General features: G+C 43.1%; 4 protein-coding genes across 10 annotated transcripts; 1 reads left to right on the top strand and 3 right to left on the bottom strand.

Moving 5' to 3' along the window:
- Nucleotides 1-3397: 3397 nt before the first annotated feature.
- Nucleotides 3398-24387, bottom strand: ATF1 (activating transcription factor 1). Of its 4 annotated transcripts, none has more exons than XM_077923937.1 (8): nt 24120-24387; nt 14799-14916; nt 12826-12948; nt 10181-10278; nt 9139-9269; nt 7825-7989; nt 5991-6150; nt 3398-3566 (listed from the first exon to the last, which is right to left on the bottom strand). In XM_077923937.1, the coding sequence occupies exons 2-8, from the start codon at nt 14907-14909 to the stop codon at nt 3545-3547; spliced, it is 810 nt and encodes a 269-aa protein (XP_077780063.1). In that variant the 5' UTR covers nt 14910-14916; nt 24120-24387; the 3' UTR covers nt 3398-3544. The 4 variants fall into 4 exon arrangements, with proteins under 4 accessions (XP_077780063.1, XP_028566730.2, XP_028566737.2 ...); XM_028710897.2 differs by having other exon boundaries at nt 3424-4133; nt 24120-24384; XM_028710904.2 differs by lacking the exon at nt 24120-24387 and having other exon boundaries at nt 3424-4133; nt 14780-14918.
- Nucleotides 24388-28783: 4396 nt separating this feature from the next.
- On the bottom strand, nt 28784-213693 carry DIP2B (disco interacting protein 2 homolog B). 4 transcript variants are annotated; one of them, XM_028710881.2, is made up of 38 exons: nt 213292-213693; nt 128484-128555; nt 100928-101050; nt 95980-96105; nt 84073-84285; nt 80450-80599; nt 77563-77682; nt 75145-75342; nt 74513-74604; nt 74155-74265; nt 71450-71573; nt 70013-70122; nt 69022-69124; nt 67409-67473; nt 66795-66888; nt 65713-65832; nt 63020-63134; nt 60333-60472; nt 59058-59194; nt 57193-57273; nt 55710-55837; nt 54539-54653; nt 52895-53096; nt 52044-52153; nt 50460-50540; nt 49472-49595; nt 47824-47945; nt 46613-46724; nt 45153-45262; nt 43596-43726; nt 42205-42373; nt 40474-40644; nt 39445-39506; nt 37607-37664; nt 36996-37070; nt 36410-36587; nt 34379-34502; nt 28784-32938 (listed from the first exon to the last, which is right to left on the bottom strand). In XM_028710881.2, exons 1-38 carry the CDS (start codon nt 213392-213394, stop codon nt 32686-32688), a joined length of 4722 nt encoding a protein of 1573 aa, XP_028566714.1. In that variant the 5' UTR covers nt 213395-213693; the 3' UTR covers nt 28784-32685. The 4 variants fall into 4 exon arrangements, with proteins under 4 accessions (XP_028566714.1, XP_077780059.1, XP_077780061.1 ...); XM_077923933.1 differs by lacking the exon at nt 213292-213693 and adding an exon at nt 200320-200344; XM_077923935.1 differs by lacking the exon at nt 84073-84285.
- On the top strand, nt 163991-167075 carry LOC114587003 (zinc finger BED domain-containing protein 4-like). Its single transcript, XM_028710888.2, has 2 exons — nt 163991-164440; nt 164600-167075. Exons 1-2 carry the CDS (start codon nt 164204-164206, stop codon nt 166427-166429), a joined length of 2067 nt encoding a protein of 688 aa, XP_028566721.2. The 5' UTR covers nt 163991-164203; the 3' UTR covers nt 166430-167075.
- A 4170-nt stretch (nt 213694-217863) lies between the features above and the next one.
- Nucleotides 217864-254780, bottom strand: LARP4 (La ribonucleoprotein 4). The gene is made up of 16 exons (XM_077923932.1): nt 254624-254780; nt 244780-244927; nt 242040-242192; nt 239236-239311; nt 237968-238104; nt 237150-237253; nt 236021-236131; nt 235187-235240; nt 233778-233987; nt 232951-233054; nt 227594-227827; nt 226947-226995; nt 225748-225906; nt 224565-224683; nt 223167-223332; nt 217864-222684 (listed from the first exon to the last, which is right to left on the bottom strand). The coding sequence occupies exons 1-16, from the start codon at nt 254657-254659 to the stop codon at nt 222343-222345; spliced, it is 2202 nt and encodes a 733-aa protein (XP_077780058.1). The 5' UTR covers nt 254660-254780; the 3' UTR covers nt 217864-222342.
- Nucleotides 254781-258670: the final 3890 nt, after the last annotated feature.

Below are 258670 nucleotides of genomic sequence, written 5' to 3'. Positions count from 1 at the left end.
CAAGTCTTCAGTCCTCCTTTCCCATCTTCTTGCATTTTTTACATGATTTTTGAGATACAGTATGCTTTGCTCACTAGTAGCCGTGAGCTTTGCTACAACTAGTTCCATAGTATCCAATGGCTTTCAGTATTAGAAAACTTGATCTTGGCTCCCTCTGCAGGTCTTCCTTGAACAAAGTAAACGGCATACTTTCTTTCTCCTGTGTAAATCTACAGATTACACAGTACTAAAAACTACAAACAACACACCTATCAAAGGCTAAAACAAAGTATGTGTTTATAAGAATAAACAAATTCAGATACTTTTGTACGAATAAGATCAGCACCAGACTTCCCCAGAAGCTGAATTAACAAGGCAGTTTAAAACAGCATTTCAGGGTCTTTATTACTGAAGTCAAGAGGTACAGCCACCTATGTTTTTTTAAAAAATATTTACAAATATTTTAAGCAAAGCTGCTAAGTTTGAGGATAGTTAGGATCATCAATAACTGTTATATTGCCTGTGCTCACAACCCAGGTTTATAATGACCAGACGATAGGTTGGCAAATAGCACGAATGTGCCTCTTTAAATAATGACTGAAAATGAAATTGATGACTGTGTACTTCTGTGATGTTATACATGGTTATGGTTCCTGTTTCAAAATAATAGTGCACATTCACAGGTTATCAACCTGCATTTTGCTCTTAAATCAAACACCACGACCTCCCCTGTTCTTGCTCTGAAATAATAGTAATAGTAATAATAATCAAATGCTCTTTTAATAACATTTGAACAGCAAAATGTTTTGTTACTATTAAATATACATATACTTGAGATGTATGGGAAAACTTGCAGATCACACTTTTGTCATAGAAGCAAAATATAATTTAGTATCATGCTAAAAATGATGCAGCACACCTGAAAGTTTGAATCCTCTGAAACTCACACACAAGAAATTAATAAGTGTACAACAAATGGCTAGAAGATTCCAGGCCAGGTTGTGAAATACTTACACCACACAGTACTTTTTGTTGGTTGCAATCCAGAGGAAGGCACTGACCAGTTCTCATCTGCCTCCACACAAAACATATAACCCACAAAAATAGATTGACATACAGAATGGAGGTTATGCTGGAAAGCAAAGCTAGAAGCCTATCTGCATGGGCAAAAGCCTATAGAGACTTTCTGGGTTATGCATGAATATTCCATATTCCACCTTCCTTTCACTTAGGGCCAATTTCCTTATTTGATTTAATATCCAAATTCAACTTTTGTTTTTTTTTTAAAGGACAATAGGAGTTTCTTTTTTTTAGAGGGGGTGGGTAAAATCAGGGTCTACTATAGTTCCACAGTTTTTCCCCTTTTCAGCAATAAAGGTGGTGATGAGAAATTTCACAAATGGACTCCTGTTAGAATAAGATTGATGAGTTCTGGTTCTAAATGAGTCTTGAATCTCGGCATTCTGTTGTGCTGCTACAACAGCCTTACAGTGCAGGCTGCTGAGCTTTAAAAGTACTAGATGAAATGGAAGATGCTTGCCTAGTTCTGAGCCTTAGTAGTAAGGGTCTATATTTACCTCTCCCTCCCTGTGGTGTATTAGAGAGGTTGCGGGGGATAATGGAAATCAGATGTGCTGCTCAGGGTGTGCGTTTCCAGTATCACTCCTCCTTCCAGGATACTTTAAGCCATAAGCATTCCTCATTATATCTATTAATTTAGAACCAATAATAACAGCATATTGGGTTCAGGGATTAGAAAATAAAGTTGGGGGTTGTTTGCCTCCTCCAAGGCTTATATTGTGAGCCTTAGTCACAATTCCCCTGTACCTACATACAAAGAAAAGGCTCGTTATTTTGTAGTTCTCAGAGAGCAAGTGTTATTCTCAATTCTTGAAGGGGGAAGAGTTCTAAAAATGTTTATGAGCAAATACTTTTCTGCATGTCTGGGAAGTCCCCAGAGCCACCAAGTATTGGGGGGGAAATGAATTAATGGGACAGTGTGTGGAATGCTGTGCCATGATGGCAATAGATATATATATATTTCTCTAATGCATTTAGTGGCAACATTTCAAAGGAATGAAATGAATTGAAATGAATCAAATTGAATTGGAATGAATCAACAACATTAACTAGGGTAAGGCTACATTGCTTGTGTTAATTAGTTCATTGTGTGCTCAAGAACCCAACTGATGTCAAAAGATACTTTAACATCCCTTGAGAACAAGAACCAAAATGACACTATTATTATCCCTGACAGCGTCTTTAAAGTGAATTTATAAACAAATGTATCTTCTGTGAATACTAAACTATTTTCTCAAAAATATTTCCAGCAATTTTTGTTAAATTAAATTTGCCTAATGAAATATATAGAAATAGGTTCTAGTTTTCTTGAGCATCTCATAAAAATATAGAATTGATAATCTAAGAGGGAAAATATCTCTGTTTATTGAAACTTTATAAAAATTTAAAATATCCATATAAACTCAATTATAGAATTTGCAAAGGTAACACTTCAACTACAAAAATATACCTGGTGTCTATGTCAACTGGATTACTTATAAAATTGGAATTGTTTTAAGAAGTCACTGTCAGGTTTACAAATTCAGTTTTGTAATTGAGTGCTTTAACATATATAAACATACTAGATTTTACCTTTGGTATATAATTTTAGCTTCTTTGTGCTTTGAACTGAGAGAAAGCTAGGGAATTTGGAGTTTAATGCTTCTGTACAAGCAAAAGAAGTATATTCAAACAGAATATGGGATGCCTGTTCACTTGAAAGAATCATTTCTGTTTATCTCAAGATGTTGTTTTTTTCTACCCAGTGACATACACACACAAAAGCCCTTTGAAAATATTTTCTGCAACATTTGTTCTCTTGCATTAAACATTTCAGAGCATCTGTATAAGCAATGATATGTGGGTCTGGTTTTCACGGCACAATAAGCCAATCTTTCATTATGAATACCACTCTGCAGGTTTAGACGATATGACAAGCCATTCTATGACTTATTTGACCTGTCTGAGCTCCATACAATGGGAAGAAGCCACATGGGGACCTGCCTGGTGTGGAGAGGGGTTCTTCATGATGAAAACATCATTTAAGATGAACACTGGCTTATTGTGACATGCAAACGAGGCCATGATATATGTTATCTACTCCTAAAGGAGTCTTATGACCACATCCTAAGACAGAACACCCTTCTTTTAAACAAGTTGCCTTCCTGCTAAAACCAAATATAATTTTTAGCAAAGTAGTGTGTGTATCTTCTCAACACAAAGATTAGAAATGACAATTTGAAGCAAAACGTATTGTACGTACAATTAACTGTGACAGCTTTCTTAGGATTCTTCTCCCTGTTGGTGGGCTGCAATAGGTTTTGACCCCCATATGTTGGAATAAAAATTGTGGCAGGTCTCCACCCAACTGGGAACCCTGGAAGAGTAGGCCTTCCAATCACAGGTGAGTGCTGCACACTCTGGCACATATGGATCCTTACAATAGTTGTGCATTTCAACACATGGACTGGAGCGAGGGCAGAGCCTACTGCTACCTGCGCATTCACTATGTGGTGAAGATCCTTAGCCTGTGAAGGGAGCAGAAAAAAATATCAGATTTAATAAATTGAACCTATGCTAGCTATATGTTGACAGGCATTAACACCTGAAAGCAAAAGATTCAGCTCTTCTGCATAATGGCAATCAAATACCATGGGCATTAAAAAAATTCAGCTGTAGCACAAGAAATTCAAACATCTTGATTGACAGAATGTACATGTCCCACTTATCCTGATTGAAATGAAGATTCCAGTTGTGCCAGCAGAACTCTTCATGAGTTTTCATGCTTCCTTTTTGTACTCTGCCATCAAAGGTTCTAAATAGAATCTCAAGTCTTTGTGGAATTTGGATAGAAGAGATTCATTTTTGACCTTTAATTAAAAAAAATTAATATAAAAAATCCTTCTGAAATTCTTATGTTCACAAAAAGGTGTTTTGTTTTTTTCTCCTTTTACACATTTTTATGGCAGTAAAGATCTTTCAAAGTTTTTAGTTCTTCAATTAGAGTTTTGTTCTGGTTTTCAAGAACAGCAACTCGATTTTCAAGACATTTCACATATTCTTTCTTCTTTCTACGGCATTCTCGAGCTGCTTCTCTGAAATTCCAAAGCAAAGTTTGTTAATTATTACATAGAAGTCAAACTAGTTTGGAATTACAAGCATTCTGCTTTTGCTTCATAGCTGATGTTCATCTAAAGAGGCTTGCCTTTCTCATTTCACGGACTGTGAAAAGTAAAACAAAGCCGCTTTCTTTGAAAAAATACTGATGTATCTATACTTGACATAAAAATATTTAAAGAGCTGCAAGGATTAGCTCTTTGCAAGCTTGCTATTTTTGCCTGAAGAGTTCAAATTATTTATCCTATCAGTGATCTAACGTTTTTTTTAAAAATGGTCTGGAAATCTGTAAACAGATAAATTATTTCATCTGCCTGAAGCACACATTTCAGGGGAGTACATTTTGGCTTAGTGAACAATAATGCTTTGGGACTAATGAGAAATTGGAGGGTATCTCATAGGCAACTGGACTAGATGGGCCTTCAGCCTGATTCAGCAGAGCCCTGCACATGTCCTTAAATATGCTTTTAATAAAGTAACAAAGTTTGTCTACAATTACACATTTGAAGAAAAGGAAATACAGGGGCTGCAACAGAGGGTATCAGTGATACATGACCCTGCTGAACAAAGTGACACTGTCCTCAGGATAAACATCCACAGCAAATACTTAAATACTCGAAGAGGGATGCGGCCATGGTCCCCTTATACCATTTCTTAATAGCTGGCTAGTTTATTAACACCTTTAAGCTTTCTTTATCGTACCAATAATTTCAAGATTTTAATAAATTGGCACTAGCATTGTTGGGGCAATTTAGTCTCTTCAAATTGTACAACGAGCTTGCAGTGCCTCCAAGGAGATACAAATACAGTATTAGTGACTATTTGTATTTACCACTCTCATCCTAAGACACAAGTGGGAATTAAGAAGATGCTCAAATATGACACCTGTGGATCAGCTGCCAATCTGATCCACTGGGCCAAGTTCTAGGTCTTGTTAACATGACCATGGGGATTAATTGGTCTGTGTTTTTATATTGCTGCTTGATTGGTTTCAGGTTGTGGTTTTGTTGTAATGTTTTAATTGATATCTTGGTGGTGGTTTTTAGACTGTACAGAGCTTAGAAATCTTTGAAATCTAAAGTGGTTTAATAAATGCTTTTAAATACATACATACAAGCACAGTGCATCTGTCTCTGGTGTTGGAAGGACAGGACTGGCTGAAATATGCTTCTCCTTTGAAAACTTCATGAGTTTCCCTCCTGTTTAACTAATGTATTAAAAGGTAAAGGGACCCCTGGCCATTAGGTCCAGTCATGACCGACTCTGGGGTTGCGGCGCTCATCTCGCTTTATTGGCCGAGGGAGCCGGCGTACAGCATGACTAAGCCGTTTCTGGCAAACCAGAGCAACGCACGGAAATGCCGTTTACCTTCCCACCGGAGCGGTACCTATTTATCTACTTGCACTTTTGACGTGCTTTCGAACTGCTAGGTTGGCAGGAGCAGGGACCGAGCAACGGGAGCTCACCCCGTCACAGGGATTCAAACCACCAACCTTCTGATTGGCAAGTTCTAGGCTCTGTGGTTTAACCCACAGCACCACCCACAAACTAATGTATTAGTCTTTCTTAAAAAAGAATTAACAGCCCCCCCTCCTACATTGTTTCTTTAAACTGGAAAAGTTTGAAGAAACAAAAGCGGTCAAACACCCCAAATAATTATAGTCTAAATAAGCATTTGTTTAGAAAGGGGAAAAAAAATTTCTTGGGCAGTGGGGAAGAGGGCAAAATAAGAGAAGTCTACTGCAAATCTTGGGTGATATGATTGTGTAGCCAAAGATTATTTTATGGGGAAAATATTTCAGTGAATGCCTAAGACCAAATGGGAAACCAAATACCTGTTTTTCATCAGCCGTATTTCACGTTTCAACTGTGGATCATCCGTCTTGGTTGACTGAGATGTCAAGGAGACAGGAGCTGTCATCACAACCGTCTGGGGGAGGGAAGTGGTGGTTGGTGTGCTGCGTATCTGGTATGTCTGCATGTCTCCTGATGCAGCTGTTGAGGAACCACAGTAAAGAATGCTGTGAAGAAAGGTGTTTTAAAGAAGACCCACATTTCCTGTTTGAATTCGGGCACACACACAGCCAAGCACAAATGTACACAGCAATGGAGGGTGTACATGTAAAAAACTGGATATGGGCTCAGAAAACAGTAGCCAGATATCTCTTGAAGATTCCTCAAAGATAAACGTTACACCTTTTCAACAATTTTAGTTTTACTTCCCTTCCTTCAGAATGTATTTTGACAAAACTATTTTGAAGCGGCAGCACCTTCAAAACAATGCTGATGAATATACAATATTGGTTAATTACATAATTCTGCTGACTTCATTCCTAAGCAAAAGCTTAAGGAAGCCCAACATGACACTGGCAATGCAAAAACATGATTTGTGTTAAAACTGGGCCCTCAGCTGCTGCATGTGCAATGTTACCGTATTTTTCGCCCTATAGGACGCACCGGCCCATAGGATGCACCTAGCTTTTTGGGGGGGAAATCAAGGGAAAAAATTTTATTTCCCCCCCAGGTTTGCGCAGCCATCCCCAAGCTAGAAGAGGGAGACGGAGCGCTCAGTCTCCCTCTTCTGCCTTCAGGGACAGCCTCTCTAGCCTCCGTGGGGCAGCGGCTTGCCCCGCTGTCCCCCGAGTTTCCAGCCTCCAGATCAGGTCGGGGAATAGCGGGGTGACGGCGCTCCGCCTCCCCGCTATCCCCCGAGCTTATGGGGCTGGTGATGGGGAGAAGCAAGCTTGCTTCTTCCCCCCGCCAGCCTCCAGATCAGGTCGGGGAATAGCGGGGTGACGGCGCTCCGCCTCCCCGCTATCCCCCGAGCTTATGGGGCTGGTGATGGGGAGAAGCAAGCTTGCTTCTTCCCCCCGCCAGCCTCCAGATCAGGTCGGGGAATAGCGGGGTGGCGGTGCTCCGCCTCCCCACTATCCCCCGAGCTTGTGGGCTGCAGGCTGCTGCCCGCAAGCTTTGCGAGCCGGCGGGACCTCCCGCCGGGCCTGCAAGGCTTGCGGATAGCTTCCTGAAGCCTGGAGAGTGAGAGGCGTCGGTGCTTCAGCGAAAGCCTGCATTCGCCCCATAGGATGCACACACATTTCCCCTTCATTTTTGGAGGGGAAAAAGTGCGTCCTATAGGGCGAAAAATACGGTAGTTCACCAGCCCAACTCCTGCCTGGGTCACAGATCCAAGGCATGCTTAATGCTGTACATGCAGATGAGGACACCTTGTTTTAAGAAGGCTGTGCAGAACCCACCCTGGATTCTGCTTATGTAGTACTGCATATTAATAAGGCTTTAGGCATGACACATACAATATACAGACATGTTTAATAGACAAAATTAGAATAATCTGTGACAGTACTGTAAATTTTTTTTAGCCTTAAGAGGCAGCCAGGATGAAAACCCTTCTCAACAATCTTTGGACTGCTGCAGATGAGATAAGCATGTTTAACAGAAATTAACACGGGCTTTACATGGCCATAGCCATAAATCTAACATTGCAATTGTGTGAGAAGGAAAACCTCAGGATTAGGATTGGGCATGAAAGCTGCTGCCTGACAAAAGAATTAGTACCCAGCTACAAAAAGTGAAGTAGGTGTCATCCCTTGGAAAACCAGAGTGTCGGGGAGAAATAGGAGCATTTCTGAATTATTTGTAGTAGGTACTTACTCTGCACGACCACCTGGTTGCTTGGCACAAGTATCTGCTGACCATCAGATGTCTGTACATACTGTAATAGCGAAGTCCCACCAGCATTTGTAAAGGTCTGCAAACCTTGCACACACTCTGTCGCTGGGCTGCTCAGCTGTAATGGTCCATTTGGAGCAATGGCAACTTTAAGACAAGAAATGATGAAACGGAGAAGACACTGATCATTGTACAGCGGTGTGTATGGTAGGTTTATAACTTCTTGACCCCCCCCCCAAAAAAAACCCCACGATTTCCTGTATCATAAAGGGATGAACTTTTGCTTAGAAACACTGACTAATTCTTTTCAGTTGCAAAAAAAGGTCACCCCAAAATGAAAAGCTGGAATTACCGTATATGGAACGTCATATGACTCAATGAAAATGGCTTCAAGAACTTGGCAGAAATATTGAAACCTTGCAAAAATGCATTGCAGGTATTGGAGAATCACCGGAAACGGGAGCCATCCACACTCCACAGATAACAAGAAGTAATCAGTGCTAAGAAAACGCAATCAAAGTGACACAGGAACTTTCTGGTGCTTGCAGCAGAAACAAAAGACAAACTGCGACTTTGATTTATTCTAATCAATAAGAAGTGCTGTACATTGTACAAGCATTAGAAAATTTGCATGCTCTATTTTTCCTATATTATATTATAGTATAATATAATTACATAATACATTATAGTTACATATACAAAAACTGATTTATTGATTTCAGGCAGGACCTCTTTTTCAAAATATTTGGAAATGACGGATGATTGTTTTTAGGCAAAAGTTCATCCAAGCTATAGGAAGATGAGGTTGTAAAAAAGTTAAAACCCTAATATACGGCTATCATGTTCTTTCTGTTGTGCTGATATCACAAAAATATTCCACCAATTACAGTCTCTTTCCTGTGAACAATTTACTTCATTTTGCAACCAGCACCTTCATTTCCCAAACCACATCATAGAACCATGGAATTGTAAAGTTGGAAGGGGACCCAAGGGTCATCTAGTCCACCCCCTGCAATGCAGGAATCCAAATTAAGGCACTCATGACAGATGGCCATCCAGCCTCTGCTTAAAAACCTCAAAGGCGAGTCCACAACATTCTCTTCCTTTTGCTGGCCTGCAAATTCTGATTTATAAACTAGTAATAGATGAATGGGAAAAAAATTCTCAGCAGAATTGTTATAATAATTTCAGAAGGGACCTTTGGATAGCATTATTCTCAGGCTAATACAAAATTCAACTTGAAATATATTTCCAGAAACAGCATTCCTAACACAGACAATTATAAATAATACATACTATATTGTCCAGTGCTTGTTTGGTAAACGGGCGTAGGGACAGACATTGATGTGATAGTAGAGATACCAGGACTTGCTTCATCTCCTTTCCTGTCTCGTGCGTCTTCAGAAGAAAGATCATTGAAGATTTTTCTATAAAAATTACAACAAAGATACCAGACATGGCTGAAAAAACACTTTTTAAAAAATGTAATCATTACTCCCAATGCATAACCCTAGATATGCAGTACAGGTGATTCGCATCTTATGCTTATTCTACTTAGGCGACTGCAGCTTTGCATGGGTGGTAGAGAAGTAAATAAATGACCAGAGAGCAGAAGAAACCCGCTCTCCGTTTACTAATTCTCCTCCGCACACACACCTGCACAAAGCTGTGATCATGGCAGAGGTGGATTTCGGGAGTATGACCGGTTCTGCTGCACTGGGTGCTGAGCCTAGGGGGTGCCACAGGGCATCATAACTATGGCATAGTGATTTAAGTAGAACAAGAGAAGGTGGCAGCATGCATTGACTTTGGGCCTCACACAGGGCGCTGCTGAAATATGAAAGACCCAAGTCAGCCGCTGATTGTGGGCTTACCTGGTTTTGGGAAAGCAGCAGTCCCAGAGCCCTCGCGCTGCTTTCCCTTGGGTGAGGCACCAGGCTTTGGGAAAGAGGCACAAGAGCTCTGGCATGGTCCTAGAGTCCTCCTGTTTCCTTCCCAAAGCTTGGACAAGCATTTTTGCGTATACATGTGGACCCTCATGTAAGATGCGAGTTACTTTTATTTCTTTTCATGGTGGACAGAACCAGAATACAGAGAGAAAGATGCTGCTTTGTGGCTTTGGAGAAAATGACAATTATTTACCTTTTTTTAAAAAAGTTAAATTCCACCTTTCTGCAATACAGGGGTAGGGAACTGGATTGTGTTGGTAGGCCAGATCCTTATCATGACCACCACTCTGCAGCTTCTGAGGGATCTGTCAAACCCTGTGGGCTGCATGCATCTTACCAACCGGAAAAGCTCCGCTGAAGAGCACCAAAGAAATGCATAAGGAACTGACCTATAAGATGGACGGCGTGCTAGGATTCCTCTGGCTTTCTGTGAAGAGCCTATGCTATCTGAGGAATCTTGTGAATCGTCACTTTCTGACAAAGACACCTGAAAGAAACACATTTTGTATTATGTTGCTGAATAGCGTAAGAGACAGCAGGAATGCCAAGAGACACCTTTTGGGAATGCCAAGTATAACCGAATCAGCAGGTTTTCAACCATTTGCAAACGTTTTTTATTACATTTAGAGTTAACAAGTTCAAAAGGAACACACCACTACTGCTATTTAAACTAAAAAAAAATAAACATGATCCATTGTAGAGTTTGTTGTTCTGAAGTAATTCATAGGACTGCAATATAAAACAAGCACACAAACACTTACTGCAAACTCATGAGAAAAGGGGTTGGTCAAAGTTTCTGGAATAGTTGCAAAAATATTTGGTGTTGGGTATGTTGAAAAAGATGGGTTTAAACAGCAGTGCAAATGGTGATAGCATTAAGAAGTCAATAGTCTATCATTCTTCTGTTTGAATAAGTGAATGTGTGATGTAGGAAGGAACAAAGATTGGTCTTTGCTGGTACAGGTCTGCTAAGCATTAAAATCAGAACAGCACCAGTTTATTTTAACAATACCTAATTTTGCAGTGAAGCCTGTAGCAATGTAATGATATATATTCAAGGCTCCAAAATGAAAATATGCAGATTTTGATAAGGAAGGAAGAACAGAAGGAAACAAAACAGGAATGTCTCAAGGACTCTTGGATTTTCATTCTTTCTGCGCACTTCACCAGTTTGGCAAATGTCAACAGTCCTTCTGGTGTTCCCAAATAAACGTCTTTCATTTACAGCTAACTGGTGAAGCAGCAGCCAAAGCTCCACAGGGCATAGAGCTCTTGCAAAAGTATGTTGGTAAAGTAAAACAAAAAGAAGGCTGCTGTCAGGAGAGAGGGGCAGCTCTAGTTTTCCCTCAGTTTTCAGCGATGAAATTGCAGCATTTATATCCTACAGAACTCCTAAGTGTAAGACAAATTCCTCTATATTAGAAACAAAATGACTGCTTTTAGATCTTTGACATATGTAACACAGACAATGCACAAACATTGGAGTTTTAATTATTATTTTTAGGGGGCAATACTACTGCTATCTTCAACTAAGGCTTCAACTAGGGCTATCGTATAGGTGGAGCAAATTTGTTTCCTGTTGCTGGAGAGGGCAGGACCCAAACCAATAAGTTCAAATTCCCAAAAAGGGGTTTTCAACTAATCATCTGGAAGAACTTCCTGATAGCATGAATAGTCCAACAGTTAAACAAGCTGCCTTGGAAAAGTGGTGGGCTCTCTTTCATTAGATGTTTGTAAGCAGAGGCTGGGTGGCCATCTACCAAGGATGCTGTTGCAGCCAATTTGCATTAGATTACCTTTAGGTCTCTTCCAATGCTAAGATTGTATTATTATAAATAACCAACAACACCTTAAGAGAAGGCTTACAAGGCTTTTCAAGACAGCTGAAAACATACACAATTGATCAAAACATGAAAAATATTTTCTATTGTTTGTTTAGCTTTAGCTTTTCTTGTTTGGTTTTGTGTTGTTTTTGATTTTTTAATCATTGGTGCACATAATCCTGAAGATTTTAAATACTGCATTTAGTTTATGTGAGGTCTTATCTGTCCAACCAGCCATAGTAACTACTGGCTCCAAAGAGTGGATGAGGTAAAAGTTCTACCCACCCACCCAGAGTTCCTCCTATTGGCTCCACCCAAGTTCTGATCGTTGATGCACTTCCTAGCCATGTCAAAACGTTGCAATGCAGTCTTTGGCTCATGGGGGAGGAGTAGTTTCATAATGAGAAAAAGACAAAATTACACACACACACGCCCAAAAAAACCCACTTTCCCTGCTGTGCTATATAGAACACTAAAAGGCTCAAGTTAAGGCTCTCAGTCACAGCACTTTATTCCTATGTAACAGGATATGAGGGAGGCTTCCAGAGAGCAAGAAAAGAAGACTACTTTTTCCTTTCACTCCTGTAATACTCCTAAACAATATATTGTAGCTCAGTAATAGACCACATGTTTTGCATGCAGCAGGTCCCAGGTTCCACCCCTGGGCAACTCCACTCAGCTCTGGGAAACACTCCTGCCTGAAACCTCTGAACAGTCACTACAAGTTAGTGTGATCAGTACTGAGCTAAAGGATAAATTGTCTCTCTCAGTGAAGGTAGCTTCCTGTGTTTGTAGACAGCTTTATCTGCCCATTGCTGTAACAGCAGTGAAGTGGTATTGGGGGTTACTCACACTTACACAAGGTGCAATCCTGTGAAGGATGGTAACACCTCATTCTGCCCATGCAACCCTTCCAGGGCTACTTCCTTTTTCTTACAATATCACTCTCCCCACCCCAGTTTTTAGAGTTTCTTCCCAGGCCTTCACATCTCTAGATGTGGGGGGCATAGAGGGAGTGCAAATTTCATTGGACAAGTGGAAGTTGTCCACCGGACTTGGTTTTGACCTTTTAATTAATTGGTGTTTAGAACATTAGGCATTTTAATAAAGGAGCTTTGCTGGCTTGCTGTTGTCACCCCACAATAGGCTGAAATGCACTATAGCAAAATTCAGGTGCTGTCAATAAAACTTCCAAAGAAAGTTAATAGTACCTGCACTGATTGCCCTTGTGGTGAGTGAATGACAGATGAGGTTTGAGCTGTATGAATGACTCCCTGGACTTGATCCCCAGAGAGCTGAACCACTGTCAGTGGAGTTTGACCTCTAAGGGACATCTGAAACAAATCAAGAGTTGATTAGCCAAATCATGAAAAACACAATTTAGGCAATACAGTGGTGCCTCGCAAGACGAAATTAATTCGTTCCGCGAGTTTTGTTGTCTTGCGATTTTTTTCGTCTTGCGAAGCACGGTGTCGGGAAAGTTTTGGAAAAGCTTCAAAAATCACCAAAGTCTTCAAAAACCTCAAAAAAGGCTACCACACCGCGTTCTATGAGTTGCTCCTCAAAGTCAAGTCGCAACTGTATTAACGGTGTTAAGAAAAAGGAAACAAACTTGCAAGACGTTTCCGTCTTGTGAAGCAAGCCCATAGGGAAAATCGTCTTGCGAAGCAGCTCAAAAAACAAAAAACCCTTTCGTCTAGCGAGTTTTTTGTCTTGCGAGGCATTCGTCTTGCGAGGTACCACTGTAAATCAATAAGCGCCTACATTTAATGACACTGAGACTGAGGAAGAATAGTACTAAATTTCTAGTAAGACAAGACTTCTTAATATCCATCTGAATATCCATTTTTGAATAGTGGTTGCATTTAGCCAGCTATCATATCAAGACACCTCAGTTCACACAAGTTCACACTAGATATCCTCAGGGGTAATGTGCCACTCAAAACATACATGATTTTCAGCCCAAGTAAGATCGTTTTCAAAATCTAATCACAAAAGGTGGCTATTTTATGTAATTATTCGTTTCTGCTTTACAGTAACTAAGACAAAGATGGGCAACCTGCAGCTTGGGAGCCTTTTGCACTGACCTCATTTTATGCAGCCCTAACACTTCCTGAAACTGCCCCCATTCCTCCATGCCATCAGACGTCCCTCTTTTCTGTTCATTTTCTCCTTTTTTTAAAAAAGCTTTTTACTCATTTCATGGCTTGGAGAAAGTAATTCTGTCCAACCCCAACTGTCTGAGATTGGTAGTCTTGTGCATATATACATGTACAGACTCTGGGCATAAGCACATCTGTAATTGGGAATTCTACTCTGAGATCACTATGGTGAAAAATGAAGCAGGGCAATCGTTATTCCAAAATAGCTAATTCAGAACACTTTTGTCTCTGGATCTGTCCACTGCCTGTATATGGTTCCCAACAGATTACCCTGGAGAAAATTACCTCCCCCGCCGCTGCCGCCAACAAAAAAAAAAGGTTGACCACCCATGCTGTAAGAAGTCGTGCTTTTCTGACTTCCACTGACAAGAAAGTTCTGAAATTCAGACACTCTGCAACAGAACCCAAATTCATTAATTTTCAGTGCCATCTAGCAAGTACAGCCTCTGCTCTTTTCAACTCAGATCAAGCAGAGCACATGCATAAGCACCAATAAAATGAAACTTCACAACCTTAGTGCTTGGTGGACTGCACCCTTTGTTTTGCTCCTGTCCTTTGTGCTAAGGTCAGAAAGGCCGTAGGAAGCAAAAATACTGAAGCAAACAACAGCTGATTAACCAGTATTTTTATAGCAGATTTGTTATGATTCTGTGACTGGGAGACAGTTTTTCAGAATTAGCAACTCTTAAGTTAAAAAACATGGAGGTGCTCAGCTTTCCCATTTCTTTGCTTAGCCGGTCAGCCTAGGTGATCCTGGAATAAGATCTAAAGAAAGAACATTTGGATTTTATGAGACACGTCAATATCTAGTGGATATGGATGTATTTTCAGCTCCACACAGGAAACACATGATTAACTCAAATTCCTGGAAATTATGTATGCGCGCGCGCACACACACACACACACACACACACACAAATATAAATATTATGCACTGTAAAAAAAACCACAACCAATATTGTACAGTAAAATTTCAAATGAAAAATTCCTTAGAGGATCTGACCTTAGATAGCTTTCTTTACCTGTTGAGAAACACGAGAAAGCTGAGCTGCTTGTAGCGTGGTACCTTGTAAAGATGCTGCTTGTGGAGGTGTTGCTGAATTGTTACTGTTGCTTTTGTGAGCCTCTTCCATAATCAGCCTATAAGAAACCAAAAGACAGCAAAATGCAGAGTTTATTATTACCCAAGAGAGACGGATGCTTTTCAAAGAGTGCCAGAGGACATTATAAAATAATACTGCCTTGTTGGTGATTACTGTCTTGGCTCTACCCACAGTTGTGTCTGCCAGCCATCATAAAGAGGATCTTGCATCAGGAGTTGTCAATATGCGCAATTCAGAGACAGGCCTAGAACCTTGCTGAAAGCAATGGAACTTAAGCAGCCTGAAACATTTTAAATCTTGCTGATTTCAATGAGACTTTGGTACACTGAACTTCCCTGGATTATGCCCACTGACAAGTATTCTGGACACCACCTTTGCTGCTGCCATGAATTTTGGACCTTGAAGAAATACAACGGCCTTCCACTATGCTAGATGGACCATTAGTTTGAAACTGTGTAATACGGTTCTTTATATCCTTGTGAGCGACACCTATTTGATACAATAGTGTGGTAATTAGTCACATAATGATCTTGTCACTTATAAATTCTATTTTTTACTGAAATGAAAAAATCCATATATAATAGTAATTTGGATACAGAGCTCCTGTGAACATAACTCAGTGCACAGGATGCTCCTGCCTTGGGGCAAGGAAAGAGGGTTTTTTCTGATTTCTTCTCCTCTCCTGACCCCCTCAAAAGAATTTCTAGAACAGAGCACAGAGGACTTGCAGGAAGAAAGCAGAATGGGTGAAAATCACCTCCACTGTGCCACAGGTTTTTCTTCCCCCACAAGGAGAGAACAATAGGGGAGGAGTGGGGGTGGTGGAGGACAACTTATTTGTATTCTAGTTTATTTCAGAACTTTCTGCATCCATGATATGTAACTGCCGTGCGTTTTATTACACCTGCTGCACAATTAAGCATTTCCTGGTCAACAGCACCAGGGTATGGACAGACAGTGTTCCAATAAAAATACCTCTGAAGCAGTCAAAGATGATCTGCCAGTTCTGAGCATGTTGTTACACAACATTTGAAATAGTTGCAAGAGCTGTTGCTGAGAAACTGGAAATTACATTTCTCTCAATGGAAATATGAGTCATTGATTTTTCCCTGCCGAGACCAACCACAGGAGCTCAGTCCTAAAACCTGAAGAATGCAAGTCACCATAATGAAAAAGTCTCAAGAGCTTCACTTCAGCCTTTCTATTCTTAATCAGATGAATCGTGCTATCAAACAGCAGACACCTCTCATGAACACAATGACAACTTAGCACATACTACACCCTCTCTCTCTCTCTCTCTCTCTCTCACACACACACACACACACACACAGAGAGAGAGAGAGAGAGAGAGAGAGAGATTCTACAAGTGAACTCAGATGTTGAGTTATAATAGCTACAAAGAGAAAACCAAGCTGCTAAGCAATGAGGGAGGTTTCAGCAGCTCAGTGGGATGCCAAGATTTGCAGAACCAGAGAAAATGCTTTGGAGGGGAATGTAAGAAGACAACCCCCTACCCCCACAGCCCAATCATATCAGACCATGCTCAGTGACCATAAAATGCTCAGTGGTTTTTTGGAGTGAGGGACATGCTGGTGGTAATAGAGAAATAGAGCCAGCAACGGCTGGCTGACTGGAACACTGAACAAGAACATTCCAAACTGCAACATTCAGTTGCAGCTCCACTTGTACTATTCTACTGCTATGGTTTTCAAACTATCCTCCAAAGAACTCTGGTGTTTCTCAATAAGGAGATCAGTAAAAGTGGGAAAACTTCCCTAAAAGGGAGCTAGCCCACCATTACCAATATGTGCAATGTGCAGCTGCCCAGGAGTTTTGTGAGTGTTCTATAAAGTGCCCTCTCTGTTCACAAAGAATAGCAATGAGGCACAATAGGCCTGGTCAGTGCTCTGCAAGAACTGTGCATCCTGGAACATGCCCCACAGTCTTCTGCAATGAGAAGGACTTAATCAGCCAAAAAGTCAATACAGGAGTTCCTTAAAGAGTTTGAAAACTATGTACTTTTTCTAATTACAAAGGAGGGGGGAGGCTAATTCAGTATTATTGTTTACAAATTGAAAGAACAAGGCTTTTAAAAGCTTGTAAGGAACATGATCTGGAAATATCTCTTCCATCTCAGGGAATCTCTATTGTAACCTTCCACACAAAATGAGACATAAAGGTGTCACAAAATAACACCACCCAACTACAAAGAACACAGTGTTTGTATTCTGCAGGCTAAGATTGTGACTATATTACTTATTATTATTATTATTATTATTATTATTATTATTATTATTATTTCTGTAGCGCCCTTTATCCAAGGATTGCATGGCAGATTACAATATAGAAACACAAAATACATGTCATAATAACAAACAAAAACAATACTCTCCCATTCAGTTTAGAAGGCCATAGAGTGTTTAATTAGTCAAAGGCCTGGGAGAAGAAGAATATTCTTGCCTGATGCCTAAAGATATGTAACAAAGGTGCCAGATGAGCCTCCCTGGGGGAGAGCATTCCACAAGCAGGGAGCCACCACAGAAAAGCCTTGTTCTCATGTTGCTGCCCTCTGGACCTCTTGCAAAGGAGGCACACAAAGAAGGGTCCAGATCAATTCATATTGGGAGAGGTGGTCCTTGAGGTCTTGTGGTCCTGAGCCACGTAAAGCTATATAGATCAAAACCAGCCCTTTGAATTGTGCTCAGAACTAACTGGCAGCCAGTGCAGTCGGGCCAGGATTGGCATTATATGCTCAAACCATTTTGCCCCAGTGAGCAACCTAGCCACTGAATTCTGCACCAGCTGAAGTTTCTGAATCATTTTCAGAGGCAGACCCACATGTAATGTATTGCAGTAACCTAACCTAGAGGTTACCGGAGCACAGACAACAGCAGTTAGGCTATCCCTGTCCAGATAGGAGCGCAGCTGAAGTTGAGGGAAGGCACTCCGTACCACTGAGGCCACTTGAGACTCAAATGACAGCAATGGAACTGGAAGGTGCAGAGGTGGCAAAGAGTAAGGGGAGGGAACTTTGGCAAGGAGTACAGTAATGGGAAGTGGAGGGGCTTTGCAGGAGAAGTGCTTTGGGGTGGGAGTTAGGGAGGTTGCCAAGTGAGCAGGGATGTCACTTCCTAGTTATAATTAAAACAAAGGCAGAAACTGAGTCAGAACAGGCTGAGTCAATATACTACTTTCACACTTTTGTGGGTGCTCACAAATTCAAGAAAAAAACAGGCAAAACGTAATCAAACTGGGTTCTGCCTCATAGACAATTTCTAAAATAAATAAAAACATTAAAAGGTGATCAGAGAAAAGGAAAGAAAAACAAAAAGCAATAGCAAGTGTCTCAAAATCTATGTCACACATTCAACTAGTGACCTAGACACAAAATAAACAAGAATTGCAGTTCTCAAGATATTTGCCTAATTCATTATTTTCATTTATATGGACCCTTGCATTTTTTAATTGGAGCGACATAATGTAATTACACAAGAAGCAAGTTTATTACTTAATTGGTAAAAAGCAAATGAAAGTCCCTTTCATATGCTGTTCTTATGATATTACAAAAGCAACAAAACCTTATTATCTTAACTGTTCTTGCATTAAGCTTGGTTTAGCATAGGAACAAGAGTGGCAGGTGGGGTGCCATGCCAACATAGCTCTTGGATGTGCCTCTTTGCCCAGTCCTTCCACAGCTGATGGGCCAGTGCCACCAGCAAGGGGCAGCTCAATGTGCCTGCCCAAGTGGCAGATGGGTAGAAGCTACTGCCAGTAGTGGTCAGCTACAACATGGGAAAGGAAAGAGCTGGCCATGCTGCTGTCACATGATGGCAATGGGCTCAATTCAGGCCTCTTCAATATACCAGCTTGGGATCTGAGGCAGCAAAGGGACACCTTTTCCTCCGCCACCTCAACAACTACTTGAAAAGCTTTTCAGACATGTGTACTGTGTACAAAAATAGCACTTTACTGATGTTTCTTAAACATCAGTAAAACAAACATACTAAATCAAATCTCAATTGATTTGGGCAATGGGATGTTACCAAAAAAAAAAAAAAAAAAAAGCTCTGATTGAAAATTTTCTAGAAAACCACCATCACTGCTACCGCGTTGAACAATGCAAAACAAGACATTCATCTCTAATATGAAGCCTGTTTTATCTAATCACAATCAATTCTTTCCTACATGAACAAATGAAATGTAGTGCTTAATAGTCTTCTTTTAATTAAGATGAAAAGAAGTCAATATATATTGACTTGATCTATCTGCAAGTTAAATATTCTATTATTATTTGCTAAACAAAATTTAACCAAACAATGAATAGTGAATTACTGATATTAGTTGACATGACTGACTCTTCTAAATTAAGTTACTTGATGCAACAGAAGCACCATAATCTCTTCATGCAGCCTTATAGTTATTTTAAATACTGTTTCAAGAGTATCTTCCAAAATATTAGTTTTTCAGAGCAGTGAATTCACCCTTCCCAATGTGGTAGTTTCCTCCGTACCATCTTGCAGCACTTCTGAATCACCTCTTCTGCTCTAATTTAACCCTATTAATACTTAGTATGCCTACTGCAATTTTGAGTGTTCAAAATGCTTCACATGCATTACATTGTTGTAACCTTACCCCAACCTTACAAGGTAGGCCATCACACAGATGGGGAGGGGGCCCAACAGTGTGAGAGAGTGGCTTAAATAAGGCCATGAAGTGAGTTCATGCCAAAGGAGGGATTTGACTTGTGGCCTTCACTAACCTAACAAAGCGAGAAAGAACAATCTTTTAATTCTTCTTCTTAAAGAGTTTAATAAACTTAGGCTTTTCTTATCATTATTATATATGTGGCAAGGATTTCTATTAACTTGTTATAGAGTTCCCAATTTTTTGGTATTTTGGAAGAACTATAATTCAGGAGAAAAGAAACTATTCCAGTTAACCACTTTAGATGCTGAGAGAATTCTGTAGCCAACTGGAAAAACATACGTACACTCCAGCTCTTGGCAACTGTAAAATATTTAGATCAAGCCAAAATTTTCAGAACACAGACAAAACTGGAAACAGATAATCATCCAGAAGAGTTTCATAGCTCTTACTAGACGAAGAAATGTAGCTTTCTGTTTCTATAGCACTTTTGGAGAATCATGAAACCTGTACAAACTGTCCAATCTATTATCAGGGATGTAAACATCTCAAGTGCCTGCTGGTGCATGGGTATCTGAAATATTTTTACAACCTTTGTCCAAATGTAAGGCTAACAGGGGGGACGCGGGTGGCGCTGTGGGTTAAACCACAGAGCCTAAGACTTTCCAATCAGAAGGTTGGCGGTTTGAATCCCCGCGATGGGGTGAGCTCCCGCTGCTTGGTCCCTGCTCCTGCCAACCTAGCAGTTCGAAAGCACGTCAAAGTGCAAGTAGATAAATAGGTACCGCTCCAGCGGGAAGGTAAACGGCGCTGCTCTGGTTCGCCAGAAGCAGCTTAGTCATGCTGGCCACATGACCCGGAAGCTGTACACCGGCTCCCTTGGCCAATAAAGTGAGATGAGCGTCACAACCCCAGAGTCGGCCACGACTGGACCTAATGGTCAGGGGTCCCTTTACCTTTAAGGCTAACAGGCAATGTTAACAACTGTAGCCCTGATCAGGCACTACTCATGTGAAGGAGCAACAAAGGGGCTGCAGGGACTCACTTTTAACCCTAACCCAGTCATCACACAGCTTGTGCCATACTCCCAAGTGCTCAGGGCTAACTTCTGCTGTGGGGAGCCTTTTTTTCTTGTGTAAGTTTCTAAATCATGTGGGGAGCCTACACAACTAGGAAAGGCTTTCCATGTCAGAAGTTACACCTGAACAAGTGGGAAGCTGGCACACTCCATACAAAGATGGGGGTGGAGCTAAAGGTATTGCCCCTTTGTACTTGTGTTGATCCTTCATACGAGGTCTTACTACTTTTCTTTCTTCCTCTCTTTGTTGTGTTTAATACTGCTAAAAGTTTCCTTTTGTTTCTCCCACACAAAATGTTTGATCGTCTTGATGATGTAATGTTTTACTTTCTGATCTTTCTCTATACCACCTTAAACTTTGATCAAGCTTGTAATTTGCCACTACCTGCAGCAGGAAGTAACTGCACCTAAAGAGCAGCCAAGCAGCAAACTGTACCTGTCCCACACTATGCCCTCTTCTAAAGCTGTGTCACACATATACTCAGCTAGGTCTAGTTGAACGCACAGCTTATATTGTCCCATCTTTACCAAGCCACAAAGAGTTAGCAATGCACAGTATCCATGCAGCCACTTGGTAAACTGGCTGGCTGCAAATATACAATGAGAATTTTACAATTCTGCAGCTTTAGGAGCACACTATAGATAACCAGCTTACCATCTGGTTACATGTACACCACAGTAAACTAACACTAATGTTCCAGTCTAAACTCATGGTTCTTCAAAAACTCCTTGGGCAACCCAAGACCTCTTATTCCAGTTAAACATCTTGATCTCTTTTGCTCTTGCTTCTATGTAAGTCATTCTCTTCATAAACTTCTTGTGCTCCTCTTATGTGTTCCAATGTCTTCTGAAGCAAGGTTAGCAGAGAGCTCTTTCTATGGTGGCGCCTTGTATGTGGATTCCCTGCCCTGAGAGATTACATCATATTCTTCTTTATTTGTGCTCCACTGGCAACTGAACTTAGTAAAAACAGCTTTTGATTCTGTTGCTGTTTAATGTACTGATCGAGGCTGCCCTCTTTTTTGCCATTGTTTATAAAATAATTTGATAATCTGACTTTAATAGTTTGATTACTGTGCTTTCTTATGTGAATTTCTGTTTTATTTAATTGCCTTAAGCAAATCCTTGGAAAAGTGTGATATAAATTATTAGAATAATGATTTATGAAAAGCCTATTCTGCTCTCTTTTAAGAAATGCTCAAAACATACCATTGTTCTCTTATTTTACTCTTCATTAATTTCTTATCATTCATTTTAAAACAGCTTCTACAACTTAAAACTCATTTTAATTATCACTTTAGATTTGGGCTTACTATTGCTTACACATTCCCTCCCTTTTCATTTTGTAAATTGTAAACCACTTTGGGCAGGAATCTATCTATTTTCTTGTTTGTAACACTCGGGTGTAGTAGTAAAACTATTGTTTATTTATAGCGCATCACCAATGTACACACTTTACAGAACAACATAATCAAAAGAAATAGTCCATGCTCCAATAAATTTATAACTAACATTTCAATAGTGAGGAAGACAAGATAAGATGAAGAGCAGGAGTGGGAAACTTGTGACTAGATGCTGGTGGACTTTGGACTCCCATCAGCCCTATACGGCATTGCCAATGGTCAGGCATGATGGGAGCTACAGTTCAACATCTGGAAAGCTACTGGTTCCCTATCCCTGTATTAAAAGAAAATGAATATGTAATTAACTCAGTCAAAGAAGGTACAATTATTTCATGAGTGATGTAAAAGAGAAACTGCAAACACCCTTTTCATAGAATTGTAAAGTTGGAAGGGCCCTAAGGATCATCTAGTCCAACCCCCTGCAATGCATTTTAGATTACTTATTTGGATCACTCATTTTAGATCACTACAGCTCTACATTGTCTCTTTAAAACAATTATGAACAAGAATTACCCTTGAAAGACATATTAGAAGTAGCCCCCCAAAGTTGGGCGAACTAGAGTAGATTATTTAAAGGTTCTCATTTGATTATCTTCAACAAGCTCAGAGCTATATCACAAGCCTTGGTTTGGCACAGAGTATATGGTGAGCTAGAAACTGCAGCCAATTCTGCCTAAACAGAATACATGTATGAGATTCATTTTCATACACCTGTCTGCCACTGTTTTCACATTACAACTTCACACACTCCCTTTCAATATACCATTGCAGCTGTACACCTTTCTAGAGCTGCTTCCCAAAACCCACTAAAGACCAGTAAAATCAGCAGATTCAAGCACACCTAAAACCAACAGCAGAATAAAAGCAGCTGTCATTGTAATTTGACGTCTGTGAACTACCCTGAACATTTTGTTCAAAAGGCAGGATATAAATATTTTAACAATATATCCCCAGCACAGCTTTACAGATAGAATTTTAAAGCCTGGGGGAAATAAAAAAAGACAATCGGAGTTGATGCCAGGCGAGCCTTCCTCTGGAAAAGCATATCTTAAGGATACACCTAAATACACACAAACACACACAGACGACACACAGCACTGCGGAAGTTGCACCTGAGCACAAAGGAAGCCGACCTTCCGTTTAAGATTAAGCCCATCACGTGACTCGCTTTAGGTACTTAAAAACTGTACACAGGCGTTCACTGCAGCCAACGCCAAGGGGCCGAGGTCTCTTTGCCCTGCTCCCCACACCGATAAAACATCGGAGGGAGCCGAGCTCCCCTCAAAGTTGATGGGCGTTGTCACTCAAATGGTGGTGCGCGTGCCAGATCGGTTATGTGCGTGTGCCACAATCTTGCGATCGATCATGCAGGGCGGGGGTTAACCTGCACAAACACGCGCACCCCCCAAAAAATATTTTATTCAAGTGGGCAAACCTGGTTGGAAATAAGGCGGCAAACGCATCTTTTATCAAAGTGCAACCCAAACGCCTGCAAGTCGAAAGCTTGCTTGAGACTTGTGCGAAGGTTTTGGTTGCTTCCCAACTTCCGACTATTATTATTATTAATAATAATATCTTTGCTTTCGAAGCCCCCCCCTCGCCTAATAATAATAATAATATCTTTGCTTTCGAAGCCCCCCTCGCCTAATAATAATAATAATATCTTTGCTTTCGAAGCCCCCTCTCGCCAACTGTCAGGAGAGGGAGGCCAGAGGAGGCGGCAGCAGCAGCAGCAGCCGGCGGGCGGGCGGGCGAGCCCGAGGGGCAGCCGAGCCCTCGCCCATAGCGAGCGAGGCGTCCGCGGGTGAGACCCGGCGCTTGTGCAACAGCTGCGGCGGGCGAAGGTCTGCCTCCCGCCGGGGCGTCAGGGGACGGGCGAGGGCGCTTCGCCCTCCCTCCCGCCAAATCCCAACCGCCTCGCGAGCGCCTTTTCGAACGGGAACCGCTCGCGAGCGCCCGGCTTCCGCGAGCCGCCTCTCCCTCCTCCCGAGGCGTTTCCCCGACCCGCTCGCTCTCTCGCCCGCCCTCCTTCCCTTCCCTCGCGCTCGTTGATTCGGCCGCGTCCGCCTCGCCTCGCGCCCTGATTGAGTCGCCGCCGGTCGCGCCCGCTTTTACCTCAGAGAGACGACACCGCCGCCGGCTTCGCCTCGGCCTCACGCGGCGCCCGTGAGGGGAGGAGGGACGGAAGGCGGCGGAGGCGGAGGCGCCGCCGCCGCCCTAACGCCTCAGGGAAGCCAGAGCCGCCGCCAGCATTGTCGGGAGTAGGCCCCGCCAGGGAGAAGAAGCACGCACTCCCTCAGACACGCACCCTCTCGCTCTGGAGCTCGGGGTGGGCGGGTTGCGACGATAGAGTGCGCCGGAGGCCAGAGCTAGAGAGGGCTGCTGCCTTTGACGATAGAGCCGCCGCCTTCGCTGAAGCCTAGAGCAGCCGCTGCGCGAGCGCTCGGGGCACCACCGAGGCGCGGGCGTTCGGAGCATAGAGCGGCAGGGCTGCGCGTTCGGTAGAGTTTTCAGGGCGCCGCTAAGATCTTGGCGGTCGTGAAGCTGCGCAGCCCCGCCAGTTATCGCGCGCCTAGCAACAAATGTATTTTAATTAAAAAAATTTTTTATTGAATTTATATGCCTCCTTTTTCCTTAAGAGGACCCAGGGCGGCTCACAGAATTTTTACTGAATTTATGTGCCGCCTTTCCTTAAGAGGACCCAGGGCGGTGCACAGAATTTTTATTGAATTTATATGCCGCCTTTCCTCAAGAGATCCCAGGGCGGTTCACATAATTTTTATTACATTTATATGCTGACTTTTATTCTTTGAACTGCCCTGGGATCTCTTAAGGAAAGGCTGATTACAGCGAATAAATAAGAGCACAGGGTTGCAGCGCGATCCTATCTGTGTATACTTTATTTGAGCCAAGAGAAAGCATGGGGTAGACCAGGCATTATTTCCTTAACATGGAAGATGTGATAGGAATTTTGAGGTCTTAAAGGTAAAGGGACCCCTGACCATTAGGTCCAGTCATGACTCACGGGTTGCGGTGCTCATCTCGCTTTATTGGCCGAGGGAGCCGGTGTACAGCTTCCAGGACATGTGGCCAGCATGACTAAGCCGCTTCTGGCGAACCAGAGCAGCGCACGGAAATAACGTTTACCTTCCCGCTGGAGCGGTACCTATTTATCTACTTGCACTTTGATGTGCTTTCGAACTGCTAGGTTGGCAGGAGCAGGGACCGAGCAACGGGAGCTCACCCCATGGCGGGCATTCGAATCACCAACCTTCTGATCGGCAAGTCCTAGGCTCTGTGGTTTAACCCACAGCACCACCTGCATCCCATAGTCTTAGATATGTGGTAATGTTCATAAGTGTACCAACCAAGCACGTACATAGATCAGCACAGGAAGACCAACCTGGAACCATTTTGATTCCTAAACTGAGCAAATGTTTTCTCTGCAAGGGCAAAGTGGGAAACCTCCCCATTGTCTCTTTCCTCACAAATCCTGTCTTACAGGCAGATTTAAGATACAAGAGGGTGTGAGCCTGTGACCTGGCCCAGGAACTAAGTATTTATCATTACAAAAGACTGGCCAGGCTTCCCAGGCAATCCAGTCAAGTAACCTGCCAGACAGGAGATAAACAACAACAGGAGAAAAACAACATTCAAATTTCTGTTTTAGACCGCCTTTTCTGTGATGTAGGTATGATGTTTCTGGGGGTGGTCTTGATCTACAGGGTGGCAATTTCAAAGGTCTTTATAAGGCCTTGTGCGACATTGTTCTGGGTTCCTCCTCCTTTCCTGTGTGTGAGGGAAGCATCCTGTTGCAACAGATCAATAAAGATCAGGCTTGCTAGCTGGTTTGCTTCTCAATATTCTGTGGTTGGCCTCTGTTACTTTCTCCTACCAATAAGAACCTAATGTAAGGACTCTATATGGGCTCTTGGATGCCCCATAAGGGAAAAGGGCATTTTTGTTTACAACAAAGGAAAGGGAGCTTCACACATGTTCTCTCTGCTCCAGAAAAGCATCTGATCTGGCAAGAGAGCACAGACAGATTCTATTTGTACTGAAATATTGTCGAAGCCCCATTTTCTCCCCCAGAATATGGCTGCACACAAAAACACCACCTCAGCTGTAGGGTTCTTGTTTTTCCTCCGTAAGCAGTGCTAGAGAAGGCTTAGTATGCTCCCCCATAGTTGCCTGCCATTATCTGGCAATAAGTCACCTGCGAATGTGTTTCGCTTTGGCTTGACTTTTATATGTTGTAATTCTAGCTAGAACTATCTGGGAATGTAAGAAACAAGGAAGCGTTGATGTCATTAGGTATTTGCTGCTATCTTATTCAGATCTCGTCAAATTATGTTGCTCCATCTTGACCTTAATGCAATAGGTGAATTCAGCACCGAGTACTTCTCAAAATTATCACCCGAAAGCTGTTACAAAGGGAGGCTTTCTTCTGTGAATAGCTTAATATTATCTTGATTTCTTCCTTAAACATATAAACAATTAAGAAAAATGTTTATTGAATTCAGCATTTTTTTTATCTAAACGTATTTGCAAATGAATTGATTATTTCTCAGTTCATAAGATGATTTTCAAGTTAATATTTTCTACACATAAACCATATTTTGACTACATATTTGACAGCCTCCTACTCCTGCCAGAAAATAATAATATTAATAGCACATTTGCCTGCAGTACTTCTGTGGACACAATGCTTTCTGGTGTGCTTATAAAGTACTTGTCCCACCCAAATCTACTGATTTGCTACTGTAGTAAATCTGACGATAGGGGCATACGTGTCAATCAAGTTAAATGAAATTGTATAGCCTTGAGGCCTGCTTGCTTTTGATTCATTGAAGCAAGCAGCACATATCCCGATTTAGTTCCTGAATCCAGGTCACGGGCCTACCCTATTCATACACAAAATATGTCCTTAAGACAGGAGAACCAAGATGGCTTTTTTGGGATTGTTGTGAGTACTAAAATGAAAGCGAAGAGTATTTCCCAAATTTTGAAAGGTGGATTAGTCTTCTGTGGAATGTGTGTCTGCTATGTGTGTGCACCCTAATTTTTTAATAACAATAGCAATAGAGTCATAACTTGGCTCCCGAACGTCTTGCGAGTCGAACGTTCCGGCTCCCGAATGAAAACTGGAAGTGAGTGTTCCAGTTTTTGAACGTAATTTTGGAAGCCGAACGTCCGGCAGAGCTTCCGTGGCTTCCAATTGGCTGCAGGAGCTTCCTGCAGACAATCGGAAGCCGCACTTTGGAAGTCGAATGGACTTCTGGAACGGATTCTGTTCGACTTCCAAGGTACGACTGTACCTAAACATCCTCAAGCTGAAAAGTACGGTAAACAGGAGCTTCTAAAGGTCATGTGGAATCTAGACCAGTCACTTTTTGTTAGTAGACCAGAACTCTTAGCAGAATAATCAAGTTATGCCTGAAAAGACAAACCTGCTTAATGTCCTGATCTTGGACCACTGTTTTGATCATCATAATCTTGGTGGTAGTAGTGGTGATCAGACATCATGAAGATTATTGCATTGCGCTTTGAGTGGAGCTACCTTTGAAAACTTCTGAACATACTGCTAGTATAGAATGCTGTTGATGGGGGCTTTTGTTTCCAGAGCATGGGCTCTATTGTTACCTCTGCATTGACTCCTGGTTTGCTTTTCAAAATGTGGATTCCCACCTTTAAACCCCTATAATCCTAACCTTTTTTTCATTTTGAGGGCCCCCTTGACCCAAACAGTTTGGGACCAGGATATTTTTTAAGGACTGCTTGTCTGCTGAGATATGGCAAGGGAGCCATATCCCAACTGCATAAGAAGTATACAGTAGTTGGTGGCACACAAGACAGGGCTTTTTCCTTCTTGTACTGACCCTGGCACTCCCTCCTCTGAAAGCGCCACTTAACCCCTTCTCTTTCATTTCATCCGAAGCTAGTGAAGATTACTTTTTTAGACAGTATTTGGAGTAATCTGTATCGGTTTGGAGTTATTATCTGGCTTTTAAAATGTCTGCAGCTGCTCTTATGTTGATGTATGGTTATTGTTGTTACTTTGCTATTTGGAGGGGGGAGGATCCATTGAAAAGCAAGTTGCAAAAGTAAGTCTACGGCTCCCTTGACCAACTACATTCTTTCTGCAGCTCCCCTTTGGCACCAGGCACTCAGCTCCCAGGCAGGCGCTGCACACAGAAAGCACAAGAAATGCCAGTGCGACACCTGCTTGCCTGGTCTCCCTCACCAGCTTCTGGCAACCAGCACCCCCTGGCCAGCTCCAGAGGCACCATTCGCATGGGGAGCTTGTAGCCAGGGCTGCTGCAACAAACAGCTCTGCAAGCCTTTGGGAGGCAGAGACATGAGAGGACATCAGAGGGAGGGAGGGAAGGAAAGAGGGATGGGGGCCAATGTGGCTCGCGGCACCCCTGACTATCATTCAAGGCACCCCAGGGTGCCACGGCACACTGGTTGAAAACCACTGACCTAAACTATTGCACTAGCAGAAGCCAGTGTAACAATTGCCACTAGTGGGATGGGACTTTCTCCCATCTTTTCCTCCTGCACATCCTAACCTGTGTCCTCCACAAATCTACCCTGGTCAGGAGAACCCCAGAATAGTACAGTGAAGGGAGAGGGAAGATCATTCCATCAGGCAGATGGAATGGCTCCAGATAGAACGATCTCCTTAGTGCTACATTGAATGTAACCAAAAATGTGCTGCACTCTTGAGCTTGAAGAAAGCCTAGGATAAAATATTGGTAAGAATGTAATAAAATAAGTCAGGCATCATTATTTATTAACACAAGACAAAGGAGACACAATCAATGCGTTAATGGAACACTGTCCAGCCAGATGTTAAATTTTTAAAAAAAGTATATCTAAAACCTAATTTCAAATAAATAAAAAACTTTATACATAATTACAGTGTTGTAATTTGAATCTGACAATGGTAAACTTACTGACATCAACAAAAGGAAAAAATGCCTTCAGGGCTAAAGACAATGAACATTGGTTTTGTTTTGTTTTTTACAACCATATCTCCAGCACAGTAAAGCGCGGCCCATCATTCTTGACTACACAGTGGACTAAAATCAGAAAAGCAGTGTAAAATGAACATGGTTGGAATAGTAAGTACAGTTACAAACATAATTAACAAGAGCAGAAATCGTCTGAAAGTAAGACATGAGACATTTTTGTCATTAAGTTGTATGTTCATAGTAGTAAACCGACTCTCAAGATAACAGCTGTTCCAAATTGCTTCATAACCATGGAAATTGTCGAAAGCCCATTCTATTTAGGTTCACAACTGTCTGAGCTAATATGGAAATTCAACAAAAACTGGGCTGGCAACATTGGATTGCCCCATTGCATTCACTAGAAACCACCACCACCACATAGGTCAGTTATGGGGAGCCCACAGCTGTCTGGATGATGTTGGGACCACAACTAGAGCATTGGCCCTGCTGGCTGTTGCTGAAAGGAGTTGAAGTCCAACAACCTCTGGAGTGCCTCATCCCTGACATGGGCAGTTATATGGAGGAGAACTAAGGGCAAACTAGCTCCAGATAGATCCCTCAGCAAAACCTATGGAGAAGTGCGTCATTATTGAATTCCATTTTATAAGCTGCTCTATCTCATGTACTGATGGAGAACATGGAATAACATACCCAAAGCCACGCAGAGCAAATCAGTGTCACAGCTCAGATAAACATGACACTGATTCCACAGTCATTCCTTTGGAATCTCAGCCATTTTGTATAAGTTACCTGAAGGCAAACTATTATGCAGCACTGCGGAGGTCCCAGGCCTAAAAAGCAAAATTGAAATCCCAGGAGTATTAGGTCTTTTGAGAAGATAGCAATCTATGAAAATCACACACTAAGCATTTGTTTTCTTTCTGGTTTAACGATCAGATCAATGGTGAAGGTTATACTGGTGGAGACTGGTTAAGTTTCTTTCCTCCATAATTCATAATACAGCTTAGTTCTTCCAGACTGGAAGTTCTAAAATGCCACTCTAGTTTATCTGTGCTGAACACAAAATTTCTATTATGCTACATCTCAGAAGAATTGATAGTGTAAGGGGTGTGGAAAGGTATCACATAGGTGTGGGGCGGAAACCCACCACAATTGTTGCCAAGGGAACGCGCTACTGTTCCATTCAGTGGAAAGGCATTAAGACAGTGGCTTATTACAAAAAATGAGACCTCCTAAAAGCCAACATTGCAGTTAAAAATAAGGGCTGGGGTGCACAGGACATTTAGGCTGCAATCCTAAGCACACTTACAAGGGAGTAAGCCACAGTGGGACGTATTTTCAAGTAAACATGCATAGGATTGCACCTATGTTAGATGCTGAAGCCCATCTGTACTGTGTGGTTCACATGCTGAATGATGGCAAGTGTGTGTTTCCTTTCCAAACCATTGCAAATGACACGCCAGAACTATTTCAGCATAGAGGGCTTTGTATTTATGTAGCAGCACCACACTGTGGAAATACTGATAAAGCAAAATATTAAAACCGTCTCTGCTATGAGGCAGTAGTTAATATTTCAGCAGTTTGAAGCAAATGGACCTCCCCTTCTATCCTGTTCCTAGTTTTGCCATAATTCTTTGTTTTATGATACACCCCATCACCATTATGTGTGACCGTAGAAGATAACCGTAAATATTGTGTTAATATATTTAAAAGCTTTCTGTCTAAATATCAATACATCAGGTCATAAAAAGAACTATTTGAAAAGTTTGTACAGAAAGTTTTTCAAGTATACATTTGGAATTTGTTTTAAGGGATAGCTGTCAGAGCTGCACTTAATATAGCTGTTGTAGTTTAGGATTTAATCCAAGTTTATATCTCTCTTAAAAAGGTCTAAAAACATTAACTTTGTTACAGGGTGGGTAAACAGATATTATTAAAATATTCTAACTATTTACACATAGACCACAAATGGCCCAAGAAGAGTTGTCACCATTTCTGGCATCTGCTTTCAGTCTTCTTTTAACAAACAGACAGAAGGGGAAGTGGGAAAGAATAGGCATAAGGGCACAACCACAAAAGTGAGGCTCTAAATAAAAAGACTGAAATCTTGCTTTTCCCAGTTCACTGAAGACAGGGGACTGCAAACCATTCCCAGACAATGGATGTTCCAGCACATTTTAAGGCATCTATTGTCATCAATTCTTTGAACGCTGGAAACCTTGGAGTAGAATAATCACAACAACATATGGAGAGGTATTTCCCCACTATTTCAACAGAATTGCAACTGTCCCTGCTTTGAAGACATTCTGCCAAACTTCTTGTTTTGCAGTAACAAGTCTCACCCAGAAAGCAGCGCAAGCTTCAAGATAACGGGCAGGGCTTTTTTCCAGTTTAAACGAAAGTCGCTCTGGCATTTGCACCTGTTACTATGCACAACCAAGGAAGGAAAAGAAGGAATCATGATTTGGACCATGAATTGAGTGGTTCTGATAAAACTGGTGACCTGCCTACACATCATTCATGACAAAGAGTATGCAGAGGCTATACAGGTTATATTAAACATTCCAGAGTTGCAGAATTTTTCTTGTTGTTTATAAAACGCTTTTAAAGCTTATGGAGGTCAGCCTCTTTTATAAACATGTGCCTTTAAAATATCAGTTTCTTCTACATGCTATGACATACTCTGGCCAGCAACTAAACAGTAAAAACTGAATGGACAACCTATCTGCATTGCTTGCATTAACTGCAAAAACACACTTGATTTATTTTAAGGACTTAGGGTGGGGTTCACCTAAGGAGTCCGGTCAGTGCAAGCCCTGTGTGAGGGCTCCTACTTGCACACAACAGGGCTCCCCCCCCCCTAAATTTGCCTGTGGGAGGGGTATTGGGTGAACAGTGGGTGGCAGGAGGGGTGGAAGGATTGTTCCGTCTGGTTAACTGCAGCACTAGTGCCGACGGGACATTCGCCACAGCATGATGTTGAATTCCACCCAATACTGAAATCCTTAAAACAATGTCTACCTCATATGTCATTATCTGAGCCGATTTTCTAAATAAATGAATTATGCATATTATTATTTACATATTTAAAATATAGGCAAAATCCTTTTTTTTTTTAAATTCAAGAAGTATCTATACGAATAAGTAATTCTTCAGTTCAGTGGATTATTTGATTTGGTCATGGCACAATTTTAAGTAAGCAGTGTGATTCCCGTTATTAACAGACTACAGAATTAAGCTAACTTACAAGTTGCAAAGCACACTGTTCACCGGGGGGGGGGGGGGCGCTAGGAATGAGCAGGACTCACATGACCTGGTTCTTGCAGATTGTTATCTTAACTAAATAAACCCTCCCCTCGTATAATCCTAAAACAGTATTAGAAAAAATACAAATATATACAACAGATGAAAAAGTTTACACTACAGTAAAGGCCTTAGTAATTTGCTGTTTTCTCATGCAGGCCAGCTTCCCATTGTCTGTAAAGCCAACATCCTGCAATCCAAATGTTCTTCACTGGCTGCCATCTTCTGCCTTTCGAGAAGTCCATCGCTGCCAGCCCACGAGAGAGAAGACAGTAGGATAGCATGGTCCAGCTTCACAACGATAATCACTAATTGTTAACCAGGTTTTGTTTGTTTGTTTGCACATACTTCACTGGTCCTCGAATGCTTTGTAAACTGTACTATGCCCCACGGTCCCCAAATTACATATTGTAGGCTACGTAGATGGGATCCAGCTGATCAGCCAAGAAGCTGTCACGGAGGTGCATGCGCTGCTTCTCTCCTCTGGAGTTGATTGGAATCACCCCGGGATCGACCACTACCACAACTCCCACAATTAGATAATGTTCTTCCAAAACCACGTTGGTAACCAGAGGGACTAGATCGAGGGCCTCCTGCTCACAGCCACACAGCTCCACAACCACCACAAGTAAGTTGGTCCACGTGAATACGGCACTGGGAGAAAAGTTAAGAGATCCACAATTTATTATACACATTTACAGGAACAAAGTTTACACGTCTATTGTAAGGCTTCCACTGTGTCAGGTTTTGCCAGTGAACATAAGGTTCCCCAGCCTTAAATTGTGCCACTGATAAATGCATCTACAGTGGTACCTCGGGTTAAGAACTTAATTCATTCCGGTGGTCCATTCTTAACCTGAAACTGTTCTTAACCTGAAGCACCACTTTAGCTAATGGGGCGTCCCACTGCCAGCGCGCCACTGCTGCGCGATTTCTGTTCTCATCCTGAAGCAAAGTTCTTAACCCAAGGTAATATTTCTGGGTTAGCAGAGTCTGTAACCTGAAGCGTCTGTAACCTGAAGCATATGTAACCCAAGGTACCACTGTACACTTAAAAAACATTGCACCTTTGGAATATGTTGCCCTTTATTTTCCAGCAACTAGATCTTGATATGCTTTTTTCTCTTAGAAGCCCTTTATGTGGCCCAAACTGTCACCAAATCTTTGGATACAAGTCTATGCATCCTCTGAAGACAACAATTTGAAGTAGATGGATGCTTCCTCGTTTCATTTAGTGAACCTAATTTAAAATTCAAAGTTCACCATGCATTAAAAGGTAAAGGACCCCTGACAGTTAAGTCCAGTCGCGAATGACTCTGGGGTTGCGGTGCTCATCTTGCTTTACAGGCTGAGGGAGCTGATGTTTGTCTGCAAACAGTTTTTCCAGGTCATGTGGCCAGCATGACTAAGCCGCTTCTGGTGAAACCAGAGCAGCGCACAGAAACGCCATTTACCTTCCCGCTGGAGCGGTACCTATTTATCTACCTGCACTTTGACGTGCTTTCGAACTGCTAGGTTGGCAGGAGCTGGGACTGAGCAATGGGAGCTCACCCCGTCGCGGGGATTCAAACCGCCAACCTTCCGATTGGCAAATCCTAGGCTCAGTGGTTTAGACCACAGCGCCACCCGCGTCCCTACACCATGCATTACAAGGGGGGAAATGCACTCACAACGTGCTTTAAATGTACACCTGAAAATGTTAAGGGTGAATGCAGCTAACAGGAATCTGAAAACATGTGTATAATACAAGTATTCCCCTTAGAGAGATGGGATTGACTGTCACTCTTTGACCAGTATATGTTCTGTGGCATACTTGGGTCTGTTGTTGTGTAACATGTGAAATGGACCTTAATGTTTTGCAATACATTGCATACCAGCACTGAAGAGAGAATGTTTGGAGTTGTCATCCAAAGCTCAAAACTAATATTAGCCTCAGCTTAATAGTGTCCCAGTGTGTAGATGGAACAGCCAAGATCCTGCTGTTACAATTGGTGCCCCTGTGTTATACTTCCAAACCTTTACCTTAACAATAATGCATTTTCATTTCAATGTTGGGGGGGGGGGGGATGGGACACAAGCTTCAGAGTGCCTTACCATTCAGCAATGCTCCTGTGCGTCCGAGAAACTGAGGTCTCTATGTCAATTGGATGATAGCGCAAGCCCCGTAGTTCAAGAGTTTCGTCCAATGCCCCTACGATATACAGTGCATCATGGCGTTCTGGGGAGGAAAGAATAAATATTATATGTACAAATTCTTTAAATTTAAATTTTAAATTCTGGCGGACTGTCTCGCCAGAGTGGTGCATGCTCTAGTTATATTCCGCTTGGACTACTGCAATGCGCTCTACGTGGGGCTACCTTTGAAGGTGACTCGGAAACTACAGCTAATCCAGAATGCGGCAGCTAGACTGGTGACTGGAAGCGGCTGCCGAGACCACATAACACCGGTCTTGAAAGACCTACATTGGCTCCCAGTACGTTTCCGAGCACAATTCAAAGTGCTGGTGTTGACCTTTAAAGCCCTAAACGGCCTCGGTCCAGTATATCTGAAGGAGCGTCTCCACCCCCATCGTTCTGCCCGGACGCTGAGGTCCAGCGCCGAGGGCCTTCTGGCGGTTCCCTCATTGCGAGAAGCAAAGCTGCAGGGAACCAGGCAGAGGGCCTTCTCGGTAGTGGCGCCCACCCTGTGGAACGCCCTCCCATCAGATGTCAAAACGATAAACAACTACCTGACATTCAGAAGACATCTTAAGGCAGCCCTGTTCAGGGAAGTTTTTAATGTATGATATTTTAGTGTTTTTTGGTTTCTATGGAAGCCGCCCAGAGTGGCTGGGGAAACCCAGCCAGATGGGCGGGGTACAAATAATAAATTATTATTATTATTATTATTATTATTATTATTATTATTATTATTTAAAACGGAGTTAGTAAGTGATTGTGAGGGTAGCAAAAATGCCCTCAATAATTACATATGAGACAATATGTACATTATAAAGTGAACTAATAATTAAAAAACTTCACCTCTCCCCCCAAAAAAATTATAAATGAAAAAAGTGAGACAGTTCTGTTAGAAATAAGCAATAAAAGATTTGCCCTCTGTTGTAATGGTGGGCATGGGTGTAGCCGGGGGAGGGGCAGCTGCCACCCTTAGATCAAGTAAAACAATAGAAATACTGACCAATCACATTGGTTCTGCCCCAACGAAAGTCCTGCCCCCTAACAATAATCCTGGCTACACCCGTGGTGGTAGGGAGCCTCAAGGCCTCTCTATCTGGCTTCTGGATTCCACCCCCTGCCCTTCTCTGTACCCTCCTTGTGGTTTTTTGTCTAGCTGAAAAGGGTCCTTAAACCGTCGTAATGCCTCTTTGCTTGCTTGGATGGAGAAGGGTATGCGTGTGCAGAAACCACTGATTTCTGCACAGCTGTAGCCTGCTGTAGAAAAAGGTATGGGTCACATCCATTGCTCCACCCCCTTTGGGTCTCTGGCCTCAGCTACCAATCACAAGCAATGCCCAGAAAGTGGCCCTTGGGCTGAAAAGTGTTTTCCTCCCCTGCTATAATATGACCCCTGACCATTAGGTCCGGTCGTGACTGACTCTGGGGTTGCGGCGCTCATCTCACTTTATTGGCTGAGGGAGCCGGCGTACAGCTTCCGGGTCATGTGGCCAGCATGACCAAGCCGCTTCTGGCGAACCAGAGCAGCGCACGGAAACACCGTTTACCTTCCCGCCAGAGTGGTACCTATTTATCTACTTGCACTTTGATGTGCTTTCAAACTGCTAGGTTGGCAGGAGCAGGGACCGAGCAACGGAAGCTCACCCCGTTGTGGGGATTCGAACCGCCGACCTTCTGGTCGGCAAATCATAGGCTCTGTGGTTTAACCCACAGCACCACCCGTGTCCCAAGTGCCACCCCCCCTAAATACCAATAGCTAAGAAAGAAGCTACACAGTATATATATTTTTAGATCACATTATTCCATGCAATTGGGAACGTCCTTGCAAGAAAAAAAGGCACATGTTCTGAAAAAAACACAAACGAATTCAGGGATAAGCTAGCTGCAAAATGTCCCCCCCCGAAGCTATCTGCACACTGCAATCCAAAGTTTATGAACCTTCTGTCCTACCTCCACTGGCGGCTGTGAGCTCAGTTCGGCGTACAAATCCAAGGTACCCTGTTCGTGCCCAGAGAGTCTGGGCAGCGTCACCAAAGCTCAGGCGGGTGTTGAAATGATCTGCTTGGAGGGTTTCATTATCATAGATTGTGTAGTAACCACTGGCAGTGTGGGGGCTATTCACCCAGATCTGCAAAGTTGAGAAACACAGAGCTTGATACTTAAAGGAGATCAAACAAAGGCATGTCTTGCAATAAAACAGGCTGAAGTGAAAGGAAAGAGCTAAAATACAAATGCACATTTGACCTGCAAAACCCTTTAAATTCAAACTTGCCAAATTGTATAGGTGTTCTTTGGAACGCAGCTTCATTCAGAATGGATGCAATTTTCTAAAGCGTATTTACTTTGATTTGAGATTCAAAAGATGCCCACATGCAAACTCAGCCAGCTGAACAAAACACTTGCCTTTAACACTGTTATGCAAATTTTCAGCTTGCAAAAATGTGAAATGATCAACTGAACACCCTTGTGAAACAAAAAGGAGCTCTTCAAGAGTGAAGTGGATCAAATACATACATAAAACAAAGACAGAAAATACCTCTCCAAGGTGAGAATCCCCAACTGGTCCTTTGGTCTCAGGATTAACAATTATCACCTTGACCCCGGGCAGTATCTAAGAGAGATGAAAAGTAGGGTTGAAAATTGTATTAGTGACTCAGGTTTTACAAATCTGTCTTCAACTTTTCAGGGTATGATGCAGCTCTGATGCCCACAATTATAATGTAAGCAATTAGAATAGGGTATTTTATAGCAAAGAAGAGGTATATTTCATTAGGATAACTATTGTTGCCCACCTGACACCAGCTGTCTACTCAGGTGAAAAACACACAGAGAGAAGCCCTATTCTAAATCTAACTCAGAAACATTACTTCAGCCGGTCTAATTCATATGTTAAAAAATCTTCAGTACAAGCTACAATAAATGTAATGTGTCAAGTGGCCCCAAAAGGATAACTTTCAGGCCCAAATCTGTGAAACAACCTTTTTGATAACACAGAGAGGAGTTTGTTTAGAAGTTCTCTATCACATGCAATTAAAGCCTGAATTTGTTCCATTGTCCCCTTATTCTACAGGCATGCAGGAAACATTTCTCAAGGACCCAGAACTGTCTGGTTGTGTGCCAAGAACTCACAAACAGATGTGACATTACCTTGCCTGACTCTGAGAGCAGCAGGCTCTGTGGAGCACCTCTTTCAACTAACCGCACTCTGGAGAAAGAGATGGAATAATTTTTTTAATGCATGTGTTTGTAGTTTAGTAAGTAAATGATAAAAGTACCCTTCCAGTAAGGTTGCCACCTGTCCTGTATAATACAGGATTGTTCCATATTTCAATGTAAAATGTTATGTCTTGTATTGATACAGTTTGTCCTGTAAGTACAGTTTGTCTGTCTGGACAGTCAATTTTGCAAATTCATGTGTGGGTGGGTGTGCATACCTGTGTATGACAAATTCCAAAGAGGCGATCCTGTTAGGCTGCAATAGATTGTAATGGATCGCTTTGAAGTCACTTCAGCACCAGATTGGGGGGGGGGGTCTCCCCCCTACCGCCCCACCCCGTCCTGTCCTGTATATTGTCGGAAGAAAGGTGGCAACCCTACCTTCCAGTATTCTGGACAACTTTTTAAATGTAGCCAAGCATAAAGTGAAGTTCAACATTAGGCTATTACAAATGCATAAATATATCAGCTTCCCAGACAGAACATGCCCCCTCCCTCTTGCCCTGTGTACTTTTCTGGGGGGTTGCATGGAGGGCAGAAGAGCTGGGCGGACCTCTGCCATGTAAGCAGAAGTTCTTGCACAGAACTTCTGATGACAGGGTTTGTAGGTGAATGCTGCCCAGAGCTTTCTTCCAGTTCAGATTCAAGCGATGTCATCGTGTGTGTGTGTGTGTGTGTGTGTGTGTGTGTATGTGTGTGTGTGTGTAAATGAATCAATCCACAGTCCAGCACCCAAGACCTAAAGAGCAGTCACTTCTGAACAATAGTTTCTGATGCCTATGGAGCAAACGAGGGAGGGAAAGGCTGGTAAAACAGCATTAGCTGGACTACTTGAAACCAGAACACTGCGGATCAGGGCAAATGCAAACGGCAGCCCGGTTAGCAAGTCCCACAAAAGCTGCTGGCCTGCAAAACATTTAACTCTTATGAATAAAATGCAGGCAAGTAAAAAACAGTGCAGGCTAGACTAGAAATACAGCTTAATGGCAGAGAAGACGTGAAGCAAAGTCTGTCTCCTGTTTCATGGATCGCTCCATTTGTCCATGCCCGCTCCGGAGTGTGTTTCTACTTTGCTTCCTATACAGCAAGGAAGGGAAAGTGGAAACACACCAGAGTTTGCAAAAGAAAAACTGAGCACCTCTGCCAGCTCGCTCGGCTTCTTTGCTGTTCACAGGGGAAGGGGCTTCCTTTCCCTCAAGGCTAGCATGAAAGCCAAGCAAACTGGCTAAAGGAGGGACAGGCTGCTCTGTTCCTCTTTTGCCAGCCCACACACTCACCTGCAGGGAATTCCATGCACCTGCCTGCGTGGAATTCCTGGTCATCAAGACCAACCAGGGAAGTGGGTAAATAAAAAAAAAACTGGCAGAGGAGATTCACTATTTGGTTTTTGTAATACTGTACTGTTAACTGTTTTTTTTTAGGGGGGGGAGGGTGAAGTTCTTCAGATTTGGGATGTTAAATACTATGGAGTTGGTGGAGACCATGGTGAATAATTGACTTTAGACAAAGAATGAGAACAACTGTCTGTGAATGATTTTTGTGTGTGTGTGATTTCTTCTACCCAGCTTCTAGCCCTTCCTCTCCTTTTCAGAGGCCTTGCACTCTCTCCAAACTGCTTGCCATTACCTTATAGAAGGTAAACACCAGCTTGTTCAAGTTCAGTGGCGTTTTCACAAATCTGAGAAATCACTGTGCATCTGCATCATCAATCTTGGTTACAGAATAACAACATAAACAAATACATAAATAGATAAATATAGTAGTAGTACCTGTCATGTCTTAAGGATTTCAGATCCACATACACCGTGGTAGGATCAGGCCCTGAGGTTCCCTAAAACATTAACAGAGGTTATTTTTATGTGTATTTAGTTCCTACTCCTAATGAGACAAGTAATAATTAGAAGCTCTTCTGTGGATGATCAAATGCCTAAGGCTCAGAGTGCATGTATTGAGCAAGGAATAGTTTCTGCTGGAAACATAAGAATATATGGAAGACTTTCCACCACTTCTGACTAACATTACAATCCCCATTTTTCTCAGTCCACAGAAGGATAGACAAGCAACAGAGAGCAGCCCTTTCTCGTGTATAAATATGTGTGTATGTGTCTTGTGTGTGACACATATTGGCATATAAGAAAAGATCACATGCATTTTCATCTGTTATTGGTCACCCACTTCCTTCTATATGTATTTATGCATTGTTAGCTGCTGAGAGTGGCTGGAGAAACCCAGCCAGATGGGCAGGGTATAAATAATAAAATTATTATTACAGTCATACCTTGGTTCTCGAATGGAATCCATTCTGGAAGTCCGCTCAACTTCCGAAAACGTTCAAAAACCAAGGTGCAGCTTCCAATTGGCTGCAGGAGCCTCCTGCACTCAATCGGAAGCTGCAGAAACCACGTAGGACGTTCAGCTTTCCAAAAATGCTCGCAAACTGGAACACTTACTTCCAGGCTTGTGGCATTCAGGAGCCAAAATGTTTTAGTCACAAGGAGTTTGAGAACCAAGATACAACTGTATTATTATTATTATTATTATTATTATTATTATTATTGACTGATAAAAACCTTTCTTCTCCTTCGAGCAAATGCGATCTCTTGAATTGTTCAGCAGTGTAAGTGGATGTAACTGTTTATGCTCACAGCAGGAAAAACAGCTCTTAGATTATAAAACAATCTAAGGTGTCGAGAGGTCAGTGAAAATAGCGGTGTAAATCAGAACAAAGGTTGGGAATACATCGACTGTGCAGGGCCCCCTGAAACCCAATAAGGAAACCAACAAGGCTTCACTGTTACCTGTAAACAGATAGCAACATTGACTCTTGACCCAAAAGTGGTGCTGACTGCACGAGGTGAGAGGCCAATGTCCTTGAAGAGCTTGGAGAAGGACTGAGTAAGGGCAACACGTGGACGCTCTTCTGCCACAACCACACAGGTCCGGACACCAGACAGGTGAATGCCTCTTGCCTGCCAATACACACAATGAAACTAGTTAGCTTCTAATAGGCAAAACAAAGGCAATGTTAGCCAGTCCTCCATTTAGCACCCCGGTTTTGTAGCCTGCAATGCATCATTAGGTTCTCTGTTATGCTATCACTGTTTCCTGATCACTAGGAAATCACTGGCACGGCAATATCTGTTTAATACTCCTGATCTACTCCTTTAGAAATGTAAGGACAAAATGTACCAGTGTTACCCTTCCCATAGAACCTGTAGTTTTTAGGCAGATATGGGAGTCCAGGGCACATGGCATTTTATGGCAGAAGAGAAAAAACCTCAAAGGATCAAAAGATATGAACTGTATTCAAAGAGTAAGATCAGTATGTACCATCAGGGTTGCTGGGTAATCATTAAAACAATATGCATTTTGTGCAAATGGCAAGATATCCATCTGGTCACACTAACATAGCAAAAAGAAAAAGTTATAACAATGGGGTCCAATGACTCACCCTTCCCAACTCACCATTGACAAAAATCCAGTTGACACCAAAGAGTGCAGGTCAAGCCTGAATACTGGCCTCATTTTTACAGAACACACCAAGTAATGCTAAGAAGCAAATCATTGGCTGCTGAGTTTTTCCTGATCCCACCCCAGCAGAAATCTTACTAGTTTTGTTTGATGAACTAACTGGCTATAAAAGGTAAAGGTAAAGGTACCCCTGCCCGTACGGGCCAGTCTTGACAGACTCTAGGGTTGTGCGCTCATCTCACTCTATAGGTCGGGAGCCAGCGCTGTCCGCAGACACTTCCGGGTCACGTGGCCAGCGTGACAAGCTGCATCTGGCGAGCCAGCGCAGCACACGGAACACCGTTTACCTTCCCGCTGGTAAGCGGTCCCTATTTATCTACTTGCACCCAGGGGTGCTTTCGAACTGCTAGGTTGGCAGGCGCTGGGACCGAGCAGCGGGAGCGCACCCCACCACAGGGATTCGAACCGCCAACCTTTCGATCGGCAAGCCCTAGGCGCTGAGGCTTTTACCCACAGCGCCACCCGCGTCCCTAAACTGGCTATAACAGGTAATAAATAATCTTGCACCAGAGGACTGAACGAGCAGCATCTGTTACTTTTAAATGCAAAATCTACCATGCTGCTCCATTTTACTCCCAAATTCAAGAGTAGTGATTCTGCCTCTGAGCAACATTCCCTTGCCACTATCTTTTCTGAGTTAGATACTGTACTCTGTTTATTTATTTGAAATATTTATCAAGTGCGCTTTCCCACAGATTTAAACTAAACTGGCAGTACACCGGGAACACAAACGAATAGCAGAGCTCTTGTGCAACTTCTTCATTCATTTTGATGGTGCTTATGCAGAATAACTTCTCAGTTGATTGTGCTCGATATTTCTAAACTGAATTTCAAAGATGCCTACACCAGATAGCCAGATAAACCTTAAGAAAAAAGGCTCCTTACAAAAGGAAGATATCCAAATTTTCAATTGTGACAGTCTGAAATCCAGAATGTATTTTTTTAAAATGGAAACAAATTCCCACCAATACCAACTGTAACGTGCTTGAGCTTCTTACCTTTAAAACATCAACCTGATTCCCAAGCCCCTTTGTACACATGTCCATGACCGAGTAGGAACAGAAAGTGTCCCGTATTTTATACTGGCTTACAGTGGAGAGCCACAGAAAAAGGTTGGATTCCAGCTCCATAGGAGGAATTAAGATGGATTGGTGACCAGAGTACACACTGCCAATGAAGATCACAGACAAGAGAATATATATCAGTTTTTGGAAGTGGATGGAGTCCATTCACTTGGCACTGCCTAACCTGTTCTCCTGATGGTGACTTCGGTGCTCACATGCAAACCACCACCACCCCCAGCCCCCACTGGTATCTAAATCCAAGCAAATTCCAGGCTTATTGGCACACAGCAGCTGTTGAGACAGATCATTATTAGCTGGGAGTTGTTGTGATTGTTCAAACCATTAACCATAGAAGCATCAGTGGCTCTTATACGGCATTTATTTATAAGATCTATTTATATAAATTTTAACCTTGCTGCATGGCTCCACAGAGGCCCTTGGCCATGTTGTATCTGATCTCAGTATTACCTAGGGATTTCTGGAGCTCAGCTGTTTGCACTGCTGCAGGGGACAGGGTATTGCAGGTTCGTGGATCATGAATGTTTCGGGTAAGTGAGTCACCAAATGTAGGTCTCAGGCTTAGAATAGCTCGTGAACAACTAAAATGAATTTTTCCGTGTGCATCCAGAAGGCTACATTTAAATTAAATTATTTGTACTAGATAAACATCATCTCCTTGCAGACATATATTCCCCAAGGGGAAAGTGTCAACACATAGAGGATATAAAGGGGGGAAAGATTTTGACTCTGCACAGTTTCGATATATTGAGCAGACTCTGTCAATCTTAATAGCCCAAAGACAAATGTTAAGACATCTAGCTGATGAAATTTGCTTGCTGTTTACTCCTGGCTCATGTGAACTGGATTCACTTCACAGAAACCCCCAGATGTTCCAATCAGACCCTTTGAACAGACAAAGACCAGTGTTCCTGTTTACACCAGCCAATGACCATTCCCCTGCAAGTTTATCCGTTCTTCTAACTCAGCGGTTGGCAACCTAAGGCCCAAGGGCCACAAGTGGCCCATGGGGGTCGTTTAACCGGCGCATGGACCCCTGCTGCCCGCTTGGTCAGCTCCCGTGCACCGCGCTAATCCGGCATGGAGCAGAGCAGGGACCGCCTTCCGCGATGCTGGCTGGCTTCCCATTGGCTGCAGGAAGCTCCTCCTCCGCATGCTTCCTCCGCACCAGAAGGAGCGCCAGAAATAGTGTTTGTGTGTGTGCATGCGCATGCGCTCCAGCCCACCGTGGTGTCTGTGGGACCGTGAACTGGCCAAAGCCACAAAAACTTTGCTGACCCGTGTTCTAACCGCATCCTGGTTCCTACCTGCAAAGGCACCAAAGTGCAAAGCCAAGCCCACAATAGGGATCTAAACAGATGGCAATCTGACGTGAGGAGTATAGTTCACACTGGAGTTTTATGGCTCTGCAGAGGGCGCTGACTGCTGCATGGGACATCTGGAAAAAGGGAGAGGGGTTAGTGAATCCAAGTGGCACAATAGCAAGAAACTGATAAATACAACCTTACATGTATGCCCATGAGAAACCACATTGTGAGGTTAAGTGATGCTGATTATTTAAAGCATTAGTTTAACTATTTCACTAAATCAGGAAAGCAAGCCCAGAACCATTCCTTAGTATAGATTGGTGCTGCTTTCTTCATAGCAGCATCAAGAGCTTCTTGCGCCCATCATAGACACCCTTGTTAAGAAAGGCAGGAAAGGATTACTGTCCTCACAGTATGAACAAGTTCACAGGGGGGGAAACGGAGCTCATGGAGACAAAGGACTTTTGCCCAGCCTTGCACAGGCAGTCTGGCTGAGCAAGAAATCCAAGCTTTAATATGTTCTCCCAATTCTCAGACTACTGAGATGCTGTTGCTCTCCCACAGCCCAGGATGCCAAAGGCTAATGGTGACCATCTCACTGCGCAATGTGCCACAGGAATAGTCCATGGCATCAGACAGGTCCACTCTAACATCAACACTGCTCAGTTCTATCACATTCACAGCCCAAAAGGACAATGATAAAAATCCACCAACAGCATACAAATCAATATGGCTAACCTGATCCAAAACACCCACCCACCCCACTCACACATGAAAACAAAGTTACAGATAGGTAGCCGTGTTGGTCTGCCATACCAAGCTCATACCAAGAACTAACTTAGTTGGTCTTTAAGGTGCTACTGGAAGGAATTTTTTTTGTTTTGACATGAAAACAAAGACCACCACAGCCAACCACAAATGAACAGCCACACCCTAGGCCAACCCCAACCTCTCTCACCACCAAAGGAACACAAGTAAACAGCAGAGAACCTGCACAAGCAACGTTGACACAAAGGCCCACATATATTAAGTAAAATAGAAACATCACCACCCCACTCCACCCCCACTCATCGTTCCCCCCCTCCACCTCTTTCCCTCTATTTTTCCAAATGCCTCAACAAATTAAACTGATTTCTAAAAAAACCCCACAAAAGTTACATGGGGGAAAAAATACGAGAGAGAGAGACATTGCACATACCTTTGTAAATCAAGAAAATCTTTAATAAATGCTGCAATGTGGTTTGGTTTTGTCCCTGCTGAGCCAGGGATCAGGCAGCGGTAAACCGCCGGCAAGCCTGGCACAAAAGGAGACCTAGCCTGTGCATGCATGCCACAAACTCCTGCGTGGTCTAAGCCCTTTCTAATTTCATTTAAACCATTGGAACACCAGGAACATCGCTCAAATTATTGACTGAGGTATGGTGCTAAGGAACATGCCAGTCCAATGTATTCATAATCTTGCAGCCAAAGATGTGAAAGCCCCTAAGGTACATCTAGGGCTCAGGCTATAGAACAGGGAACCCAAACACAAAACCGACTAACGAGACACTACTGTACCTTCACTCCTGTAAGCATCCCTGTTGTGGAAACACTGAAATCCAGGTATGCCAACATTTCTGGAGTTGGTGGTTTATAGACCTGAGGTAGCCGCTTCCTGGGCAAATCATCTGGAGCAGATAAAAAAATGAAAGTGATTAATTTTGTATGCGGTCTTTAAAAATGAGCTTCTCTGGGGAACAAAGCAAGCAGGAGATGCTGGAATGCAATAGAACTACCTTTGGCAACACACTTACAAGGTAGTCTCTTTGTTTTCCAAATAAATTACAACCGGGACCTGTTTACATATTTTCTAAAAACAATTTGCCTAAGAAAAGGAGAATGCCCACATCATACAAGAAGCCAATCGGCTCAACTTTTAAGATGACCTATGAGGACACACACATACACATCACCAGCTGGGCGCAGAAGTATCTGATTACCCTGAACTTAATCTGATTTCATCAATCAGCCTATTCGTTTTAAGTAAACAGAATGTCATGCAGTTACAGATAGGTAGCCGTGTTGGTCTGCCATAGTCAAAACAAAAAAAATTCCTTTCAGTAGCACCTTAAAGACCAACTAAGTTAGTTCTTGGTATGAGCTTTCGTGTGCATGCATCTTGTATAGAATGTCCTGGGAGATTGAAGTGCCAACAGTGTCCTTCAGCTCTCTATATTGGACAAACAGGCCAAACCTTACGCCAAAGAATAAACGGACATAAATCTGACATCAAGAATCACAAGACAGAGAAACCAGTAGGAGAACACTTCAATCTCCCAGGACAATTCTATACAAGATCTCAAAGTAGCTGTTTTACTACAAAGGAATTTCAGAAATAGACTGGAAAGAGAAGCTGCTGAATTGCAACTCATTACCAAACTTAAAACCATGGAGAGACCTGGTCTGAACAAAGACATTGGATTCTTATCTCATTATACATGACAAAGCCATTTTTCACCTTCTCACCCCTTGCTTTTTCCTGTAAGACCTATTGCAGTCGTTAAGAGTCGTCAACAGGCTCATCACAGCTATCTGCCAATCACCCATTCCCACCACCCTTCTGAGTAATACCCCTCCCCACCTTCTCACTATATAGAAGGATCTGGCAACTTCTGTTTCAGTGTATCTGAAGAAGTGTGCATGCACACGAAAGCTCATACCAAGAACTAACTTAGTTGGTCTTTAAGGTGCTACTGGAAGGAATTTTTTTTGTTTTGAGAATGTCATGCAGTACTTCGCAAGGAAATATGGGCTACAAGCAGATGGCCAATGATTGTCTATCATTTGAGAACCTTGCTAAGGTGTGAAATCAGATTTGGACTTGTATTTTGAAGGCGGCAGTAAGCAACTGGAGACTTTAAATGGCTTCTCTTCTCTGTGAATGCTCAACAATTGTCGTATTGGTGAGAAATCCCTCTCCTCTATGAATATGGCTAGCAAGTAACTAGAACAGCTGGACAGACCAGTAGCTCTCTTACCTGTATCAATGATGGTTGGCCAGGTTTTCACATCAACAGCAGACGCTGCCTCTCTGGATCTCAGTAGCCTCATCAAGGTCTGACTTGTGAGGATACAGGCAGCTTTGCTAACCTAAAACACATTGAACAAGTGACTGCTGTTAGGAAGCAAACAAAGAATTAGCAAACACAGACTACAATAAACTAACCTGAGATTTAAGAGCTTGCAAACTAAGGAACTTGGTTGTATCTGAAACCACCACCTATTAGTATAGTGTTTCTTTGAGTGTTCAAAGTGCTTTACACAGTGTGTCATGCAAACCAGGCCAGGGCAAGCCAAACGTTAGTTAAGTGAGACTGTCTTTGTATATTGTCCAAACCAGGACCTGTGCTTAAGCTCTCTCCTCGCTAACCAAGAGCTGTAACCACGAGTCCCAGTTGGGACAACAGGCTGAGCTCAGCATGGCACAGCAGCGGAAAGGATCGCAGAGGAGCAGGGCAGTCTCACTAAGCTAATATTTGGCTTAGTGTGTTGTGTGAATGAGGCCATTATCCCAGTATTCCTTAATGGAATCCTGCACAGTATCTCATTATTATTAACCCCTTATTAAAGGTGTGTTTTTTTTGGGGGGGGGGGGGAGAGACAATGCTGAGAGACAGCAGTTTGCCTAACACTACCCAGTGAGTCTGTGGCTGAACTGAGGTTTGAATCTGGAACTCGTCACAGTCTGAGTTTCATGTCCAGTATCTTAAGTTTCACGGACTTAAAACGTTTCATGTTTTTGTTGTCCAGCTTTGACCTTACCCTGAGAAGCATCCAGCCCTTTTGCTACTTTGTATTTTACAAGAATCGGCAACCACAGAAGGACTATTGTACTAGCATGAAACAGAATACCACATTCTAGTGCAACAGAATACATTAGAATGCAATGGTGTTCTTGTTCAGCTTAAGTGTGAAGGACAAGAGCAAGGTGAATGCACAATGTGACCTGGAACATAAAAGGGAAACTAGCTGTCAAGATGCAAACTGTTCCCACTCATTTAATGTTCTGTGAATTATCAGGCAGCAACAAGGTATTTCCACCGCATTTCACTGGTAACAGCATAACAAACATAGAAAATATTTTTCAACACTCTCTACCAGCTAACATTTTAAAAAAAGCTACTTCATTACTCTGAGATAAAAGGCCAACATTTGGATGTAAACGGCTTTCAAGCTTTTTGCTACTCACATCTACAATCATCCGCACGGTGGGCAAAGTGGCAGTGAGATTCTGAGCGTGTGGAGGCCGGACAGTCACAGGGATGCAACCAGCATACAAGCAGCCATAAAATGCTGCAATGAGCTCGATGCCTGCAAGAACACAGGAAGATATAGCAGAGAAGTAGCTCAACATCCTCCACCTCTTGTCCATATTTTCTGCTGCAATGAGCTCCTTAAAGATCGGCAGGGACTGGCAGGAGGCTGACAAGCGTGAGGCAGGGGAAGTGGGGTTGGAGTCTGACTTGGGAGAATGCAGGCAGCGGTTTGTGGGTGCCTGCACCAGCCAGGAGGCAAGAATCGGAGGCAAGAGGAAGCTTCAGAGTTGGAAGAGGAGGCAGGCAAGGCAAGTGAAGGACCAGGTGCTTCCCCACCCTCTTCTACACCACTGTCTCTGAGAACCAGGAGAGAATTTAAGCAGGAAGAGCAGAGGAGGCTTCCATGCAGGCCTAGTCTCTGGCTACATGAGTGCAGCCCGTTGTGGGAAGGTACATAAACCGGTGCAAGGGGAGTGATTCCCAGTTGCTGCAACTGCTCCATAGAGTGTGGACTTTGGGAGTAGCTGCCTAGATGCTAGATTGGTTTGTGTACGTATCCAGAGCTGTAGAAGCGGCTGTGTTATCTCTGATGATAAAGAGTGAACTCTCTGCCATGTGCATTCCTTTGGCTGGAAGCGCCCTTGAAAAAGAGTCACAGCTCTAGAGGGCAAAACACTCCTCACCCACAGCTCAAGGTGGAAATGCAAGCCACGGAGGAAAACTGGTGGCAGCAAACCAGACAAGGCAAGAGAGAAATTTTAAGAGGAGCTGCCATGAAGACCCATTCCTAATTTACACTAGGAATGCAGTAAAAACTTGTTGAGTGAATCACTACACAAAATAATCTGGCAAAGCAAGGGAGAACGAAATGCAGCAGATCTAGACTGGGATCACCAATATGATTATTTGTCACAGTGAAAAGCAGTATTAAGCCACACTGGGGGAAAAGGCCACTTTTTGGATTCTCACTCCAAGATTATGCCTATCGAAGCTAAGCATCTATTTGGCAGAAACCCCAGAAAACTTTGCTGATTGGGGGGCATGGAGATTCAGAAGCCAGAAAGGGGTGCAAGCGGGGAAATGAAACAGAGGACTGAGAATCATTAAAATGCCCATTGTCCAAACTACCACTGAACTTCCCAAATGTATAAAACACCATCTCCTGGGCCTAAACTTGTTGAGAAATGAAAACAGAACATTATTTGACCTGAGTTGAAGTGCAAACAAAAAGATCCCCTCGATCAATTCTTCTCATCTTTCTCTCTTTCTTTAATTAAAAAAATTAATTTTTATTACAGATTTTCTTTGTTTACAAAAGTATGTGCATCCTCTCTTTCTTCTGGTTGTGTTTTCTGCAGATCAGTTACATTTGTTGCACTCTTCTCATCACTTGAAGGAGAGTTCCTGTTACAATTCACATGATCTTCCCCGAATTTGAATTTGCGATACCAGACACCTCAATTTTGCACATCGTAATGCACTCCTTACATTCCAGGGCACAGCAAAGCTTTGCCGTTTAGAGGTAACAGGATGTACTGAATTCTGTGAAACTCCACACCAACAACCCCAGGCATTGCTTACCAGGAGGATAGAGCAGCACCACGTTATCACCGGCATTGAGGTGTCCCTTTTCATACAGAATCGATGCGATTCGCTCAGCTCGCTTGTGCAGCTGCAGGCAGGTGGCTGTACAGACAGGGGCCCCCTGGAAGAGACAGAAAGAAACATCCTCTAAACAAATGCATGGTGCTTGAAGAGAGTGCTTTGGAAACATATCTGAACAAATACAGGCTGGTCTCTGGAGGATCACTTGATCACTCTCTCAATTCACTTAAACTGCAATGTGGAAAGAGTCTTGGGGGAATGATGCCTTTATTAACACAGCCCCATGACTGGGCAAATGATGACTGTTACACGCTCAAAGGATGCATAGAAACCTCCTGGTTTCTATCTCTGATTATCATGATTTAAACTTATCATGAACCCACCCTCTTCCATTATGTGACTAATCGTCTGAGCCCAGCAAATGCATTGACCTCAGCTGACATGGCACACAACCCTTAAGCCTGAACACACACCCCAAAACGTGGAAGAAGCACGTATCAACTGTGCCCCTACTCTACAGGGAGTAAAAAGGTAAAGGTAAAGGTACCCCTGCCCGTACGGGCCAGTCTTGACAGACTCTAGGGTTGTGCGCCCATCTCACTTAAGAGGCCGGGGGCCAGCGCTGTCTGCAGACACTTCCGGGTCACGTGGCCAGCGTGACAAAGCCGCATCTGGCGAGCCAGCGCAGCACACGGAAACGCCGTTTACCTTCCCGCCAGTTAGTGGTCCCTATTTATCTACTTGCACTTAAGGGTACTTTCGAACTGCTAGGTGGGCAGGCGCTGGGACCGAGCAATGGGAGCGCACCCCGCCGCGGGGATTTGAACCGCCGACCTTTCGATCGGCAAGCCCTAGGCGCTGAGGCTTTTACCCACAGCGCCACCCGCGTCCCCTACAGGGAGTACAAGGCACATAAAAGTTTGCTAAATGCATTATTCATACGTTATCAGACCCCCATCCCTACCTTTGCATTGAGCAGGAGGAAAAGCATGTGCTCGGGCGTTGCTTGTGCTCTCCACTGGAGCACCTCAGACAGGAATTGATGCTGCAAAGAAAAGAAACTGTTAAGCTGCAAAGGCAACCTAAAGATGTGACAGGGCACTGGTGCAAAGAGGGAGGTGGTCCTTCATAGATCAGCCCAGGCTTCTTTGATATAGGACACCCATTGGATGAGAACGGAGAGGCAGAACAATGCTGTTTTAGGTGTGCGGTGGGAGATCCCAGAGGGGTGACCTAAGCACAGGCTGTGGGGCCAGCCTAGGTGGGACTACTTGGGGTCCACACTGAACAGACGTCTGGCAAGTATCCAGAGGAAACAGAGCCAGAAGAGACTCTGATTTAAGCAGCTTAAGGAAGCCACAGGGAACTGGGCCAATGTGTGGTTACCTTTTTTGTTTAATAGCTCTGCAGTGTGGCGAGGGCAAAAGTGCTAAGTGTCAAAGCAGTTATGATCCTAACTAGAGATGGGAAGGCCTGGAAAAAACCGGAAAAAGTGGAAAAGCAACAGGATTTCCCCCGTTTTTTTCAAAAACCATTTTTTCCTGTTTGGTTTTGTCAGATGGCAGTGGTGGTTGCTCGTGAGTAACCAGCCAGGACTCAGACCTGTCTTTTACAGGTTTTATTTTGGTGCAAACTATTTACAGTGCAGAGCCACAAGTTCATGACTGCCTCAATCGCTAGCAGAATCCGGGAGTGGTTGTCTCCTGGAACTCCCCCAACATAAAAGTCTCGTTACTCCCAGCCTTTTCCTTCCCTCTTTGCGCTTTAGACCTCTGCGCAGGGTGGGCGATGGAAGGGGCGTGCTTCCCTCCTGGCCGGCTTGGCCAGGAGCGGTGCTGAGGCTCCCTGCAACATCCTCTGGTCCTTTTACCTCTTCCCCACTGGAGGTGAGGCTTTCCTCATCACCGGAAGAGGAACTGCTTCGCAAGATTTTCAGAGGCTCCCTGTAACACAACTGCCCCTCTGTTTCCCGCCCCTGTTCCGATGGCAGTTCCCTGACAGGTTTGCCCCCATCTTTTCCGGTTTTCCCCCAGGTCTTCCCGTCTCTAATCCTAACCCTCTTCCCAAAATTATGTAAAACTCTGGATAGCTCAGTTGGTTAGTATGTGGTGCTGATAATGCCAATTATGCAGGTTCGATCCCCATATGGGACAGCTGCACATTCCTGCATTGCAGGGGTTTGAACTAGAGGATCCTCAGGGTTTCTTCCAACTCTGCAATTCTCTGATTCTCTCCCCTCTCTCAAAGACAGAGCATGCTCTGCTGCAGGATACAGCTCCTGCTTAGACTAGGCCTGTAGCCACCTGGCCAGGCAAACCAGCAATTACCTCTGAGCAAACCAGAGTGATAAATGGCTCTCCTGACTCTTTAGGATTTAATGGGCAGGAGAAAAGCATGTGCATACAAATCATCACCGTGGTGCTGTTTTCCACTTGGGGCGCTAGCCTGCAAACACTTTTGTTTGACAAGGCCAAGAAAGCAGCTGTGCATAAGATCGCCCGGTTCCAGTCCAGGAAGCAGGTTTGTATCACACACAACAGAAGCTCACCTTTCTCACCAAATCGTTCTCTTCTATCTGTCCAAGGTCTCTCCCAGAGGCCTGTGCAATGCGCTTCCCTGCAACCAGGTTCCCCACCATCACAGAGGCGGGGCCGACACCTGTTGGCAGCAGCAAACACTTGGTAAAGGAAGGCAAAAACCACACAGTTGTGTACAAAAGCAGTATGGGAGGAAGGGAACTAAATTAGGCCCCACCCTGGTAAGAAGATTCCAAGAATAAGGCATGAGACTGAGCCTTACAGGGGAGGAAACCACAGCAGATACGTTTAAAAAAACCCTAAAACAATGCAAAATAGACACTCGGGGCAAAGATCCATTTATGCTGCTGGGAAAGCCTGTCAAAACAAAAATATCTTCAGTTTCTTCTAGGAAGTGCAGATAATGAGTGCCTGTTGTACTCAACAGCAACACTACTGCACAGAACATATGCAGCCACACTGAAAGCCCTGCTCCAGGTTACTGCAGAACAGGCTTCTGAGATCTTTTAATTACTTCATGAAAAATAAATTGTGTTCATTTCAGAGTATTCATTCTATAGATTTTTTTTGGTGGGTGGGGGGCACCATCCCATCCCTGTGTTCTGTCCCAAATAAAGTTCCATCCGTTAATTTTCTTGAAAAGAAGTTATAAGGCCTTCCTGGTCACATGAACAGTATCAGTGAAGGGATTTCAACCAAGAATAAGCTTCCGGTCCAATTAGACTGCAGTGCTAAACACAACTTCCTAAATAAGTCCCATTGAACTCAACGAGGCTTACTTCTGAGTAAACGTTTATAGGACTGTGTTGCTAGTGTGGATTTTTTTTATTTTTAAGAATGTCGTGTTTTCTCATACAGTTACCTGGTTGTTTTTGCCTGGGTTTTGGCAGATTAGTCACACACGTGTGCGGGCACATGAGAATGTTGCATGGGTGCAGTGACCCCTCCAGGAAGTGTTGTTTGGTCTGAGATATATGGATCCCTCCCAGAGGAGTTTTTGGCAAAGTATTGGCTGGAACAAGAGCGAGGCAATATACTCCCACTTGGTGAATGCTGTCGATCGCCTAGGAATAAGAAAACAAGAGAATGACTTTCCAGCGCAGCTTAACTGTGAATCGCTTCAATTCATTACCTTGGCGGCTCAAGAAGAGATGCTGGCAAACCCATCACCGAAAGCTACAATGTAGATATATCACAAGCTTAATGGTCACTGCTACCTTGCAAGTAAGATATTGAGCTAATAAACAACGGGCAATTAAAAATAATCAAGGCAGGCCACATTCTCACAGGAAGCTTTCTGCACTCCTAATTTACAATGAAAGCATATTATACAGTAAAGCTTTTTTTTTGGGGGGGGGGGATGGGATTTAAGGTGTGGGGTTGAAGAAATAGGCCTACATTATGTTTTCACCTTTGTAGGTGGGATAGTCAGGGGAGGGGTCATTAACCTTGTGTGCATGGACACTACATGATCTTCAGCTCCTGAGTGCATTGAAAAAGGTTTCTCCCTTTCAATAAAAACACACACCTTCACGTTGTATTGCCCTTATTTTGAAACAATTGCTTTTAAAAGTGACTTTAGGGGAAACCTTATGCAAATATGTTAATAACAGTAAGAGAAACAAGATGTGTGTGGCTTTGGGTTTGTTTCTTGCATCACTCCTTGTTTTTGAATCCCACACACTTTTGCCGTAATTCAAAATAAAAAGAAAGAAAGAAATGCAATCCTATACCGAATACATTTACTTGGTATTGAGCTTTATTGGGACAATGGGATCCGCTTCTGAATAAATATACACAACTGCTTTTTAAAAAAGACTGAAAGCTGGATTTAACAGCTGTTGCTGGTGGGCTTCCTTTGGCCCTATGAAATTTAAACCTGTACAGTGGTACCTCAGGTTAAGTACTTAATTCGTTCTGGAGGTCCGTTCTTAACCTGAATCTGTTCTTAACCTGAAGCACCACTTTAGCTAATGAGGCCTCCCACTGCTGCTGCGCTGCCGGAGGACGATTTCTGTTCTCATCCTGAAGCAAAGTTCTTAACCTGAGGTACTATTTCTGGGTTAGCAGAGTCTGTAACCTGAAGCGTATGTAACCTGAGGTATCACTGTACAATAAAATGCTTTGCCTAAGAGGTTTTAATATTATACCTCTGTTTCTGTATGTAACAGGTGTGACATACGGAATTATCATCATCATCATCATCAATTCCATGCGTGAACCCAAATACATATGAATCACTTTTTGCTGGGTGGTGCTGAATTTATTTTGGTTCTTGCCACCTTAGAAGAGGCTGCTTTGTGCAAAAATAAACATGTAGTGGCCCTTAAGAATGCAGAAGTTGGCCATCTCTACCAATTGCATCCCACTTCATTGATCTAGAAACTCCAGCCACAGACAAGACTCCTCAGTGTGTCTGGCAAAGCATGGGCCACCACTAGCTGCTTCTGTTCCTAACAGGATGCCAGTCCAGAGAGGGACCAATTTAGCTCAGGGACATTCTAACCTGCAGAACACGGCTCATCCACTGGAAACTGTCCTCTTCCGAAGCATCTGGCCGTTGTTCAGCCACCACCACAATCCTCTCATCGTAGAACACAGTCACAGAGAACACCGCAATCCTAAAAAGGAACAGAAGACGTGCTGTAGTGTGCATTCTTTGCTGGTGTAACCATGTCTGTAAAATGAAACAGCAGTGTCTGTGATGCCTGAACAGGGTAGGCTGAAAGAGATCACAGAGCCTGGCTACAAAGCCACCCCTCCCTTTTTAGGGCAACCAGAAATTCCATCCTACAGTCACACACACCTTACAGCTCCCCGTCCTCCTCACTATTCCCTCCGCTGTGCAATGACCCAAATCTGGAACATCTGCAAAATTTATGGCAGAAAGTGTTTCTAACAAGCGCACGACAGCCTACAATACTGATTACCATGGAATGCGGGGAAAAGATGATAATTAAACAAAATTCAAGGCGATTTCAGACATCTCACTGGCCAGTGGGTATCATCCATGCTGGAATAATTTATACTGACAGTACTGGTGGGGTGGTTACAGTTACATTCATCAGAGAACCAGGATGTGTGTTGCCGCTACCTATCAAGTGAACACTCAATGGCAGAGGTGGTGTAAGTTGGCAGAGGATATAAGCAGCATCATGGCAAAAAGGCATGAAACAAGGAAAGGAACAATGGGAAGCAAATGCAAATATCTCAAGGACTTTCACCATGTTTTGTGTCACCATCCTCTGCCCTCATAAAACAAAATCCATACTGCATAATAAGGGAGTGGCAACTTTCATAGCAAACAGGTTCTGTATTTGTGTGGCTCTCAAATTACATGCCACTGGATAATGAACTTTAGAAGTAAAACGGTGATCATCCCTTGCGAGAGGGATTCATTAGACACCATCTACAGACATGCCTGTATAATATGCAACTTTTTAGCACCATCAGATAACTAAACAGGTGCCATCTCCCCTACTTTTAAAATGGCCAAGTCTGCTGCTATTGAAAGACTGCCCTGAGATTTCCTGGATTTGAAGGCACAGGGGGAGGGAACAACAACACTTGACGTTCTCCTGTAATTTTGGAACCATGTTCAAAAGTACACCAGTAAACAACAGCTGAACACCCATAATTCCCCAGTTCGTTATTTTTTTATGGAGATGCAGACTTGCCTTCCTCTGTAAACCGTCTTTATAGATTCAACAGCCAGTCCAGTGGCCACAATGTCATCGGCATTATGTCTGCGTCCACTAACAATGAGCATCCCATCTATTTTTCCAACGACAAATACCAAGCTGCCCTGTATGGGGGAGAAGGGGGGGGGGGAGAGGCGTCAGCAAACACAATCCTTCTCCCCATGATCACCAACTGCTTCCCCTTCTGCTATTTTGTTAATTCTTTTATTTCATGTATTTAAACCACCCTTCCTACCAGGTAGCGTACATGCATCTTACAAGAGACCACAAAAGAAAATTATGATCATTTAAATCAGACCTTTTATTATGGCAAAGACCACAGAAATCCACCCAACGTGAAGTCTAAACTTAGGTTTCCCTCTCAACCTGTTAATTAGTGATTGAAAAACAACAACTGTGAAATATGAGAAGACACTGAAAGAAAGGAAATTTGGGTGGATGATTCTAAACTATTTATAGAAACTGGACTGTGAATCAGATAACGGGGGGGGGGGGAATAATTGTAGCATCTAAGCCACTGGGTCCTAAAGTGTGGGCCAGGGCACACTAGTATGCCACACAAGTACGTAAATTAAGCCAACATGTCGAATGGATTCACCAGTCTATGCTCACAGGAAAAGGGAGACCCCATGCAACATTTTTCTCGTCTCCCTCTGCTAACACATGAGAAATAAAGAAGTAAGGCTGAACCAAGATTCCCAAATGCAGCCTGTGCTGCAGATGATAAACTTGGAGGAACTTCAGAAGCAGGTTTGCCCAGAAACATTGCCACTGCTTAGAAACTGCAGCTCAGCTCTACTTTGGGCATAGGGAAAGGCAGGATGCCAGGAAGCAGTCTTAATGGGGATATCTCCTGGCTGCAGTGAGAATGACTATCTGTTTATTGTTCTGAAAACTAACAACTTATATATATATATTGGAGGTAGGTAGGTGATTAAAGTAAGAGTGAAGTGTGTCTCTAACTTTAACAATGAAGGAGCAAACACTGTATCCTAGGCACCAAAAGTTGTGAAGCAAAGTTCTAACCAATTAAGAGTTATATGATAAATGCTTGTCTCTTTCAAAATAAGTTGCCAAATGTATAATAATAGGATATGTTTGTAAGAGGGGGGAAGGCATCACAGGGGGATTCAGGAGGGTTTTGCTTTGTTTTAAACACATTTCTTTGCACAGGGTTGTGTACATCCTGGCCCAGTGACTGCCTATTGTGAGATCCAGTGTGATGTAGTGATCTAGGGTGTTGCACTAGGACCTAAGAGACCAAGGTTCAAATCCCCATTCAGCTTTGTAGCTCGCTGGGAGACCTTGGGCCAGTCATTGTCTCTCAGCAAAGGGTTGTTGTTGTGAGGGTAAAATGTGAAAGGGGAGAAGGTCCCCTTAAGCTCCTAGAAGGAAAGGCAGATATTAATGTAAATATTAATGAAAGAAGGAAAAGTGTAATGAATGCAGGTGAACGTACAGGTCCCACAAAACCTAGCAAACCAGAGCGCACAAACGGTACATCGCCCACAGGAGAGCCAGCAGAATTCATAGGGATGACCTGAAAGAAGAAAAGGAAGGACATCAGGAGACATCATTTCTGTACAGGAAGATGCCCAGTTTATTCCCATTGCAATACAGCAAGAGCCCTTTCCAGATGGAAGTAGCCCAGGGAAAAAAATCAATCCTTTCCCCTGGAACATGCTTTCCTTACATAACCCAGGCATTGACATTAATTGGAACAGAGTGCAAACCCAGAAAGCACAAAACAAGGAACGCTGACTCTTACTGACAGGCGCAAGACAGTTTTACTAGTAGGCTTAACAAGATTGGAAACCAGGGCATGATCTGCTGCTGTGATGCTATGATGCTCAGAAGCATCTTGTTGCTCCTCTGTATTCACTGCTATCAAGGTGATGTGTGTGCCAACCTTTCCTCCCCTGAGTTACCTCAATTTATTTTGAGCACACAAAAAATTGCACTCACAAGATCTACGTTTTCAGAGGAAACTGACAAGGATTAACTTGGCGGAAATGAAGGAAGGACAATACAGCTAGCACAGCAGGGAATAACAGACTCTGTCTACAGGACAGGGAGGTTCTCTGTGTGTGAAACAGTGTGCGCAAGCTGTGCTGGAAAATAAATCACACACCCCGATTGCCTCAATGCCCTCCACAGTTCTACTCTGAATCCTACCCCTATATAACCAATAACATCCCAAATTTCTCAGCCACCATGGCAACTGGAAACTTGCTTTAAAAAAGTGAGCGTCCGGATTCTTATAACTCCAGACTGCAGAACTGAGTTAGTAACTTCACACTGCAGAACAAATACAAAGCCAAAGGCTTGTGCATCTTTGCTATGCAAAGTTAAAGAGGTGTACAGATTAAGAAACGCAATTGCTTTCCCACAGCCTCCCATATTCAACCTTTCAACTTCCAAAGCAAGTTGAGTGAATGCAGCCTGCCTGGATCTCTGGAAAGCCTAAAGCTCTCAACTCTAAGAGAAATGAGCAGAATTATTTATTCAGATTATTTATTCAGATGTGGCATCTGTGATCTCCTATATTCATCATGGTGCCACAAAAACAGATTTTTAGTCTTTCAGGGGCTAATTGTAGATGGTTCAACTTTTGGTACAGATACTCCCACACAGTGCTAAATTTGAGACAGTGTTTAATTAAGCTTGTATAGTCAGCTGTTAAGAACGTATGTTCAGCGCAGAAAGTCCTCAGTTGAAGTCTCACCTCAACCATGAGCTCATGGGTAGCTTAAGGAAAGCCACTCTGTCAGCCAAAGCTCCACCACTCTTTGCAAATCTGTGATATGGGGAGCATACTGACCTACCCTACTGGTCGCCATAGGGATTGCTAAGAATATATGCAAAGAAGAGTTTTTAGTACAGTCGTACCTTGTTTTGTGACTGGGATCTGTTCTGGAGCCCCGGCCAGTAGCCAAAAAGGATGCAGGGCAAAGTGCCACGTCTGCGCACGCGTGTGGAGCGGTTTGTGCTTCTGCGCATGCGCGAAGCGAGATTTAGCGCTTCTGCGCATACGTAAGCAGCAAACCCGGAAGTAACCTGTTCCGGTACTTACGGGTTTGCTGCGGACGTTCACTGAAGTGGACGCTAGACAAGGCAGACATTCGCGGAGGTATTACTGTACTTGCAAGCACAATACGAATGCTTAATAAATATTATAAAAATTAAACACGGAAAGATTCCCGTTTCCTTTCCCATCCACTATCTCAAAAAAAGCAAAAAGCTGTGAAAAGCCCAAACAAACCCTCTGCTAACTCAATAAAACAGAGCATGATCCATTTAAAGTCAGAATGCAGAATTACATACCTCAAATGTGCTTTTGGTAACTCCAGTCAGCCCATAATACATCATTCCTCCTGTTCTGGAGCTAACACAGATTTCACCAATCTCATCTGTCTTGCAGAGCTGAGGAGGTCCATCAGGCTTCACTATGCACATCATCCCTAGAACAAATCAAATGCCATTAGGGAACCTCCCGTTCAGTTTTGGAGATCAACTCCTTTGATGGAAATATAAAAGAGGAAATGGAACAGAACCAAGCCTGGGACCCAAGTACACCTTTTAAGAAGCAACTGCTATGCTTAGAGCAGCTACGGTCCTATTTTTGTCTGTCTCCTTGTTTAAGGTGTTCAAGTTATCAAACACTTAACTTTAATGGGCAAAGCCTAATCTGGACTTTTCTTTCTTTCACAGCTTGTGCTTCCAGCATGTCAATCATTAGTCATCCCAGTAAAGCTCCTTTACGTTGTATTTTTGTTGGTTTCTAACTAGCTGCAAGTTCATTTCTAAGCACAGGAGAGGATGGGATGGGAGATGGAGACTGCAGAAAATTAGATGCACGGGTATGTCATGGGGTGATATGGGCACAGACAGCAATTTCCCTAAGATGGAATACATATTCTCAAGGTAAATGCTACCACAAAGCTAAATTGTGCTGCTGAGACCTTTCTAAGCATATGCTTTAAAATGTGGATTGGCCACAGGTAACGCGCGCCTAAAGAAGCAAAAGGATTAGAGGAACACAATACCCATTTTCTTTTTGAGTGGGCAGAATAAGCCCAAACAATTTGAATAACCATCAGATGAAAAGGTCTGTTAGCAGTACCCAGGGGATTTTAAGGGTGCAACAGCAAAGGATTACATAGCAGCTGAGGCTATTGCAGGAGCAAAGCAGCCTTTATGGCAGACAACATGGCTGCCCGACTCCCATTGTTTATTTGAAGCATTTTTACCCTGCTCTTCAGCCAAAGAACCTCCCAAAGTGCTTACATAATATCAGTAAAAATAAGGCAGCCCCTTCCCACAAATTTAAAACCTAAAGGACACAACACGAGAGGGAAAAGTGGGGAGGAGGGAAGAGGAAAACAAACACACCCAGACACCAATTCTTAAAGCTGCTTTTTAATTCTTACAACGGATTTGAAAACAGTTCAGGGGAAAGAGGAACAAAGAAACCTCTGCTGCAGCCTGAAAGGATAGCTATTGTTAGGTGATGGATGAGAGAGGGAGGAATCCAAACAGAGAAAGTCTGAAACATTTCAGAGCATATGTACTCTCCCCTTCCACCACCATGATCCTCACCTCCTGGCATCACGTGTCCAACATCCTGCACAGTGAGAGCCGAGTTCTTATCTTCTGTGTTCACACGTATGACACTATAACTCAACCCATTCATCGATAAGATGGCTCTTCCAGGCAAGGGTGCCCCAGGGACACCAGGTCTAGGAATACAAGAGGCATTAATATACTACAGCACAGTACAGTGGTGCCCCGCAAGACGAATGCCTCACAAGACGAAAAACTCGCTAGACGAAAGGGTTTTCCATTTTTCGAGCTGCTTCGCAAGACGAATTTCCCTATGGGCTTGCTTCGCAAGACGGAAACGTCTTGCAAGCTTGTTTCCTTTTTCTTAAAACCGTTAATACCCAGGGTGCATTGCTTGAAGAGGTGCAGTTGCGACTTCACTTCGAGGAGCAACTCATAGCATGCGGTGTGGTAGCCTTTTTTGAGGTTTTTGAAGACTTTGCTGATTTTTGAAGCTTTTCCAAAACTTCTTTTGCAGCCATTTGGTAAGTTAAACTTTTAAAACTTTTTTTGGGGTTTTTGGATTTTGGGTTGGGGTGTTTGGAATTCAAGGACTTGGTGTTGGGAAGGGGTTTGGAAGAATCTGGAAGCTTGTTCCCCCCCCCCTGCATTTTTATGACTTTTTGTGACCATTTGGCCACTCTGCTGTTTTTTTTTAAAAAAAAATCTGGGTTTGAATTTCTGTGTGCTGGGTGGCTGGGGGAACAGTTGGAGAGGGGTTTGCAAGAATCTGGAAGCTTGTGTGGTTTTTTTCTGCATTTTTATGATTTTCTGTGACCATTGGGCCACTCTGCTGTTTTTTTAAAAAAATTCTGGGTTTTAATTTTGAAATGCTCTTTACAGTATGTGTGACTTTAAAGAGCACTTAATAAACTCTTGTTGTACCAAATTTGGCTTTGTTTGAACTTTTTTTAACCATAGGAACGCATTAATTGATTTTCAATGCATTCCTATGGGAAACCGTGCTTCGCAAGACGAAAAATTCGCTAGACGAAAAAACTCGCGGAATGAATTAATTTCGTCTTGCGAGGCACCACTGTATGAGGGACACTGCTGGCTTCCTACTGATCATGGCCGGGGTGGGGAACTTCACGCTTGGGTATGTATATGAATGTGGCCCTCCTGGCCTCTCTATTTGGCCCTTGACACCCTTATGAGCTCCATATCCACCCCAAGCACTTTTACCTGGCTGGGATGTACCCACAAACAAGGGAGATGTGTATGCATGGGAAGGAACCTCTGACTTTCATGTGGCCGGAATGTGGCCTACTGTACAAAACTAGGACACAGGTTCATTGTTCTGCCCATTTCCCCCTCTGGCCCTACACATCACTGTTAGGAGGAAGGTTCCCCACAAAGGAATGGTCTCCTTGGACTGCAAAACGCTCTCCACTCCCATTTAGGGAACCTTCCGATAACTAGCTTTTTTCTAATTGCTGAATGGCAGAGAGCCCCACTAGATCTGGGTTTTCTGAAAGCACACAATGCACAATGAAACCCATGGCGACCAATCCTTAGGTATATTACTTGGGTCACTTCATGTAAGGATGTTTTAAAAGTCCCCGTATTATCTGAAGTGATCCAGGGAGGGTGGGCAGAAGGTTTGGACCCCCATGGCAGTTCTCTAGCTGATTTGCAGTAGATTGGAAAAGGGACTCTGATTTCCTGCTGTTCAACAACGGTAACAAGGAAAAGGCATGTTTTCTACCTTAAATTAGGCTGCTGAAACAAAACAAGCTTGGGTTAACCGAGTATGAGTGTGTGTGTGTGTGTGTGTGTGTGTGTGTGTGTACATGGCTGTGGTTGTTAGATCTTGGGGTTCTGGTAAAAAAAACTAAGTAGAACTGATAAGACTAAAGTCTGCCCAACACCAAACCAGGAACTTTATCCAAAGATGGGTGGTCACTGAATCCATGTACATTCAACGGAGTGGAAACCTAGTTCTAATGGATTCTCAACCTCCTGATATATTTGAATGTGAAGAAATTTCTGTATGAACCCAATGAGAGATAGACATAATCCGTGCTTCTCGTCAACAGATAAAAATAAAGCTTTAAATGCCATTTAGAATTATTAGGTTTGCTTTCCAATAGCTACAAAAAAAATCAATAATCCAAAAAGACTGCACAGCAATGCCTCAAGAGTATGAAATCATATTCTAGGATCAAAACTGAAACTGATCTGCGTATTTTCATATTTGAACAAAAAGAATACATATATTAGATCATAGCAGAATAATAATAAAAAACTTGTGGGGTTTTTTTAAAGTTATTTAATTAATACTAAAATAGTTAAGCTCTGTTACTTCCGGCACAGTGTAAGGCAAGCATTAAAGACAAATAATTGGGTGGGTGGGTGGAGAAACGTGTAATAAATTAATTACGAAAACAGTAAAATATTTAAATTAGTCGCCTTTGTTCCCCATCAGAACCGGGATACCTATATATGCCCCTCCAGAGTTTTCACCAAGGCCAATATGTCCAAACGGATGGATGGCCATAGAGATATTACTGCCACTTGCTGTGAGAAGAGAAGCAATGAATTACTCAGTGAAGAAGCTATGTACTGACTACAACTTTCGTTTCAGATGCCCCAGATAAGAAACGAGCTTGAAGTATTTGTAAATTGGTGGCATCTCTTTAAAACACACAAGAGGGTAGTTGGGAAAATCAGACATCACCTACCTCCGAATTGCCACAGTCATTGCTTCAGGAGATGTCGCGCAAGGACATATTGCCTCCGGTTTAAGCCCATGGCTCTGGAACAAGCTTAGGAAAGCATCGCAAGAGGACACAGACCCTGGAAGGCAATCATTATCATTTTAAACTGTGAACAGGGCCTGCTAACAGAAACACAAAGGCTGCTTTAGGAAAGCCATAATATCTACAATTTATATGATGCCTAAATGTAATAATATTTCCTAAAGATTTAGTGCACTGCAGACATGTCTGAGTGCTATAATAGAGTGCCTCTTTCTAAAATCAGACTTCCTCACTTAATTACTGTGCAGTAATATAGTTCTGGAGCCCCAGGCATATTATAATTTGCGGGAGGCCAGTCTGCAGATGAAGTACACAAAAAGGCTGGATAAAAGCATATAATAATAAAACTGCAATGCCCACATTGTGCTATTTATAAGGCCAGAGGAACCTCCACCTTCCTTTCAAAGCTCTCTGAGCATCCAAACCTTAAAAAGGAATTACGGGAACTGATGTTAATTCTAACTGTACAAAGCACTTCACAATAATCCCTAGGATTCTAAGAACCTCTGTGCGGACTCCTTGTGAATCTGAAAACATTTGTGAAAGAAGACAATTACAAGGTTTAAGTGCTCCCCCACCACACCCAGAAGATTAAGGCGTATCTTCCCAGTGCATTCTGCCTCCATCTGATCCAGAAGTGCTAATTGCATTCAAATTGTACTGCTTGCCAACACCATCTGGCCAGACACTCAATTAAGCCCCCAAGAGGAGCAGCACCCTGTTGCTCATTTTTTTCAAAGACCCTTTGCCTCATCCCCTGTGAGCAATTTAAAGATGCTCAGGTCTCCTCCTCTATGCTGCCTGTTAATAGAGGGGGTGATTCCCTACCCCCAACCCCCGGACAGAAATGGCTGTTGTCCTCTTTTAAAGATACAATTCTCATAGGACTTCTGCAAAGTCTTTGGCCATTTCTCTAGAGGTTGCCTTGAAATAGACCCCCAATACCATGCCTGTCAGAATATATCCAAGTGTTTTAATTCCATTTCTTTAACTTTGACCAGTATAACTCAAGTTATTACATGCTTAGAAGCAGACAAAAGCAAGTGTTACCCTTATCTGACTACTGCCATTCCAAATTACTGCATCTAAGATGATTTAGCAAGGTGTTCTTGTATACAGAACACCTTTGCTCTTTATTATGAGTTTTGGTTTTAGTGTTGTTAACTGTCTCGCATACTTAAGGCAGCACCAAGCTAGAATATCTAGGCAAAACTAAAACTGCAATTCAATTCCTCTTATAAGAAGAAGAAGAGTTTGAATTTGATAACCCGCTTTATCACTACCTGAAGGAGTCTCAAAGCAGCTAACATTCTCCTTTCCCTTCCTCCCCCACAACAAACACTCTGTGAGGTGAGCGGGGCTGAGAGACTTCAGAGAAGTGTGACTGGCCCAAGGTCACCCAGCAGCTGCATGTGGAGGAGCGGAGACGCAAACCCGGTTCCCCAGATTACAAATCTACCGCTCTTAACCACTACACCACACTGACTCCCAGAATATATCCAAGTGTTAGAGTTTAAAGTTAAAGAAATGGAATTAAAACTCTATAAACTCTATAAATTTCTTTCTAACTCTATAAAAGCAGCTGCAGAATATTTGGCAACTCACTGTTCTGTAAGACAGTAATCATTTGAACTGCTTGAATGAATTGCAAAAAATATAATGAATTGCTTACATAGATTGCAAAAAATACAATGAAGCAATCCTTTTATTTACCTCTGTTCTACAAAATAAATTGCAACAAATGCAAACAGTACAGGGAAAGTTCTCTTGACTGACATACATACACACAATCTTTGCTCTCTATTCTTCTAATTTGAAAATATAGAAGAAATAGTTATAACCAATTTCCTATTGGATTACAATGAAATATAGATAAAAGGTAAAGGACCCCTGAATGGTGAAGTCCAGTCAGAGGCGACTATGGGGTTGTGGCGCTTATTTCGCTTTCAGGCTGAGGGAGCCGGCGTTTGTCCACAGACAGTTTTCCGGGTTATGTGGCCAGCATGACTAAACCGCTTTGGGTGCAACGGAACACCGTGATGGAAACCAGTGCACACGGAAATGCTGTTTACCTTCCCGCTGCAGCGGTACCTATTTATCTACTTGCACTGGCGTGCTTTCAAACTGCTAGGTTGGCAGGAGCTGGGACAGAGCAACGAGAACTCACCCCATCACGGGGATTCAAACCACCAACCTTCTGATTAGCAACCCCAAGAAGCTCAGTGGTTTAGATCACAGCGCCAAGAATTACTGAATTGCCCCCTCTCTCGCATAGCTCATCAGAAGATTAAGTCACATTTCCTCAAGAGGCAAAGATTTTATCCAATGCTCTGCCCCCTGTGGACCACTCACTTCCATTGTATTGCATCTGGCTGCCCATGCCATAAATGATTTTACAGCATGCAGGCAAATAAGTGTATACAGCCTTAGGCTGCAATCCCATACTTGGAAATAAATCTTATCTTGTATCCATGTGCGCACACACTTTTCAATGCTCTACTGCCAAGTATGTGAATAAGTTATCTTCACTGAGCACAATTCTGAAGACTGTTAGAGGAAAACCTGCTAAATATGCAGGCACTACGTCAGGAAAACAGGTCCACGTGGATACTCACAAGGGTTAGCACCATCTGTTACAATCAGCATCCGCAGGGAATTTAAGCTGACATCTCTTTGGTCCCGGTGAGCCATCATGGCCCAGTGCAAATCTCGACACTTCACCAAAGCCACCTTAGCTGCAACCGAGAGAATTAGAGAAAGTCAGTGCACCAAAGTGGAGGCTTACTTGTTGCTCCTTTAAGTAAAAGCCACAGGGATATTCTCAGAGATCTGAAGGACAAAACTCTAGGCAGACTTAGGAGGCAAATCCCTTTGGTAAACAAATGTTAAGACTGCAGGGTGAGAAGATACCAGCCAATTCTCCAATATCTCCAATGAGAAAGTAGCAGAACCATGCAGCCTAAGGCTATGTTCCCAGTAACAATCAAGAGTCACACATCCCTTTAGCAGCTTCTCTGCACCCCATTCAGCTCCATGGGCATGGGAACAGGACTGGAGACCAGATAGGGGCCAGATATGTTTTTCTATAGGTGTTTGCATATCAATACTTCCTGCACCTAATAAATGGGGAAAGTGTCCATTTGCATTTCTTGGTACAGAAAGTATTGAGCGGATGTGTAGAGATCTTTCCTATTCTATTTAATTCAAGAGTAGCTTCTCTGTGTGAAAGAAAGGTTCGTGATGTTGGGTTATTTCTTCAGAGAAGCTGATTACAGCTGGCTTAAACTGTTATCTTTTTCTGTCAAGGTCATGCTGACTATAATAATAGGCCAGAAGGAGCCTGGGTTTCTCTTTCTCTTTCTTTTCCTTCTGGTGTGATGTTCTGCACATGGTATGCTTAGTGTTAAGGTTTAGTCTTATTGTAAGTTATTCTACGTTTAAATTAAGTCTGCTGCAACTGGATTTCTTATGGACAGTGCCAATCCTGAATGTATTAGATTTGTGACCATTATTCTTATTTGCATTCAGTAGCAGTAAAACTCTGCTGGATGAAATACAATTGCCTCTTGTCTATATTTGGGGAATCCTGAAACGTGTTTTAAGTTTTTACCCTGCTAACTATACATTGTTCTGCTCTGGATCATATCGAGTAGAATTTCATGACAAGTCAGCTGTGCAACGGCCTTTCAATGCCCACCTTTGTGAGTGTGAACCCTCTGTACCCAGGAAAGAGGGCAGGTTTTCATCACTGAGTAGGGCACACTGACGGTGTGCAGCTTGTTCATTACACTCTGAAAGACAGAAAGAGAGCCAATTTTACACATGCACACACAGAGAATAACCCAGGCACAAATCAAATAAAAACAAACCACCAGCAAAAATGTGTGGTTTCCATGCACATGAAAAGGCGTTTTCTCTATAACCACAATGAATCCCATCCAATAAATCTAATTAATAGGATTTTAAGATAATGCTGACATGCTACACTTCACATTCCACAGTGAGATTGCAGTCATACCATTCTTCAGTGGTCCTTCCATCTTTAAGACGCACAATGAAATTTTTCATAGGGGAACAGTTAGGGCTAGAGGCGCCAGCTTGCAAGGGTGAGGGTGATGTTGTGGGCATGAGCATCACGCTTCCCTCGCTAAGCCAGGCAGAAGCTTCCCAGGCTTTGGGAAGGAGGTTCCAGGGGGAGGATTTAGGGGACCAGACTAGCCCCCCTAGTCCAATGACCTCATGCCTCTGTAGCCTACGAAAAGAAGTCACGGTAAAGTTTCTGCAGATCATCCCCTTAAAATGCTGACTCACCGTTAGCATGCTATGCCACAAGCCTGCATCTTTCTTGAAATCCAGGACGTTCACTATGGTTTCACCTGCAACAGAAATGTTAACACTTAACTTGTCTGAAATTTTGCTTCCCGGGGTGCAACTTTCTATTCTGCTAAACAAACACAAAGCCTACTCCAGGGTTCCATGAATAATCATATTGTACTGGCCACTTCTCAGACTTGCCATGAAAAACCAAAATCTCTCCCCTTAGATGCTTACAACAAACTTCTTAACAGGAAAATAAATCTCCTTCGTTGATAATGCCAAGCATTTCTCTAACAAGAAATTTACCTACAAAACGTTCTACATACACACTTAAACAGATTTGTATTGACAAAGGGGGCGGGGGATGGAACACTATTTTAATTGTTTTATTCTATTTTATTTTATTGGCTGCTTCAAGAGTCCAACAGGGCAGATTAAGATGCCTGTAAATAAACTGCTATGAATGCTCTGTTTTGGTTTATCTGAAGGCCCATCTGTTCTAGGATCCTGTTCTCACAGTGGCCAACCAGAAGGCTACAGAAAGCCTGAAAGTAAGACCTGAGCACAACAACACTCTCCCCGCTTGTGATTACCAAACAAGTGGTATTCAGAGGAAAGCTGAAGCAAAAGCCACTGGCAATGTGTACTGAGCATTTAGGGAAGCTAAGAAAATGCCTGGTGAAAGGAAAGTTACTGAATTTTTAAAAATAAAAATAAATCACAATATCCTTCTCCTTTGCATGTAAAAGCTACTAGGGATCAGTTTACAAAGTCAAGCTGCTCCTTGCAATAATTTCATAGAATCAAAGAACTGTAGATTTCGAAGGGACCATGAGGGCCATCTAGTTCAACCCCCTGCAATTTAGGAATCTTTTGCCCAACGTGAGACTCAAACCCACGACCCTGAGATTAACGGTCCCATGCTCTACCAGCTGATATATGTGGGTATATTGTTATAAAATGGCCTAGAATATTCAATGCAGAGTGGCACATAAATGCTTTAATACAATGATTAAAAATTAAGGAACTATATGATTTTGTACAGAGAAACACATCAGTGAACCAAACTGTATACAGTAGTACCTCTGGTTGCGAATGGGATCTGTTCTGGAGCCCCATTCGCAACATGAGCAGAACACAACCCGCGTCTGCGCGTGCCACAATTTGCCGCTCCTGCGCATGTGTGACGTTATTTTGAGCGTCTGCGCATGCGTGAGTGGCGAAACCCGGAAGTAACCCTTTCCAGTACTTCTGGGTCGCCGCGGGACGCAACCTGAAAAGACGTAACTTGAACCAAACGTAACAAGAGGTATGACTGTATACAGGAGACAACAGCTATCTCACTATGAAATAACACCATTAGCTTACGAGACATACATACATACAAGTCTCTCTCAGTGTGGCTGGGCAATGAAACCTATATCACACTGAAGCATTTGGCAGTGTGAACTGGTGCTCCGTTTGCAAACAATCACTTTGATTTAATGGGTGTAGCGCATAACTCCTAAAGACTAGCACTGGGCTGGGTTCACAGTTCTCTGGAGAGAGCTGCCCACTAGGACATGACTCCCTGTACTCATAATGCAGCCAGGCTGGACAGCACTCACCTTCAGAGTAGTTGCAGGCCTGAGACAAAGCCTGGCAGTGAGCCAGCATAGCAATTCGTGACACGGTCACACCCATCACACTCCCCTCCTTGCTGGTCTTGTACTGAGAAAAGCGCACAAATATCAACAATTCAGGGATCAAAGTGTTGTTATATTTGCCTTAACCATTCACAAAGCTGAAGGCAGAGAGCCCTTTACTCTTTCCTGTGTATATGCATGTGTGTTTGCATGCAAGGCAGAATATGGATAAGCGAGCAAAATTGAGTAGAATGAGAAAAAATACAAGCTTGAATTTGTTGCCAGGGTTTCCCAAACCTGGGTCTCCAGCTGTCTTTGGACTACAATTCCCATCATTCCTAGTTACCAGGACCAGTGGTCAGGGATGATGGGAACTGTAATCTAGAAAACAGCTAGAGACCCAAGTTTGAAAAGCCCTGCTCTACCTATGCTATTCCCATTCTCTCTCTCTCTCTCTCTCTCTCAAAATAAAGTGTGAACAGACTCACCAACAAAGGCAACAGACCATTTGAAATGAGGTTTAGAACTCCCAAAGTATTCCCATAAACCAGGGATAGGGAACCTGTGGCCCTAAAGAAGTAGCTGGGACTCCAACTCCCCTTAACCCCAGTTGGCATGGCCAATACTCAGGGATGATGGGAAATGTAGTCCAACGTCTGGAAGACTACAGATCACCCATCCCACCACAAACTCTTATGGCAGAAGCTTCTGCTACTCTTAAGGTTAAAAAAATCTGCTTGAGAAGAACAAAGGGCACTGGAAGAAGAACTTCCGCATAAATTGCGTCCTCAATTTATAATTATGCCAGTTCACAAAGATGCTTAAACTACAACGTCTGGTGAGAAAGGGCACATTAGGAGGACACGAGGTTTTGGCAGCAAGGCACACAGACACTTGAAACATCCTAAATATATTACAAGTTCAATAGCCAAGGCAGCATATGCTGTTTTGTTGATTTTTACTCGCTACATACCTCAATGTAAGCTGGCTCAGTCCCCGCGTTTGAAATGTTGGGCTGCCAGTCCTTTGGTGACTTAGAGAGGTACTTGGAATCTGTTACAACCCACTTGAGCCTAGGCCAACCTAAAACCGAAAGGTAAAAAAGTGACTTCTAGGTTGCAATTATTTTTTGATGCATTCACATTGCAAATAACGCAATCTGGCTCCCCCAGAGGAACCTGCTGCAATGCTGCAAGCCTCACAAAGCCCTTGAACAAGTTTTCTTCCCCACCTCCCCGCCACCCCAGAAATACAAGGTTTCTAATCCTTATGAAAAGTTTATCTGGGTTTAGGCTGGTGGGGATCATAAAGAGACATGTAAAGAGGCAGAAAGTTAAAGCCGCTTCATTCAGAATATTATTCTGACATAGAGAAGATTTCCATGTATGAAAATTAAGATCATGCATGAATTATTTGATCCACAATTACATGTACTGAAGCTGTTCTGCGCTGGTAGCTTCCCCAAATGCATCATCATGGCAAAACAAGCAAAATGTGTGCTTTCCATGCGTAACCACACAGAGGCCATGATTAGTGGGTGCAGAAATGCTTAAGTATGTAACACTCAAGCCATTTACAGCTTCGTCATTCAATAGCAGAATTGGATTGCCCTGTAAACCAGCAATGACCATGAAGTAATGTTGCAGTGTGCTCCCAGCAACCCATTCCCATTGTAAAAAGCATCAGGGGTTGTGGCTCAGTAGCAGAGCACATGCCTTTCACGAATGCAGCCCTCATTCTAGTTACTAGTAACCCCAAATATCTCAGGTAGCAGAAATAGGGGGTGGAGTTGTTTGGTTCTTCTGAACACTGGCTGCTTCTGCCAACCTGGGCTGATGGGTTATTGAGGGCTTGCTTTATCACTTACATAGTCAATAACTACAGCCAGGGAACCTTAATTTATGAACAAGTTAAAAGGTAAAGGAACCCCTGACCATTAGGTCCAGTCGTGACCAACTCTGGGGTTGCGGTGCTCATCTCGCTTTATTGGCCAAGGGAGCCGGCGTACAGCTTCCAGGTCATGTGGCCAGCATGACTAAACCGCTTCTGGCGAACCAGAGCAGCGCACGGAAACGCCGTTTACCTTCCCGCCGGAGCGGTACCTATTTATCTACTTGCACTTTGATGTGCTTTCAAACTGCTAGGTTGGCAGGAGCAGGGACCGAGCAAGCAGAGCTCACCCCGTCACAGGGATTTGAACTGCCGGCCTTCTGATCAGCAAGTCCTGGGCTCTGTGGTTTAACCCACAGCGCCACCCGCGTCCCATACAAGTTACAAGTTAATCTGCTGCAAAATAGGAATGTCATGTTCGACACTGATCACTCGTCACAAGTGCAAATGCACCCTTGTCATTTCCTGATTGATAAAATGCCACCCACAATGACCGTTCCATATAAAATCAACAACTAACCTTTGAACTGCACAATTTCTCCATTCTGCGTTTTGGGGAGACCCTTTAAGCAAACCTCAGTAGTGAGAGCCAAAGCAATGCCACAGCTGCCTAGAAGAAAGCCAATTTGCTGGCCACCAGCATCCTGTGGGAGGGAAAAGGGAATCACTGTGATTTGCAGATTGGGGCAAAAAAGAGAGAAAAGGCCAGCTTTAGCCTTACCAAACTCCTAAACGTCGGTAATGGTTTGGTAACTGGATGGTAACATTATGGACAACGCTGAGGGAACTACAGACATTCAGAGTCATCCATCAGTGGTTTGAAACTCAAATGACAACCACCACAGTGACAGCAAGGGGAAACAGGCATTGCACACAATGGAAAAACACAGGGAGTGGTGATGATCTGAAATAAGATGGGTGGCAACAATGAATGTGGAAGGGACGTATTCATCCTGTGCTGAAAAGTCCATGAATGAAAGTAACTTGAAACTTGGGAAACAGCGTTCTAGGGAAAAGTCAGCCTTCCCCAACCTGGTGCCCTCCAGACTACAATTTTTGGACTACAACTCCTGTTTAGTTTTAGTCACCACAGCTGGAGGGCAACAGGTTGGTTGAAGGCAACAGGTTATAGCCAGAGTTGTGCTTAACTCTGTGCTAAAGAGAGAAATTTCTGCTGCAAGAAAGGCTGAATTCTGCAACCAGCAGAAACTAAACAAGCATAATTCATGTTAATAATAATATTTTTATTATTAAAAATAAACCCATCTGGCTGGGTTTCCTGAGCCACTCTGGGCAGCTTACAGCATATCTAAAAACATGAAGCATTAAAAACCCCACAATAGAGGGCTGCCTTCAGATGTCTTCTAAAAGTTGTGTAATTCTTTATCTCCTTGACATCTGAAGGGAGGGTGTTCCACTACTGAGAAGGCCTGCATATATGCCTGCATATATTTTACTTGCAGGGTCCCGAAGTCCAGTTCTCCAATCCCTTCACCACTAGCTTCTGAAATGTAGCCAAACTGTTGCCCACACAATCTCAAACAGGTCTTTTCTCCTCCAGCCACAGGGGGAAGGGGAAGCATTAGATTGGCAAGACTACCATGTGAGAAGCGAAAGGAAGGGATCTCTGCAGATGAGCTCAGAGTCACAGTTTGAAATCATCAGTGGGACAGGTTCCTAAATGGTCCAGACAGCGGAAGTTTGTGAAATACCCGGCTGGATAACCTGCAGGACTTGCTACAGAACATTGCCAGGGCTGCACTCCTTCCTATTTGCCCCCAAATTCAACATATTAAAAAAAAAAAACTACCCCAAGAGAATAGCAGGCTACATATCAAAATCCATATTGCACTCAAACTTTATTTGTTGAAATAAAGCTATTTGTCTTTATTTGTTAACTTGATTTGTTAAAAAATGGACTGAACACATGGCATTTCCATACAAAAAAAGGCCAAACAGAAATCACATATAATAATAATAATAATAATAATAATAATAATAATAATAATAATAATAATAATAATAATATAAACAGCATATTGGTAAGAAGCTACCCCTCCTCTTCCAATCCCAGCATTCCTTAACTACAGAAGGGAAATTTACTAGGCTGCAACGAGCTGGAATGAGCAGATGATCAGAGAATCCCCTGCAACACAACAGAAGCGAGGGAAGAAAGCACTGAAATGGACAAGCTGGTTTACTGAGCGTATAGAGTCAGTGCGGGGGCTGGGAGAGAATCCGTTTTCATATGCGGGTTGTTATGGCAGTTGTCATATTGAGACCACAAATCAAAGAGATGCCCCTAGGAGACCCATAGCATTACCAGGCTAGGTTACCACCTCATTACCACTTCTCTCACCATGCTCTTTGCCAAGCCGTCTCTTGAAAGACACTCTTAATACCTTAGCATGGCGTGTTATTCCAATTATGGTAAGGGTAGAGGTGACCTTTAGGTGACACGCGGACTCTGTGAGAACACCAGGACCTATTCTCAGCAGTGCTCAGGACACAAGCTGGCCAGAAAATCTACACTGAAACTCATTTCAATCAGGGCTGTTTCTCAAGCTACCTCCGATAGGCACTGATACAAAACTATGCCCCAAAAGTCTTGAAAAACAATGTCAGAACTTGTTAATACACATATCTGTTTGGGGAAGCGAATTCAAAATGCTACCATCTTTTTGCCTTATACTCACTTTCCCCTCTGGAATGGATATAGTGTCTTATAGTTCTGATGTCTGTAGTTAGCAGTAGCTCGGAAACTGCCTGCATTTCAACTACGAAAATGCATTTCAAGATTTATTTATTTTTTAAAAAAACAATGAAATATTTGGCTTTTCAGCAAGGGAGCAAACTGCAATTCCTATGCAGTAGCACAGTGCCATGGAAATCAGTAGGACTGCAAGATAACAAAAGAAGCTCCCCATTGCTGCTGTTTAAATAATGTTCTCTAAAATGCAGGTGTTGAGCTCTGGTGAGAATAAGGCCCAGGGTACTGACCGAGGGAGAGGTGAGATACTTCGATCTCTTTTACCATGTGCTCGACGGAAGAGGGAGGCATGACAGAACACCAGCATTTCGAAATATCAGCCTGGATGTGCAACAGCTGTGAAAGGCAGGCTCTCTAGAACGGGAAGCCGCAAAGTCTAAATGTATCCAAGGCCGACAGCCTGACTTGGTTCTCATCCCACATCCTATCACTCCTCTAAGTTCCATCAACGTTACCTTTCGGGTTAGAGGTACCTCTATCGGCACTGGGATGACTTCAGCTAGCAAACAGCCATAGAACGCCACCATGAACATGACAGGATCATTGTTGGGATAAACAAGGGCTACCTGCGATTCACAGAAATCATTAAGTTAGAGAAGGTCAAGCTTGGACCATTACACTGCAAAGCACAAAACAGGCTGTTTAACTCAAAGAATGTTCATTAGATGACTGCAAAATTAACTCATGTGCTGCAATTTTTTAAAGAAGTAATTTTTAAAAAACATTTAAAGGGGAAGAGGCACATACATTCATGCGCCACCCCCGTTCATTTTTCAGAAAGGGAGCTATAAACCGTTTGTTAAGGCTTCTTACTCTGTCTCCAGGCTTCAAGACAGGCTCATTTTTGGTGCCCAGTTTATTCAACAGCGTATAGGCCAGCTTCAGACTTCTGCTCCACAGTTTGCCTGGAACGCAGAGAAGAGTTTGGATTTGATATCCCGCTTTATCACTACCCGAAGGAGTCTCAAAGCAGCTAACATTCTCCTTTCCCTTCCTCCCCCACAACAAACACTCTGTGAGGTGAGTGGGGCTGAGAGACTTCAGAGAAGTGTGACTAGCCCAAGGTCACCCAGCAGCTGCATGTGGAGGAGCGGAGACTCAAACCCGGTTCCCCAGATTACAAATCTACCGCTCTTAACCACTACACCGCACTGGCTCTCTCTCGAGAGAAAGCAATGAGGCTACACATCAGTCAGGCAGCAGCAGGTGCAGCATCTCCCCTGCCCCTCACGACACACGTCTATTATTATTATTATTGCTGGAAAATATCTGTATCCTGTATCTTAGCCAGTGCAGAATCAACGCAGGATTGCCAAAGCACTGCTTTTCTAATCAAACAGCTTATGTGCCAAGTCAAGGCAGGCAAACCACAAAGACCCACATGCCTTAAAAAAGCCCGCTATGGTAAAGTGTATATGCTAACAAGACTCTATAAAGATTCTCACCGTATGTCAGTGTGTAGACTGGCTTCCCAGTAACATCCAGGGCTGTCAAACAAGGGCATTTGGCCTGCGTCGTCCCCCAGCGTTGCAAAGCGGCTTCTAAAGCAGGAGGCCAGTTGCAAACTACTCCCAGGGGTTCTCCCTTCACAGGCGTCATCTGACGTCCCTCTGGCTTGGGCTGATTTGGGTCTGGCTGTGGAACTGCAAAGAAAACACCGCCAGATCAAGTGTTAAACCCACTGAGGAAAGGAGCAAGCTGTGTATGGAGGACTAAATGATGCTAAACAAAGTCTATAGCTCCCTGCATTCACGGTGCAAAGGATTCCCCCTTTCTTCCCCATTTTGGAAATCGCTGTTTCAAAACCCACTTTTAAAAGGTCGAAGCAATTTGAACGTATTTGTTGCTAAGGAGAGATACCGCCCAGTAGGAGACAGGAAAACTGTATTATTTCCAAACACAGAAACCGAAGGTGTTAACTCGATTGCATTTGGCAAGAACCTACTATTACTGCCGCTGCTACTATACAATTACGTAGCATCAATCTGTGCGCTAGGTACAATACGCAACGCAGAAGTGAGCAGAAAGTCTAAAATCTCAGCCAGTCAGCCAAGACAAATATGAACAAACTAAGATTAAGTTTGACTTTAATAAAAGGCACCAAAGACAGAGTAGGACAGAGATAACAGGTAGCAGAAAGAGCAGGAAGGTGCGGTCCAGCAAGGATTTGTATATGGAGTTTTGAAAAGTTGAAGCGGTAACTTGATAAAGGTTAATCAAGACGTAAAGAGCAGCAGGTCAAAAGAGAGAGCAGATGAAGAGAACAAAAAATGTCAACTGAGCAGAGCCATTTACAGGAGGAGAAAATTTGTGGCTTAAAAAAAGGAGGGTGGTATTTAAATCCAGGAGAGGGAAATTAGGTTGAGATAGTCAAAAGCAACTTGCCCCTGTGACAGTGCCTAGGTAGTATATTCATAGATAATGCCGTATACTGGAGTTGCTATAAAGCTGTTTAAGACCAGCAGAGTCAGCACTAGCGCAAAAATGTACCATGGAACACCAAGCAGTTGTTTGGGTAAATAGCCCCTCTGGGGCCACCAGGAGAGCGGCGCACAATCTGAGAGGTGCACCTCACTTGCAATGTTGATGAGGAAGTCTGAGCACAGCTCCCGGATCACACAACGCAGCTGCGTGGGCCACAAAATCTCTGGGGCCAGCTCTCAGAGGAATAGTCCAAATTTACTATTTGCCATCTGTCTCTCGGTGGGAGCTACACACGCCGCACAGAATTTCGGAGTGGAAGTTAAAGATGCATAAATGAAGCAGCAATAACCCAGGTTTCTCCGTACTCATATTTAAGGCTTGAGCTACCCTCGCCATGTCTGCGGCCCAATTCCATTCTTTTTTTCTTGGGCACCAGCATTTCTGACAAAGTGTCAAGTGTGACCACCTGATTTGAAAAGGGGAGGGGTGTGGGAGGGGAGGAAGAAGAGACAACGAAACAAATGGGGGCAAGGACATGCTATGCCAAGTGTTGCTCTCCCATCCCTCTTGCAGTAAAAAGACTGATTTGACATATACACCCAATGATGGCATGGTATATTCCCAGACTTTCCCAACTCTGGAATGTTGTTGGACCCCAACAATTTGCACGAGTTCCTGTTGACACAGCCAACAATCTGGGATGATAGGAGCTGCCCTACTCCTGTTGGACTACAAGAAGCAAGAAGTTGGGAGAAGCTGGTGCACCCTGTTTTAAGCAAGAAGAGCTCATCTTTCCCCCTTTTTCTCTTTAAGAAAACCTGTGGGCTTGACCGAGTAGCTCTCTGCCTACTCCAGAGGAGGGGAACTTTCCGGCCTATGGGCTGAATGTAACCTCCAGGTGCCCCTATCCAGTTCTTCCCAAGCAACAGCCCTCGCTATCTGTGCTCTGCACCCTGGAGTGATTCTGCCTGTCTGAATAGGTCCTTCAATTGTGATGATGCCATTATGTATCTGGAGTGTGTGTGTGTGTGTGTGTGTGTGTGTGCGCGCGCAAGAATCTAGTGTACAAAGACTCTCCAATATGCTGTTCCACCCACTGTTTGCCTCCGGCCCCACAACCCCTGACGATGTGGGGCTTGGAAGGTTGTGCATGAGGTTTCCCCTTGTGCAGTTACAGAAAAAGCATACGACCAGGAGGAGCTAGATGGAACTCTTGAGCTTTTCTATGTAAGAGGCTAAGATACAACAGCACATTTGTTTTCTAATCCATATTGATCTGGAAACCTCACAGAAGGAAGGCACAGACAGAAGGAAGAGGATTCCCCCTTAACTACTGGAGCTTCACAGGCATCGAAAGAGGAAAAGCAAAACCAAGCAAAAGAACAAGACACGCAAAGTTTTCTGCGAATTGCAACCAGCCCATTGGCATATCCAAATACCTTCAACAATTTCTTCAAAATCATCCACAAAAAACTCCTTCAGAGGTGGCCGCTTGGGTCGCTTCAGAGTATTGAGCAGCTGCTGGATTTTTGTTGAGACTCTGCTACTTACAGGGACACCTGCAGTGTGGGAAATTAATTCAGTTTATCAAGGGCTAGGTCACTTGTGGGCAACTGCCACTCTGTATAAAGAGCTACCCAAACCATTCCCTTTCTGATGCAGCAAATTACAACATACATGAGCAGAAATTGCCGTGATCAAAGCCTGATGTAAAACATGGGAACACGGACTATCCAGAAGGTTATCTGGAAGGTACGGCTGCTAATAAAAGGGCCATTTATTTCCTTTTCAAAGCTGTTTTCAGCATTTGCACAACACTGTCTATGTATGTTTTTCGTCTCTCAAGACCAGGCCGTATATGGCAAGCTGCAAAGGCCTCGGCAAACTTCCCATTCCCTCCTTGGATTGCAGAAACAGAGTCGGGCACCTCTGAGATCACAATTCTTGACTAATGGGATATGTTTGGCTTGGTGGGTCACAAATTGTGCATGCTGGATTGAAATGGTATTTCTAGCATCCTTTTAGGACTTGACCACCAGAGGGCACTATGGGAACTCCCGAGACTTGGCAAAGGTTTTCTCGCAGACTCAAATCAAGGCAGCAGTTTATCGTCAAGGTTATTCTAGTCACCGCAGCTGGGTGCTTTTCTACCTGTATATAACAAACTCCAGCGCAGCAGGCATTTTAGAAGTGCAGGTTCTACTTTACCACTCATTGGCTGCTTTATGCTGAAAATAGTACTGCCAACAAATGAGAGCGAAGCCTCTTCTCCAAGGTTAAGGAGACGCTGGCTTTAGGAGTGAAATCTCAGGGCAACACAGCTGAGGCCCTGGAAATTCTGCATAAGAACAACAACAGCGTTCTCTGACCAAAACAGTTCAATGCAAACTGTCAGTAATGCAGATCAGCTAGTTCATGCATTTTTCCTCTCTCTCTGCAAGGTGTGAGAATTCACTTAGTTGAGAATTCACATCTTTAAAGAAAGGAACAAGGGGAAATGAATAGAGCAGTGCTGTGACAAACATAGATCTGGTGTGGCAAAACAAGACCACCTGTAGGTGGCTAGGTGCTGGCGAAAGGAGTTTAAAAAGCTATTTTTGCTTCTGTTTCAGCACCTGACACTGTACAACCAAATAGCTCATTTTACAGCCCGGTTGTGTAATCTGAAAACTCTATAATCAAATGACGGGGGAGACTATACAGAACCACAGAACGATCAAATATGAGACCAAGGAGAGGGTCTGTTGTTCTAAGACTCCTAAGATTCACTTTACTTTAACGCCCAATGCCTCTCAAATACCCAATGCAGGGCTCTCATTCCTTTGTAAAACACATTCTGTACTTTTCATTTCAATGCACACACAAAATAAAATTGCAATTTCCTCACCAGAACTCCCTGCTCCCCTTTCCTAATCCATAGTGCTCAGGGGTTAATTCTTGAAGCCAGTGGTATTTAAGAAGAAAAGCAGTTTCCTGATACTCTGCGTGCATTGAGTTATCACTCTTCTTTAGATTACAAGGCACAGCAAAAGAACTGAAGCTCCTAATGAGATACCCACAATCGCTGGTCTCCAGCTATGCTGAGGAAATGCATCAGCGGTGGTATCTGCTTAAAACAACAATGGGAGCCCTTAAGAAACTGCACTCTCTAGGAACCACACACTCATGTCAGAGAGGCTACCTGTTTCCTCTTCCGACTGTATGAGCCATTTGGGATCTGCCACACTTTTCACAGTGGTGGACTACAGAAACAACACAAAATAGTGAGCAGGAAAAGGAGAGCTTTCCGGGAGCTTTCTGGGAATCCACAAAACTGTTTGGGTTAACAGCAGGAGCTGGAGACAGGATGAAAGTTCAAAGAGCAACTGCCTTCCCTTACTCATACATCAAGAGGCTGGGCCTTGCTGCAGCAGTGGAGATATTCTGAGGTTGGAGCTGGGCTCAGCTTCTCACTTTGCTACTAGTGGAAAGGGCATACAGCGTCTTTGCTCTCTTCCGGGTGACAAGGGTGCAAGAACCGTTCTATATCAAGGCAATTGTGGTTATTGCATTCAAATGATTCTTCCTTTGAAGCTGGCTCACCTGACATCATGTGACTTTGACAGGTGAGCGAGACAAGGTGATCTGACAGGTGGGTGACCCCACCTACCTGTCAAAGTGGCCTGCAGGTTGTGGAGGACTTGGGGATCTAGCCTGCTGACTGCTTCCACTTTCCCACCCTGCGGTACATGTTCTTTGCCCCTACATGAATCAAACTTGAGAGGGTCTCAGTTGTTTCTGCCCACCTCAATTGTTTCTCAGTTGTTTCTGCAATGCAAAGCAGAATACACTGGCAGGCCGATTCACAATTAAAAGTTGGAGGAAATGCTGGTGTTAAGGGCTGGCACTTTTGCTCAAAAGCTTAGGTAAGAACTGGCAGCTCCTGATCTGGAAGGGCAAAGAGTATTCACACTTTTGCTTCTTCCACACAAAATATGAATGTGCAGGGTAAGAAGTTAAGAAGCACAGGCTTCTTTTCTAAAAGAAACACGCAAAAACAAACAAACAAGCTTAATGCCAACAGCTGAAATTTAATCAGCTGCCTTTCCCCCCAAGATGCAATTGCCCAACCTGGGACTCAGGGCCCCATTGTTCTCACAATTTCACAAGAAAGCAAACAGAAAGATTTGTTGCTGTGTGAGGCAGGTGCCTACTAATGGCTGACATGGTAGACCTTTAAGATGGATAACATGCATTCTGCAATGCTGCACTGATGAGCTGTAGAAATAAAACCATGTTACTGGTGCCCTATTGGCTTTATCCCATAGTCTGGATTTGCAGATGTACCATCGGCTGTGTCCATAAGGCTAGACCGGTTGGATGCTTTGTGCATGCCCTTCACTATTCCTGATGGAGGGAGGTCAATAGCAGATGGGCGGGCAGAGGAAGCAGGTGTGGAGGTAGTTGCAGTAACATCCGGGGGAACTGAGAAATTTTCTAGAAGGAGGATCAAGAAAAAAACAATTGAGATTCATATTATTTTTTTGCGACCAGGTGGCCTAAGACGCAATATCACATTTACCCACCTTTCCTTGCTCTGATGCAAAGGCACCTGACTGAACAGCAAGATTGATTCTACTTTCCATTTTCATTACAGAGCCACAGGCTATTTCACACCCCTGTTTCTCTAGGCCATAGACTAACTCGTACAAGGGCAACAAAAAAGTTATGGGACATATTACCATTGCCCCATATCTCCTCTTAAGTAAAAATTGGACAAAGGATAGGAACAGGAGAGTTTTGACCATGTAATCTTCAACAGTGATGGAGAAAAGAACTAGTATTCTGAACTGCAGCATTCTTGGAGTTTGACCATGGGCTAAAAATACTGGATCCTGAGCAGAAATGTGATGGGAGAACTTCCTATAGTCTCAGAAAAGGCCTCCTGATTTTTCAATTTTTTTGTTTGCCATTTTGCCAACAGAAAAGACTACCCAGCTAGCTGACCATGTTGTCTCTATAGTGCACTGAGTGCAAGACTAAGCCCCTTCCTCATCCCTTATGCAAACTTCCAGATCTTGAATACATTTCTGTATCACAACAGAAATAGTGGCACTGCAGGCTGAAATCTGGTCTAGTTAACTGCAATGCCCTTTAATGACATACTGCGGCCTAATTTGCATGTCAGGCTGAGCCAAACCATTGCTTAGTGCGCATGTGTGAGCTCCCAGAGAGGAAATTGCAGTCACTTTGCTCTTCCCTAGTTGTTCTGCAGCTATACCACACTAAAACCATGGCCTGGGCTTAGCATTTTGTCCAAACATTTTGTTCACAGTTTAGCTCTCCCAGACAAACCTTGGGCCAAATACTGTAGAACAAACATTGGTTTTAGGGTGTGATTAGCCTGGAGAGAATTAAAACACAAACCTGGGTTTGGACAACATGCTAAATCAAGCCATTCTTAGTTCAACGCAGCACAGCAGAACAACCAGTGAGAAATAAAGCAACCACAATCTCCTCTCCTGGAGCCTACATGCTTGCTTGTGCTCTGCTGCAGTTTGGCTTGGCATAATGTGTGAACCAGGCCACTGTGTCCAATCTTCTCCATCCTCTGCTGAACTGCTATGTAATTGTGTGTTTTAAGCAGCTAGGTGATTCATAATTCAACAAGTTGCATTTCTCTGATGTGAGAATATATATAATTGAATAGTTTTATATCCGCCCCCCCCCCAAAAAAAAATAGGCTACTGGGAGAGCATTTCAGGGACATAGTTATCACAACAGATTTAATAAAGGTTAGCAAGTCAAGTATTTAATTTCTGCAGGCAGCACATTCAGTTAACAGCACTGATGTGGAAAAACTCAGCATACAAGTTTGCTTGCATCCACGCAATATTGTAAGACACACAGATTGAAAGTTTGCAATGTACTGCATGTGTTCAGTGAGTTTTATGCACACCAATGTCATCATTAGGTAAATGTACAACCATTCAGAAGAATATAATATTAATTAAAAGTATCCTGCTGAGCTGTTCCCTGACTTCTTAAGCAGAAATGCTTTATGGTGTACTGCAGTTTGGGTAAGGGAACTGATGTCCTTTCCATCCTTGTACCAAGATGTACAAAACAGAAATACCTCCCTCGGAACAGAAGGCAGGATAGGATTTAGTGTGCATTTTGAAGTATATGCTAGACACACTCTTGAGGGCTCATCTGATCAGTAATAGCACATACTTCGGTTTTGTCCGAGGGCTTGTTCTCACTCTGTGGTGGCCACAGGGAAAATCCTCAATAAATGCCCAAGGTCTGATCAGGTCAGCCTATGGTGAGGCAGCTGGGCACAGAATTCAGTCTGGGTTGATCCATGCTGGATTGGGCTGCTAAGTACTCTTAAATAAATGAAACTTGGCACAAAACAAAGCTTTTTCATACAAGCACCCTGTGCTAGAGTTGCGTGAGAGTAAGGCCTCAAAAATCCATGCAACATTAATAGATTTTAGATATGGCCCTATATCAAACCCAACTTAGGTGTATTAAATGTTGACAAAGTGCCGATTCTGTGGTTGATTTCAATCCTATCCTTGTGAAGTGGCTTCTTGCCTTGAGCTCTTAAGCCTGAGATAAATAAACTTCAGATCTACTGTGCTGAGTGTATCTGTGGCTATGTTTTTAAATGCTCAAAACTTATCGAGGTAGCCGTATGTTTATATGTGTCTACCTCTGTGTTGAAAATGTAACAGTACCAGTAGAAACGTTGCTCCTAAGTTAACTGTGCTTCATATTCCCAAGATTGCACTTACAAGAAAGAGCTGTATTTTATAGCACCAATTTGACATTAGCTATTCAGCAACCAAATAGCTGGCTGTTCCAATTTGGGACCATATTTCACCATTGCTTTAATGAGAGTATCTTCCATCTGAAGAAAGCATTATTTATGCTGATGGAATTTCAAACAGGTAAATCTCCCAAGTTTTCCATTTTAGAAAATGAGTTGCATCCCAGTAAGAGACAAAGACATCAGCAACATACAGGTTAAAAGAAATAAAAAGAAGCAATTAAGAGACACCAAACAGCTACACATTGCTTGCCTGAAACCAATTAAGCCAAAGCAGAGAGCACATTGAGACACAGCAATCCCCCTGGGATGCAGCGCTATCCTTTGGAACACATGAACAAGAAAACACATACAGTGGAGCCAAACAAACCCTACAAAAAATTCATACAGCAGCACCAGCAGCAAGGAGCACCTCAGAGCATCAAAAAACTGAGCCTGGGGTATCCAGATCTTGAAATCCCCCAACAAATGTGTACACGTAGCTGGGGAAATGGTTCAGGGGTTAAATATGCTTTAAAATTGGGTGTTTGGGAGCTGGGGATGTAATTCCTGGTCTACCAGTCAGGTGGGATAAAGCAAAAAAATTTTTTAAAAAAAACAAATTGCCTTGTTATATAGCCACTCACATAGTCGCCTATGATGAGTAAAATAGCTTGCAGGTAACAAGGGAGTGAAGCTTTTGAAAAGTTTTCCCCATCCCCACAAGTTAGGCCGTTATGCGGAAGGCTGCAGCACAGCCTTGTTGGATAAATTTAAAAGAAGCATGGCGATCTTTTTGGCTGGATAAGGGATAGACATCTGCAACACAACACAGGACATGTAGGCTACAGCAATCTCTTTGCTCACCCAGCAGTGAGAACACTTAGTGTAAAGAGCAGCCACAAGCATAAAACAACACCCATGTGCATGACGAAAAGTGCCAGGTTACTGTGCACATCTTTCATGACTATTGATGTCACTGGGATCCTTTCTCTAGGCCAACAGGCTAGCCTTCCCTCACCCATGGGTAGGCCTCTACTTATAGTGGGCAGAGTTTTAAAACCGTTTGGCCTTTGACACTGGGAGATTTCTAAACTTTTGACACAAAAAGAAGACGTGAAGCCCTTGGTTTTGCTGTCCGCACCCCAGCTCCTACCTATTCGAGTATTGGCAAATACATCGGCTAGTGACCCACTGGTCCCTTTGCCTTCTCCATGGGATAGTGTAGAAGATGCTGATGAAGATGTGGATGACCCCTGAATAGATCGGTTGATCCATGACTCAGCATTCTGTAAGCTCTGATGCAATGCAGCAGATAGAGCAGCCTGGCGCCTGAGCGACCCTTCATCTTCGGATGCAGAAGACGTGTCTGTGGGGGATCAGAAAAGGGAAGCACACCGCACTTAACATGCTCTCTTTGCAACCGAGGAAACACTGGCAAAGGCTCCGTACCACCCAATGCAGAGTGTGTTCAAACGTGGGCCAGCGTGGAGGGGAAGCTGGTAGCAAGCCCCCCACTCCCTGCCCCAGTGTGGGCCAGCTTCTTCCTTACTACAAAGGAAAAAGCTGGTACAAATATTCCAAACCCAGTCAAACATTTAACCGCCCACCCATCCTTAAAGGTAAATGCATGCCCTTGTAGGTCACAACCCTGCTCTTTGCATGCTATGGAACCTGGCTGCAGTTTTCCCCGACGGCCAACAATTCTGAAATGGAAAACATCAGACTCAGCCCATCTCCATGGAGAGTTTTGGGAATAGGTGTTCTGGGAAATTGCCTGTGTTCTGCGATTACTGGCTTGCAGGAGGACACAGATGAAAGAGAACTTCTTTACAATGCCCAAGGCTGTATACAGGGAAGAATTCCTTTGTCACTGTTTTTTCCATACAGAGAAATCAGCATCAGTAGAACAGACTCTTGGTTACAACAGGGGACTCTAAATAATTACAAACAAAGAGTGAGGGAAACAGATCTTCAGCTATCCATACAGTGCCACTGATGTAAAAGATTTTTTCTCTGTTTGTGCATCTATTTGCATGTGTAAACTCACATTTGTTTGCAAACACCATAGCACCTGCCTGTCGATATCCTGAAAATGTAGGCTGTCTATAACTGCAGTTTGCAATAACAAGGTGCAATTGGTTAGGGAATACCAAATCATGAATTTGTCAAATCTTGATAATATGAAAGGTAGAGAAAGACTATACAAATATTAATTCAGAGATCTGCAGATAATGTATGGGTTTCAGCATATCATGGACTTCTAGGAGATGGCACAACTGAATTCATCTGACCCATCAGATGGAATACCAGACATGTAGAGCTTTAAAACAGAATGTGGCCTACAAGCCATATCAATATGATCCTGGAGCCCTCCTGACACAGATGGGAAGCAACTGTTCAGTCAGCCTCAAATGTCTTATAGTGATGCTGAAGACAGTTTCGGGGGGGGGGGGATCTCTCTCACCCACAGGATTATGAATTCATTTGCACATATGGGGCAAATCTGCTTCCTTGTTCCCAAACAACAGGAAATGTGTTTGAATACACATATATTTAACTATAAATGATCCTGTATACCTGAAGGAGCGTCTCCGCCCCCATTGTTCAGCCCGGACACTGAGATCCAGCGCCGAGGGCCTTCTGGCGGTTCCCTCATTGCGAGAAGTGAGGTTACAGGGAACCAGACAGAGGGCCTTCTCGGTAGTGGCACCCACCCTGTGGAACACCCTCCCTTCAGATATGAAGGAAATAAGCAGCTATCCTATCTTTAAAAGACATCTGAAGGCAGCCCTGTTTAGGGAAATTTTTAATATTTAATGCTGTATTGTTTTTAACACTTGATTGGAAGCGGTCCAGAGTGGCTGGGGAAGCTCAGCCAGATTGGGTGGGGTATAAATAATACATTATTATTATTATTATTATTATTATTATTATTATTATTATTATCCTCAGGGGCCCTTCCAACTCTACAATTCTATGATTCCAAGAAATGCAGCCAGTTGAAAAATGTAAAAACCAGAGAAGCAAATGTCAGGAAAAGTGAGGTATAGAGGAGTTCAAAGGGGCAAGCTGTGACTTCTTGGTCACTGAGCATGAAATACAATACTTTTCTTCGTCCTCTATAAGCTTTGGGGAGAAATGTGAATGTAGGACATTTTGTTGAACATGCAATTTGCAAAAAAGAATTTCCTATGTATGAACCTATGAAGTTGCCTAATAGTCAGACTACTGATGCATCAAGCCCAGCCTTCCTCATCTTGGTACCTTCAGGATGTTGTTCGGCTACAACTCTCATCAGCCCCAACCAGCATGGCAAATGGACAGCAATTATGGAAGTGGCAGTCCAGGACAACTGCATGTCCCCATATGGGGAAGGCTGATCTAGCCCAGTGTTGTCTACTCTGAATGGCAGTGCCTATCCAGAGTCACAGGCAGAAAAGGGTATCTCCCTTCTGCTGCTACATAATAATAATAATAATAATAATAATAATAATAATAATAATAATAATTTATTTATTCCCCAGCCACTCTGGGCGGCTTCCAACAGAACACTAAAATACAACAACCCATTAAACATTAAAAGCTTCCCTAAACAGGGCTGCCTTCAGATGTCTTCTAAAGGTTTGGTAGTTATTTTTCTCTTTGACATCTGGTGGGAGGGCGTTCCACAGGGTGGGTACCACTACCGAGAAGGCCCTCTGCATGATTCCCTGTAACTTGGCTTCTCGCAGCGAGAGAACCGCCAGAAGGCCCTCGGCACTGGATCTCAGTGTCCAGGCAGAACGATGGAGGTGGAGATGCTCCTTCAGGTATCGTTTTATCTGAAGGTGCGGAGGACTGAATGTGGCACCTTCTGCATAAAAATAGTTTACTCTGCCCCAGAATTACAGCCCCTTCCAATACAAATAGTAAAGCCTAGCAAATGAATGTCCAGAATGTGCTGAATGTCAATATACACGTGTTAATACTGACAATCCCAGATAATTTTGAAAAGGTCTGAAAATTCAAGAGAAACCAGGAGATTCGCTAAACACGGTTGCCAGCATACTCATTTGAACATCCACATACAGTAAATTTCAAACATTTATTGAAACATTTATTGCAACACAAGTAATTGCCATGGCAAGATAACCAAGCAAGAACCTGAGTAAAGCGACCAGCTGCATCACAAGACAAGAGCACAGTCCTAATATCCCAAAATTGTGTATTGAGAGTCCCAAAGCAGCAACATATTCACACTGCCATGTGTAGTAAGCCCAGCTAGCCTAAATTACTTGTCAAAGAGGTACAAACTCCCTGAGTGCAGCAGCAAACTGAACAATACACCATATAGTAGGGACTTTTGCACCTGTAGAAGAGACAGATTAACTGAAAGCACATTTGTCATACTGTCTGTACTGCAGCTCTGACCAGATACTGAAGTCTAATGAAATTTAATACCAACAGAGTTGTTGGGGTTTTTTTAAAAAAAGGGTTTGATTAAGATGCAATAGACAAGATTTCCTGCCTGTAACCAGTGCCAACATACTTCAATTAACCAAATTGTTTTCAATTATGTTGGTTTAGGTTTGCAGCCTAAATGTTGTACAGTGATTTAAGACCTGGCCTTAGAAGGGCTGCTATCAAGAATAAGGTCTCCATTTCCTTGCGATCTGTGACTCACAGATATTGTTGGTACAGGAAACTATGCTGCACTAGCACTGGTCTTGCCAAGAAGAGGCGACTTTTAGACCTAGTTCCTTCCCTGAAGACTGTTCCTCTTTGTAAATAGTGCATGGAAAGGACTCTTGTCTTGCTTCTTTAACAACTGTAGAGGAAATGTGCACAAATCTAGAAGCGCCGACCAACAAGTGGCTGAGAATACTTTGGGTGCACCTAATAGCGCAATGCAACTAATAAACTTTCCAAGTTATCCCCCCCCCCCATGAAGTGAGAGGTGGTTTCCTTGAACGGTTGACCTCCAGCTGGTAAGCTCAGAATTCTTGACAGCAGCCCTTCTTATGCATGTAAAATTCATGGCAGGCAGGAAGTGGTAGTGAAGAGAGGGAAACAAAGCTTTGTTTTGTTTTTTGATGGGCAAATGGACCCTGGGAAGGCCACAGGAAGGGTACTGCAGAGTTGGCTCAATTGATGTTAAGTTCAGAAGTTGAGAAGAGAGCTGAACTGTGCCAGCCTCTCCACCAGGGAGATCAGGGCATCCTACACTGGGGTGGGGAAACCCATTTAACCTTAGAACACCACCGTGGAGTAACATTGCAATTGAATTCATGTCTACTCATAACTACATCCTATTGAATTCAATGGGGCTCACTTCCAGGTAAGTAGGATTAGTATTCTAGCCTAAGTTAAAAGACGATTGACCCAAGAGTATCCAGTAAGCAGGGACAAAAGGCTCCCTCCCCATCTACTCCAGCATATAGAAATTGCATGCAGAAGATTTAATCTAATTCAGTCTAATCATGGGGAATGCACTTATTTTTTACCACATTCCAAAACAATCTCTGCGCATGAAATCAAGTGGCTGGCGGGACACAAGTAAAAAAAGCTTTGTGCTTTCATTTGACATCTTGACTGGCAACCAATAGATATTTTCCAGTCACGTGACTCAATAGATTTGCCTAAGCCAGCACTCAAATAATAAAAAAATGGTGCCTAAATGGAACACCACAATTAATACAGCCATCAAAAATAAATGCTGAATATTTTTACCATGCAAAAGCAAAGCGATAGACTTTAAGCTTCAAGGCTGGCAAAAGCCTTTGCAAAGTTAATTCTATATGCATCTTTTGCAGGATTATATAACCCAGCTACTAAAAAAAGAGGCCATATAAATAATTAAAACTTGAAACAGGCAGTGCTGGAGAAGGAACTCAGGGCTGGCAAAGATAATGTGTTGCTGGGCATAAAAGTGCACCTCCCTTTTTAAAAAAAACACAAAATTGCTGTCGAGCTAGTCAAGAACAAAGTGATAAACTATTAGGAAAATACTTGATTCACTAAAAGCATCCTGTGTTAAATTTGGCTTTTAATAGACTCTGGAGAATTCAAATCACTGGGTGGGAAACATTCCATGTCTGCCCAGCATTCCTAGAGCTGAATGGAAAACGCGGAGTGGTTATTGTAGGGACTATTGCTATATGATAATCAGGTATGGAAAATATCCGCACCCACTGAACTGATATCTAACATCTTTTAAAGTGTCACATCCTAGGCTTGCCTATAACTTGGAGTCAGCTACATGATTCAGCATCAAAGTTGTTTTTTAAACTCCTTGCTGTATCATTTCACTAAAGCTTATGTAGGTTGCTTTAAAAAGCATGTCTTGTTATATCATTTCACTAAAGCTTATGTAGGTTGCTTTAAAAAGCATGTCTTGTTATATCATTTCACTAAAGCTTATGTAGGTTGCTTTAAAAAGCATGTCTTGTTATATCATTTCACTAAAGCTTATAGGTTGCTTTAAAAAGCATGTCTTGTTATATCATTTCACTAAAGCTTATAGGTTGCTTTAAAAAGCACGTCTTGTTTAACTTTGACAAAGTTTTAAAATGTAGGTTGAATAGCATGCAACCTGTACTCAAAGGAGATACCGTAGAACCTCAGCTTACGTTACCCTTGGGTAACATAAACTTCGGGTTGTGAAAGCTGCAAACCTGGAAGTATTTTTCCGTGTTTCGCTGCTCACGCATGTGCAGAAGCACTCTACTGCGCCACACGCATGCGCAGAACAGGCACCTCCGGTTGTGGAAACCCTGGGATCCGAACGGAGCTCTGGAACGGATCCCGTCCACAACCGGAGGTACCACTGTATTCGCAAAACAGACAGATGATCTTTCTCCTGAGACACACACACAAAAGATCATTCCTGGCTTCATACCTCATGGATCACATCATAACTTAGTTTTCCTGGTTGGTTAACCAATACAGTATTAAGGCAGAGATCCCTGGTTCAGCTCTAATGGGGAACTCTGGTTTAATACAAGCCAGATTCTTTGCACTGAGACTGGCATTTGGCAAAGGAGGAAAGGATGAGACAGAGGAACAATCAGCTCCAACACTCACTCCCAGCTTTGTAGACCAGGAAGCTGGAAAATATCATCTAAATTGAGCATTCTCCACTGGGAAGCACACAGAACACAGAGAGCCTGCACCTTTATCCCGCAACCCTAAACATTCTCCAGAAAGAAGGGAGGAAGATACAGGCTGAAGCTATGGCAAACTCCATGAAAGCATCCAATCTTTCCTGACCCTAATCCTAAACTGGATTCATGGTTCAAATGGTAATTTTAATTTGCAATGCCTGGGTACGGTCTGAAGGTGATTACCAGGGAACCACCTGCATGCTGCCCTGCATTCTCTGATGGAAGGCGGACAGGATATATAAATGTAGGTAGATAAATAAAAAAACATATTTTAGCTCTCATAGGGCCCTTCAACATTATCTTAGCAGCATAGCAGCAGCTGCTGCATTGCCCACTCTGCTTGTGCCACTCTGGCAACACACTGCAACAGTTTCTATGCTGCTAAGACAACATCAGAAGGTTCCTTCAGCTGCAGAAGGAAATGTGTGTAAGGGCAAAAAAATAAAATAAAGCTTGCTGGGTAACAAATTGCGAGGAGAAATATAAGCAAATCTGTTTTATTTCATTTAAACTCTTATTAACTAAAATGTTTCAAAAGGCCAACTCAATTTCTACCCCCATGTGGACTTCGGGATAATATTTTAGAATAGGAACAGGAGGTCCACCAAATGTACTCTCTACATTTGCAATAAATGGATGCCTTGGTTAAGATGAAACTAGAAGATAAAAATTAACTGCAGCCCTCTGGTTCATGATACACTTCCAGACCAGTCTATAAAGTTCCAAGACACCCCTGCTGCACATGTGTCCGGTTCAATTTTGCCCCACACCGGTCCATTCTGGGAGAATAGCAATGGGTGTTGAGAGGGTCTATAATTTTTTCCAGCTTTTCCTGCAAGGGGAACACATTACATTTAAAGCATCTGGTCTGGCAAAGGTCAAAAGAAATACCCATGAATACATTCTGCTTCAGTCTTCTAAGAAGAGAAGAAGAAGAAGAGTTTGGATTTGATATCCCGCCTTTCACCCCCTTTAAGGAGTCTCAAAGCGGCTAACATTCTCCTTTCCCTTCCTCCCCCACAACAAACACTCTGTGAGGTGAGTGAGGCTGAGAGACTTCAAAGAAGTGTGACTGGCCCAAGGTCACCCAGCAGCTGCATGTGGAGGAGCGGAGACGCGAACCCGGTTCCCCAGATTACGACACTACTGCTCTTAACCACTACACCACACTGGCTAAGGTCCTGAGCCCAGGAAATTCTACCCCTGAACCATCATATGAGCATTCATGTGCTCAGCCTCGAAATTACCCTCAATCACCTGATTTAGACGCAACAGAAAACCATGCTTTCCTACTACGAAATAATGATCTAAAGCAAGCCCCAGGTTTGGATGCTCCCCACACCCATGCCTACAAGAAAAAGAAGCTTTTGCTTATAAACTAACTACAGTTCCCTGTGGCATCTGAACTCAGAAACTGTTTTAAGCAGAGGTTAGATGCTCAACTATCAATAATGTTGTAACTAGATTTCCTGTCTTGGCACGAGTTTGGACAAGGTGACCTTTGAGGTTCTTTTCTAGGGTTCCATCTGATGCTGTAGACCAGCCCTTGACCACCTGGTGCCTGGCAGATGTTTGGACTACAACTCCCAGGTGCTGGTTGAGCTGATGGGAGCTGTAGTCCAAAACATAGGAAGGGTACCAAGTTGGTAATGGCTGCTAAGGAGTATTGCCCAATGGAAGCTCATCCCACAGTGAACCATTCATTTGTAAAGCGAAGCTCCATGCTTTGTGCTGCAAATAGGTTTGTGTTGTGTACACTACTGTTATGTCAGTGTTTTTTGCAGCAAACAAATACACTATAGATGATACACAGATACACACGGATCTATGCATGTGCCTGGAAAACTTTATTGAGCCAGGTTATCTAGATACATACACAGTGGTACCTCGGGTTAAGTACTTAATTCGTTCCAGAGGTCTGTTCTTAACCTAAAACTGTTCTTAACCTGAAGCACCACTTTAGCTAATGGGGCCTCCGGCTGCTGCCGTGCCGCCGGAGCACGATTTCTGTTCTCATCCTGAAGCAAAGTTCTTAACCCGAGGTACTATTTCTGGGTTAGCGGAATCTGTAATCTGAAGCGTATGTAACCTGAAGTGTATGTGACCCAAGGTACCACTGTGCAATGGTGTTTTAATGTGTGTGTGCACATGCAAAAACTAAAGGTAGTCATCTTGACCCATAAAAAAGATTAGAGAATTCATATTTAGACAATGCCTTTATTTAGGCCACCCATGATATGTACATATATGTGTGATGTGCATATCATGCATGTGCTGCAGGGTACTTTATGGTATGCTGGCAGCAAATATATTAGCATAAAACATGGAGCTGCCCTGAGATCACAGAGCAACTTGGTTTCTCTTCCCTGTGAATTCAGGCTGAACAAGTCTCTTGTTTTGGCTCCAAGGAAGTGATATCCTCCATTAAACCTGTCATGTGCTGTGGGTTATGGTTATGCCTTTAAATGTTCAATGTCTTTAAAAACCACTACAAGCCCTACTGGGAGTGGTTAATGAACCTTAATGCTGTCTTTTTCTTCGGATCAAATGCAGAAGACTGCACACATGGGGAGGGGGTTTGTAGCATTTAGCCCAGTATGAGGGCTCCCAAGTTCCTCGTGGGTGACCTAATTGTGTAGAAATTCAGATTCTTTTCAGAGGACTTGAATTACTGCCATCTCATTTCTCAGTGTGAGCCTGAATTCATTCCCTAATGTCATGAGGTTATATTACTTCAGCATCTCTATTTGTAGGGGTCCTTTGTGTGCTTAGATATTACTCAGTCATGTGGACCAGCATATCAGCAAACAGCCACATGTACAACAAGGATTAAAATCCTGAGGATATTTCTCCTTCGCCCCCCTGTGTGTGAGTTTGTAGTCAAGCCTACATTGTGCTTTTGACTGAGTAAAGTTGGCTGCAGCAGAAGCATTAAAAGGCCAAGGTGGTAGTGATTTCTAAAGGTGACATCTGAGCTCATGAAACTAGTTTCTTTAAACCAGGATTCGTGAATCTGAGGTGCATTCAGATGATGTTGCATTAGTTCCAACCAGCAGTGCCAATGGCCGGGGTGGTAGCTGTAGTCTATCAGTGTCTGGAGGACTACAAGTTCCCAATTACCTGCTTAAACTATGGTTAGTGAGAACAAGCCAGGATCAAACAGTGGTTTCAGATGTTAGTTTATTCTCACTAGAGATTAAGAATCTCACGCTCCGAAGTGGATTCAGATTTTGGAAGAGCCTACCCACACTTACAACCTATCCAATGTTATGATGCTGCTGGGGGGGTAGGGGGTGCACTAACAGAAAGTTCAACTAAACTTATACATGGCTTCTTATTTATGGAGTGGGAGCTCCATTGCCCAAATGCAGCTTAAAGCTCATGAGCCAAGCAATTATGTCTCCACCACTTTGATCACCATTAATCAGCTATCCTGAGTAGTGCTGTCAAGGCTGATCAAAGCCATAAGGAGATTCATTTTTCCCAGGGCTGCTGTCTGTCCCCACTGACACTTAACAGCTGGTTGGCACCATGAACCCCAAATTCCTGTTAATCAAACACCCAGAAGACTGACAGAAATGAGTGTCCCCAAATCACTGGCACATTAATGAGAATTATTATGCTGAATAAACTGCTCAGTTCTAATATCGCAAGTTTACAATAAGGGGAGCAGTAATTGCTCCTGTGAATAGACTCTGTTGACTATACAGTATACGAATTTTTTTCAAATGCATAATCAGGGCCCATAAAATCGTGCAGCTTTCGCTGAATTCCACTAGAATGGGAGCATCTGAATGCCATCTTTGTACATTTACTAGCTCATTAGTCATAACGGCGTGTTCAAAAGCAATTAACTTGACCCCGCAGTGGCTCTAGAACTTGGGTTCAAGAAATGTCAAATAGGGAAGAGTTTAGCTTATGTGCTGCCATCTAGCTCTGCTCAAAAGAAGGAAATGCAGACCAACCTGCCACATCAACCAAGGAAGCCATCTTGCAACCAGGCCAGAGAGAATCTGATGATACTCCTCATGGTAAACTCTCTGGAGGGGCCACATGGCAAAAAGGTGTGTGGGCCAAAGCTAAAACAGGGTGAGGCCATAGAAAGAAAGAAAGCCCTTTCCAAGACTAAACTAGAAGTTTAGAGGGCAACCTAAATTAACTCCCTAAATTAACTTGAAGGGCAATCCTAATTAGCGTGGGGTTTCCATTTATTTATTTTTATGATCAAAATGAATTGAAAACAAATTGACAACAAATGAAACTCAAACTGAAAATTAACTTGTAGATAATTCAAACTCCAACACCACCCAATGTTTACATTTTTTTTTACTACATCCTAGGTCAGGAATTCCGCTCTGGCGGGAAGGTAAACGGTGTTTCCGTGCGCTGCTCTAGTTCGCCAGAAGCAGCTTAGTCATGCTGGCCACATGACCCAGAAGCTGTACGCCAGCTCCCCAGTCAGCCACGATTGGACCTAGTGGTCAGGGGTCCCTTTACCTTTTAGGTCAGGAATTAGTAAGATGTGTAAGATGTTCACTTTGGCCACAGATAGTCCTGAAGACTTTTAAAGTTGGTTAGTGATTTGGAGCTGCGGAAAGGATGTGGGGAGATCACTACTTCCAATTTGGTCCCAAGGCTGGCCATGTTCATATGTTAATTTCTGATCCTCTCAAATGATTTCCATGTGCGCCTATAAAAATTCCCAGAAGCACACTGAGCTCTTCTGCTAAACTCTGTGTAGTCCCCTTACCCTCGCAAGCCCACCTATGCTGCTATCCTCACTGCTACATCTGACTTTTCTTAGAACAGCACAACTACTGCTGGTAAATATAGCAGGGGGCTGGGGGTCAAGATATGGGCCCCACCCCGACAATAAAGCAACTTATATCGTAAAAAGGCTGAACAGCTTTGCCACCGTGTCACTACAATGCTGATCCCCCCCCCCCCATTTGAATGAGAAGAGTGTAACACACAGACATTACAGGACTGTTGGCATGAGCCTAAGCACACTAAGTGTGTAAACCTGTTTTTACACAGCCCTTCACTTCACTCACAGCGCAGCCTGAGAAAAGGAAATGTGTACTCATTAATGTTTGATAGCAAAACCACCGGGATCTGTAGCAAAGCCATCTGATCTCTTTTATTGGAGATCTCAGTAAATAAGGACCACCTCAGGCCGCTCTATGAACAGGAAACGCGTGCCAACCACACGGTAAGTGGTTGTGGTTAACGTTTAAAAGCCTGCCTGGAAGCCCTGCCCTACCATATGAAAGCCCCGTAGCCTAATCCAGTATAATCTGATGAGACAGCAGTGAGAAAAATCAACTCTGCACACACTCAGGAGCACTCCATTCTTCACTATTTCTTCTTAAGTAGTAGGACTCAGCCCCCCAAACGCTGAAAACAATTGCTGCACTTGAACTGATTAATTGTAAAGTATTTTAATTCTCATTACCCATTTGCAAGCTTCAGATCCTTTGTATGTCTGTCCCCACTGACAGTTAACAGCTGGTTGGCACCATGAACCCCAAATTCCTGTTAATCAAACACCCAGAAGACTGACAGAAATGAGTGTCCCCAAATCACTGGCACATTAATGAGAATTATTATGCTGAATAAGCTTATGCTGAATAAGCTGCTCAGTTCTAATATTGCAAGTTTACAATAAGGGGAGCATGGAGCATTGTATGTATGGATTAAGACAAAAACACAAAGATTTTTCATTTCAGAGACTTATGAAGGATAAACAGCTTTCACCTCTTACCAAAACAAACACCAACCATAAGTGTGAGGACATAAAGAGAGAAAAATGGAATTCTTTAACCGCGGCTCAAGTGTGAAAGAAGAGCCAACTGAAACGCTATTGCAAATTTAAGATTCCAATCAGGAATTCAAGCAGATACGGGTAGATCTCTAACCTGGAGGGGTGCAGGCATCAGCTGGAGACTGTACAAATGTGGACCGTCTTTTTGTTGGCATGGGCAGGGCCATCTTCTGTTCCTTGTGTTTTGCCAATGCAGCTTGCACTGCCTCCGTATGGATGTCTGAGGATGGGGGTGGAAATCAGTGAGTACATCAGAAATCTGCATGGTAGAAGACGACGTCAAAGCCACCTATTGGGCTATCCTTCTGTAGCTGTGTAAGAAATGCCGGGCATCCAGCCACTTGGGCAAGGTTAGGTGTAATGGAACTGGGCATACTTACAAATCCCACAAAATTGGCCAAAGCTGCATCTCTCTCTCTCTCTCTCTCTCTCTCTCTCTCTCTCTCTCTCTCTCTCTCTCTCTCATATACACACACTGCTACACACCTATTATAACTTGCTTTCTGCTTACTTCATAAGTGTTGCTAGAAAAATGAAACCTGTGCCATTAATGAAAATAGTGCAACTCGTACAGCACATTGGCGACAAATATTCACACAGTTGTTCGGAAATAATTTTACACCATTTATCAAATATGTGAGAAAGAGACAATTACTTACAAAGTGCCATGAAAACTTACAAACTACCTAAAATAAAGCGATTTTATTAATAAATATCAGATTTTAAAAATAAATATCAGATTTTATGCGGTTCTTACAAATTCTTGACTCCCCAAAACTTATTTTTTTGGGGGGAAGATGATTCCCCCAAAAAAGCTCAACAACTTTGTCCAGATTTTCACTTTGGGGAATATGGCAACCCTATAATATAATGAATAGATACAATACATTTTCAAAGGTTCAATTAACATTCTCTCTCCCCCCCCCCCAAGTGTTTATTTGCAAACCAGAACTGCAGAAAAGAGGAGATTGATTAAAACCAAAAGAGCACAGTCCAAATATGGGACATGAAATCCCAACTGATTACCAATTAAAAAATTTCTGCCATCATTCATCCTCACCCATGTCAAGGTCTAGGAAACTTGACTGAGCCATGCCCAAACATTCTAGGGAGTGAGGACCACTTCTAAACAGGGTGCCTGCTAAAAGTGAAACTAACCGTGAACACCCCTATATGAGACATGCACATAAAATGCCGCAAGTGCAAAGTTTCTTTAAATTCAGAACCCTGAACATCTGGGGTTGTTTTCTAACCATATTACAGGGGAACAGCACCAGTACTGCCAGTTGTGGATAAATTACTTTACTACAAAGGTCCTTCAGTGGGGATATCATTGGGGAAAGTTTATGTTTTTATAGCTGCCTCTTTTTAAATCCAACTCATGCTAGACAATCAGCTTTCTCTGTACTACAGAGATATAAGAGCCCCAGAATATGGTTCAACATAGGATCCGTATCCTTTGATTCAGTGAAAACCCCCAACTTAAACTGCATAGCAAAACACGCACCCACGGGACATGCCAATACAGATTTGAGTTCCTCTTCTGTTACCAGTCTTAAAGTCTCTCTCTCTGTGTGTGTGTGTGTGTGTGTGTGTGTGTGTGTGTGTGTGTGGTAGAGTTTTGGAACCCTAAACAAAAGCATGGCAACTTTGCTGTTGGGAAGAAGAGGAGGAAAGTTCACCAATTTGCACAAAGCTAAAACAGCAAGTATGGCTGACGAGTCACATAGCCCATAGACCCCAAATCATATCCCGTGCAAATTGTTGGGCTCTATCCACACACCCACATATAGCTACAGCTGTATGAATGTCTGGAAGATTTCCTCCTAAAACCTGTTAGTCAATTCTGCCCTCAATAGAATTTTTCCTAACAGCAGTTGAACATATCTGATGCTTTGGTCTCAAAGGCCTGGTACAGCTTTGTGAGTTCAGCAGCAGCAGCAGCAGCAGCCTGCTCATGTTTGAACACTGTGCTCCAGAAGGGCCATTTCAGCAAGCTGACAGGGACCAGGGGGATTAGCCTGAAGGAGATTAGGCAAAAAGAAAAAGAGTTCATGCTGTAAATGCCAACTACTGAACATGACTCATCTGGACAGGCACAGTAGTTCAATGCTACAGATGAAACAAACGCCACATGATTCATATACTTCAGGAACGACTTCTTTTTCAGGAGCACAACAAGAGGGAACAAATGGTGGTGGGAAGGTTATTTTATCAAGAAAGGCAGGAAAACACTTGTATGCTGAGAGGATTTAGCTGAGCAGGGCTGAAAATGAATTTCCTGATTGGCTGGTGACTTTGGAGTGGTGGTGCACAAATTGGACAAAGGCAGAAAAGCAAATTATGATTCAGGACTCAGAGTTTAACAATGTTAAACTCCACAAGGGTGGAGCAAGGACGTCATCAAAAGCTACCTGCAAGGCACAGAATTGCAGATAACGCAAGCAAGCTGAGGAACATAATACTAAAGCTAAGAAAAGCTAAGACTCTTGCGAGTCCCACGAACTGCAAGAAGATCAAACCTCTCCATTCTTAAGGAAATCAGCCCTGAGTGCTCACTGGAAGGACAGATCATGAAGCTGAGGCTCCAATACTTTGGCCACCTCATGAGAAGAGAAGACTCCCTGGAAAAGACCCTGATGTTGGGAAAGATGGAGGGCACAAGGAGAAGGGGACGACAGAGGACGAGATGGTTGGACAGTGTTCTCGAAGCTACCAGCATGAGTTTGACCAAGCTGCAGGAGGCAGTGGAAGACAGGAGTGCCTGGCGTGCTCTGGTCCATGGGGTCATAAAGAGTCGGACACGACTAAACGACTAAAAAACAAAGAAAATCATTCCTAATTTTTAATAATGCTCACTAGTCAGACATGAGCCCCGAAGAGCCAGTGTGGAGTAGTGGCTAGAGCGTTGGACTAGGACCTAAGAGATTGGGGTTCAAATCCAAAGCTCGCTGGGTGACCTTGCACCAGTCACTGCCTGTCAGCCTGACCTACCTCACAGGGTTGTTGTGCAGATTAAATCAGATGGGGGAGGGGAGACCACCTATGCCACCTTGAGCTCTTTGGAGGAAAAGGTGGGGTAAATGCAATCAATACATAAATGATCAGAATTTGGGCACTTCTCCCTGCCACCCAATACCCTCTCACTTGTTGATCCAGCCAATACATGAGATCATCTGAATCCAGAGCTGTGCTAGTGGTGGTGGTTTTAAGTACTGCTATGCAGGATCCTCTGCAGCACCTCCAAAATATAGACAGGAGGGGTTTGTGACCTGCAAGCAAGTAGAAAATTCAAAGTGGTACCGCATCTTCTCCCTCTGTCTTATCTAGCACTAAGTAGTAGAAATTTGGACATCAATGAGCCTAAAATCCTAGTTGCAAGATCTTGGCAAGATCTAATACCTGCTGGGGTCTGGAGACTCATGGTAGCTGCAGATGCTCACAAGAAGCAGACAGAAGTCTGATTATTTCTCTCATCACTAGGTGGGTGCATGTATCCTCCATACCAAGATGCACGTCTGCAAGGAGCAACACATAACTTGCCACAGAGGATGGATGAATCTCCTCACTCCGCTCTCTCACAAGGGCTGGAAACAGCAGACAGAGGTGCTGAGAGACCCACTTTATGTGAACGTCTCAAGTTGCCTTCAGTGGGCAGAGATGATATGTTGCACATGGAAACATTTTGGATTGCACTGCATCTTGCAGGTTTCTGTCTGATGGAGTGAACCTTGGTATTTGGTAGGAGATTGTCCCGAGATCTTGGAAACAAAGGATGCACATGTCATACAGTGAAACAGAGTTTGAGGTGTGATAACTGATTCCAAAATGTGAAGAGACATACAGTGGTACCTCTGGTTACGTACTTAATTCGTTCTGGAGGTCCGTTCTTAACCTGAAACTGTTCTTAACCTGAAGCATCACTTTAGCTAGTGGGGCCTCCCGCTGCTGCCACATGATTTCTGTTCTCATCCTGAAGCAAAGTTCTTAACCTGAGGTACTATTTCTGGGTTAGCGGAGTCTGTAACCTAAAGCATATGTAACCTGAAGCATATGTAACCCGAGGTACCACTGTGTGTGTGTGTGTGTCTGTCTGTCTGTCTGTCTGTCTATATAAAAGACAGCATAAATAAAATTCTCATTTTATCCTCACAACCCTGTGAGATAGCTTGTGGTAAGATATAGTGAGTTGCATGGCTGCAGGGGGATTTTAACACGGGTAAACATATCTTCAGAAACCTGAAATGCTGTCACATGGAGGATGGAGCAAGCTGGTTTTCTCCTGCTCTGGACGCTAGGGCCCAAATTGATGGATTCAAGTTACCAGAAGGGAGATTCTGATGGAACATCAGGAAGAATTTCCTGACAGTAAGAGATGTTTGATAGTGGAACAGACTTCCATGGGAGGTGACAGGCTCCTTGGAGGTTTTTAAACAGAGGTTGGATGGCCATCTTTCATGTATGATCTAGTTGAGATTCCTGCATTGGAGGGGGTTGGACTAGATGACCCTCGGGGTACCCTTAAACTCTACAATTCTATTATTCCATTCCCATATCCGAATCCAACATGCTAGACACTGGCCTCTGGTAGTGAATGCTCTACTTAAGGATGTATTTTTAGAAAAGCATTTTAAAAGACTGAAAAAGAAGTGTGACATGAAAGGCCTTTTCTCCCTTAAAATCTAAGACTCTGGTAAAGGCAGCTTGAAGGCTTGCCTCTGCAACCATGCTTGAAGTGGACAACAGAGCAGAACTCAAATCCCAGCCAGAAGAAAGATGCAGCAAATTCTACAGGAAGGATTTGGAATGAAAATGCTAAACTCATAGCCCCAATGTATAAATCCTGGAGCTGCACTGAACTAAGTTTTACTTAGAGTAAACTCATATGAAATCAACAAAGCTAAGTTAGTGATCTCCAAAAATTTTCATGGGTCTACTCTGAGGATGACTACCATTGGCTACAATCTCCCGATTTGATTTTTTTAAAAAAAGGTAAAAAACAACCCCTCAATGTTTCTCAGATGAATTTGTAGTAGCCTTACCAGATCGATAGCGTTCATCTCTAGCTCCCCCAGATCGTGCCCGATGATACTTGGATGAAGACGGTGCTGCTGCTGGAGTGGGTGTCTGATTTCGGGGTTCCTTTTGCAGACCTGGGTCAACCCCTGGGGAAATATAACCAAAAAAATACTACTTTATGAAAGAGTCAAAGAAAATAAATGGCTTCTTCTGACCAGCATTAAGGATCTGTATTGCCCAGTAACGATATAGGAACTTTTGCACGCAAATGAGAAATTGACAACTGGCAGAATTTTTTCCAGCAAAATCTTACACAATTGCATCAAGTTGTGGGATTTCCTTTACTGAGACTTTGAAGAAGGCAAAAAGGTAAAGGTAAATGACCCCTGGATGGTTAAGTCCTATCGAATGCGACTATGGGGTTGCAGTGCTCATCTTGCTTTCAGGCCAAGGGAGCCGGCGTTTGTCCACAGACAGCTTTCCAGGTCACATGGACAGCATGACTAAACCGCTTCTGGTGCAACGGGACATTGTGACGGAAGCCAGAGCGCACAGAAACGCTGCTTACCTTCCCGCCACAGCGGTACCTATTTATCTACTTGATCTGGTGTGCTTTCAAACTGCTAGGTTGGCAGGAGCTGGGACAGAGCAACGGGAACTCACCCCGTCTCAGGGATTCAAACCTTTTAAGAACAGGCTACATGACCATCCACAAAAGATTCTTTGAATATTACAGCATAGGTAGAAAAAATCCCAGGAGTTTTGAATGCCTATATCCATACATATGTTATAGTGCTGTCTAAGCTTTGAAATATTCAACCAAGGGTCAACTTGCTAACTTAAAAATTAGTTGCCAACAGCAAGGAACACGCAACAGCATTCAGCCCTGGTCTAGAATAGCAAACAGCATCCAGCTCATGATGTTAATTTATCTGGTCCTTACACAGTACTTGTAGAGCAGGCATAGGGGCCACAAGGTTTTAAGCAGAGGGAAGGATGAAGTGAGGGCAGAAATTGGAGCATGTGCTGACCAGATGCCTGCACATTTAAGCAACATTTGGAGAGTCTTAACTCCCACCCCAATTACACTGCCTATGAAGGAACTAATAATTAAGTCATTATGCTTTTATCAGGAACACGAACAGCAACTGACAGAGTGCAGTGCAGATGACGCACAACTAGGCACAAGTCTTTAGCGTTCTGCAGGCTGAAACATAGGCAAAAAAATGCATTCTCCTAGCAGGGCAGATAACAACATCTCCCAGCTGAGCAGGTAAGTGGCAGTTTATACCTCCTCTAGGAACAGCAAGGCTATCTCAGCTGCATTTCCCAGCCCTAGAAATCTACGAGGAGCAACCTGAATAACCTTGCGATGTTTTCCCCCAACACAACAGTCGTAGTTGCATATCATAGAATCATAGAGTTGGAATGGACCACAAGGGCCATCGAGTCCAACCCCCTGCCAAGCAGGAAACACCATCAGAGCACTCCTGACATATGGTTGTCAAGCCTCTGCTTAAAGACCTCCAAAGAAGGAGACTCCACCACACTCCTTGGCAGCAAATTCCACTGTCGAACAGCTCTTACTGTCAGGAAGTTCTTCCTAATGTTTAGGTGGAATCTTCTTTCTTGTAGTTTGGATCCATTGCTCCGTGTCCGCTTCTCTGGAGCAGCAGAAAACAACCTTTCTCCCTCCTCTATGTGACATCCTTTTATATATTTGAACATGGCTATCATATCACCCCTTAACCTCCTCTTCTCCAGGCTAAACATGCCCAGCTCCCTTAGCCGTTCCTCATAAGGCATCGTTTCCAGGCCTTTGACCATTTTGGTTGCCCTCCTCTGGACACGTTCCAGTTTGTCAGTGTCCTTCTTGAACTTCTTGAATATGCTTCCCCCTTCCTTATTCTTTAGGGAAAGGAGAGTGTCAGAAGCCATCCGAGTTGGGGCAGAATGAGGAGGTTGGGGGAAAATATTTGCAGCTAGGTTCAGTTTATTCTTGTGTGCACATTTATCAGCAAATGTATGCATGTAGACTCATGAACCCAGAAGGATGAGTGCAGTGGGAAAAAAGCATTGGGGGAGGAAAATATTACCCATGCAACTTGTTACTTCTAACCTTCCAAGCGTGAGCCAAATAAGAAACTGATCAGAGTATGTCAATCTAATTCCTGATATTTCATATCCTCCAACATTTCTCCGATGAAAATAGGGACGTCCCATTCCATAAGGATAATGTTACTATTTATACCCCACACACATCTTACTGGGTTGCCCCAGCTACTCTGGGCAGCTTCCAACATATATAAAAACATGTAAAACATTTTTTTTAATAAAAACCTTCCCTATACAGGTTTGCCTTCAGGCAGCTCGGGGGTCGGAAAACTCCATACCCTCCAACATTTCTTCAGTGAAAATAGGGACATCCTAAAGAAAAGTGGGACATTCCAAGATCAAATCAGAAACCAGGATGGCTTTTCTAAATCAGGGACGTCTCTGGAAAATAGGGACACTTGGAGAGTCAGATATTTTTCAACCAAAGCCCTGAAGTCTTATAGGGATAATAAAAGCATTCAAGCACAATAAAGCAAAATACAAAAAGTTTATAAACACGGTGGTATAGGCTTGTTTGGATGTGGGAAGGGAAATGTGTTCTTTTAAAAGTTGCTGACCTTTCTGAATGAACAACTGGAATCTGCTATTTTTACTAAGTAGGCCACAATAGAGAAATGGATTATTTCACAGAAGGCTACCTGACTTGGAAATCTGATATGCAGTACAATCATTTTTAAAAGATTGGCAGGAAGTGCTTGAAAAATAAGTTGTTTACAATTTGGGAGACAAGTGCCTTAGAGTGGAAGTGGAGGCATTCACTCGTCAGGATGAGTGATGTTATCCCCAGTTTAGCAATAAATTCATAGCTTAGATCAGCATTTTTCAATGTTTCCACCTTCCGCATTGATTTGCCTGTCAAGGAATTGCATTATGAAGAATTCTGTAGCAAGTTCTAGGGTTCTGCTCACACAAGATACTGGCTGTGCTTCATGGTCAGAGTTGGACCAATATCCTAACTCAGCAGTTCTCAAATGGTGGACCAGGGGACATCTATGGCTGGGTCTCCCTACCACAGCTTGCCCTATCTCTCCTCACTCACTCACCCACCCTGCCCCTGCTAAGCTCCAGTAATTATCAGTCCTCTCAAATAGGTCCTGGGAGTTGGAAATTTGAGAATTCCTGTATTAACACACACAACAAACAATCTCCTAAAGATGCACACATTACAGAAGAAAATTGGCAGGGAAAGGCAAACTTTGCCTGACACTGCAGATCCTCACATTAAGCAACTCTATATATAATGACTCCATGATCACTGCAGATGGTGACAGCAGCCACGAAATTAAAAGACGCCTGCTTCTTGGGAGAAAATCAATGACAAACCTAGACAGCATCTTAAAAAGCAGAGACATCACCTTGCCAACAAAGGTCCGTATACTTAAAGCTATGGTTTTCCCAGTAGTCATGTATGGAAGTGAGAGCTGGACCATAAAGAAGGCTGATCACCGAAGAATTGATGCTTTTGAATTATGGTGCTGGAGGAGACTCTTGAGAGTCCCATGGACTGCAAGAAGATCAAACCTTTCCATTCTGAAGGAAATCAGCCCTGAGTGCTCACTGGAAGGATAGATCCTGAAGCTGAGGCTCCAATACTTTGGCCACCTCGTGAGAAGAGAAGACTCCCTGGAAAAGACCCTGATGTTGGGAAAGATGGAGGGCACAAGGAGAAGGGGACGACAGAGGACGAGATGGTTGGATAGTGTTCTCGAAGCTACAAACATGAGTTTGACCAAGCTGCAGGAGGCAGTGGAAGACAGGAGTGCCTGGCGTGCTCTGGTCCATGGGGTCACAAAGAGTCGGACACGACTAAACGACTAAACAACAACAACAACAACATATACAAGGAACACAGTTTGAAGACCAATATAATGAGTTCAATATTCTCTGGTATGACTAAATTCTTTATTGCTTGGGGTCAGGTTTGAAAAATCCAACTGCCTGGGTCACGTAAGTATCTGAAATTCAGTGCTGACTCCTAAAACATAACTTGCTGGCATCAATATAAAATTGATCACATACATAACAAGTCATAGTTTCACAACTGAGGAAAATAGCTGCAAACCACAAGATTCCCGACCCCCTTCAATGAACAGCCCCCGATGACAGTCTATCCAATGAAAACTAGGCTACATTTAGGAGAGTTTGCCATTTTTTAAAAAAATCATTAAATGTGTTTGGGCGGTTTTGGATGAAGAGGTGAACTGTCTCTGAAGAGAAAGTAAGCCTTTACCACTAATACATGGAATCAAACATTACAGAATTTCATAAATTTCTAATCTTTAAAACAGTCCCTGAAGAATGAAAGGAGCAGAAAGGGCGGGAGTGGGAATACTTAAAAAAAGCTGTGTGAAATAAAATAAGCAAATCTGAACCAAAGTTAACCCAATTCTGCAACAAGGAAAACCTAGCCCTGCAACTTGTAAAAAAAATATATGCTTATGTTTATAATTTAATTCATTTTATAATTTAATTAATTTCATTTGAATCTCACCTTTCTTCCACCAAGGAAGTTGGCACCATACCAGGCATTTCTAGCCATTCTCCCATCTAGTGGTCCCTCAACAGACGCACTTAGCTTCAGCCAAGGTACTGCATTGCGAGCCTTCAGCCCTTGCCCCAGGACATGTTTTTATTACTTTGCATAATCAACTGCATGTTTTTTTTCTATTCTGCATAATTTATTCTGCTTCTACGTGCCACACAAAAGCGCAAGAGCCTATATGGAGCTTTGAAGACACAACTTTTGACCACAGGAAAACACTCCTGAATAAAATGTGATTTCAGGAGGCACTGGTTCAATAATTTCAAGCCTAACTACAAAATATTAAGGACTATAAACTTGCTTTGTTTTCTAAATACAAGCTTGAACTTCTAAGGATGCTGATTCCTACATTATGTGCTTTGTCTGTACTTGCACAAAATTGTGGTATACACTAAGCCCTACCTGTATATTCACTCTTCACTTAGTATCCAATTTTCATGTTAAACATACAATGCTCGCTCTAACATACCCACATAATTATTTAAGGCCCATCAGTCCATGAACCTAGCACTGTTAATTATAGTTTTCTTCTACTGTCGTTTCAGCTGCTAATTAGCAGTCACACTGGGTATCAGCTCAGTGTTGCATGAAAAGCAGAGGAGTTATAAGAAGAGATCAAACTGCTTTTTTGTAGATAAATAACAAGGTTCTAAAATTAGCTGGAAATCCCCAAAGAATAAAATATACTTATTTGTAGCATTGCTGGGGGAAACTCACCGATGAGCAAGAATGGGAAAATTACAGAGACTATTGAAGCCTGGGGGAGCAGAAAGATTCATAAGTGTTTCTTCCATTTTTTCCCCTTCTTGTTTTTCTCCTCTTCTTTTCTGTTCATTGCAACGGGATGAATGTAACATGATAGAGGGATTTTGTGCCAAACATTTTGAGCTGTGACGAACCGACAACTGAAGATGCTGAACGTTCTTTACTGGCTAGCCAAATGGGATGTCCAATGTTTGGTAGCAAATAAATGTAGGGGCTATAGGTAGGGACCTCTTACAAACAGGCAAAATACTACAGGCAAATACAGACAAAGATACAGACATAGTGTGTGTGTGTGTGTGTGTGTGTGTGTGTGTGTGTGTGTGTGAGAGAGAGAGAGAGAGAGAGAGAGAGAGAATGTGGGTGGGTGTTTATATTTCAACTGTCATTTCTTTCATGGCTTTGGTTCCCAATTTTCACAAGTTTACAAAAAAAAAAAAGGTCTGTAAGAACAGCATGCTTGCCATGTTGGTCCCAGAGGGTGAGACTAACAAAGAACTAAAACATACTGTCATTCATTCAAATGGGCCCAGACATGGAAATTTTTCTCCAAAAAAATGATGCATCTTTACAATAACATTCAGGTTTGCAGAGGATTACAAAATAATGGAGAACAGTCAGAAATACACTTCACACCCAACGGCTTCACTTTCAATCCTAGACATTTTTCTCTTGGGATAACCCGTAACATTAAAAAAAGGCTTCAAAGTAAACTAAATGAAGTAATGGGGGAAGGACCTGGGGGAAAGAGACAACTACCTTTCTTCACACTTATGTGTCCCATACACAAGGAATTAAGACTTTTAATGCGTATACTCAAAAGACTTCCAGAATAGTTGCTTATCCCACTCCAGTACTTATCTCTGAAGAAACTCTATTCTAAACAATTGTTTTAGTGTATTCTAGAGAGAATGCAAGCAATGGATTTATATCAGCACTAATAAGTTACAAACCACAGCACTTACTTCCACAAAGGGTTGCATAGCTTACCTTGGATAACCATATGAGATATAAGTGAGAGTAAAAGAGCAAAAAAAGTATTTTAGAGTGCTTCAATAAAAGTCCTGCAGCTAATGGTACAACTATAAAGTAGCCTAAGCCATGCCTTGGGGAGAGGTTTGTGTAGTCCAAATTCAAAATCATTTAAGAGTTTAGATTCAAGAACAGAACTGCAATTAAATGGTTTGGGACCTGTCTTGCCTCAAACTGCTTATTCTGGAAAATCAAAAATGTGATGAAATAAAGAAAAAGAGCTGGCTACCACCCTCTATATTGAGGGCTGCTCAACCCAGACCTCAGATGGCCTCTTCCAGTAGTTTCAGGTACATATTGAAAAGCACAAAGAGAGAGAACCTGAGATTCAATTGTATATCTGTAAGACCTGAAATTGGTAACAGAAAATCGATTAGCCAGCTCAAAGGATTCTTTTTCTTGGCAGAGATCTCCCTGAATCTTTTAGACTATTTCCACCCCCACCCTTATACAGGACTATCTTCAAAATTCTGTTAGGCACAGCTGGGAAGTCAACTTGGACCAACTCATGCCGGTAAACATTTAAGTACTATACTTGTAAAACAGTGGGGTCAACAATGTCATGGCAGAAATACAATACTGAAAGATTTTAAAAATTAACTATGGTCAGCTCAAGGGCACCTTCTACACATTTTTGCCCGCAAAACTGCGGGGGATACTTGATCTCTGCTGGAAATGTCAAATTAAATAAGCATTAACAGCTTCTACAATCCACATAGCAATAACTTCTCTCCAGAAGAGTTTACGCAGTTTGTTTAATGCTAAGAAACCCAAATATTGACTGTAACAATCTTTGGACTAATACCAAGCAAAGGTAATAGGACACTTTAAAAACCAACAAACTGAAAATAGAGTGCCTAGCAGAGTCTACCTAAGGCAGGGGTCTGCAACCTTTAAGACAAAAAGAGCCACTTGGACCGAAGAAGAAAAAACTGGGAGCTGCAAAACCATTGCGACATTTAAAACAGTAGAGAGTGTCAGGGCACACAATGCGCCTCCTCCCCTCGCTAGTATCCGCCCCGGAGCTGCGGCAAAGGTGTAAAAGAGCCACATGCAGCTCCGGAGACGCGGGTTGCTGACCCCTGACCTAAAGGCTCCAATTCAGCACACATGTATCTGGGAGTAAGTCCCACTTGAGTTTACAAGCACTTGCTTCAGAGGGTTGCACTGTATCATACTTTGGCACTGAAGGTAACCCATTCAAATGTACCCTATTCCCACTCGCAATTTGCCACCTTTTAAAAAAGGTATCCAGAGACAGAGAAGTGAGAGCTGGACCATAAAGAAGGCTGATCGCCGAAGAATTGATGCTTTTGAATTATGGTGCTGGAGGAGACTCTTGAGAGTCCCATGGACTGCAAGAAGATCAAACCTTAAGGAAATCAGCCCTGAGTGCTCACTGGAAGGACAGATCCTGAAGCTGAGACTCCGATACTTTGGCCACCTCATGAGAAGAGAAGACTCCCTGGAAAAGACCCTGATGTTGGGAAAGATGGAGGGCACAAGGAGAAGGGGACGACAGAGGACGAGATGGCTGGATACTGTTCTTGAAGTTACCAGCATGAGTTTGACTAAACTGCGGGAGGTAGTGGAAGACAGAAGTGCCTGGCGTGCTCTGGTCCAGGGGGTCATGAAGAGTCGGACAGGACTAAACGACTAAACAACAACAACAACATCCAGAGACAGCTGCCAGCCTACAAGCAAAGTGTACTTGAATGCGAGTGAGCTGCAGGGCAACCAGGTTTCTCTATTTTGGTACCCAAAGCAGCACTAAGCAAGCACTATATCCAAGTTCACATAAAAAGGTAAAGGTAAAGGTACCCCTGCCCATTCGGGCCAGTCGTGTCCGACTCTAGGGTTGTGCGTCCATCTCACTCAAGAGGCCGGGGGCCAGCGCTGTCCGCAGACACTTCCGGGTCATGTGGCCAGCATGACAAGCTGCATCTGGCGAGCCAGCGCAGCACACGGAAACGCCGTTTACCTTCCCGCTAGTAAGCGGTCCCTATTTATCTACTTGCACCCGGGGGTGCTTTCGAACTGCTAGGTTGGCAGGCGCTGGGACCGAGCAATGGGAGCGCACCCCGCCGCGGGGATTCGAACCGCCGACCTGACGATTGGCAAGTCCTAGGCGCTGAGGTTTTACCCACAGCGCCACCCGCGTCCCCCAAGTTCACATAGGAGAATATAATTCTTTCCCCAAATGTAAGACTGATTTTCAGGTAATCTTAGGCATAGGCGCCGACCCCATGGGGCCTGAGGGGGCCCGAGCCCCCTCAAAAATTTTATTGGGGGGGCTCCGCCCCCCCAATAATTTAAAAAATTATCGCGCGCCTTGGCTCCCGCGGCCGGCGAGGGGAGCCCGGGCCGCGCGCGGCTGCTGCTGCCGCCTCTCCTGGGGGCGCCGCCTCCCCGGGCGGGAACGCTGCGGTTGCGCGAGGGAGGAGGGCGGCCCCCGGGGGCTGGGAGAGCCGGGCTGCCGTGGCCGAGAGGGCTGCTCTGCCGGGCGCCGCTGACATAATTTAAGCAAATTATCGCGCGCCTTGGCTCCCGCGGCCGGCGAGGGGAGCCCGGGCCGCGCGCGGCTGCTGCTGCTGCCGCCGCCGTTTGTGGTCATGGCGGAGCTGCCGCCTAGGGAGGAGGGGAGAGGGGGCTGGCGGGGGGGGGGCAGGCGGTGAAGGGGGCTTGGCTGCGCTCTCTCTCTCTCTCGCTCTCTCTCGGGCTCTCTCTCTCTCTCTCTCTCTCTCGGTCTCTCTCGGTCTCTCTCTCTCTCTCTCTCTCTCTCTCTCTCTCTCTCTCTCGGGCTCTCTCTCTCTCTCTCTCTCGGGCTCTCTCTCTCTCTCGGGCTCTCTCTCTCGGGCTCTCTCTCTCTCTCTCTCTCTCTCGGGCTCTCTCTCTCTCTCTCTCTCTCGGGCTCTCTCTCTCTCTCTCTCGGGCTCTCTCTCTCTCTCTCGGGCTCTCTCTCTCTCGCTCTCTCTCTTTCTCTCTCTCTCTCTCGGGCTCTCTCTCTCTCTCTCTCTCTCTCGGGCTCTCTCTCTCTCTCTCTCTCTCTCTCTCTCTGGCTCTCTCTCTCTCTCTCGGGCTCTTCCCGCCCAGGGCTTGTGGGCATCTGCTCTGAGACGAAGATGGAGGTGACTTCCCTTAAAGGTCATGGAATCATAGAGGTGGAAGGGACCCAAAGGTCATCCAGTCCAACCCCCAGCAATTCAGGACTCACAGCTAAAGCATCCCTGGCAGATGCCCCCCCCCCCGACCTCTCCCTAAAAGCCCCTTCCCCTGTCTGACTGCTCTCACCACCAGAAAGGCCTTCCTAATGTTTTGTGGGAATCTCATTAAGCCTACAGAGCTATATATGCAAATGGATCTACTTATTCTTTCCCTTGAAGATACATTGATTTGTTTGTTACTGTGGTTTCGATCAATACTTTCCAAAGATCTTTACATTTGTCCATGCATGATCTTTGTCTGAAAGCTCATGGGTTGCAGGAGTTGTCATAGGAGGTTATATTTTTGTCCTTCCAACTGTTATGGAAATTACAGGGGGGGGGGGCATCTTTAAAGTTGTTAAATGTTGCAAATATTATGCCTGAATGTACCCTTTCAACTTGACAGCTCAGGGAAGTTACCTAGATAAAATCCTGTAACACAATGTATCAGCCTTAATCATTTTGCAGATGTTAAGGGGGGGGGCAGAGCCTGCAGCCACCATCCCTTTCCGGTGGGGAGGGGGCAGAGGAAAGACAGGAAGCTTTTCCCTGCAGAGTTAGACCCCTTGGCTGCGTGGCCCTCGGGTCCCTTCAAACTCCTGGGCGTTTTGCTGGTGGGGGGCTGTGTGGGGCCTGGGCGATGTCAGAAGAGGAAGCTTGCAGGCCTGGTTGTCTGTTGGGGGCAGCAGGAAGAGGCGGAGGGCAGGATGTGCAGCCCCTGCCTGGCTTTCCTGTGGGACCAAGGAAGCGGCTGGGGGGGGGGGGAACTTGGCCGCTGGCCTTTGTTGCGGAGGCGGCAGTGTGGGAACGCCAGTCCCAAGGGCAGCCTCTGGGGTCTGGGTGCCGCTGCCTGTCTCCTGCCATGGACTTGGCGGGGGGGGGGGGGGCTGTGCTATTGGGCTGGCAGAGACTTAACGGGGGCTGCCTCTCCCAGCCAAAGCTGACCCACAAAATTGCAACCCAGTTTGTGTGTTTGTGGGGGGGGGGGGAACCAGCCTGCACAGGGTAAGCCCCGATGGGGCTCCTGGGCTCCTTCTGATGCATGAAAATTGGAGGTTGTCCTTTACAGCTCAGCTCCCCAAGGGGCTCAAAGCCTCCCAAGTCCATTATCAGTCGGAGACGAATGAGTGGAAGCTGGAAGAAAGGGGGAATCTTTATTTTTCTGTTGAAACAGAGCCCTCCTTCCCACTGACATTTGCAAGGAGGGGAGGACCCCAAACAAAGGTGTGCAGCAGCTTTGAAAGACTTTTCCGGCTCAACATCAGGAAGAGCTTTCTGACAATAAGAGCTGTTCAGACGGTCTCTGCTCCCTGGGAGAGGCTAGGTGGCCATCTGTCAGCGATGCTTGAGCTAAGATTCCTGCATTGCAGGGGGCTGGACTAGATGACCTTGGGGTCCCTTCTGTCTCTATGATTCTATGATTAGCATAATACAAGCATCTCAGGAAGAGGCATCTACCAACAGAAATCCAAGAGTGTGGCTTCTCTCCTGTCTGTCAAGGGACCTGCAGATGCTGATTGCCTTACTTGGCCAGTTCCTTAGGACTGGTACATACAGTCATACCTCGGGTTACAGATGCTTCAGCTTAAGCATTTTCAGGTTATGGATGCACTGAAACCCAGAAGTACCGGAATGGGTTACTTCCAGGTTTCGGCACTTGTGCATGAGCAGAAGCGCTAAATCACAACCTGTGTGTGCGCAGACGCAGCAATGTGAGTTGCGAACACTGCAGGTTGCGAACGTGCCTCCCACATGGATCACGTTCGCAACCCGAGCGTCCACTGTACCTTGGTTCTCGAACAGAATGCGTTCTGGGAGTCCATTGGACTCCTGGAACCATTTGAAAACCAGAGTGCGGCTTCTGCCAGAGGAGCCCCCTGCAGCCAATCGGAAGCCGCGCCGGATGTTCGCCCTCCAAAAATCATTTGAAAACCAGAACACTCACTTCCGGGTTTCGATTGTTCAGAAGCCGATTTGTTTGGGAGCCAAGGTGCTCGGCTTCTCAGGTACAACCGAACCTGAGTCCTTGGGGGCGCCGCCTCCCCGGGCGGGAACGCTGCAGGTGCACGAGGGAGGAGGGCGGCCCCCGGGGGCTGGGAGAGCCAGGCTGCCGTGGCCGAGAAGGCTGCTCTGCCGGGCGCCGCTGACATTGGAACTTAGAAAACTTCCCGGGGCAGGACCCCGGTATGGGCCCCCCCAATATTTTTTATAAGTCGGCGCCCCTGATCTTAGGTACAATTTCAATGCAGTGCTGTCACCCACTGACATTCCCCACACCATGGTTAGCTGCCATTCAACTCACATGCAGTACAGAGCCCGCCACAAGAAAATCAGCCAATGTTATCCACACATTCAGCTGTAGCCAAGGACTCTTGAATAGCTAAATGCTTTCACAATCCCAGGTTCACACATTATCAATACACAATAATTGTAATGGAAAGAAACAAATTATGATGCTGGGTTTCAACCATGGTTCATTTAATGTGACATGTGAACCAAGCCGTTACTTTAGAGCAACAAAAGCTGAGTCATTTGGTTTTCAAAACTGTCAAGAAACCAAGAATATAGGTATTGCTTGCTGCCTTCAGGAGTCAAAGCCTAGCAAAATTGGCATCAGCAGACCAGGGGATTGGGGTGGAATTAGGTGTACAAACTACGAGTTATCAGCTATACACTATTGAGGGGGAGAGGGTACCATTACCTTGTCACTGACTAGGGAACTGGTCACAAAATGTGTCCATATTTGAACAGTCTCATGTTTTGGGGATGGCAAAGTGGGAGGGCTCAACCTCTAAAATAAAACAACGAAATACTTTTTACAATGCTTGGTTACTGGGGATAGAGAGACTCTGACTTGTCATGAATTGTGTGCACTAGGCAACAGGTACTTCTCACACCTGCACAACCTTATTCCACACAACAACATTACAAAGGGCAACCGATACACTACCTGGAGGAAATAATCTCATTACTTTCCAGTGGCAAATACTGCAGCTTGAATATAGGGGAAATGCAGTATTTTATATTGGGGGAAAGGCATTTAAGCCCTCCACAACAAATGACCCAAAACTGCACATTTATGGGGCAATTAAAAATAAACAATCTGGCAGGACCTGGAGACAGGGGTGCCAACTTGAATAAATTATTGCCGGGCGGGGGGAGGAAATAAGCCCCGCCTTGCATAATCAATCACAAGATGTGGCACATGCATACCATTTGAATGGCAATGAACTTTGGGAGTCCATGGTCCCCTCAAATATTTTACTGGAGGCAGGAAAGACTTTGGCCCCTAGGAACTGACTCCTATGCTTGGATATGACTGTTTTCCTAACTGGAGTTTTCTATAGAATTAAAGACCCAAACTTTTTTTTTAAAAAAAAGCTGTCCAATATATGCCTTTTGGAGCAAACCCAATCCTGAACTACAGGGGAACAAAGAAAGCAGCAATTATACTGCAATGAAGTGGGGAGGAGAGGGAGCTGAACTTCCTGTAGGAAATCTGTATGACATGACATTTATGCTGACTAAAATAAAAGCAGCTGACACCTTGTCTGTATTTTGGCAGGGTTACCAGGTTAGCTATTTACTTGTCTGCTGCCTCCTCTCTACTCCACCCTGAACCCCAGGATCATGGCTGTGTCTGGGCTTGCTAGAAATGAGTCAGTTCACTTTTTTTAAAGGCACTTTGGCATGCCATTTGTCATACCCAATCTGTGCACCATAATTGTGTGTGAAACATGTCAAGTAAGGTGTGTGGGCAGCCTTGCCACTAACACACTGCAATGACTCCCCTATTATATAAATGGACATGGAGGAATAAATTCCATCTCTGTGCAGTGCCCGGTTTGCTTTAGCTGGCTGGCAAATGATGATGATGTTTATGAACATCACTCATTCCTTTGGTTGCTCTTACACTTACCACTACAGCACAGCTATTTAAAAGCAGTAGCTAGGGATGCTTCATTAATGGCAGATGGACACCCTCTACCCACTCCTGGCACAGGGCAAGGTAAAGGCTGATTCACCCTGTGGTAAATGTCACATACCGTATTTTTCGCTCTATAAGACACACTTTTCCCTCCTAAAAAGTAAGGGGAAAGGTGTGTGTGTCTTATGGAGCGAATGCAGGCGGGAGGCTCTGCTCAGTGCTCCCTTTAAAGAGCCTCCTGAAGCTGGGTGGTTTACTCCTCTCCTCAAATTTATGCCAGTGTGTAGTGAATGCCAAAAAGATCAATGGCAGGAAATTGGCAAGAATCAATGCAAGCATTTGGCTGCCTAGTTTAATTAACAAAGCAAAGGAATATGATATACAACCTTACCCTTGCCCTAATTTCTTCTACTTTTCCAGAAGGACAATGCGGTTTATTTGTTTATTTATTTAACTTGATTTATTAGATGGCCCATAACTGTGATTCTCTGGGTGATGTACAAAGAAATGTTAAAGCAGGATGAAATCTATATCATTATCAGCCAAGATAAAAAAAAACCCACAATGATAACGCTACTCCGTTGGCACTGGACATCAGTAAAACTTCAACTGAGCACTCCTCAGTGCTGGAGGAGTTGTAATTCACCAGGCATTTTTGTTCATAAGTGGTGGGATTGCAAACCAAAATACCTATTCTGAAAGGATATATTCACAACACTCACACTGATTACTAATCATCATCTGGAGTTGGACCCTAACCTAGCTTTTTTTGTCACTGGCTAAAACATTTCTGTACCCTTACATATAAAAACTCTGATATTGCTCCTATTGTCAGCCACCAGGGCAGAAATATACTGCTTTATCAAAGAGCTCTCCAAGTGGTGTACAAATAAAATTGTAAATAAAACACAGCTAAAATCCACAAACCAATTAAAAACAAACGTACATAAAATCATCATCATTAAAAGAAGAAGAAGAGTTTGGATTTGATATCCCGCCTTTCACTCCCTTTAAGGAGTCTCAAAGCGGCTAACATTCTCCTTTCCCTTCCTCCCCCACAACAAACACTCTGTGAGGTGAGTGGGGCTGAGAGACTTCAGAGAAGTGTGACTGGCCCAAGGTCACCCAGCAGCTGCATGTGGAGGAGCGGAGATGCGAACCCGGTTCACCAGATTAGGAGACTACCGCTCTTAACCACTACACCACAAATCAATAAAACTTTTTTTAAAAAATAGAGGTCACTCAATTATTTGGGTAAGCTTGTTGAAACAAAAAAAGCCTTTGACAGGCGTCTAATAACATGAAGATAACATGATCACTATCAGTACTTGAGTACCTAAACAACTCATGAAGATGATACCAGCAAATTTTGATAACCACATGTCATTAAATAAGCAAATAAGATGAAGTTTACTAGGACATGATCTACTTCTATCAAGTGCTGAGTAAGCTGCCTGCATCTTCACCTTTTAAGGAGGGTGCACTGATTCAGGCCACTAGAATTGATCAGCATGTCTATCTCTAAACATCTCAATTTTGGCTCCAATTTTCAATTATTTGCCTGAGGGTAAGCACAGGGCTGGCCCAAGACATTTTGGCACAGGAGGCGGACCACAAAATGCCCCTCCCCATACACACACCAGCCAGAGAAGAAGGGGTCAGTGAAGATCTACATTGGGAGCAGGAAAGGGAGAATCAAATCAACCTTACCTGATGGTTGAAATTGGGAATCAATGGCTGTTGCGAGGGGGGAAGGGGACCTGCTCTGAACCACGGCAAGTGGGTGCAGAGCCAAGGAGACCCCAGAGGGCAGCCCAGAAGGACCTCCTATAGGCCACTGTAGAGGCAGCATGGGGGGGGGGGGGCTGTTGCAGTTTATTTCCTGGGGTAAAATCCTAAAAAAAGGTCAACAACCTTGGTCGGCCCTCGCGGCCCTTCACTTCATCAAATCTGGCCCTTTTTGAAAAAAGTTTGGACACCCCTGCCTGAGACAGTCACCTCATATTGCCTCATCAGTCAGTCAGTTTTATTGCACATAGCCAAAGGCTGCCGCAATGTACACAGAATCATTCAACAATTAAAAGAAAATATACTGGATTGATACATCACGCTGCCCAACTGATGGGCAGATACGACCTCTCAGTGACTGAGATCAAAGAACTTCCCTTATATTCCCAGAAAAATATATTTAAGGGCAGTGGCAACTAAAAACGATCTAAACTCTATGTACGCCCCATTATATTTTAAACTTAGAGAGGCCAATGAACATACATCTTATTTTAATGAATTGACTTTTGCACAACTTTGGAAAGCTTTTACAGAGTTACGATTAAATACAATAAACTCTGCTTATAGAGATGGGAGACATAGAGGCATACCAACAAATGAACATATTGCCTCATGGGTAGGAGGAGGTGTTGATCTGTTGCCCTTGTGATTAAGGTTAGTAGAGTCACACAGTCAGGTTATGCAAGGAGCTGACATGCGAAGCAAGGAGCCACACGTGAAGGATTCTGCTTCCTGGTAGCAGACAAAAGTTGTGCTCAACTTTCGCATCCCTTTCAAGATGAGGATTTGGGAGGCTGCTTTTCGCCTGGTGTTTCTCAGTGCAAGGATAACCTCCAAGGGAGTGGGGAGGAGAGAATGTGCACACCCTTGTGTGAAAATCATGCAAGCATTTATTATGCCAGGATAACAGAAAGATGCTGGTTTCTCCCCCACCGGCCGGAGCTTCTCTATATTCTGCATGTCTTAGTGGTGTGGAAAACTACAAGTTCAAATCAAGGATAGAGGAAGGAAGACATTTTGCCTCAACCCCCACGTGAGTTGCTCTTCCTTTACAGCAAGCGGCACATTCAAAAGCTGCATGCTTCCTCAACAGTTTCTTCAAAGTTCTAAGCCCAATTAAACATCTCACTTCCAAGAAGCGATTTGTTTTTCTCCTATTCCGGCCTGGAAGCAAGGCCATTCATTTTCACTGGCAGCTAACACACCTGGACGGGAATGAGACTCACTGACGGCTGGCTCTTTGTGCCTTCTATAACAAAAAGCAGCCAAGCAAGCTTTTGAGATTAGGGGAGGAGGCAGGCTGCATAGTATTTACAGTAAATCAAGCACTGCTGTACTGCTCCCTGACAAAGCAAACAGGAGTCAGTTAAGCCTGACAGATGTTAGGTGGCTGTATTTAGAATTCCCTTCAGAATAATCCTGTTGGATCTGCAGTTTTTGTTGGCGGGATCTTCTAGATAGGCAACGCGGTAGCAGTAGTTTTGTTGGGGGTTTTATGAGCTGCTGCTGAAGGTTTAACTGCCATTAGTTTTTAGCTGCATCTCCCCTTTAGTACATGGAAAGGCATCTCATAAACAAAATGGCTGACAATGGGGGGGTTGGGGGGGGAACTGGCAGAACTGTTCCTTTATTAGGCCTCAATGACAAACAGTCAACAATGTGCTTATTCATAATCAGTAACAAAGCCAGAGAGGCAGATGTGAAAGGAAATGCATATGGATGTTATAGGTAGATCCATGCTTGTTGGCAACTTTGAGTTTAGTAGCAATTTAAAAAACACACACACACACACACACACACACACACACACACACACAAATATACCTGTATGAGATATGGACATTTATTTAAAATTCCTAGAAGCCAGCACCACAGTTAGGCTCTCAAAGCCTCTGCATGCTGGTCTTGCATCTTATAGAAGAAGAAAGATGGAGCTTGAAAGCAGACATATGAGCCATCATGAGGCCTGTACAGTGATCACAACACTGTACAGTGGTGCCCCGCAAGACGAATGCCTCGCAAGACGAAAAACCCACTAGACGAAAGGGTTTTCCGTTTTTGAGTTGCTTCGCAAGATGATTTTCCCTATGGGCTTGCTTCGCAAGACGAAAACGTCTTGCGAGTCTTGCAATTTTTTTCGCTCCCCCCCCTTTTTTCTAAGCCGCTAAGCCGCTAATAGCCTTTTAGCCGCTAAGCCGCTAAGCCTTTAATAGCCGCTAAGCCGCTAATAGCGCTAATCCGCTAATAGGGTTGCTTCGCAAGACGAAAAAACCGCTAGACGAAGAGACTCGCGGAACGGATTATTTTCATCTTGCGAGGCACCACTGTAGTCTGAAGGTGCAGAGCTACACATATGGCAGTTCCTGTAATTCAGGGCAGATTACACTCGACATTTCTTATTTCAAATCCATGCCTGAACATGTATTTCATGCAGTACAAAAAGTGGGGTGTATAAGAAGCAGCCTTTGTCTTTTTCATCTACACTGAATAGTGATGATTTTATCCAGCGCAAACCAGTTGAGCTTTGTAAGAATGTACAATATGGGTTAACCGTTAAGGGAAATGATTCCACTAAAGTATGTCTAAATAAGTAGTCTAGTGGCTGAAAAGTATTATTATAAGCCACTATCATAAAACAGTCCCTGTTGTCCAAAGAGTGTAAGGGAAAAAAATGTATATTGGGGAATAAGCATGCAGAAGATAACACAATTGCCTAGTGATGTAGACCAACTTCTTTGGGGGTGGCTGAAATTATGGTGTATTAAAAAAAAAAATCAATGGCATTGACCTACTTATTGATCCGCTTGCATTTGAGAAAGGTGATAAGAAGACAGGTTTCGCTATGGGCGGGGGGAGAGGGGAGAGCAAAAAGAAAAGGTAAATGAACAGAGGTTGGTTATTTGAAAAAGTTGCCTAATACAAGCCACAAAGATGCTTGAGAAGAGCCTGCTCGCACCACTATAAATGCTATTCTTAATTTTTACAAAATAAAGGCCTGGTTATCCAAATAACAGTTGTAAAAAGCTAGATCCATTCCCTAAAGGGAGCCATGCAGAAGTAATAATATGCAGTTAGGAACATTGTATTTAGAGACAACACACAATCAATTTATATGTATGTATGTATAGTATGTGCATCAGGCAAAATGATACACAGTGCTCCAATTTCTTCCAGGAACAAAATCTTCTGAATGAATGTACATCATTTTCCAAACACTACAGCCCTGCCCCTAATGCACATATTGATCTTGGAATATTTTGATGGCTGGGAATGCTATACAGTGGTACCTCTGGTTACGAACTTAATTTGTTCTGGAGTCCATTCTTAACCTGAAATTGTTCTTAACCTGAGGTACCACTTTAGCTAATAGAGCCTCCCGCTGCCGCCACATGATTTCTGTTCTCATCCTGAGGTAAAGTTCTTAACCTGAGGTACTACTTCCGGGTTAGCGGAGTCTGTAACCCGAAGTGTTTGTAACCCGAGGTACCACTGTACTAGAAACTACCACCAGAAAGAGGCAAAAAGGAAGGGTTTAGGAGTTCATAGGTTGGGAGAACAAAGAGGTGGACATAGACGAGTCTTTCATCATGATTGCTGGAAGCCTATCGCAGATTCTGCTTTCTGAGACTTTACCATACAAACCACCACATGCGCACTTGTTTCTTCAATGCCATGTTGCTGAAATTTTTATATAGGATTGTTAAACAGCAGCATAATAATGGTTGTACACATTTAGAGGTTCTATAAATAAAAAGAGTTAGCAATTAACAAGATGAAAGAAATGAAAGACCCTGGGATTGACTGATGCTTTTAATGAATAGCCCTGAATTGAGTCACTAGCAGGAACACCCCACTGATAATAGTTTTACATTGCCCTTCATTTCTCATTACAGGGTCTTCTTGGTGGTGGCTCCAGAGCTGTTGAGTTCTCTTCTAGTTAATCTTCATTTGGCCCCTTCCATTCTAGAAAGTTGTAAAGGCCACAGCAGCTGTTGCTGCTTCACTATGGTCCTTCCTTCTAATTTAGCATCTGTGTGTCTAATTTTTATCCACACAATGTTTCATATTTTGCCTGATGTTCTATTGTTTTTCATTTTTCTCTGAAAAATGTGAATGTTTGGGCCCAGAAAACCAATTGAATTAAACAAATAGGTGGAAAATAATAACCATTCACAAATGTCATTTTCCTTGCACCCTGTTTGAAACCTCTATTTATATTTTATAAGCACCACTGCTCAACAAAAACTATAGCATACTTTTGTTATTGATCTTTTCTCTACTTCTTGATAAAGACTACTTAAATCCTGATATTTACAGTCTAAAGCATGGGCAAATCTACCCAGCTGCTGACAACCTGCTGAAAGGATAAATTTCCTTCTGCTATGGTAGATCAGATGGGGAGCCGGGTTCTGCAAACATGGCAATATTGCACACCTAAAGCAGTATTTTCAACTTCAGCCAGTAAGGGGTGCTAGTGTAAACAAGGACTCAACCTGCACCAGCAAACCCAAAGGAATGAGATTCTGAAAGGGGAACCAATGCTTTTCACATTGCAGTCTGGAAGCGGCTTCCTGTTAGGACAAGAAGAGGCAAGAAGCAAGCAGGGCAATGCGTACGGTGCTAGGGAACACAGGTGACTAAGTCTGAGAACCAGGAGTGACAGTAAATGTTACCCCACCATCTTGTGAAACCATATCCTTGGGAAGTGCTCTTCTACAGCCAATCTGACGACAGACAGTCCGTCCCATTCACCCACCCTTCTCGGCATAGCTGTCACTCTGCTGCAGAGATGTCACTGAAGCATTGATTTGCTAACCTAGCAGCCCCAGGAATTGAAGCCAAAGGTGAAGGCTCACGGGATCCTTTGAAGCCCACAATTCAAAGTGTGCATATACACTTGCTACAATTTGATTGCAGGCATACAAAAACAACAATAACCAACCCAGAGGAACAGCACTAGTGAAGAGATTCACGTTGCTGCTTTTCTTCTGCATCCTGTAGAGAATGACAACGCTAATCCTTTGTCCAGAACAGTCCAACATTTATCAAGCCAGCTGTGAATACCCATTTGTTTTGTTCCCGAGAAATGTTCATGACCGTGTGCTTTCGTCCCTCCCTGCAACAAGGAACCCTGCATTTTAACACCCCCTTTCCTATTTTAGAGTGATCCTTTCTTTCCTTTTATTTTTTGCACTATGGAAGTTTCTTAAATCTGCTGAAAATTAGAAGTAGAAATACACTAGCAATATAATCTGAAAATATGAATACGTAGACCAGCTAACAGGAAATCCAGCGTAAATGACCTCCTAGACAGGAACGCATAATTGAGCTCTACAAGCATGGCAGCAAAAAAATCTCAAATTTAAAACTTCCTCACCATGACAGCACAAGTAGTCAACTGTCACTTTCGTTTTTGTGCTTTAATCGTTTTAATTAAAAATACTATGTAAACATGAAAAATAACACAAACGACCTTCCAAATTAAGTCCAGAACTACTTGCTCATGAAATGCTTTCCTGGTCTATCTGGACTCACATGATATTTACATAATATCCACATAGCATCAGAATACTCATAACATTGTAAAACTCATGTAACTTCATAATACTCACATAACATTAAAAGCGGGAGGGGAGATAACACAATTTACAGAAAATTCACTGCCTGGTCAACTGGGAGGCAATTCTTACTGTCTACAAACTGACATAAAACGAGGCAGGTTCTTTTCATTTCTTGTTAACGTATCTGGTACTTTATTTAAAAGGTTTATTTACTACTGCCTTTTATTATCAAATGTCAAAAAGGTTTACAGAACATATTAAAATGATATAAGCATAACAACTGAGCAGAAGCCTCTACTATTATCCCCATATTTAAAAGATGGCACAAGGGCTACGAGTGAGAGCCTATGGCTTATTCTAAGGCCACCAGGGAGCTGAAAACTAAACCTGAGAAACCCAGATCATACTGTCAACCAAAGGAGCAATCAAAACCAATGACAGTTAACTGGTGAAGAGACAGCACTGAAGAGGAATGGGTCAGGGGTCCTGGAAAAGCTTTGCCAAAGTAGTGGGTTTTGAGGAAACATCTACAAGAACAGTGGGAGATGGGACTGGAAATGTGCAGTGCCTTTGTGGCACCAAAGGAAGTTACATTATACAAGAACCAGTGCTTTTTTGCCCAGAGGGTAATCAAGGGTATGCAGTACCGGTACCTATCTTTTTGTTGTTAAAAAGTGTGGCACTTACTGTAACAACTTCACAGTGAGTACCAGCACCATTTTTCCCTAGAAAAAAAAGCACTGACAATAACTACTATTAAAGGTAAAGGTACCCCTGCCCGTACGGGCCAGTCTTGACAGACTCTAGGGTTGTGCGCCCATCTCACTCTAGAGGCCGGGGGCCAGCGCTGTCCGGAGACACTTCCGGGTCACGTGGCCAGCGTGACATCGCTGCTCTGGCGAGCCAGAGCCTCACACGGAAACGCCGTTTACCTTCCCGCTAGTAAGCGGTCCCTATTTATCTACTTGCACCCGGGGGTGCTTTCGAACTGCTAGGTTGGCAGGCGCTGGGACCGAACGACGGGAGCGCACCCCGCCGCGGGGATTCAAACCGCCGACCTTTCGATCGGCAAGCCCTAGGCGCTGAGGCTTTTACCCACAGCGCCACCCGCGTCCCTATTTATTAAATGTGTATGCCACCATTCATCCAAAAATCACAGGGTGGTTCACACAGAAAAATACAAAAAGAGGACATAAAATACAGGATAAAACAAAAAGAAGCCAATAACCGCCCTCCCACAACACATTTATAGGCCACAGAATGTTAATCAAAGGACTGGTTATAGAGATACGTTTTTGCCTGGTACCTAAAGTTATGTAATGAAGGAAGCAGGCAAGCCACCCTGGGGAGAGCACTCCACAAATGAGGAGGAGCCATGGAAAAGGCCCGTTCTCATGTTGCCTTCTTTGCTGCCTCCACTGCCGTTAGGTAGACTTGATCATGAGCCCTCACTGGTGTTTGATTGCATTTGTCTGGAATTTCCCTCCACTCACATTTAAGCCATCTCCCAGTTTGTTTTAAACTACATTTGTTTTAAACTGCATTTGAAACAGAGGAGAGGAAGTTGAATTGACAGAGATGCTATTCCAAGCAAAGTGAGGCAGAAAGAGGAAGCATAACTGATATAAATTTACAAATAGGGAAGGGGAGAAAAGAAAGGGTGATAGTCACAGAGTGAGAACAGCATAAAAGCAAGAACCAGAAGTTTAATTGAAGAAAACCATCATTTGGCAGATTATGATCATTCTCTAGCAATAGGTACAATCGAGTATGAAGTTAGATGGGCTTTAAACTCCACTGATTTCAAAGGGACAAGTATGCACATGTGTGTACAGGTTTGCAAGGTTTTATTTTCTGCAGGGGTGGAGAATGCAAATGTACATATGACTCACATTCAAGAAAGTTGCTTGATTACTGTAGCATGACAAGCCATTTAGTATAGTGCAGAGAGAGGTTTGGATGACAAGCCATGAGGGCTTTGTGAATCTAATCATCATGCATTGGGAAGAGGACTCTACTGCCTGACCATAGGAAACACAAATAAGACTGAGGAAACACACTTGGCTGAAGCTGAGAAAAGGCTGCTCAGATTGGAACTACATTTACTTTCTCTTGACCAAAGAGCGCAAGATGTATTGCAAGGCACACCAAGCCATGCGAAAACTGAACTGATCCACATCGATGTATGCATTTGCAAGCTACCTCTTGACAAGAATAGACATTGGAAGGGGACTTTGCAATTAATAAGGATAATGTGAGAGGAAAGTTTCAAATCCAGAGATTTGTTTCACACTTCAATTAAATCTCAGCCTCAAGCACCCTCAAATCCCTTCCTGCTCCCTGTACCATGCTGTGTCTGTAATTTAGATTGTTTGCCTGCGGCAGGGGCTGTCTTCTGTTTTAGTCTTACAGCACCCTAGTACGTTTTAGACATCTTAGGAATAAATCATAAAATCCAAAACTGTGTGATGATTATATTACAATAGGCACATTATTTCCTATACAATTGTTCAAAGCAAAATCTTAATTTTTACAGCAGCCCTTAATGACATATCTTTTAAGGGTCACTCTGTTGACTCTCGCTGCTAAAGTTAAGCAATTTCCTTTAATCAGAATCCAAAATAGATAAGGTGCTATCTTTTATCAGACCACCTTCGAGGAATTTCCTTGACACAATGTGGCCTGGTAGTTTTGCATGAAAAGAAGCCTGGAGTTTTAACCATCACTGTGGCACACCTTTCCTGGGTCTTATCTGCTAATTGGAAACAGAAAGTCTTACTGCGTCAGAAGGTGAACAGAGGCCTTAGTTTATAGTGGGAAATGCTTTGATTTTCTTTTTCTTTTTTAAGAAAAAGAGGCAAGCATAATTGAATAGTATCTCTTTCATGCTCCCTACAAAAGTAGAAATACAGCAGATTCCAAAACTAAGGACTTCATTCTACATTACTCATAAATGCTCTGTTGGCACTGAAATGAATGGGAAATCTGTCATCAAGCATTGCTGCACAGGGCACACCTGAGTCACAACGGCAGCAGTAAACCCCACCTTAATCAGCAACATGGTTTATCCTTCTGCCTTCTGCCAGTGCTCTGGTTGACTCCTTTGGCAATTAAGAAAAAGAAGGTGTTGGGATGGTTCACTTACATTTCTTCTCCTAGTTATTAAATAGAATTTAAGCAAGGAAAATAAAACCAAGTGATAAATAAAACCAAGTGCAAGGTGACAGGTATGCAAGGGAACAAAGAGCCACACTAGCTTTCAAGAGGTCCTTGGATTTAAACTCTTAAGATGAGAGAAAATCTGCTGAGATTTTAAGGGGCTCAACATGCAAGCTGCAGCTCACTAGATCATGTCCCTATATAGAACCACGTACAGAACAAAGTCTGCCCTCCCCAACATAGGGCTCGCCCACACTTCCCTTTGTCCCACAGATTTATTCCCTTTGGTCTGCAACTTCTAAGCACAGGTCTAAGAGGTTTTTCTTTAACCTACCACTTTCCCTGGGAAAATCCTCTGTTTACCGCTGAATTGGAACAAATGTCTATCTGCAGAAAAACCCGATAGATGTTTGCTCCAATTCAGAAGTAAGCAGCAGGTTTTCCCGTGTGACAAAAGAAAAACCTCTCAGCCAAGGAGTCATGAACCAAATGGAAGTGTGGATAAGCCTATACAGTCATACCTCGGGTTAAAGTTGCTTCGGGTTAAATCTTTTCAGGTTGCGTCCTGAACGGGTTACTTCCGGGTTTCGTCACTCGCGCATGCGCAGACACTCAAAATTACATCATGCACATGCGCAGAAGCGGCAAATTGCAACCCGCACACGCACGGGTTGCGTTCTGCTCAGGATGCAAATGGGGCTCCGGAACGGATCCTGTTCACATCCAGAGGTACCACTGTAGTGCCTTTCAGATGTTTAGGACTACAATTCCCATCACCCCTGTCCATTTTGACATGCTGTCTTGAACTGCTGGGAGTTGTGAGTCCAACAACATCCGAGCATCAGATGTACCCTCTCTGAAAATGAGGTGAGTTATTTCGTGGGAGAAGTTTTAAACACATTTCCATCAAATCACTGTAATGCAGCCTTCACGTGCCAGCACATTCATTTGCCCTACAGCTTTTCAGTTTGGTTACAGTTCGCTAAGTTCATCCCCAGTGCCTTTAGGCAAAATCCAGACACGCCCAATGTCCACTGAAAGCAACACACTTTAAATACTAAACTGTGTACTGGGGCCTTCAGTGCATTTTTCTAAGTTATTCTGGTGAACAACTCTAAACACAGGATGAAATATAAAATGTGTTCACCTTTAGCAGGTTTCACAAGCATATGAAGCTGACAAAGTGGAGTGAGAAAATGTGAGAATTTAAGAGACAAATGTTTTTTTAAGGGTCCAGCTTCTATTCAGGTATAGTGAAACAGCTTATTTGTATGCCAGAAAACCCAGCTGTGCTACTTTCCAGATTTTCCATGCAGCTTAGCACACCTGGTTAAGAAGAAGCTGAGTTGGAATTCCCCACCCCCCTCTCTTAATGCAGCCTGAATTATGAATTCTAAGCTCTTTTGAAAATGCAGCCCTACGGCATATTTAATATAACATGAAAACTGCAAAGTTTTTCTCTTTTCTGCCATTGATGAAATCACCTTGAAGGTAATGATAATCACCATCAGCCCAAATGCACACTGACAAAGCAAAAACAATTCTGAAGCACTGACATTCAATGCCCTTTTACCCTTATTCTTCTTTGGCATAAATTCAGCTAATCAACAGCTAATAACAGTAACAACTGCATCACAAAACTCTCTGCATATACAACCAATTCCCTCCACTGTAAAATGGCCTTGAACTACAGTTTCCCTTAAAAAAAAACAAAAAAAACAAAATGGTAAGCATCAATACTACAGTTATTTTGTGTTAAGCTAATTCTTCCTACCTCTGGGTGGATAGTACAATTATTCTTCATTAATTAGCCACCCCTGCTTGTAGAACATTCTCAATGAAAATTAACAACCTTCACAAAGCATTCTCACTGAAAGTACAGAATAAGCTCATTGGTATTAATGGACAAGATGATCAAAATGTGTATGAATCATTGGGTGACACTCAACAATTCGCAAGTGGATTTCTTCTCATGTAACAAGATTGCCACTCTGTCTCCCTAAACCACAGAGCCTAGGGCTTGCCGATCAGAAGGTCGGCGGTTTGAATCCCTGTGACGGGGTGAGCTCCCGTTGCTCGGTCCCAGCTCCTGCCAACTTAGCAGTTCAAAAGCACGTCAAAGTGCAAGTAGATAAATAGGTACCGCTCCAGTGGGAAAGTAAACAGCGTTTCCGTGCGCTGCTCTGGTTCACCGGAAGTGACTTAGTCATGCTGGCCACATGACCTCGGCCAGTAAAGAGAGATGAGTGCCGCAACCCCAGAGTCATCCGCGACTGGACCATAGCTGTCAACCATCCATTATTTGGCGGGAAACTCCCTTATCTCAGCGCCGTGTCCCGCTGCTGTCCCTTATTGATGATGTCCCTTAAATTTCCTGGGTTTCAAAGGAAGCAGCTCCCCTCCCTCCCTGCCGGCCTATGAATTGCTTTGGACCCTTGAGAGGAGAGCGAGGGCAACCATAGAGAAAGCAGTTCAGAGAGAGGAGGAGGAGGAGGAGGAGGAGGCGTGGCAGGTGTTCCAAGGGCTAACCATAGAGGGGGAAAGCAGAGGAAGGACCGCAAACGCTTCTCCCATAGATTTGTAGTGGTAGACTAGCATAGATGGTCTGATCTGCGGGTTTACTTCAGGCGCTGTTCTCCCCCGCTTCCTCCCTCCCCACCTGATGGAACTGAGAGCTGCAGATGGAGCACGAGAGAAAAGATACAGAACTGCAGCAGCATCTTCGTAGCTTGGACTTCGTTTTGCGCATAAAGTGGTTGCTGCTTTTAGTTATTTAATTGCAGTGTTTTGTCAGCTGGTGTCTTGAGCAGCAATCTCTGGAAATGAAGGGCTAAAAACCGGCGCTGCTCTCCCAAATTATCTGGTCCCTTTTAACTTCATATTTCAGCTGGTTGTCTAAAATCCCTTTTTTGGCTGCTGGTCCCTTATTTTTGAGACTGGTGGTCCTGTATTTTCAAATCTGTAAGTTGACAGCTATGAACTGGACCTAACGGTCAGGGGTCCCTTTACCTTTACTTTTACCTCCCACCCCATCCCCAGTGGTGTAATGGAGCAGAGATGGGCACCACCACTTATTTAACAGCCGGGGAATGAGATTATCTCCTGGGATGCTACTTGCCAATCTGCCACATGTGCCAAATAAACAAGCTGTCTCCTGTCCCCCCAAAAATCTACGCTAAGCAGAGGAAGAGGTAGGTTACCCTTAGAATGCATGCTAAGGGTTAAACTCAAGACTTGTTTTGAAAAATTCCACAAGTTCCTTTATTTTTAACCAATCAAAATGTCACAAAATCATGAACAAGCTCTCATTCTTACTCAGGTGCCAAGCAAAGCGAAGTTGGGGGAGAGAGAAAGAAAAAGCTGTCTTGAAGCCATAATGGCTGCACTGGTCCAAATTTTAGCTTTGTTGAGAATGGGTGTCCCTTGCATAAGCATTAACTCTCCGAGGCAAGAGCACGTCTTATTCTGAACTCTTAACACAAGGCTTACCTTGGGTCTGTGGAAAATATGGAGCCAACAGCTTTGCCCTTTTCTTCTCATACCCCTTCTGCGTAATGTCCCCTAAAAGAAACCAAGGAAGCAGAAATCAAACATGTGTTGCCACATTTGGAAAAGAAAAGGAAAGACCTAAAAAGTGTTTGCATGACATTTGGACCCCCCTTTTTTTTGTCTCCAGCAACAACAGTATTATACAAGCTATTATATTTGGCAATTACCCTCAAAGCCCTTCACTGTTGTACCAGATGGTGTGAAATGGTTTAAGGTTGCAATTCTAGACATACGTGGCAGGGAGTAAGTCCCACTGAACTCAATGGGGTTTACTCCTGAGTAGACATCGAAAGGATTGCACTGCCATATGTTTTTCATCTGCTATTAACTTTGTATCTCTAACGTCATTATTAATGCATTTATTCAAAGCAGATCAGAAACATCTATGGGAGTGCTATGAAATTCAAAACACCGCGTAAGTACAGTATATGACTATTATTAAACTATTTTCCCTGACAGTGATCTGTCTGATGTACAGGAAGAGCCATCTGGCTGATTGTCTTTCACTCTATAAATTCTCACATTTTTATCTGAATGGCAGGAAAGAGGCTAAAATATGAAAGGATTAAGATAGGGGAGAAAAGCAGGAAACCCATAAACATTTTAACTATCTCTGCAGCGCTGCCTTCTTCCTCAATTTTCCTGCTCTAAGGGTTGAAGGAAGAGAAGAACTGGTGTTTTATTGTGGGTGTATTTGGCAACATAGGGACGTGGGTGGCGCTGTGGGTTAAACCACAGAGCCTAGGACTTGCTGATTGGCGGTTCAAATCCCTGCGATGGGGTGAGCTCCTGTTGCTTGGTCCCTGCTCCTGCCAACCTAGCAGTTTGAAAGCACGTCAAAGTGCAAGTAGATCAATAGGTACCGCTCTGGCGGGAAGGTAAACGGCGCTTCCGTGCGCTGCTCTGGTTCGCCAGAAGCGGCTTAGTCATGATGGCCACATGACCCGGAAGCTGTATGCCGGCTTCCTCAGCCAATAAAGCGAGACGAGCGCCGCAACCCCAGAATCAGCCACGACTGGACCTAATGGTCAGGGGTCCCTTTACCTATATTTGGCAACATGCTCGTGACACAATAATAGCACATCAGTAGTGGGCTGATTCTGTTTTAGTTTGTTCTGTGATGCTTCTCCAGTGCCACTGCATCAGTGGATGGGGGCTATAACACAGTAAGAGCAGAAGAAAAATAAACCAGAATATTTATGGTATTAAAAGTTATGGGATTTCCACGGAAAGTTACGAGACGTGCACTGGTTGGAAATGAAGCAGTGTGACAGCCCCAAAAGATTTGCAGCTGCAAACAGTACTGAAAGCAGGATTGTGTTTGACCTCCCCAATGGCACCATCAGCACAGCTCATCATGAATACTTAATACAATGGATGTTGGGTGATGTCCTAGATTGGGGGTTCAGGTGGTCTGTGGCATGTTCACATTAAATATTCATAATCATTTAAATTGTGTTTGTATTGCTTTTTCTGGTACTGTATGTATTTTGTTGTGTTATAATTTGTATTCAATGGAACACAAACTATTTTTTATCATAGTATATAATAAAAGGCGGTGGGTGGGATTTAACTAAGTTGTTCCATGCAAGGAACGAGGTCTGCTTGCGCAACAGGACTTTTCTGCCCTCTCCTCTTCCATGCCCCCTAAATCAACTCTGGAGGATTGGGGGAGAAATAAAGAACACATTTAAGGAGTGCACTGGGGTATGATAGAGTGATAGGTCTTGTTGCATGAGCCGACCTCACACGCACACTCCGCTTAGCACTACACTGAATTCCACCAATATAAGAAATAAAAGAAGCAACAAAATACAACTAGAAATCAGACACTATCTAGCACAGTGCACAGCAATTGCTACAACAGTCAGAAAAACCATTAAGTGGACTATCAGCCATTTTTAACTAGTCTGTGGAGGGAATTGTTGGGAAACTGCTGATCTAGATCTCTTGGAGAAAGCTTGAACTTTGGTAAAGAGTCAAGCCCCTCAAATTCTCCACCAAAATGCCTCTGGCCCACCTAATTGATATTTAATGTTTTCTTTTTAATCAACTTGCACCTCAAAGCACAGCAACCGTTATCTTCATTTTACCAGGTGGACAACAGAAGGGACAAACAGCTCACATACCTAGCAAGCCTGTGGAAACCCCAAAATGACATGATTGACCCAATCATTATAATCACTACTGGTACTTGTTCTGAGCCTAAAAATATGTTCCTTGAGCCATATTACCTTAAACAACTGGCATTCTCATCTTCAGGTATAAAAGGCAGGAAACACAGAAATGACTGTTGTCTGGGGTTAGGTGAGGGCTTGCTTGTCACTTTAGCCCTGTACATTCAAGATTCTAGGAGACAGTGTTGGCCTTCAAAACAAGTTTCGCGGATATTGGAATTGTGAAATTGCTATTACACAAAAGCCAACATGACTGCATGTAAAGTGGCTCTCAGGCTCCACTCGCAGTTGAGAAGTAAAGCTTTGTGTCACCTCAGGCAATAACTACATAATCTAAGTCAGACTGCCACACCTCTCCCCTCTGTCATGCTATGGCAAGTCAAAACAAATTTAAGAATGGAAAATGTATTTATTTAACACCTTCCTATACCGCCCTTCTTCATTCATTCCAAGGAAACTTGCAACAATTTAAGACTCTCTCTCCCTCTCTCTCGTGTGTGTGTGTGTGTGTGTGTGTGTGTGCGCGCGCGCATGTGTGTGAACTACATTAAACAAAAGGCAAAAATTATGACAAGTGAATTAATTCTCTAAACTTCCCTTGGCACCTAAAGGGTAACAAGGTAGGCATGAGGTAGGCCTCCCTGTAGAAGGAGGTCCAGTGAAAGGGCACCACAGTTGAAAAAGCCCTTTCGCCAGTCGACACTCTCTCCTCTGATGTTCGAGCACCTGGAAGAGAGCATTGATGGATGTCTACTGTGTGCAGTGCAGCAAAAAGGGAGCAGGCACTCCTTTAGATACCTGGGTCCAAGACAGTGTAGTGCTCACAATTGCCTAGCAGCCAACAGAGCTCTTTCAACCTTGGGAAGGTGTTACCCCAAAGCCAAAGTTCAAGGAGTTTTGGGGCCATCTTCAAAGACAGCCCCACCTATAATGCACTGTGAAGCTTGTCTATAGAAGACACCCACAGAAAGGCCACTGTTGTTTCTCTCTCCTACAACTGGTACAAGACAGCTTCCTAAAGTGGCATACGGCTGTTATTGCAAGAACAGCAGGGAACACCAGCAGTGGAAAAACCAGGAGGCCTCTGTTTGTTAGAGCCCACCAACTCTTATGTCTATGGTATTCAATCACATGGGTAAACATCACCTTCCCATAGCAGTTTCCAAATTGCCATAAGCAATGCTGGCCTGAAGATGAACCATCAACAGCAGAGGAGGGCTATACTAAAGCTAAACATCAGCCTTTTTGTCAGATTATTACAACTTGTCGTGACATGATTCTCTCTCTCTCTCTCTTGTGCATGTCAGAACCATTTTTTTCTCTTAATTGCTTTGTGCAATTTTGATTGTGATGGTTGCTTTGAGGGTGTCAATAGAAAGTTTCACAGAAAACACATTTAAAAGAAGAAGAAAAGGTATTTCCCTAGCATGCTTAGCCCAGTGTCTTGTTGCATATCTTTCCTCTCCTCAAGTAACCAATTTTAGTTTTGAAAGTCACTGCTAAGTCACTAGCCTGACCATTCTGTGGTGACACAAGGCGCTGTACATTTCCCCATTTGTTTCTGGATTTGTACTAAGCTATTACATATCCTGCTAAGAGTCCAAAGCAGCAACATCCCTTAGTACTGTGGCAATAAAAGCAGCTTTGAGATTCAACATAAGTAAACAACACCAATGCTATCACTTAATTAAATTCACACTAAAGGCAAATCAAATGTGCGGGCCCCTCCAAAACAAAACAAAAAAAAATCTGCTACAGAGCAAATACTAATGAAGGGAAAGCTGCCTACATTCAGATCAATCCTTGGTTCTAAAAGGAAGTAAATTGCTCCTTCAGTAACAGGGCAATCAACTACACAACCAAGAAAAAAGGCTGTGAAGGCCTAACGGTTTATGAGAAGGTGGTAAATTAGGCTGAAGGGGGAAGCAGATATGTCTGGATGGTCTTTTATCTGTTTGAGAAACCAGAGCCACAGTTGATGGTGAATCAGAAACAGTAACACATATAAAGAAGTTAAATCTCACTCTCTGCAGGAGGGAAATGCGCACACACTAACTGGAAGACATCAGATTGATTTGGTTTTCTCCCAAAATGTTCCAGGAGCATACTGTCCTCGTTTTGTTTGAAAATTTAAGCTGAATTTTCTGTAACTAACTATAGAAAAACCAACATGTCAGTTAAAGCTCCACTTCTGTAACACGGTCCATCAGAAACAGTTCAAAAGTATTTAAAATACAGGCATAGTTTTAAAGAAATCCTCTAAAATTATCCCTTTCATTTCCGATTTCTTCAGTATAGGCTCTGTCAGCAAATTGCTAACTCCACAGTTTGAAATGAGTCTGGGCAACGTAAGCAGACTGCACTTCAGAAACCCGAAGAATGCTAGAACTTGCTTTTCAATGAAGGTACTAAATGATGCTAACTTTATAAGAGAGGATGACTACTGACAAGGGGTTCAGGTTTTGGGCAAAATAGAGCTCAGGGGAAATGCTTTGAGAAAATGCTGCTACAGAACAGAATGGCCCCTGAGAATACTGGCTGAGTATCCATGTTGTAGGATTATGAGCCTGATCTTAAATACGGTCATGGGATGAGGGCTTGCTTGAGCAGTGCTGCAATCAAGTAATGGGGGTAGAAAATTTTCTGCTGCAGTATCTTTCCACGGAAATGTGTCAGTTTCTGGAAATGCACTGGCATTACTGTATTCAGCAAAATAAATTGGTAACAATAAATGGATACAATGCCAGTCAAACCAGCCAATTTCAATGTTACAACTAACTTTTCTGATGACTATGCCTAAGAAACTTCTAACACACAGCTCTCTGGGAATACTAATAGGTGACCCAGGCCAGGGTACGTGGCAGATTGAATGCAAGCAGTCTACATATAGCACAGCACAAAGAAAAAAAGCAGCAGCAGTGACAGTGTAATCTCTGTAGAAAAAGTTTTCAGAAGCAAAACTATTTCTGCAAATTCCATGGAGTTAATCAGAGGCCCCCTCTCTGGATTGCACTGTCATCAGAGGTGAGGTGGGTGATTAATGGCGAGATTGCCTTTTCAGTGAGGGCAACCCAGCTTTGATATACTTTCCCCCAGAGAAGCGAGCCTGGCACGCAGTCTCAGATACTTTCCTAGTGCCAGTCAAAAGTGTGTTTATTTTCCCAGGCGTTCAATTTTTTTTTTTTTAAAAAAAAAGTCTGTTCTACACAGATCGTGATATTATTTTTATAGGTTTGCTGTTATTTTATAAGTTTGCTTTATAGTACGGTGTATTAAATCTTTTATGGTAAGCTCCCAATAAACTAAACACACACCAAGTGACTTTCTGTACTCTAAAAAACACTTACGTTTCTTGTTTTACTTAGTCATAGCTTTTTTGATAAGATTACACAGTCCAAGTGTCTGAATCAAGTATTTCATCCCAACTACTGACATACATTATGCACAAATCCCACGCTCAACAGATTACTCGTGAGATACAAAGCAACGAATGAGACAACCAACTGCTTGCAAGATCTTCTGCTGTGGTTTAACTTATCTTTTCCCTTAAATTCCTCAGGACGGTGCCTTATGTACTCTGAAAGTTCTCTATCCTATATAGCGTAATTGTAATTGGCTCATTTACAGAAGTAATAGCCTATATAGAAGCCAACAGATGTCCACAGGACTTGGCGATGGGCCTCCTGTTGATGGCATTCTCTAACATGACACTAATCCCACCCATGAAGGCCTCAGAGACCGAGCCCTTATTGAACAGCAGCAAGGGTGGCAGTGACCATGCCTTGTCCAGCAGTCAGGTGTACAGTGACAGCATGATGCAGGCAAAGCACAAGGGAACCAGAGCAGCCCAGCAGATCCAGCAGCCCGACAGCGCTGCTCAAGGAGCACTTATGTTTCTTGTTGAATCACTGAAAACCAATGTTTAAGTGAGTACTCTGGATGCCACCCTCCATGGTAACTTTCCCCCGCCCTCTCCTGAATCAGCGCCACCCACCTCACATATACAACTCACCCACAGAGAGAAGGTGTGCATGCATAAACTTTGCTTTTCCAGAGGATCTGGGTAAAAGAAGAATGAATCTTGAGTCTTGGAAAGCACATGGAGCTTAAAGATGAAGCGAAGGAAAGCATTAGACCCTCTTCCAATTTCCTTCTTTGGTTCTATGTACTTTTCAAGGGAGAAAAACAAGGGAACCATCCTCAGCAGCTCATTAAGGAAAGGGAAGTAGGATGGAAAACCTCTGGGGCTTTGTGGGCAGCAAGGAAAGACCTCAAGGACGTCATTGCACCACAGGCACCACATTCACAACACCCCAGTGAGGGCAAATAAAACCTCCTTCAAAAGATCAGCAAACAAGCAGGCAAACATTTTTGTGAGCTTGTAAATTTTCCACATTTCCCTTCCAAGCTAAGTTAACAGCCTGTAACCTACAAGTGTTTATACCAAATAAACCAGCTTGTTTTCACATCAAATCAGTTTTTTATAAAAAGCAATTGTGCACAGAAAAGAGTGTGCTGTAGAAGATTTGCTTAAATCCATGTGATGGATTGTTTGTACACCTGTTCCTCTGCACATACACAGTCATTCCCAACTTCCTGACACATTTATACTCACAAAGGCATCACAGTCCAAACATGACAGCCTACAAACAATTCTGATATAGCTTTCTACACTGGTGTGGGAAAACTGTGCTCCCCTAAAAAATACTGGACTGCAGTTTGCATCATCCCTGACCATTAGCCATGCTGGCTTGTACTGATGGGAGCCAGAGACCCAAGAACATCTGTAGGGCCACAAATTTATCACTCTTGCTCTATGCAGAAAATATCTGACATTTGAAGCAGCTCTTAGTCTAGAAGTACTTTGTCCTCTGATTAGATAAAACCTTGCTGTGAAGTCAAGTCAATAAATGTCCTTGCAAGTAATGTGGAAGTGTTGTATCTGCAGATCAAAAAGAATTCTTCTTTAGAAACCGGCTTCAGCATTATGTAAATGAAAGAATTTTTGTAAAGGGGATCTGCAAGATTAAAAGCCTGGTGGATCATGGTACTTAGTCATCAAAGAGTCAAGGACCTCCATGACTAACTGTTTACACTGTCAGGTGTGTAAACTGCTCGAGTGCTTATTCTGCTGAAGTGACATGTTTGGAAGCTGCTGTGAACCCAACATAGCAACTTCCAGTCACTCAACAGAAGGAGCAAAGAATCAACCCTACTGAATGGGAGGAAAAGGCAGCCTGGTGCTTCCTGGCTTATTCAAGGCACAAATACACAACTGGAAAGGGTTAGGCAAGTGCTTGCTCCTGCCTCAATTTTGGATCCCTATTTGACTGGGGGTGGGAGGGAGACATTCATTTGTCTTGATCTTGCTTTGAGAATTTTCTAACAATACCCCATAGTGTTGAGGAATATATGCATGCCCGGCCAGCAACAAATGTTACTGTTTATTTGCAGCCACTGCATTTATTTATATTCTTTGCTAACCACAGCCCAGACTCTGTGTGTTCTCTTGCATGAGAAAATCCTTCTGTGCCATCTGTATGTAGCAAAACTGTTGCAGCAAACATTTGAATTTGCCTTCGCAACTGGTTACCTTGAGTTATTAGCAGCATAAAAATCCACCAAGAAAGAAAGAACGAGCAGAAGAAACCACCACCACACACAGTAGCTGGTTGCCCACACTGGGAGGTATGATATACATATATAATAATGTGTCTTTTCCACAAATATGGTGGTACTTTCAATGATATACTCCTACTATTGTGGGTTTTGCGTACATACATGTCCTCAGAATTAGACACATACACAGGTATGTACTTACTCCTCCTTCCACACAGTCTGAGGGTGGCTTATTTTCCTTCATCTCTCTTCCCTCCTTTTCTTCAGAAGGGCCAATACAAAATCCATATTCTGGTAGTACCTTTATTAGAGCCAACCAAAATACCACAAGCTTTGGAGTTCTGCAGAACTCTTCATTAGTCTACACGATGGGTAGGCAAACTAAGGCCTGGGGGCCGGATCCGGCCCAATTGCCTCCTAAATCCGGCCAGTGGACGGTCCGGGAATCATGTTATTACATGAGTAGAATGTGTCCTTTTATTCAAAATGCATTTCTGGGTTATTTATGGGGCATACGAATTCATTCATTATTATTTTTCAAAATATAGTCCGGCCCCCCACAAGGTCTGAGGGACAGTGGACTGGCTCCCTGATGAAAAAGTTTGCTGACCCCTGGGCTAGATGGTGAACAAAGCCTCAATTTGGGGGGGGGGGAGAGAAAAATATTGGCTGGTGGTAACACCACGAGTGCTTCTTGCCTCAAGGAAGAATGCTGATGGAGAAGGTAGCAGACAATATATATGAGGCTTTTAAAGGGGGTCTTTACACCAGACTCAGTTCCTAAGGAAGAAATGCATGGCCAAAACAATACTAACTTCACATTGAAAGGAGACAAAAGCATCATCAGAGTAACAAAATGGCTGCATTTCCGCCAAAATGGCATTGTAGACAGGGAAATGAGTTCAAAAGGCAACACTATCTCTATCTTCCTTCAGTCTGGCAGCTGATGATGCCCAGGGGCCTTTGATAACAGGGTTTCAGAGCTAGGCCTAGACGTGCAAACATGTAACGAATCCATGACAAAATTCTTACTTTTCCCCAGTCTGCATCAAGTATGGGGAATAATTTGTGTCCCTTCGTTTACACATTACTTTGTCCTTACACTAGTTTTCAAATATTTGTTTGTGTCAGAGGATACTGGTCCTTATAGAAGGAAAAAAGATGTACACATTCACCTCTGGAAACAAGCCCTCTGATTTCCCTACGATGATTTTGCTTCATCTTCCTCCCCCTCTGCCCAGCCCAAGAGACTCATCTCATTATGCCCCACTAGAATCAAGAAATGTTTTCAATGGCACCCCTTTTTAGAGGTCTGGCAAGTTCAAGTAGCAACAAAAGACCGCTCTGAATTTAGACCAGCCTTCCCCAGCATGGTGCTTTGTACTACAAGTCCCATGAGCCTCATCCAGTAAGATCAATAATCAGGGATTATGGAAGATGTAGTCCAGCAGCACCTGAGGTCCACTAGGACAGGGAAGACCCAATTGGACAGATGATGAGCAAGGCTCACTCCCACTACAGATGTCTGGTTTTTAAATTTTGTTACCTACCCCAAACCCATCCACCCCCCCAAAAAAAATTTTCAGTAGAACTCATAAAATGTTGCATAGGTTGTAAAAGTGAACTTGTGAAAACATTCACAGATCAAGTCTATGGAAGAAAAAAAGAGAAAGACGTGGAGCAAAATTAGGTACGGATTGCATCACAATCCATCTATACCAGAAAAAAGATAGCCAGATGGACAAATGCTTCTCTTTGCCTGCACTTATTTCATCCCTGAAGTAAATAATTTCACCAGATGGTGCTTGGATAATGCCAAGGCGCTGCAAAGCCAAATCTTCTGTTATTTCCTTAACAGGCACTGCTTTCAAAACACTCAAAAGATATTGTAGAAACACATCACCACAGGTGATTAAGGGCTGCAAGCAGAGATTCTGAAGCCTATTTTCTACCAAAGGTGCTTCTAACTTAGGGTGGAGGTATATGATTAACCTACAAACTGTCTTCTCTGTGAACAGTTTAAGGGGTCCAAAAAAAATTTGACACGCTCAAAAAATTTCCTACCTCTTTGTCATCAGTGTCATCTATCATTCATTGTGCACGATGCTAAAAAAATGCAGACATATGACTGAACATTTATCTGCAAATCTGGCTCAAGTGAAATAGTGCGTCAGTCTGACTCCTTCTTACAAGGAATTTTATCCATTTTGTCAGCAGGAGAGCAAATTAAACCTTGAGCTAGTCAGCACCACTCAGCCTAATCTACCTCCCAGGCTCATACCAAGAATAAAATTGGATAGTCCTATGTATGTCACCTGAGACTCTTAGGGAAAAGATTATGATACAAGGTATCATAAACTTATCCAATTTATTACTAGTATCACAATATTAGGCAAAAACCAGAGAGCGACTTGAATCCTAGCTTGCTCCTCTGCTCATATTCGGAGCGGGGGAGGGGGGGGCACAATTTCCATGCAACTTGCTGCATTTTATCTCCCACCATTCCCAAGGGTCTCCCAACACAAAGGGGAAGATTTTTAGGGGGCTGCAGAGAAAACAGGAGCAGGAAAAAACTATTCTGTGAAGTCCATCCCTTCACAGAAGGAAAGTTTGGATCCGAGTCAATGTCTACTAATGTATGATAAAAGGTAAAGGTACCCCTGCCCGTACGGGCCAGTCGTGTCCGACTCTAGGGTTGTGCGCCCATCTCACTTAAGAGGCCGGGGGCCAGCGCTGTCCGGAGACACTTCCGGGTCACGTGGCCAGCGTGACAAAGCTGCATCTGGCGAGCCAGCGCAGCACACGGAAACGCCGTTTACCTTCCCGCTGGTAAGCGGTCCCTATTTATCTACTTGCACCTGGGGGTGCTTTCGAACTGCTAGGTTGGCAGGCGCTGGGACCGAGCAACGGGAGCACACCCCGCCGCGGGGATTCGAACCGCTGACCTTTCGATCGGCAAGCCCTAGGCGCTGAGGCTTTTACCCACAGCACCACCCGCATCCTTCTAATGTATGATAATGGTATCCAAACATTTGTCAAGTCATGAGTGTTTGTGCTTGTGGGGAAAAAAATAGTCTGCAGAGAGACTGCAAAGAGAAATAGTCTGCATCAGTATCTATTTTTTAAAATATTTATTTTTAATAATATTTATTTTTTTAAAAAATAAATCCCAGCTTTTTGCTCATGTGCCTCCTCCACACGAGGTTTGGAAGGTGGCAAGATGAGAAGGGGCCTTCTCTGTTGTAGCTCCCTGTTTGTGGAATGCTCTCCCTAAGGAAGTTCACCTGGTGCATTCATTACAATTTTTTTTAGGTGCCGGGTGACAACGTTCCTCTTCAACCAGGCCTCTGGTTGATTTAATATTCTACAGCCTTTTAAATGTGTGTGTGGGAAAGGGGGGATGTTATTGTTTTGCTGTTTTGTTTTATTTACTTGTTTTTACCCTGTATTTTATTCTGTGAACCGCCTTGAGGTCTTATGATAAAGGGGAGCATAACAATCTAATAAATCTAATAAATAAATAATAAATTTTGAACGCAGTACCATTTTTGAGAAAAGCAGGGCTTTGATTAGCAAAACTAACTAAAAATTACAATTTATCTTAGGCAAAAGGCCGAGAAGCAGGGCTTTGATCAGCAAAATTAACTTAAAAATTAAGGACTCTGGTAAAACTTATCCTAACAACAACTCTGTATTAAAGATCAAATGGACACTGTAAACTAGACCCTTCAGTGCTATTAAAAGAGAACCCATAAATATATCTGTTCCAACAGCAAACACACTATAAGCATGCCAGAATTCTGCTCACATCACCAAAGTTTATGTCATATACAGTTCAGCCTCTGGCTCTAAGAGGAATTACATACATTAAGTTCTATCTTGGGGTATAAAGATGGACAGAATAGAGGCTATAATTCTGGGACACAATTTGTAATTTGGATTGGAGCCAAGAGAATAGAAAAACAAAGGCAAGTGCATATATATTTGCCAAAGTATATAAAAGATCAAGAAAAGAGGCAGGGGGGAAGGAACAAAATTGAGATATATGTGATGAATGTAAAATATTTTCAGTCTCATGGCGAACAATGAGGAGGATTTAACAGTCATAAAACAATTAGTGCCAAATTAATCCAATTTCCTAGATATTAGAATTCACTCCATTGTAGCAGCACAGGGTCCAAAACCCATTAACTTCCTTTTATTTACAAGTATGCTTTTAAGGCCTTTCTTAAATTAAAAAACAACAACCCTGTAAATCTCTTATTATATCCTTTGCATTCTTTCACGGTTAATCCAGCTTGATGTGACTCAGTGGGAGAGTCACAGCAGATATATTCCTATATCATGGTTCAAATTCTAGTACAGTCAAGGGCAGGATAGACATGGGCAAACTACAAAGGCCATCTTTATGAGCTTAGTTTCTGTGTCTCAGTACAACATTTTCCTTATATGTACCTAGCACATAATGGGATGGAAAGGCAATGGGTGACATCCAGTTATGTCCATCTGCAAGCAAAATGGACTTCTACTTGCATAAGAAGACCCCTCCCTCCTCTCCTCCACCCTGCAGGCCTCCACATATCAGGGCTCGTTCAGCTGTAGGTCAGCACAGGGATTCAGAGTTGAGCAGCAAAGTTAATTCTTTATTAAAGGAAACAGAATACAGAGAAACCTACTGGCCCCAGTAAAATAACTGCCAGAACTGACGATCTGTGCCTCTTACTTCCCCCTGTCTCCTCCTGGTCCAGCTGTTTTCCCAGCCATCTGAAACGCCATTGGGGAGCTACATGCAAGGCTCTTCATGCTTTGGAAGAAGGGAAGGAGAATACAGAAGGCAGGGTCTTGTGAATCTGTTGCAGTCTCAGTCCCCACCTCCTCCTCAGCCGCCTCTCCTACGTCTACAGTGCTTTCTCCCTCTTCTTCCTCTCTCTCACTCCAACCATTCTGCCCCTGCTTTATCTTCTGACCTGTCTTCACTGTCCCACCACCACTTCCCTGGCTCTGAGCCTTCCTCTTCTGAGGCTTCTGTAGGGGGTTCTCTGGCTGGAACTTTGCACCACTCCTCATCGTCCAGCCAGTCCCTGACACCATGCAACTCCCAAATCTGCTCTGTGTACAGGAGAACGGGAAGTCCCAGAGAGAAAGCAGGAGTACCCCTGTGCAATACTAGATATTGCCCAATATACATTGCAGCACCGCATATGAAAAATATTTTTAAAATAATCATTCGCCAATATACATACAGAACTACCCTCCCCCTAAATACCCCCAAAATCAAAGTATAATCGCTTTCAGTCAGCACTGGATGCTCTTTTGAAAAATCAGGCTTTAATCAGATTTTGGCCACCTCTGGCTGTTAATGGCAAACCATTAACTATGGTTCAGCAAGCTCACCTAGACACAAGCTGTGTGAGAGTGCTTGCAGGCTGAGCACTCCTGCTTCACGGCTCCCTTAGTTGAACAAACCATGGAGGACTGGCTTTATGTTGCATCTGAATTAGAGTTCATGGCTTGTTCTCCCAAATATATCATGTTCAGGAAGCCAAGAGCAACCTGGCTTCAGATCTTGGTTTGCCTGAAGAGAAACAAACCAAGCATGCTGGTTCAGATGATGATGATGATGATGATTTATTATTTATACCCTGCCCATCTGGCTGAGTTTCCCCAGCCACTCTGGGCAGCTTCCAATCAAGTGTTAAAAACAATACAGCATTAAATATTAAAAACTTCCCTAAACAGGGCTGCCTTCAGATGTCTTTTGAAGAGCAAATAGCTGCTTATTTCCTTTACATCTGAAGGGAGGGCGTTCCACAGAGTGGGCGCCACTACCGAGAAAGCCCTCCGCCTGGTTCCCTGTAACCTCACTTCTCGCAATGAGGGAACCGCCAGAAGGCCCTCTGCGCTGGATCTCAGTGTCCGGGCAGAACGATGGGGGTGGAGATGCTCCTTCAGGTATACTGGACCGAGGCCGTTTAGGGCTTTAAAGGTCAGCACCAACACTTTGAATTGTGCTGGAAACGTACCGGGAGCCAATGCAGATCTCTCAGGACCAGTGTTATGTGGTCCCGGCGGCCACTCCCAGTCACCAGTCTAGCTGCCGCATTCTGGATTGATTGCAGTTTCCGGGTCACCTTCAAAGGTAACCCCACATAGAGCGCATTGCAGTAGTCCAAGCGGGAGATAACTAGAGCATGCACCACTCTGGCAAGACAGTCCGCAGGCAGGTAGGGTCTCAGCCTGCGTACCAGATGGAGCTGGTAGACAGCTGCCCTGGATACAGAATTGACCTGCGCCTCCATGGACAGCTGTGAGTCCAAAATGACTCCCAGGCTGCACACCTGGTCCTTCAGGGGCACTGTTACCCCATTCAGGACCAGGGAGTCCTCCACACCCGCCCGCCCCCTGTCCCCTCAAAACAGTACTTCTGTCTTGTCAGGATTCAACCTAAACAATGCTAAACGACTCCATGGTTTCCTCACTCGGCTAAGGAAATAGCAAAATGGGAGAGTGGAAAATGCCCAGAATAATTTGTTGAACCATAGCTGATGGCTTAGCATTACATCTGATTGTGTCTACTAAATCACCACACGAAAATAAAGTAAGTGTGCTACCAGTGGAAGCATATTCCAAGTATGGGGCCACACCACATAGAAGGTGGCATGTCCTTACAACTTTAGAAGTCTTCACCTCCATACAAGCTGGGACACGGAGTAGTACTTTCCTTGCATATTTAAGTAGGTGGAAATCTATGAGAAAGAGGAGCTCCCAAAAGCTCATAGGCTCCCGGTCATGAAGGTCATGAAGGGTTTTAAAAGTAATCATCAGCACTTTAAGCTGGTTCGAGAAGCAGTTGGTGCAGTTGGGCCACAATAAGGTAGATATGTCCCCTGTAGTCTATCGCTGCAATAGTGCAAGCCGCAGCATTCTGTGCTAATTGCAGCTTCTGAACAGGCCTCAAAGGCAGTCCCACAAAAAGAGAATTGCAGGAGTCAATATATGAGGTGATTCAAACACAGGCAAGTGAGGATAGTTCCTTGTCAGAGAGATACAAACCAAAAAAGAAAAGGAAAGGGGAAAAACAAAGAAAAACTATAACACTCACAATACATAACAAAACATACGCAGACGTTGACTTCCTTCCACTGTTTTGGGACTTTAAATTTTAAATCTTCTTAATTGTTGTGTTATGTTTATATTGCTTCTAGTTTTATACCTATTACAACCATTTCTTCACTTCTTTGACCCCGCAGAACTTCACTTATTACATACTGACATTTTTACTCCAGAACAATGTTTTTTCGTGACTCTTTAATGCAGTCCCATTCTTTTATTAATTTTTGTTCTGATTGTGCCCTTAAGACTGCCACTAATCCTGCCAAATCTATATATTCACAAAGTTTAATTTGCCATTCTTTTACTGATGGGATTTTTTCCCCTTCCATTTTTTTTTTGCTATAAGCCACCATTGTCGCATATAGAAATACTTTCTTATTGTTGCTAGGAATATCATCTGTGATTAAGCCCAGAAGAAATGCTTCTGGTTTCTTAATAAAATATATTTTAAACATCTTTTTAACTTCTTCATATATACTATTCCAAAATTGTTTGATAAGTCGACACTCCCACCACATATGATACATTGTTCTGATTTCTTTCTTGCATCTCCAGCAAGTTTTAGATTTTAGTTTATAGATTTTTGCCAATTTAACCGGGGTTAAGTACCATTGATGCAACATTTTCATCAAGATCTCTCTAATTGCGTAACATGCTGTAAATTTAATATCATATCTCCATACCTTCTCCCGTTGATCCAGCTGAATTGAGTAACTTATGTCACATGTCCACTTAATCATGACTTCCTTTACCTCTTCATCTTTTAATTCCCATTCTAGTAACAGGTTATACCTTTTGAATATATTCTTTTTTTGAGTTTTGTAATAAGATGGTGAAGATGGTATTAAGTAAGGTGCCCCATGTCACATCCTCCACTTGTAAATCCAGTGGCAAGGTTTAGAATACAGGGTACCTCTGGTTACATACTTAATTTGTTCTGGAGGTCCGTTCTTAACCTGAAACTGTTCTTAACCTGAAGCACCACTTTAGCTAATGGGGCCTCCTGCTGCTGCCGTGCTGCTGCCGCAAGATTTCTGTGCTCATCCTGAAGCAAATTTCTTAACCCGAGCTACAATTTCTGGGTTAGCGGAGTCTGTAACCTGAAGTGTATGTAACCTGAAGCGTATGTAACCTGAGGTACCACTGTAGTCCACATTTATCCAAATCTGTAGTACGCAGGAAGGACTTTTTCAGAAGTGGATGAATCACTGCTTCCTGTAACCTCTCCAGAAATTTATTACCCCAGGTGTGAAAACCGCATCGAGCATGGGCTGAGCATGCCAACATGCACTAAATCACCAAAAGTTCGACTCTGTTTCCACATCCTATGCAGTGTCATTTCCGAAATGCAGGCCTCAATAAGAACTATTGCATGCCTGCTGGTAACATGTTGGACTGGATCTGTGAGGCTTAAGTGCCATCTTTGCCATCCACCCATTGTGTGCTCTTCTACAAGTCACTACTTTTAGAGTCTGTTCTGCTCTGCAGAAAGGGAACCGTAGCAAACCCCACGAGATGTTGCGTGGGTGGAAACAGACTACAGGCCGCTTGGTTCATTTAAAATGCTATAGAACTAGATTAGCAGTAGCAATCACCGCTGTCTAACTGCAGGAGAAACATGCAGATTACCCTGGGGTGCAAATTGTTTAAATGCCCACACCTAGCCATTTTGCCACAGGGTTAACTTCTGGGTAGCAACTGATGAGTCACAAGCAATTAAACTAGAGCCAAAATGCTGCAGTCAGAGGAGCCGACATGTCCAGGCTTAACATGAGCCTGCATGTGCACACACAAAATGCTCTGCAACTTAAAGAGCTGCTTTTCCACAACTGGAGCCAAAAATCCTTTCTGAACAGTGGTGTTCAATCCGTGTAAGGTGGTAACACCAGCTAATCCTGCTGTGCTTGCACAATGAGACCCTTTCAACTCCCCCCTCCCCCATGTCCCCATAGAATTAGAACACTGAATCATTTACTGTCTAACAAAGGCATAATTGCGACAATAGAGAAATTACAGAAAAGGATCACGTACAGGCTGAAGCACTCCGCAAAGACAAAAGGCTCCAAACATACCAGTGTTGTGGACAACATACCTGTGGTACTAACAGGATCGGCTACATTTCAGGAAAATCATCATCATCATCATCATCATCATCATCATCACATTTTAGAAATGTGCTGCAGCTGCTTTTCTGTGTGGAAGAGATCTGTCGGCCACAAAGGATGGTTTGACCACACTAAGCAGAGCTTCCCATCTTCCATAGTGACATCAAAATCTCTCATGGAACACAGGTAATACATTTTTCACAGCTGTGGCTTTCTAGGTGTTATGGATGATCTAGCCGCTAAGGGTGAAAAGGATTGTCTTCTACACATAACTAATTGCACAATTATTTAAGAACTCGAGTAGCAGGTTCAATATGCACACTAAGCAAGTTTGTGCAACATAAGCAAGTTTAGCTCAACACGGAATTTTACTTTCTTAGGAGAGAATATGAGTTCTCTTGGTGCAAAAGTTACACCTATGTCAATAGGTAATGAAGCGGCCTGTCTGAAGCAACAAAATCTTTTAAAACCACCTCACACAGAACATCCACAGAGAATGCTTCTTACACTGCCATTATAAAATGTGAAGTCTAGGTTTGTGAGTCACTGAACTCAAACAAGTATCAGTTTATATGCCATAAAAAAATATAAAGTTTCTGGTTGTGGCAAACACAGGAAGAGCAGGGGAAAAGAAACTTCTCTTTTTAAATGTTGTGGTCTTTTCTGAACAGGTCACAAAGTTTGCAGCCCTGACTAATGATTTTTCAGCACTTCAGGCTAATGACCTCACTCTAACTTCTTCTTTTGAAAAGTTATCGGGATCTTACATTCATCAACACCAGCAATCATGACTCCATTGTCTTTACAATGTAACATAGAAGAAGTATCCATCGGATTTTGTGTTGAGAATTTTTAACAAGGCCAGCAGAGGGAGTGCCATAGGCACACACTTCACTAAGTTACACTACATCAGGCACCTGAATTTGTTTGGGGTACTTAGGACTAGTGGTTAATCACATGCTGCCCACTCGTAACAACTGTATTTGAACTGGACCCAAACACAAGGGATGATATTCCATCATACTCTGAGTCGACCATCAAACTCAATGGACTTGATTATTTCAGTGGGTCTAAATCTGTGTGGGACGCGGGTGGCGCTGTGGGTAAAACCTCAGCGCCTAGGGCTTGCCGATCGCATGGTCGGCGGTTCGAATCCCCGCAGCGGGGTGAGCTCCCGTCTTTCGGTCCCAGCTCCTGCCCACCTAGCAGTTCGAAAGCACCCTTAAGTGCAAGTAGATAAATAGGTACCGCTTTATAAAAAGGTAAGTAAACGGCGTTTCCGTGTGCTGTACTGGTGCTGGCTCGCCAGAGCAGTTTCGTCACACTGGCCACGTGACCCGGAAGTGTCTCCGGACAGCGCTGGCCCCCGGCCTCTTAAGTGAGATGGGCACACAACCCTAGAGTCGGACACGACTGGCCCGTACGGGCAGGGGTACCTTTACCTTTACCTTTTTTAATCTGTGTATGACTTAATTGAGTATCACCCAATAGGTTAAGGCATCTGGAGTAACTACACTAACAAAATTAGTTGAAAAGGCTACAGAAAGTTGTAAGCCATGTTTCAGAAATACCAGTTTGGTAGCAAGATAATAAACAAACAGGAAAGTAGTAACTGGTCAAACGAAGGATAACCGACACTTTGGTGAAGGCTCAATCTTGATATGCGGTATATGCCCTCCCCTCGAGGTATTTTTCATCAATAAGTGAAGAAAATTAGGCCATATGGTCTACCAAATGCTAGGTTTTAATGTTTAAGACCATTAACAACAGAGCACTAAGACCCCCTTTCTCCGTTATAGTCATGGTCACTAGAGCAAGGGTGAGCCAGAACTCATTTGCAGTTCAGAACAAATGGCTACCTGCCCTCAAAATAAATAAATAAAATAAAATATGGGGGGAACGGAGAAATACATTAATGCAATGTCTGACAAAATACTGACTAGAGGAAGAGAGAATAGAGCAAAACAAAATATTTATTTCCACAATTTCCCTTCAAACGTTTCATCAGCCTCACTACTTTGGGATAATAAATGGGAATGGGGAACAGGAACATGCCTTTCCCAGAGCCTCTTCATTAGCTTCCTATATTGTGTTGAAAACAGTATTAAACAAATAAATTCTTTTTTATTTTTTTAAAATATCAAAGTAAAGCAACGTGCCTTTAGGCTAGACTTATGCAAGCACTTGTTCAACTGCCTATTTAATGACAGAGCCCCACTAATGATAGGGATAATAAATAAATAAATCAGAAATTATAATACAAACAAGTTTAAGCACTTCAGATCATAGCTTTTTAAAGAACTGTTAGCTGCAGACACCAAAACTAGATTAGGCAACTAACTCAATTTATGTAAAAAATAAATAAATAACCCAACAGTACGCATTTAGGATTGGCTTAAGCAAGCTTCTAATTTATAAAATTATACCAGCTTCAGCTGTTAAGCTATGATGAAGAATTATTAGTCAAACAATCTCAATCTAGCAAAACCATTGCAAAGTTTCAGCAAATGGACTGTCCTTGATTCACCCCACTGTGCTCTGGCATTACAGAACGGTAATCTTTGAGGCTATGAAGAGCTGCATCATTTAACTGGGTGACACAAGGACAATACTTCAACTTCACCCCAGAATACCTTGCATAAGTTTCAGCGCAGGTGAGACAGAGCCTAAGAAACCCAAGTGAACCAAATCAAGAAAGAAATCAAGGAGGTTATGTCATTTTAAATATTTCCAGGCCTGTTTTAGCAACAGAATTAAGAGGATGCCCATATTTAGCAGTATTAAAATTAGACATAATTTAACTACCATGTTAGAAATCTTGGAAATAAATAGAAATGAGTCACAAGTAAAACAGAGGACATTTAGTCATATATAGTTTATACCACAACTTCTGCAAATAATTGGAGCTAATCCTAGATTGGCTTTCCTGTGGGGAACCCAAATTCTGTTTTGGTGATTTTATACAAATTGGATAGGTTTGCTGTAGAATGCTAGAGCAAAATGAACTAGAAATCTATTTTTAACAGCCAGACAGTTTTAAAACATAATTGTAAGTTATTTCTCAGGAAAGGGGGAAAATAAAGGGACGGCAAGCAGTAGGGAGTGTGTTGAAAGGGAATATATGCATATATGTTCAAAGCACATCGTGTATCACCTTATGTCATTGTTAATTTTCCTACTGCTAGTAAAATGAAATAATCAGTTTGCAGCAACCCTAAAAACAACCCCGCTGCACTCCCATGAGTGAAAGTGCCTCAACCTTGGGAAATTTATCCAAAGCTATGATGACTACATAATGCAAAAAAACTTGCTTTTTAAACTTCCAGTGGAAGAATAGTCAGTCAGTCCTGACTTGTCAGCAAGCTTCACCTACAGAGCTCCAGTTAGGCAAGCAGAAAGTTGTTAGTGATTATAGCTTTACCAACTTGAAACTACAGTGGTACCTCAAGTTAAGTACTTAATTCGTTCAGAAGGTCCGTACTTAACCTGAAACTGTTCTTAACCTGAAGCACCACTTTAGCTAATGGGGCCTCCTGCTGCTGCCGCGCTGCCGGAGCACGATTTATGTTCTCATCCTGAAGCAAAGTTCTTAACCTGAAGCACTATGTCTGGGTTAGCAGAGTCTGTAACCTCAAGCGTATGTAACCTGAAGCGTATGTAACCCGAGGTACCACTGTATTCTATTGCAATAAACAAATGAAGAAATGCATTTCAGGGCTGCAAAATTTAATTTGCTTATGTATGCTATTACTTCTTTGAGGCAAGGTTGTTGTTTTTTAACGCATAAAGCAACGCCAGTGTTATCCTTGTACCCAAGTAACAAAAAGTATATCACTTCTTCCTCCTGTCTGACACCAGTCAGTGAGGTTAACAACATGTAGGTTCAAAATAATTAATCCACAATACAAAGCTTTGCAAACTCCTCCATTTTAGGACAATAAAAACTCTAGTTTATGCTGAACAATCTACTCTAATGGGATATTAAAAGGCTGATTTCATTACCCATCTTGTTATGAGAGGTATTTCAGTGGCAGGTTTGCAGCTCTTGTCTCCAAGGAAACAAGCTCACTAATAAGTAAGATTTGTCCCAGATTAGCTAAAGCAAGCTGAAGTGAGCCAGAATAAAAATGTTGTGAATTAAGAGACATTTAATTGTGATTACTTATGCCCCTGTATATTATCTTGTTACAAAATATACATGAGAAAATTATAAGGTGCAATATATATTCATGTTGATTGCTTTGTTATATACAGCTGCTACAAGATACCAAATAAGGGAATTATGCTATAATGTTAATACATATATACATTTTTATAATGTTGCGGTACCAGTCTAAACATATGTGAACATGAACTGGTAATCTTAAAGCTGGTAGTCATACGCAAACCATTTTGAGTTGCTCTTTCAACAGGAAGTTGTGTAAAGTGTGGAATCTGAAGCAATATATTTTTCTCGGAGCATACATGGTCATAAGACCTTCTTCAAGAGCTCTAACAAGTAACAAGGCTAACAGCAAAAGTAGCTTTTGGGGGGGGGGGGGAGCCAGTCCTGGAAGAGTACTGCTCAGGTTCTCAAGAAAAAAAGAAGTAAAGGCCACCATGTCCCAGAAACAAAGTGAGCAAATGGTTTTTCAAATGAACTTCCCTCCACCTAAAGGCTAAACTAGTTTTTAATCAACTCTTCTGAAACAGTTTGGTTGTAGTCTGCTTTTAAAACTGCCACTGAATTAAAAGTTACCTCTAATAACCCTGTTAAATTTTTGATCTTCTTACTGCCTTTAACCAATGTCAACAGTACAAGCTCACTAAAATCTGTTCTTTGCAGACTACTGTGCTACAAAATGCCAAATCCTAAATCATAATATAACATGCACAAAGAAAAAGCTATCTTAAGAACTATTTGATGAGTAAAACTGTTATAGGGATGCGCTTTCCGAAGATCTGCAGGAAAGAATATTAGTGTTCAAATTATTACTTCCACAATTCTAAAACCCTGGGCTTTCGCCCAAATGTTGAGCAGCAAAGGAGGTTGGACTTTGGAGAGGGTCCCATCGCTCAGTGGCAGAATTTGTGTTTGCACACAGAAGGCCCCACATTCAATCTCCGGTCTAATCCTTGCCATCACCAGGTACGAGAGGAGAAGGAGCTGCCAGAACTCAAACTAACAGCCTTTGAATCAGTGTGCAGCTGCCGTGCGGGGTGAGCTACCTGACATCACCTCCACCCATTGCCAGTCACAATGGATGTGGCTGTGGCCCAGCCAGGAACAGATGGAAGCTCTGCCATGTTGCCCTGCTGACTGACCACATCAGGTAGCAATACTGAGATCAAAGGTACAAGACCTAACAGCCCCCACTCATGGGTAGGGAGACCCTGATACTTAGTGGACCAAGGGTATGACACAATATAAGGCAGTTTAATGTGTTCATAACTTCATTCTAATATTATAATGACAAAAACTGAATTAACTGTGGAGTGAACAAAGACCTTTCAGCTCTCTTAAAGCGTTTTCCATTCACACAATAACATGCATATCCTGCCCTCTGTGACACAGACGGGACTGCCGCAATCAATAACGTGTTCATATTTCAAAAGGTTACGCACACTAAATATACAATGTATATATAATATACAATGGGACTTCTCTCCATGAATTTAATCTCACTAAGCAACAAAACTTCAGTGCAGAAAATACCATATTTTTTGCTCTGTAAGACTCACTTTTTCCCTCCTAAAAAGTAAGGGGGAAAGTGTGTGCGTCTTATGGAGTGAATGCAAGCTGCACAGCTATCCCAGAAGCCAGAACAGCAAGAGGGATTGCTGCTTCCACTGCGTAGAGATCCCTCTTGCTGTTCTGGCTTCTGAGATTCAGAATTATTTTTTTTTCTTGTTTTCCTCCTCCAAAAACTAGGTGCGTCTTGTGGTCTGGTGCGTCTTATAGAGCAAAAAATACGGTACCTTCTTGGAGCCCAGGCTACCTCTCCCCCCCCCCCCCAATTTCCAGTCCACATCATTCCATACGTCTCAACTGTCCCAATATTGGGACATCCCATTTTTTCATGCAAGAGCATGGTGCCCAAAAACACGTTAGTCTAAGTGAAATCTGTTTTAACAAGGCTCGGCACAATAACAAAGGTGTCACCAAATGCTGTTCCACACCCATCCTACCAATGCTCCTTTTTGGGGAGGAAGCAATTTCTCCAGTGTAGGCGGCGGTTGCAGTGACCCAATTTCAAAAGCAAAACTTGATCAAAAGTTCCCGAATCCTTCTGCACTGCTGCTCATCTACACTTGACCACCTGCAAATGCCAACCCCTTTACCAGGAGCACTGGAATCAGAAAGATTAACAAAGGCGTGATTGTGCTTCGTCTTTTGTTCACTTCTATCACTCACCGGTTCAGGCTCCAGGGCCTGCAAGCATTAACAATAGAGCCCTTTAATGCTTTAATATATCGAAGAGAAACCAGGCATCAAGAGCGTTCGTCAAATCTCAAACTGGGCAGCATACAAACTTGCTTTGTAAGCAGTAAAAGCACAGCCAGGTACAGCACACAATTCCTGGATCTGTCTTGTCTCCAGTTTATGGGAGGGTTGTGGGGGTTTTTTCTTTCAAAAAATCATATTGGAGGAGAGTTGTCCTTCGTATATTGATAGTGTTATGCTACAGAGCATATTGCACCCCAAGATGCTAAATATACACACCATACTATGTAGTTTAACGCTCAAGTACTACACAAATGTATCTGCCTATGTTCCAAGTGGGCTTCTGCATGGGAGAGTGAGGATGGCACCAACAAATAAAAAACAGGATGAGGATATGCAGAAAAAAGAGGTGGAGCTATATAAACACTGTGAGGTTACCCTACTACTGTGAATTTTATGAGACAGGCTGCCATTCATTTTGGGGGGAAGGGCATGTACTTTAGGCAGTGATGAGGGAGTGGGTTTTCTCCGCCAGGGCTATATTCTTCTGTGGAATTTTTTCTGTTTTGTAAGGTTATTAGTAACAAAGTATTTAGCTTTTGTTTACTAAATACATCTAAAATAAACATGCAAAGTTGACTTGCTCCAGGACATCAAAACATTTCCAAGGCAAACAGATTTTTTTCTGATGCAAACTACCCAATGCAAATTACCGTAATTTGCACATGATTTTTTTCCCCAATGCAAGATTTTCTGGAAAACCCACATCACTGACTTTAGGACAACTTACATGCAATGAATAATAATAATACAGTGGTACCTCAGGTTAAGAACTTAATTCGTTCTGGAGGTCCGTTCTTAACCTGAACTGTTCTTAACCTGAGGTACCACTTTAGCTAACGGGGCCTCCCGCTGCCGCTGCGCTGTGATTTCTGTTCTCATCCTGAAGCAAAGTTCTTAACCCGAGGTACTATTTCTGGGTTAGCGGAGTCTGTAACCTGAAGCGTCTGTAACCTGAAGCGTCTGTAACCCGAGGTACCACTGTAATAACAATAAACTCCAGAGGGGGTGCATTGTACACACCTTATACACAGGACATAGGAGCAGCCCTGCAGAATCACACCAAAGGCCTGTCTACTCCAACATCCTGTTTTTCGTAGTTTTTAGCCAGATGCCTATGGAAAGCAGAAGTAGGACATGTGTGCAACAGCCCTTTCCCCCTGTCCCAGTGGACTGGTATTCCGAGGTATAATGCCTGACCTTGAAAGCAGCATATAGCCAGCACAACTAGTTCCCATTAATAGCCTTATCCTCCCATGAATTTGTTGAAACCCCATATAAGAACAAAAATGTATCTGCAAAACACACACATTTGCTACTAAATGATATTGTTTTTCCTAAAATGTAAGGTTTCTCTAAAAACTGGCAACATTGAGAGAACATGAAAATCATGGTACAGTGGTACCTCAGGTTACATACGCTTCAGGTTACATACGCTTCAGGTTACAGACTCCGCTAACCCAGAAATAGTGCTTCAGGTTAAGAACTTTGCTTCAGGATGAGAACAGAAATCGGGCTCTGGTGTCGCGGCAGCAGCAGGAGGCCCCATTAGCTAAAGTGGTGCTTCAGGTTAAGAACAGTTTCAGGTTAAGTACGGACCTCCGGAACAAATTAAGTACTTAACCTGAGGTACCACTGTATTGAGGAAAACACTGCGCCACAAAACTTTTGAAGGATCAATATATAGAAAAACAAAAGGGTGACAGAAGGAAAGAAAAGTATCTGGGGATGTATGAAGGTGGTTCATGACACATGCTCTGAATACTGGAGTATTTGGCAGAATCTGGGTTACATGCTTTCTAACATCTCTGTGCAGGCATTATTATTATTATTATTATTATTATTATTATTATTATTATTATTATTATATCCCACCTTTTCCTCAGGGTGGCTTACAGATTTAAAGATTTCACTTTTTAAATGAAAAGCTGAACTTCTCAAGATCCTTCAATAACACACAATTTCTATGTCAGGTCAGATATATAAATCTTGTGTAAAACACTGAAGATTGCCAGTTGATAATATACACCTGGAAGTCTACCAAAACTATTCAGGGAAGTTTTTAATGTGTGATATTTTAGTGTATTTTTGGTTTCTATGGAAGCCGCCCAGAGTGGCTGGGGAAACCCAGCCAGATGGGCGGGGTACAAATAATAAATTATTATTATTATTATTATTATTATTATTATTATTATTATTATTATTATTACTACTACTACTACTACTACTACTATACAACTGAAAAATGAACCTGAAACAAACAAACAAACAAACAAACAAACAAACCAAAAGACACACAGTGGTTAATACATGAAAGGTAGACTAACATGCTGTAAGTCAGTTGTCCGTGACAGTGGGCAGAAATATATATAGGACTTTTCATCAGAGGCATACATGACTTCCAGCAGATTTCACATCATATTAGGGTGCAGAGCTGCTTGGCAGGAGGCACTATGCCTTTGAGGTTGACTGTTCAGTGGGTGGCAAAAAGAAAGGCTGTAGGAATTGAAAGAAAGACTGACTTCCAAAAGCACACACACACATTCCATGAATGTAAGAAAAAATGAAGTTTAGGGAGAAAATACAAAATTGTTGTTTCAGAGGCCAAGTGTGCAATTATTTTTGTCCATTTAATTAGAGAAATTATTGCCCTTTACCTTTCAACTGGGGACAAAGAATTACTGAGTTTCAACAATGGCCTTCTGAAGTAAAATACTATTCAAATTGTGCCAAATGGTGAGATCAAGCCCTAACAATAATGGAACAGCCAGTGACATCCCAAACATCCAAAAAGTGGGGAGGAAGGGAAGCAGCAAAGATTGCCAGCATTTTGTAGAGCTGCCAAAAGCACAAGTACAACTGATCACTGAGACTACAATAATTCACGTGGGAAAGGGCATACAAATCATGCAGAAAAATACGAGGAAGCCCCAGAACCTTGACTCTTGGCAAGGCAGGGCAACGTTCCATTCTCCTCTTTTTAAATTCAAGAATTCCCCATCCACTGTTGTTAACTATTGGCAATGCCTATTAAATGCAATAATGAGAGCATGTTAAACACATTGCCTTCCAAGATGTGCTTTGCACTGAGCTACAGCAATACTGCACTTTAAAGTGGCATTGATGTGCTTGGAAGTATGAGACAGATACTACTTAAAAAGCCATGGTAGGAAACAACACTGTGCCAATGCATCATTTTTGCAGGGCAACTGCCGTCATTCGAGGCAAAACAGAACAGCCCAGAAACAAACCGTGCACCTGATTATTACCTCTGTGGAGCACTGACGCACTGGTTTAACTAATAAACAGCAAATGGGATAAGTTAATAAAGTTGCAAGGATGACGGGGGTGAGGAAATTTTGATGAAGTAATTTGCAGTCAGTAGAACCGTCTAGCTTTTACCATGCAGTTGACCAGTAACTGCTATTTCTTCACAGTTAACAAAAGTTCAGTAAGTGGACAACTTAATTCTTCAGCATAAGGTAAAGGTAAAGGGACCCCTGACCATTAGGTCCAGTCGTGGCTGACTCTGGGGTTGCGGCGCTCATCTCGCTTTATTGGCCGAGGGAGCCGGCGTACAGCTTCCAGGCCATGTGGCCAGCATGACTAAGCCGCTTCTCAATGATTGGTAGTTAGCTGAGTCTTCTTTTCTCCTTACTATTCCCACTTCACTTACATATTTTTTCCAGTTATGATTATTGTTATGATTAAATGCACAATTTTAAATGTTTATCTGAATTCCTTATGTCTATGATGAGGGCTTTGTCACCTGTCTTATTAATATTTTGGCTTGTTCCTTTGAGACCTGATCTGAGTGTTTTACTCTAGCTATATTAGCTTTTAAAACTACTGATGTTTTAAAGGTTTTTATACCCACTATCTCTGTAAAAGTCACAAATACAGTGGTACCTCTGGTTACGTACTTAATTCATTCCGGAGGTCCGTTCTTAACCTGAAACTGTTCTTAACCTGAAACACCACTTTAGCTAATGGGGCCTCCCGCTGCCGCCGCCGCACAATTTCTGTTCTCATCCTGAAGCAAAGTTATTAACCCGAGGTACTATTTCTGGGTTAGCGGAGTCTGTAACCTGAAGCGTATGTAACCCGAGGTACCACTGTAGTTGACATTGATACAATGAGATGACACACACTTTGTTCAAATTGCTTATCATTTGTTCAAGTTGCTTATCATTTGTTCAAATTGTTTATCATTTGTTCAAAATGTGTATCATTTTTCATTCCTCCAGAGTTCTAAAACATAGGTGCTATCATTTATACAACAATGTATGAATGGTGATCAGTAAATATTATGAGCTGTTTATGCATTCAGGGGTAATCAACATGGTGCCCTGCAGATGTTGCAGAATTACAATCCCATCATCTCCAGCCAACATGGCCAATAGTCAGGGATAATCGGAGATATTGGCTACCCCTAGAATCATATCATTCAATTTTCTATAATTATTTGCTTTAGAACTGTTTGTTCATTTCAGTATTCTTTTTTAAAATAGGTGTCATTTGTTTTAGTGCCCCTTTGGGTGCAATATGCCAGGTATTCTTTGCTAGATAAATTACTTGCAACAACTTTCCAAAGCCTGTCCTTCCAGTTTGGGGGTAGTTTTGATGCTGCCCACCTTCTCCCCTGCAGAGATTAATTTCTGCCCAAAATTTTCAGATTCCAAATCCTTCTCTGATGCAGAAGTCAGGATCACCCCCAAATTAAATTATCACTTGTTGAGTATGAAGTCAGGAGGTGGAGAAAATGTCAAATACTTGCCAAATACAAACCCACTCTAAACTAAAAGATCTGAGGGTTAAAAGGTTAGTTTCTCAGATTTTCCAGGGCAAATAAAGTAGGCATGCTATTCACATGCAACCCGGCCAGTACACTCTTGTGACCACACCCTGTAGATGGGGAGGCAAAATGTGGAATACAGTCCCACACCACACAAATTAACAAGTAAATCTCCCAGTGATAAAAATGGTTCTGGCCTGTGCCTTTGCCCCACAAGAAAGGGGGAAAAAGCAGGAACCTGTTCTAACCTGCCTTGAAATGAACACCACAAACACAAAGCACACTTTAAAAAGTGGAGGGGGGGCGATGACTCTCAGCCTGTATGCAGGGCACACAACACTAAGCTTTCAGTAATGTTTACATCAGCAACCGCTGCTTGAGGAATTTCATTGCTAAGGAAACCATACTGGCACGTAACCAACATGGCTAATATGCCAGAGCCATTATTGTGTCAACTATAATGTTCATTACAGAAAAGATCATGGCAGGAAGGGCTTTCCTTTTTTCGCTTTCCTTTTTTCAAAACCAGCTTCCCCAAGTTTCAGAAGCATTCTGTTTAAATGGTACATGTCAGGATGTGACAGGTTTTATGTTTCTTGAAAGACTTTTAAAACAGCAGCTAACATCAAGATAATGGGTGGGAAGTATTAAGCCAGTGTGTGCACTCCAGTAAGAGAATGGTCAAATTCGATCATTTCAGTATGCGCTCTGTATGAAAAGTGATATGAAACGCCGCTCATACCCAGTGAACTCTACCATCAATCAGGTGAAATGTTAAGAAATACTACTTGGAGGAGACTGTACTGTATACTTGGTTCTAGGCAGACTGTCCTCTACCATGCTGCACTACAGCCATAACAAAATGTAAAGGGATGCAGTTTACGTCAGTGGGGGCAGATTTCAGGATTATAATAATATTTTTGTTATTTATGCCCCGCCCATCTGGTTGGGTTTCTCCAGAGACTCTGGGCAGCTTACAGCATAAGCTGTAGCATCTACTTTGTTTTTACCAAAACCCAAATCAGTGTCTGGTGCAAGAGGTCTACCCTTATAATTAAGATAGTCCTTTTTAATCAGGTATGGTCACGGCTGGCATACTAGCCAGAGCTTGGAAAGGGCACTCCTCGCCACCAACACCTCCTGCATATTCAACAGGTCATGGAGCACCAACAAACTACAAACCTGATCTTTTATGGAGAGTGCAACTGTATCCAAGACAGGCTGTAACCCTAAACCCTAATCAGAAGGTCTATCAACCATCAGTAGTACATCTTGTCTCGATCAAGTTTCGGCTAATAGCCCAATCCAATCCTTCACAGCAGATAATCAAGGGTCCAATATTTCCACTGTCTTCCTAGGATCATATAAGAGAGATAGAGATGGATAGTACAAACATATTGATAATACTGTGGGTCAAATTTCCAGATCACTTCTTCTAGTGGTTTCAAAAAGATGTTGAACAACATTGGGGACAAGATGAAAACTTGTGAAACCCCATAGGTCATGAGACACTGGGAAGACGATAAGTCCCCAGTACCACCTTCTAGGTTATATCTTGCAAAACTGACCAGAGGTAGTTCAATATCACAACCTTAATGGCCAGCTCCACATGGCAGCCCAGACAGATACAATGTTCAATGGTATCAAATGCTGCTGAGCAGACCAGGAGAACCGTCGGGGTTGTACTCCCCCAACCATTTTCCGCTGAAAGCCATTCCCTAAGGCAACCAGGGCAGTTTCAGTATTGAAACTAGACTGAAAGCCAGGCTAAAAGGAATCTAGGATAGTCAGTTTCATCCCAGAATCCCTGGAGTTGTGCCACCACCACATGTTCACAGATCTTGCCCAAAAAAGTACTGTTTGATACCAGATAATAGTCATTCTGCATGTGCCAGTTCATTAAAACATTATGCAAAATTATGCCACTTGGAAGCAACTAAAATCAAGGCAACCCTAGCTATCCAATTTGGGATATGCCCATTGGCAGAGAACAAATTGCCCACCACTGCTGCAAGGCAAGGCATTAGTATCTTGGATCTGCTGCAGAGACAAGTTTTAACTGCTGCTTGAAAGAGACTTTAACAGAATACTCTAAATAAATTGCAGCTTCACAAACAAAATCAGCATGCCCTTTTAATATGCCAAAGAGAGGGCCATCTGGTTTCACTTCAAGCTGTATGCTGAATGTGGCAGTATTCTTCATCGCAACAGCTGTCCCCTGCCCCACTGTATCTCTAGAAACAGTGCATCTGAGGATTTATTTTCATTCGCTCTCATTAACACATCCACATTGTCAAAAAGCTGTGAACAGCAATAGAAGACATCTTTGCTATGCAGCCACCAAGCCCTGAACTGTACTGTACCGTCCACCCCCACCCCCCATATTGTGGAACATTTAGGAATATACTTTTGTCTCAGTCCTCTCACCTTTCTGAAAGGTTTCTAGCTTCCTACCACCAGAAGACATTCTATGGGTAAACAACTGTGGATCAATCTAATTGTAAGCTGTTCACCAGTTCCTTTGGTGAAGAGGAAAGCAGGGAATAGGAAAGATGGCATAAGTTGAAGATCTATTCTTTTGGGTCCCAGGAACAGTATAAATAAAATAAATTGAATAAACATTCAGTAGGGCAATTTGGTAGGGACGCGGGTGGCACTGTGGGTTAAACCACAGAGCCTAGGACTTGCCGATCAGAAGGTTGGCGGTTCGAATCCCCGCGACGGGGTGAGCTCCCATTGCTCGGTCCCAGCTCCTGCCAACCTAGCAGTTCGAAAACACGTCAAAGTGCAAGTAGATAAATAGGTACCGCTCCAGCGGGAAGGTAAACTGTGTTTCCGTGCGCTGCCAGAAGCGGCTTAGTCATGCTGGCCACATGACCTGGAAGCTGTACGCCGGCTCCCTCGGCCAATAAAGTGAGATGAGCGCTGCAACCCCAGAGTTGGCCACGACTGGACCTAATGGTCAGGGGTCCCTTTACCTTTACCTTTAAGACAATTTGGTGGTGTTGGGGGTTCCAAAGTGAAAACAGACACAACCGCCCCCCACCCTCAAGGGAGATATTGTGAGCCCCCAAAAGACATATGTTTGTGGGCTCTTCCTTTTCTAACCCCTTGATTTCATCAGGCAAACCTGGCACAGCTACTGAACTAAAACAATACACAAAGCAGCATTACTATTCAGTATAAATTACTGCACTTCTTTGATTCCACCTTGAATTGTGGCAAGCAAATAACACCCCACCCTGCATTACAAGACACAATGATGCAAGCATCAGAGCAAATGCAGAACTGAAAACAATGAGAGGTTTTAGCATTCCCTGCAAAATCAAACAAAGGACTAGATCTGGAAATGCAACTTTTAACACTTAGCATTGCATACTGCTTTACTGGAACTGCTCAGATGAACCTCTTATCACTGGGCTTCAGTGATATGTTAATTTATCTTCCTCTTAACCCATTGTCTAAACTAACAGAATCTGGATCTGGGCTGGTTTTAACAATCCCAATAAACGCAACATTCAGCTCAATTATACAATGCCCCCAAGCATGCTTTATTACTTTAGCAAAGTACTAAAATGTATAGAACCAAAGATAAATAGGCACATTTTAGTCTCAAAGTTATGTCTTATGCAAATTAACATCTCTAGGAGACCCAAGGCAGTTATGGAACAAGAGTTTTCTTATAAATCTTTATTCAGAGCTTCCCTCTAAGAGTCAGAAGGGACAGAACGTATACACTTCCAACTTCCCCTTTGCATTGCAGTTATTTCTCAGAAATATATAAAGGCAATTTCTTAGGGCATAATCCAACATTGCACAAGGAAAGTTTGCTTATGCAACCAGACTTCACCTTCCTCTTTTTCCCCAGCAGCTTCCACTGTGCCTCCAAAATCTACTCCAGAGAAGATTTTGAGAGTCCAGAGAAGGGGTTAGAGAAGGGAGAAGAGGAAAGCCAAGTCTAACTGCACAAGTGGAAGTCCACTGCACTCATGCACTGCCTCTTGAATGCAACCCAGAAATCATAAGTATATGCAAATGACATTTTCAGATGCTCTGTGCTACATAGTCCTTCGCCTTCTAGTTCAGATGCTGCTTTTCATAGTTCTAGGCACATGTACCTCATTAACTCCTGGGCTCTGTTTGAGACACAGTGTGGTAAATATTGTGGTGGTTCAACTGGGCGAGGCAAGCCACAGGTGTGGATATTCAGGCCTTTTGGCAGAAGCTTGGACTGCTTTGGCCTCTTGGTCACTGTTCCTTCCCTCAAGGCTCAAGTGATTATTTCCCAACAGAACTATATGGAAACCAGAGTACCAACTTCACTGTGGCAGACCAACAGAAGAGACTCCAGGGCTTAAGCCAAGCCTGGGATACAACCCTGAAAGATGCCTAGTTTCAATTCAGTGAGACCTCAGGGAGAAACAATTACAAGTAATCCCTCCAGGCATGTCCAAAGTCCGTTTTGGGGGCCTAATCTGGCGCACCGGTCAATTTAATCTGGCCCCTGTGGCAGTTTATTTCCTGGGGGTAAAATCCTTTTAAAAAAGCTTAACAACTTGAATCCCCCCAAAAGCTAACAATTTTGGTTGGCCCTTTGGTCGGCCCTCACGGCCCTTCACTTCATCAAATCTGGCCCTCTTTGAAAAAAGTTTGGACACAACCGATGTAGTCCTATGGACATGGGGGCACAGGAAAAGGAACAGCAGGCTGGGTCCTCAACTATATCATCAGAAAAAGGGTCATGGAAGTTAGAGTAAGTTCCTTTTATGACAAACAAGTTCTGCAAGAAGTCTTGATGGATCAAGCTCTTGCACAAAGAATACAGGAAAGCCTAGCCATTTATTTTTCCTTAAAGCACACCTTGAGCTGCTCCTCATATACACCACTGTGTCTGACACACTCATGTTGTTTTGTAACACTGCGTACACAACAGAAACATACTATACATGGTATGATCAGGACTGCACCAGTATGGTCCACTGGCTAAAGTTTAGGATTGGGTATTTTTAAAAAGTGACATGTAAACCCAGAGTTATTGGGAAGTTAAAATGAGAGAACCTCACATCTGTAGCGAGAGCCCCTAAAAGGAAATTTGTGATACACAGGTAACAACACATTATAAGGAAACAAAACAACAGATTGGGTTCTGGAGTCTAGATATGCAGGACATCCCTGGAAGCACAGAAAACTGATGGATAAAATTTCTAAGATGTATAGTATGAGAGAATGTATAAGATGAGAAACTCAAAATCTAAGGACTGGCTCTTTTTGTTTAGATGACAGACCAGCTTGAAAAATAAGCATCATTTATCACAGCACAAATTTAAACCACCCAAGGTGCTTCAAATGTGCATGTCTGAGATTTTCAACCTCTCTTTCAACAACAGCCCACTGCCACTACCCAGGATCCTATAGCGCAGGTATGGAAAACTGTGACTCCAAATGTTGTTGGACTACATCTTCTGTCAGTCTCAGCAAGCATGGTCAGTGGTCAGGGATTATGGGGAAAGCAGTCCAGCAACATCTTGAGGGCCAAAGGATCCTCACTTGTTGGAAAGCCACACCATATGAGACACCAGTGCAAGGTTTTCATTCTAGTTTTCCTTGAAAATACCTAAAGGCAGCATGAAGAAGGACTGTCCCATTTTATTTCCACAACTGGTGAAAACAGGTAGGCAGGCTGGCAGGTAGATCATTTTCCTTAGCAACAGAGAACCAAGCTTGAAGACTTCCTGGTTCTTTACAACCCAATTATTGGCTAAGCCAAGGGAAGCCTTTGATTTAGCTTGCCTGTTTCACATTCATATCAGGCTGAAATTTGATACATACATTCAGGACACAATTCTATCTTTCAAGTTCAGATAACAGCCCAACTCTCGCCTGTTTTTAACGCAACAAAAATATTGTAACACTACATCTCTGGCTGAAGAACCAGAATGGCATTTGGTGTGCTGTTTGGGACACGATTCTCGATTTCAAGTTTGAATCCCAGTTCCGAGTCCCATACCCATTTTCAGTAAATGAAATAAATCAAGGGGTGTCAAGTATTATCATCTAACGGTTCCATGAAAAATGAGTGCGTGAAAGGTTACTGCAAGTGTGTCTGTAAAAAGGATATTCAATTTGGTTATGAAACCTAGCCAGGGACTTTATAACAGGCTGTATCATCTGCAACAAGCCATTCAAATACGTTGATAAGTATCTACCACATGTCAATGTCAAAACAGAACTGTATTGAGCTCTAACTGATAAAGATTAGGATCAAACCACTCATTAAACTCTATTAACATATTCGGAAAGCTGTGGAGGATTGGCTTTACCCTGACTTGCAACAGTTGTCTATTTTTTCCCCCAGCAGCAGTTGCAGTCCAAGTGAAAAAGCTAGGTAGGAAACCAGTAGATGAAATTCACAAGTACTACCCTGATTCCCCTGAGTTTTAATTAATTCTTGGCTCTTCTGTAGGGATTTAGACATACTAGCTAAGGGGGCCACAACAAGAGGTAAGAGGGCCAGTTAACCTCTGGACACTGAGTTCTCATGGACCCAAATTTGGAATTAAGTGTTGAAGAAACAGAATGCAGCAGAACCAGCACTGGATTACAATTGCCACCTGCACTCATTAATTAAAGGTAGTAAAAAATCCATTTATTAAGTTTTGTAAATGGCTGATGATACTGCAAGTACTGAAAATGAATGCAAACAGGTGCAAGAATAAATCAGAGGTGTTTTTTTGTGCAACCCCTCCCCCCCCAAAAAAAAACCTGAACTGTTCCCGATGCCCTAAATTGTTCAAGATATTAATTAGCATGTTTTATATGCTGTGGAAATAGTTCAATTTTTCCCTCAGGAGCCTAAAGTATTGAACTGAAAAATTTACTTACATGAAGCTGGGGCAAACAGAATCACTGTAAATGAGTTGTATAAAAACAAAAACAAACCAAAGCTTTACTTGGTCATTGTCATTAAACAACTTGTAATGTCTTAAAATATGAAGGTCAGAAGCATGCCACTTCCCTTACATTGTTTACATTTAAAGAAAAGCGCTGGAAACTATTAATATGCTAATCTTAGCCAAGAGATCTACATGACATAGCACTGTTCACTAATCCACTCCAGAGTTTAGCTTTCACCGAGGTATGGGAATGGAAAATTTTCAGAGGAGAGAGAGAGAGAGGAAAAAAAGAGAACAGCTACGAAAATTTTCCATTACAGAAAATTTTCCGCTCCACATCACTGCTAAACACACAGAGCAGTGTCTCATTTCTCATTAGGAGCTAGAGAGAGACTGGAAGCCTTTTGTATCAAAATCAGTTCAGTTTTTGAGAGGATACTGTGTGCTTTTGGACTGTATTCTGAATTAATCACCATGCCTAACCAGAAAAAAACTGGTGTGTGGCACCACTATATAGAAATCATTGAAGGAAGGAAGAGAGTTGGTCAGTGTAAATACTGTGGCCAGACATATGCGAATAATGCAACCAGGATGAAGAGGCATCTGACAATATGCAAGAATTGTCCGGAAAGAATACAATCCTCATACAAGAAGCTACTGCAGTTAAGTGCTGGAACAACATCTGGGAAAAGTCTACTTCAGGAATTAATTGTAAGTAAACGAACTAATATACTTAACAGCAATGCAGACTTGTATCTCTAGCAAATTATTTCTTAAAACCAGAAAGTGCTTTACTGTAAAGTTGACAAGAGAGCTCTAGATTTAGAGTAGGCTAAAAAAAATCCTTCTCTCCCCTCCCCTTTGTTCCAGGAACTGGGTAACTCAAGTGAAACAGCGAATTTGCCAAACATGAAAACTGAAAGTGTTGAGCTGCCAGCTCTGGGGAAGGGAGAAGCAGCAGGACCATCCTTTGCAAGGTCAGTGACACAAGAGATGCCATCTGTAGGTAGCCACTCAAGACAATCAGATTTTTTAGCAAACTTTGTGGACAAAATGTCAAAGGAAGATCAGGAAAGAGCAGACGAGACGTTAGCTCGAGCTATATTTGCAAGTAGCACGTCTCTTTCCATAGTTGAAAATCAATACTGGAAGGATCTTTACAAGCTGATTCGCCCATCATATAAATTGCCATCCCATTATCGCTTAGCACACCCTCTTTTAGACAGAGAGTACAACAGAGTTCAAACAATGGTAGCTCAAAGGATCAGCCGAGCAGAATCGCTGACACTCATGCCAAAGAGATGGACTGATACACAAGGAAATTCTCTTCTCAGCATTATGTTTGCAACACCTGAAGCAATATTCCTCAAAGCAATTGCTACCAAACCTTCTCATCATACTGGTGAATACATAGCCAACATACTGGGTGAAGAGATTGAGAGTGCAGGTCCACCCAGGGTACAAGCCCTTGTAACCGACAATACGAGTAGCATGAGAGGCGCAGGGGAAATATTAAAGTCAACGTACCCACACTTAATAGTATTTGTCTGTTCTGCTCACGGGTTGAACCTTCTGGCAAAAGATATCTTAAGTGCCAGTACGATGAAAACAATATTGGCAGCCGGCAAAGCAATTGTGAAGGTATTCAACAATCACCCAATAGCTAATCAGGCACTGAAGAAATTACAGAAAGAGAAGCAGGGGAAGGAAAATGCCCTTCTATTGCCATCAGAAACTAGATGGAGCTCAGCTATCAAGTGTTTAGAGAGCCTGTTGCATACAATGAACTGTTTGCAGCACGCTTCAACAGAAGAAACGGTATCCCAGATTATTCCTCAGAACATTCGTAAGCAGATTCTTGATGACGTGTTTTGGGTTAAAGTTCAAGATGCATACAATTTGCTACTACCAATTTCAGAGGCTACTAAGAAGCTTGAAGATGCACCAATCCTTTCATATATTCCAGAGATGTTCAGAAAGCTGAATGAAAATCTAATTCAGCTTTTGCCTTCTTCGCCTCTCTCTAAAGAAGAGGCGGAAGTAATAAAGCAAGGATTTACTAAAGTATCTGAGATATGCTCCCATCCAGTTCATCTGGCAGCAAATCTACTGGACCCCCAGCACTGTGGACAACATTTATCAGAATCTGATATAGCCACTGCTCTTGATATAATTATGGAACTAGCTAAGAACATCCCTAACATTAATGAAAGAGCTGTGATGGCAGACATTGCTGAATATCGTGCGAAAGAGAAACTTTGGAGCCAAGACATTGTTTGGCGGGCATCTGAGGCTGTTTCTCCCCTCACATGGTGGAAGGGATATTGTAACACCCGGCAATTGTCCAGGATTGCTGTAAGGATCTTCAGCATTCCACCAACAGCCACTTCCTGTGAACGGAAATGGAGAACTTTTGACGCAATCAAGACAAAGAAGAGGAACAGACTGACAAATGAACGCACTGCTAAGCTTGTTTCTGTTTCTCTCTTGCTGCAGCAGGAGAACCAGTTACAAGCGCAACTAGTGAACAGGATGAAGTGTGATAAATTGCCTATAGACTCGTTGCAGATGAAATCATTGTTCGGTGAAAGAGAACGTGGCTCAACAAGTTCTGAGTCAGATTCACCTCCATTTGGAGTGGAATTCACAAGAAGTGAGAGTGCCTCTACAGACAGTGAAACTGAAGGATCCCCTCAATGAAAGTAGATCGAAGGACTACAGTGACCTATCATGCACAGCTCTCGGTGGAACAGTTTTCTCTACATTCATGATTTCCTCCTTCAAATTTAAACAATGTAAGGGAAGTCAATACTTTTTAGTTCTTGATGTCTAAAAATATTTACAAGTACCCTAATCAAAATAATTTCCAGGTAAAGCTTTGGATTTTTAGATATACAAATAAATAGTCTGTATTAAATATTTTTTCCTAAGTAAATATTGGAAAATCATTTGAGTTGTTCATAAAACATTTAATTCTGAAAAGAGAAGTGTAATGTTTTCTGATTTCTGGAGTCCATGAGGTGTGGAAACAGCTTGTTCCTGATGGGCTCTCACTTTCCTGGAAAAGACACACCTGTAGCTTTGGATTGCTCCTAGATCCAACGTTATTTCTGGAGACTCGGGTAACCTCAATGGCAAAAGGTGCTTATTTTAAGCTACACCTGGTTACCTAGCTATGGCTCGCATTGGACAGAGATGACTTGACCACTGTACTCCACCCAGCTCTTACTGATGCGTTTTATGTTTTTACTGTAATATTGTGGTTCTTTTAGCCTGTATATTGCCTTGTGATGTTTTATATGAAAGTGCAATTTATAAATTTTAAATAAAATAAACAGAACTCTAACACCGGCTGGCAGTTTGTTTCCAGAACCCAATTTAAGGTGCTCACATTCATGTTTAAAGCCCAGCAGGACTGAGGCCCCAAGTATCTAAAAGATGACCACCATCCCTACTTTTTAAAAATTAGGATCAGCAGAAGCAGCTCTCTTCATAGTTCCACAATCAGAAGTGCAAGGAATGATGGCTTGGGAGAGGGCTTCCTATGTGGCAGCCTCTAAATTGAGGGACTTCCTTCGGACAGAGGTGCATCTAGCATCTTCTTTGTATAGCTTTCTTTGTATGATACACCTGTTTACACTGGCCTTGGATTCTTAAGGTATTCTATTCTGTGGGTCCCACCACTTTTACTTAATTTAAACTGTCGTGTTCTGGCTAAAATGGTTTTATCTTTTTTATCATTTCAACTACTATATCTGTTTTTATAATTGTATATTATAAAGTCATCTTGAGACCATATGGTAGATCAGATGCCAAAGTATTAAGTGTCACGGAGGAAATTCTGATTCAATTTTTTCTGTAAAACCCACACCACTGTCTTCATTGCTGATCCTAACACCCATGTCAAGTAATAAATGCAAAATAATAGCCTGACAGTAAACTATGAGGACATTGACCATCTTGTTCTTTTTTAATGCTTTGAGCCAGTACAAGGGAATCTTATCACAAAGACGCAGTGTGCAGGAACAGACAACGAGATCTGAAACAGTTTTAAAAAATAAAAACCTCAATGCTTTGAAAGATTATTGAAGAAATTTTTGAAGAAATAATTACTGAAAAGGAACATCAATAATGGAGTAAATGAAAACAAAGGGTAAGAAGTAATTGAGACCAAGATACTACTAAGTGTTGCCAAAGTCACATGAACAGTAAAATCCATCTTAATATAAAAGCTGATCTTGAGTGTTTTGTACAACAGTTTCCCAGTCTATATTATGCTAGCTGTGGCTCATATAGAACATTATTATGCATGTCTACTTAGAAGTTAAAACCCCATGGAGTTTAATGCGACTTATTCAAAAAAGTGTACATCGCCAATATATTATTGAACTGGTTCTATCGACTCTACCCCAATTAACAATGACACTGTCTCATCATGAAAATAAGAATAGTTGAAAACAGCCAGGCTGAAAGTAATTGAAACAAAAGGCTTTCGGGAAGAGCATCACATTCCTAATCAGAACACAGAACGATTAAGAGGAAAGAGAAACAAGGTGCTGTATATATGCAAATGGATTTTAAAATGTTTAAGGTTATCCTTTGCAGGTAAATCTACACACTAACGTAAACCCACACACCGAGTCATGAAAAGCGACTCAGCTCTAAACATGCAAGGTCTTCACTCTTCCATGTACTGTAAGTGAAATATCTCTTTTCTTTACTGAAAGTGTAGCGTCACAGAAATGCTAAGGTGAGCAAGTGTAAAGTATGAGCAAGTATAAAGCACAGCGGATTATTTTAAATTGAGGTACAAGAAAATAAGGTGCCTACATTGAGAATGGTGCTTGGCTATCTAATGGTTTTTGTTGCTGACATCTGTGTGTCTCGAGAGACAATGAAGTGTGCCTCAGGGACTGAAGACAAACTGCTGCGTTTGCAGTCCCAAAGTGACTTCCCTGGGGCACAAGCCTGAGCAGTGTGTATGGAGGCCCTGGGCTGCCCAGACAACAAGAACCCCACCCTTGATCTCACTGATGTGGTCCAAAGGAAAGCAGTGAGGAGGGAAGAAGCGAGGAAGGAAATGGTAGACAAACTGAGAAATGGAGAGATGGGCACAGGAAAGGAGGTTAGATACAGAAAACTGAGCTGTACCGGGCGTAAGTATTTAGTATTCCCTTGATTTTCTTTGATTGCATAGTCTAAGCAGACAGGACTAAGACCCCAGACTTCCTCACAAGGCTTTCTGCCCTGTATGCCTGCCTGAGAATCCCTCTATCTAGGCTGCCATCTGATCTCCCTGGCAAATGAATGGTGGTGTTGAGAAATAGGCTCTTTCTGGCACCCAATAGGCAAGTTCTCTTTCTCTCTCCGCCATCCAGAGCGTACCCCCATTAGCTTAGAATGCTCTGTTTCCACAGCGACTCCATCTTGTTTTGTAAAGTTTTGCTCATGTCCACCCACAATCCTCCTGATGCCAGCCTCTGATCTATTACTATAGCCTGACACTGTCCTAGATGAGAGCTAGGAAGCAGCTGCACACTGCAGCCAGTTATCAGCCCAGAGAGAGGCTCCTGCACCACTCACGCGAACAAGAGGAAGGCATCAGCAGGCTTGGAGAAGAACAAAGAATATATTGGGGGGGGAATCTAAGCGGGGCCCCAAAACAGCCCAACCGGAGGGTGGGCAATGGATGGAAAACAGTATGTGAAGGAATGGAATGAAACAACTGGAATCCTGAACATCAGCATGCTATACTGTGACGTTTTCTTGCAGGTCTGCCTTGTTCTTTACAATCCTCATCATCACTCAGATGGGTGAACACCTATCTCCCGCTACAATATGACTCTCTCTTTTTGTTGCAATCAATGTGTGATGGGGATAGTATAATGAATCACAAAAGTCACCCTACTCGTAATGCTTTCAAAGACCAACAAGAGTCTAGCAAATCTCAAAAATCCAAGTGTGCCAAACAATGAATTGGACTGAGAACATCACACCTGCTGAATCCTTTCTGTGACCATTGTTCTCTCCCAGTAACTGTAAAAAGCCCACATTATAATTTGGGCTGGGGGGGGGGGGAGAGAGAGGTTCAGTTGCAACAGCTGAAAATTAAATTCCTATATTGCCCATTCCAACCCAGCCAAGGCTATGATCTCATGTTCCATGTACACATGTTGTTTCCACTACTGGCTATGAGTTATATGACCCTAATGCTCCTAACAAGGCCAACAACTGGACGTCACCCCACTTGCATGTACAGAGTTGCACTACTGAAATAAATCAGCATCTGAAGAACAGTACCTTTTCCATCAGGATTCTACTGCTATTTGCTGATATCTGAGGCTGTTTATCAATTTTTAAAGTTCATTGGCTTCAGGTAGATGAGAACTGCTTTGCTATTCCCCTCAGTACAAGCCTACCTTGTGTGTCTTATCTTAAATATTTAGATTAAGATTGTTGGAATAGTAACTTTTATACCCGTACAAAGGCCCATGCAGCAATGAATGGTTCTGTGACTTGGAGCTCCCAAGCACTCATTAATTATATCACCATTTCGGAGTTCAACTAAGAACTTGCCACTCTCTTTGCTTTGTTTAATCCTAGCATATTTAGCACACAATGACAATCTGGCCTATGAGAATATGCAGAGATATTACCCACAATAAAAATTGCACTGAATAATGCATAAGGTAAAGGTAAAGGTACTCCTGCCCGTACGGGCCAGTCTTGACAGACTCTAGGGTTGTGCGCTCATCTCACTCTAGAGGCCGGGAGCCAGCGCTGTCCGGAGACACTTCCGGGTCATGTGGTCAGCGTGACAAAGCTACTCTGGCGAGCCAGAGCCGCACACGGAAACGCCGTTTACCTTCCCGCTAGTAAGCGGTCCCTATTTATCTACTTGCACCCGGGGGTGCTTTCGAACTGCTAGGTTGGCAGGCGCTGGGACCGAGCAGCGGGAGCGCACCCCGCCGCGAGGATTCAAACCACCGACCATGCGATTGACAAGTCCTAGGCGCTGAGGTTTTACCCACAGCGCCACCCGCGTCCCTGCAGCATTATCTCAATGAGCCATATGTGCTGACAACCACGCACTTCCAAAACCATATTCACAGCACCAGCATTAAGTATCAATATGGTTCTACGGTATATAGATGCTTCACTTGGAAAAATGATAACTATTACCAGCTCTGTTTTCATCCACACACTTCCTTCTATTGGTCTTTAAAGTGCAATGCTGACAGCAGTAATTTCAAAATGAAAAAGTATTGCCAAGGAAGAAATCAGACCTGGAAGGCCTGCAATTTAGATGAAACCCCAGAAAAAGTGAATTCTAGTAACTAGGGCTGAGTATGGCACACTGTCATCATTCAGTCTCGCTGGCATTTCACATATGCTAAATCCAGGTTGTAAGTAAATCCTGCAGAAATCTCAGCGCTGGAAAAAATAATGGAACCCCTAACTACAAAAGGCACTGCAGAACATGTCCTACACCCTGAGGTGAATTGAAAAACTGATTGATTTTAATGGATAAGAAGTGCCCCTCAAACTCTCAGTTAACACAGTAATGTGGCAGTCTACAACACAGCCTACAAATACATACACAAAATCAGGAGTCGGAACTAAATCTGAGGGACACAGAATCCTGAGCAGTAGGTAAGAATGTAAATAAAAGGACTGGGCGCTTCGACAAAGCACACAGTACTGCTTCTATGCATAACATGCCCTAATGTAACTTTGAGGAGGGAGGTGTGTAAGGGGCTTCTTCACACACACAAAGTACCCACATGTCCAAGGATAAGTGACTCAAATTTGCTGTTGAGTTTGTTGTTTTCATGAAATCCAGTATTGTTTCTCCTGTCACCAAGTCTACAGGGCTTTTTAAATTATTATTTACAACAGTGTTTCTCAAACAGTGGGCCTTGGGCCACTTTCAGGTAGGTTTCAGTATCACAGCCTGCCCAGTGCCTCCTCATTGGCCTGCTCTGACTCCTAGCTGCACCACCATTATGTGACTGGTGGGCCTCAGTAATTTTCAGTCATTTCAAGGGGGCCCTGGGGGTAGGAAGTTTGAGAATTTAAAATACCAATAGCCCACCTTTCCGCAGAGCACCACACTACACAAGGTACAGATTGTAAATTCAAAACTAAGAGCAGTCCAAGAGACACTTTTACTCTCGTCTCCACACTTTTACTCTCTTCTCTTTCACCCCAGGAGCTGCTCCAGGGGTTCTCCTGACTCTCCACAGCAGACCTGGAGGAGGTGCAGGACACAGGCAGGGGAGGTAGGAAAGCCCTGTTGCACTAGCGGGAGCTCTTGCACAGGATTACACTAGCATGAACCCAGGCTAAAAAAAATCCCTCTACCTCAGGAATGGGGAACCTATGGCTCTCCAGATATGCTTGACTCCAACTCCCATAATTCCTGGCTATTGGCCATGCTGTCTGAGGTTGATGGAAGTTGAGGTCCAACAATATCTGGAGGCTCACAGATCCCCCACCTTTTCTGGACATAGAAATAACAGCATGCAGCATCAATTGCAAATATAAGACTTCCCCTCAACATCCCTACTAAATTTTAGTAATATTTACCCACTTATCTCCTTCTACAGAGCTGTTAGGCTAACTTTGAAAATCTAACCTGATCCCTCAAGAATCAGTTATTATTCCTCATTTGCAAATGATGCTTTGATCTCTATATCTAGAAGAAAAATGTTTAGTTTAGAACTGTGACTGGATTGTGAGTGCCATCTGGTTTGCTTTTTGAAAAATTTCCTTTGCTCAGGCTTCAATGTGATAACTGCAAGCCTTAACATGTCCCAAACTGGCACATCCGATACTTGTCTGTCTGCTTTACGATTGCTCATGACAAAGCAGCTTGTTTAGCTTACCTGAAACTTTATTTTGTTAAAATATTGGTTAGCAAAATTGTGCAATAGGCCTGAGGCATTCAGCTGCAGAACATACCAGTTTGCATTTAAACCCAACTGTGTGTTGAAGTAAGCTTTACTCTGTTGACTGGCAAGAGTCTCCCACCCCACTCTTCTGAATGTACATTACATTCTACATTACATCCAACAAGATTTTAAAGGTTCAGCTGAAAGGCCCTTTGAGGAAAGGGGCTAGTCAAAACTTAAATAAACCACAAGCACTGGCTTGCATGTAAAGCTAAGCCAGAATTCTGCCTTGTTTCCTCCCTGGAGGGCTGAACAAGAAGCAGGGGAAGAACAAAGTAGATGTTCATCTTAAACCATGCTTGTAAGTCAGTATTTGAAATCCATATACCCAATGTCAGTGTGGGGTGCCGACGCCCGGGGCCATGTAGAAGTGGGTACTACCTAAAGGTGTCCATGTCACCCAGGAAATCACAGTCACAGAGATAAGAAGAGTTCTGTTGTCTGGAAAGGTCACTTCCTGGTTTGCATGAAGAAGTTGTTTTTAATGGAGCCCAGTGATGGAATCACACAACTGTATTGAGGCAGCACTGGGTGTTGATATTTTGCACCCTTAACAATTCTGGGCCTGGGGCAACCGCTCCAATGTCCCCCCTCAAGCTACACCATTGCATATATCTACCACTTGGGGCTCAGCCATTTTTAAAGTTTTCAGCCTCTTAATGTCTTAGGATCTCTCATCAAAATATATTTACATGACATTTTTAAATGGGGTAAAATTGTACAATTTTCAGTTCTCATGAAAATCACATACAGTGGTACCTCTGGTTAAGTACTTAATTCGTTCCGGAGGTCCGTTCTTAACCTGAAACTGTTCTTAACCTGAAGCACCACTGTAGCTAATAGGGCCTCCCGCTCCCGCCGGAGCACAATTTCTGTTCTCATCCTGAAGCAAAGTTCTTAACCCGAGGTACTATTTCTGGGTTAGCGGAGTCTGTAACCTGAAGCGTATGTAACCTGAAGCGTATGTAACCCGAGGTACCACTGTAATTTCAATGTATCAGGTTTGCCAGGTCATATTCCCTCTGAGAACTCAAAATCAGAACAGGACTGGGAAGCACTGGAGCGTGAGGACTCTGGAGGGAAGGAGAGGGCATGAGACTATGCAGAACAGCCCTCCTGATGAAGCCTCCACCTCTGCCCCTAGATCTGACAAGGCAAGAGCTGGCCCTGCCCAGCCTGTAGAGAATAGGCAAGAGGCGTCTCCTACTGTGACAGAGCAGAAGAGGTCTGAGGAGGAGGCGCACCCAGCTATCCCTCTCACAGGGAGAGGCCCTGTATCATGAGAAGGGAGGAGACTTGTTCCCCTTGGAGAAGTGCCCACCTCCAGGCCAGGAGTGATCACAGGAAAAGGATAGCTGAGTCCTCTCTGCCCCTGCAGGGAAGTAGGGAAACGTGTTGGAACAACGTTGCAGCTCTCACACAGTCTTGGCACTCTTGAACCTTGGCCTTTGCTCTCAGGCTGGATTTATTGCTGCTACTCCGCTGCCTCTGAAGAGCACACAGATGAGAATCTGCTCTTTCCTACCCAATGAGCCTGAGTCATTGAGGCTGCTTTAATAAAAGTTTACTTCTTTACTCCTATGCAAACACCTCCATTGTCTGGCTTTGGACAGGATCCAAGACACACTGCCCATCAAGTATGGCTTCCTAGCCAACATGTTCGAAAAAATTATAATACAGTATAGTAATTTGCATGGAAACAGCGTTGACAAATAATGGAACCCCCTTTCAGCTAGCTTCCAAAGTGACCCTGAGGGCTAGTTCAAAGAGAAAATACTGCCAGCTACTCTTACAAAAGTGTGACTTCTTAAAGGCGAGTATCAACATTAATAGAAAACTATTAATGCACTCCATCTAATAAACTCCCCTTGCTGTGACTATCCAGTTTTTGAACCTAAAGGGAAAAAATGGAGCATTCTCTAAGAGCGACAACTGTCTGTTCTGGGTTCGATTTTTGTACTCTGCATGTGTTATTTGCAAAATTGATTTTCATTATCAAAATGTCCTTAGTGGACAGCTGGAATAACCATCTGAAATAAATGTGCAAGTATTATGTAAAAAACAAAAACCTTTATACATTTGTAAAATACCATCATTTTACAGTTTAAGTAAAACCCTTAAACTGAGTTCCTGGCACCAGATACAACAAGCCATTCCTTGAACAGCAGGAAAGTGCCACAGTTTTAGATTTTGGAAAAAGAAGACAATGAAGAAAAAATAACACTGCCACAGAAACCAGTTAAGTCAGGTGCTGGATGCCAGCAGTCCTGCACCTGGTTTAAATTGTCACTCCCTGAATTAAAGTAGAAAGTCCCTCTGTTCTCTTAGTATAGTATTAAAGATGAGTAAAACGAAAACCTATCTTGCACTTTTGACAGGCTGACTGCTGCAAGCATCTGAAAAATGTTCCACTCCAGTACTGTTTATGATATTTCAATATGGCTTCAGTTTGGTCTCCTGTGCAGGTAATCAAAAGGGTTCAGTTGGTCCTCTCAAGGGGGTGCCCCTATAGGAGATGGTCCCTTTAATCAAGTGTCCAAATTTAGCTACACTCGATTGCCACTGGTCTCCACAAAAGAAAAGTAAATTATTTCTAGCAGGGTAGGGAACCACCCTGCTAATTATTACCTTGACCATGCTAGAGAAACTGTACTGCTGTACATATGGATGCACAGGGAGGAAGTAGTGTTTGAAATTAGCCAGGCGCCAGGCGCATTTTGCTACTGGCGAGGGTCCAATTGCGACCATCTAGAAATCTCTGGATGCCAGGTTGGAGACTGACATCTCCATCTTTCTTAAGCAACTGAGCAGAAGAGCTTGTTTACTGCATTTATATCCCAGCTTTTTCTCCAAGGAGTACATAGTTCACCTCCCTCCTCAGTTAATCCCTACAATGATCCTGTGAGGTAGGGTCAAGATGCTGTGACTCGCCCAACATCACCCAGTGAGCTTCATGACTGAGTGGGGATTGTGTTATTTGATGTTATAAAACACAAAGTGTTATAGAAATGAAATGAGGTCCAGCACCGAGGGCCTTCTGGCAGTTCCCTCACTGCGAGAAGCCAAGTTACAGGGAACCAGGCAGAGGGCCTTCTCGGTAGTGGCGCCCTCCCTGTGGAACGCCCTCCCACCAGATGTCAAGGAGAACAACAACTACCAGACTTTTAGAAGACATCTGAAGGCAGCCCTGTTTAGGGAAGCTTTTAATGTTTGATGTATCACAGTATCTTAATATTTTTTTTGGAAGCTGCCCAGAGTGGCTGGGGAAGCCCAGACAGATGGGCGGGGTATAAATAATATATTATTATTATTATTATTATGAACAGCAGCAGCAGCAGCAACAACAACAATAAAATCCCATAGCAAAAAAAGTTTCAATGCACCCAACTTTTATTTCTCCTGACTGTTGGGGCCCAATAATTGAATTCTTTGCTCCCTATCCTATGCTCTGGAGGTCCTTTGTCTACACATTGTAACCTCCATATATGCTCCCACTTCCTATTTTTGCATTGCAACTTAAATCTTTTTTGACTCACCCTTCCTTCATCTGCATGCTTCCAGCTTCTTGTGTGTATACAAGGTGCTGGTAATTGAGTTGTTATGTTTGTTTAGCTAATTCCCCCCAAATAAGTAGTCAATGCTAATACTTTAGTAGACCTCATTTCCCCCAAGAAATGAGTATATTTTGCTGAGCTATTCCCTATTGCAGCAATGAATGTGTATATTTTGATTCTGTGTGTTGAGTAAACATTATTTCTGTGGCTTGGGAAAGACCTGCTGGGTAAGATCTGCCAAGACTCACTATTGCCATGGTTCAAAGATCCTAATAGACAAGAAGCTTAGAACGTGCATAGGGGAAACACAGCTCTACCAAGGAGGCCTGTTAACAGTACTGTTTAAGAGTAGCAAATGGTGAATCGAGAGTTATCCATTAATGCCACCCTTATTACTTCTTCCGGAGGGGTGGCAGTGTTAGTAACAGCAAAAACAGAGTTTTCTGGCTCCTTAAAAACTAACCAATTTATTATGGCATAATGTGTGTGGACTATAGCCCTCTTTATTAGAGGCATGAAATGTCATCCTGAATTGAAGTACCTAGCAGTTTGAAAGCACATCAAAGTTCAAGTAGGTAAATAGGTATCGCTCTGGCGAGAAGGTAAACGGCGTTTCCGTGCGCTGCTCTGGTTTGCCAGAAGCGGCTTAGTCATGCTAGCCACATGACCCAGAAGCTGTCTGAGGACAAACGCCGGCTCCCTCGGCCAGTAAAGCGAGATGAGCGTGCAACCCCAGAGTCGTCTGCAACTGGACCCAACCGTCAGGGGTACCTTTACCTTTTAAGCCATGGCAGTAATGCCCTCTTGCTGTTATCCCATGGTAATATTTGCGGGAGGGGGGTATCACAAGATGACAATACAAGGTGTTGGAACCAAAGGTTCTCATGCTGGGTGGCTAAACAAAGCATGAAAGTCAACCAGATCCAAGCAATCCTAACTTAAAAAGTAGAAAAACAGGGGAAAGGGGAACTGAATTTCACCAGCACACTTCTCTCTGAAACACAGAAAAACCAGAGGACAAGATAAATTTTCCCTTCAGTTGGTTACTGCTTTCCCCCTCATTGCTGTCCTGCCAGACAAAATGCCCTGAAGAAGTAACATGCTGAACAGAACACGTTACTTTGATAAATTTAAACGCAGCAGCAGAGACCTTGGTGAATCTAATCTTCGGTGACATGCAAAAGTGGGTAATTCTTTCCATGTGGTTGCCTTTTTAGAAAAGGATACATCAAGGAAGCAGCTTGGGCTACGTTGATTTCTCATTGTAGAAACATTTTTCTCTGGCTTGCAAAAGGTTGACCAGGGAACAACTGTCTGCTTCCTTTCACTCTAGGCATGGATGAAGCTGGACTCTAAGCTTACGGTCTCATCCTAACAGAAATTATCAGCAACTTGTGATGGCAGTCAGTGGGAACAGCAAGCCCTTCTCATTTATGTATTTTACAAGGACAAATATTGTATGAAGGCTTCCCAAACTCAATTAAAACGTTCACTATATTATCAGTAAAAAAAGGTAAAGGGACCCCTGACCATTAGGTCCAGTCGTGACTGACTCTGGGGTTGCGGCGCTCATCTTGCTTTACTGGCCGAGGGAGCCGGCGTACAGCTTCCGGGTCATGTGGCCAGCATGACTAAGCCGCTTCTGGCGAACCAGAGCAGCGCACGGAAACGCCGTTTACCTTCCTGCTGAAGTGGTACCTATTTATCTACTTGCACTTTGACGTGCTTTCGAACTGCTAGGTTGGCAGGAGCAGGGACCAAGCAATGGGAGCTCACCCCGGTGCGGGGATTCGAGCCGTCGACCTTCTGATCAGCAAACCCTAGGCTCTGTGGTTTAACCCACAGCGCCACCCGCATCCCTTATATTATCAGTAGGTGGGGAGCAAAGAGACACTCTTTCAGAGGGAGGAGGCAAAACGAAGAAAGGCCTCTTAAAACAGTCCATAAATGCGAACAAATGCCAAAATCTCTTGGGCTTTAGATTCAGCGAGCTCCCTGCTATCAGAAAAGTGTCTAAAACAGAGGTGCACAACCTGCGGCCCTCCAGGTTGCGAGTTGTAGTCCAGAAACATCGGGGGGGGGGGGCTGCAGGTTGTATACCCCTGGCCTAAAAGGAAGAGTTTTCGAAAACTAGACACATCCACCTACATTATGACATCATTATGTGTGCCCCTGCTTCACTTGGTATTTTCAGCAACAAGCCAAGGTCGACTGTAAAGCACGGCGGATAAAACAACAATTTTAACCCCCCCCCATATAATTTAATGTCCTTTAAAAATAACACTTGTTTAAAATGTCATTTGAATGTAATGCATCATAAGCTAATCCTCTCCCATCCGTGTCACACTGCATGCTGCTTAAGCGGGTGCCCTAACCCTTAGCAGCAGCTTGCCAGGGGGAGGGGAGAAGGAGACAGGCTGTACAAGCAGAACTTTGCATGCAGTTTTTTTGAATCCCTGCCTTAATCTCTTACAACTAAATCCATGACGTAATATCAAGCACAATGAGATAAAGCCTGCTTTTCAAAGCAAAATGAATGCACTCAGGTTTAAAAATCAGAATCCTGAAGTGAAGAATTAGACATATGATCATAGATCAATTACCATATTTATCATTGTGCAAAGTATTTACGACTACCAAGCAAACAGCATGGAGAAATATCAATCTGCCAGGAAACAACCCTCCTTCACTTCTGGAATGTTCTGGGCCCTTAAGTATTTCAAGTGAGTGATCTTGCTTAGCATCCTTGCATGTGCCCTAGTGCTGATGAAACAGAAATTCTTAATTCCATAACTGCTTTCCTAAGCAGATATAAATTCTGTTGATCAAATGGCATGTGCACTGTGTGACCAGAGGCTTTAGATTATGCTCTTGGGCAGTACAAAAGCTCTATTTAGTTGCAAGCAGATATGTTTCATTATAGCAACCAAATTATATGCAAGTTTATTTGTGACATATATGAGATAGGAAGCTGGAAGAGTGATTTACATCACTCTACCCTGCAATAACCTAAAAGTAATCATCCAGTTCACAGATTTTAATCAAACTCAAGTGAATGTAACTGTGCAAAGAAGTGAGTTTCTATGTCTGCATTAATATGTAAAATCACTTCACTAACCTGGGAGAATATAAAAAATTCGCCAGCCCACATGTTTTTGCAGCCCACTCACCTGTATTTCCCTGTACTTCAGTGAGGCTTGAGCACTGGGGCCGCAAAAGTCTCTGCTTTGGTATCAACTGTTTGCCCTATCAAACTGCTACTACCCTGAGCAACTGCTCCCAATAACGTCAGAAACTTTCTAGATCTTAGAGGAAGAAGTTGGGATTCAGGAAGCAGGTCCCCCTGCACAGTAACCTGAGTTCCCAATGACTCTTCCGACGAGACTTCAGAGATCCATCTCCGAAACATTGGGTTGCCATATTTCAAAAAGTAAAAACCAGGGGCACCCCAAAAGTCGTTGAGCTTTTTTCAGAAGGACATATTTCAACCCTACCAAAACAACTCTGCTTTCCAAAAAGAGGCCCTTGTTGAAGCCCTTTCCAAGGTGCTCCCCTGAACTCAGAACATCCAAAAGCCTCCAAGGCCCCCCAAAAGCCCCAAACTGAAGGCCAAGGAAAAATAGATTCCAAAAGGAGGGAAGGGGAGATCTATGGAGCTGCGAGAAAGTGAAAACCCAGCAGGAGTATTGGGAGGAAAGCCACAAATAAACGGACAAGGAAGAACAAAAGAAAAATCCCTTCCAAGATGGCGTTCCTGCCTCTTCTCCTTTGCTGTGCCTGGAGCAGCCAGCGATGTAACCTGCCGTAGAGCTGGCAGGACGTAGAACTTGAGGGGGTTGTCTCAGCCCCCAAAGTGTATTTAACTTCCTGCCAGTGGAGAGATGAGTGGAACCATTTCATGGATCACATTCATTCCTACAGGAGATTCCTCTGATGTCTTAAAAGGCAGTACCCTTCCTTCACTACTGCCTTTTCCCACTTTTTCATCCTCAACCACTCCAACTCCACACAAACCTATCTCACTTTTAGTTTATTACTGCAACACTTTACGTCGAAGGGGTGATTAATTTCTGAACTGAGACCAGCCGTGATCCTTTCTTTCATATGTTATATTTTACCCATGTCAATGCAGTCCCCAGAGACTGTCAGGTCTCCTTGTGAAGAAAAAGAACAATGTTTTGTGAACCAGTCTTTGTTACTCCTAAAAATGTCCTCTTGCACACAGAAATTAGAGCAATTAAAGAGCTGTAAAACAGTGCATTTCTCTCCATTTCTTAAATGCACTGTACAGCAAAAGTTCCAAAGCACAATTCTAAACCCTATGTTCTAAATATAGAAACCAGAGAACAATAGATAGTTCAGATTGATTTAGTCTGAAGTATGATATCTTGTAACCCTCTTCTGAATCTTAAAGGTAAAGGTAAAGGAACCCCTGACCATTAGGTCCAGTCGGGGCCGACTCTGGGGTTGCGGTGCTCATCTCGCTTTATTGGCCGAGGGAGCTGGCGTACAGCTTCCGGGTCATGCGGCCAGCATGACTAAGCCGCTTCTGGCTAACCAGAGCAGTGCACGGAAACGCCGTTTACCTTCCTCCCGGAGCGGTACCTATTTATCTCCTTGCACTTTGACATGCTTTTGAACTGCTATTTGGGCAGGAGCTGGGACTGAGCAATGGGAGCCCACCCCGTCGCAGGGATTCGAACCGCCGACCTTCTGATCGGCAAGTCCTAGGCTCTGTGGTTTAACCCACAGTGCCACCCGCATCTGAATCTTACTGGAGAATAAACTGTTGCACTCAGTGCTACAACATTCCTCGTTTCTTGAGGAATTCTGTTCCATTTCTGACCACCATTAAGTAACATCTCTAATGGGGCGAACTACATAAATGTGTGTAATGAAGCCCAGATCTTTTCTCCACCTTCTTCTTAATGAACAGCAGCCCCTGAAGACTGCAGTGTTTAGCATAGGAGGGAAAGCACAACCTTTCCACAAGAAACTTTTGTTAGTTTGTTTTAAATGCCTCTGAATCTTTTTCCCCACTCCCAGAGTTGCATATGTGTAAACACATAGCTAAAAACCTACAGAGAGGAGTAGCTGAGGGAATTTTGAGTGGGGAAATAGCCAGCAGGAAAATTATGCATCCCACTTCTGCTCAGGTTTAGCCTTGTAAAACTATTTTTCATTTTAAATACTTTCAGTATTTTGCAACCAGCATTTGTATATAACGTGTAGCTTGACCATATGAAAGCAAGGCCAAAAACAAAACATGCGTGATTGCTGTGCAAGCAGGCAGTGACGCTGCTTGAAGTGCTAATGTCTTCCGTGCCACAAGCTTCATGCTGAGATCTGAAGGCAAGAAGGAAATTTATTCTCTTTAAAATGGATCCATCTCTAAGGGAACACTGAAAAGAGTTGCCTTTGCTGCAAGCTGAATGCAGACCAAAAGGAGACTGCAGAAAGAACTTCCCAGGGACATCTACCACACATATATAATTTGGCTGCACTGCCTAAAATTTAATCAAAGGACTCTGGGCTGCAGCAGAAGTATCAGCACTGCCAAGTATCAGCTGACTGAGGAGGACTACACTGCAAAGGGACTGTGCTGCACGTGCAGCTAAAGCCTCTGCAGTTTTTTTCATGCCAGCAGACTGCGCCATCGCAAGTCACCCACAAAGTCCAGCATAACACTGCCAGGAAAAAAGTACAGTGCACCGCAGGGTGAAGACCTGGGCAAGTAATGGCTTCTTATCCTGCAGTTCACAATAAAAATGCAAAGTTTTTACAAACACACACAGAGTGACCAGAAATTCCCATTTACACGATTATGTTTTTATTAGTAAATATCCCCTAACTTCCTGGAAATGGGGGAAAGTGAGAGGCAGAAAACAGACACATCCGACTTCAAAGGCTAGATCCAGAAGCTGAAGTTAGTGCAGAATGCTGTGGCACAGTTGCTGACCAGAGTGAGACCCTGTCAGCAAGTAACATCTCTGCTCAGAGACCTGCACCTAGTAAGGAGCTACTAGTATTTGTATATAAAGCCCATAACAGCTTGGGACCAGTTTACTTGCAAAATTGCTTTACCCCAGACATGCCCACTCGGCCACTTCGATCAGAACAGGCGCTGTTACAGGTACACATAATAGTCATCCTCCATTCTTTTAGTATGGCAGCATCCACATTCCCTGCTTATTGACACCAGGATGCCTTCACTGTACTCTTTTCAATGCCTGCTAAAAGTATTTTTGTTCAGGCAAGCCTATCCAGTCATGTAGAAGCTGTCAAGTGTTTTAATTTGGTTTTTAGATTATTATCATAGAATTGTGGAGTTGGAAGGGGCTACAAGGGTCATCTAGTCCAACCCCTGGTTTCTCCCTCTGCAGCAGTGAGAGGGCCAACCGCGATGGCAGTTTCACTCAGTGGTATGAGTCCCTCTGCCTCCTCCAGCGCCCTTCTGCAGCTTGTTTCTCCCTTGGCGCTGGTAGCAGAGGGATTCAGGAGGCGGCGATTTCACCAGCAATATACAGTGGTGAAGCCGTCTTCCCCTATTATTATTATTAATAATAATAATAAAAATTTTTTATTTATATCCTGCCCTCCCCAGCTGAAGCCGGGCTCAGAGCGCCTAACAACAGTAAAATGATACCGGTCCTGGGTGATATATGGCTATATAGTGGTACCTTGGTACTCAAATGGCTTGCCTCCCGAACAAATCGGCTCCCGGACGCCACAATCCCGGAAGTAAGTGTTCTAGTTTGCGAACATTTTTCGGAAGCCAAATGTCCAATGTGGCTTATGCAGCTTACGATTGAGTGCAGGAAGCTCCCGCAGCCAATCGGAAGCCGTGCCTTGGTTTTCTAATGGTTTCAGGAGTCAAACGGATTAAGTTCAAGAACCAAGGCACCACTGTATCGCCCAGGCCTACTTCACAGATAGTTCCCAACTTGTGTCTTCTCTATGTCAGTGTCAAGCCATATCAAGAAATATAGACTACTGGCATGAAAACCTTCCTTACATCCAGGGGAACACTATGGCAAATACCTGCACTTTTAGGTTGCCTTCTATGGAAGCTATTCCACAAAGGGCTGTGGCAGATGTTGTAACATACATAGTTACCCAGACTTAACAAACAGTCATGATGCTGTGCACAAGAAACTCCTGTGTCTAGTCCTATATCCTTACCAATATGTAACACCTCCAGAGACCAGCAGGCTCTGAACTGCTTGGCTTAGTTTTTAAATTTACCATTCCTCAACTAATCACCTTCCATCACCATTCTCCTGCCAACAGTCCCACAACAGGGACAAAAACTAAACAGAATACTGCAAACGTATGCATCAACTCTACCCCCACAAGGTTTGAATCCCTAAGAAATCTGACTAAAAAGATATTGCAGAGATCCTAAGTCTTGTGTGAAAAGAATACAAACCCGACACTATCTAAGACAGATTCCCATTTTACTTAATTGTTTGTCAAGCCCCCTTTACAAATCAGATTGACCTCTCCACTCTTGCAGGATATGGAAATCTCAGCCAAGTTCATCATATCTACCCAGACAAGATTAAATCTCTCCAACGCCTGTTTTGTTCCTAAACTTTCAGTGACACTTGCTTTAGCAAGGCAGCAACAATATCTCTTCCTTACACAACCACTGACTCTCCTTACTCCTGTCTATATCCAATCAGGAATCAAGTTGCTGGTTTTGGATTCTCAGCCAAGTCAAGATTTAATAACTGAAAAGCCTTTCGAATACTAAATCAAAGAGCCTTAAAATATAGGCTATATTTCATCAGCTACTGCCTTCTCTCAACAGGCAAGCAGCAAAAAAGCTTAAGCCAGAACTAATTTGTTACTTTTTATTTTGCTATAAATATGAGAAAAGAACATAAACTTACCCTTGCTTTGCATGTTCTCCAACTGAGTTCTATCACCACAGCCCCAGTAGTGTTTGAAGACAGAAATCTTATGTCTAACTAGGATTCAACATACAGCCATTTGGCTCCATTATAAAAAATTCTGAATCAGTTTGGCAACATTCTGTTTTGCAAAAAAGACACTTCAGGGATGCATTTTAAAAGCAAGACTTAACAAACAATGGGGTAGTACTAGTCTTACCTCAAGCAGACCTGTTCTTTTCAATGGATCTACTCTGGGTATAATTTAGCTTAATAATAATAATAATAATAATAATAATAATAATAATAATAATAATAATAATTTATTATTTATACCCCGCCCATCTGGCTGGGCTTCCCCAGCCACTCTGGGCAGCTTCCAACAAAATATTAATACAACATTAAATCAGAAGTCTATCAAAAAAGAAATCCTCACTGTTTTAATTCAGGTTTTCTAGGTGTATAGCCAAGAAACACAATGGAATAATTTGCTTCTGACTCATTCATCCCCAGTTTTCCAAAGGCTGCTCTCATTTTCTACTGAATTAGTTCCAGGAACAACAACCATGATGTTAAAGCAGCCACTCCCTCTCCTACTTTACCAATATGTTCCTGATATCAGCCACACCTGCATGGTTTCCGCTATGCAACTTATGTCTAACTTAATCATAGTCAAATCAGTTTCCTACTTGGTGGGCCACCTTCAGCAACACTGTGGTTTAGAACATGGGTTGGCAAACTAAGGCCTGGGGGCCGGATCCGGCCCAATTGCCTTCTGGATCCGGCCCGCGGATGGTCCGGGAATCGCCGCATGGATCGGTGTGGGGATTCTGATCTTTCAGGCTGCGCCATTCCCCCCCCCCGCCACACACACACTACAGCAGTGCCTCCTCCCTCCCTCCTCCTGGCTTCTCCCTGCCCTGCCGAGAGGAGGAAGGGGGCTGGGCTTTGTTAAGCTGCAGTTGGCTGAGCACCATTTTAAGCAGCCCCTCTCTGGAGTCAGTCCTTTCGTGCTGCTCATCATCCTGCCGCTGCCGCCAGCCCCTGCCACTTGCAAGGCACAGGTAATCAGCCACCGGGGCTCATCCGGTGCTGTGGAGAAGGAAGGGGAGAGTCGTAGGGGGGGATTTCCCCCCAAAAAATATAATCCAGCACCCCACAAGGTCTGAGGGACAGTGGACCGGCCCCCTGCGGAAAAAGTTTGCTGACCCCTGGTTTATAATGTGACAGAAAACGTCTGCAACCAGGCAAACAATGATAAATCGTATGCCCCAATCTCTTATAGGGATGCGGGTGGCGCTGTGGGTAAAACCTCAGTGCCTAGGACTTGCCGATCGTATGGTCGGCGATTTGAATCCCCGCGGCGGGGTGCGCTCCCGTTGCTCGGTCCCAGCGCCTGCCAACCTAGCAGTTCGAAAGCACCCCTAAGTGCAAGTAGATAAATAGGTACCGCTTTATAGCGGGAAGGTAAACGGCGTTTCTGTGCGCTGCGCTGGTACCGGTTCGCCAGAGCAGCTTCGTCACGCTGGCCACGTGACCCGGAAGTGTCTCTGGACAGCGCTGGCCCCCGGCCTCTTAAGTGAGATGGGCGCACAACCCTAGAGTCGGACACAACTGGCCCGTACGGGCAGGGGTACCTTTACCTTTACCTTTATGCCCCAATCTCATTGTGGCATCAAATAAGAGAATCAGATGTAAGCAAAAATGTATTCTGAGACATCGCCAAAATATGTGCCTCCTGCCTTAGAACGCTTTGTGGCACCATTCCCCATTAATGTATTCTGTGGCCTGGGAAGTGACTCTCATATTCCACAATAGCAACAGCAAAAGATCAATCCACAGACACTACAGGGTAATCAATGTTGAAACCACTCATTCCCTATGCTTTCTATGGTGGCTCATAATGGCCTAAAAATACTGAGCCAGCACTACAAACACATTACATACTGCGAATGTACAGGAGTGGAGTGCAAAACACTCAGAGTTTATGTTCTTAGCTCAATCACTGAGACTGAACATAAAAAAGATTCTTAAATTAGTATCTGTCCTTGTAGTTTACCTTCTGTTGAAGTAAGCCAATAATATTCTATTTTCTGAGTCGTTCAAAACATTATGCTGATGTGCTAGATGGAGTCACGTTTCCTGTTTCCACTGCGATGACAACTTATTGTTTCAATCATCATTCTTGAAAATGTGTACTCAAGAACCAGATTTAAGGTAACAGAGGACAAAAGTGCACATATGTTTTAAGGAAAGCCATTTTGAGAAAGCCTGTCAAAACCTGCTTCAGCTTGGATAAAGAAATAGTTCCTGTTTTATCACACATGTGCCTAGGGCAAATACTTAAATGTAGTCTGAAAAGCTAAACTAACTGAAAATTGAGTAATCACACAATTAATGTTCATGGGCAGAGCAGGCATCTAAAAAGCAGTAATTACACAAGCTACACTCTGAATTTTGCAAATCACACTATTTGGAACAGTTCTGGAAAAGACGATCAGTTCCGATCACAAGGAACCTCCCCCCCCCCCCCCGATGACCCTCGGGGTCCCTTCCTCTATTCTACAATTCTACGAAAATGCTATATTCAAATTGTAATCCATGTACCATTCCACTTTTAAAAGGGCAAGGGCAAAAGAAAGGATACATAGGGCAAAAAGCATCACTACACAAAATTTAACTAAAACTGTTGCAATGAAATTGAATAGACTCACACTGGTAAGAAGAACGTCCTGAATGATTCCCACCCCTCTTTAAATTTTCTTGCTTTTCCAAGTGCACTATGATAACTTCAAAGCAGTTTTTATACTACATGCAGTGAGTTTTCAGATGAGGAGACCAGTATCCCAAACATGCAAAAACCTATTCCAACTTTTGCTACTTTAGGATTAATCTACCCTAATTTGAAATCTAGCAACCTACAAGTCCTTAGATCCAGTAAATAAACAGTGGCCCCAAGGCAGCCCTGTTTAGGGAAGTTTTTAATGTTTGATGTTTCATCGTCTTTTAAATATTCTGTTGGGAGATGCCCACAGTGGCTGGGGAAACCCAGCCAGATGGGCGGAGTATAAATAATAAAATTGTTGTTGTTGTTGTTGTTGTGGCTGGTGTTACAACACTAGAAGGAATGTGCTAAAGATTTAAACAGAAAGCACTCAAGATTTTTTAAAACCAGTAAAGAACACTTCTTTAAATAAATCTGAATGCAGGACACCAAGCAAAGACAAACCTTTGGTCTGATCTATCAAAGCAATTTTGTGTAATTTTAGGTTATTTGTTTTTGGCTTAAGCTTAAATTCCCGGCACCTTTCACCATGAAACAATCCAGGCAAAGTGTTGTCACTTTTATCTGGCAGAATCAGTAATCTTAGATTCTGCCCCAAGAATATAATTCAATTATTTTATTCAAACAGACCCCAGAACATAATCAAACACCTCTAGATCAGATTTCTGGGCCAATCCCAACTATAATGAGAGGTGGGGGTCCTCTCGTTATGCCTATCTCTGTGATCTATGCAACTGATATAAACCATCTACAGTAAGTCATGAAATGTTTTCCCAACCCTGCCTACATGATCAACTCACAGCAGCAACAAAGCATACTGTAAACAGGAATTTCAACCACAAGCTCTTGATGGCAGGAACTTTCACTTTTCGAAAAGAGGCTGTGCAAACACGGCTGTTGCAATGGTTCACAGAGGTAGAAAGCAGATGCAACCGGAATATGAACTTTGTGCAAGTGTTTGGTGGGTCCCCCCCACCCAACATATTCATTGTATTCAAAGAGAGTAGGACAGAAACACAAGGCCTCAAGAAGAAAAAATTGACAGGAAGTGTGCACTAAGGAAAAGTTAAGACTTGGGAGGAGTTGTGCATAAAATATGTGTTAAAATATCTAAACATCTCTAAATCTAATCCTAGGAATCCTAGGTGGATTGAAATGATTGACAGGCGATGTCAAATGATGCAATATGACTGGCGAGGGTTGAGTTTGCTTGAAATGATTTTTAAACTCTTACGCGCTTTAGAAACAGTGCTTTTTGGTAAGGTGGTGACTTGGAGACCCTGAGTCTTGCATGTGCTTCTCACAAAGAAGTTCATTTATTAGCTTCTAAGAAGCACAGAGAAGGCATCAGTGTTAAGCAAACTGTCACTGTGTACCAATCTTCGATACATTTTAACATGACTGATGGAACTAGCCTGGAACTACCTGGAACATATCCTTACCAAGGGCAAATGGACAATAACTGCCAAAACATGTCTTTGCAACGGGGCTACAAAAACATGAACTCCCTCCTGCAAACGAATTTCCTCTCTACTTCCCTCAGCCAAGGTTTAGCAATACACAGTTGGGTTGAATCCTAACTTCTTGTTGTTGTTTAGTCGTTTAGTCGTGTCCGACTCTTCATGACCCCATGGACCAGAGCACGCCAGGCACTCCTGTCTTCCACTGCCTCCCGCAGTTTGGTCAAACTCATGCTGGTAGCTTCGAGAACACTGTCCAACCATCTCGTCCTCTGTCGTCCCCTTCTCCTTGTGCCCTCCATCTTTCCCAACATCAGGGTCTTTTCCAGGGAGTCTTCTCTTCTCATGAGGTGGCCAAAGTATTGGAGCCTCAGCTTCAGAATCTGTCCTTCCAGTGAGCACTCAGGGCTGATCCTAACTTACCCTTCCACAAATGGAAGGGCTCCTTGTGTCAAGTCTTTTGATCCAGTGGAGGATCCCAATGGAGGCAGTGAATGAAGGTAACTTTCACTGACTCTTCCTCCCTGCAGCCATCCCCTTATCCCAGAGGTTCGCCCAATCCCTTAAAATTCTGCGGTTATCTGCAGAATTTGCCTCCCATCTCCCACTGGCAGGAGCATTGGCTGACCAGAACTCTACTCAAGGAATACTGTCATTGGCGAAAACTTAGTCTGTATCTATGCCATGTGCACGCCCTGTTTAATAGTCCTCTAAAGTCCAATTTGGAATGTCTCTTATATAAACAACATTAAAAGTATGAGAACCACTCAATGCAGCTTTTTTCCCCTTTTCTTTTTACAGCCTGAGGATATTGTTACTGTCATGGAGTCTAAAAATATCACAAACTGCAAGGGAAATTATAGATTTCTTGCATGCTTCCTATTGTTCACATCAAATCAATAACTTGGATTGAAAAATATTGCTGTGCAAGCAGAACGCACTTCCACTCACACAGAGGTTTGGATGGCTGATTTCCCCTCTGAAGTCCCTCAAGAGCCACCTTAGAGGATATCCTAACACCCCAAAGGCAGCTTTTCAAAGGCCACTGGAGGACAGAACTGGTGAATCACTCATACATATTGTGCAAAACAATGCAGTGATAAGGGTAGCAACTTGCCAGACTTAATGTTTACCAAGGATGGGAGCACAATTTTAATTTTCTTCCTGAGATGCTAGACTGCCTTCACTCAGCCCTGAACAAAACTGGGTTTAAAATGACAATTCAAGAAACCAGTTGAGTAGAAGTGAGCACACACACAAAAGTATGCATTTGCTTGTGCTAAAAAATTTCAGCAGCTCCTTTAAAAGGATGTGTCTCTTAAGACACTGCACATATTATTGGATGCACTCTTCCCACCTTAGATCAAATCTATGCTGCCAGGTGCCATAAGAAAGCGGCAGCACATGATAGTACGCACCCCGGAAATGATCTCTTTCAGCTTCTGCCTTCTGGAAGAAGGTATAGGGTTATAAAGGCCAGGACTAGCCGCCTGAGAAACAGTTTCTACGCTAATGCAATTCTGGTTCTAAACACAGCATAAGGGATCTCTGTAGTATAGTGTATTTTAAAATGGGGTTTTAGAGTTTTTAGGGGTTTTTGAATGTTTTATGTAGTTTTTATGTAGTTTTGTGTAGTTTTATGTAGTTTTTCAATTTCATTGTTCCGCAGGGGACAATGACAATAAAGATATCGTAATCGTAATCATATATCACTGCTGTCTTCAACTTTTTCAGACACAAACCTACCTGTAACCCAAACATGTATCTGGGGATATATTTTTTATTTTTTTCCCATATACTTGCATGTCGTCGCAACTCACTTTAGATCTAGTCATGACCCAGTAGCCGGTCCCACCCCATCAGTTGAAGACCAATGCTATACCATAATAAACAAAGCCAAGCACAGCTGAGAATGGGGCTCTCCCAATCACCAAGAGTAGCAAGTGTGCAAGACAAGTCACGGCTCGAAGGTGGCAAGTCAGAGGGCTGAAATTTAAGAATGAGTGGGGAATTCGTTCAAGATATATTTGAGGCAAGAATGTGTCTGTGCACCAAGCTGGTGCTTGCATTCTAATTCTCAGCAATCCTGATAAACACAGTTTTAATAATAATAATAATAATAATAAAATTTTTATTTATACCCTGCCCTCCCCAGCCAAGATCTACAGTAAACTGTTTTAGCTTGAACAAAGCAATAGAGCCCAGTCACACAGAGATGTGAACTAGCAATAAAAAATGCTTTTTGTCGCCCTGTATCCAACCCAGCATTGAATGTCAGTCCCTAACCATCCCCACCCCGGTCAGACACTACAGAAGTGCTTTTATTCATAAAGTCACCCAATTTCAACAGCTATGGCTGCCTAAAGCATAAAGCATTATTCCTGCATTAAAACATATGTTTTTCAAGGCAGCTAGCCATCCAGCTGTTTCGACAGCAAGATTACAGAGAGCCTACTTATGTCAAGATGCAATACAATTCCTTGCGTTGTTTTTATACCCTGGGGACATTGACTGGGGAAAGCAGGTTGCTTGATTGCTGTACAAGTCTACAGAAAGAGCCTCATGCTGGTCACTGAGGCAGGAAGTTCCCTTGTATTTCCATCATTACAAGAGTGTTTTAGGGTACGCTTGTAAAAGTTCATAACCTACTTACCGTATCTGTTATTATGGTCCCAAAAGTTGGAAGAACTGGTGGGGAGGGAAGTGAAAATATCCCACACCCCCATTCCTTAACAGGTTTTATGCCTCACTACAACCCTAGCTTTTTATGTAAACCAGTGGTTTTCAACCAGTGTGCCATGGCACCCTGGGGTGCTTTGAATGATAGTCAGGGGTGCCACGGGCAACACTGACCTCTGTCCTTCTCTTCTTCCCTCCCTCCTCAGATGCCCTCTTGTGTCTCTGCTTCCCAAAGGCATGCACAGCTGTTTGTTGCAGCAGCCCTGGCTACAAGCTCCCCAGGCGAATGGTGCCTCTGGGACTGGCCAGGGGGTGCTTCCCAGGTCCCTGTGGGGCAGTGTGAGGAGGCACTTCTATTTGGGACAGGGGGGCAGCTCAGAGACATGGGGCAGCAGTTGTGGCTGCCTGGAGGACTCTCAAGGAGAGGGGAGGAGGCTGAGGGAACACTCCACAAGGGAAGTTGTTTGAGAAAAGGTGAGAGGCTGCCAGCTTTGCAGGCAAGGGGTGACATAACTGGGCTCCTTGGCCCCACAGGGGTGCTGCAGAAAGAATGTAGTTGGTCAAGGGAGCCATGGACTCAAAAAGGTTGAAAGCCTCTGATGTAAACAGCATGTTTTACAATGCCATTAAGTAAAGGTAAAGGGTAAAGGGACCCCTGACCATTAGGTCCAGTTGTGGCTGACTCTGGGGTTGCGGCGCTCATCTTGCTTTATTGGCCGAGGGAGCCGGCGTACAGCTTCCGGGTCATGTGGCCAGCATGATAAAGCCATTTCTGGTGAACCAGAGCAGTGCACGGAAACGCCGTTTACCTTCCCACCATAGCAGTACCTATTTATCTACTTGCACTTTGACATGCTTTCGAACTGCTAGGTTGGCAGGAGCTGGGACCAAGCAATGGGCTCTCACCCCGTCATGGGGATTCGAACCGCCAACCTTCTGACTGGCAAGTCCTAAGCTCTGTTGTTTAACCCACAGCGCCACCCGCGTCCCACAATGCCATTAAAGGGGACAGCTAAACAGGGTTTCACAAAACATGGAGATTTGAACCTTGAACGATGCATTCATCATCATTCTTCTCAAGGCTGTGCACCATATTCAAAGCAGTCTGGACACCAGCAACCTAAATATGTGCCAGGCAATAAACAGGACACTGCTGCCTGCACAACTTCTGTTCAGACGTTTTATACTTCCTTCTAACAGATCAACAAAAGTTGGTTGATTTGGGAATTGTGCAGAGGTCACAGGGTTCAAGACATGTGGTCAATGAAACTAGTTCTTCAGGGTCATAGTCATACAGAGTTCCCCTCAGGAATGCTGCTTGCCCATTTCTTGAACTTTTAGATATCATTAAAAAGAGGTCTGTTCTGTAGCACACCAATCTCCATACTGTGCACCAGGCACACTAGTCAATAAAGCTTACCTTGAAAAAAGTAAATCCACCATGTTGGATGTACCCCTCTATGCCTCTCAGAATTTGGAAACTCACATGTCTGGGAAACCATGTTGTAGCTTTTATACTTACAACGATATAAAGAAGGGTACTGGAATTAAGAACACTTTTTTGTCTTACTTTACTAACATTAATTTACATTAATTTCAACATTCAAATTATATATTTTGCACTGCCTTTTGATGCCTTTCCTTCTCCAAAAGTATGCAAAGCACACGTACACACACTCAGCAGAAAATCTCTGGCCATGGGCCGGCCTGCAGACTATCAAAACCACAGTTTAACTATTTAAAAAGTACAAAGCCTAAGCAAATTTTGAGTGCATAGTGCACTTGGTAGCTGCGTAAAAAAGACATATGACTCACAAGAAAAGCACAGACAGGACCATAAAACATGACTGGCCCTCAGGACAATGTTGCACTGCCCACACACAGTCAGTTCTTTTGCATGTAAAGAAAATACCAAACTGTATGTCCATGAAGAATGCACAGCCTGGCCAATGCAACCTCTTTTCAGTGACAGACAAGGAAGTAATCAAGTTTGAACTAATATGAACTGAGCCTGCTGAGCTGAGGTTCTTGTCTATACTAACAAGGTGTTTATAAAAACACCTTGGACTTCTCATTCCCTGAACATCATATATAAGTTGCCCAATTGCTCTAGTAAACTAAGAACTAGATTATTTCACATTCTCAATCAAAATGGTTCAACCTTATGACAGAAGGATGCATTTTTCCTCAAGCAGAAAACAAAAATGGTGTATTTCAATATTCCCTACAAAATCTTTTCACAGAAACTACTTTGGGTGGAAGGGCAGATTACAAATCTAATAAATGATTTAGGAATTGTTCAAAAATTGCCAAGTTCTTACAAGTAATCAAGATTTCACAGATCAGATTATTATTTTTTAAAACAAAGAATTCTGCTGAATACCAATTTGTCAAGACTCGCAAAACGCTACTGGCAATTTCACACAGTTGAGTGGCTAAAGTCCTTAAATACTGATTATCTTACCTTCTTCCTTTAGCTTGCCAGTTAACACTATAACCAACTCTGATCTCTCAAGACTTAAATCTTCACTTTCATAGTAACATAGATGCCCAAAACAATCCACATGCTCAATAGTTATAGGCTACCTGCCTTGGAGAAGTGTTGTACATGTTAGCATGTAAACACAGCCAAATGCAAGACAAAGCAGACGGGACATTCTTTGCTATCAGAATGTCACAGAAGTTAAAGCTCATGGTTGCAATACTGGGAAACCTAAATCAAGGAGCAGGGTATGTTTAGCCTGGAAAAGAGGAGACTGAGAGGAGATATTCAGATATCTCAAGGGCTGTCACATGAAGGGAACAACCTTGTTTTCTTCTGCTCTGGAGGGTAGGACCTAAACCAAAGGCTTCAAATTACAAGAAAGGAGATTCCGACTAAACATCAGGAAGAACTTTCTGACAATAGGAGCTGTTTGACAGTGGAATGGTCTCCCTTGGGAGGCTGTGGACTCTCCTTCATTGGAGGTTTTTAAGCAGAGACTGGATGGCCATCTGTCATGGATGCTTTAGCTGAGATTCCTGCATTGCAGGGTGTTGGACTAGAGGACCCTTGGGGTCCCTTCCAACAGGTTTCCTACAAAGACTGCACTGCGAAAGTCACTCATTCTCTCTTGGCAAGCTTTTCATAAATGCTTCATTTAAAAATTCAGCCTCTAGATGTCAGGTGTCCCAGCCGTAAAAACAGGATGATAATGGCACAGAGACGCCCATGATAGAAATGTAAGAATATGTTTCGAATGTGGTGATCCTGATACAGGAAGAGCTAGTCCTACAGACCTATAATAAAGGCACAGGTCAGTAATGAGACAGAAGGCATTGTGAGTCACATCAGCATTACACTGGAATCCCCAAGATTCAGTAAGACAGGATTTCACCACCACAAAAGTTCTGCAGTCCTCAGGCTCCTGTTTATGCAGGCCAGTAGAACAGAAGTGAATCAAAAGTTAGTCAACCTGTTGATGCCATATATTCAAGGCGTCAATCTGCAAGCACTATGGTAAGACACGTACAACATCAGGAATGGTCAGTGGTAGCAGATCTCACATATTCCTCTTTTGCAGAGAGAAACAGGCTCCAACAAGCAGTCACAGCCAGCAAAAATAGAAGCATTTCCAAATTAAATATAACTTCTGAATCTAAGCAGTCTCTCCCGAGGAATAAATAGAAAATGCAAAACATGTCCTATGGCAAACAGTTCTTGAGAAAGAAAGCGAAACAGCATTCTTATTGGTATTTTGGGTATTAAACTGAACCGGTTGCCACTGCAATTTCAGCGGACCTGATGGGGAAAGCACAAGGCTCCTGCACCTTTAAGAGTTGCCATGCAAGCTACACCTGCTGAAATTCAGTCTTCTGTACAGCTATTAAAGGTTCATCTGGCCATTCTAGTGCTAGGTATATACAACTTTTCCCCACAGAGACGTAGAGATATAAAACATTGCCCCTATCGGAAAGAGAGAGAAAGAGAGAGCCCATGGCCAAATGCAGCTTTAAATTTAAATCCAGAAGTTCAGGTTATAAAAAAACTCTAACCTCATTTCATCTCTGTGATACACACTAGTCTCAGGGCACAATTACTACTCATTGCTCACTGGGACAGCAAACAGTAGAGCAACTAGGCAGACTCGAAAGTAGGAAAATGCTGGCTTGGGCATTTATGCTTAAAGAGTGGTGAAGACTCCTCCTATCAGACATCCTATTAGTGAGGTAGTTTCAGGCCTTGAGGTTGTCCTGCTGGTATTTGTCATCAGCAGAAGTTTTGTATATAGTTTAAACTCCTTGAGCTGATATTTGCTGCAAGGGGGAAAAACAGAACAAAACAAGCACAGATGACTCTGCGTGAGTCAGTGCTTATTACCATTGCATCTTGGAGCACCAATGATTAGGAAACAGAGTCATAAGAAGTCGGGACTCACAGCTTCTGTTCCTGACTCTGCCACTGACTCACAAGGCAACCTTTGGAAAGTTGCACAGTCTCTGACTCAGACTCCCTCCTTTGCAAAGAGATCGGATCATTCCAACAGCCCCCCGTAAGTATGTTGCAAGAATAAATGAATATTATGTAAAGTGGTTGTGGGTGCATGTTCACTATGGAAACTTATGTTTGCCGTCAGATGGTAAAAGTTCTTCAATAACAACCTCCTCCTCCTCAACACCTACGGTTAAAAAAGGTGGGCTTACACCATAAGAATTTGTTTGCCAGTTGAGAGTCCCAGAATCATGTACCAGTCGGCACATCATCGCTCTGTGGGCCTGCTGGAACATATTCTCACCCCAGCCTAGGATTGTTTCCAGATAGGGGTCAGAAGAGGGTCTTGAATAGCCTTTGGCTAAGACAACTGCTTCCCCCTCTCCCTCGGATCAAAAGCAGTGATAGAAACTAAGATATATAAGGCAGTGTTTCCCAACCTTGGGCCTCCAGCTGTTTTTGAACTACAATTCCCATCATCCCTGACCACTGGTCCTGCTAGCTAGGGATGATGGGAGTTGTAGTCCAAAAACAGCTGGAGGCCCAAGGTTGGGAAACACTGATATAAGGTACCGGTAATCACCAAATGACACCTTAAACCTAGGTTACGGTTGCCACCACAGAAAGTCTAGGCACCATTTTCTTTTATAATGAAATTTATTATTCTTGTTATTATTTTTCATTTCACTTCCACACCACTTTATATTTTAAAGAGAAAATATCAAAGCAGTGGAGAACACATTAAAACATCCATCAAACCACCCAGAATAAAACAAATTCAAGTTTCAAGGAAAATATTTCAAATCCTTCTCTAAATGACATTTAGCTTTCTCCATATTTATTGACTGACTTAATTTATAGAGCTGCCACATAGCAGAAGTACGCTAGGAACCTGTGCGGTGTACTGGTTAAAGTGCCAGACTAGGACTGGAGAGATCAGGGTTCAAATCCCCACTGAGTCCTGAAGCTCACTGGGTGACCTTGGGCCAGTCACAGCTTCCAAACCTACCTCACAGGGTCATTGTAGGGATCAACTGAGAAGCAGGGCAAACCATGTACTCCTTGGAGCAAAAGGTGAGATAGAAATGCAAGAAATAAGCCCTTCTGCTCACCTGCTTAAGAAAGTGGGACGGTGCCAGCCAGATGGAGATGTCCTTCGCCAGCGTCGTGCCCAGAGATCTCAGTGTAGTTGCAACTGGACCAGTGCCCATTGCAAAAAGTGCCTGGCTAATTCCTAACACTGATGAATAGCTATAAACAACTGAAGAGGCCATCCCACCATTATTTGAATAGGGGATCTTCTCTGGCATGAGAGATCAGAAACTCATTAAAAGGGAGAACCAGAGGGAGAATGCAAGCAGCACAAGCAGAAAGTCTTCAGCTGAGCTCTTCTTCCCTTTGAGTTACTCTTGGGCACAAAAAAGATACAGTAAAATGTTTATTATATATTACAGTTAAAAAATAAAATATTGTGCAGCACCTGATACATTTCTATACTACCCTTCATTAGAAATAACCTCAGGGTTAACAAACAAATGAAGACCAGTACTAAAATTCATTACTCATTACAAATGGGCACCACTGATTGACCACCTACAAATGCCTTGGTGAAGTGATATATCTTCAGCTGGCATCAACATGCAATTAAAGTAGATGCCAGTTGCATTTCTGATGGGAGGGCATTCCAGAACTATAGCCACCACAGAAGAAGACCTACCTTGAATCACTGCCTGATGCACTTACTGGTGGGAGTGCCAAAAGGTCCTCTCCTGCAGATTTTAAGTCCCAGGATAGTTGAAATACAAAGGGGTGCGTGTTCTGAAGCAATCTGAGAACAGCCCACCCATCAAGTTTTGCATTGTGCCATCCTGAGATGGCAGTGGCCTTTAGGTTTAAGCTTTAGCATCCTTAAGTTGTAATACATTATGAGGCAGTAGTTGTGAGTAAGTAAGTTCTAGGCTTTCCCAGCTGTACTGCTTTAAAAACAACAACAACGTGTCCCTGTATATCTCCAGCTTTCTGTAACAGAATTAAGGGTTTCTGTTACAGCTTTGGAAAAGTATCTTATCTCACAGGACTGATGCAGAGATTGAGATAGCACCTACAGAGTGCTTTGACAATTCTAAAATGCTATATAAATGATAAGAATTATTCTACCACAATAAAACAGCAGAGGGGCTTGCAGAATGATGCTCCACCACCTTTCCAGAAGTGTTCAAAGCAGTTTACTTGCAGTTTTACAGAATCCATGCCCAAATCCTTTCTGATAGGCCAGCACAGTCACTTATAGGCTCCGACACTGGGAATACTTTCATTACCCCTCTTCTCCATGGAGAAGTCATGTATCTCCCCTCCCCATCCCCCATAATATTGAGGGTATAAGGCTTCTCTTTATGAGGCTCTGGGTGTGGGGTTGGGAGTTCCTTCTCTAGCGTCTCACTCTTCTGCTTTCCATCTCTACCCCATCCAGAAAGCAACATGAGGTTAGGCTGCTTCTTCCTCCACACCTCTCTCTGTCTAGGTAGCAGCTGCCAGGACATTACCCCATTCGTTTCTACATGGTTCCATCCTTATTTCAGACATTGTGATATATTGATATATTGCTATGTTTAGCTGGTGATATATCAATCGGGTTGAAAACCCGATATTGCCCAGCCCTACTATTTAACAATAGTGACAGGTAGTGATAGGTTGAAGCGAAGAGAAATCATGACTTTGCTGTGGAGGTGGGATTCCAAGGGTAATTCCTGGGTTACAACTCAGACTCTTATCCTCAACACACACTCCCTATTGAGCAGTGTTCAGATATATAAGCTAGGCGCCAAACCCTGGCTCATTTAACCAGGGTGAAATCAGCCCTGAGTGCTCATTGGAAGGACAGATCCTGAAGCTGAGGCTCCAATACTTTGGCCACCTCATGAGAAGAGAAGACTCCCTGGAAAAGACCCTGATGTTGGGAAAGATGGAGGGCACAAGGAGACGGGGACGACAGGGGACGAGATGGTTGGACAGTGTTCTCGAAGCTACTAGCATGAGTTTGACCAAACTGCGGGAGGCAGTGAAAGACAGGAGTGCCTGGCGTGCTCTGGTCCAGGGGAACGCCTAGTTGTCATTTTGGAGCCAGGCGACTCAAAAGGCGTATTTTTCAATACAACTTTTTGGTTCCTGAAATCCGTTCTGATTGTGCAGATAAAATAAAATGGATAGAATTCTACAGGATGTGTTGCTAGTGTGTGATCCCCAGGCATGCACCTCCAGATGGTGCAGACGTCAGGTGCCATTCTGGCATCTGGGCATCTTCACTTGGTTGCAAGTGGCCTATAGCCAGGTGCAAAATGTGTCTGGCAAATTTTGAACGCTGCTCTTGAGCTTCCAGAAAATGCTTAGGCAAAACTACAAGGGCACTGCTTTACTGTAGTGCTTCCCATCAGAAACATATTTCTACACACCCTTTTGTCATACAGGCATAATAAAATATCTAGATTATTGCAACGAGCTTCATATCTAGCAGAAATAAGAATCTGCTTCCATTAGATATTGTTTGCACACAATTGTGGCAGCACACAACCATTCTGTGCTACAGGTTCCCCGGTTAGAGGGCTGCTCTAGTGCTCCTTCTTTGTTCACAAAATGAACAACTCTTCCTGCTCCCCACACAAGCGCACCAACATCTGCACAAATTCTGCCACCACCTCTTACTTCTCTGAAGATTCCCAACACAATAAATTGCCCTGGCAGGCAAGCAACCACAATCCAGATTCTTTAGTGAAGACACATGGATAAACAAAAAGGAATGAAGTCACTTGCTGAAATACAGTCAACCACTGTCACCTAGACAGGCTAGCTCATGTTTAGTCTGAAGAGTAAACAGGAACCTTCACTCCTACATGATGAAGCAATCACAAAGCAACAATGACCTGGAGTGTTAAGCTCAGGGGAAGCCTGCCAGCAACGGGAGTGTGAACCAGGGTAGGGCACTGGTTGTGTCTGGATGTTTGAAAGTCAAGTTTGAGTCCTCACACAGCTATGAACCTCACAAGGTAGCACTGGGCAAATCAATGCCCAAGTCTGGTGGTGTGACTAGAGATAATTATTTTAAAAAATTACTCTGAGCACCTTGTGAAGAAGGAGGGAGGTCAACATGAAAAATGCTGAAGAAATATATCTGAAGAAGTGTGCATGCACACGAAAGCTCATACCAATAACAAACTTAGTTGATCTCTAAGGTGCTACTGGAAGGAATTTTTTAATGAAAAATGCTGTCAGGTTACAGCAAATGACCTTGAACAAAGGAACACCTACATACAGTGGTACCTCGGGTTAAGTGCTTAATTCATTCCGGAGGTCCGTTCTTAACCTGAAACTGTTCTTAACCTGAAGCACCACTTTAGCTAATGGGGCCTCCCGCTGCTATCACGCCGCCGGAGCACGATTTCTGTTCTCTTCCTTGAAGCAAAGTTCTTAACCCGAGGTACTATTTCTGGGTTAGCGGAGTCTGTAACCTGAAGCATATGTAACCTGAAGCGTATGTAACCCAAGGTACCACTGTACTACTAAGCAAAGAAAAGCCCCCACTGACACATCTTTCCTCCCAGCGTATTATTTCAGAACAAGGTTATGGATTCACTGTTTTATCAAACTCAAAAGTTTCCCCTATCCCTTCAATACACTTTCATTTGTTGTAGTTAAGCTGTTCATCATACATGGCAGTGGAAGCAAGCTTGATACTGACAAGTGAAGCTTCAAAAGAATCAGAAACAAAAAGCAGGAGAAAGGAAGTGGGGCAGCTTACCTTGAAGCATTTGGGGTTCCCAGCCCTGCATGACCAGAGCTTCACAGTAGAGTTTCAGAAAGGGAGCGCACGATTCATGGACTGCCGATCAGCGTGGCAGTCAGAGGATAAATGAGCACTACTCACAAACTAGTTGCTTCTCGAAGAAAGCCACTCCCTACATCAGTAGGAGTTGTACGGCAGATTGGAGAATTCATGCTGAAGGGCGGGGTGTAAAGGAAATTTATGACCTAGTCTAGGAACACTGAATCATTCCTCTGCCCCCAAAATGGGTTATCATTTTGTTCTTTCTTATCATGCCTGACACGAGGGCTCAACACCATAACAACCCTCCTTCTCCAGCCCTGGAGAACTAGGTAATGAAGTAAAAATGAATGTATGCTACCAAGTGTACGGCAAATAGCAAGTATGGGAGAGGGGGAGTTCATTGGGATTGTGGGGAAAGTTAGTCCTTTCTTCTCCTGCCATGGTATACACACAAAAGCTAGGGCTACTAGCAGATTCGGGGGGCAGGGCATTGTTGGGACTGCAACACTTGATGAAAGGTTTTGGGGTTTTTTTAAAAAAACAAAAAACTCCCCACAGCCCATATTGAATCTGGAGGACAAACCCATTAGTAAATGTTTCATTTAACATCTAGTTTGGCCCCTCACATTCTTTGACGGGGTGGCTAAGCAATGGTCCTGCAGATGTTGCAAAACTACAACTTCTATTAATCCTAGCCACCATGGTCATTGATCAGGGATGATGGCTGTTGCAGCTCAACAATATCCAAAGGTCCACAGCTTTCCTATCACTGCTCTAGGATCGTCAGAGTTGTATGTTTACTACCATCACCATTAATAGGATTCCCCTTGTTTATTTTACGTCGCTACATATGACTCCTGCTTCAAGGCGGAATTATGCTATCAAAGATATAAGGGGGCTTGTTTCCTTTCTCTATCTTCCTCCATGGACCTGTGATCATTTCTTTTAAAAATTAACATTGAGAGGGTAGGATACTCTATCTCAATCTGCACTCCTTTGTTTTCCCAAAGTGAAGTTTTCATGGTTGCACTTCTCTATTCCCCCACCCCATTCACCAATTCCCCTCCATATTTATTTATAATTTCACCCCCACAGAGCTAGAATACTGAGAAGGGCCAGGTGTAGTGGTGTTTTAACCGGATAATAGATGTACACATACACAGTCCAGACCACAGCTATGTGTATTTGGAGGTCGGTTATGACAGTAAGAAAGTCTTCTTGACGGCCTTTCTAAAAATGTATGTGCGGCATAGAAAGCCACATCCTGTTATCTTTTGAAAAAGCTAGGGAAACCCCAACATTAATAAGCAGAAAATAAGCATTTTTATTAAAAATAAAGAAAACCAACCAATCGGAAGCCACGCCTCAGTTGTTGAACATTTCGGAAGCCTAATGGGCTTCTGGACCAGATTACATTCGACAACCAAGATTTAACTGTACTTGGTTTGGGAGCAAAACCCTTAACATTTATCAGTTATTTGACACCACATAGCATCTAGAGAGCTTCACATGTAATTAATTCAGGAACCTTTACAGCCTTATTGAGTAGGTCAGTATTATTTTCTACATATAGCAGATAGATTGCTGAAGAATTAAGCTGGGCCTTATGTTAATTGCATCTTTGAAACTTGTGCTTGAGACCCTCCTCTTTCTTTTAACTCTATGAGCCCCCACCCCCAGGGCCCCCAACCGAGAATGGAACCACAGCACAGAGCAAATGTGATAGTGGTGGTGGTGTTTCTTAGCTGTTAAAAATAGCTGTGGAGATGATGTTTAGCAGGAAAACAGCATGGAGGAAAAAGTCAAACACACCAGGAGATTACACAGCCGGGTTGTTTAAAAAAATGAGAAAGGTAATTCCCAGAACAGAATTCAAAGGCATGGCTAAAGACATGTCTAGGTTTAACTCCAACGTCACCTAGCAAATTTATGTAAGAGGTGAGATTTGAAGCAGTTTTTCTGGATCACAACACAATCTTATAGCCACTGTCCTGTATAAACTTTTGCTGTAATGCCCATCATAAGGTCCATGACAAACAGGAGCTCCCTATCCCTTCACTGAATAGACAAAATGGCTACAATGCCAGCAGCTTGTACATATTCATGGCACCCTTTTGAAGACACACCTATGACGGCACTGAAAACTTGGGTTAGCTTGGCCTCGCCTATACTTGCCACACAAATCCTGTTGAGAGAAGCTCAATCTCAAAACTGCTGCAACTCAAGTAAGTATGGTTTAGGACTCCCATGCAAACCATCTTAAATGACAGCGTCCCAAGAGGCAAGATTTCCTAGATTAGATGGATGTTTAAAATTCAGGGTTATCAAGTGACCAGGAGATGTACCTCATTTCAACACATCAGTACTGTATTAGAGCATTCCAGGTCTACATGAGTAAAATGAAGTGTCTGGGAAAGGAACATGCTGGATCATGTCACAGAACTGTACTTATCATAAGCAGGCCTCACCTATGAACGAGGAAATTACCTTACAGTCTGTACTGCATGCAAGCACATTATAATTACAGAGATAGCATCACCAAAGTGTCCTTCCTGACTTGGTAGAGCTGTCCATAGAGATTTGATGCTTCCCACTTCTCTCTCTCACTTAATGCACCTTACTTCTCAGGGTTTGAGTTTTCTTTGTGTTCTTTAACCTTAGGAAACTGTCCCATTTGGGGGCATCAGGGCTGCTAGATACTACTGTAAGCCAACTACCATGTCGGAGATACATGAGAGAAAGCAAAGGGAAGCAGCATATTAGAGAAGAACTTAACACACGTGATATGCAAAGCACCACCACTCTTTCCTTATGAGAAGATCTGAAGGTGTTATTGACATCAGTTTGCCTCAGATATGGCTGAAATAAGAAGTCATGTTGGTTAAGGGACTGCTGTTGAAAACCGGAACTCTGTGTCAGTTTCTGTGTAATGCCTGTGTCTGTCTCATCTCTCTCTGTGTCTGTCTCATCTCTCTATAAAGCATAGTTAAGGAAATACATCAAGCAGCAGCATCACTTTCTTAGCTTTCCCATCTAGTTTACCCCAGTGGCAGCCAATAAAAAGTGAAGCGGAAGCAATGAAATTTATGGCATGACATCAGTGTCCCATGTTTCCTTAACTACATGCCTTACAGGGAAGAGGAGGGGGGAGACAAAATGAAGATGCCGTTTTCAGCAGAAACACTTTAATCACCATTCCGACCTTATTCCACCCCTATAACTCAATAAACACCGGCATACACACTTTAAAAAAAATGCCCTTTCCCCCCTTCCATGTACATGCCCTTTCACATTAAGTTCAATTTCACATTATAAGCTCAAGTCACCATAAGGTCATTGCAAAGCAATTCCCATTCTGAAAAAAATGATAACATGTTCACATCTGGGAAACATTCACAGCACCAACAATTCAGGAGCAGCCTAGGATGTACTTGACAATTTCCTAAGTGACTATGTATATAAAGTTTTTACTGGAACTGACCAAAGCACTCCTTTTACCTTTATATTGCATTGTTTGATATTTAAAAAATGAATTTATTTTTTTTAACGAAACCATGTATATAAACTCCTCCTAGGGTGATCTTCAGTACAGGAAGACTCGTAAGACTTCAAGACAAAGTTGGAAGCGGCTTTTAGATGTGCTGTGATAACAACTTCCCTTGGGATGCAGCTCACTATGCAACAGTTCCACCTGGATACCAATTACATGCATGCACAGCCATACCTGAAGACAGCTTCCTACTGAATGTTTGTCTTGCTATTGGGATTGTAGTTCCATTTGTGTTTCTCAAGCTGGTCTCTGACTGTAATAAATTTCATGTTTCAATCCCAGCAAGCATTTGCAGCAGGGGTCGGCAAACTTTTTCAGCAGGGGCCGGTCCACTGTCCCTCAGACCTTGTGGGGGGGCCAGACTATATTTTGAAAACAAATAATGAACAAATTCCTATGCCCCACAAATAACCCAGAGATGGATTTTAAATAAAAGGACACATTCTACTCATGTAAAAACACGCTGATTCCCGGACAGTCTGCAGGCCGGATTTAGAAGGCGATTGGGCCGGATACAGCCCCTGGGCCTTAGTTTGCCTACCCATGATTTACATGTTGTAAATCTAGCAGACTCCTTTCCTGCCACTAGGTGTAAAGCCAACAAGCACCCTAAAGCTGATAGTCAATTCACCTTTCAAAAAGAAACACACTACATAATGAGGGGAAAACATATTGGCCTCAGAAATGTTAAGAACATGTAACACATTCTTTTCTTGCTATTAGGCCACTCCAGAAAAAGGAGTGTGGCATGGGAGGAGGCTGATTTCTGCTTGGACCTGCACCCAATACTTTGCCAAAGAAGGTAACACTTTTCTGACTTCACATGTTGTCAGGACAGGTTAAGGATACTGTGCTTTATAAAATCACCCTGCAGATTGGCTACTACACCAAAGTGGTCAGTACAGTTATGAGAAAAAAGAAACTGGACATATTCTAATCTCGCTCAGGACAGCTCTCTGTGTAGGTCCACATTCTGCAAAAGCCACAAAATATGGGACTGGATGCAGAATTCAGATTCTTAAGAGTATCAGCTCACATTTATTTATTCTTAAACTTTCCAGTCCTTAGAGATGTGTAGATATGCTTAGAGAAAATGTATGGACAATGCCAACTAAAATCTCAGAAGCCAGAGAGATGCCAAACTGAGACTGCAATCCTAGTCACACTTACATGGAAATAAACTAATGGAACGCAGTGGTACTTACTTCCAAGTAAATATGAGTAGCATTGCACCAGAGACTGAGGCATGGTTGTATTGCCTTTTGCTTTCTCCCTTTTTATATTGCCCTGCATTGTGCTTTGCCTGTCAATGGTCTGAAAATGAGAATTATGCACAATAAAATAAATTATGCAGATTTACATAATTTATACAGCCTGTACAGTTTGGTTTCCCCCACAAGTGCCGTATTTCTCCTGGATGGAGATTGTTAATTTGTTTAGCACAGAGTACATACAGCTCTGGCAGTGGCATATTCTACAACTAATAATGTTTTGTAGTTGATACTGACTGGACCCAAGGAGCACAACACAAGGAGGGAAATACTGGTTTTATTTTTATTTTATTTCTCCATTTCAGGTGAGGCATCCCAGAGTGGTTGCCAACACTACATTTCAGCTGCTGGCTGAGAGGAAAGCAGAAACATGAAACCTGTCTCATTCTTAACTGAACTGGAAGGGAAAACAAAGAAGGGGGAAAAAATCAATACTGTGCACACAGGTTAAAGACATTAGCTTGTTAAAAACAGACCAGAAAATACAAAGCATTTCTCACTGTTAGTATTACTGGGTGCTTACAGGGAGTTACAGGGAGGAGAAAAGGAACCACAAAGGGAGAATACGCTCAGAAGGAAAACAGCAGCCAATATCGCAAAAGTTGCAAACAAAATTAGCAAAAGATTTTTAAAATGTTTATCTCATGTTTTGCAACCATTAACATCTCAAGTAAAGTTGTTGGAGCAACAGGTGCAGCAGAGATGGCTATCCTGCTTCATGGAAGAACATGCACCCAAGAAGCACCAAAACTCACTTTTCATGGGCACATTGACAGAACACTCTCCAAGGCAATGTGGTTCTCCTCCTATAGAGAAGACAACTAGGACTACTGCTTCCTCTGCAGTCATTGGGGATTTACAAGGCATTGCAGATCCCAAACCAAAACAACAGGATACCAGCCACATGACTCACACTGTACTTAACACAAATGTTAACGGTACAGCGCTGCATCCTAAGTAAGGTCTACAGAAGTACTTAACAATGTCCAGCTTTTGCTCATGTGAATGTGCCTACTAAACAGGTTTAAAAGGTAAAGGTAAAGGGACCCCTGACCGTTAGGTCCAGTCGTGACCGACACTGGGGTTGCGGTGCTCATCTCACTATATTGGCCGAGGGAGCCGGTGTGCAGCTTCCAGGTCATGTGGCCAGCATGACTAAGCCGCTTCTGGCAAACCAGAGCAGCGCATGGAAACGCTGTTTACCTTCCCGCTGGATAAATTTATCCTATTTATCTACTTGCACTTTGACTTGCTTTTGAACTGCTAGGTTGGCAGGAGCAGGGACAAAGCAACGGGAGCTCACCCCGTCGCGGGGATTCGAACCACCGACCTTCTGATTGGCAAGTCCTAGGCTCTGTGGTTTAACCCACAGTGCAAGAGGGTATAAATCCCATCCACTTTCATTACCCTTTCACTTAAGACATTTGAGTCTTTTGCTTACCACATACGACATCTATTTAGCATGACCAAAACAGTCGGTTCTTTGCAGACTCCCAATGACCCCAGGCGCCAACTCAAGTCCTGCAATTCCCAATGAAGTAGAGAAGGATGTGGGAGAAGGGGGAATCTCTAATACAAAGCACTTTGGGGTAGGGTGGGAGGTTCAGAGTGAGCTCAGCCTCTCTCTCTTGCTATTGCTTTTCTCTCAGCAAGTTGCTTTAAGTCAGAGAGCCTCTTTGGGACAAAAACAGCTGGGGAAAATTGGGAAAAGTTTCAGCTCCGTTCCCCAGCTTCATACAAAATCTGTGATGAGCGAGGACTAAAACACAGGCCTGCTGCCATCATGTCTAACTAGGCTTCATATTTTGTGGACATGGGACCCAGTATTTTTTCCTCAATAGGGCACAAGTTTCAGCTATCACAGCATGTATAAACAGAAATCCGGTCAAACACATATGAGGACAGACAGACAGAGAGTCTGGGATTTAAAAAAAAATGTATGCTACAAGCAATTATTTCATAGTTGGGGTGGTTGGGGAGAAGCACACAGGGCCTCAACCTTGTTGATTTGGGTCCAATAATTCTAACAGAACTGGAAGCAGAAACCTATCTAGTCCCCATAAAGGTAAAGGTAAAGGTACCCCTGCCCGTACGGGCCAGTCTTGCCAGACTCTAGGGTTGTGCGCTCATCTCACTCTATAGGCCGGGAGCCAGCGCTGTCCGCAGACACTTCCGGGTCACGTGGCCAGCGTGACATCGCTGCTCTGGCAAGCCAGCGCAGCACACCGAACACCGTTTACCTTCCCGCTGGTAAGCGGTCCCTATTTATCTACTTGCACACGAAGGTGCTTTCGAACTGCTAGGTTGGCAGGCGCTGGGACCGAACAACAGGAGCGCACCCCGCCACAGGGATTCGAACCGCCGACCTTTCGATCGGCAAGTCCTAGGTGCTGAGGCTTTAACCCACAGCGCCACCTGCGTCCCCATATCTAGTCCCCATAAGATCAAGCAAATCACTTGTGATAAAAATATAAAGCAGCTGGGAATCCAGTTTTTCCTCACTCCTAAACTTCTGGATCTCCAGATAAGAAAACAGCTTAGAGGTTTTGTTGTTTTTTAACAATCCCATCACAGTCTAGCACCCCTTCTCCTTTTTAGAAATGAAATGAGAGGCAGGTGGCTGCTATCATAGCCTATTCAAAGTCCTAGCTGGGAACACCCACAAAGTAAACAAATTACCTCACCATGGAAAAAAAGGGAGGTAACTGGGGACAAAACTAGGTGAAAATATTCCTTTTAATCTGCACAGAAGGAAGATGGAATGTAACCCACCATTTTTCTCCTGTAGTGGACATTGTGCTGGGTGGTCATCTCTATACCAGTACCACATCCCAGGCACTTCTTGGAGATACAGCCTGCTACCACAGGCCTACCACCCTCCATCTGGGATGGGTGCTATTATATCGTCTCCTTTTATTATTTTTCATTTGGGCTATTTGTATCTCAACTAACAATTTTCAATGATAGATAAAAGTGGCATAGCTCAAAGCACCAGTGGAGTGGGGCCACACGGCCTCACAGTAAAAGATATTAGGCTTTTTTGAGGGGGGGGGAAGAAGTGCATATGACAGAGGTTTATAAAATTACGCATAGTGCAGAGAACGTAGATGTGCTCCTCCAACATCCTGCTATCATGCGCCACACAATATCGGCCCCCACAATCTCCTTCAGAAGCTGGCACCTCTGCAGTGCATTATGTAAAAGTTGTAGTGATAGCTGCAAGCCTGGACAGTTTGGTTTCTGTCAAGGCTGTCTACCCCTCCCAATTGGTGAAACCTGCATGCACGCGCACACGCACACACAATGAGTTTTTGGGTTATTTTTTGGTTTATTGGTTCAGTGGCAGGCACAGAGCTGCCTTTTATTGGGTGGAAGGGGTTCTGAGCGTCGACATTTGTTATGAAATGGGCATTTCTTTTAAGCCAGAATTGCTTAGCATCTGGTTGGCCAACAAGGGAAGATGATGCTGAACTGGGTAAACCTCTGATCCAGCAGGAACCCCCTTATGTCCTTAAATAGCTGGCTGCCACTGGACAAAAATCTATGCCATATTAATGTATTTTCATCTGCACCCATTTTCATAACATGACAAATTGAAGCAAGTCAATTTATTCCTTGTGAAATTTAAATACATCATTGCCTACAATGATACCAAGAGGTGTTTAGTTGACACAGCAGAGGCCAGATACATGTTAAAGCATCTTCAAATAGGCATCAGTAACTGATAAATAACTAATCAGAAAAAGACCCTTCTTGGTGGTTATATCTAATGCAAACCTACTGAGCAAAATATTTATTGGGCTTGTACCATATGATTCCTCTTTCTCTTCCCCTCCCCCTCCAAATCTGCTCCAGAAGGTGACCCAATACTCCTGAGCAGATTTTGCAAGATGATTTGTTTTTGGAGGGGGGTGTTCCTGTTAGATTTCAGTGGGTTTGCACCACTTTAACTATCATGGCTTCCTCAAAGAATCCTAGGAATTGTAGTTTGCTAGAGGTGCTGAAATTCCGTGGTAGAAATCTCCAGCTCTCCTGTCAGAGCTTCCTAGAAAAGGAAAGGGACTGTTTTATTTGACTGGTTTAAAACTGAAGTATAGATACTCCTAATGTGAGTTAAAGAACAAATCGAGTGTACACTCAAACAGGATAGATTTTGAACCTATCACAAGCCAACAGCATGTGACTGTCAATGCGACAGTCCGAGAAGTACTAATATGTACTAAAACGCAAGGCATGCAGGTAACATTATTTGCACATGCACACACATCCCTACACAAACACATTTTCATAATAAATTAGTATTCTTGCTGGGCAATGCTGAAAAAGTACTGCAGTGATCAGAGCTGCAGCTTCAAATCGTATCAGATTCAGATGCTGCATAAACAATGCAGGATTTCCTAAAAACATAGAACAGTATAGGTTGAACCGTGTAGAAATAGTTGAGTTTTTTTAAGCCTAGGGTAAAATGACACATGCTGCAGAAAATATAAAAATGTCTTCCCAGCAGTTACAAGCGCCAGTAAATTCAGCAATTTACAATTCTCTCAAAAGGGCCTAAGAGGACATTCTCTGTCATTACTTCATATCATCAACATTCACCAAAACTTAACAGCAGACATAATAACAAGCTATACTCTTACATTTTTTTATGAACTTCCCTAGAAACTGGACTAAAATCCCCTCCAGAAATTTTGTGTGCTACAAAGTGACATATCAAAGTAGCTAAGAGTGACCTTTAAAGGCCTGAAGCCTCCAAGGAAGCCTGTTGTGGTAAGTACATTGATGAATAGGGTCCTAAACTAAGACTTAACATAACACAAATTTCCTACTAATTTCTTAATGAGAAAAAACCCCAAAGTGATCAATGAAAGGAACAGCAACACCACTTTTAAAAGATGCATATGCTGCTTCTTGTGAATTGTCTATTCATAGAACTTCTGCCAGAAAATCTTACTAATACAGTGTGTTTACAGATCAGAAAAAGGCTTGCTTAACAAGGCAGAGCAGAACAGGACTGTGGAATATTCTTCCATGGTTTTACTGATCATGATCCAGCATGTGGAGAATGTGATTCTACATGTAAAGAGCAAATTAATTGTACAGAAATAGAGCTCGGTTTCTGAGTAACTCACATAGAAATACCTACGATATCTGATATATAAGGCTTTGAACTAAAAAATAAAAATCTTAAATTTGGCCCAGAAGCATATAGGCAGCATAATTAGCCAGTAATAGATGTTACTGTTGTACTAGTGATTACAAGTACTCCCAAACTTCTAGTCTGCTCCTTCAGAGGAAGTGTAACCACATCCAGAACAGACAATTGACTAGTCTGTAGTGCAGGACAGGCAACTGACTAATCTCATTACTCCAGTTAGGTAGGTATATACCGTGAAGTAGAGATGTTATGGTATGAGGGCATCTAGACCATATTCTCACCATACACTATATGACATTTCAAGTGCTCATCTCTTAAGTTTCTGTGGCCAAGATTCAAACAACCATTCATTTTTTTCAGTGTTTGCAAGTGCACTTTGTGTTTCCTTAAGCAGTCATATTATGAATGACAAAAAAGATGCAAAGGAGCAAAACAAAAGCAGTTTTTTTATGATATCATTGGTTATGTCTGTTGCTGAAAATCAAAAATTCTACTATGCAAGTACAAGCCCTTGATCTAATCAATGTAGCTCTTTGGTTGCAAACCCAAGTAACTTATCCCCGGTAAGATAATTCGCAAATAATTCCTCTTCTGAAATAACTCACAATGCATTCATGATAAAAAAGCAAAGGATGTACACAAAAGGGGCTGGCAACTGATCCCCCCCCCCTAAAAATGCCCTGTAGACATAATCCCTAATGTTACACCAGAGAGAGAGAATGTATACCCTGTAAAAATGACATCTCTTATTCCTCCCCCTATGCAGAGTCAGTCCTTTTCTCTCAACTTCAACACACAGTGTCTTCTGTTCTGCAAAAACCATCTATGGGCGTCATTTTCAAGAAAACTGAGGACAATAGCTTAACAGCCAGTGTGCAGAAAGCTCAACATGGAGACTAAAAAAAAAATGCAACCACAGAAAAGAAAAGAGGAAATGTGCCATTTATGGCTCAAACACAATTTAAGGTTTTGTTTTTAGCATAAACAGGAACTTTCTGTTAACTGATTACAGCTGCATGAAACAGCTTGCACAGGTCACATGGAAAATACATTATGCTCCCCCACCCCTCATTGTTATCCGAGACTCCTCACCCACATGTACACCTCATAAAAAGCAGTTGATTTTTTCCTTGAAGGAGCTATTAAAACCCATAAGATGACAGGGAACTAAACAGAAGAGGAAACCATCTACAGAAACACATTAAAATTGGTACATTTACATGATATAAAGGGCAAGGGGGGGGGGAGAGAGTGAGCATCAGGTCAGTCTCTTCCCTCGAACTGTATGAAAGGCTTAGAGCTCTCTCTCACTCAAGCTACCCAAGGGCATTTGAAAAAGGGGAGATTTACTACTCCAAGACAGCTCTCGTAGCCCCTTTTCAAAGGACAGAGCCATGGAAATATTTCTAAACAAGTATTTTAAGCAAACACAGATTTTTTCCCCATACCTACTGAACTGTCAGGCTTGGTGGAAAGTAGCAAATCAGAAGAAGGCCAGATGACAGATAAGTGTGTAACAGAAGGGTGGGTGGGGGATTTTATATTACAATAAAGGATCCAAGCCCCATCAGCTCAGTCACACTCTCCCCACACTTCAGTGATGCTCACTGACAGGCACACTGCTGAGGAGTCAGAAGGGATGCCACCCTACCCCTAATGTGGGTATCATTTGCACAATGCATGCAGTATTTTAAACAACCAGGGAGAAGTACATAAAGTGCAGCAACAACCCATACATGCTATAAGGCTGAGCAACGGGCTACAGGGAACCCCCACAGCTCAATACAATGTTTAGCTTTGTGCATTTGCAGATGTCACCAAGACCAGCATCTACCACAAGCCAGGGAAGATTCAGAGACGCTTCTGCACCCCAACGGATTACAGTATGAGCAAGGTGGCAATGAGGTAGCGGCCTACCCATTTCCACTGACTAACAGTGGCAAAGGGACTGCAAAGAAAGAGAACTTAACAATGTAAGTGCTAAGGTGCAAGCTTCAACTCACAATGAAGTCACACAGGGGGCATGTGAGTGCGGATGGGGGGGAAGGGAAGGGAATGAAGAAGGAGGAAATCTCTTGTGTGCCTTCGGAAAATTAATACAGACTAAGGGAAGGCAAAGGAGCAGAAGTAAAGGAGCAGAAAATGGAAATCTCTCTCTCTCACACACACAGAAATAAAGAAAAGGAGCAGAAAATGGGAAGCACAACAGTAAGAAACACCATAGACAGAATAATTGCCACATATAGGAAGACCAAGGATATAGTTTGAGTTCCTCACTTGCAATTTTATAAATCATTTATTGTGTCAACACAAACAGAAGTTATTAATATTGCAGTTGTTGTATAAGGGATTATGATGATGACCAGAATGTATGGAAACTAGTAACATTTTGGAATGCAGAAATATAGCAAATAACCAAGCCATCAATTCTAGCACGTGGGGGGGGGGGACCACCTTATCTAAATGATAAAATTCGATATTTGAACTACTGATAATAACAATTGTATTATAAACTGGTATTGCTACAACGAGGCTATTATTATTGGATTGTAGTTGGAAGCCAATAAAAAAAAAGAAAAGCACACGCACGCACACACTTAAGAAGAATTAAGAAACCCAAAGGCTCGTTTGCACCCTCTCTAACAGCTCCATGCTAACCCTAAACGAGGAAGAAAACGCCATTATCTAGAGAAGGGGGAAACGGGAGGTTGCAAAGAGCGCAGGATTAGGAAAAGGAGAGAAAAGGCCCTCTTCTCCTTCCTCCTTCGCCTCCGCCACCACCACCATCACTGCCCCCAAAACCGAAGGGGGGAAATGCCCTCTGCTTAGCCAAACAGGGGGCGATCGATGGAAAGGTGCCAGGAGTGGGAAGGGAAGGGAAGGGAAGGGAAGGGAAGGGAAGGGGAGAAGGGCTCCGATCCCCTTTCGCCCTCTCTCCGTTCCCGCCCTGGAAAGAAGAGGCTCACCTTCCGAGAGCTCCAGCTCCAGCTCGGCGAGCTGCTCGCGCACCTCCCGGGGCAAGCTGGCCGGCGGAGACACGGCGCCGTTACCGCCTGGCGGCTCAGCCATGATGGGGAGGGAAAAGTGGCCGACTCCGGCGGCGGCGGCAGCAGCGGCGGCGGCTCCTCCTCCTTCCTCCCCTCAGCGCTGAGGGCTCCGGATCCCGCCGCGCCAAGCAACGGCGCCCGCCGCCATGGCCGTGATCCTCCTCCTCCTCCTCCGCTCTCCTCCTCCTCCGCCCGCTTCGCCTCCGAGCGCCGCCGCCTCGTCCTCCTCCCCGCAGCCGAGCTGAGCCCCGGCTAGGTCACATGAGAAAGGCGGGAGGCGGGCAGGCCCAGCCCGGGCTCCGGCAGCAGCAGCAGCAGCAGCGGCGCCGCCACCACCGCGCGAACCGAACGAGCGCCGCCTCAGGCAGGGCTAGGCCTAGCCGTCGAAGGCGCCACGGCTAGCTAGGCCGCGGGCGACCTCCGCTGGCCGCCTCGGACAAGCGCACGGCGCCGCGATAGCGTTGGCTCGGGCCATACTTCCCTTCTGAAGAAAGCGCTTAGCATTGGTATGGCGCTTGTGAGGCATTTCCAGAAGATTCCATATTCTCCCAACTTGATGTAAAATATTGGGGTACCATCGTCCACGTGACGCAGTGCAAAGTTTCAATGGGAATGCCATCAACTTGTTTTTTAGGGGGTGGTCAGTCGGACCCCTTCATATATTTTATGGGGGCGTCAAAGTCCCCAGAGCCCCCAGAAGATGGCTCCTATGCCTCCAACATTTCTCCAATGAAAATAGTAAAGGTATACTATACCGTACGGGCCAGTCTTGCCAGACTCTAGGGTTGTGCGCCCATCTCACTCAAGAGGCCGGGGGCCAGCGCTGTCCGGAGACACTTCCGGGTCACGTGGCCAACGTGACATCGCTGCTCTGGCAAGACAGATCCGCACACGGAAACGCCGTTTACCTTCCCGCTAGTAAGCAGTCCCTATTTATCTACTTGCACCCAGGGGTGCTTTCGAACTGCTAGGTTGGCAGGCGCTGGGACCGAGCAGCGGGAGCGCACCCCGCCGCGGGGATTCGAACAGCTGACCTTTCGATCGGCAAGCCCTAGGCGCTGAGGCTTTTACCCACAGCGCCACCCACGTCGCCAATGAAAATAAGGACGTCCTATTCAAGAAGTGCATTTTTCTAGAAAAATACAAGTTGTTAAAAAGTTTGGCTCCTACTGTAACAACAACAAAAAATAGGTTCTGGTACTGCATGCCGTTGAGTAACCCCCTGAGAAAAAGCACTAGGAAGAAGAGGAGGAGGAGGAGGAGCTTTTTTCTAGAAAAATAGGTGCTGGTAATCACCATGAAGTTGTTACAGTAAGAGCTAAACTTTTTAACAGCAACAAAAAATAGATGCGGGTGGCGCTGTGGGTTAAACCACAGAGCCTAGGACTTGCCGCCGGTGGTTCGAATCCCCACGACAGGGTGAGCTCCCATTTCTCGGTCCCAGCTCCTGCCCACCTAGCACTTCGAAAGCACGTCAAAGTGCCAAGTAGATAAATAGGTACCACTCCGCCAGGAAGGTAAACGGTGTTTCCGTGCGCTGCTCTGGTTTGCCAGAAGCGGCTTAATCATGCTGGCCACATAACCCGGAAGCTGTACGCCGGCTCCCTTGGCCAATAAAGCGAGATGAGCGCTGCAACCCCAGAGTCGGTCACGACTGGATCTAATGGTCCCTTTACCTTTTTACTGTGTACCCTTGAGTAAGCCCTGAAAAAAAGCACTAATAATACCCCGCACATCTGACTGGGTTGCTCTAGCCACTCTGGGCAGCTTCCAACGTACAGTGGTACCTTGGTTTACGAACTTAATCCATTCCGGAAGTCCGTTCTTAAACCGAAACTGTTCCTGAACAGAGGCACGCTTTCCCTAATGAGGCTTCCTGCCACCAGCACCTTTGGGTTCCATTCTTGGACAGAGGTAAAGTTCTCAAACCGGGACACTACTACCATTTTTGCAGAGTTTGTAAACCAAATTGTTCGTAAACAGGACTGTTCTTAGACAGTTGTCTAGTTATCTCCTTGACTCGAGGATCGCATGACTCCATACCCTCCAATATTTATTTGATGAAAATAGGGGTGTCATGAGGGAAAGCGGGACATTCCACGATTAAATCAGAATCTAGGAAGGCTTCTGTAAATCCAGAAGGGTCCCTGGAAAATAGGGACACTTGGAGGGTCTGGGCTCTAGAAGCACTGAAGTGGGTCACCCCACAAGCGTAGCTCAAGTTTGTTTTAGCCCCGGGCGGGATTGCTAATGACCAATATTAAGATGAAAGGTCTGCCTTGCATGTTGCTTTATGGAAGTGAGTCGGGGGCATGTTGATCTCCCTGAAGTGACACCTCAACATCTTCAATACGTGCAAAGTCAAGGAGATTTGGAGCATCACATGGCAGTACAGTGGGGGGAAAAGGTGTGCTCTCCCAAGCCCACATTCCCAGAATGTTCACACTTCTGTTGCAGCGACATCTACACTGGCTTGGTCACATCCACAGGCACTCTCATACTCTGTGGCCATCCGACAGCTACAGGATCCAGCCTTCTAGCCAGCATGCTCAATGGTGACATGCATACAGGAAACCTGACTGGAAGTCAAGGTCGCTTCTGGCAATGCTGTAAGGCCAATGCCTACCACAGAAACACAATGCTCAAGAACAGGAATGATTGATCAGGAATTGAGTAAGCAACGTGGGAGGGATTAGCAAGTTGTTCTCAACCTTTTCCGGCCAACACATTTTGGAAAATTTATGACATGTCATGGACATGAAAAACCTGGCAAATGCTCATAATCACTCATCTCCAAAAAGTCAAAATATCAATGCCTCTGTAACCACCTTTTTGTGTTTAAAGCAAGCTGATTTGGGGTGGGGCAGGGGCCTTGGCAAGCAGCAGCAGCTGGGGTGTTTAAGTGCACAGTAGTGCTTGTGGACTCCAGGATTGAGTAGAAAGTATCTTTTATTCCACTTTAATAGACCGGGTTGATATGCGACGTTGTGCGTATCAATATATTGTCAAAATCACTCACAAACTGCATTTAAATCTCAAACCGCTAACTAGATTCCTTTGCTCATTTGAAATTCCTTTGCTTACTCCAGGACAGGAAATCTGTGGTCCTCCAGGTGTGTCAATTCCAGTTCCCATCAGCCAACATAAGTGACAAGTTGTAAAACAGTTATGTATGAAGGTTCCCCATTCCTGGTTTTCATAGTAAGGCTGAAAGCAATGCTAATTTGTGTGGTAATGAATCCTCATCTATAAAATGTAGCCAGGAATTGAGGCTTCCCCCAGACTTTTCACACTTTGCGACAAGGTACATGATGGAAACAAATATGGAAATACTTGAGGAAATGTTTTAATACAAATAACCAAGTTTTGCAACTTATGTTACCTTAATTGTATAATAATTTTTATACATTATTTGTTCAGGTATGTGTATTTCTTATAGCAATTCAATAAAACTGGCAAACTGATCCCCTTCTGCATGTGAAGACTGGAAAAACCCATATATGCCGTTTTATACAACCCACAAAATAAACAGCGGGTTTATCACTGCTGTGCCAGTACATTCACAAACCTTTCAATGGAGGTTCCACAAAGAATGTTGTCAAATGGAGTTTGCTTTTCCATAAATCATCAGGCGACGACTAGCAAAAGTGTAAATCTAACAAGCATCTCATGTAGTTGTGGGGAATATTCACTTAGGCTGTCATAGGATGTAGGTCTGTGGTTCCCCCCCCAACTTCCCATAATTTTACAAACGCCACAATTCAAAGCAGGGAGGAATGAAGTGACTCAACTCTTCTTACAATCTTTGTGCGAAAAGTCATGCCATCACCAAGTTGTTTTTGCCCCTCCTGGGGAAGACAGAAAAACCACCCTACTGTTCCCTCACTCCTTTGCAACAGCCCTCCCTTTCAAACTGAATGATTTTGAGTAGTTGGTGAGGCTCCAACTACATGTAGTTCTATTGTAAAAAAACAACACAGGATAAAAACTAAAGTGAAATAACATCGGTGAGGACAGAAGTCATAGTTTCCACTGTACTGGGTCAGACTGGCCAACTGAAGTATTGGCTTTATGTTTCAGGGTGAAATTTAAAAGAATGAATGCTGTTGACTTATACGTCCTCTATAGTGGGGGGGGGGGGCGCAGATTTGTGGTTCTCCATATGTTCTTGGACTGCAACTCCCAAAATCCCCAACCACTGCCCATGCTGACTGGGGGGCAACACCATCTGGAGCGCCACAGGTTAGCCTTCCCAATCTAAAACTATACTCCCGATGTAGTTAATTAGCCGTATGGGTAAGAACCAACATCCAAAGTAGCCTGTCTGCCATAACGGCATTGAAGATCCACCTATTTAGGAGTCTCTCAACAATTAGCTTCAGGCATATAGTTCCTGCCCGTCCTTCCGTTTTGATCGGTTAGTGGTTTTGAGTAATAAGTCTTCCACTTATTCGGCATACCAAGTCATTTAGCATCTGGACAAAGGATGTGTGTCTTTTTAAGGTGGATTTTATTATTTCCTTCTAACGGTTATTTCAGTTTCCCATAGCACCTTGGCAATGTCAAAAACAAATACAAATACATGTATAATTTTAACAATTAAGCATGAACCTACTTTACACATTTTTTGTTTTAGACAGCTTTGACAACAGGAATAAACCAAACTGACAAAGTAGAGAATCCAGATAATTACTACTTCTTCTTTTTTAAACAGAAGTCTCACAGAAAAGTGAGAATATAAATATCAGAAACCAAACCTTTCCAGGAGAGACATAGCTGAGTGGTTTTGACTGAAGAACTGAAACCATTTGTGCACTAGCCAGTTACATCAGAAATATATTTGAGGGGGGGATTTTATCCATGACAATCTTCTGTAAAAAACACACACCCTCCAGCTATTAAATATAAAATTCTTGAAGCTGTTACAGGTTACTTTGAAGACCGATTAGTTTCCATTTAATATCCTCTGAAACCTACATTAATACACTCATCAGATGTCTTCCAGAGTCCAGGGCTGGAGACCCAGCTAACTTTCATCCAAAGAATATTTTTTAAATGAAATGTACCATCCTAAAGGAAACCCACACAAAGAATATCTGCTCTCTCTCAAACACACATACATACGCACACATAAGAGCATGATAGGCCATTAAAGATTAATGGTAACAATCTTATGTTTCAGAAGGAAATATCAAAAGTTAAAGAAAAAAACCTATTGCATATTTGTTGTAATCACAATTTACAAAAGTTTAAGCTCCCCCCAACCCAAAGTGCATTTCTGTTGCATTTTGTCTATATAATGCTGCATTTTACAAATTTGAAATCTGTACACATGTAGCAGGTATTTTTTTTTCTCATGTGAATATTCACTTGGGTAACAGTAAAAAGATCGAACATATTCAGACATTTAGCCGATATTGATGAAATAGTAAGGCCATAGCTATTTTACTACAATAAAAGCATTGCTTAAGTCACTTAATTGCTACTGATCTGCCCCAGTTTAATCTTTTAAGTTTTCTTCTGGTCAGTAAGATGGGTTTAGTTTAACCTACTGCTAAATCTGCATCACACTTTCTGCCAAGCTAAATCAAAGAAAAGAAAAGAAAGCAGGAATATTAAGTTCCATGCCAACGGAGTATCTCCCCCCTTTTTCCCTTCCAGAACAAAAGTACAATAATAGGACCCAGAGTTATTTACCAATCCTAAAACCATGAAAGGAGGAAAACTCAGAACACTCATAAAATCACCAACAAATAAGAGTTGAGGAAACTGAAAGCTGTTTGCCATTATAATGAATTATTATTTCAACTGATAAGACTCAACAGGCATGTCTGTCCATTACTGACCTTTAAGGTGAAAGGTAATGGCATTTAGGTAGACAGCTTTGACACTGATGTTTTATGGATGAAATGCAAACATCAGCTTCATCTCCACTGTTTCAATATTTACAATGAAAATGCTTGTTTTGGTTATTTTACCAGTACAGGCTATGCCGGTATATATTACATTCATCCAGTATTTTTTAATAGACAAAGGACAAGGGTTCACATGTTGTTGTTCACTGCCTCAATTTCCCAGTAACTATAAGAATGCTTTGTCCATTAACACTTTAATGCAAAACTATGCAGAAAACAAGCACTGCCACATTCAACATTCTTACAATAAAACAGCAGAATTGCCAGCAGTGAATCTAGTTCTAAAGATGTTGTTTCTTGTTTCCAAAGTAATATGGGAAGACTGATGGATGGAGACTTAAGACACTGCCTGAGAATGGACAAGAGCAATAGTGAGCCCAGATAAGTTTCTAATCATGCAATAACTGCAAGAAAAGTTAACAGCACACACTGTCCGCGCTCTTTTTAACAGTTGCATTTACTTCGTTATTTCCTCTAAACCTAAAAGTTTATAGTAGATTTGGGGGGGGGGGGAGGCTATGTTAATTGAGTTGATAGTTACCAAATATTGAGCCCTCAAGAGTAGCAACTTTACACTGGAAAAAGCTGTTTTTACACACTTAACACATACATTGCACAAGAGCCATAGCCCACGCACACACGCACACACTCTCTCTCTCTCTCTCTCTCAGGGTGTATAACACATCCCTTCCATAGGTCAAGATTTTTAACTCACAAGAAAGCAATTGTGAGCTCTATTTTTTTAACATCCAAAAAAGCAAAGAGCTACACTTTCAAGTTGATCTGCTTTTGAACAAAGATTCTACCCATACGTGGATACATAACGCAGGGTTAGGTTTCACACACTCACATTGCCAGGTAATTTGTTTTGACTAGCCCCTTTCCAAGCAACTACATTCTCTCTGAATGACAGACAACCATATATATATTTCCAGAATTCCTGTCGGCTCTTATAAATTCAAATACATCTTTAGTTTGTAATGTCACAATACGTGTCTACCCTAAGGATAACTGTCGCAGTTCAACCTTTTTTTCCAATCCAAGTGCAGTAATTAGATTTATGATCTTAAAGAATTTTTGAAGTACTCTTCTATACATTTTGCAGCGTTCTTAACACTTTTAAATATTTTTCACCTTTTGTGGGTTATGTCCATACAAAAATAGCATTATGAGTAAACCAAAATGGGTTTCTGTGTTAACAGATGTGATCAATGATTTGTGTAAATTTAAAGACTGCCAAACCCAGCACATGTACTTTAAAATGAGTAATGATTAATAACATGCATAGAAAAAAAGAATATCAACTATGTAAGTACATATACACTTTTCAATCAAATAAAAAAGTGATTGCCAAGCTGAATAATAAGTTAGAGAAATGACAAATCTAACTTTATATATATATTTATATACTTATAAAAATAGATATGAGTGTTCTCAAAGCCATTGATAGAGAATGCCTACTGAGTAAAAATTGCCAAGGGTTATCTGGCTAAGAAAATCAGAAGATGAACATTTTCACAGTTAAATTATTTATCTGCCACTGACATTTTAAAGTTATCACTAGCATATATAAACTAGGATGTGGTAGTATCTCGCAACTGCATTTTCCAGTGTTCACAACTAACAACTTTAGATTTGTTATACTTGCTATTGACTAAAGAAAGGTACACTTTGTTGTTGCAAGATACTTTCCCCTAACACTTTAATACAGAACTTTGAACCCTAGCATGCAGATTTGGCAGATTTAACTTGTTGTAGCTTTCCTATTCCTTTTATGACTTACTACAGTTACCAGCTTATAACCCAGACTGCTCGTTACACAATGTTGTTAATCTAATTAACATAAAGCTATGTAAAAATCCTCTCCAATGTTCTCCAGACTAACTTGGAAGTTTCCATGGCTATCACCTCTAAAAAACCGAGGAAACCTGGTTACCAAACTTGCTGTTTTAAAAGTCTGCCCTCTACACAAAACCTGATTTCCAGTATAGTATGAAGTGCTTTTTTCAGTAGAAAGAGCTTTTTCAATATACAGTATCTATCAATGCAAGTCACTCTAGAGGCCCATCCATGTATCATAGCAAGGCCAAACTTCAAACTGACTTGCCTCACTTCTACACAATTAAGCATACTGAAGAGATGAAAATCCAAGGTCATTAAATGTGATACCAAGAAAAGGACTGCTGTGCACTTTTTATGTATTAGTCCTGCATCAGTACTGGAACGACTATTCCAGCTAGACGTGCATAATTCTGTAATAAAGATTTAGAGAAAAATACTAAAGCAGTGGGGGGAAATAAAAATAATGCAATCCCTAATTAGGGGGAAAGCAAGTACAAATTAAAACCTTGCCCACTATTCGTTTACTAATCTTGCTGTTTGTATAATCCAAAGTAAAACAGAGTTTTAAAAGCTGACCAAAATTAGTAAGTTCAAATACTACATTTCCAAAACACAAAATACTACAGTAGTACATTCAGTTATCAGCAGTGACTAAATCATGACATAACAAGTATGTGGCTACACTCATTCATACTGACCAAGCATGTCAGTTTTGGGGCTGATTTGTAATGCAAGGCCATTAATGGCATACACATCATCCTACAAGCCGTACATTAAATAGATTTAAAAAGTAATTTATAACTTTTACAGAAATGCTCTTTTCAAAAAAGAAAAAAAAAAGGGAAAAAATATTTTGCCTCTTCTTTCTCCAGGTGAGGAACATGCTATCGTGTGTATGTATTTGTTCCTCATTTCCAACAAACTAATTCATAACCCAAAACTCTACCTTCAGGCAGGAAACCCGCTGCAAATTAAAACAAAAAAAAAGTTACAAAAATTATAATCTTTTATCATATTTATATTGATTCAATTCCTCCAGCATTTTATATATCACTTTGAGATGAATATTGGGACCTCTTCAAGCACTCTCACACCGCAAACTCTGTGCTCTTGAATTCAGTGTCCGCTTTCCCCACATTTGAATTTCTCACAGCTGGCCAGTTTCTCCTCTACTGCTCATTAGTCCATAGTTATGATTAAATAAAAAGTTTGATCAATTTTCCTTTGGTGATCGTGGTGGCACGTACTGTTCCTTGCCAACACGCCGAGGCGCTCCCTGAGGAGAAGACCTACGTCCACATTGGCGCCTCTGTTCCCTGATTTTTCCTGCGGCTCCCTTGGGAGGCCCGTTGCCCCTGAAGACCGCAAAGTCCTTAACCCGTCCTTCAGGTTTTTCGCACGCCTTCTCTCCAGCTCTTTCATGGGTGCCATTTTCTTCTGTTTTGGCAGGAGAGGTTACATTGGTACGCAGCTCCCTAAGCGGCTGAACAGGAACTGGAGCCATCTCTTTTGGGGGTTTCTGGCAGACTTCAGCATAGCTGAGCTTCCGGGGTTGCTTTGGGTGTCAAAGAGAAAGGTTTTAGTGTGCCAGAATACAAAAGGACAGCATGCTGGAGAGCATTTTAAAATAAAAACCAAGTACAGTGGTACCTTGGGTTAAGTACTTAATTCGTTCTGGAGGCCCGTTCTTAACCTGAACCTGTTCTTAACCTGAACCACCACTTTAGCTAATGGGGCCTCCTGCTGCCACCGCATCGCCAGAGCACGATTTCTGTTCTCATCCTGAAGCAAAGTTCTTAACCTGAGGTAATATTTCTGGGTTAGCAGAGTCTGTAACCTGAAGCGTATGTAACCCGAGGTACCACTGTAGTTTCTCTTCAGTCAATGCAAAAGTTTATTTTAGTATTTTTGTCAACAGCCCCCTCCATCCGAACACAAACCTTCACTGCAAATACTGGGGTGAAATTCCCACATTCCCCAAGGCTTGGAGGTGTTTATTAAAGTCATTGAAAACCCACTGAAAGCAGACACCCTTACCTGTACTGTCACAGTAGGTATCGTGTTCGTACTGGTTGTAGATGAAGTGGCGTTTGTCCTAGGTGATTTTACAGTACTGAGGGGGCACACAGGTGAAGGTGGCGAAGTCTGGCTTGCAACCTCTTTCTGCGCTTGGACCTCTTCCAACTTATCTGGTTGAGTGGCACTGGTAAATCCAATGAGAGTTTGATATTACACCTTGCACAGGAACTAGCAGGGCTTCTTGAAAATGATTTCTTGCATCCAAAGCAATCATTTTCCAGGTATGGGAACATATCTAAAGGCAGGGGGCACAGATTCCATATGCTCCCTTCCCTGTGTGCATGTTGAACGCATCATCACACACAATGCCAGCCTATTCTCACACAATTAATCATAACATCATAGGTCCTGCTCCTTTTTTGTTCTGTTATGCACTAGTCGTATGAGCAACACATTTTTTTTCATTGTTTTTATATTCATTTGTCTGACAAACATTAAAATACAATAGCCCAATTTGCATGGAACGTAAAGCCAAATAAATGGCTTGGCACAAAACAAGCCAATATGTGGGTGGGCCACAAATATGTGGGTGTAGCCACCGCTCTCCTCCCCTGGTCTGGCAGTGCTACCCAGGACTAAGCTATGGTTTGGTTTAGTATTAGGTCTAAAATCAGGCTCGTGATTTGTCTCACTTCAAACCACTAGCTGTAGCAAAAGCTTGGTTCTTGGGTTTACCACTTGTGGCTTCTCTAGGGGAAACAAACTACGAGTCCAGATTCAGACATAACACTAAGCAAACCACGGATTCTCCTTGGTTAACAGAGCAAAACCGGAAGTGTGCTATGGTCTCAATCTTCACTGCAGAAGCTCATCAGCACCAAGTCATTGTTTGGCTTAGAATTATGTTTGAACTGGCTCCGAGTGCAACCATGTTCCTCCATTTAATCTGCTTGCTCTTAAGACTCACAAGTGAGCTCTTAAGAACTGTTTACTTATTTTAAGGATATTCAGTATAACCAAATATGGGGACCCAGATTACTGCACAGTACCTTTTAAAACAGAATCATCTGTTACCAGACATCTGAGGAGATAGGCAGCACCATGAACTACTTCTTACAAACATGAAGAGTACACAAAGCATTCATCAATTAAAGGAAAAAGGGCAGGGCATTCTGAGTATAGCTGCAACTTTCACCCATACTATTATTGATATTTGCTGTTGTCTTTTGTTTAACTAGCTGCCCCGTAATTTGCTTCCCCCCTTGGTTTTCTTTTTATTGATTGCATGTCACTTTGAACAGCCTGCTGGCAGAAAATGCCTCTAGTACTAAAACAAACATAAATATATTTGCCCTTCCCTTTCAATGCAGCTACATAGTTCCAGGTGCAACTTAAAACTAACACTTGTCTCCTTACCTTAATCCAGGAACATCAATCTCACAGGGAGAACTGGCACTCACGACAGGCTGAACAGTACTCTGGCCCTGCTCTTCCTGAGTAGATGTTTTACAATCGGCTGGCAACTCTTTGTTTTCCTAGAGGAAGCAAAAGAAACGATGTTTTCAACAATACAGACTAAGATAACAACTCACATGAGTCACAGCCACAAACAAGGGGCACACAAACATTTTAAAATAGGAATGTCATTCAATCAAGCCCGCAGAGTACATACATTAAAATGGATCCTTTACAAGGTTGTAAAAGCAGCTGCACCTGTCTACTCCAGCACTGCACACACCAGCAGCCATAGCAGTGGTGAACTCAGTCTTGTATTTAAAGCACTAGCCTGGTAGCCACAGTGGCCACAAACTGCATGCAGGTGAGTGAGGGAATTGGCAGAGGAGGGATGGAGCTCTCAGTCCCTCCTATGCTCAAAGAATAGAAAACTAGATATGCCCTCAGAGGAGGCAAGCCATTTCCATACTCAGTACAAATCTAGAGCAAGCTACTGGGGGAGGGGGGCAGATCTCTTCACAGGACCAGTTACAGGTCTGATGGGGCCTTCAGCAAACTTGTATCTAATGGGTCTCCAACTCTTGTCACTGGGCCCTGTGGCAGGCTTAGCTGATAGCAGTGGCAGGCTCCAAAGCGATGCTACATAGGGGCATGGTGGGATATTTAAATGGTGGCTATACTCAGGTACCTAGCACTGATTCAGTATAAAAAATAAAGGCAGGCCCAGGGCAAGCATCACTGGTGACACCTTCCAGGGCACTGGCCTCCTGACCTTCACTCTCCTTCCCTCTTTTGTGAGCCCCTAAGCAGGCAACTAAACATTTTGCAGGCTACTAACCTGTGTGGGCTTATTTACAAGGGTGGCTGAAATAATCCTGGCTCAGATTTCTCACCCAGACATTCAGCACCCACTAGACGTAGTGCTCCTGTATGGACCCCTGTATGCTCCTGTATGCACTGTGTAGCAAGCATTCCAAGACAGGGGTGCATTTGTTTTATTATTGGTCACAGGCTTTGGGGCCAGGTTGGTGGGAGGCAGCCACTTCCCGCTCTCTTCTAACAATCTGTGCCCTTGATTAGGACTAGACTCACTCTAACCTCCCCTTCTTGCTCTGAGATTAGGTCAAGCACTGAGATTAGGTACCTTTTCTTTGCTTATTCCTTTAACAACGTCCGACATCCTACTCTCTAAGACTGGGTCCCCTTGTGTTTTTATCATGCTGCCAGGCAATGGAGGGAAATTCGAGGCTAGCAAGTCAAACTTTGGTGTCAAAGTCTTAGTTTCAGCTGAAGGCGGAGGCCGCTAAAAAAGAAGATAACATGTTAATATACGGTGAAGGAGTAACATACTATGCCCCACCCAATCAATATTCAATCCAGAGAAGAAATTGAGTAACACACTTCTTCCCTCCATCCAGATACCCTTGCAAGCCATATTCATGCAATACAGTGAACGGGTTCACACGCAATGCTAAATCAGACTGCGGCTTTCAATGAAAGCATGAGCAATTAGATTCCTGGATAGAAGATTGCAGTCGTGCTGCTGCTGCACTGCTGTGAGCTATGCCATGATTTGCCTTAGCCTGCCATCCACACCCAGGCTCATCATTTGCATCTTCCAGTAAGCCTAAGAACAAACTGTGGTTACACAGCTTGTGGTTTGTCTGGAGACAAACCACAGGCCTGGGTCCAGACGATATGCTAAACCAAGCAAGCCACGACTTCATGCACAGCAATCGCAGGACCAAAGGAGAAGCAAAAAGCAGCCACAACATCCTCTTCAGAAGTCCCAAGTGCTTGTATTTAGGTATTGCTGTGATCTATATCGGTGAGAAAATATCCTAGTACTATTGAAATTCACACAAAATGAGATTTCAAGAAAATATATTCAATGGAAATTGAGAGCAGTATGACTGTGAAATCAAATTCCATTATGTGCAATACAGGTGGGAATGAAGAGAAGGGTCACTGTTTGGGCAGAAGGGACGAATGATCCAAGCCACTATTTTGGAAATGACAGAACCTCTTTTGGCACATGAAGGGCCATCACAGGGGCTGTTTTACTGTACAGTGCTACCTCTGGATACAAACAAGATCCGTTCCGGAGCCCCGTTCACATCCAGAGCAGAACGCAACCCGTGTCTGCGCGTGCCGCAATTCGCCGCTTCTGTGCATGATGTCATTTTGACCGTCTGTGCATGTGCGAGCGGCGAAACCCAGAAGTACCGCGTTCCGTTACTTCCAGGTCGCCGCAGAGCGCAACCCGAAAACGCTCAACCTGAAGCAACTTCAACCCGAGGTATGACTGTACAAATATTCCTTTTAGTAAGCCCAAAACCTTACCACAAGTCTGTCATCTTCCCGCCTTCTCCGACCTCTGAAAATGTTTCTCCTGTAAATAAGCAAAGGGAAGCTTCCATGAACTTTCTAACTATTTTAAAAGCTGCTAAAACTGTCAACAGCTTATTGATATGATTAAATGCCCACACATCTTTTATTCCCTGTGTTTTATTGGAGTTTGCCTGGTTTTGTGGACACCCTAGAGCTGGCAGAGAGAAGGTTCCCTCAGAGAATTAACAGTAATATCTTTCCAGCACCAGTGTTAATATTGTGGTGGTTTTGGGGACTACTTTAGCTCAAAGTTTATCTTTGATGTGTGAGAGGGGGTATTTTCCTTTCTTATTATTCACTTTTAGTCTGCTGATTTTGAATTTTAAATTTAAGAACAGCATTTATATGAATTTCATTTGTTTGTAGAACTTTGTTTTAAGAGTAGCTTTGAGACTTTACTGTAGCAAAATAGTCCCAGGTTCAAATGCTGACAAAATAGAGCACTGGATGCGCTGAGAAAGACCCCTGCCTGACAACAGCTACTGCCTGTCAACACAGACATCCTTGGCTAGATAGACCAATGATCTAGCTCATTATAATGCAGCTTTATATAGCTGGCAGAAACCTTAAAGCACACCTGTAAATGATGTATTCCTTACCTGCCTCGGCTCATGCCATAATCACCATTTTGCTCTATCTGTGTAACAGAAGAATCCTTCGGTGAATAGCTTTGATCTTGGTGTCCTGACAATGAGTTTGCTTGCCGTTCCGTTTGGAAGTTCCTTGAGCTGGCTCTGTGAAGTTGTCCATCTCCTACGGACACAGCACTGACTGCGGATGTTCCTTCAGCAGAATGTTCAGAACTACTTGACAATCGGAAATGAGGCTTCACGCTGGATATGTAAAATACAGGGACATAAATTAACCCAACAGTACAAAAAGGTGCTCCTGTCAACAAACTAAACTGGCCACCAACACATTAAGAACTAAGGAATCCTAGTAGTATTTTTTCCTAATAACAATACAAATCTACATTGGCCACCAGCATCACAACTGTGAATTGACAGAATACAATGTTTGAAAGCAAAAACAAGGCTATTTTTTTACTCAGCATGGTTTTTTGTGCATGTCAAGTTGTGTATCTATTTAATCACTCTAATCACTTTTCAGGTTCAGCTCAAAATCCAACCACTCATTTCCTACCTTCAAACGAGCATACCCCCATTTCCTTTCTCCTCACCCATTCTGAGATTAAAATATAGGGCAAAATAAGGGTCTCCATATAATTTTTCTTTTTGGGGGTGCAATTAATCATGTTAAAACAGATAATTACTTCCCCCTTTTTTAAAAAAACAAAAACACACCACTCAGTTTCAATATGCTTTGACTCCCTATATGGATGTGATACCCAGTCAACACTAAGCTTACAGCTTGCAAAATAAGATCGCCATATGCAGTCATTATTATTTTCACGGGGACATTCCCAAGGGAGCTTGAAGGAAGCAGTGGTGTGTCAGCTCTTAAACAAAATTTCATTAGTTCCTTTAGATCTAACCAATTACCACCCAGTTTCAAATCTTCCGTATCTGGGTAAGGTAATTGAGAGATCGGTTGCTGAACAGCTTGGCAGGTTCCTGGAGGAAACATCGGCTTTAGATCCATTTCAGTACGTTTTCCGTCCTGGTTTCAGGACCGAGACAGCTCTGGTCGCCCTAACAGATGATCTCCCTAGACAACTGGATTGAAGCGGGTTAGGACTGCTGATTCTCTTAGATTTGTCAGCAGCCTTTGATATGGTCGATCATGATCTTCTGGACCACCGCCTCGCCAACCTGGGGATACAGGGCACAGCCTGACAATGGCTGTGCTTTTTTATCTCTGGTCGGGGATAGAGGGTGGCGCTAGGGAGGGAGATGTCGTCGCGCCACTCCTTGGTGTGTGGAGTGCCGCAGGGTGCAATCCTCTCCCCAATGCTTTTTAACATCTTTATGCGCCCCCTTGCCCAGATTGTCCAGAGCTCTGTGCTGGGTTGTCACCAATATGCTGATGACACTCAGCTCTATCTGCTGATGGATGGCCACACCGACTCAGCCCCAGACACACTGACCAGATGCTTGAAGGCTGTGGCTGGATGGTTTGGTGGGAACCGATTGAAACTAAATCCTTCAAAGACAGAGGTCCTATGGCTGGGTTGGGATGGCATGGGGATGAGGGACCAACTCCCTTCTCTTGCGGGGGCCCAATTAGTGCCAGTGCCTTCCGTTGGGTGTAATCCTTGAAGTCGCCTTTTCCATGGAGGAGCAGGTTACAGCAACAGCTAAGGCGACATTTCTCCATCTTCCCCGCATTAAGCAGTTGGTCCCTTACCTTTCCCACCCTGATCTGGCCACAGTGATCCATGCAACGGTCACCTCCAGGCTTGACTACTGTAATTTGCTCTACACGGGGCTGCCCTTGAAACTGTCCCAGAAACTCCAGCGGGTGCAGAATGCTGCAGCGAGGCTGCTCATGGGGTCCCTGCCATGGGAGCATATTCACCCAGTGCTTTACCAGTTGCACTGGCTCCCGGTGGAGTATAGGCTCATGGTTCAAGGTGCTGGTTTTGACCTTTAAAGCCCTTTGTGGCTTAGGGCCATAGTATTTACGGGACCGCCTCTCCTGGTATGCCCCGCAGAGGACCTTAAGGTCCATGAATAACCATAGTTTAGAGGTCCTGGGCCCGAAGGAAGTCAGACTATCTTCCACCAGGGCCAGGGCCTTTTCAGTGAAGGCTCCGACCTGGTGGAATGCTGTCCCATGAGACTAGGGCCCTACAGGATTTAATCTCCTTTCGCCAGGCCTGTAAGACAGAGCTATTCCGCTTGGCCTTTAATTTGAATTCAGCCTGATCTTTTATTTCCCTTCTCTTTCCTCCCCCTCCCATTTTATGAATATTACCTGCTCTGGGACCCCACAGCAAATTCTCCCCTGGCCTCCTTGCTGGCTCAAGTAGGACTAATTCAGCCAGCTAGCCCTGGTGACTATCAAATGTTTATTGGATGGATTTCCCCCAAATTCATTTTTGAACTTTGAATTTTGTCATCCATGCTTTTATACTGTATTTTCTGAACCAGGAGGGGCGGGGTATAAAAAAAAATGTATTTATAAATTTATTATCATGTCCCAATAAAGAATCGCATCGCTGTGAGGAAGGCCCAAGAGGCAAATAACTCCAAGAAATCCTTTGCCACTAGGGGATCAAGGCGCAAGTAGTTTCTTTGAAAACACTCAAATATATATATATATATATATTTGGGGGGGGGTCCCAAACAGACTTACTCAGTATTAGCTGGAAACACTGTAAGGTGGGTTTGAGCAGAACACACCCTGCTAAACTATTCTGTCTGTTGTGAGTGGAGGGGGTGTACAGCCATCAATTTAGCATCACAGTATTAATAAATCTAATCCTTAATGGAAAAACTCTTTATTGACCCAAACTGTAAACTGATTCAACTTCAAATGTCACAAATGAGTTTGCAAAAGTCTGAAATATATTTAGAAACCAGTTGGTAACTACTTCTTCTTTTTGCAGTAACTGGAATCAGCTAATCCATTCATTCCCATTTCAAGAGGGTTATCAAAGTCATCACAGGACATCAACAAAAACTGCCAAGAGGGTCCAGAATGCTTTAAGACCTAAATGCAGAGACTTCTATAGCTTTTCTTTTGAGAAATGACTCCTTATAGGAAATTGAAGAATTGCAGTGTAGTACAATCCAAATCACACTAGTAATAACCAAATGAACAGTTTACAAATTCCAGAATAATGCTATGACCAAGACACAGTACAATTAAATAGAAATATGAAGCTTTTAAAACCAGGATTCAAAGTGTGAGCCAGCCCTCAGATCTCATAATCTTAGCTGTCATTGAGAAGGGCACACATTCTTAGCCTAAGCAAGAGAAAGAGAGGCCAAAGAAAGAAAACAGCAGGAGAGAAAAGTATGAGAATATTAAGAGATGCTCAGACTTCGATTGTTAGGCCCATTTTCTCTCATGTGCAACATTTATCATCACAGGGCTGATACTCAGAATCCACATCTCATTCTCGATGCTGCCATAAAATAAAAAACGCACAACCGTCTGATCTGTCAAGAAATATTACTCAGAGGAACATGTATCTCCAAAGCTGTGGTGTGATTTAATCCTACAGGATATTCTCAAAGATTAGAAATATTTTGTTCAGCTGGGGGGGAGGGGCGCGACATAGTTAAGGCAGGCCAATATATTTGTTTTCCTAAAATGTATGCCCACTGACAAAAATACTTTTGTAAGGAGAAAATCATTTTCCAATGTGGTTAGATAGTTTCGTAAGGCTCTGAAACCAAGCTTTAAAAGCTTACTATATAGTCATGTAATAATATTAAAACAGCTGGAAAAGACAGATACACATTCATATTGCCTAAACCAGAACATCTTCTGGTTTAGATTATAAACATAAGACGCTGAAACTTTCTAGTCAATCTCAAAGCTATGGCAACTGTAAATTAGAATCATAGAGTTGGAATAGACCACAAGGGCCATCGAGTCCAATCCCCTGCCAAGCAGGAAACACCAGTTAGGATATGAAAGAGAAATTAGGATATGAAAGATATTGATAATCACAAAGAGGACGTCTCAGCATCTTCTACATTTCCCCCAGCTTTTCACTTAGTACAAGCAATTCCACAGAAAGTAGGTTCCACATGCTGGAGGCATCTAAAACTCAGTCCATACCAAAATGTCTCAGCCTGTCTTACTGAAGGCTTTAGAAAGCCAAGTGCCTGCACAAACCAAATTTTATTGAGTTTCGGTTAAAATTAAAACACCAGTAGCACAGGTCCCGTTGTTGCTGAAATTACTGTATCATAGTCCAACTTCTGTTAGTGATACTGTCTGGCAACCCTGAACTTTGGCCTCCCCCAAATGTGTACAAAGGCTGTTTGCAAACGAAATCTCACAGAAAGCAATGACTGTGTTAACCTAGCACACTATCATTTTCAGTAATTATGAGTTGTTCCCATTTACTGGACTTTTTCTTCTTTTATGAATGAGCATATCTACACTCAAATCTTTACAGCTGTATCAGAACAGAGTCTAATTTGGTAAATGAATTACAGAGGTGGAGACAATATGTCTGTTATAACAGAAGTAGCTTGAAATGAACTTATCATTGAAATGTTGTTCTGTACAATTGCACGACACCTTCCTCCACTGCACACCCAACTGCAGAAAGCATTCCTTTAAGTGTGTCACTGATAAACACTTCAATACAACAGAAGAATGAGCCTGCAATGCAGGGGTTGGGAACCTCTGGCTCACAGGCAAATTTTGGCCTGCAAGGGGTCCAATTTGGCCCACATAGCCTGTTCCCCTAAACCACATCCACATGCCCATCAGCTGATGCCACTGATAAGTATTAAATTCTGCATTGGCTGTGCACCTAAGGCAGCACGATTTAATCACTGCTGAACAGTGGGGGTTAAATTCTGCTTAGTTCAAACAGGAGTGGGCAAGGGTGTCTGAAAGTTCCCTACCTTCTCCCTGCTGCTGGTCTCACACCTTGTGGAGCTGCTGTGAAAGCAGCTTCTCCTGAGCACAGCAAGCATGGTAAAAATCTGTGGTTTCTTCCTCCCTTCACAACCTGTCATTGCCTTCAGTGCAGGGGTGGAGACATGCTTGTAGCCAAGAAGCAGTAAGCATCCCATGGCCCATTTATATCACAAGAGCAGCAGCAAATCTTATTGCGAACTACACCCAAGACTTTAACATTTTGAGTGGTGAGCTATAGCAAATATAAATTTATGAAGCTGTTTCCCAGCTAATCCTAGGAACAGTGGAAGCAAATTCTAGCTTGGAATTGAAAGTTCTCTGAACCGGAATCTGTCTCCGAATGGCTAAACAGACAGAAGGGAGAAAGCCGCATTGATCAAAAGAATGGCTAACAAGACAGATGCAGTCATAGGACTCCCAAAAAGGGTGTGGCCAGTTTTCTTACCGGTTTCTATGGAATGGGCGAGCTATACTTAATCCAGCAGCATTTGTCTTGTACGATCCTGGTGAATTGAAGCCATTCACAAATCCACCGTTAGGAAATGGAGCCTGCAGCAGACACAAAGTATATATCAAGAGGCAGCATAGAGGACTCATCCCACTGTAAACAAAGGTTCTTTAACTAGGAAACTGAGGACAACAGTATACTCAAAACCAAGTTAAGTATGCTGCCCTACCTCCACATTTCCACCAACTGTATACATTTCCCCTTTTACCAGAATACTTAGCTGTGGGCGAGGTAATGCTATACCGAGTGGAGATGTTCTCCTTAGAGTATGTAAAAAAAAATATCCCAGAGTTTCAAAGACAGGGCTTGCTGAGGATAATCTTGCATAGCAGGGCTTCTTCAGCATCTCTCCAAACCCCATATCCCAGTGGCTGTAAGTGTGAATTTCTACAGTGATTATCTATCACTAGTTTAAAATTAAAAGGTCTGTGTGTAAAGGCCGCGAATCCTCAGTAGCTTACTTCCAGAGCGACTAGTAGAATGCTGAACATTATTAAACCCATTAATTGTAGTTCATAGCTAGAGAAGGCTCAAATTTATTATTGTTATTCCACTGCAGAATCACATGGTTTTTCAAGCAGGCCTTTAAAACCACTCAGTAATTTTGAATAAGACAGTTTATCTGTATTTAGTACTGAAAATGCTTAAAGACTATTTTTAAAAATACTCAAGTGGTATTTAAATGACATAACAGTGTTCTTCTGAAGCCACTGAAGAAAGATAAACCCAGGTGACTCACACATGAGACTTAAGCATAAGCTTACCAGTGGTGTTTCAAAATAAGGTGCAGGGTTTGGAGACCATGTCTGAGGCACAATACTGTAGATGGAGTACTGCTGAGGACTATATACAGGCTGCATAAACAGTGGTGAGGCAAACTGTGCTTGTGTTTGAACAGGTTGAACATACACACTGGAATCCACTACCCGGTAACCATTCTTGGCAAAAAATGTGTTGATGGCTTTTATCCTGGCCTGCAAAAGGAAGATGAAACCACAGAACATTTACTATACATGGTGACAAGGCCATTAAAAGGTCTGTATCAGAGTAAAAGGAAAGAGGAAGCCACAATTATTTGTACTATTTCCTTCATCTATCAGGTTAGCCTGCAGAACTAGCTTTTACAAATTGCTAAGAATGCACTTTCAACAAAGTTTACGATTTGGTTTGCTTCTGGGATGAAGTTCTATATTCCAAATACCCAATATAAGCCTTCCTTCCAAAATGTCACAACAATTAAAACTGACTATTTAATCTAACACTGTCATTCAATATTATTGAGACAGATCTGCTTAGTAGGTATGCTAGCAAGAGCAAGCAGTTCCACTAATGCTGGAATGAGGAGCATGATTGACCAGGATTAGCATGATTCACCAGAAGGTGGGATTGTGCACCTGTCAAAATGCTCTTTGCAGCTTTGCAAAGCACCGCTTGAAGCAGACTCTCCCCTCTCGTGCTACCCTCTCATCTCCCACTTTCATGGTTTGCTTTGGCCATAGTTTAATGTTGTTCGGTTCGGTTGGCGCTATGAATAAGACTAAAAAGTGCCTCAAAGCCATGTCCACAATGCAATCCTGATTAGACTTAACTGTAGTCAACTCCAGTAATGCTAACCAGGCTTGAAACCAGGGGTGGGGAACCTCTGTTCAAGCCATAACCACTTGCCCTACACCTGACCATCATATACAATGTCATGTATGCGGCAAGTAGTTGTGACTTGGCCCAAAGTGGGCAGCAGGCACAGACAATCAAAGGTGCCTGCAAAGCCTTCTGCAAGACACTTTGAAGGCCTGGCTATCAGCTGATCGAAGCCCTGACAAAGGGCAGCACACAGCTCTCTGCAAGCAGTGACAATCAGCTGACTGTTGTCCACTGAAGAGAGCCTACAAAAAACAACAAGAAGCTGGGATCAGCTGCACTAGGAAGTTCCCCATCAGTCCCATCCCAGTGTTAAAAGTTGGCCCTCTTGGTTGTGGGAGGCGGGGGAGTGGAGACAAGAGAAAGATCAGGATCCCGCTGGTTCCTGACCCCTGCTTTAAACCATGATTAAAATAAACCAATTTGGAGAGAAACATTACACCTACACCAAACTGGTATTAAAGCCACAGTGCTCAACCAATCATTTAAATACTGAAATATGACTTAAGATCCGAGAATACTTGAGGCAACTTACCATTATTGGCTTGCCCTGAAAGGTTTTAACTTCTTCCCGTAAATATTTAAATGCCTGCACAGATATAAAAACATTCACTGAGAGACTCGCTTTGATAGAATTACACTTCAGAGATATTGGAAAACTTATGGAACTATCTGCATAAATACAAACTGGACTAAAAAGAAAGAAAAACAATCTGGCTCCTTTTACGGAGGTTACTTTAGGAACAGTTAAGAGCTTTGCCACATAAAGTGTTAAATTAAAGCTGGGGTGGCCGCTCTGGTGGCAGTCCTCCAAACCTTTGCCTCTAGCCCTCAGAACTCTTCCACACAATCTTCACTAGCCTGTGTGCTTTTGCCAGGCTGGAATGTGCCCTAGACCTCCTGATAATGCCTCTTATTTGCTTTGATGAAGGACAGAGTGTGAGAGTGTGTCTAGAAACCAGCCTACCCTACAATGGTTGCATTTGATTTGTTGCTCCGCCCTCCTTTGCTGCCACTCACCATTGGCAAGTGGCCTCAATAAAGTTGCCTGGAAGATAATGTGCCTCTTGAGCTGAAAGGGTTTCCTACCCATATCAAAGCAGCAAATACACCCCTGGATCAGCTGGGATATGCCTATTCTGCTATGCCACCCACACCCCTCAGGTAACGGAGGCAACGTTAATCAGTTGTGTGTTCTTAGCTGCCTTCAGTCTTTTAAATTTGTCTCCCCACTTCTCAACTTCTGGCTGCGTTTACATGATTGCTTTGAGACACATAGGTTTATAACTGTCTTGGCTGCCCTCACCCGCTAGGAGAGGACAGAATATAATAGCAGTGTAAAATGCTGGCCACCACATGATTTTCTTACCTGCTGTGCATCAGTGTCTGACTGGAATGTAACGTACCAGTTGTTATTGTGAGCAAATTCACAACTTATCACTTTGGGGCAGCTTTCATTTTTAAACAGTGCCTTTACCTCCTGAAGGGGGGGAAAAAAGACTATTTCAGTAAATTACAATTGCTGTATAGGTTTTTGTGACATATTATCAACTGGGGCGTTGTGCCATCTATGACAAAAGTCAAAGAGAGTGAATTAATATATATGCAGTACTATGTTTATCATCTTTATTTTTAAATATTTTGAATTCCTACTGGAGTACAAAATGCTTAAGTTCAGTGAAGCACTGTTACCTACATTAGCAATGACCTGTACTCTGCTTACATAAACGTGGAACAGTGCATTTAGCAATCACAATAAGAAACATTACTTTACTTCAACTTCCAAACAAGATTGCTAACAATCTGTAAAGCCACCATGTGATCTCCTAAGTCAAATAGGCTTCCTGCAAAACAAAGCAACCTTGTTCCAAAACAAATATCCCTATCCACAGCTATTGTGAACTAATATTTCACAACTAAAAAAATTAACTTCTCAATTTTTTAAAATGCCATTGTTAAGGTGCATTTAGTATAGGTATGGCAAATGCTATTCAGTTATGCTTTACAAAAGCGGAAATGATCGCTACCAAATATTCCAAATCTCGATAGCCTGGAGGGAGTTATTGTGATTAACCAAGAATAACGCCTTAGAGAGTATTGCCTTACTACAATGCACATCATTCTAAGTTCTCAATGGGAAAAGAAAAGCTTTCTGCAGGACTGACATCTTAAAATATCTTTAATCCTGAGAGGTGATTGGCTGCTGTGAATGGAACTCAATGCCATGCTAAGGAGAACTTTCCATCAGGACAAGCATTTCTGTTTGCCCAACAGAATAATCTCCTCACACACTCCTCACATCTCAGAGAATGAATTTGAAGGTGGTGCAAGGGGAGGAAAGGGGGGAACCTCATTGTGCTACCATGAGCCCTTGTGCTGACTTCTGCAAGTGCACCAAGCCAGCTGAATCTGGTCCTTTCTATCCAGATGAGTTTCCCTGCAGAATGGTACTTTTTTCCAACTTGTTATATCAATGGAGTGCTTGAATGTTTTCTTACCTCTACAGGTGTTGTTTCAGGAATCTCGCGGAGAATAATAATGCATCGTTTGTGGTTTGGCCTAACTTTTTCTCCTCGTTCATCCACTTGGACTATAGGAGTAGCTGAATTTAAAAAGAAGTAGTATCTAAAAAATAGTTTTTAAACTGCCAGAAACAGATACAACACAACAAGACCCTAAGAACGACATACATGAACCCTTTCGCCCAATTTTCAACTTAAATCCTGAAATGGGTAACTCAATTCACTTGATTCTCAGTGCCCACAAGCTCTGCTCATTCTCATGTTAATCTTTCCCCTTTTTGGCAAAGAAGTTTCAACCAGAGGAAGTAGAAACCAAAGTAGGAATTACTCCAGAAAAACCCACTGCAACAAATCTATGGGCAACATCCAGTGACGTTCTCACTTCCACAATGCACTTATGCCACAGGACTTTTCCTTCACCTCTCACCAGCCTCCATAACATGAAAAACTGCTCAAGGCCCTTCAGACCTCTGAGGAAAGAAAGGTTAACATGAGAATGAGCCCCACTGCAGGACATTGAAGCTACATTGAATCTCACCCTGGGGCATGAAAGGGGAAGGTAATTATTTCCCTTCAGTTTCACATAGCTCAAACATAATAGGTTTATGTATAGGAAGGGCACCAAAGCAATCCCAAATCAAACAGTGCAATTACACTTTAAGGGAGTGGAAGGCAGCTAAAAACAGCAATAAGTGCCTTCGGTGCAGACATATGTTTCTCAGATACAGAAATGCACCTATTTGTCCAGGGGTAAATGCATCTAAAAACACAGCTACGAAAAGAGTTTGACATACATCTTAGTACTTCCACAATTAGATCCATATTAGTTGTCAGTTTCTTAATTCCTTCCATGTTGGCGATTGTCCATATTGGAATAAATTGATCACTGTCCATTTGAGACATCAAGTAAAGATCCTTGGATAGATTCTCACTAAAAATAAATAATAAGCATCTTTGTAAAATTATACCCAGAAAACAGGGTGGCTTATAGGGACAGTTTTATCAAACACTTCAAAACAGTAAGAAAAAATAGAAACTTTTAAAGATACAATATTTTTGTATAGGACTATACTGTAGACATTCATGTAACAGAGATATACCAAGATCACAGGATGGAATCATACACATCATGAAAGGAGCAACATAACATCCTTTTACCAATTTGTTCTAAATATTGATACAGTATTACCAATATGTGTTGCCTATTACTACAAAGAAACACCTGCCTTATGGTTTTGGCCTGGTTAGTGAATGCTGAACTATCAGGAGCAGCTACCTACTGATCTATAGACATTTATATCCAACCTACTTCACCTTTGGGCAGTTCACAGTATCAATAAAAAATACAAAACAACAGTAAGTTGCACCCAGCAAAGATGTCCTGTTATTGCAAGGATGTCCAGCTCCTCACTGGACTTCCTCTCTCCTCTGCCTTTGGGCCCTCCCACGCCACCCCTCAAAATCTGTTCCGAGGTTTCCCCAACCTTCTGGAGCATATCTTGGGGGAGCAGGGGGCACGTGGAGAGAGAAGGAAAGATGCAGGTTCATTGCAGAGACAGAGGTCCTTGCTCCAATGGGAGGACTTTGTTGGATGCAACCCTGAAGTAACAGAAAACTAGACGAGCACAAAAACTAGCAAAAAAACTATCAGGGAGCAATATAAAATCGCTACAAAAACAGCACTAAAGCCCAACGGAGAAAGGAAAACATTTCACCAAGCAAACAAAAACTTTAAAAAGTGACTTGCATTTCTTTTTTACAAGAAGAATTTCAGAATCTTGACTGGGTCAGGAGGGGAGGCATAATACCAACCTCGTTCTGTCACAATAGCATTGTGCCAAATATTAACAGGAGGATTCAAGAGGAAACATTTGCTTTCTTTTTAATTGACCACTTGCATAAGAGTCCTTAAAGCAAAGGTAAACTGCCCTCCAGTTACTGTTGGACTCCATTGCTGGCTGGAGCCAATGGAAGTTGCACTCCCACAAACAAATGGAGTACACCATGGCAAGAGCCCATATCTAGCCCTAGTTACATTTACCAATACATTAGAGTTCAATACCGTGAGAAACAGAACTCCAATTGTTTCTTCAAACATTCTTTCAAGTCTTCCGGAGAAATGACGGGGCTGCCTTCATCTGAAAAAAATGTATTCGAGAGTGAATTACTAATATTTTTTCTTTTAAAAAAACCCAAAGAAAACAAAAACCAAAACACCCAAAGTACAGAGGAGGGGGGCATAAGTGCAGGTTTAAGAACTGCCATCCTTCTTATCTGATATACGATACAAGTTTTGCTTTAAGGTATTGGCTATATTATATCTTGTTACTGAGCTTAGAAATGTACAGTATTCTTGTATATGCTTTTCATTGTATATATGTGTCAGGGGACTGCCATCAGAACAGGGGAGGGAGGCAGGGGGGCGTTTGGGATACAGAGAGCCTCCTACGCTTCTGAGGAGCAGTTCCTCTTCCAGCGAGGGCAAAAGCCACACCTCCAATGGAGAAGAGAGGGAAGGGGCCAGCCAAGGTTGTAAAGAGCCCCAGCGCCTATGCTGCTAAGAGCCCCAGCGCCTCACCTAGGCGGGCTGGCCAGGAGGAACGCATGCCACTTCCGTCGCCCAGCTCGCACAGAGGGGTGAAACGCAAAGAGGGGAGGCAGAGATTTGGGGTGTCTAAGTTCTTACGTTGGGGGGAAAGCCAGAAGAGGCCACTCCCAGATTCTGCAAGTGACTAAGACAGACATGAAACTTGTGTATCTGCACTGTAAATAATTTGCACAATAAAACCTGTAAAAGACAGGTCGGAGTCCTGCCTGGTTACTCACGAGCAACCACCACACAGCACCTGACAATATGTTTTTACCATTATGTTGCACATAGCTCTAGGTCAGAAGTGATAAACTGGCAGATCATTATCTTCCCAACCTCCTGTGTGGCAGGCCACCCACTGAATAACTAGGAATTAGGTGAAATCAAATGTGTGGACCAAGGTACAGCCCACAAAGCACCAAATGCCATGACCTGCCCCACACCTGACACCATATAATGGAAGCTGGGCATGGCTTGGCCAAATGGGAGGCTAGAGGTACCCCAGCACTGCAACAGGTACTTTTAGTAGAACAAAAAAATATAAATTTATTGTTATTAAGTGGTTTTATTACGATGATCTAGCACATGGGAAAATCCATTCTGATATTTCTGCTCTAAACAGAAATTCCTGGATTGCTTTATTAATGACACAATCAGTTTATAGCTCCTCCGCACCTCAGCTAGCAGAAACATTTCAAAGCTTATACTGGACTTATGAAGTCAGGCCTTCTAACCCACAAAATATTTTACTATTTCACCTACCCTAAACATGTCCAATTAAGTCACTTGTGACACAAGCAAAGAAACAGGGATGATGAGTGTGAAAACAACCGCTTTCTGGTTTAGAAAAAAATTACTGCCTGATTGACCAGGCACCATGGTTTAAAAGCTGGCATAAAATTAAGAGTTTCTTTTCATTTCAAGTTAACATGAATATTGTAACTGAGGAAAGGTAGCTATTAGTAGCCTCACAATAGAGACGTGTTAGAGGCCTATGGATGCCAAGCTATGGTTAATCTGAGTCCAACTGTGAGTTCAAACTGATTCTGGTCTCAGCTCATTCAGCTTTTAAATGATATAAAGGAGACTGCCTGGAAAGGTATAAGACCATTATGACACAAAGGAAGGTGCAAAACATACAGTAATTTGTGGCACATCTTTACCCTGAAGAAGTTGAGAAAACATCCAACTATTTTACTATGAGTGTGAAAACTGCCATCTTGGGATTTGATAAGTCAATTTTCTTTTTGGGTAGTTTCAAAGATGCAGAACTCCCATCTTTTCCCCCATCCCAGTCTGTGAAAAGAAACAGTGCCCTGAATATATGCATGATGCCTGCTCCTTGTTATTACACGTTACATACAGCACAGACATCTCATGGGAAGGAAAAGCATACATGGAGCATCAGTTCCTTCCCAGTCAGAACTTAATGTCCTGAGAATTAATCCCTACCATCCCTCATTTGAAGTATTACACACTGCCAGGTACACAAAGGAAAGTTCATGGCCACACCTGAATGAAGGAACTGGTTTATATGTGCTTCATTAAAAATGCAGTGTCATTTATGGTAGCAAATTTTACTGCAGTGTGACTATATTGCCTAAGGACTGTAAACAATGGGGGGGGCACCATCTTCATAAGGATTTACTATGTAAAAAAAATACTAGTGTCAGCTGTATATGTCTATAAACATGATCTTTCAAATTTAATCCAAGGAGAGGAGTCAATACTTTCTGAAGACACTAGGCAAGTCTACAAGGTCACTGACAAAGACTATAACATTGCATGACACTCTTAGAAAGGTTGTTTTATTTTCCCCTGAAACAGTACATCACCTGTTGCTTCCCTTCCAGGCTCCCTTAAGCTTTCTCCTAAGTGCCACTGTCAGTAGTTCTTTGATCTCACTCTCAGAATATATCCCACTGTACTACCTCTACACGTTGTCTTCCAAGCTGCTCTTTCACAACCCTACTGGAAGTTTTAAAAGTCATACAAAACCTGAGGGTTCTATAAATTCAAGGGATTGTCAGACCATCCTGCATCTTTAACGACAAGCACGTGTGTGCATTGTGTGGAAGGAAACAAATAAACCATGTCACTATTCTAAATCTGAGTTTTGCTGATAATCCCCATGCAGTACACATGAATGGACTTTAACACAGAATATATGTAATGGATATTGCTGATGCAAACGGTAAAACATACAATTTGAATATCCAGAAAAACAGGGAGGTACCTATATTTAGGGGCTCTCGCAAAGTAGACTGGACACTTACCAGAAACATCATAGAGTTGGTATCCAAGCTCTTCATGTGTCAAGACCATTCCATTAGCCGCAGATTCCTCAACACCTGAGCTGTTTGACGTTTCACAAGATGAATACATTGTGTCATACTGCTTAGCACCATCATCTGCAACCTCAGCATTACCTGGCACAAGTACAAAAGCCATAAATGGGGGGAAAGCTCAGGTTGCAAGCAATGAAAATGCATTTCCTTCCATTCTTATTGTATCCCACTTTTTTAGACATTTCCTTCACAAAGGAGCTTACAAATGTCAACAAAAACAAACTCCTGGCAACCATCAATGTTACCATTACAAACAATGTAGTTTTATACACCTGTACACTCAGTGTGCAGGGCCTTTTATATATTATTTGCTCCCTTTATCCAGTTTCAGTCAACTTTTGATTAATGGAGAAGGCTGAATTTAGAACACAGACAAATACTAATCGTGGATTCAAAGTACATTGTTTAATAAGTAAAAGATAAAGGTAAAGGTACCCCTGAACATTAGGTCCAGTTGCGGACGACTCTGGGGTTGTGCGCTCATCTCGCTCTATAGGCTGAGGGAGCCAGCGTTCATCAGCAGACAGCTTCCGGGTAATGTGGCCAGCATGACTAAGCCGCTTCTGGCGAACCAGAGCAGCGCACGGAAACACCGTATACCTTCCTGCCCTCTACTTGCACTTTGACATGCTTTCGAACTGCTAGGTGGGCAAGAGCTGGGACCGAACAACGGGAGCTCACCCCGTCACAGAGATTCGAACCGCTGACCTTCTGATCGGCAAGCCCTAGGCTCTGTGGTTTAGACCACAGCGCCACCCGCGTTCCTTATAAGTATTACATGCTTATTTTATATATAAGAACAGCTTTGAACTACTGCTGAGGTTACAAAACCTACTGTACTTAAGTAACTGGTCGAGTTCTTATCTAAGAAGTGATCACAACTGCCAATAGCCAAGATTAAAATAACCAGTTTTAATACTCAACGTGTTTCTGGGAAAGCAGAAAACTGTGTGTGAAACATGCTCATGTGTGTTACAGTGATGTAGAAAATTTTCTAGGTGACATTTTTTATTTCCTAAGTTTCCTATGATTTTCTAGTAACAATGAATGGATGACACCTGCAAATAAATATCAAGCTCTCTTCACTAAGAGAGCTGTTTATAAGGGCAACCCAGGGGAAAATACCAACAGTAGTTTCCCTTCAAACGGCTTTCTTTCTAAATGCCCAAGTTCTTGACAGGTTTAAGCAGCAATGTGGGAATTCAGGAAAGGGAGGTAGAAAAGACAAGCACATGGGGTGAAGAATATTAAGGCGAAAGACTGGTTTGTGTGTTGGAGCTGTATGTGCCCCTCATGCAGCACACGAAGAAAGGAAAAGTTTGGAATAGAAAGTCTGGCAAATACAGATTTTGAAGCTGCTAAAGCAAACTCCGTAAAGACACCAGTTTTCCCTACCCACCTTCTCTGGTCTACCTGAACTACCTTCCCTAACAAAATGAATTCCTTCGAAGATCTTGTTTGTACCAGAACCCACTGCATTAGCAGGAAACTGAAACCTGAAACAATTGTTCATTGAAATATGAGTTTAACAGGCAACAGAACAATCAAGCAAAACAAGGTTAACACCAACCTTGCTTCTCCCTTGAAAACAGCAACTACTTGCAGCAGAGAATCTCCCATAGGTAGAATTTATTCCAGTAATTCTACATTTCCCTAAACTTCAAATATGCAAGGGATGATGGGCTACATTTCACACTTCTCCCCACCAAGAACTAGAGGCCACACAACTAGAGGCATTGTGACATTTCATGTAGACTGCCCATGCTTAAAAATCCTAAGCATGTCTACTTACATTTCAAAAAATCTATTTCCACTACAAGTATGTGGGAAAGCACTAAAAGTGGCTGGTGCCATAAGAATTCAGAACCAAGTGAGAAAACTTTACTTCTTAAATGAAAATAATTTTCAAGCTGTGCATAATCCTAAATATCACAATTCTGCCTAGGTTTTCACCATTCTTAAATTGTGTAGGCATTATTTTGCCAATGTGTTTACCACGCACATGATCTAAGGAATAACTCAATTAGCTTAGGTTGTATATGGCCCTCAGCTTTCAAACTTTTTGTTCACAGGGTCACATGTTCACTAAAGTTCAGAAATGATGAAAAAAGCTCAAGGAAAAGGTGAGAAAAGAAAACAAAGGGAACAGAAAAAGGCAAAGTGAGAAAGAGATTCATTTCTGTACATTTAGCAATGTGTTCCCTCTCAGCGCGATACTTGGGTCATCATTGGGCCTTTGTAACTTTTTAGAAACATTCCCATTCAGGAGTACTAACCATATGAACATCTTCAATACACTTCCTCACAAATTCACATATATTTCTATCTAAGCCAGGGCTGGAGAACCCACGGCTCTCCAGATGCTACTTCCACCATCCCTAACCACTAGTCATGCTGGCTGGGGCTGATGGGAGTTAAAGTCAAACAACATCTGGAGAGCCACATGTTCCCCACTCCTAATCCAAGCAAACCAGCTGCCTCTTCTGAAGCTGAAGTAATGCCTTCTGTTACAGAAAACCAGCACCCAGAAGCAGCTACTGTGCTTTCAAGGACAAAAGAACTGGTTGCTTCTTACTGCTGGATTTAGAGTCACACTATAACCACAATCCTAGCTAAGCAACGGATTAAGCCATTGTTCATATTTAGAAGTATGGTCTTGACATCTTACCCTCTGTACTATTTCCCGGCACAGCTGCTGTTTCTTGCCATGATTGCTCAGTGCCATTAGTTGCTGGTGCAGCTTCAGAGTTTCCTTGCATGCTTTCCTGCCATACTTTTGCATTAGGATTTAAGCTGGCACCTTTCGATGTTACCTGCTGAGAAAACAGAAGATGTGTATTAGCAAATAACAAGACTTAAAAGGTCAGGAATATTTATTCTGTTAAGCTTTGGAGATCCCTCTCCCATTTAAAAAGAAGTGGGCTGTGGCCGTATTACAAACTAGTTAAGACTAGTGTGAAAACTCAGTGGGGCAGATAATGGAGTAATTAGGGGATATAAATTTCCCACAATTTCTAAGCAATTCCATGGGGTGAAGGAACCCAGTGTAACAGTATGGCTTTCTTAGATTCTTGTAAACCTCTGTGAAAATATGCAAGCACCATTCCCCGCCCCCCATTCACCCTGCCCCACAGTCCCTTGGTAAGCAATTTTTATCTCTTACTACCACCGCAATAACTTCTTTGAGTCTGCATGCTGGTATTTACTGGAGTTTGCACCCCCCCCCCCCACTATATAAGGTTTTAGGTTTGATAAATACATTCCTTGGTGAGGGCCAAAACCATGTTCCATTCTGCAAAAGGTACCATTAGAATGAAATGTTTCCTGCAGTTTGGACACACTTGTCTTTTGGGAACCCCTTCCTATAAAGCTAGACCACTGCTAGGCTCTTAAAGCAAGGGTGTGGAACCTCCAGCCAGATTTGGCCTGGCACAGAACCCAATGTGTCCTCCAATACCATTTTTCACAAACCCCACCAACATACCTTATGTATGTAAGATGTGGGGCAGAGAGAGATGCTGCTAGATCAGCTGTACAACCCAGCTCCCCATGGAAACTCAATTGCACAGCTAATCCCTGCGGAAAGCAAGCTTGAAATTATCACCTATCACCGTGGGCAATGAGTTCACCCCTGCCTGACCAAATCCCCTTGGGGAACTTGCTTGCACAATCAATCCCTGCAGAAGGCAGCTTTGCAAGCCCAATGCTCAGAGCTTTGCTAAGCGCAGGGCTGGCAAAGCCCCTTGCATTGCAGTTCCCAAGCACCTGATAAACAGCTGGCTGTCAAGAACTTCAGAAGTGCTGTGCAATGGACTTTTTACATCAGTCATCAGACATCATAATGCTCCAGCAAGGGAAGAATCAGAAGTCCACCTTAAGCTCCCAATTGTTCATTTGAAGCTCTACCCTTACTCGCCCCATACCTGACATCAGGTAGGTGGGTGTGGCTTATCCAAAATGGCCTGGTGGGTCAGGTTTGGCCCCTGGGCAGGAGGTGCCACACCCTTGATTTGGAGAGCTGGAAACCACAGGAGGGGAGAGCACTCTTGTGCTCAAATCCTGCTTGTTGGGTTTCCGAAGGGCAACTGTTCAGCCACTGTGAGAAAAGGAGGCTGAACTAGATGGGCCATTGGCCTGATCCAGCAGGCTCTTCTCGTTTTCTTAGTAGGTGCCAAATTTGATAAGAACTATGCAGCCTCCCATGGAGTAATTCATCCTATGGATAAGTATATTTTCATTGTTTTAACAGCACCTCATTGCAAACACCAACATTCAAAATATGTACCCAACATCAGTGTAACCCACAGGCAGTTTTTCAATAATGCACCCTCTCTATCAGTAAGTTTAAATAACTATGAAGTCCAAGAACCCTCAAGTCAGAAACCAAAAATATTATGAGGAGCTTCCAGGTATTCAGTTGTCTGCATGTTTCAAGGGATCAGGCTGGCTTATAACCACACTTTGTCTCATTGGCAATTTAACTTTCCCCCCAGCTTCAAGAACCTGCTCTCTGGAAGATGGGCTCTCCTGAACAACAGAAATATAATCTGCAGCAACACACAGGAAGATACGGCTCTTTATTAAGACAGTATAATGATACTGAACAAGCACTGACCATCTTGCCACAGAGAAGCACAGGCCAGAGAATAAGGAAGTTGAATTCCAGAGTCTAGCCTTCTGGAGTCTCTCTAGCATCAAGGAGTGGCTTTAGTACCATACCCTGTCCATAGAACAGAAAAAAAAAACAGGGCATAAGGAAGCATTATGGATTGCCACATATATAATTTTGCCCCCACCAAGATCACAGTACAACTAAACATCAGTATAGCTTTGTGAACTAAACACCTATGTCTCCCAAAATATGAACTGGCTTCACCTCCTCCAATCGTGTTCGAAAGGCTTAGAACAGAGACATGGGTAAAACAGTGAGTGATTGAGAGGATTCTTTCTCAAGAGTAAGGTACACTCCAACATAGCTGGTTTTTAAATCCCAGGTCATAACATTCCGTTTGAATCCAGTCTCAATCAGTTCCGCCTCCCCCCAATGTATCCAGCGTCATACAACTGCAGTCATGGCAAAACTGTTCTACTTCACTAGCAGAAGTGAAGACTTGTGACAGTACAGAAATGCAAAGGATAAAGCAGAAGCCTCAACCAGAAATTGGTACCCCATCTTCCCATTCACATTATATTTCTTCCTTCTATTTTTGACTAGATCTCTGATTCTGCATGCCATTGTCATAAATAATTTAACAGAACTATGTATAAAGGTAGGCATGCCAAAGGCACAAATTCTAACATTAAAAAATAATACATAACATATTATCAAGCTTCCCTAACCTACCACCCTCCAGATGTTGGGACTCCAAACCCCATTAGCCCAAGCCAGCATGACCAAATCAGAGACTATGGAAGTTGTTATCCAACAAGATATGGAAGACAGAAGATTAAGAAGACTGCTGTAGTTGTTCTGTTATATTAAGAAGGAATCAAAACCATATACAATGTTTTAACAACTTTACAAGATACACTTAAAAAGTCTTAAAACCTTGCCTTCCTCCCTTCCCATCCCTGGGGAAAGCTGACATAAGAGTTTTCTGATTACTACCATTATAGTATATAATAAATAACACCTCAGCCAGAGCTGAACCTATTCCTGCTCCCCTAACATCCATTGATATATAGCAGGGACAGGGATATGCACAATGTGATTATCACATCACATGAATCCCTTACTAAAGATTATGGTTAAGGAAAGAGGCATAGAACTGGGTCTGCTTTTGAGCAGGACCCACCCACTTCTACCCTGAGAAATCGGTGGAGATAGGAGTGAATCTGTAGATACATTTTGAGAAAATACGGGACCCAACAAAAACTACTCTTCAGTCCAAGAATTGCAACTGGATTGCTTTCTTCATGCAGGTGAAAAGTTCCAATAAGGTTATAGCTTCTAGAGTAGCCTTGAAGTTAGGTTGTGTTTATTAACTATTGGCGATGGAGATGAGTAACCTCAAGCTCTCCCTCGTACCTCTTTTTAAAGTTTCCACCTCTCCACAATAATAGATGCCTGAAGTATTGTGAGAATTAACTTTCACACAAAAGGTGTGTGAGAGAGAGGACAAGAATAACACACACACAATATTCAGTTGACAATGGAATGTCCAAAAGGGCTCATAAAACACATCCTCCTGCAGCTGATAAGATTTGTGATTTTTTGCCTTTCTTATTACATTTTCTTTCACCTGCTCCGAGCACTCCAAGTTTGTATCAGCTTTTTTAAGTGTACTTAGCTCCGAATCAGGCTTCGCCCAGGAACTAACTTTGATCAGCAAAAGCGGGGGGGGGGGGGGGGGCAGCAAGGACAAAGGTCTTTAAAAAAGTTTTAGTTCTGAATGTTTTGCATATTCTTTGTAGCAGTTTCTACACATATGTGAAATGTGTTCTCTGAGAATAGTGCTGGAGAAAAAAACGCAAAGCCACTAGAGGCTGAAAGCTTCAAGTCCTGTAGTGATTGCTGGTTGGTTATTACATACATACTTATTCTTTCACTATCATGAAATATAAATTCCTTCAACAAGCACTGCAATATAGCTATTAAAAAGGGAAAATCTTATTTTAAAAGGTGAGATTACATTGCACATAATGCACAAGCTTCCCAGTGAAACAAGCAAGACTACACAATTTTTTTAATGACTGGCAACCTTTTCACATACCTGCGAAGTTATTCTAGAGATCCTCCCAAACTTCTTATAACTGGAATGACAATCTAATAATTGTGCCTTTGGAGGGCTTGCAAAGCCATTTGCTGGCCAATTAAATTCGTTTCCAAGCACCAATAATCCCCAGAGAACAAATTCAAACTACAGTTTGGAGAAATGAAGTCTTGCTGCACCAACTTCCTGCTTCCGTTAAATGCCTAAATTTCATACATGAGGACTTAGCTCGGGCTGAAATCCAGTACATGTTACCAGTATGTTACCGCTTATTTCTACTGCTTGTTGCCAAAGCATGATTGAGCAAAAACAGTAAAAGCAAACAGCAAAATCCTACATGTGCCAGGGTCGAACAGTGTTGAAGTTACAAAACTTGTTACACAAGGATGTCATTCAGCAAATACTTTTCAGTAACAGCTCTGCACCAGCTTCTTGGTTTACAATGCTTAACAAATTTCAATAATTTCTTCCTCCTTTGCATCACTGCAGGTGGTTGGACTAGAAGAACCTCCCAACTCTACAATTCTATGACTAAACCATATACAAATGCAACTTTTCCCATGCCCTTTAGGTATATTAGCATTGTAACAGCTGGACATGAAATATTGTTTTGTGAAGTGACCAGATCTAGCCTTGCTACATGGAATACAAGATTAGCATCCACGCACCAGACCACAAGGCTTAGCAGGCTTGTGTCCTGCCTAGTCACGGCCCAGGTTTCAGAGATCGCCTCAGCCACACACACAGAGCCCTGGACTCAGCAGTGAAGTTCTGGGGGAAGCAGAGGTCAGCTTCTGCAATCCCCTTTCTGCATGCTTTTCTCTGGTTCCAACCCAGAGGGTTTAGTAACAAATATACTAAATACCTGCAATCCACAGTCCATCCCTGAACAGATCATCATTAGAGTTCTGCCGAACAAGATCAAGACAGGCAGCACTAAAGTAACACTGGCAAAATGAAGCTCTTGCACTAGTTGTTACCTACCATTCCCCACCCACCCACACCCACTTTGCGTTCTGCACATGCCTGACTTAACTTTGCAATGCAGTTAATATTCAAAAGGGTGCCATATCAAATCAATTATCAAGACTGCATACCGTGCATTTCTTTCACTGTCTGATGTGTCATGCAGTTTCCACTAAAAAGTCAAACCATCACACATTTCTATGTTGGTATCACTCATTCACCAGTCTCTAATATTTTTGGCTTTAGAACTATGATAACAGGAACAAAGTAGTATTGTTGCTTTGATTTTTTACCTTTGTTCAGCATAGGTTTATTATTTCTCCAACAAATAAGTTACTCAATAGTCATTTCACTGTACTTAAAGGTTAGCTATGCCATAGCACCACTTTTGAGTATTTCAACATATACTTTACTAAACTCATCCAAGAAAAGGAGATGCATTATTATGTATATAATGAGAATCTGTTATTCAACACTGCTAATTTATGATGAATCAGATTAGGAGATACAAAATATAAACATGAGAAAGCAACCAATATGGTAGCAGTGGGGGCCCAGCCATGTACACTTGTCCCAGGCCTCAGGGGGCTGGGGACTGGGGTGGGGTAGGGGGTGTTGTTTAAGTTTATAACTTTATTATAACAAGACTCCTGCCCAGGGCCTCAGACAAGCTCTGCATGGAAGGGTCTTCAATATCAAAAAACGCTAATTGACTTTCCATGGGCCAAATCCAATTTATCACTAGCCCAGTGGAAGTATTGAAGTGGGGAATGATTTTGCTTCCAAGTCTTAGCTAACACTTTAAAGCAAGGAGTGGTGGTAACAGCTGCACTTTTTTCAGCCACATTCATGCCAACTGAGCTAGTATGCATTATACAGACAAAGCAGTAGAAGGGGAAACACGCATGCAGTTGCTAAGCAACTATGGAAGCATTCCCCATCACTTCCAGGTTAAGAGGAAGCATCAAGAGATGCTTGTATGGTTGCCAAACGACCACACAGAATCCCCTCTCAGCCTCTTTCCCCAATGAAGCTTACCTAGTTTGAAAGTTGCACAGCTGCCAGAGGCAGAGAAGAAAAAGAGATAGTGACCTCTTAGCACTGTGTTCAGCACTAAATTGACTTCCTAGTTCAATCTCCATGTTATAACAAGATGCCAAAACTTTACAACATAAGTAAATAAAATTGCAGCCATCTTTAAACCAACATGGGCAATTCATTGGATTTGAGGTGTCATTATAGAGGCTAAGGTACTGATAAAGAAAAAAGAAATGAAGATTAGCTGAATAAGAAAAATCAGGAATATCAAAAGAAATTCAAAGCTTGCATTCTTGAATGATCCACTGCAATTAAGTATTATTTGCAAGCAAGTATGTTTAAAATTGCATGTCCTCCTAGAACTCTTTTACTTAACCATGAACACTATGGTCATTAGCCAATCAGGAATTGGAAACATCCAGTTCACAGACCAACCTTTGCCCACAAGGTCAAATTTGGCCCAGAAGGCCATTTTCCCAAGCCTACTTCCACCTCTCAGTCAGCTGTTGGTGGGTGGTATCAGCTGATGGTCAGGGTTCAATTCTGCATTGGCTGCACACATCAATTCCCCTGCTGAGAACTGGCATACACAGCCAAAGCAGCAGGATTTAATCCACAATCATCAACTGAGGAAGGGAGATTAAATCCTGCTCAGGTCCCAGCATGGAGCAGGACTGAAGACTCTGCTCATTAGTTGCTGAGCAGACTACAATTCAGTTGGGTGCTGCTTCACCAACACATTCCCTGCAGGAAAAATACTGTTAAAGCAGAACCCCTCCCCCTAACATCCCACAGGGCAACCTTGAGAGGTGAGGAAGAATGCACACCTATCAAATCGCCTGACAACCTCAACACAAGTGGGTGGCTCCACCCACCCGCAAAAGTAGGCCTGTGGAGAGAGAGGAGATAAAGTTCTGGTTCACCAAATCAAAAAGGTTCCCCACCCGTGAGCTAGAAGATCTTGCACAAGGTACACAAGTTAAACAGCTATCACAAATATAGCATGTTGGTAACATGCACAGTTGTACCTTGGTTATAGAATAGCTTAGTTCCCGAACGTTTTGGCACCCAAACGTCGCAAACCCATAAGTGACTGTTCTGGTTTGCAAACTATTTTTGGAAGCCGAACGTCTAACAGGGCTTCTGCGACTTCCGATTGGCTGCAGAAGCCACACTTTGGTTTCTGAACATTTAAGTCGGACTTCTGGAACGGATTTCAGATTCCATTACTTCCAAGGTATGACTGTACTTGAAATCAAACTCATTTGCACTAGCTCTGTTGCAAACTGATGATCAGAAATGGCTCTCATGTTAAAAGAAAACGCTTCACTGCACTAAAGGGAGCCGTCCAATTGTACTGAAGTTCAAACTACTACCCATTCCACAGCTGTGGAACAAAACAGACTAAAACAGTAAGAATGCACCACAAACATTGTTGTGGGGGCTAGGTTCATCATTATAAACAAAGTTTTTTTTAAAAAATGAAAGGCTCACCATAGGCACACATTTAGAAGAGTTTGGATTTGATATCCCGCTTTATCGCTACCCTAAGGAGTCTCAAAGCGGCTAACATTCTCCTTTCCCTTCCACCCCCACAACAAACACTCTGTGAGATGAGTGGGGCTGAGAGACTTCAGAGAAGTGTGACTAGCCCAAGGTCACCCAGCAGCTGCATGTGGAGGAGCGGAGACCCGAACCCAGTTCCCCAGATTACGAGTCTACCACTCTTAACCACTACACCACACTGGCTCCCTTTGTATGAATTACAGCACATTCCTAGGCATGTTTACTCAGATGTAAGCACTCAGATAAGTGTGTATAGGATTGCATCCTTAAAAGCATGCATTTTCAGTTATTTTATAAAGTGATAAGCTTGCATGCTTGGGAAGATCAATTTATTACTAACAAATGACGAGTCATTACAAACAGCCATGCCATTTTCCCAATAGAAGAAATTAAAACAGGAACAGACTCTTCCTCCTGGTCTGCTTATATCCATTTTGGTTTTGGTTTTTAAGATAGGTAAAGTATTCTAGCACTCCAGGTGTAATAAATTACTGTGAATGGCTACTACTGCAGCTGCTTATTTCTATGGTAAGTTTTTTTAATTAGTCCCTAGCCTCCATATCATGTTTGCATCTAAATAGACGTGATTATTCCAATTATTCACACACTCCTGTGATTCCTTATGTACTTACTGAGGAGTAATGCGATGACTATACATGTATAGGAATGTGCTGTGAATCCATATGTTTTCTGACATTTTGCACACCTTGGAACACTAAGATTCACAAACCCTTTTTACCTAAAGTCAATCTATATTGAATAACCTTTATACTACTGACCAGCCACATTAGTCCACCCTTTAAGTGCTCATGAGGCCTGTTGGTGAAATAAAAAAAATTTATAATGTATGACTTATAAATAGGTTCTAATTACACACCTTTGTCAGAAGTCAATGGTTCTGCTGAAAACGCATTTAAGGCATTCACTCTTTCATCATGCATTATTTTAATGGGTGCCTGAGGCTGTCTTCTAATACATATTTACTTGTTAGTCCCACTGAAGAAAGTCCCACTGGATTCAAGGCATGTATAAAACTGATCTACAAGTAAGACTCCAAATAAATATTTAACACGAGAAACACTTTTATGCTTTCTTAATCTAAGTAACTGCTTATCTTATCACAAGAAAGATTGGAATTGCATTTGAAAATGTCATTCTCCATTTTGACTTTGCACTGTTTGAAAACAGCCATATGCTACATACAACTCCCATTCACAAACTTTTCCTTCTACAGTAATAGATTTACACAGTACTAGAAGATACAAAGCTATATTGTTTAGTTACAACGAGTAACAATATTATTGCAATAATCACCATGTGTTAAGTTCTTCAAATAAGAAAACCGATTAAGCCCATCTCGTTAAAATCACCTTCAGATCCAGAAACTACACCTCTTCACCACTCAAAGCGTGCTGTTTATGGGCACAGTTAAGCCAGCGCCAAGTTGCTAAGTTGCAACATTTCTACAATAAGAACAATACAATCTGGAATCTACTCAAAGCATTAGCTAGGCAAGAGAAAGAGAAAGCCAGGCAGTCAGCTGATTATTTTGCACTCATGCCATGTGCCTGCGGTTGGGGGGGGGAGCTATTTGGGCGGAGGGAGTAAAAAGAAATCTTGCAGGTTTTATTAAAAAAAAAAAAGATAGGAGGATATGCTGGTGGGGAAATAGTTCTAGTAGTATCTTCCCTCCCCGGCGCGGGCCTCAATGTGTAACCTTCACACGTGCCCGGCCATGTTCCACGCCGCAACCACCACCAGAGCAACTTTTACAAAAGGTCATTGCAGTGCCTTTCAAGGCCTCCCTTCACCCGGGCTTTCCCCAACCCCCTCCACGCGAAGCCAAGAGCCACGCACGAAAAAAAGAAGAAGCTCCCATTCACACACACGCACAAACGCGGCCGCTCCGTTTCTCAGCACAGGCCAGCTGGGCCCGGAGGCCTGCTTCGCCTTCACCCTCCCGAGCCACGCTTCCAGCTCTCGGGAGCCTTAAAAGTCACCCAACACGCGCACGCACCGCCGCCTGCCTCGAAGGCCTCCCGCTCCAGCCGACGCCTGCCCTTGGAGGGGGGGCACACCCACACCACCCGGCTCCCCCCCCCCCCAAGTAGCAGGGCCGCCCCTCGGGACGTCTATCCTTGCCAGCCACCCACCCACCTCCAGCCCCATATGTACATCTTAAGCCACCGAGGCAAGAGACCACCCCACCCACCGCCGCCACCACATTACCCGCCCGGCGGCAGCGTGAGCTTCCTGCGCCCGCATGGAGCGCCCGGGGTCTCTGCGTGAGAGCGAGAGCGCGCACGTGCGGCGGGGGGTGTGAATGAGGGAGGGAGGAAGCGCGCGCGTACTGGGCACCTCCTCCTCCTCCTCGCGGCCCCCCCCCCGCCCCCGCCTTCCCTCAGCTCAGTTGATGATTATCCCAATGTAAAGGGAGAGGGGAGGGTCAGGCGGAGAGATTTGCTGTGTCAGTCCCAACCCCCTCCCCCCCCCACGCGAGCCGCCTCAGAGTCACGTGCCTCAACACGGGCCAACCTTCTCCCCCCCCCCCCGCCTCGCGGGCGCCCGCTCATTCCCTCACTCACCTCCACGAAGAGCAGCATCTTCTTCCTCTCAACCTCCCAACCCCCTCCAGTCTGTGACCCTCCCGACCCCGAGGCCCCACCCCCGCCCCCCTGTCGCCGGGAATATTATTCGAGCCTCTCCCCGCCCGCCGCGCTCTCTCCACCGGCGACAGTCCAGACTCCGCTCTAGTAGCCGCGCGAAAGGGCACAAGCTCCGCCTCCCGCCGTCGCCTCCTCCGGCCTCTCCACCAGGGCTGAGCCTTCCCCCCTTCTCCTTCTCTTCCGGGGCAACTGCTACAAGCGCTTCCGGGCCACGAGCAGGACACTGAGGAGCCCCATAGCGATGACCCAGCCGGAAGTAATGGCGGCCGCTGGGCCGGTAGCTGCACGCGCGGCTGCGCGGCAGCCGGAGCGTACCATTCCTTGAAGCGGGGGTGGGGGGCGTTGCGGCTGCTCTTCGCAGGAACCATTCGCCGGACTTGGAGGGGGGGTGGTAACGCAGTGTTTGCGCTGCGAGAACAGGCGACCATTCCCATGTGCCGGAAACTTGCGCGTTCCTATGTGGTGGACATGGATAAAAAGAGTATTGGGAAATGATCCATAATGAATTGGGGGGGGGGCGGGCGGGGAATGTTTAAAAGTACTTTTCTCCACCCCCGATCCCAGCCTGCGAAGAAAAACAGATTTAAAAGTACTTTCCGCCCCCAACACCAGAGTCCTTTCTGTTGGGGATAATTCAGACCAAAATTCCCAGGTGTCAGAAAAAGTTATTTATGTATGCTACAACTGCGGCCCGTGTTTTGTTAGCCCCAAAATGGAAAACAAGTGAGGTCCCAACCAAACAGGAATGGCAACTTAAATTGACAGAATATGCACAACTTGCAGACTTAACATATAGAATAAGAGAACAAGAAGAACATACGTTTAAAGAAGATTGGAAAACGTTTATTGAATATATGGAAAGTAACTCTACAGCTGAAAACTCTGGCAGCATTAAGATATATTCAACAGTAAATAAGTTTTTGATGAATGCAGTAATGGAAAACTGATTGGTATGTTTTTGTAAAATATGCAGGGATTTAAGATATGTAATATGAACTGTGTAAAGGGAAGAGGGGAAGTCCTTGATAACTCAAGGACGTAAAGCGAGTATTTGAAATTGTAAAACAGAAAATTTAATAAAAATTATTTTAAAAAAGGAAACGTGTTCTTTTGCCTAGGCTGGGTTTATCAGCCTTAGATGCACCTGCCTCGCCCCCACCCTCCGCAGCCTAAACCTTTGCAGGTTTTCTTAGACATGAATTCCGGAGCAACAGCCCAACTAATGTGTGTCACAAAAGCACAGCAGTCTTGTGGCGGCACCTTAAAAGAGCAATCGAATGTGCTACAGCGTCACTTTTCAGCCCTGTGCCATGAAAGCTCGCATGTGCAAGAAGTTCAACGGTTCTTCTGACGTGCCCCTAAAAGACACCTCGTTTTCTGTGCTGAGCGCTAGAGGACCTGCCAATATGTAGGGGACTGGGCTGCTGGTTTGCCAAGTAATCGCAGCCTTTGATGCGTTCCATGTGTCGTGTGTCAGTTTGTTGTATAAAACGTGGGCAACGTGTGAAGCCTCCGTTGAAAGTGTTGCATTGGCTGCAGATTTGCTACAGAGCTAGATTCAGGGTTTTGCTGGCTGTGTTGAAAAGCCTTACAGTACATAGTTTGGGGGGCAGGGGACCTGAGAACCTGCCTCCCCCCCTATATTCCATCCCAGTCACTGAGATTTACTGGTGGTGCCACACTCCCATGCAGCAGTGGGGTTTCTTTCTAGAAAAATAGGTGCTGGTACTCACCATGAAGTTGTTACAGTAAATGTCACACTTTTTAACAAACAATAATAATATGTTCTGGTACTCACCATGAAATTGTTACAGTAAGTGCCGCACTTTTTAACAACAACAAAAGAGGTGCCTGCACTGTGTACCCTTGAGTACCCCCTGGAAAAGGCACTGCCTTACAGTAAGAAGAAGAAGAAGAATTTTATTTGTACCCCACCCATCTCACTGTGTTGCCCCAGCCACTCTGGGTGGCTTCCTACAAATACAAAAGCATAATAAAACGTCAAACATTAAAAACAGGTCTGCCTTCAGATGTCTCCTAAAAGTTGTATAGTTTTTTAACTCCTTGACATCTGATGGAGAGCGTTCCACAGGGCGGGCGCCACTACCGAGAAGGCCCTGTGCCTGGTAAAGCATGCTGTGACTAGAGCACATGCCGAAGTACCAGTTCTCTGGAATTCCCTTTGAAGAGAAGCAAATCTCGACATTACTATGTTGAAAACCTTTCTTTACTCCCAGGCATTATCAAATTATTCTTATTTCATCTCTGCTGGTTTAAGTTCTTGCTGGTTTTCATGTTTTTAATACTGTTTTATGAGTGGTTTATGTGCAGGATTTCACTAGTTGCTGGGACTAAGTCAAATTAAACTCACTGTGGCTTCCTTCTGTGTTGACATACATAGGATTGCCATTCTGGGTTTGTTTGGGAGGAAGGGTGGGATATGAATCATTTAAATAAATAATTGTCGTTACTCCGGAAGAAGTAGGCTGCTTATACAATAATGAATGCATTTGTCTTTAAGGCGCAATGGGGCTTTTATTTTAATGCATCAGAGGGTCTGCAGTGGAGCAAAGGGAATCTCTACCTATGAAGCAGAGATCTATAGAAAATCTGACTATGTCTGCAAATATTTTGCACTTGTGCAGATCTGCTAATCCCTATGAAGCACCTTGGTCTGAGCTCAGCTTGATGTGGTTAAAGTTACCTGACTGGGCAGACATTTGAGCATTTGATGTACTAATCACTGCAGGATTTCAGAAGCACTGCAGCTTTGAAGATCATCAACAAAGAATTGTCACCTAATTACAGAACCATCATTACAGAGCATTATTGGTAAAGCAGGAGGTGGGGTTCTTCAAGCATTAAAGCACCCAAGTAATAAGCCAAGCTCTAATTGGATTGCTCCACTTATTTTTCTGATCTTCATGCAGCCATTATTTTTTGTGCGCAAAAAAAATGATGTACGTTCTTGTCTCGTTCATTTCATAATAACTGAGAAGTTCAAGAAGTGGAGAAGACTGAAGTTTGTTCCTTGTTCCCAGTTCTTTACTTGATTGGCAGCTCCATGAGCTGCCTGAACTCAAGTTTTATTACTGCACACCAAAATAAGCTTTGGGCTAAGGCCAAATAGAAGGGACGCGGGTGGCACTGTGGGTTAAACCACAGAGCCTAGGACTTGCCGATCAGAAGGTTGGCGGTTCAAATCCCCGCAGGGGGGGGTGAGTTCCCGTTGCTCGGTCCCTGCTCCTGCCAACCTAGCAGTTCGAAAGCACATCAAAGTGCAAGTAGATAAATAGGTACCGCTCCGGCGGGAAGGTAAACAGCATTTCCATGCACTGCTCTGGTTCGCCAGAAGCAGCTTAGTCATGCTGGCCACGACCCGGAAGCTGTACGCCGGCTACCTTGGTCAATAAAACGATATGAGCGCTGCAACCCCAGAGTCGGTCACAACTGGACCTAATGGTCAGGGGTCTCTTTACCTTTTAAGGCCAAATAACCCTATATTTTACACTTCCAATACCTTTGAGATGCGCCAACACTCTCCCCTGACCAAAGTGTTGTTTTTGTGCAACATGCTTTAACACATGGTGATCAAGAAAGTGGGCATTTT

This window comes from Podarcis muralis, chromosome 2 (genome assembly GCF_964188315.1).
Source record: "Podarcis muralis chromosome 2, rPodMur119.hap1.1, whole genome shotgun sequence".
NCBI lineage: Eukaryota > Metazoa > Chordata > Lepidosauria > Squamata > Lacertidae > Podarcis > Podarcis muralis.
Note: the sequence above shows the minus strand (reverse complement) of the source record. Positions and strands in the feature narration are given on the sequence as shown.

Excerpts from the sequence above, each read along its gene's own strand:
- LARP4 (XM_077923932.1), bottom strand. The coding sequence starts at position 254,659 with ATGCGGGCGCAGGAAGCTCACGCTGCCGCCGGGCGG. Across the intron at positions 233,055-233,777 it reads CTTATTTTGAAACACCACTG|GCTCCATTTCCTAACGGTGG; the intron begins GTAAGCTTATGC and ends TGTCTGCTGCAG. Across the intron at positions 225,907-226,946 it reads GGGAAGATGACAGACTTGTG|CGGCCTCCGCCTTCAGCTGA; the intron begins GTAAGGTTTTGG and ends CTTCTTTTTTAG.
- DIP2B (XM_028710881.2), bottom strand. The coding sequence starts at position 213,394 with ATGGCTGAGCCGCCAGGCGGTAACGGCGCCGTGTCTCCGCCGGCCAGC. Across the intron at positions 71,574-74,154 it reads AGGTACCTCTAACCCGAAAG|GATGCTGGTGGCCAGCAAAT; the intron begins GTAACGTTGATG and ends TCCCTCCCACAG. Across the intron at positions 40,645-42,204 it reads ATCAGGTTGATGTTTTAAAG|GCAAGAGGCATTCACCTGTC; the intron begins GTAAGAAGCTCA and ends GTGTATTGGCAG.
- ATF1 (XM_028710897.2), bottom strand. The coding sequence starts at position 14,909 with ATGGAAGAGGCTCACAAAAGCAACAGTAACAATTCAGCAACACCTCCA. Across the intron at positions 10,279-12,825 it reads CACAAGGGCAATCAGTGCAG|GTGTCTTTGTCAGAAAGTGA; the intron begins GTACTATTAACT and ends TGTTTCTTTCAG. Across the intron at positions 4,134-5,990 it reads ATACGGCTGATGAAAAACAG|AGAAGCAGCTCGAGAATGCC; the intron begins GTATTTGGTTTC and ends TTGGAATTTCAG.
- LOC114587003 (XM_028710888.2), top strand. The coding sequence starts at position 164,204 with ATGCCTAACCAGAAAAAAACTGGTGTGTGGCACCACTATATAGAAATC. Across the intron at positions 164,441-164,599 it reads GTCTACTTCAGGAATTAATT|GAACTGGGTAACTCAAGTGA; the intron begins GTAAGTAAACGA and ends CCTTTGTTCCAG.